This window comes from Mytilus californianus, unplaced genomic scaffold (genome assembly GCF_021869535.1).
Source record: "Mytilus californianus isolate M0D057914Y unplaced genomic scaffold, xbMytCali1.0.p SCAF_5, whole genome shotgun sequence".
Taxonomy (NCBI): domain Eukaryota; kingdom Metazoa; phylum Mollusca; class Bivalvia; order Mytilida; family Mytilidae; genus Mytilus; species Mytilus californianus.
In genome coordinates, this window is record NW_026262701.1 from 30,243,716 (window position 1) to 30,490,210 (window position 246,495).

The window sequence follows — 246,495 nt, forward strand, 5'->3', positions numbered from 1 at the left end:
AATTTTAGTTGCACTTTTTTGCACGATTGAATCCTGCATTGTGACTGAATTTTGATTCTGACGGATTTTGTGAAAAATGTTAAAAAAAAATTATTACCTGACAGTGCTCTGATGTTCTGAAGAAATAAAAGGCGGCACTGATCACCAGTGTTCAGTGGCATCGACCCAGCCGTTGAAAAAAAACTCACCTATGATACACAAGGCTCAGTATAATTTTGTATGCCAGACGCGCGTTTCGTCTACAAAAGAATCACCAGTAACTCTCGAATCAAAAAAAAAATCATGAAGACCATTGAAGACCCAAAACTCCGTAAGTTCTTGCCAAAATACAACTAAGGTGATCTATTCCTGCGGTAGAAAATCAGTGGTATTTAGAAAAGGGGCGTAAAAGGGGGGGGGGGGGGTATCTGCACGGAAGAACGCGAAATAAAATTGCCATTTCACGATTAACGAATAATTAAAAATTTCTTGCACGTTCATCTTTTTACCGATTTCACGAAACACGGTGAATAACGAACCTTTTTCACGGCTGCACGTGAAATAAAAATGGTAAAACACGTTGCACGAAAATAACCCTTTACCACCCTCTTAGAAAAGTTTTGTAAACGGTTTATTTATATATATGTATGGCCATATTAATGATATTTCATGTCAACACAGAACTTAGACAGAAGTGCTGATTATACTGTCCTGATGATACCGTTTTGGGACGGACGCCCAAGATAACAAGGGTTTTACTGGCTGACATAAGAAGTTCAATGATGACCATGTCTGGATCATTTTTAAACTTGAAATTGTCGAATTTTGACATATCAAAATGAAATAAGACTTATTAGTTAAAACCAACATATTTACAAGCAAATCAAAACGCACAGTATCTCTGGAACAACATAATCAACATATACAAAATTCTAAACGCGGAACCCTGTGTCTCACCTGCAATTACTGCTGTCAGTGTAAGTGTAGAGTGGGGTGCTCATTTTCGGCATAATTTTCCATGTTTTCTGCAGTTTATGTTCAGACCTTTAAGTTTTTAAAGTATACTGATAGTTCTATATGAAGATAACATCAAAAGCAAAATATTCTTAGCTTGAAAACGTGTTTCTCTGAAAAAATTCATCTGAAAAAGTTAGATTAAAGGCTATTTGAAATTTCCTGATGTTTTGTCATAGGGGGACACATATTCGCCGTTTTTACACATCTTTTTAAAACCAAATAACTGCAGCTTTAAACAATATTTATCAAATCAATTTCATTATAGATGACTGAATAGCAGACATTTCAAAGGTGTAAAGAGCTGAAATTTAGGGCAATCAGTCAAAGAATTACTAAGAAATACTTCTTTGAAATCTTTTTTTTTTCATTCAGGAAATTTGCCGAAAATCGTTGTTCGTTTTTCGGTCCTTTGCGGTAAGTGCCGAAATTTTTTCTAAGTTTAAAAAATAATCATATTTGTTATAAAAATATAATTTACCGGCATATTTCTTCTATTTCAGCAATCCTTTGAAGTTTCTAACCCTCAAAATCATAAAACGGCGAAATTGTGTCCCCTGCGAATATGTGCGCCCACTCTAATGTTGACTTAGAAGTGAGTCCATTTATCAGTAATATACAGACTTTAAAAAAAAACTTGTTCTTTAATAGAAGCTTTTTCTTGATCTTGAAGATTAGCTACTGTCCAAGTTTCATAACAATTCATGAAGGTTTACAAATTTGTCATGTCAAAAAAAATTTAATCCCAGGCTGTCTGTAAATGTTAACTGTAAAAAACGAAGTCCATCTATCAGAAAAATACTAAAAATGAAAAAAAAAAATTTCAAAGGTTTGCTTCAGACATTATCTCTTAATCATAAAAAAGCTTCTGCCAAAGTTTCATAAAACTCAATGAAGGTTTGATAAAGTAATTGATGTGTAACAAACTTTAACCTCAGACTAAATTTGAATGTTAACTGTAAAAAAAAAGTCCATTTATTAGTAAAATACAGAAAAATGAAAATAAATATCTTCAAATTTTGCTCTGAATACTGTCTTTTTGGTCATAAATAAGGTTATGTCCAAATTTCATAAAATTTCATGAAGGTTTCACATAATTATGATCAATTATTGACGACTGAAAAACTTTAACCTTAGGGATTGGTCATTTGTAACCTAAAAGGGGGAAGGAAAATAAGGGGGGTCTTGAAAATTTTGGGGCATGGAAAGGGGAGTTTCCAATTTTTCAGATAGGAGGGCATCGAAAAATTTTGATGATCCACATCCACCTCTTCCCTATACAATAAAAAATATAATTTTTTCGCACAAAAGACATCATTTTTTTTGGCATAGCTACGCTCGGCTCAATTGTTAAGATTCAATTCCTAAGTTTCAACATCTGCTTCCAAGAAAGTATTTTTATCTGAAGTAAATTTGCCAATTTCTTTAATAAAGGATATATATGGTGACTCCTGCAGATGAATAAATGTCAATCTTTACAGATAATAATTTAAGTATGTTCAAATTTTTTTGGTTTTGTTATATGAATTACTTGTTCATCTGCTTTTGACATGAGGAAGATTGCTGTTGCAGCTATCACACCAGTATATCCATAAGCATAGTCCCTTGGTGTCTCCTGCAGATGAACAAACTATATATCTTAACCTTGTAAATCTTAAATGATAAGTGTACTGATGTGAACACGAGGTGCACTGCTGGACATAGAAATAATAAAGGAAAAAAATATTCAAGAGTATACTTATAATGTATTTTTTATTATTAATGCTATTTTCATATGTCTATTATAATATCTGTCACATTTTATGCTGTACAATGTCTCATGTTTGTTGCTTATATATTTGTCATGTCTGATTATAATTGCTAATTGTTAGTGCCTCCTGTAGGACCCTGATTGGAATAATAAAATATTTGATTTGATATATGAGCAATGTGCTGAAATTGAATGAAGGTGCGGTAAATGTCAATGAGACCATAACAGGCATATTCCTTTAGTCACTTAGCTGACGGTGTTAAAATATATTTCACAACTTGCTCGCTATGCTCGTATCTGTAGTTGGTTTTAAATTGCAATGAACATAATTTATGTTTAACTGGTAAATTAAAAGGCAGGGAATTCGTTACCACAAATTAATTAAAGCCTTTACCAATTCTTTCATATATATAAAGATTTGGATAGAAAGTTTGACTGAACCTGTAAAATTCTTATTACAAACGGAATATCCCATCCTAATTTTTACCGTGATGTTGTTTATAAAGCCCGTAAATTTAGACACATTCCATGTAAAGTGATTAAAATCCTTTGAATTAACTTATTCTTAAAACCAGGTTACCAATTTAACAAAGTAGTTAAATCTTTAAATATTGTTTTATAGGACTACTAACATTGTTTTGTTTTTGAAAAATTAAAACATAACTGACTATATGTTGCTATATTAAATGTACAGTTATGATATATAACTTATGATTCTTCATCCTGTAGACACTGCTTACTTATATTTTGGCATTGCACAAGGTCATGCATTTCTTAGACTGTTTATGATGTCTTTACACTTACTCCGTTGAATATGTACTGGTTAAATACTTAAGTCTGGGAAAATATGATTTATTTATTAGTTGTAATTGGCATTGAACTAGCATTCGGTAGCTGTGGGTACTCTTTTTTCGGTGATTTGTGTCTTTTGTTTTAGTGCCTCTTACCGATCTTTTGAGTTGCAAATTGCAACAGAATTTTACAGTTTGTTCTTATGTTGTGCTGTAACACCGCTATCCAAGGTTGAGGGGTTAATGGAGAGTTGAGCGCTCACAAACATGTTAACCCTGCAACATTCTTTATTCAAGTGTCTGTCAGGAGCCTGAAGTGCAGCGGTTGTTGTTGGTTTAGGTCTGCCATACATGTATTAGTTTTCTCGTTTGAATTGTTTAACATTTTTCATGTCGGCACTTTCATAGCTGACTATGAGTTTTTCTCATTGTTAAAGGCCGTACGATGGCCTATAATTGCTTACTACCACTTCATTATAACTCTGTTGGGTAGCTGTCTCATTGGCAATTATACCGCATCTCCTCATTTTGATTAAATCCCTGAAGTCACAAACAACTTATCCCACTTTAAGCTCTAGAAGGGGTGGTCTTGAATTTATTTTCCTTCCGCAAGGTGAGGACATGAAAAAAATCAGAGAAATTCCACTGTTTCCTCCCCCCCCCCCCCCCCCCCCCCCCCCCCCCCCCATTCATTAATTCATTATTCCTAGGGAGAAATTATTTTTCGGTTGATCTAGTATCGCGTACATTTCATGTACGCCGATTGAATTTAGTTTGTGGAAAAAAAATGTTGCATATTCTAATAATAAAGAGAAACTTGGATTTTTGTTAGAGATATAATAAACACACTAAATAGTGCATTTTATAAATTTCAAGGCAATGAGAAAACATTTGAAATACGGTACCCTGATATTATATGCACAAGAATTACGCTAAACCCAAATTAATTTTATTTAAATTTCATAAAAATAGATGAAAATCGTTTTTATCATAAGTATAAAGACTTATAAATCCTATCGAAACCTTCATTTAAACACTTGCAACGGCGGTTTTCATTGAAAATAACATAATAATTTGATGGAACAAGAAAAACATTTTTTAAAAGGCCCATCTATATACCCCAGTCAAACCTTGTCTTTTAGTAGATAGAATAACTAGACTTGAAATATCCTAACGCCAAAACGCTGTTGAAAGTCCCTTTGGTTAAAAAGTGAACAAGGTCTTATAATATTTAAATCTTTCTTCTCACAGTCAGTTTTATTTTGATTTTTTTGCATAACCACAAGTCACATTATTTATTAAATGAATACTTAATTAAACTGATTTTCTTTGAATGGGAAGTTTAATGGTATTCTCATAACAATTAATTTTTTAATATTTTATACATTTGTATACCCGCTCGAGTTATTTTCCTAAGATGAATGAAAGTTTTTGTCTGCCATTTTCTCTCTCTTAATTCATAACACTTATTCAATGGAACGTTTGACTTTGACGTAACTTCATTCTTGTGATAAGAACTGAGGCAACTGTTGCATTACATTAGTGTAACAACGGTGATACTTATGTTCGTGTAAAAAAATGAATTTTAAAAACAATATTTGATATTAAGGCAGATTCAATGGATTTTAAATAAACGCTCGCATTTTGTTTGAATGCTGCAAGTGTGGCGTGCAGTGTTATGAATTGAATTGTTTTTCTGTGATGTACTGCAACTTCCTTCATCTGATCATCAAATTTTATACCCTTGAACAATTTCCGTGGTTGGGAATTGGTTGAAAATCATATTAAAGTGTTTGACTGGGTTCTGAATTTGGATAGACAATTACAGATCAAAGTTAAATCATTTGATGTCGACATCTCTATACAAGGAAGGTTCTGGTTACGATTTTGCCTTTTTTGATAGTTATATAACTGCTTATTAATTTTATACCATATTATTGGTTAATAAATTGACTTTTGAAATCGTATTAAAGTTTTTGACAGAGTAATATATTTTTTAGGAAATCTTAGTTTAAAGTGGCAAAATCTGACCAACATGAGGCTTCAATCCAAATTTAGATGCAATTACATCAAAATCATAATATTTTTTTATTTTCATTGGTAACTGTAGATTGTTTTTCTAAGCTTTAACTATCAGTTTCTAATTTTAATCTTTAATATAGTGAAATCGTCCCCGAGAAATGACTGTAAATATGTTTTTTTTCCATCAAACTTTCGCGTTTTAGAACCTCCGAGGAAGTGATACCTTTTAGCCTTGAAGAAACTGCAAAACTATTAACATCTGGCATGTTTCTTACTTTCTATAAGATTTTGTAACTATTTTCAATTGTTCCTAGAGGGTTACTTAAAAGACAATTCCCTGGTGACCAATAGGTGCAGGTTTTTGTCAATTTGCTTACTCAGCCACTATGGTACATCAGTGACTTTGAAATTGTTTAATCATCATAGAAACATTGTCACTTAATCACATTTTTTTTTCACATTGGCGAAGCCCAGCCAATCCTTGAGCAAGCCTTACAACATTTAACCATGGGACATACTTTGACAAGTTTAAGAGGTATGACTTACATGGAAATAGGTATACGAAAAGATTAGAGATTTATGGTAGATTAATCTTCAATGACAAATATAATATGCATATCCATGCAGGATAATAGCCTATTAATGAGGTATAAAAATAATAATACCCTGCCATTGCACTAAGCTGATGCCCTTCATGATTTCATGACACCACTCAAAAGGAGCATTATCTACCATCTTTTTGGCCAATAACTAGTCAAAATTGTCATTTAGGGACAAATATTCCTATAAGGAGTTGACCAACAATTTTGGTCATATTGACTTATTTGTAGATCTCGTCTGGCTGTTCATTTTTGCTGTTTTAAACTTCTCTTTATCTATTATAGTAACAAGATAATAGGCAAAAATTTAAAATAAACTGTTGTGCTCACCTTTATGTAATTTTGAAAACCTCAACAAATGTGGTCTCTGGTGGAAAGTTTGTCTCATTGACAATCATACAAATTCTTATTTTTAGAAGATTTTGTAAATTGTAAAGTTTGATAGATTTATTATATTCAATTACCACAAAAACTTTCTTGTCAAATTCTATGCTTTATAACTTTGTATTGATACTAGCAAACACAAAAATGAAAGATTCAAGGAAAAAACATTTTATTCTAAAAGATAAAAAAAAAAAAGAGTAAAAATTATAGTTTCATTGCGTGCCCTTTCATTGTATGACACACCTTTTCGGGATTTTCTTTCATTCTTAAGCAGGTTATATTGTCATAATTTGGGTCTTTCAGTGGCGGTGCAAGGAGCACGTCATACAAATCGGTAAAAGAAATGTCCAAAACACAGTCCACTGCTGTGTTTGGCAGTAAGGTCTTTGCCTGCGTTTCCACTGTTACTATAAATATTCCCCTCATGTCATACGTTTAAAATAGATATCATATCATATTTAGCCATAGTCATCATGATCATGACATGAAGCCAGTGTCCGACTCTCAGACACTTGTTTCTATCCATGGGAAGATCCAGTATCAATGTATATTTAGGAGTTCAAAATATACTTTGATAGTGGATCTTCCCGTGCATAGAAACAAGTACCTGTGGTCAGACTTTGACATTTCAATGTTTATGATATTTTTTCTGAACCAGAACTTTTTTATTTCTGGGCCTTTACATTTACTAAAGACAGGTCAATCAGACCTCACCTTCGATCCCTGTAATAGTAAACCTTTGTCTGATTTGTGTCTCATAACTTTTGTACTGTAGAACTTAAATTGACCAAACTCAGTGTTCTCCACAGGAAAGCAAGTCAACTCATATACTATTGCAAACTCGTACCATGTCAACTCGTACCACTAAAACGGTCAACTCATACCAACATTAACTACTAAATTTTGGAATTCACAATATAATTCTATCTGATAGACCTATCAGAGACCATGTGTCAGCTTACAACAGAGGCAAACTAGAACATAATATATTAAATGACATGTATGTTTTAAATTGAATAAAAGAAATAAAATTTAACATAATTTTATCTCTCAAACTGCACATCTTTTTGTCAAAAATCAGACTTTGATCTGACACTTAAAAAGTATTTCTCATGACGATTTCTTTTCAATTTCATGGACAAAACTTGTGTAAATATATTTTATCATGATTGTATGTCTAAATAAACAATATAAATATTTGTATTTTTTTTTATTTCAGCTAGATTGCAATTCTTGGCTTTAATATCATAGAAGTGACAAGACATACATGTACAATACATGATTCTATCCAGTAGCTGCATTGTCTAGTCATTAAAAAATTTCCATGACAGCTATGAAACTCGAGACCATTATGATGTTTTGAATATATTTATACATGTATATCTACAGATATGATCAAAGTACATGTACTATGAAGATTTTTACCAGGTCTTATCATATGACGACTAGTCAGACAAATGTAACAGTCCAGCCATTTTTAGAGGCTGTCTAATGATACCTTCAGAACTATGATATATCTGTGTAACCGTTACTACAAAGAGGGAGATACATTGAATTATTGCACACTATTAATATATATATAAGAAGTACACAGAGTTATCAGTTATATAAAGATAGTTTGAATTCATAATGATGATAAATTGTGCAGATACATGAAATATGTTTTATAAAGTATGTAAGAAATGAAGAATATAGAAATATTAAAAAAGACAGACAAAATATTTGTATAAAATTTGATGTAAATTTAATAGATTGGACACTTAGAAGTACAATAATGTAAAAGAAAATTAAAAGATAAATATGTTGCATCATTGCTAGGCCAACAACATCAGCATTTTGTGTAATATGATCCATGCATGATAAACAATTAAATTACACCACCTCAGATTGTTCCCAGTATTATTAAATCAGTTTGTGTACTGAGTGACACCTGCTGATCTAACTAAAAATGCTAATGTGTCATATGAAAACGCTTAAGTACATAGTAGAATTAAACTATACACCACTGTGGAACACCCTAATTCTGATGACATTGTTCCTGCATAAGTTAAATTCATTCATCAGTGTATTGAGAAGTTGATAGAAGTTAGCGTCTGTATGTCACTATAGGCCTGCAACAATGAGCAAAACCTATACCGCATAGTAAGCTATAAAAGGCCTTGAAATGACAAATGTAAAACAATTCCAACAAGAAAACCAGCGGCCTGATTTATGTACAAATCAATAATGAAAAACACATATGATATACAGCAACAAATGACAACCACTGAATGACTTGGGACAGGCAAACACATAATCTGGCAGGGTTAAACATGTTTAATGGCACCAAACCTTCCCCTAACCTGGGACAGTGTACATACTTCTTCTCACACATTCAATCATCGAAAGGATACATATTTTAAAGTAATTTAAAAATGAATAACAAACGTTTGACAGTAATAAATTTCTCATGACGATTTCTTTTCAATTTCATGGACAAAACTTGTGTAAATATATTTTATCATGATTGTATGTCTAAATAAACAATATAAATATTTGTATTTTTTTTTATTTCAGCTAGATTGCAATTCTTGGCTTTAATATCATAGAAGTGACAAGACATACATGTACAATACATGATTCTATCCAGTAGCTGCATTGACTAGTCATTAAAAAATTTCCATGACAGCTATGAAACTCGAGACCATTATGATGTTTTGAATATATTTATACATGTATATCTACAGATATGATCAAAGTACATGTACTATGAAGATTTTTACCAGGTCTTATCATATGACGACTAGTCAGACAAATGTAACAGTCCAGCCATTTTTAGAGGCTGTCTAATGATACCTTCAGAACTATGATATATCTGTGTAACCGTTACTACAAAGAGGGAGATACATTGTATTATTGCACACTATTAATATATATATAAGAAGTACACAGAGTTATCAGTTATATAAAGATAGTTTGAATTCATAATGATGATAAATTGTGCAGATACATGAAATATGTTTTATAAAGTATGTAAGAAATGAAGAATATAGAAATATTAAAAAAGACAGACAAAATATTTGTATAAAATTTGATGTAAATTTAATAGATTGGACACTTAGAAGTACAATAATGTAAAAGAAAATTAAAAGATAAATATGTTGCATCATTGCTAGGCCAACAACATCAGCATTTTGTGTAATATGATCCATGCATGATAAACAATTAAATTACACCACCTCAGATTGTTCCCAGTATTATTAAATCAGTTTGTGTACTGAGTGACACCTGCTGATCTAACTAAAAATGCTAATGTGTCATATGAAAACGCTTAAGTACATAGTAGAATTAAACTATACACCACTGTGGAACACCCTAATTCTGATGACATTGTTCCTGCATAAGTTAAATTCATTCATCAGTGTATTGAGAAGTTGATAGAAGTTAGCGTCTGTATGTCACTATAGGCCTGCAACAATGAGCAAAACCTATACCGCATAGTAAGCTATAAAAGGCCTTGAAATGACAAATGTAAAACAATTCCAACAAGAAAACCAGCGGCCTGATTTATGTACAAATCAATAATGAAAAACACATATGATATACAGCAACAAATGACAACCACTGAATGACTTGGGACAGGCAAACACATAATCTGGCAGGGTTAAACATGTTTAATGGCACCAAACCTTCCCCTAACCTGGGACAGTGTACATACTTCTTCTCACACATTCAATCATCGAAAGGATACATATTTTAAAGTAATTTAAAAATGAATAACAAACGTTTGACAGTAATAAATTTCTCATGACGATTTCTTTTCAATTTCATGGACAAAACTTGTGTAAATATATTTTATCATGATTGTATGTCTAAATAAACAATATAAATATTTGTATTTTTTTTTATTTCAGCTAGATTGCAATTCTTGGCTTTAATATCATAGAAGTGACAAGACATACATGTACAATACATGATTCTATCCAGTAGCTGCATTGACTAGTCATTAAAAAATTTCCATGACAGCTATGAAACTCGAGACCATTATGATGTTTTGAATATATTTATACATGTATATCTACAGATATGATCAAAGTACATGTACTATGAAGATTTTTACCAGGTCTTATCATATGACGACTAGTCAGACAAATGTAACAGTCCAGCCATTTTTAGAGGCTGTCTAATGATACCTTCAGAACTATGATATATCTGTGTAACCGTTACTACAAAGAGGGAGATACATTGTATTATTGCACACTATTAATATATATATAAGAAGTACACAGAGTTATCAGTTATATAAAGATAGTTTGAATTCATAATGATGATAAATTGTGCAGATACATGAAATATGTTTTATAAAGTATGTAAGAAATGAAGAATATAGAAATATTAAAAAAGACAGACAAAATATTTGTATAAAATTTGATGTAAATTTAATAGATTGGACACTTAGAAGTACAATAATGTAAAAGAAAATTAAAAGATAAATATGTTGCATCATTGCTAGGCCAACAACATCAGCATTTTGTGTAATATGATCCATGCATGATAAACAATTAAATTACACCACCTCAGATTGTTCCCAGTATTATTAAATCAGTTTGTGTACTGAGTGACACCTGCTGATTTAACTAAAAATGCTAATGTGTCATATGAAAACGCTTAAGTACATAGTAGAATTAAACTATACACCACTGTGGAACACCCTAATTCTGATGACATTGTTCCTGCATAAGTTAAATTCATTCATCAGTGTATTGAGAAGTTGATAGAAGTTAGCGTCTGTATGTCACTATAGGCCTGCAACAATGAGCAAAACCTATACCGCATAGTAAGCTATAAAAGGCCTTGAAATGACAAATGTAAAACAATTCCAACAAGAAAACCAGCGGCCTGATTTATGTACAAATCAATAATGAAAAACACATATGATATACAGCAACAAATGACAACCACTGAATGACTTGGGACAGGCAAACACATAATCTGGCAGGGTTAAACATGTTTAATGGCACCAAACCTTCCCCTAACCTGGGACAGTGTACATACTTCTTCTCACACATTCAATCATCGAAAGGATACATATTTTAAAGTAATTTAAAAATGAATAACAAACGTTTGAAAATAAATGGTATATTGTTAGAGAAAAGTGTGTAGGATATTGGAAATCAGTGCAGCACATGTACAAAACAAATCTGATACATGAGATATAACAAGCTAGCTGTGATAAACAATTAAAGCAACACTGCCATTGTTTTCATCATTTCTTTTGTCTTGGTTTTTGATTAACTGCATATAGCGCTTACAGTGCTTTGATTAAGTTTTGGTCCATTTTTCCTATACTATATGCAATAAGTGAACTATATTTGGTGTATGGAAATATTTTAGGATGTACATGTCTGTCTCGCAGGTTTTATTTGACCTTGACCTGAATTTCATGGTTCATTGCACGGTGTTTAACTTTGGTGTTTTGGTCTATTTTTGTTCAACTATAAGTAATAGGTCAACTCTATTTGGTGTATGGAATGTTTGTTTATAAGGTGTTTATGTCTGTCCGCCAGGTATCATATGACCTTAACCCCTTTTACATGGCTCATTGGTCAATGTTAAGTTTTAATGCTGAACTTTTTTTCTTAGAAAATATACGCAATAGGTCAATTATATTTGGTGTATGGAATGATTGTAAGGCGTATCTGTCTCTCTGGCAGGGTTCATATGACCTTTGCCTTATTTTCATGGTTCATAGGTCAATGTTAGTTTTTTTCATTCTTCACTGCCATCTTTAATCACAATACTAGTAATCAATATCAATGGTATATCACTAAGTTATTTCACTCTTAACCACAGTTATCCAGCATATCTTCATATAGCGGATAGTAACCTATACAATTAGTAGTATGAAGACACTATGATAATTGTCTTCAGCAGGCCTGGTAGCAGCTTTAGCGTTCATACAGGCACCAGCAGCAGCGACATTATCTCATTATTTACAGCTTAAAATTTATAATGTATGTCTGATAGCATTTACTTTCAACATAACTTCAATTCAATTAGAAATACACGACAGGCGAGACATTTCTGTGTGTCCACTCTTGTCTTTCTTTAGAATGGCATGCAAGATAGTGTCATGTACAATTTAAGATACATTTGTAGGCATTGCTATTGAAATTATCATACAATAATTCAATATTCATAGGGAGAAATAATTTTTCGGTTGATCTAGTATCGCGTACATTTCATGTCATGTACGCCGATTGAATTTAGTTTGTAGAAAAAAAAATGTTGCATATTCTAATAATAAACTGGGATTTTTGTTTGAGATATAATAAACATACTAAATAGTGCATTTTATAGATATCAAGGCAATGGGAAAACATTTGAAATACGTACGTACCCTGATATTGTATGCACAAGAATTACGCTAAAACCAAATTAAATTTATTTAAATTTCATAAAAATAGATGAAAATCGTGTTTATCATTGGTATAAAGACTTATAAATCCTATCGAAACCTTCATTTAAACGCTTGCAACGGCGTTTTCATTGAAAATAACATAATAATTTGATGGAACAAAAAAAAAACCATTTTTTTTAAAAGGCCCATCTATTATATACCCCAGTAAAACCTGGTCTTTTATAGATAGAATAACTAGACTTGAAATATCCTAACGCTAAAACGCTGTTGAAAGTCCCTTTGGTTAAAAATGGAACAAGGTCAGTTTCAAAATTTAAAGCTTTCATCTCACAGTCAGTTTTATTATTTTTTTTTTTTTTGCATAACCACAAGTCACATTATTCATTAAATGAATACTTAATTAAACTGAATTTCTTTGAATGAGAAGTTTTCCTCATGACAATTAATTTTAAATATTTAATTTACTTGTATACCCGCTCGAGTTATTTTCCTAAGATGAATGACAGTTTATGTTTGCCATTTTCTCTCTCTTATTTCATAACACTTATTCAATGGAACGTTTGACTTTGGCGTAACTTCATTCTTGTGATAAGAACTGAGGCAACTGTTGCATTACATTAGTGTAACAACGGTGATACTTATGTTCGTGTAAAATATTTGATATTAAGGCAAATTCAATGGATTTTAAATAAACGCTCGCATTTTGTTTGAATGCTGCAAGTGTGGCGTGCAGTGTTATGAATTGAATTGTTTTTCTGTGATGTACTGCAACTTCCTTCATCTGATCATCAAATTTTATACCCTTGAACATTTTCCGTGGTTGGAAATTGGTTGAAAATCATATTAAAGTGTTTGGCTGGGTTCTGAATTTGGATAGACAATTACAGATCAAAGTTAAATCATTTGATGTCGACATCTCTATACAAGGAAGGTTCTGGTTATATATGATTTTGCCTTTTTTGATAGTTATATAACTGCTTATTAATTTTATACCATATTATTGGTTAATAAATTGACTTTTGAAATCGTATTAAAGTTTTTGACAGAGTAATATATTTTTTAGGAAATCTTAGTTTAAAGTGGCAAAATCTGACCAACATGAGTCTTCAATCCAAATTTAGATGCAGTTACATCAAAATCATAATATTTTTTATTTTCATTGGTATTTCTAAGCTTTAACTATTAGTTTCTAATTTTAATCTTTAATATTAGTGAAAACGTTCCCGAGATATGACTGTAAATATGTTGTTTTTTTCATCAAACTTTCGCGTTTTAGAACCTCCGAGGAAGTGATACCTGTTAACCTTGAAGAAACTGCAAAACTATTAACATCTGGCATGTTTCTTACTTCCTATATGAGTTTGTAACTATTTTCAATTGTTCCTAGAGGGTTACTTAAAAGACAATTCCCTGGTGATCAATAGGTGCATGTTTTTGTCAATTTGCTTACTCAGCCACTATATGGTACATCAGTGACTTTGAAATTGTTTAATCATCATAGAAACATTGTCACCAGATTAAATCTTAATCACATTTTTTTTCACATTGGCGAAGCCCAGCCAATCCTTGAGCAAGTCTTACAACATTTAACCATGGGACATACTTTGACAAGTTTAAGAGGTATGACTTACATGGAAATAGGTATACGAAAAGATTAGAGATTTATGGTAGATTAATCTTCAATGACAAATATAATATGCATATCCATGCAGGATAATAGCCTATTAATGAGGTATAAAAATACCCTGCCATTGCACTAAGCTGATGCCCTTCATGATTTCATGACACCACTCAAAAGGAGCATTATCTACCATCTTTTTGGCCAATAACTAGTCAAAATTGTCATTTAGGGACAAATATTCCTATAAGGAGTTGACCAACAATTTTGGTCATATTGACTTATTTGTAGATCTCGTCAGGCTGTTCATTTTTGCTGTTTTAAACTTCTCTTTATCTATTATAGTAACAAGATAATAGGCAAAAATTTAAAATAAACTGTTGTGCTCACCTTTATGTAATTTTGAAAAGATAAAGTAAATGTTGAAATTACAATAGCAATTCTAAAATGTAAACTATGCAAAACATTCAAAGTCAATGAACCATGAATGAAGATGCAAGGCAAAGATTCAAATAACATCCATTGAGATGAGAACTGCCAATGCTAAGACAACTGCATACCAGATACCATTGACTTATCATATGTAGTTCCTTTTAAACTGACCTAAACACAAGTTAACATGTAAACAATGCAAAATTTCAGTCAATGAAGCCTGAGGGAGCAGTGCCAAATAATTAATCTCCATGAAAATGAGATGTGCCAATACTAACAAATGTGCACACTCTGAAATGTCTCACCTGATTTACTAACCATTGATTTTTTATGTTGAAAGCTTAACTCTTAAAGATAAAGGTTTTACTACAAGTATCACATAAACTTAACATTTTTCAAGATCAATGACAATGCGGACATTGTCCGATGTATATTGTCGGACAGACTGTGTTTTAGTGGTTGTCGTTTGTTGGTGTGGTTCCTAAGTGTTTCTCGTTTTTTATATAGATTAGACCGTTGGTTTTCCTGTTTGAATTGTTTTGCACTGGTCGTTTTGCTGTGCGGTGTGAGCCAAGGCTCCGTGTTGAAGGCCATACGTTAACCTATAACTGTTTACTTTTTCACATTGCGACTTGGATGGAGGGTTGTTTCATTAGCACTCATACCCCATCTTCTTGATTCTATGTACACCCTACAATGATTTAATACACCTAATCCAGTTCACCTATTGCCTATGATAATTGAAAAAAACAGACCAAAACATAAAAATTTAACATTGACCAATGAACCATGATAATGGATCAAGGTAAGTTGATACCTGCCAGACTGACATGTTCACCTTATAATCATTCCGTACACCACATATAGTTGACTTACTGCTACTAGTATCTGAGAAACAGACCTAATCACATAACTCTTACCTTTATCAATGATCCATAAAATAAGGTCGAGGTCAGGTGAACCCGGTCTGACGGACATATAGACGTTGCAAGGAACACATATATCAAATATAGTTATCCTACAACTCATAAGTGAAAAATTCACATGCAAAACAATCTGTTTTCAAGCAGTCGCTGAACCATGAAAGATAAATGGGGAATGTGTCCATGGGACACAGATGATGCCACCGCTTGCATATAACATTATAAAGGGAAAATAACTCAAGAATCGTAGAAGTGATGCTATCCAAATTTGTACTTGATCAGAGTTTTGTGGTAATAAGCATTGTGTATAAATTTTATACCATTTGGTTGAGGCAAACTTAAGAAAGAGAACAGAAACGAAAAATTCAGAAACTTTTCCATTTGTAAATGGGCATTACTCTAGAACGGTAAAAGTGACGCCACCAAAATTCAAACTTGATCTGTGTGTTGTGGTAATAAGCACGGTGTATAAGTTTCATAATATTTGGTTGAGGCAAACTAAAGTTAGAGAACGAAAACCAATTTTGGGACGTATGGATGGACACGGGTATAAAAAATATTCAACTCGTGACCGAACAACACTGATAATTAACTCATGCGCTACGCGCATTCGTGAATCAATGTGTTGTTCGGTCACTCGTTGAATATTTTTCTCTATTTGAATTCTTCGATTAGTTATTCTATAAATATTTTTGGGTGTTTCAAAGCACCATTATTTTTTTATTTGGTGTTTCTATAGAATATTTTGGAAACTTGATGTTACATGGTTACTAAAGCTTGGTACACAGGGAAAAAAAAGGAGTGAAAATTTGATTGGTTAACTTCCAGCGACGGTTATTTTCTTATATGCAATGAAATGTTATGTAAAATTTTGTCTATAGTACTGGACAGGATAAAACTTTACTCATGCCAAGTATTTCTTTATTTGAAACAAAGATAAATTCTGTACATTTTTTTGAAAAGTGCAAATTTAACAAAGACTTATAGGGGAAAATCAATGGTGGTATTACACCTTTATACAAATAGTTTACACAGACGGATATAGTAATTTCTGTATCAAATATCATTGACCTACTATTAGTAGTTCCCTATAAACTGACATCACAAACCAATACATTGTTGATGCCGCCTCCCTCCAGAAACAACACGTCTAAGTCTCGTCATTTTAGACTTCCTTGAAGTGAATTGGTAAAAATCACCATTTAAAGGTAACAGCTCTTTTAAGGAGTCGGCAAACAATCCAGTGTAAATGGATTATACATAGATCAACATTTTTATCATTTCTGTTCCCAGTTTTCTAGATAAACAAAACTAGCATTTTAACTCCCATTTTCTATTTTCAGTCATGTTGGATGGAAGGCGGGATTCAATGCACACACTTTTGGCAATGATGATTGTGATCAAGTTTGGTTCAATTTGTGCTAGTAGTTACAGAGATGTTTTTTAAAGTTAAGGTATGAGGGACACCAAGTTATGGGAATAGTTAAATTGGGCCTTTGGGTCAGGTGAGCTAAGAAGATATGGTATGATTGACAATTAGAAAACTATCCACAAAACACCAAATGGAGTACATTAAACTCTGGTGTTAAACTGATCACCGTAACTGCAGTTACGGTGATCCCAACATGGCGGAGCTCAAAACAGGTAAAATTGTCTTTTTGTAATTTCTCCGTGTACACGCATTGTTTTAAAGAATTACTTAGCCGCTAGGTTGATATATACGGTATTGTTGTATGTGTGTGTTCTTAATATCATATGTGACCTTGTTACCGAAATAATAGCCATTGAAAATTTACGAAAGATCACCGTAACTCCGAAAGAAGATAGTCGTAACTTGTGGACAACTAACTTGAAAGATAGTCGTAACTGTATAAAATTTGTCTATGATCATAGAAACAGATTTTGTCAGAACCTTCTGCTAACGGAATTTTTTAATTAAAAAAAGTTGTGTTAAAGATAACAACAAACGCGTAAACAAGATTCATGATTGAAATATTTTTTCAACATAAGGTAAGTTTGCACATGTGGAGCAGGATCTGCTTACCCATCCGGAGCACCTGAGATCACTCCCAGTTTTTGGTGGGGTTCGTGTTACTCAGTCTTTAGTTTTCTATGTTGTTTCTTGTTTACTATTATTTGTCTGTTTGTCTTTTTCATTTTTAGCCATAGCGTTGTCAGTTTATTTTCGATTTATGAGTTCGACTGTTCCTCTGGTATCTTACGCCCCTCTTCTCTTGCAATTTTTCATTAACATTTTAATAAATATTGGTATACTATTCGGACAACCAGATGTCAACGATATTAAAAATATAATGCCTCCTTATGTTAAAACTATACTAAAATATAGTTTCCATTATATCTTTATTTAACACTCTTAGTAACTTTATTTTTTTTGTAGGTTACATGTGTATGTGCTATATGTGTTCGTTTATGTCTAGTGTTATCCATCTTATCTAATTACATTGTATAGTTATGGCGATTCATTCAAGTGAACCATGTACAAAAGTGAACGAGATTCACAGGAAAATAAGATATCGTGACCTAAAGCATATCTTAACATGAAAACGAACATAATTTAAAGATTAAAGTTTCCCTTAATAATGTGTGAACATGTAAAATGTTTGCCTCATCTTGTCATCTTGAAGAAAATTTACCGTAAATTATGACTTGTAAAATACAAAGACTATATCTACAATGCAAAAAGTAAATTAGTAAATTATTCACTAGTTCTAGCCACACTATCAAACATCCAAACACGATTTATTTGATTTGATTTGATTTTTTGAGTTTTTACGCCACTTTTAAGCACCGCATTTAGGATACTTCGTGGAGAAAGCCAGAGTGCCCGGAGAAAACCACCGACCTTCAATAGGAAAAAACCGATTTATATGTAGTCGCCTATCAGCATATAGAGAAAGTTACGATCATCACTAACAAGTTACTATGATCATGTCCAAGTTACGGCTGTCTTATAATCAAGTACCACTATCATTACAAACAAAATTCTTGGAGTTACTATGATCTTCCGTAAATTTTCAATGGCTATAATTTCGGTAACAAGGTCACATATGATATTAAGAACACACACATACAACAATACCGTCATTATCAACCTAGCGGCTGAGTAATTCTTTAAAACAATGCGTGTACCAGGAGAAATTACAAAATGACGATTTTACCTGTTTTGGGCTCCGCCATGTTGGGATACGGTGATCAGTTTAACACCAGTGATTTTAAGCAACTATAGGACACTATATGGCCTTCAACAACTTTCATGTACAGGAATGATTGAAATTAAGGAATTTTTTTGGAAGCTGTATTCTCTCTCCTCTAATAGGCACATCTGACAAGGGAATGGATTCTTAAAAAGACTGATAAAAAAGACATGATTAACTGATGTTTTAGGTTTCACACCATCTTCCAACAACTTTGTTAAAAAAAAACCTTGACTACCCATGAGGGTCTTGCACGGTCAGAAAAGATTGATAAGCCTATTTCCATTTTCCCTTTAGAGGTTGGTTTTAAATATCTATATTTGTGCTATGTATTTTCGATTCTGTTCTAACCAATACTTAGCAGTTATATTTTTGCTCTTCAATTAACCAAATCAGAAGCTTTTAAAATGAAACCCTGTCATTATGTATGCTTTTTTTGTTTTATCCCTAGTAATAACAAGTATTTGCTAAAGGGCAGAAAAGCGAAAAAAGTTTATCCCAATCTACTGGAAAAATTTATTACAATAATGTAATAAATACAAGAAACAGTTCATTGTCTACTTCAGCTTCTTTTTTGGTCTGATGTTGTTGGTATGTCCACATTTCCTCTTACGACAATTTGTAGCCCTTGGGTGAAGACGAGCATAGCATCTGAAAAACAAATTATTATTAAGTTGTACTCCAGGATGTTAGCTGCAGAAATTCAAAATTACCTCCTTTTTTTTTAGAAATGAAATTTTTTCCCATAGGGAAAGTTTAATAAATCAATACTCTGAAAAGATAATTCTGTGTGCTTGTTTTTAAGATAAAAACATTTACAAACTATCATGTCTAGGATTTTCTTAGGAAAAATATGGAAAGAAATGATTGCTGAGCTCTACTAAAATCATAGAAAAAAACTGAGATTTTAAATATATTTTGACAGAAGTTTGTTTTGATATATGTTTCAAATGATGTAAAAATTAAGCTATCAACTTCTCTATAAGATAAAGCTTCCCTTGCAAATTAATAAAACAAATCCTTTTCTGAAAAGCAATAAATATCTAATGCAGGGTCTTACTTTCTGCAGATCATCTTGTCACAATTGTACTTAGAGGCCAAAATTCTCAGAGATGGTTCAATAATTCCTCCTCTCAGACGCAACACCAAATGTAATGTTGACTCTAAAAAACAATAAAATTCATACATTTAAACATAATATCATAATTCTGGATCACTTGTCTTAAAATATTTTATGAATTTTTTTTAACATTTCATATTTGTATGAAATTCTGTTGATACAAAGTTACTTCCCCTTGTACACTTCAGCAAAAAGGAAAACGGTCAAATGGAATTTTAACTGCTTTTTGTGTTTGATAATTATTATTAAATTAGAACGGTGGAATTTATTATTCAAACAAGCAGTAAACTGTGATCAACCTTTTTTTTTGCTAATTTTGTAATAATCTAAGAATTAATCATCACCTTAAATAAAATGACACATTATAAATCTGATGCATTCTAATACCTTCTACAGGAGCACCCAAACATATGTAAGCCGGGGATATTAAGCTTTTGATGTAAAGGGCATATTTTAAATAGGTTTATTTATTTTTTTATTTACTGTTTGATATTTGGTGTTTTTGTTTTCAGGTTAATTGTAGGACTTTATTTATAGGGTTTTTCACACTCGATAGCTTTCTAAATGGTGCAACTGAAATATTGAAGAAAATTTGTGAAGCCCAATTTATAAGTCTGCCTTTACGCTAACCAATTCTGAAGTTACCTCTGGTATGCATTTTTAAAAAGCTACAAGACACAGTGGCATAACTGTTCCAAGTCTTTTCATTTTTCAGTACTTTATGATGTGCCCTAAGAATAATCTATTATAACCAATAATTGTGTTGTGCTTTTTACACATGTTGTATTGATTTATATCGACAATAAAATATTAGAGTTATCTTTACCCTTTTGAATATTATAATCCGACAAGGTTCTTCCATCTTCTAACTGTTTTCCAGCAAAAATCAATCTCTGCTGATCTGGAGGAATTCCTGAAAATCATAACAAAATCTAGATATAAGTGCTACTTATTATTAATATGAATAACGTTAATGACTATCATAACAGTAACTTCCTCCTCTCATTCTGAATAGTTTTTAACTTGTTTCCAGTTTTTCTTTATCAACTATGATCAAGCTTGGTTTTAGTTATAACATACATAAATGAATTGTAAATGTTTGAATTGTAAGAATACCCCTATAGATTAATTTTTGCTTTATGTCCAGAGACCAATAAATCTTTTTTTTTCACTAGCTTGGGGGCATGCCGAGTTGTTATTCCAGTAGACAAATGCAAAATTTTCCGCAACAAATCTTCTCTCCACATTTTACAGGAAATAATATTATTTACCAGATACCTTTTGGATAGCTTTAAATGTTTACTTTCCAATAATTATATACAATCTGCAGGTGGCTTTTCTTACTTTCTTTGCTATAGAAGTGATTGTGAACATTGAGAAGTAAAGATTGCTTTCATTGTGCATTTTGAATATAAGATTAACCCTTGTGTTGTGTTAAGCAAAGGATCATACATGACTGTCCAGACCATAATTACAGGTACATGTACTACAATATGGTAATACACATATGTACAATACACAAATTTATTGACAAAGGCATGGATAGGATCTTAAGAATGTTAACCTAATTGCAACTATGCACTCCGTTGTATGGTAAAACAATGACAAATATACAATGAAGCTAACCAGCCACTGACTAAAGAAGAATTGAATTTTTTAAATCAAATAGATACCTTCTTTATCTTGAATTTTAGCCTTGACATTTTCTATAGTGTCAGAGGGCTCCACCTCTAGGGTTATGGTCTTCCCTGTTAATGTTTTAACAAAGATCTGCATCTTGTCAGTTCTGCAAGTACAATAAAATATAATAATTCAAATAATCTTTTAATTGTAAAAACAGAATTGAAAATATAATAAATGTTCATGTCATTTCACTGAAATGAGAGTTGGGTACCTTGTGTTACAATGTATATTAAGGTATAGAAGTAATTTTTTGTTCAGAGACAAGTGCCTATGACTATGTTCAAAATTGGAGAATTGTCAAGCCTGTAGAAAATGGCAATTCAATACAGTTTCGCTTGATACGGTCAACTCTAGGGTTTCCACTGGCTATCGCCATTTTCGCACTTTGCAAAAAATAAAAGATTTTGGCGATTAAAATTCACTATTGGCGAGAGACTTTCGCTAAAGAAATATAATAATGGTTCGACTTTGTCCATCTTGTATTTTTTTCTGGTTTCTCGGACTCCCTCCCCAACAATGTTCTGGAAAATAGCTGTTATGAAGAAAATGTTCAAAAGTAAGAAAAATTCTCAAAAATAGTGTGTTTCAACTAGATTGAAATGTCTGATAAATTTATTAAATGAATCGAGTGTTTCCAGAAGTCAAATATGAAGATTTCATGATTTATATTGCAATTTTACAGTATCTTTTAAAATGTAAATGTTTGTTATCATGTCTTCCCGTTGAAGTCAAGTGGAGCAAAAACAAAGGTCATCAGCAATGAGCTTAAGGTTCATCTATACACTTCCACAAAAATGGCTGTGTTTAAACCATGAAATTTTCTCTGAATGCAGACAAAACTGTGTAATCCTAATAGTTTTAAATCCTGGCAGCACCTAGATATATACAAGTTGTATTCATTTTGTGTTTTAAAAAGAAAAAACTTTTGTGGATTTTGCTAAACATTTTCTTTCCTTGCCACAGGTGGTGTAAAAATAAACAAAGTCATGTGAAATCTTTGAGATGGCCCCCCTCAGGTAATGATTGTATTGTATCATATTGATTGATATGGACAATAGAGGGACAATCAGGGCTTCCAAATTTATTTTTAGCCAGCCGGACATTTTATATATTATCCCCATTTTAATCCCTTAAGACTAAATAAATAAAAGGCAATTATGGATATCAGTTGCCGAGTTGGCCATCCCAATGATAGACATTAAAAAAAAAACGATATTAAACTTTCTTTGATTCAAATTCAAAGTTCTGACGTAAACTGTTAAATTAGCAGTGCATCATTCGAAGTGTGCAACATCAGCCTACTTATATCTGCTTAGACTCTTTATTTGTGCAAAATAACGTTGTCAAAAACTTTACTTTCGGTTTTAAATCTAAACCGGATGTTATCTTGACAATGGTAAAACATGGACCAGAGACGGATACGTAAATTCTGTGTACGTTTGCAAAGCATGAATGAGTGTAAGTAGCTTTTTCTACATTATTTCTTCAAGAAAATATTCGAAATAAACGCGAGTTAAAGGTATCAATGACAATTTAAGCATTTTTTGAAGAAATTAGGATGCATAATTAAATTTCACACCTGCGCACAAGTGTACTAGTTCAAACAGAGCCATGTCTCTGGTTCAAACAACGTGGTTATGACGATTTTTCATTTTCACCTTTTTAATTTTTTCATCAAATCATATTTGTAAACGTATTTCTGATAATTTAAATCTTTTAAACTTAATTAATTAGATGCAAACCGCTGAAATGTAAGAAAATAACTTTGAATAGACCGATCAATGTCCGGTTCAAAATAGTTTACCTGTCACCTGAACAGGTAAATTTCAGCTGTTCGACAACTAATTAGCCTTGATTAAAATGAGAAGGTATTAAAGTAGGGGTTGTTTTGATAGTACTTACATGTAATGATCATGTCACTTTTATGACCGGAAATGTGTGGCTGTTAAAGGCAAAAGGTTGGGTCAAAAAGATCGTGAATTATGTTAAAATGACCGTCTCTTAAGCCTTGAAAACTAAAAAGTAGATGTCCGTTTCATGCTTTGCCCAGCCGGACTTATATGATCATTTTGGAAGCCTTGGGGACAATAGAAATCTACTCCATCAAAGGTGATTTAAATTGTGTAAATGAGTGGACTGTATCAAAGAAAACTCAGGTGTTTGTTTATTTCACCATCTTCTGTGGCAAGGAAAGAAAATGTTCATCAAAATCCATAAAGTGTTTTAACTTTTAAGAACATAAATTGGATGTAACATTAATTTATCTAGGTGCTGCCAGGCATTCAAACTTTTAACATTACACAGTTTTGTCTGTACGCAGAGAAAATTTCATGGTGTAAACACAGCCATTTTTGTTAAAGTGTATAGATGAACCTTAAAGGGAGGAAAAAGTTTGGAAAGTGAACATTTTAAAATCTTGAAAGTTTAAGAAGCAATTTTTAAAAGACAATTTAAATTCATTGAAAATGCTTTGTTTGATCATGTTTACGATGGTTTACACAGGTCTCTATGAAAAGTTTAATGCACAATATTGTTTGAACAAGGCCCAAGATAGCTTCAACTGGTTTGAAAAGTTGTGTAATTTTAGAACTTATCCTGATAGGAATAACAGTGATGAGATGTATGTATTATAAAAGATTACATTGCTGCAAACTTTTTTTTCTGTGAGCAAGTTAAAACAATTTTAATCGAAAATGTGTTTAAGTTCAAGAAAATCATATAGTGTCAACAATTGAGGTGGCGAAAAAGAAGATAGACACATGGGAAACCCTGGTCCACTCATATAAATAATAACCTATTATTTTGCGGATATCTACACAATTAGACTAAGTCCATCAATAATACAATGCTAATATTAATACACAAAGGGAACTTTTGAAAAGTGTATCCCATCTTTGGTTATTTTGATACCTTTGTAGGAAGTCGAAGTTCAAGTTTAAAAACTTTATTTACAGACGAATATCAGAATACAGAAACATATAGGTATTATGGCGTAAACATAATTCCTGACCCAACAAATTGTGGCAACATATAATGTTACATATAGTATTCTACTTGTCAATTTCATTTCAGAACGTAAGGACCGCAAGTTTGAAGTTAGGTAGACTTAGATTGGTGTAAATTTCCTGTCGCAGATGACACTTTCTATCCCCCTTTTTCAGATTCTACACAAGAGCCAATATGCCGTATAGTGGGGCCAACAGAGAAGCACTTTCTGGAGTTTTATAGTCCCGTAATATAAATAACATCATTCATTGTGAGGAATTTGAATTCTTATATCGATAAAGGTCGATTTAAACGTGATAAAACACCACGTGTATTTTTGATGTATGCATCGGCCATTACCTTTGCGGAAAAGGATGAACACGTGATTGTCGTTAGATGTCGCTGTAATGATACGCTGTAAATTATGGACACGTTAATTCTTAAAGACAAACATCTTTATAGTCGGAGAAAATTAAACTCTAAAAACAGAATGGTTAGGCTTTTAAATACTTTAGGTTAAAGCACCTGTTAAATGGTTCAACTAATCGTTAGTTCATATTCATACTCATCTGTAATATATCGGTTTTCGAGTGTCGCATATTTTATACAAAAATAATCTAAATTAGGGTAACAAGACATTTCGGCACCCAGACAAATCGGCACCCAAGTCCGAAGACATTTCGGCATCCATTTTGGACAGTTCGGGATCCGGACATTTCGGGACCAAGACAATTCGGCACCTCATTTTTTTTAAATATAAATATTAGGAAAAATAAAAGAATTGTTACCGTAATATTATAATCCGTTGATAAAATATACAATAACAAAATTTGAAATCATCATTTAATTAAATCCTAAATGATTGTGTATGAATAGTAAAACATCATTTAATTAAATCATAATTGATTGTTAGATATGACGGTGTTTGAATAAACATCATTTAATTAAAATAAAATCATAATTAATTGTAGTTATGCATTAATCAGTATTTTATGTATAAATCTGATAATTTCTCAATAGAGACAAATGAGAAATCAAAAGTGTATAGCTTGTGTTTCAGCTTGTGTTCTCGTTTGATTCTTACATCTGTAAAGACAACACAATACCTGAAAACTATATTTTATTGTTTTAATATTAAAACCCATAAACATAAAAGCGCGTGCAAGCCATAATGAGTAAAAACCCAGAAACATATACATACATGTAACACTCCCAAACGTGTCCATCCCCCCAAACGTGTCTATTCTCCCCAAACGTGTCCGTAATATTCAATATGGCCCAAACGTGTCCGATTTCAAAACCCCCAAACGTGTCCGATAATTGTTATTCGCCAAAACGTGTCCACTGTTAAACGCCATAACGTCTCACGTCTTTTAGCGCCAATACATGTATGTCCTAAATAAAATCAATAACGTTTACGGCAATTCTATGATGGGGAAACAGTTGATGAGGTAGTAATTTATAAGCATTAGTTTGTTCAATGCCGGTTGTTAATGATTATCATAATTGCAAATTTAATATGTAACATATGAATTAACTTTTGACTGAATTTGCTTATTGTCCAGTTGCAAGTATTTCATGCTCATTAAGAGCGAACATACATATAATTCTAGCGCAGTATAATTAATCGTTTACTCTGTAAATTATGAGTTGCTAATAAACTCCGATGATGCCTTTTATATTAATCCGAAGGCAGGCTTTCAACAGAATTGACTTCCCTTTTTTTCAACAGTTCTGATATTTTAAAAGCTCTTCAAATCAAAAACTGGTTTTCCGGGTTTCTAATAAATTTTAGGTTTCGATCATCACTAAAGACACACGAACAAGAGAAATAACATCCAGTGCCAAATATTTCATGCATTATTTGAACGAAATCATGTTAACAATAAATACTGTATATAGGTTCTATTATCATACCGGGAATTTAGGATTGGGCCTAAATTGTTGTGAAGACCGATTTTTTTTATGACTTCAGTTAGAAACTACTGCAATCTCCGTTATGTAATAGAGGCCGTTTTAAATAAAAGTTGCCGCGGAAATTTAAAAAAATGTTGCCTTCCATAATACAACTGATGGCACCATGAAAGAGTGAATTGCTACATTCTCCCTACACGAGGTATCTGATTTAATATCTACAATTAACTGAGCATGGCTGCTAATACATTTACATTGTTGAAGGCTTGCCTATAATTGCTTACATCCACTTTATTTGAACTTTGGTGGATAGTTGCCTCATTGGCAATCATACCTCATCTCCTTATTTTTATAAGGATAAAAATGATAAGCATGTTAAGATTTATCTGCCACGTAATTTTTCAAACCAATTGGACAACCCTATTTGCAGTTATTGCATCTGGAATTATAAATTTTACGAAATATCTCTGTTTTTTTTTTTTTTTTTTATTATCTTAAATGCTGATAAAGAGAAATTTTGAACAGCAAGTTGAGATCTACAACTAAGTTAACTAAGTTATCTACAACTAAGTTAACTAAGTTAACTGACCGAAATTGTAAATTTATCCCTTATAGGAGTTATTGGCTTGAAAGGCATTTTTTTTTAAATTAAATTTTCAAGTTATTTTTAAGAAAGTATAATAGATGAAGGGAAACTTTAAGTGACAAAAATGTTCAACAAAATTAGATCTACGAATAAGTTGACAAGACAGCTATCCAAATGACTAAGCTGCAATACAGTCTTCACAAATAAAAAAAACCAAAAAGAATAAGATACTTCTTCAAAGATACCATATACAATATTGACAATAATGTCATAAATAGTGCAGGAATTAAATTGGTAATTTGTAAAAACAGTCAAACATAATCGCTATATTAACACTAAACTTGTAAATTGAGTTCATACCCACATACATATATCAGTGCCAGGTAACTTTAATGTTTGGTTCACTATATTTTGATCAAGGATAAAATAATTGATTTTATCTTTATAAGGTGCCGATTTGTCTATGTTAGATGCCGATTTGTCTAGATGCCGATTTGTCTGGGTGCCGAAGTGTCTTTCTCGGGTGCCGATTTGTCCGGATGCCGATTTGTCTGGGTACCGAACTGTCTAGAATTCCTAAATTAGTAATTATACATATTTTGGAAGACTGGTTGACCTGCTACCTATATTTATCGATTGTCACTTGCCGCTCTAGCTTATGTACATTTTCGTCTGCATTATCTTGTAAATTAATCAGTCTGTATTTCTAATTATAATAACAATTTTATTCCGCCGGTCATTTTAGAACATGTATATATATATATATATATATATTTATCTTAAAAAAGACTTATCTATGTTTTTGAAAATATATGAAAATAATTATAAAGCTTTTTTGAAAATTTTCGCATGGAAGATGAAATTTACGTTATGTGCATTATAGTCTTTAGTTAATGTAATCTGGAAATGTACACAAACGCCAAGGTAGCAAGAATAAGTTGAATGTAACTTACGTTTCATAATTGACGTTATTGTCATTATTTATTAAACAAAACCTCTATTATACTCGTCGTGAAAACACCTCTTCTTCAACCGGAATCATGTAACCGATGTGTACTTTTTACATCGTATGTGACCTTGAGAGGTCATACCGGTGTTATGTTGCCGCAGAAATTTCCTTGCCGTTTGACTGATAACCGAACGTATTTCTTATAATTACGCGGATATTATCGAGTGCAAAATAACATTCCTTATCGCTTGTTATATATTAATTTCATCAATAAATATTCATGAAAATAATTTTAAGAACATATAGATAAATGTATGAAAATGTTTTGTCGTGAGAAATATATATATCAATAACAAATCATGGATATCGAAAATTTGAGTTAACGCATGCGGAAGAATATCTCGAGCCGTGACGTTTTGCAACAAGAGCGGGAAAATACGAATGCCTACTCAAATCCAATCTATTAGAAAAACGAATTATTACAGAAGAGTGTCCACCATGCACTTGCACTGCACTATCATTAGAATAGTAGAATACATTGTAGAATGATGAGGGGCCTGATGGGGGGGGGGGTCTCATCACGATTCACGAGTTGATTTTTTTGTCAATCACGATTCACAGAAAATAAATTTCCATGATCACGGATCACGAAAATATAAAAAGAGTATAAATCTGTAGAAAAACGGATCACGATAGCGAAAATGCGCCGATCACGAAGAACGAAAATAACCCATCAGGCCCCTCAATGATATATAAATGGATGAAAATTTGCCTGTAGAGATATTAAGATGATCTGCTATATATATAACTGGTATACAAATATCATGTAATATAATATATAACAACAAACTAGAATATACTGAAAACAAATGATTATATCACTACAATATGATAATTATTACGGTGAGGTTGAATTCCCTGTCATTTACTCAACAACCACGCAGGAACTTGTCTCAGAAAAAATATATCTATGTACCTTAACCTAACTTTCAGGTATAGAGATATTTTATTTTTTCGGAGACAAGTGCTTGTGATCATCCACCAGAACTTGCGGTCATCCGATGTTCAGTACTTCAGTACTTAGATTGTGTTGATTAATGCCTATACATTCCGGTATAAGTTCGTAAATTACATAAAAATAACGTAAACTTTCTTTCTTTTACATACTATATTCTTATATTTATTGTCATTCTGTTATTCTTTTTAATCAATTTGAACACAGTTATCCTGGTATCCTTGATGAGTTTATTCATGGATAAAGCGTCGTACTATAGTTTCAAAGGAAGAAATCTGTTTGCGCCAAATATACGTCCTTTTGCACCACAACTCAGTGCGTCAATGCTACATTTGCGCCACTATAGTTTTCACAATGCTTATGTATCATTTGAGCAAAAAATAACGTATGCGACTGTGCAAGAATTTGTATCACTATACATTTATCCTTGGATTGTGCCAATTCATTTTGTTAAAAAAAAAAAAGCAATGAACCCGGCATTAGTCTTGTTGTTGCTGGGATAAAATATTCACGAACGGGTCTCTTAAATACTCTAAAGTTTTGTTATTCAAAATTTTATTAAAAAGAATTATTATTAATCTACGGTTGCATCGTCTATCAGATAATTTTTCCAATTGAAATTCAGTATGTCATTTAACTGCTGTTGAATTAGTATTGTGCAATTTAATGTAAGAAGAGGCTTGAAAATTTAGGAAATTGTCAAAAAATACAAACATACTAATATGGATGCGATGAAAAAAAAGCCAAATTTATTGTATTGCTTATGAAATGTCTCTGGTAAATTATTTGTGCGTCTCCCGGTTGATGGAGTTTTATTCCATTGGGATAGTGGAAACAAAGCATAAATCATCAACATATGTTGTCAACACATAATCAGCAAAAGCTTCTACTTTCTTATTATTTTGGGATAACTTGCAACAATAGTCCCTAATTCCATAAGTTATTCTTTTTATGGTACCATATTTTATTAAGCGGATTATTATGTACGATAAATATTAGTACAGGTAAATTGGCGCAATTGATACCTTTGAAAAATAATATTTGGCGCAAATGATACATCTTAAAAATATAGCAATTGGCGCAAAGGACTGCTGTCGTTTTATAGACGTCATTTGGTGTCGAAAACGGTGTTGCTGTACTGTATCGTTAATTATCTTCATTTCATTACATGGGATCTTTTTCACACTCATAAGCTTGAGTTCTGAAATTTGGTATGTACGCTATTACATGTCTGAAGTATTGAAAACAATTCTTTTTCGAAAAAAAATCCATCGCGACTAGCTTATATTTTTTCAAAACAATGTTGAAAATGTTACAGTTAACAGAGAATAGGTGTACGGTGTATTGCTTTGCAAATGACAGAGAGGAACGGAGGACTTTTTGATGACTGCATGTTTATTTCTACTTGTTGCTTAGCCAGCTTTTCAGTTTCAGATTCTGTACATTTATATTTCCTGTATTTCATTGGGAAGAAATCTTTTGAAACACATGAAAAGATCCGTCGAGAGATAGCCAGCAACGCTTGTATCCAACTTGCTGAAATCATAGTGTTTATTTTATTGAATAAAAGATATATATATATATATACATATGTCTCTGCTTATACTTCTGTGATTAGGTCTATTTTTTTTTTTCAATCTGAGATAGGAGTCGGGAACGGAATGCATTGTCCTGTCTTTCTATACGGATTCAGTCATGGCCTTTCACAATCCGATTCATTAACAGTGTTTTAAAATTATCTTATTAATAACCTCAACCTTAAATGCCCTCTTTATGCAGGTTATTTACTGGAAAAATGCATTAGCAGTCAATACTAGAGGTGGTGTATGTAAGCAATTATTATCGACGTGGTATATATAACGGAAGACCTTAATGCATATCATTTTAATATGGAAATCATTTGAACCAACACTCTGTAGACTGTTTAATGTGTCACTGGATTCCGGCTGTCTCAATGGTATAACATAAAACTTCATATTTTCCAACACACTGTGAAACCTGTTATGTGGATTGTAAAGTAATAATGATATATGTACCACAATTCGAACTTCGGCTAAAAGAGAGGCGAAAGATACGAAAGGCATAGGGTTATTCAAACTCATAAGTCCAAAACAAACTGACAACGCAATTGCAAAAAAAGAAGAAAAGACCAAAACACAAAACACAACAGAGAAAACTTAAGACTGGGCAACACGAACACAATTAAAAAGAAACGGTGGTGATCTCAGCTAGGTGTTCCGGAAGGGTAAGCAGATCCTGCTAATGGCGTATGCCTTTTGTTATTACAGAGTTCCCGTAACAGTAAAATATTCTTGAATTTTGTGACACGGCATGAATACTAGTATCAATTATATCATGCAAGTACTTCGATGCAAAGAGAATAACTGAATAAAAATTTGATCATTTTAGTAAAGATTGTTCTTAGCATTATTTTGGTATGATCACTGAACAAAGCACACGTACTCGCTCTACCAAACAGATATATATATATATATATATATATATATATTGTCATTTGATTGCAAGATAATTGATATACAGATATATGATTATAAGAATAAGAATAGGACGCATTCAATTGTTTTATGAAATGACAGCTCAACTGGACTATCGAAGAAAAAACTTTAAGTTGATTTCGAGAACGATTTATGATGGAATTTACATATGCTTTTATTTCTGTGTAGAATAAGGAGAGTTGTTATGATTGCCAATGAGACAACTATCTATACCAGAGTTCGAAGGACGTGGATATAAGCAATTTTAGAGCACAACTAGGATATGGCCTTTAACAATGAGCAAAGTAGAGCACAACTAGGATATGGCCTTTAACAATGAGCAAAACCCTTCCCCTATATAAAGATAAGGAGATGTGGTATAATTGCCAATGAGACAACTATCGAACTATAGCCAGCTGTAAAAGGCTTTGAGATGAAAATGTGAAACAATTTAAACGAGACAAATAACGGCCTAATTCATAACAAAACAATTTACGAAGAACAAATATGAAAGACATGAATATGTGACTTTGTTATAGAATAAACTTTTAGAAGCTAATTTTAAAAAGGTTTACATCACACAACAAGATCTTCTTTTTGTCACTTATGTGCATCGATTGCTGTGAACGACAGGAAAGACTGTCACTAAACATGCAGGGAGAGTTTTACTATTTTTTAATGAATTCTGAAACGAATTAAACATATTCGTGTTGACGAATACTGATATAAATGTTTCCGGATGCACAGAGAGGTCATTGTAATTCGTATATGTTCTCGTAAAGCTTGCATTTATTATTGACTGAACATGGAGGAAATTGGAATATCAAATTCGATAACGTTTGATGATCGGACTGCGTTAAATGTATTTTACTCATCAACAGGACAGTTTAGTTGTAATTTCACGAAGATGTGTTGTATTCTGTATGCTTTGCTAAAGCAATAATAAATATGCATCACATGTGCAATTAAGGTCTTTCAGTGCATTTTTCTTGTCATGTTTTGATGCACATTTCGTTAATATCCGCTCCTCTAATTCGTATTGCGCAATTCGTTGCTCAAAGACTAGCTGCTATGAAGATTTGACGCATTTCAATTTTATTCAGATATATAGCAAATATCTCACTCTTGAATATATCGTTTGTTTTTTGTAAATGAATATTGAACCGTTTTGCTAGATACTCATTAATATGTGGAAATAAACGAAAAAATAACAAAATTTATAACCATGGCTACTTTTACAAAATATTACCATCAGAATCGTAGCCTTTATTCTACCAACATACTTTTCTCCTATGGTTTTACATTTTAGTCTCAGAGGAAAGGTGTAATGGTTCGATGTAACTTCCAAACAATATTTGTAATATTATTTTGGGTTGTAAACGACATGAAATTTAGTAAAATGTGATTTCATGATGTTCATTTCAATGAATATTCTGCCGAAATTTGCCCAAAGGAACTTACTTTATAGATAAATAATGTATATAAACGGTAATAACTGTCCTTTCTTAGATTTAGATATTTCAGTTTTACACGAGAAACTCTACACTAAAATTTACGACGAAATGAACGATTTTTCGTTCCCTATTGTTAATTTTCCTTTTTTGAACGGTGATGTTTTTTTTAACAACAGCTTAAGGTGTTTATTCATCACAACTCGTTCGCTATGCCCGTGTCTGTTGTGACGTTTTGAATTTCAATGAACGTAATCTATGTATTACTGGTAAATTTAAGTCATAGATTTCGTTACTACATATTACTTAAAATCTTTACTAAATTCTTCCAAAGATACAAAGATTTGGTTTGGAAATTTGGTTGTACATGTACATGTAGAAAACTTATTTTAAACGGGATAGCACATCCTAACTTTTACGGAGATGTTGTTTACCAAGGCCGAAAATTTAGATACGATCCGGGTAAACTTATAGATCCTTTAAATTATTCTAAAGGGTACCAATTCAACACTGTAATTAGATATATGAATATTGTTTTTATTAGTGTTAATATTGATTTTGTTATAAGTAAATTAAAATTAAACTAAATATCATTTTTTATATACATATATGCACATCAATGGCTCTACAATCTGTTGACACCTGTATCTTGGCATTGCACAAGGTCATATTTTTCTCCGACTGTTAATGACGTCTTTACACTAAATCCATTAGATGCTGGATGTGCACTGGTTGATGTTTTAGTCTTAGATGCATGATTTTTTTATTAGTTGTCATTGGCGTTGAACTAGCCGTCAGTAACTGCGAGTATTCCAGATCTGTACTTAGTGTCTTTTTTGTTGTTGTTGTGGGGATGTATAAGTACCCTGCCACGTCCGGTCTGTGTTTTTGCTTTGTATCGATATGATGAGTTCAGCCCGTTTCAACTGATTTTTAAAGTGTGTTCTTATGTTGTACAGTTACACCACTGTCCCAGGTTAGAGGAGGGTTGGCGCCTTCAAACAAATTAAACCCTGTCACATTCTATGTGTTCCTGTACCAAGTCAGGAGCCTATAATTGAGTGGTTATAGTATTTTGCTGTTTCTCATATTTGTTTTTCGTTTATTGTTTTACATAAAAATGAGAATGGAAATGGGGAATATGTCAAAGAGACAACAACCCGACCAAAGAGCAGATAACAGTCGAAGGCCACCAATGGGTCTTCAACGCAGCGATTCCGCACCCGGAGGTGGTCCTCAGCTGGCCTTTAAATAAAATTGGGTACTGGTTCAGTGAAAATGGACGTCACACTAAACTCCAAAACATATAAAGGAACTAAAATTAAAAAAAAACATACAAGACTAACAAAGGCCAGAGGCTCCTGACTTGGGACAGGCGCAAAAATGTGGCGGGGTTAAACATGTTTTGTGAGATCTCAACCCTCCCCCTATACCTCTAGCCAATGTAGAACAAAGAAACACATAGCAATACGCACAGTAAAACTCAGTTTGCATAGTTTGTTCTTATGTTGTGCCGTTACACCACTGTCCCATGCTAGGGGAGGGTTTGGCGCCAACAAACTAGTTAAACCCCGCCACATTCTGTATGTGCCTGTCCCAAGTCAGGAGCCTGTAATTCAATGGTTGTCGATTGTTGCTGTATACCATATTTGTATTCCGTTCGTTATTTTGTACATAAATCAGGCCATTAGTTTTCTCGTTTGAATTGTTTTACATTTGTCATTTCGGGGCCTTTTATAGCTGACTATGCGGTATGTGTTTTGCTCATTGTAGAAGACCGTACGGTGACCTTTACCTGTTAATTTCTATGTCATTTGGTCTCTGGTGGAGAATGTCTCATTGACAATTATACTATACATCTTCTTGTTTTTATAGTTAGCAAAATCATCATATTTTTAGCAACCAGTTAAGATATAAGCTAAGAAGTATTCGATTAATAAGGGTTTTAATTTTCATGACCAAAGAATTGTATTATGTTTGTTCGTTTATGAGTATAGGGTCTCGATTTGAAACCCTTTAGTAGAACAGAGTGTCAGAGAAACCCCTCATGTCTTTTTATTTTCGTTTTTGCAACTTGACCCCAGGTTCAAAGTTGCGTGCATACATTGTGGTTTTTGTCAAAAAGTAAAAAACTAAGGCTGCCGCAATTAAAGTGAGTATTTGTTTCAACGAATTGTTTGATTAAGGGCGAGATTTTTATCGTTTATATCGATATAAGAAACCATCGCCTTTAAAGGAGTATCATCTACCAAAGTTAACCCTTAACTCGAACGAGGGAAGGAAAAATTGAGAAATCGTCAGTCCAACTAGTCATTACCGTGCCTCAGGCCCTTGGGGAAAGCCACTCCCATTTTCTGTATATTTTTGTTTTGTGTTTAAATTTTTTAGTAGATATTCTTTAATATTTTAACTTACTAAATGCATTCCTGTCCCAAGCGCCCGTGCTCTGTGTTGAGTTTGCTTTTGAGGTAAATATATATCTTTGGCAAAAAAAATCAACTTTCCAAGACAATCTTTCAGGAGTTTATTGAATCTGGACTAAGACATGCACATGTGGCAGCGTTAAAACTGGGGTTTTTTGTACCCCCTTTACCTCGTTCAACGATATTACAAAAGGCACGATGAAAACCAGTTAAAAACTTCTATGATAACGATATAAAAAAAACGTCAACTATCGTTTCATCTCGTCTTCTAGTAAGGGTTCTACAACTCATCAGTCTGTTCCTTCAACTAATTCCCTGCCTACAGTTAACTTGGTTTTTTGCTTAAGATGAATTACGTACATGCTTTTAATTCGGTTGACATTTATGACTTTTCGACTCTTTACACTACACTTTCACGCAATCTTATATATCTACATTATTTCTCTTATTTGCCCTAAGCCTAAGCCTAAGCCTAAGCCTAAGCCTAAGCCTAAGCCTAAGCCTAAGCCTAAGCCTAACCCTTCCCCCAACCCCCTAACCCTAAACCTTACACCAACCCTTCCCTGACCCCTATCCAACCCTTACCTAACCTAACCCTAACCTTAACCCTAACCCTAACCCTAACCCTAACCCTAACCCTCACCCTCACCCTCACCCTCACCCTCACCCTCACCCTCACCCTAACCCTAACCCTAACCCTAACCCTAACCCTAACCCTAACCCTAACCCTAACCCTAACCCTAACATAATTAACCCTAAGCCTAACCCTAACCCTAACCTGGACCCTAACCCTAACCTTAATTATTTTTTGTTTTAATCCCATCGCAAATTTATTTGCTGCTACTAATAAAACTCTTTTGTAATGAAAAAGGATAAACTCAGATTAATATATAAGTTTTTAATTTTGTCGTTCGATAAGATCTTTATGCTTTACGTCAATAAAGTTACTCGACGTGTTGTAGGTATTCCTATGGGCACTAATAATTGCACCCCTTTAATCCTGTATTGTTAGAAATCAGTTTATGTCAAAACTCAGTAAAGATCCGACTAAAATATATTTGATAGTGAAAAAAATAATAAAACTTTCCATTACCTTGATGATACTTTTGCTGATAATAACTAAGAATTCCCCAGAACTTTTAAAGAAGGGAATTGACTTTCAAAACATCTATTTATGAACAACTTCCAATGTCCTTTTCTACATTGTATATTTTAGTTTCACACGTAAACTCAATATAACACAAGAGACTCTTTTTCGTTACCTATTGTTAATCTTGCCCTTTTTCGTTACCTATTGTTAATCTTACCCTTTTTCGTTACCTATTGTTAATCTTGCCCTTTTTCGTTACCTAGTGTTAATCTTGCCCTTTTTCGTTACCTAGTGTTTATCTTGCCCTTTTTCGTTACCTATTGTTAATCTTGCCCTTTTTCGTTACCTATTGTTAATCTTGCCCTTTCTCGTTACCTATTGTTAATCTTGCCCTTTTTCGTTACCTATTGTTAATCTTGCCCTTTTTCGTTACCTATTGTTAATCTTACCCTTTTTAGAAAGTGATGTTCCTTTGTTCCCTTCTTACGGTGTGTATATTTCTCAACTCTTTTTTTTTCTATATTACCCGCGACTGTTGTGGTTTCGTAGACTCAAATGAACATACGTTGGTAAAATATTATGTGAGGATGATCGTTCCCACATATAACTTAAAACCTATACTTAATTATTTCATAGAGATACAAAGATTTGGTTTGTAAGTTTGGTCGTACCTGTAGAAACCGGGTTATCACCTTCAGTTAAGATTAGGGTTAGGGTTTGGGTTGGGGTTGGGGTTAGGGATAATGTTACAGGGTTATGGTTATAGATTTAAGGTTATGGTAAGGGTAAGGGTTAGGGTTAAGATTAGGGTTGATGTTGTTTATGGATTCCGTGAATTTAGATACGATCCATGTTAACTTTTTTATATTTGAAAAATCGAAAGTTTCAGGTTAAACACTGTAGTAAAATTGAGAATGGAAATGGGGAATGTGTCAAAGAGACAACAACCCGACTATAGAACAGACAACAGCAGAAGGTCACCAACAGGTCTTCAATGCAGCGAGAAATTCCCGCACCCGGAGGCGTCCTTCAGCTGGCCCCTAAACAAATATATATACTAGTTCAGTGATAATGAACGCCATACTAAACTCCAAATTGTACACAAGAAACTAAAATTAAAAATAATACAAGACTAACAAAGGCTAGAGGCTCCTGACTTGGGACAGGCGCAAAAATGCGGCGGGATTAAACATGTTTATGAGATCTCAACCCTCCCCCTATACCTCTAGCCAATGTAGAAAAGTAAACGCATAACAATACGCACATTAAAACTCAGTTCAAGAGAAGTCCGAGTCTGATGTCAGAAGATGTAACCAAAGAAAATAAACAAAATGACAATAATACATAAATAACAACAGACTACTAGCAGTTAACTGACATGCCAGCTCCAGACTTCAATTAAACTGATTGAAAGATTATGTCTTCATCATATATGAATATCAGGCACAATCCTTCCCGTTAGGGGTTTAGTATCATACCATCATAACATATATGAGAAGAACATAACCCGTGTCATGTCAACAACTGGTTTTTAAATAAATGTGTTTAGTGCCGATGCAAAGACCCTATAAGTGAATCAATATTAACGCCAAAATATGCAATCTTTAATGACCTGACAACAGTATCGTAACTATATCCCTTCTTAATAAGTCTATATAAAGGTTTTGTTAGCTTCAGAGGTGAATACTGACATTTTTGTGCTTTATAAAGAATATTTCCATAAAAAAATGGATGTGAAATACCTGAACGTATAAGAAGTCTGCATGTTGAGCTATATTTACGAATGATGTCCTTATACCGATGATAAAATTTAGTAAATGTTTTGACTAGTTTGTGATATCGAAAACCCTGGTGTAATAATTTTTCAGTAATACATAAATTTCTCTCGTTAAAATCTAAAACATTGTTACATACACGAGTAGGATCTTTGAATGTTGTCATCATCGGTTATTACATTGTACAACACTGATTTTGTTTTTAATAGTTAAAACATAACTAAATTTATATGGCTATACAGTTATAAACACTCTTTGGTCCTCCATTCTGTCTATTCTTATATTCCGGCATTGCACATGGGAGGTCGGGTTTTTCTTAGACTGTTTATAACGTATTGACACTAAATCAATTGCATGGATGTGTACTGATTGGTATGCAAGTCTCGGAAAACATGATCTATCTATTAGTTAAAGTTGGCTTTAAGCGAGCTTTCAACAACATGCAAGTACTCTTAGATCTGTAAATTATGTTGGTTTTATCTTTTTGTTATGTTTTTGTGTAATTGGTTTCGTCTAATGAGTCGAGACAATGATTTGTATAGTAAGTCTTACTATATTCAATTCCTTAGGCTAGCCTTTCCAACAGATTGGTTTTAGTTTGTTCGTATGCTAACTGTGCTGTACACCACTGTCCCAGGTTTTAGGGGAGAGTTGAGCGCCCATAAACTTGTTGGTAACCCGCCTCATTCTTTATGCCTATCAAGTCAAAACCCTGTCATTCAGTGGTTGTCGTTGTTCTCTGTCTGCCATTTTTGTTTTTCGTTTATTCCTTTTAGCATAAATCAGGACGTTGGTTTTCTCTTATGAATTGTTTCACATTTTGTCATGCCAGGGCCTTTTATAGCTTACTTTACGGTATTGGATTTGCTCATTGTTGAAGGACGTACTGTGCCCTATAAGCGTTAACATCCTCGTACTTTGGTTACAGTTTTTGCAGAATTCCGATACATAAAATAAAAGAAATATTTTAGCCTTGATTTAAAATGTAAAAAGCTATAATTGAAATGATTATCTCAGAGCAACAGACGAAGTAATTTAACAATAATCTATGGTGCTTTTCGTTTTATAAACATATTATAAGTCATCTTTGATAAATTTTTTTCAATTAGGGTAGATCTTTTTTGCCTTGTATTTGTTTCACTGAATGGGTTTAAAAACGGACACCCGAACGTAGCAGGCGGAGAACTAGTAAATTTCATAAGAATTAGAAGCCATTTCTCGGATTTGTGTGGTGTTTATCAGCTTATATCTAAAACGGAAACAAAACCTGAGCATATTTCGTGCAGATGTTATCGTTAAGGGCAGAATTCACCGCACAAAAAAATCGGAATGATGTAGGTATCTGTAAAAAAAACCGTCCATAACTGAATAAACACGCAATCTGGTTAAAATTCAGACCTATATTAACTCGCGTACTCAGTCGTACATATCTTATGAGGATAACGAAATCAGAGATATATATTTTAATTAGATTTTTAAACACGCATATGTTCATGTCCGTAGACGATTTTACTACTCAAACAATGAAATTGTCTACATTTTTAAAACTTAAAAAATATAGAAGCCAAGTTATCCTAAACTGCATGCCAGTAATATTGGTAAAACAATAAATTCACTGAAATCAAGTATTTAGATAATTTTACAAAAAGCTAGTTTGGAATTAACCTCATTAAAGACAATCAAAGACGACAGTGTTGTTAATTCTATAACTTGTTCAAAGAAGAGAAATAACGTACTTTGAACTCTGGTATAGATAGTTGTCTCATTGGCAACTTATTTCTGTATGAGAGTGTGGATGGGGGTTTACAGAATAATGAATAATAGGCAAAAAATATAAAGAATAGAGAAAAAATACCAATAGATAAACCAGATGGAAAGTGGATGTGCGTAACATTAACTGCATCTCAAAATGGAACGCGCACGAATTGTTGAATACCGTGTATGCATTTTGTTGTCAATTCGGAAAGACTTATAGCTTATTACGTGACTTTATCATCTTATTTAGTTTATAAGATATCTTTTTTAGTTTATAATATCTTATCAACTTTTAAAGATATCTTAAAAATTGAAAAAAATATAAAAACGGGAATGGTCTGTTGTGATTCTGTCCTTATGTGAATTTTAGCAGACATACACGGCAATGTATATTGGTCTCTCATTTTATCAAAAATTGTAAAACTTCAAATTTCATGTCGGAAATCGACTCCCTTTTGTTAAAAAAATATCAAATTAAAATTAAATAACCATTTAAACTCTATACTGCAATGTATTAGTCTCGTTTACTAATGAAGTATGACAATTTAGAAAAAAAGGTTAATTATCAGGTCTCTTGTATGAACTATTTGTGTCTTTTAATCGATTTTAATTCATTCAAGTAATAACTGAATCTTAACTTTACATGTTTGTGTTAAACTTTGACATATAACAAATCTGCTGTTGAACTGCTGAAGCTGATTACGGAGTGTCATGTTTTCCACAATACCAAAAGTTCACGAGATCAATATTGAAAAGTCATTTCTTATTGGTTTAATTGTGATACTCTTGATATAACGTTAATTTCTATTGGATAAAGAGATCAAACAGGCAGCGCACCTTGCGTTTGATTGGAAATGTATCGAACATTGATGAGTACTTTAACTCGTGTGAATTCGATCATTCCCACATATGTTTTATTGGAAAACTTTCATGTTTGAAAGTGTCATATGGAGTTTTTCTGTCATTTAACGAAACAGATGCAATGGTTTTTGGAACAACATGTTTATTTCTGGTAATTTCAGTTTTTGTGCACTCTTGGAAAAGACCGGCAAATGGTAAGTTTGTTTACTTTGTTCTATATATAGAGTGTAACAAAATTTACCTATATAATAAGTTTCCCAAAGTTTAAAATAACTTTTGTATACATAGATATTTTTTAGCTTCGTAAGTAAGCTTTTCTTGTAAAATTTGTTTAAAAGACCCGATTTTAATGCAGGTGAAATGAAATATTCAACAATTAGGACACCTGGTCAATATTTTATGGACAATTGAGTTTTTATTTGAATTTTATATTTGTACAGGTGAGCACTGATTTAAATATTTTTTCTAGAATATTTGATATCATTTAATTATTATTAGTAACCTGTACCTTACTACAGAAATTATGCATTTATGAACATCTCAATTTAACATTAGATTATAATATAATGAATATCCCTGAAATTTATCAACCAGCTGAGCTTAGATAACAATGTTTTTAGAGAAATAAAATAAATGCTTTAGAGATGTTCTATACTTCTGATAAGCTGGTTAGCTTAATATCTATTTTGAGTTAAGTATTGAATTATGTACATGCAGCAAAATCAGAAATAATGATCATGAGTTCTTATCAATACAGTTACATGTATTCACAGTCTTTTAGTTTTTTTTTTTAGAATAGCAAGGATAGCCACTAAATCTAAATTTTTACCTAAATATATAAAAAATATACTTGAACAGGTCTGTCAGGCCAAATTGATGCATTTGATTTGCTGTGTAATAAGTAATCTTGTTTTTTAATTTATGGATGAAATGTACAATGTATGTTTGAAAATTGGACTGAATTTTCATTTGTTGACCAATACAACACACATTTCATTCATTATTGGTTCAATTCACAAAGACTATATAACTAGAAGATTTGAATATGAGCCTAATGTTTGCCACAGATCCTTATAGTACTGTGGTACAGTACCACAGCGCTTTCTCAATAATTTTTTTTATGTATTATAATAAAAGTCTTTTTATTTTGTGGTGATATAATGAAGGGGAATTATTTCACATCCCTTTGTGCTTAATCCTAATGTATATGGTAAATGTAAATTAGATGATACATATAGATATATCTGAAAAAATGATTAATTTTCCAATAAGCATGATAAGTAATAGTTATTCATTTACTTGTTTCACATGTATTTTCTGGACATAGTTATTAGTACAACATGAGATACATATCAGTTCTGACTCACACTATTGTTTCAAGTGACTTTACCAAAGATTTGTAAGACGGTTGTTCCATAAAAAACATACATAGGACCCAGGGAAGGCATCAAATTCTCAAATACTGGTGGTTGTTTACAGCTATTTTCTGCTTACCCTTGTGAAGCACCTGAGAACACCCCCAGTTTTTGGTGGGGTTCGTGTTGCTAAGTCTTAGTTTTCTATGTTGTGTTTTGTGTACTGTGGTTTGTCTGTTGGTCTGTTTTTTTTAGCCATCATGTTTTCAGTTTATTTTTAAGTTTGAATGTCCCTTTGGTATCTTTCGCCTCTCTTGTACAGTCGAAATTAAGGAGAAATTTTAGAATTGCCTCTACATAGATGTCATCATCATGATACCGGTAATCCTTTTTTCAAAGTGCCTTCTCTTGGGATGTATCTTTAAATAGAACAGCCCATAAATTGGTTAACATTTTTTTTTATTTCAGTGGTAATAGATTTTTAGGTTAAAGACAATAATTCAGACCTCTATACGTGTATTGTCATAACTATTTATAATTGGTTTAAGTTTATTATTGCATGAACAATGGATAAACCAGTGACTACTGAAAACTTTCAAACTTGATAGTCTGGTGACTTTTTTGACACCTTGGTAAAATTTTCACTTCATAGAATATATAATACTCAATAGCATAATTTGAAATTTAATTTTCATCTTGAAAACCCAAACAAAATCTTCAAGTTATTTAAAAATTGAAGACTTGAGAAATGTTGCCATCTGCTACAGAATATACATTTTTGTAGATATTTTCCCCTTTATGCAAATGAAAGAAAATGCATACATGTATATATACGTAATGTACATGTATTTTATTTTAGTGTGAAAATATTTACTAAAGGATATCAAAGACTCTTACATGTATTTTTTCTGAATTTTAGATAAACAAGACCCACTCAAATTAAAATCTCAACAAACCACATGCTTCCTGATTCCTGAGGTTACATTTTAACCATAGGAAACAAATTTTACATACTTGTTATACTGATTTTGATTTACTCTCAGATAATTTTGCATAAGCAGAGATCCTCTTCCTATAAGAATTAATCTAGCTAAGTTTTCAGCACGTGGTTAGAGAAACATGATGATTTGCCTTTCATAGCAGTATAGTTGATCAGACGATCAATACTGCCTTGTAATGAAAATTGGTAGACTTTTACTATATGTTTTCTTACATTAGTTTAAGTAATTAAGGAAGACATTCATGTTCCGATGGTTTGTTACCAAATTACAGTAAACCATTTGTTTGACGTTTTAATTTCATTAAAGAGAAATTAATTTTGGACTTCAGAAAACAATATCTTGTTGCATAACATTAGGAAATTTAATTTAACTTGAATTGCATTAGGTATTCTTGAGAGTTTGAGAGTACTAATATGGCCTTTATCGTCAAGTTTCAAACCCCTTATTTTGATACATTTTTATACGTCCGCAAACAAATTTTGTGGTCGTATATTGGAATGACACTATTGACGTTGCCTTTGTCGTCCAGAGTCGTCTTCGTCCTAAGACACATTGGTTTTCGCACTCTAACTTAAGTTTAAGTGAATGGATCACTATGAAATTTTACCATAAGGTTCAATACCACAAAAGGAAGGTTGGGATTGATTTTGGGGGTTATGGTACCAACAGTTAAGGAATTAGGGGCCAAAAAGGGACCAAAAACAAGCTTTTTTCTAGTTTTATGACAATAACTTGTGTGTAAGTGTATGGATCTTTCTGAAATTGTACTACAAGGTTCCATATAACAAAGGGAAAGCTGGGTTTGAGTTTGGGGGTAATTGCCTTAAACGTTTAGGAATTTGGGGCCAAAAAGGGGCCAAAAAACAAGCATTTTTCTAGTTTCCAGACAAGAACTTGTGTTCAAGTGTATGGATCTCTCTGAAATTGTACTGTAAGGTACCCTACCACAAAGGGAAGGCTGGGATTGAGTTTGGGGGTGATGAATCCTAAGGGGGTTCAAAAAATTTGGGGGGGGGAACTTTTTTTTTCTTTAAAATTTTCCATTTTAAATTGGTTATTTTTGATTTATATATAAAAGCAAATAATAATGATATGGTTTGAATAGGTAAATTAAATTTTTTTAAGTTCTTAGACTTCATTCATTCTGTGTCAGAAACCTATGCTGTGTCAAATATTTAATCACAATCCAAATTCAGATCTGTATCAAGCTTGAATGTTGTGTCCATACTTGCCCCAACTGTTCAGGGTTCGACCTCTGCGGTCATATCAAGCTGCGCCCAGCGGAGCATTTTATTATACTATTAGCATTAAATGATCCCCAAAAAAGTAATCATTATTCACAGTGGCGGATCCTGAACTTTTTATAAGGGGGGCCCAATAACTGCCATAAGAGGGGGCCCGCTACAGTCATGCTTCAGTGATTCCCTATATAATCAAGCAAGTTTTTCCCATGAAAGGAGGTTCCGGGCCTCCCAGGCCCCCCCCCCACTGGATCCGCCTGCGATTCATCATATTGAACTTTTCAGCTTTCATTATTGTCATAAAAAGCAAATATATATTGGTAAAGTCTTTTCAAATAAATGTTGTTAATCCTCATGTTGGGTACCCCATCCCCGCTCATTCTTTGAGTAAAATAAGAAAATAAGTAAATTTGTACTTTTTAACTAAAGCAATACATTGAATGGTTACTGCAGTAATATATTGCTTACATATTTATGCCTATAGATATGTTTTAACACTTATGTCAGATATTTGAAACAGATTTGGATAAGAGGCTTTATCATGTTTATCAGATTATATCATGAAGACATTTAGTATTGACAATCTCCTGATATACAATCATAACAACTATGACAAATGTATGTAGTAGATATAAGTAATATTATTTCCCTGTGTAACTTAGCACTTTATTGGTGCTAAGTGTTGGATTAGCTGTAAATGACACGAATCCTCTCAATTATATAATTTATTTTAGCTTCTGATATTTTGATAGTTTTAATGTTGTAAAATTTTACAATATTAAAAAGAAATATTATAGGTGATTTGTTGAACTGGTTGACTCATTGAAAGTTTCCTTTAACCCAGATTTGGAATTAGATATATGGGGTATCATAAGTAAATGGAACATTCAACCCAATGATACAAATAACAAAAAGACATAAAGAGTTTGCTAGTTGCATGATTAAATAAAATAATAAATTATAAAAGGGCTAAACTTTTGTTAAAAGACAGCAACGTATAGATTTTACAATTTTGCCTGCATAATAACTATTATAGACATAATAATCTTGCTCAAATATACGGTGGATAATTCTTTATATTAAGTTGATGCTTATTTTCATGGATTGAGGAAAAAGTGATTGATTGATTGTTGGTTGCTTAGCATCCAGTGGCAAATATTTCATGCATGTTCAGGACAATCAGGAAAAATTGAAATTTCATGGATACTTGATTTTGTGGATTTGAAAAGTTTAGCATATAGACCTATAGTAAATTTGTACTTTGTTGATCATATAAAGGACAAGGTTCACTTTTGGACAGATATGGCCTTGAATTCAACTTTTTCATAAAATGAATCTATTTCAAAAGCCTAATCGCTTACAGTAAAACAAATCTTTTCATAAGAGTACATGATAGCCTCCAAAGTAAGCATATTTTGGATTTATATTGTTCAAATGTGATGATTTTATGCATTTTTCGAATCAAAAGCTTAAAGAAAACCATAAGCTTCAGGCAGCAGCCTACGATCCAAAATGTTCTGTGTCAAAAAATTATATTGAATCCTTGTAAACCAAATATCTGGATCCAGGATTGCAGCCAAAGTAAATTATATGAAAAACTGTTATAAATTATGAAAAAAGGGACCAAAACCAACATTACAACACAGATAATGCATAAATAAGGGCATAATTCAAAATGTGATTTACCAAGGATTAGTTATTTAGTATTGTTAGACGTTAGTACTTGATATCACTTATATTTCTATGTGAAATTTGTAGTATTTTGACCTGATTAAAAAACCCATACCGTTTAGTCGTCTATAAAAGGCCCAGAGTGAGTGAGTGACATGAAAAATATGAAACAATTCAATTAAGAAAACTAATGGCCTATTTTATAACAAAATTTATACGTCCTTTTATAAATGGAGAAATTGCTAAATTTGCCTTTTCCACACTCTAACTTTAGTTTGCCTCAACCAAATATTATAAAACTTATACACAATGTTTTACTACCATCAAACACAAATCAAGTTTGAATTTGGGTGGTGTATATTTTGCTGTTCTAGAGTAATGTCCCTTTGTAAATTGAAAAATTTCAGAATTTGCCGTATATTTACAAGCAGGGCATCTGAGTGTATCCCAGTTGGACACATTCTTCATTTATTAACCCATGCATTTTCTGTTATGGCTGTAGATCTGAAGGTGATTTTAAATGCAGTTGACCGACTTTTGGCAGAGTTGCAGCCTTATGACTTTCTTTAAAATGTACTTGTCCTTATTTTTATTTTTATATAATGCTTGCAGATCTTGAGCAGATTTTTGGGGTGTGTATATGATGACTTACAGAGTAAGTTTGTGTTGCATTCTGGGTGACCAACTATTTGATTTTTTGCCATACAGTTCACGGTTGAAGACACATCTAGTAAAATTGTTTATGATGTTCTTTTTAAAGAATAAAACTTTTTTTAAATACACTTATCCCTCTTTTTTGGGCTTCCCTTTTAATTAAGTACAGTACATTGTACCATTTGTAGATATTTAAAAAAAAACCAAATACATTTTATCTATTGATTTTTTTAACCAATCAATCTTTTCTCAAAGATAATACCATTTACGGAAATTATCAGTCTATTCATTGACATTCATAACATCTTTGTTGATGGCTGTTTTTTTTTACTGTCCTCGTAACTTACAGTGAAATGTCATTTACTTAGGTGCATGTCACATGAAATCCATTGTAATAAAACTGTTTAAAAAATTAAAGTCGCTTTTGTATTGTTTTTATTAGGGATTTGGAAATAAAAGTTAGTTTGTCAAATGAATTTCAAATATTGGATTGTTTTCATTCTTTTACATAATTCTAATCTTTAACTTAGAATCGACTGTTTGGCAGTGATGATTGGGAAAAACGGAAGTTAAGGTTTTGTGAGTTTGTGAAAAACTTTACTAAATTGACTTGTCTTAGAAATTTAAAAAGAAATGAGAAAAAAATTTGAAACACATGAAGTTTCAGACGCATTAACAATGTCTAAGGTACCCTGTATATATCCAGTGACAGAGTTTTAAAAGCACAGAGTCAGTTTTACATTATTTATATGGGCATCAGAGAAATTAATGTTAGTTTTTGATAATGGTACTTAAAATTTCAGACAGAACACTTTTGTCTTTTATACTTTACTACAATAAAAACATCCATCAGATGGCTATTAGTAAAATTAAAAGTGTCCTTTTATATTTGATTGTTAGGAAAATTAATGACTTTAATGGTCTCACGGAAGTTTTATCATGTCATAAATTCCAGTTCCTTGTTTTTTCAAAGACACCAAAATTATACTTCAAGTCTCATGCAAAAGGTCAAAGGTGGATCGTGCAATAAAGACAATATTTCAGAAAAAAATATGTATGTATAAAAGGAGATGTGGGGTAAATGTCATTGAGACAGCAACCCAATTTCAAATAACCAAAAGACATCTAGAGGGAAACATATACCTGTAGTCTTCAAATATAGACAATACTTGAATCCGTACACTTTGTTGAGATTTGTAAAAGTGACCTTCTCTTTGATCTTACAAAATTTTCTGGTTTGTCATTTCAGAGTTATGGGATATTAGCTGTCATATTGAGACATAAATGTCGCACACTGAATTGAGTATGCTTACACAAATGTTGGCACAATACTTAGGTTCTGTGTCCTGATTGCCATTCAAAACAATTGTTTTTGCTATCCTGTACAGCAGACATGCTTATGCTTGCCATTGCATTACAATGGATTTTGCAATCTTGTACAGCAGATTTTTGTCTGTGTTTCTGATAGCCATTGCATTACAAGGGATTTTGCAATCTTGTACAGTAAATTTTGATCTCTGTTATCTATTGCAACTGCAGTACCAATAGCTAGTTATTAAGGGTGTGGATTTATTTACTTCAACGTTAAGGTGGACAACCAATTCACCCACTCCAAAAGTAGCCCTTTTAGTAGCTCTTGACAAAAATAGTGCTTTTGATGTTGTTGTTTATGTAAACTAGCAAATGAATTTACCTGATGAATATAACTTTTTCTGATTGAGAAATATATTTTGATCATTTTGAGCCCAAATTTACTAATGCATGAACTTGCTACAATTTTAAGGTTGTTTTGCTCAATTGTATTTTAATAAAGATTTTCAGTAACAACTTCAACATGCTATTTTATTAGTATGGAAAATCCCAATCATCATGTGTCACTACAATAGACTTGAAACATTGTTGAAAATTGGCATGTAGAAAGTTGATACATGTATAATACTCTTGATTCCAATCGTTATCTTCTGTCAAAGTTTTTGGTTTTATGTTGACGTTATTTGATGTCATTTGTGCGTTTGTTACGCATAAAATCTACGTGTAATTTGAGCTAAGGTATGAATATTCTAATAGGGATGAATTCATTATGACTGATTCCATAACTGTTTTTAAATGATAAAATTAATATATTTCTTTAGGTAGGGTCGGATTATGTACATAAGAATAAAGACAGGTGTTGGAAAATGTCAAGCCGCCACAATTACTTTATCAGTTCAAAGATGTAGGGATCCAGTTAGCCCATAAAATGTTTAAATGACTTGAGAAATCAGCGAGCGTATAGTAAAAGAGTATTTCTAGTAATGGAAATGATATGGATCAAACCTATTCAGGATACAACATGATACCAGACTGTTCTAGGAAATTTAAAAAAAAATTTAACTATCCATTTACTATTATACTTGCAAATTCTCCGCCTTCTAAGACTAAAATATTCAAAATTATATAATCCTAAATTTATTTAATAAATGAAGTCTAAAATATCATTTTGTTGGCATGTAAATATGGTATGATGAAAAAAAAAAACTGTTCAACATTGATTTGTCTATTCTCTGATTACTGTCCTTCTCCATACTTCATGTAATTAAATTATATGTTATGTAAAAGTGTGAGGGATTCAATTCCTCACCTTTAATAAATTTTGACATTAACCTGTAGAAAAATGAGTCCCTAAAGACTGAACTTCAAAGAATTGTGTTATTTGATATGGAAAACGAAGATTGGTATTAAATATTGGTAAAAATTCTGGTATTTGTCTTTGATAATGGAACTGAGATGTGAAAAATATTGTATTGATCATATTTTACTTCTATATATAGTTGTATTTTAAAAACTGTGAGTTACTTAATCATACTTAAGCAGTAAGTACTTAATAAAAAGTGCTCCATCACACAAAAATCCGGTCAATTATGTAAGGGTACTGTGTTTTCCCCAAATTAAAAAAAATGTTCACTGATAAAATCATTAAACTGCAGACTGTCAGATGAAAACTTTCAAGTACATTTGTTCTTAAAAGACATTAAAAGTTAAGAGAAAGTTGCGGAAGTATTTTTGCAACACAGGGGTTTTTTAGTAAACACATTTCCAATCATCATTATAATAAATCTTAAGTCTATACATGTAAAGCACAAATATACTTTTGATTGTCAATTTGAAATATACTGATATATGATGTCTCAAAGTTATTGAGATTTTATTTAGAAAACAGGCCTATTTCAAGTCAATTCTTGCATACTTAAAAAGCTACAACTTCATATATATGCTGAAATTGTCTATATACAGTATCGTAGGCGCAAGTTCTGAAAAGTATGACTATATTGTACAATGTGTGATACAAAAAAAGAGGCAGATTATATGAGAGACCAAGGCCACATTCAAAAACCAAAATATTTTTTTTTCAACATTTTTGAAATCTAATTTATTTAAGATGGTTCTTTCTTCAAATTCAATATACATAATTTCAAATTCAATATTCATAATTTCTTCTCACATACACTGCCAATTTCAATTCAATTTTATGTCGAGACTTCACGAAACTTGATAGGAGTGATGAAATATTTTTCATTTTTTAGTTTTCTGGAAGAATGGTGATTTAGTATTTGAACAGTTGCTTTACTGTTGCCAAATAAAATGTCTTCTTGATTACATTGCAGTTTATAGTTAACTTTTTAATGGTATTACAAAAAAGTAAGTAAATAATTCACGCTGTTCTCATCAGATGGATGTATGGTGATTTGAATGCAGAACAAGTTCTATCATAATGCAGAGGCCTTCAAATTAAATCCACATCTTTAAATCTTTTTTTCAACCTGTTGAAATAAAATTCCTCTGAATCTCAGAAATAGACCATTTCTATTCAACCATTATGCAAATTAGACGGAATTAAACTTTTAAGTGCCTTGATATCACCGATCTCAGGTAATCTACAAATTTTTGTTTCTTTATTAGTGAAATCACCATGTGTGAGAAAAGTTAAAAGATCAATGCTATGTTAAATGCTGAATCGATGGTTTGTAATTTTGAGTAGAAAGAGATAATACAGAAAATTTCCTTTTGTTATTTTTATCAGGCTAATGGAATTGATTTAGTGATGCACAATCCTGTGAAAATAAACCCTGCATATTGACAGATCATTCAAGTTAAGCTACTATGAAATAGATTCGTGTAGCTGTCCAATGCTATTCAATAATTTCTTGTTCAGTTATGGGAAATACTTTCAAACAAACGTAACGAACTTGCTGATTGTGGTTCCTTAAGTCATGCCAATGTTCAATACAGCTCAAGATGAATTTTTCCATTTTACTACTCAAACCTGTATTTTTCAAAGAAATATAGATCCATGTAGGACATGTAGGAGTTGTAGCTTTAATTTTAAGTGACTAAATGTCTCATGCTGTCATAATATTAGCACCAGTTTAAAATGTATTCTACTAGGAAATTCATAATAGTGGTTTTATATTAACATGTAATGATAAATATTATACATTTCTATGATGAATTAATGTTACAATAAAAATATTTATATTTTTGAAAATAAAAAAATGTAAGATGGCATTTTAATACTTTCAAAAAATTTATCCATTACTAAATCACTTGGACTATTTTTTTGTGAGTCAATGTATTCTTATATTTACATGCACGTGGCCAATTAAAGTACCATACTAATTCTTCCCAGCATTCCCTTAAAAAAGAAAATTTGTACTTTTAGTTTGCAAAAATACCATAGCTATTTCCATTAGACATCCCTAAGGTAGATATTAAATGTTTTAAATGAATGTCATTCACAATGTGATGAAAGATAAAATATAAAATTGTGTGAAAAGTACAGTTAAAAAATGATTCTGTTTCTCTTGAAATTAAAATAATTGAGTGATTTTTGCAAATCAACTGTGAAATTACAGTTTAATGATTTAAAAAAATGATTAATGTGTCTCATTTAGGTAGCTGGCACTCTGACGATTTGTGTGGTGATTGAAGTCTGCATTGGAAAAACAATGATAAAGCTTACTCATTACAGACCATTCTGTCATTTTGGTGAAATTCAGAAAATATTTTCCATAACTACCAGTAATGCCAATCTGTTTTTTGCAACGACCTGCCAGAGTAGAAGCTCAATGTTAATTGTTAACTGTCTGCAAATGAACCGTCTTACATACAAACAACTTGAACATGATGAAGTCGTGGGAACATTTGTAAGCAGTCACTTGGAAAATGGTCTATTGTTATCGAATTGATTTTGTAAGAAATGATTTCTCAAAGAGGATTTTATCTTAGAATGCCTCCTAAAAATTCATATTGATGTCAATTTGTTACATTTTTAATTGAGTTATCTGAGTGAAATATTGTCCTTTGAAATGTGATAGTGAATAAATATAGATTCTACCACTGCATTGAGTGTTTTAAATTTGAAAATTACACACTCTCGAGTCAAGAAATATGGTATTGTACAAGATTCAGTGGTGGCATCTGTTTTATTAATGTTTTTAGACAATAATGCAGGCAAAATTTATCTCTCTTTTTCAGTGATCTTTAAAAAGATCTGCTCTTTTAAATGACATCATCAATCAGGCATGGTTACCTTTTTTCATGAGGTCACAATAGTTAAACACAGAGGAAAGCAAGAAAATTTGACATATGACGATGATTGACCAATGATGAATGAAGAACTAAGATCAAATGAACGCATGTTGAATTATAAAAAAATCAATTGCTTGGGGAAAGTAAAAATCGGCTAAGAATTAGAGAAATGCATTTATAGCTAAATCATGTGACTAGGGGATGTTTGTTTGCAGGTCACATTTTCGTTACATTTCACTATTTTTTATTATTCCTTTGGAATTTATTTCAGTAAATTGTATAAGAAAAAATTAACTTGCATTTAAAATTGAATTTACCTGTGTACTTTACTTTATTTAAAACCATTTTTTCCTAGGTTAAAGTTGTCTTTTTGACATTGGAACATCTTTTTTATTTATATAGTGTCATAGATCAAACTAATTATTCATTCAGTGTTAATATTTACTTGTTTTTGTGTATTTTCTTTTTTGATCGAGTTAAGCCATTTCAATTGATATTTTATTGTGTGTCTTTTTATGTTGTAATGTTATACCACTGTTTCAGGTTAGGGTGAAGATTGGCATGTTAAAATGTTTAAACCCGCCGCTGCATTTTTATGCACCTGTCCTTAGTCAGGAACCTGTTGTTCAGTGGTTGTCATTTGTTGGTGTGGTTCATAAGTGTTTCTTGTTCTCGTTTTTTTATATAGATTAGACCGTTGGTTTTCCTGTTTGAATTGTTTTACACTAGTCTTTTTGGAGCCCTTTATAGCTTGCTGTTCGATGTGAGCCAAGGCTCCGTGTTGAAGGCCGTACTTTGACCTATAATTGTTTACTTTTTACACATTGTGACTTGGATGGAGAGTTGTCTCATTGGCACTCATGCCAAATCTTCTTATTTATATTATGAAACTTAAACTCATTGCTTATTACCACAAAACACAGATCACTATAGTTCGAATTTGGGTGGAGTCACTTTTACCGTTCTCGAGTTATGTTCCTTTCTTACATTATATATAAGCAGGGGCATCATTTCCCCATTTATTCTTTATTATCTTAAAAGATGCACAACATGAATATGCTTTTGGAAAAATATGTGATAATGTAAACTGGTCAAACAATATAAGAATGAGGAGATGTGGTTACATGATTGCCAATGAGACAACTATCCACCAGAGTTGAAATGAAGTGGTAGTAAGCGATTATAGGCCAACATAGGTCTTCAACAATGAGAAAAACCCATACCGTATAGTCGGCTTGTTCTCTTTTGTTTGGGCATGGGGTATGGATTTTGCTCACTATAAAGTTCTTTCATTTATCACATTGCAAAAAGATAAATAAAAAAGTTATAAACAGATCAATATAAATAAATTTCATGTCAACTCTAAGACCCTTTCTTTACTACAAACCTTCGAATCATGCAGTTAATTTGCAACATGTGTACAATAACTTAAAGCCTGTTGATGTAGGCCAAATCAAATTAAATAACAGAAAGCATAAGCAATGCGGAAGTTGGTCCATTTAACACAAGCTTTTCAAATCTAATTTTCGGTTCTATTGTCTTTTGTTATTACACATGTTACTAATTGGGTATATTAAACAAGCCTCATTAAGTCCAAGTTTTGGAAGGGAAGTTACAAATTCTAAAAGTCTCTCAAAAAATCGTTATTTAATAGAGATCTTGGATTGTAGATCAACTTTCAGACATTAATTGTTGGACAATCAAAGTATTAACAGAGAGCTAAGTCCTGATTTTTCCCTTTGATCATGTTTCCATCACACTACATACCTTCATTAAGACTCTGATTAGAAATATTCTTCAATTAATCTTCTGTTACAAAAGAAATATTTGTAACATTGATCTGAAATTATTGCGGAATTTATGAGCTGCATAGAACATGATGGTAACTGCCTTTCACTATTGACTTTGATAGCAGTAATTTCTAAACTCTTCTCGATATTAAATATGATGTTACTGATAAGAAATGTATCAAATCTTCTGTGACATTATAAATCAGTATTGGAAATGCTTTATTCTTAAAACTTGTTCAGTGATCATGGTGGTATTGATAAAAGTTATATAAATATTATACCCCCAACTCTATAATGAGTGGGGGCTATATTGTTTTAACCTTCTCCATCCATCTGTTTGTCCTCATTCTGTCTGTCTGTCTGTCCGCCACATGAATTTTTTTGCACTTTTCTCAGGAACTACAAATTTAAGAGCTTCATGGAATTTAGTATCACGCTTCATGTAAGCATGCTTTATACAGTGTGATGTATTTTCACATTCATTGCTCAACAAATTCCTTTTAACTGAATTAGTGACTAATATATTCTTGCACATTATGGCCATGTCCTGAAATATTTGTCGTATTTTTCTCAAGAACTACAAATCTGAGCTTTCTGAAATTTTGATCAAATTTAGCCTCAGGTGAGCAATTTTTTACAGAATATATAGCGTGTGTATCAAATGTGTCCAAATTAGCTTACAGTTCAACTTGTTGATATTGAATTTGATCTTACAATTTTTTTTAAGCCTTGAAACTTCATTCTAGTATTTAATGGAAATAAAAACCAAATGAAATTGCCTCATATTGATATCTCCCAATTCATACTTTTTAAAATTTTTATTATTTTTGCCAAATTCGATGCCAAATGATTTTATTGTCATAATTTATACCTCTTCCTTTGGCCACAATCATCTGGCAGCATACTTAGACTATATAGATTTAAGGTACATCAAATTTTCCCTGACAACCAGAATGGCCACACTGGTCTTTTAATAGATCAAAGGGTTACATTTAAAAATGTTACCTATTTTCATAATATTTGAATAATTATTGTTGAATGTTTAATAATTTGTTGCATATTAAATCTGGTCGATCCTTTCTTTTACATAATTACTGCCATAGGAGTTACAAACCTTCAGAAAATAGTTTTCTGCTCTATTTTTAACCAAATTTGTGGACTTTTTTGTTCATTAGGTGTTTAATTGCAAGAAAGTATTAATAGTACTAGTACAGACATCATGACATGACTTTTGTTCCAATTTTTTAAACTGTAAAAAAATCCTACAGGACTTGGAAAGTTACAAGTTTGGTAGACTTTCAGCCAAATAATGAGTTTAATCTTTTATACAGTAAATTGCATAACAACTAAATTAAGTTACAAAGCCTATACATAAGTTTCAAATTATAAATGCATTAGCTTAGTCTGACCTAAATACAGACTAAACTTGTATTAAAAAGAGCCATCTATGTTTTTTTTCTGAATCCTGCGCCACCTGAGGTATTAGCTTTACATAGTGAAGTGCATTAGGGGAACTGCTAAAAGTTACAAATTTTTGCTAATTGGACTTCAAACAGATTTGAAATTTATGCAATTTATGGTAACAAATGACGTTCATAAATACATATATCACATTACTGGTTGTAAATCTTCAAAAGTTAATATTTCAGTGAATTCCTGCAAGTAAAAGTAAGGTGATATTTTCAAATTTATTCTGCTACTCTACACAACTGATTCATACTGGTTCAAGGTTATATTATATGGTATTTATATACTGTAAACCAACTAATCTTTGTGAGTGATTATTATGCCCCCACTGTAGGGAACGTAATATTTGGTATAACATTTAGTGTTACATTGTTTCCACACTCTAACTTAAGTTTTCCTCATCCAAATTTTATGAAACTCATACACAATGCTAAGAACTACATTAACACACAGACAGAGTTTAAGTTTGATCACCTTTTGATTCATTTAAAGGACATATTGAGAATCCATATCTTGAAACATTGTCTTTTCTCCCTTTTTTTGTGCATTCTATCAGATAAGAAAGAAGAATAGATTTTTCGGAAACTTTGTTTTTATACCTTCCTTTCCTTGCTGTTTGATTCCCAGTAAAATCAATGAAAGTGAATTATAAACTTTGTTGAAGTGCTTCAAAATATTGACTTCATATAATTTCAATATGCTTATTGAAGAAGAAAATATCTGAAAGGTTGATTACCATTCTTCAGCTGTATGAACTATAACAAATTTATGCTTAATAAATTGTAAAAATTGTAGCTGGATTTTAGAGCATTTTAAGTATGAAATCAGCCAACTTTATTTAGAATATAAATATCATGTAGCATACAAAAGTATGACTTTTTGAGGATTAAGTCTAATGGATAAAATGATTATTTGTTAAAAAATTACCCGATTTTAAGAAATCTATATTTGTATGCAAATATGAATATCTTTGATTAGTTATAATATATAAGATACTTAACTTTATTTATCTAAAAATGTTCAGGGGGGGAATCTTGAGTTTTTGTTGATGAAAAAAAGTTTGATATTTTAAGTTATGTATTAAAGCATGATTGTGTATAAAATAAAAGACCACTTTCAAATAGTTTTATGTGAGATGACCGTAAAATATATTGTGATGTTCAATGGATTGCTACCAGATTTACCTTTACCTCCATATAACTTTTTAAATAATGATACGAACAATATCCATCATTTTTAAGAAAACTGCCAGAGTTGTTTTTGCTGCTATCTTTATAATCTTTCTTTAATAAACTTATGTTTGTAGATCAGCATTGTATTCTCTTAAAACCATCATGTTTGGTTGTATAATATCTCTGAGCTGAGTATATTTCCCTTGAGCATTTTACTTTCTCTGGTTTCAACTTGTAATAAACAAGATTACATAACTCAGATAGCTGTCATACCATGTAAGATTCTTGTCACTTTCCGATTTTGTCCCCAAAGTAATGAAGCAGATGGAAATTCGACACTGTTTTCTACTAATTTAATCTAATATATCACATCATTAGACATTATAAGGCAGTTTTATACAAATATTTTATTAGCAAGATCACAAATTGAGAAATTGATAAGAGCTTTATGTTTCTTGAGGGTTTTGGTTTTCATGTGTTCAAATCATTAAAAGTTTAAAAATTGTATTCTTTTAATTAACACATGTGGTTGTTTGTTTAAAGTGTCATAGTCATCATGTTATAGCTATAGGAAGGCTTTCCTTTATTGAAAAAAGAACCTTCAGTTCAGACAGTTGCACATAAAATGCAGAGATAACATGAAAAAAAAAAACCAGACTAGCCTTGAGAACTTAATGTCTGATAAAAAAGTCTATTCTTTTTGTAATGTGTGCAGTGTCCTGATATCTGTCCAGACATCCAGATTACATTAGGCCCCTAGAGCAAACCCATCCAGTCATCATAAATCAAGTGTACTGCATTCTTAGAGACAATGATATATTTAGGAGCCCTGTATTTATATACACATCTTAAGGTTAGATATGATAATGGAAAACAATACAGAATTCATTAGTGTTATACTGATCTGCCAATGTTTTTTCTACTCAAGAGGAAACTTTAGGATTGAGTTAGGTTAGACCGTAGTTGACAGTTCAATTAAATTAGCTGATAGCCGGATTATACCAATCACTGTATTGACCGCCGTGACAGTGTGCGATCAAATTGATGATACTTGAAACAATAATGCCAGACATGTTTTTTTAATAGTTGAATAGAACCTCTAAACATTTACCAGTAAATTGTCCGTTAGATGTAGTTTTATAGAGACATTCCGCATCATAGAACGAGATGTAATTTATTGGAAATCGGTATGAAACATGCAATTAGGTTCTTGTACTAGTACATATTAACCTTTTAAAGTTATACTGACATGCCAATAGTTGGCGTTTGTAATTTGTCAGCGGTCACTATTAGGGTAAAAATATTCATAGAAAGCTACAATGCAAATGTTAATCTTTTTGAACTTGATGAACTAATTTATTAGGTGTAATACCTTAATTGATTTAATATCTGTCAAATTTTCTGATTTTACTGAATTATTCCTTACTGTTCTAGAGTTATGCCCTTCATAACTTGGAAAAAAATTTGTTGTGACATGTGTCTTAGATTGAGAGTGAAAGATACCAAATGGATATTTAAACTCATAAGTCCAAAACAAACTGACAATGGCATGGCAAAAGACGAAAAATGATGAAAAGACAAACAGTACACAAAACACAACAAAGAAAATTAAAGACAGAACCCCCAAAAAGCAGGGGTGATCTCAGGTGCTCTGGAGGTTAGCAGATCTATAGGTAATACCAAATGTTTGGTCAAAATTCCCCAAAACTAATATTATGATATTATTAATCACCATACCAATTGAAAGAGCGTCATTAGAATAATACTGCCCCGTATGACATCATATTTTATGAGTAAAAAGACCAGTAATACCATTAATTGTGGATTGGCATGACTCCAATTATTTTTTTATGCCCCTGCCACTAGGCTAAGGAGGCATTAAGTTTTACCCTTAACCTTCTGTCCTTCCCTTTTTTGCTACTGCACTCTAACATAAGTTTTCCTCATCCAAATCTTTATGAAACTCATACACTATGCTATGAACCAAAACTTGCAGACAGATTTTTTAATTTGGGCAGTGAGTCACTTATCGTTCTGTAGTAATGCCCCTTTATAACCTGGAAAATTGCAAATTTTTTTTTTATTACACTCTAATACTTAAGTTTGCCTCATCCAAACTTTATGAAAATCATACCCAATGCTAAGAACCAAAACTGCAGACAGAGTTCAAATTTGGGCAGTGAGTCACTTACCTTTCTAGAGTTATGCCCTGTATAACTTGGAAAATTGCAAATTTTTTCGTTTCCGCACTCGTTCTTAAGCTTGCCTCATGCAAATTTTATGAAACTTGACACAATGCTAAGAACCAAGAACCACATTTACACACAGACAGAGTGTTAATTTTGGCAGTATGTCATAAACAGTTATTAATAACTTGGAAAGTTGCAAAGTTTAAGCGGGGGCATTCGTTTCCTCAGACAATTCTTTTATTTTTTTTATGCCACCCATGCCTGCGATAGTAAGGGGCATTTTGTTTTCTGGTCTATGCGTCAATCTTTCTGTCTGTCTGTTTGTTCATGCCTCCCATTATTATGTCAGGTTTAAGTTTCTGTCTGTTTGTTCATGCCTCCCGTATTAGGTTTAAGTTTCTGTCTGATGGTTCATGCCTCCCGTATCAGGTTTAAGTTTCTGTCTGTTTGTTCATGCCTCCCGTATCAGGTTTAAGTTTCTGTCTGTTTGTTCATGCCTCCCATATCAGGTTTAATTTTTTGTCTGATTGTTCATGCCTAATGTATCAGGTTTAAGTTTCTGTCTGTTTGTTCATGCCTCCCGTATCAGGTTTAAGTTTCTGTCTGTTTGTTCATGCCTCCCGTATCAGGTTTAAGTTTCTGTCTGTTTGTTCATGCCTCCCGTATCAGGTTTAAGTTTCTGTCTGTTTGTTCATGCCTCCAGTACAGGTTTAAGTTTCTGTCTGTTTGTTCATGCCTCCCGTACAGGTTTAAGTTTCTGTCTGATTGTTCATGCTCCCCGTATCAGGTTTAAGTTTCTGTCTGATTGTTCATGCCTCCCATATCAGGTTTAAGTTTCTGTCTGTTTGTTCATGCCTACGGTATCAGATTTAAGTTTCTGTCTGTTTGTTCATGCCTCCAGTATCAGGTTTAAGTTTCTGTCTGTTTGTTCATGCCTCTCGTATCAGGTTTAAGTTTCTGTCTGTTTGTTCATGCCTCCCGTATCAGGTTTAAGTTTCTGTCTGTTTGTTCATGCCATGCCTCCCGTATCAGGTTTAAGTTTCTGTCTGTTTGTTCATGCCTCCCGTATCAGGTTGAAGTTAAGGAGAAAGGTAGTATGAAGTTGTGGTCGCATTATATTTGAAAATAAGTACACATATTTATTGTGATTTGACCTTTATAAATATGTATTTGACAAATTATGGTTTGGACCCAGATTTGATGGTTCAGTCTTAACATGGAAATGTCATACTGCAAGCATGAGGTTTTGATGTTCTTATCATGGACACATTATTTTTGTCTGTTTTTGTTCAAAAACTTTTATTATATTGAAATGAAATTTTTAATAGTAATCGACCTACCTACCAATTTATAAATCAGTACAGAGTTTGTATGATGACATGAGAAGTAAGAACTTTACAGTATATCTTGAAATTTTTGCACGTGTTTAATTTTTCGCTATTTGAGCAATATAAATTTACTGTGAAATTTATGCTACATGAACATTTCACTGTTCATATAAATGCACTGTACAAAACCATTTAAAACACAGTGAAGAGGTAACTTCCCAAACAGTGTATAATAAATGATGCCAAAATAACCCGAAAATATATAATGGTGTAATTGGGACCTCACGAGCTCAGGTTACATCAGTGTTTCACTTGATACAGATATCTAACATTTTCAGCATGACATTTCACAATCTAACTAAGATAAAATCCTTTAATTGCTCCTGTTCTAATGGCAATTAAAGGATTTAACTTTAATTAGATTGGAAATTTTACTTGCATTTATATTTTTCAAGAACTTTCACCTACATCTTCAAGTATATAAATAATAAATTGTATTAGAGACATAGATTTTTCTGAATTTTCTATTTATACATCAAATAAAAAATTTGATCATGACCTACATTTCGATTTAAAAATAAAGTTTTTAACAATTAATAGTCTAGGCCTCCCCCTTCAAAATGACACAGATTTGATACAGTCCTGGCTGGACTAATTCAGGCAAGTGACAGCCAGACATTGTACAGCATCCATCAATCACAATGATTGTAGATCATTACTGCTTTCAGTGTTGTAGTGAAAGTAACATTCTATAGACATTACAGGATCTAAAGATGGAAACTGAAGAATCAACACAATAAGTTTGACATGTTCTTCACACCACATCAGATGGGGAAGTCATTGACTTACAATTGTATACTAGTGCTAATTAGCTTCATCCTCTTAAGTTTCTTACGCTAATTACAAATATTTTGTCCATATTTTAGTTCTTTTCCGCTCAAACATTGAAATGTTAGGTTTTAGAAAATATGATGATCCTTGATTAGTTTAATATTTTCTGAAGCCACCTTATAAATAGTTGTGTTTATACAATAACAATCTTTATTGTCATATAAATACAAATTACAACAGAAATATACAACAAATTTTCTAACGATCAGTTAATTAAGAGCAAAAAAAAAAATATCATCAAGGATTCATCTTTTCTAAAACCTTAACATTTTAATGTAACATTAAAAAGAGCTAAAAATATGGAAGAAATAATTGTAATTAATGTTAGATTCTAAAGACTATGAGAGCTTAAATTATAACTAGTATACAACTATTTTATCTAGTCAATCAGTTTATATATAAAGTTGTCTGTTGTACATGTAGTTGTCCATTACAGGGTTTGAATAGAAACTTGTATTGTTCGTCTCAAGGACAGCCCAACTGATTATTTTTTGTCCTTCAACAAGTCTTTTATGATGTATCAGTATTTGTTATTATATGGTTTGAGAATGCTGCATGGCATTTTTGTTAACCTTAGGACAGATACACATATCGCTGGATGTAATATGAAATATTTCTGTTATGTCTCCTTTCTCTTTGAACTCACTAGTTGTCATATTTATCAGGTTAGAATGTAGAATCGTCTCTGGTAGGAGGTCTATACGTTTTGTTTTATGTTTGAAGTGTTTCTGAAGGTCTAACCAGGTGTTAGTTTATCCTTTTCCTCAGCAAACTACACAAGACCCTATATAGATATTAAGTCTTTATCTTTTTGTGTTTATATTTAGACTTTTAAAAGAGTAAAACTAATTAAAGCATGAAGATTTTATAGTTGTTTTCAGATATGAGATGGCTGACATATAAAAATGAGGAGACGTGGTATGATTGCTAATGAGACAATCATGATCACAAGAGACAAAAGGATAAGAATTAAAGCAACTCTTAGGTCTCCATACTTCCTTCAACAAAAAGCAAAACTCATGCTATAATATTAAACTATTAAGGAAAATCCAAACAAGAAAACCAATGGCTTTATAAAAACTAAAACAATTATGGAAAACAAATATGACTGACAGCAGCCCTCAACAACCACTGAATTACAGGCTCCAGAATTTGGACAGACAGATAAAGAATATGGTGGGGTTAAAAATTTTGGTCCTTTAGTCCTTCATTGTCCTTTGATCTCTAGTGGATATATGTAGATGTCTCAGTGGCAATCACTATGACCACAACTCCTTACTTTCATTTTGTGAACACTTAACGTAACTCCCCTCCTAACCTGGAACAGTGGTATATGATAACATAAAGACATATGTACTAAAAGAAGTTTTGAAATTTTTTTTGTCTTGGTTTCTTTCAATATTTTTGCCATCGTTTTTTATTCCTGTAAAAAGTGGTTAATTAGCAATTAACATTTGAAAAACAGCCTTTTTGAAGTTGGAGCTTTGAATAAAAAGAGAAACATTTGACTAGTATATCTGCACTTGAATTATCAAAGACTGTTGAATAAAGCATGCTCTTGGATAAACACAGATTATGTCGACAGAAACACATTATTAATATTATGGTTTTGTTAAAAAAGTTGCTGAAAGTCAGAGCTATGTTTTATTGTATGTAGAAACAATAGGAAGTGATAATTGATATGATTGAAGCAGAATTCTTCACATTTTGATCACCAATGGTTATAACTTATTGTTATCTTTCATGCTACCTTTTTATGATCTTGAAAGACAATGAGCCAAAACAATAAAAAAGCATCTAATTAGTTCAGAACAACAATTCTGTGTTTATTAGTATCAATAAGAATGCAGATTCTTTTATAATCATTTTGTGGTAGAGTATTTGTGTCACAGTATGTTTGTAGCATGCATTTCATAGCTTGCTTTGCTAATTGATTTTTTTACTTTAGGGCTGAGCTCTTCTAGCAATGTCTCCTGTCCTTTATTGCAGACATCTCAGTATCACAGTATTATAAAAAATAAAACATGAAATATTTATAAAAAAAATTAAAATAAGCATACTAAGTTCAAATTGGATGAAGTGGTCATGGCCAGGACAATTAAGTTTCAAGGGTCAAGATCAAGTTTTGTAAACAATTTAATTGAACCTGAAGGGTTCAAAATAATATTCATCAGAGGTTGAAGCAGGTACATACAATTAGAAGTTAGGAAGTTGACAAGACCCAAATTTTGTGGCTCACATATCAGGTTAAAGTCTCACTGTTTAAGGTAGGTTAACGTTGGCCATTGACATGAAACTTAGTTCACATATTCAATATGATGTGAACGTTTTAAACTTATTATGCCAAGTAAGGGTTTAGACTGAGATTTTGATAGCTCTGTGAACATGGAAATGGTGTACTGGTTGTCCTTAGTTCCTTAACGGTCATGTAATTTTTGTCTCGCCTGCAACAAATTAGTCGCAGTATGCAAGAAATAGGGATTATAATTTGGTGGTGGTGGGGATGTCAGCAACAGCATAAACTATTTGTGTAAAGCTTCATATTTCAGAAGGTAGAAGACCTGGATGCTTCATATATTGTATGCAGATACCTTATGTTACGAAGTTTCTGTCTGTCATATATCCATTGTCCTTGACCTCATTTTCATGGTTCAGTGACTGCTTGAACAAAAATTACAGGTTTTTTTTTGTAAAGTGAAATACTCACTTATTACTGAGTAATAGGATACCTATATTTGGTATCAATGGATTCCTTGCAACGTCTACATTTCCGTCAGGTAGAGTTCACTTCACCTCAGCCTCATTTCATGGATCAGTGATCAAGGTTTGTGGTCAAGTCCTTATCTCAGATCATTAATTGGCAATAGGTCAGCTATATTTGGTGTATGGAATGATTGTAAGGCGTGCATGTCTGACTGGCAGGTTTCATCTGACCTTGACCTCAATTTCATGGTTTATTGGATAATGTTTAGATTTTGTGGTTTGGTCTATTTCTCAGATTTTATAAGTGATGTGACCCCTTTATTGGGTGTATGGAATGATTGTAAGGTGTACATGTCTGACTGGCAGGTTTCATCTGACCTTGACCTCATTTTTATGGTTCATTGGACAATGTTTAGTTTTTGTGGCTTGGTCTTTCTCAGATACAAGCAATAGGTAGAATATATTTGGTGTATGGAATGATTGTAAGGTGTTCATATCTGTCTTACAAGGTTCATTTTATCGTTCCGTTACCTTATTATAATGGTTCATTGTTTAATGTTAAGATTTTGTGGAATGGTCTGTTTCTCAGGTACTTATAAGCAATATGACCACTATATTTGGTGTATGGAATGATTGTAAACTGTATATATGTATATATCTGTCTGGCATGGTTCATCTGACTGTGACCTCATTTTCATACAACAATGATAATGTTAAGTTAAGTTTATGTGATGATTCTAGTAAAACCTTCATATTACAGACTTTCAACATAAATTCAATCATGAGTAAAGCAGGCGAGATAAAATTTTCAGTGTGTTCACTCTTGTTTAAAATTTGATTATAAAAATAGGTACTTTTTAGTTCTCTCAAAAGGTTATTTGGTATCTTCATCCAATATTCTTCCTTTAAAGGTTTAAAAAAAATTGTACGAGAAATTATGCCTTTATAACAAGTACATACTCAATTCAGTACTGATATTCATTGGTGTAAAAAGTGTATGCAAATACTATTTCAGTGCAGTTATCGATTTAATTAGAAATCTAATAATTTCAATAAAACTAAACAAAAGAAAGAAAACAGCACCTTGTTAATTGTTTTGTGTATGACACTTTGTATAAAGGCATCACCTGTCCTTTAATTTGATTTGGTCTTAATTATAACCTAATTGAAGTTGTTGCAGGATTCAAACTTAATTTTAGTACATGTATTATGTAACTCGTAGTCAAATTTATTGAAATTTAGCACAAAAATGTTTTTGTTTACATTGTATTATTGATTGGTTGGTTGGTGCTTTAAATGCGACTTTCAGCACTTTTGTGCTTTTTCACGGCGGTCAGTTTTTATTGGTGAAGGAAGCCGGTGAGAACCATTATTGAGATTTGACCTTAAGGTAGGAAAACTGACAATCCTTGTCAATTAAGATTGGAGTCGAGTGCACCTGTCACGTGCGAGATTTAAACTCACAACCTCAGTGTTGACAGGCTTGTGGTACAGTAGAATCGACTACTTAGATGGCTTGGCCACTGAGGCCCCTGTACATTGTATTAAAATAATCTATTACAATAAAAGATGGAGTTCTGTATTCAGGAAAATATTGTAATAATATAACTTAACCGTATTATAATAAAACATTATTTATATAATTATTTCAACATATTCAACCACATCAGGTACTGAGAGAGACAAAATTAAGTTATGTTGTTATGAGTTGTAAGATCAAAATATAACACACAGTTATTTTACAACGGCATAATAGAATTAGATGTGGCATCTGGAATATACAGGGCTTTATGAAATTATTGTTACAATTTCAAGAAAACCAATAGACAGGTTGGTTAAAGTATTCCCTCCACAAACAAAATTTTTGGGGGTAATTACATAGGAATCAGTCAGTCTGTCTGTCCATCTAGTCTGTCATAAATAATCCATCTGTCAATGTAAATTAAGTCCTCCTAAACATCTGGACATATAAACTGAAATATACACCCTTTACTCAGGAATGAGGAGATGTGATGGAATGAATGTACATTTCATGAGGGTCTGGAGGGGGGGGGGGTCCTTCATTTCTGTATTCCTAATATACTTTTTGCCCATGATTCTCTATTCTTTATATTTTAGCACCTCATATTCTCTATTCTTTATTTTTTAGGTCCATTTTTCTCTATTCTTTATATTTTTTGCCAATTGTTCTCTATTCTGTAAACCCCCCATTCCATCGTTACCTTCTTTCATCTCATTTACCGCTGTCAATAAAAGGAGATTTGGTGTACCTAGTCATGCCAATGAGATAACAACCCTGCAACAGAATAAAAAACAAAAAAACCTTTTAGTGTAACATTATTTCTAATATTAACTACCTAGTGAAATGATAATTAAATGGGAGTAATTACTTTTTAAGTTTTCAGCATGAATAATTGATTTGATAAAGTCATAATTGCATGTAATTAGATTTAGAAGAAACAGTTTGGGAGGTTATGTAACATCAGCCTTCACTAAAAGTTTTTTTTTGTAAATTATTCAAAGTAATGTTTCATGTAACCAATCTTAGATTAGAGATGCAAGGAAAATTGTAAAATGGAAATTCCACTATTGTTTAGATTGAAGACAATGAAACACAATTAAAGTTTATTAAATTGGGCAAAGATAGCTTTCATAATTAATCATTTATATCTGCCGACTTTAATGGCGATGGAAAAAGGCTCACATTTACTGCACTTTCTGTACACTAATGTAGAATGAAATATGAATAATTGATTTTAAATTTATTTTTTTGCTTTTTAAGTTGTTTAATTGTCTCACAAACAAACAGTTTGGGCACAAATGAGAAAATGAAATCAAAGCCTGGTAATTAATTACCTTTTGTCAGATCATTAATTTTATGCCATAATATATGATCATGAAGTAAATATTAGATATATGATATGATTTTATATTGTGTTGAAAGGGACCATGATATTTGAATTCTATGAAAGACATAAACTGGATTTCAGTGGGAAAATAGTAAAAACATTCAAATATAAACAATAACCATACAAAATACAAGGTTACGAGTATCTGGTTTAATTGTTCAAAATAAAAAAAACACTATATATACTGTACTATTAGATGGAAATAAGTATTGACCGATTTGCCAAAAAACCATTATATCGTAGAACTTACAGTAATAGGGAAATCATAAAAATAGTATGCCAAATTAAATTATACATCAGATGTGTGTTAAATAACTCAATGAACCAACTTGGGCAGACTGTTATGGAAAATCTGTGTCACAGAAAATCATGGATATGTTCCACTTGTGGTAGCCACAATCTTGTTATTTGTTTCTCATAATTACATCACTCAGAATGTGACCTATTACCACAAAGTTTGCTTTAGTGAAGAAGGATCTGCTTAAGCTTGAGGTGCACCTGAGTTAGAGATCATCCCCCTAATTTTTAATGGGGTTCTTGTTGCTATGTAGTGTTTTGTAGACGGTTGTCTTTTCGTTATTATTCTTTTTAGCCATGGAGTTGTTTTTACCTGCTTAATAATGAAGGCCGAAGCATGTCTTGTAACCGCTCAACTCTGTCCATCCATCTGTCCATTCAAAAGAAATCTTTCTTTAAAGATTTCTTGGCTTTCATGAAAGGGAATGATTTAATATTTGTTCTGCTGCTTAAATATAATGTTGAGTTGTAGCAAGTACCCAATTTTTGCATCTGCGAGTATCCACTTTCTGTTGCAGCCAATAGTTTAAATTTTACAACACTCATAATGTTCAAGGAAAATTTTTGTGAAAGGGAATGATCAGTTATGCTCCTGTATACATGTTACCTCAATCAATTGCATGCAGCGACGCAGGTCTAGACCCAGTATTGGTCTTTTACACTTATGTTTGATTGCTCATATATAGTGCCTTCTACCTTTATTTTGATTAAAAAATTTAACAAAATTGTTAGTCTTTAATTATTGACCTTTATTGACTAGGATTGTCAATTTTCCTACCAAAGGTCAGTGGTTCTCTCTGGTCACTCTGGCTTCCTCCACCAATAAAAACTGACCGCCATGAAAGTGGTGTTAAACACCAAACAATCAATTTGCCCTCACAAAAAAGTTATATTCTTACAGCTGAAAGAAATTTTTAAAGATTATACATGTACATGTAATCACTAAAATAGACTAAATATGATGCTGGTGTAATGGAACTTGTTAAAACACTTATATAGAGAATTTGTTACTGAGATTCTCATGTTCTGAATAAAAACAAGAAGATGTGTTATGATTGCCAATGCAGCAACTCTCTACCAGAGACCAAACAACATAGAAGTAAGTAACTATTGTTTAATGTAAGGCCTTCAACAATGAGCAAAACCAATACTGCATTTCAAGTGATAAAAGGCCCTGAAATTACAAATGTTAAGCCATTCAAACAAGAAAAATAATGGCCTGATTTGATAAATTTTGTGAGAAATTGTTATTCATGGGGTCTCTTAAAGCTGAAGGCCTTTCTCAGTCAACAGCTGGTCTTTTATGATACTTGAAATACAATTTATCTTGTCAACTAGCGCTTGAGAGCTTTTATTTGTTGTCTGAATGATTCACACCTCCATGATTATGCTACCTGTAATAATCATTAATATAATTGTCTTTATTAGAATTATTTGTTTCGATTAATTCAAAGATAACGACCTGATTTCTGTGCAACAGCATAAAATATTACTGTTTCATTGATTAAAAGCTGCATCTCATAGTTTTTTCAAAAGTACAATAAATTGACAATTGTTATTAGAGTGTTGTGTAAACAGGAGGAAAACTACTTTTTATCATGCAAATTTGATGTTGTAAAGATCCTGTAAAGATGAGGGTTTCCTGGTTGTTTATACATTAAATGATAAGTAGGACCACATACAATTACAATCTGTATTGATTGGCAAAATGGGATGTCAATATTGGCCGAGTGATGGTTATGTACATGATACACCCATCATATATAATACTATGCAAATTTCAATATTCAAATTTCCAATTCAGCAGCCATTACAGGGGGCAAACTGACATATTTCAGACAAATTGTTTTACATCATAGACAATATATATTATTGTTAATCTATTCTTGTATAGATAGGTCAATTTAATAAATTTTATTTCCAGTCAATGAAAAGTTTAGTACAGAGTTCACAATAATAACCACTTTATAGTGCAAATATTATAGGTAGAAATATTAATAAAAAGAGATATAGGGTCCAGTATAGAGTACTTCTAATCAATGAAAGCAACCAAACAACACAAAAAAAAACAAAGAAATCTTGAGGATTGATTTTCTTTTAAAATTTCAGTGGCTTAGATGTTCTTTTCTTTACAAAGACGTAGACTAAGATGATGAAGCTGGCACAAAATAGGAATTGTATATTTGAAGAATCGCAATAAATTAATTTATTCAGAGATAATAATTCCTTTCAATTTGGTTTCAGTTTCTTGTCCTTTGAATTCATCAAATCATACCTGCGAACTTTCAGAATCTCCAGGGGCCTCGGTGGCCGAGTGGTTTAAGTAGTTACTACTGTAATCACTAGCCAGTCAACACTGAAGTTGTGAGTTCCAACCCCACTCGTGCGGGTGCACTCGACTACAATCTTAATTGACTAGGATTGTCAGTTTTCCTATCGAAGGTCGGTGGTTTTCTCCGGGCACTCCCGCTTCCTCCACCAATAAAAACTGGCCGCCACGAAATAGCCCAAAAGCAGTGCTTAAAAGTGGCATTAAAACACAAAAAATCAAAAATCAAATCAGAATCTCCATGGGGGATTTTAAGAGCAAGATGACCTAAATGCTCCTCTTATATTGTCATAAGTATTCTTAATCTTGAATGATTATATATGTGCTTAAATACCATTTTAACTCATTCGAATGCCCGTTTTGAGGTTTTCAGTTTATACAATAAAGAATTTCAAAGTTCAGGTCAACACCTGTCATGGGGGAATTATTCCCCATAAGTCAGGATTAAGTTGGCAGGTCTGCAAAATTGAAACTCATCAAATTTGAATGAAAATTACTTATTTAAATGTCTTTTGCCAATTTGTTTTGTTTGGACTAATAGCTGTCACATTAATAATGAAAATTAGTGCCTATAAAATGGCTGTTTAACAGGGTAAATGTTATATAAAGATTGACAAAGATAAAAGAATTTGTAAATTTTGTTCTTTAAATTCAATTGAAGATGAAATTCATTTTCTGATGGAATGTCCCGCATTCAAACAACAATGACACGTTATGTTAAATTCTGCTTTAAAGATATATGTAATAATTTCAAAAATCTAAATTCAAAGTATTTGGATTTATTTGGCTACTTTCTTGTGAATATGAAAAATATGCAACACAGCTGTGGCTTTCAGACCTGCCAACTATCGCCATTTATGGGGGAAATCCCCCATGAGAGGTCACAACAGTTGACCTGAATTTTGAAATACTATTAATATTTAAACTAAACACCTCAAATAGGCATTGAAATGAGTGAAAAGGGTATTTAAACACATATAAACTCATTCAAACAATATAGTAGTAGATTAAAAACACTTGTGAAAAAATACGAGGAGCTGTAGGTACTTAAGGACTTGTGCTTAAAATCCCCCATGGAGATTTTGAAAAGTGGGCAGATATGGGCTTTGATTTGTTATAAATGTTTTACAATAAGAAAACAACTGCTATAATTATAATCCATATTTTCATAAGCATTATCATTAGTGTTTCTTTACTTATGTCTATTTGTAATCATCATATGTAACAACTGCCCTTTATGGGCTGATAATTGGTATATTCACTGATGTATACGATTCACATCACCTTTTCTTTTATTCAGATATAAGAGATTTGCAGTTACATTTAATATTACGTATCGTTCTTGTTTAAAAGTACAATTTACTCATTAAAAATCTTTATATAATCAAAATATTGTTATATTATATATTGTTATATTATATATCCTCTTCTTGACTTGATCATATATATATTTATGGTAGATATACTGGACTGTTTTATTACAATTTCTAAGTTATTTTGTAATAAAGACCATAAAACTGAAACTGATTTTTTATTGTTGCTGATTAACTTGCATAATTCATAAAAGACGCACAAAGAAATTTAAATTGTTGTCTTTACAACACAGGATTGAAGAACTTTCCTAATGTGTCACATGATCTGTAAACAATATTAAATATGAATTGAATGAGATGCAGGAAATGGATCCTTGATACAGGGATCTAGCCAGCCAACAACACTGAATTGAGTAAAAACCACACTACATCCTGACAATGAACAGAAAGGGATGTCTTTATGGGGTGTCTATTACATTTGTGCCAATTTTGAAAATATATAATTTTTACAGCGGATGACCTTGAGGGCATTCCAGTGTTATGTTGCCGCAGGCATTTCTACCCACGTGACTTGCGTTTTTGACTGATAACCTAACGTATTTCGTATAAATACATGGATATTATTATCGAGTGCAAAATAACATTCCTTATCGCTTGTTATAAATTCATTTCTTCAATGAATACTCATGAAAATATTTTTTAAGAACATAAATAAATAATATGAAAATTTTTTGTCGTGAGAAATATATATATATATATAAGTAAAAAATTCATTAATATCTATGCACACGTACCAAAAAATTGTGTTTGCGGATGAATATCTCTTATCGCTTGTTATATATTAATTTCATCAATACATATTCATTAGCGGAAGAAATATGAATGTCTACTCAAATCAAACCTATTAGAAAAACGAATTATTACTGAAGAGTGTCCACCATGCACTTGCACTGCACTATCATTAGAATAGTAGAATAGAATGATGGTATAAATGGATGAAAATTTGCCGGTAGAGTTATTAAGATAATCTGCTATATATATATATATATATATTTAACTGTTGTACAAATATTGATATAATATATAACAACAAACCAGATTATACTGATAACAAATGATTTTCTTATGACTATATCTTTACAATATAATAATTATTACGGTGAGGTTGAATTCTCTGTCATTTATTCATCATCCACACAGGAACTTGTCTCAGAAAAAAAAATCTATGTACCTTAACCTAACTTTCAGGTATAGAGATATTTTATTTTTTCTGAGACAAGTGCCTGTGACTATTCACCAGAACTTGCGGTCATCCGATGTTCAGTACTAGTCAGTACTTTGATTTTCATTTGCACCAGTTTAACTTGAACTGGTATTAGAACTGATACATTTTAGAGTGTTGTCTTTCTCATCTCACACAAAATTGGTGGTGAAATAGTTCAATGAATTGGACTTTGTACAGATTACAAGGAGAAGGCAAGTTAAACTGGGAAATGGTTATCACAATTTGATGGCCTGCCATTCCTTCCCACAGATGAAGTAGGCGATTGCTTTGCGGAGGAGATATTTTCTGAGGCACCAACTGATAAAAAGTGATATTTTACACGTGATGTAAATAATTTTAACTCATCCTGCTTGGCAGACAGAAGGGGTATTTTTATTATCATAAAAATAAATTCTGTACAAATTATATGTCTCATAACTTGTGTTTACCTGTAAATTGGCAAAAAAGAAAAAAATGATTGGCGCAATTGAAAAAAAAAATGGTGCAAATGCAAAACGCTGCCTATGTATGCTTTAATTTTATGTAAATCTGGAAAATATTGAAGATCTCAGTGGGGGGTGAAGAAGGAATGTTACTTTGCACTTGTATTTGTTGAAAGAGTGTAGGGATTTATGTCATGAATTAATACACTATATTCCTTCTTCAGCAATTTTAAGTAAAATAAATTGTGTGATGCACTCTGACATTATGTACTCGCACTCACTAAATTGGAAAACTAACATCATATTTTTTCAATTTTTTTTTTTTTTTTCTGAATTTGTTTTGTTCTTAAATTCTGAATCAGATACTTAAAAGATCACTTAAATGTTTTGAGACAATTTCTTGCTGGTAATTTACACTTCATTTTGCATTGTTCTACATTTTGGTAACCCAGGCAGGTTTTGGGTTAAACTTCATTAATTATATATTGAAAGTAAATACCAGTTCTATTTGCTTAATGATTGTGTTTGAAAATGAAAATTTAATATGATTTTAATTAATTTCATATACTACATCTTTAAATTCTTTTACATTTCAATGCTCAGCGGGATGAATATTGAAAGATGCTAGTTTAAAATTCATCAGGTTTCTACATTGTAACCAATATGTGGCTGTTTCAAATTAAGTCTCGTCATACTTGTTAGCTAAAGCTTCATATTGTATCAATGTTAATGCAGAAGGCAATGATAAATTAACTAAAGAGGTGTCGTTACATAACCAACAATCAGTGTCAGTACCAACTCATTAGATGACACTTCCTAACACCCGTTTTTAGAATGTCTAAATTGATTTTGAACAGGAGATTGCCAGGGATCTGAAAACCGTAGAAATATTGCATTTAAATGTGTTCTCTTCTTAATTGAAATTTTGTTTAATTTCTTTTGTCAATAAAATAGGATTTGATTATTTTGTTGATTATAATTTGTTAGGATTGGGGATTGGTATGGATTTAGGTTGATAGTGGATTTATTAAACGATATAAATTACACGGAAAGAATACATTTTTGTCGGTCATATATTTCAGTAAAATAAAGTTAATGGCCTGAAAAAAAATTGTCATTATATGCAAGTAATTTATGTGCTTGTTTTGTGTAAGATTAATGTTAGTTTTATTTCAAAAGTAATGGAGATGTTTCAAGAAATCTGGGATCAAGGTTGTCTCTGAGTGTTCTAGTACCCCACATCTCCTTTATGTTCATAGACAAGATATTCAATATACCAGTATATAATTTTTCTTTTTCTTTTTCTTTTTTTCAAAGTTGCATACAACTTTTAATTCTTGTTCCAAAATTCCAAACACATATTACATTATTGTAGTTAATTGCCACAATAATTTCGGCCTATACATCTTAAATCAAAATACTGAAGTACTGAACATTGGATGACCGCAAGTTCCTGTGGATGACGTCACAAGCACTTGTCTCAGAAAAAAATCACATCTCTATACCTGAAAGTGAGGTTAATATACAGAGATATATTTTTTTCTCAGACATATTCTTGCGTGAATGATGAATAAATGACAGGGAATTCAACCTAACCGTAATAACTATTATATTGTAATGATACAAATCAGTATACTCTGGTTTGTTGTTATATATTATATAAATGTATATATAATTTTCATCCAATTGTATATCATTCTATTCTATTATTCTAATAATAGTGCAGTGCAAGTGCATGGTGGACACTCTTCTGTAATAATTCGATTTTTCTAATAGATTGGATTTGAGTAGGCATTCATATTTTCCCGCAAAACGTTCTTGAGATATTCTTCTGCATGCGTTAACACAATTTTTCTGTACGTGTGCATAGGTATTAATGATTTTTTACTTATATGTATATTTCTAACGACAAAACGTTTTCATATTATTAATTAATGTTCTAAAAAAATATTTTTAGGAGTATTCATTGAAGAAATGAATTTATAACAAGCGATAAGGAATGTTATTTTGCACTCGATAATGTCTGCGTATTTATAGATCGGTTACCAGTCAAAAACGAAAGTTACGTAAGTAGAAATCTCTGTGGCAACAATACATCGGAATGCCCTCACGGTCATCGCGATGTAAAAATGGTTTAATTACCAAAATAATACAATTTTTAAGACAGGCCTCTATGACTATGTACAAAAAAGAAGATGATAATCAAATGATTAATTAATAGTGACAGACAAAAGTAAATAATTCTTTTTTTTTTGTACCTGATACATTGGTTTGAGTGTTTTCATTTGCACTAGATATAAATTTGACCAGTGAACCATTCATATTGAGAAATGTATATGAATTGAGTTAACAAGGGTAATGATAAAAAAGAAACCAATTCAGAACCTGATTCTTCAATAATTATTGGATGCAATAATTAGTATGTCTGTTTGGAAATGATGTAAAATTAGGTTAATTTATAATTCTGCATTAATGATGCGAGACTTGTTGCTATTGGAAAACTACTGTAATATTTGAACAAACATAACATTTTTGACCTTTTTATTGGAAAAAATGTGTTAATTCAATAAGTTTTTTTTTTTTAAGAGAATGAATGTTTGCTGTTTTTGTTACTTATAGCAATGAGCAAAGAATGTTTAGAATTGTCTTACTTTAAAGTCCAAAGGAAATATTGACTCTTATCTTTTGAATTTGTGTGTTTTAGAAGTGCCTGAATGCTTTTGAAACAAGCAGACATCTTTATAACATTGTGTCACTAATTAAATTGCAAAAACATAAAACTGTATGAGAACAGAACAGTTAATCATTAAACTGTATATATTTAATCATTCCAAGACATTAAGAAGTGGAAGTTGCTTTTATTTTGCATGATGAATGCACTTCTAAAAACTTTTTAAAAGTCAACAGAATTGAAGTCTATTGTCATGAGTATGGAAGTCTTATTGCAAATAAAAATACAAATTTGAGCAATGCTGTTTGAATTATTTCAGTGTTAATGGTCACTGGTGAAGTGTGACTAACTTTGAGTTCGGTAATGAAATTTGGCATGATAATTCACAACCAATAAATTAGATGTGTAACGTACAGGAAAGAAAACCAATGCTTGAAATACATTGAAAGTCTGATTGTCAAAGATTAAATTCAATTTAGCAACCTCATGAGTATGCTTATATGTACAAAAATTGTTTCTCCTCTCTTACTTTAAGACTAAATGTACTGTACATTGATGATTTTGTACAAAAAGAGTACCCTTAAAGGTCATAGAAAAAAACATCACAAATAATTTCGGTTCTGTACTAGTGGACATTTAAACTAGTCTTGTTTCAAAGTTCCATGAGGGAAAACAATTATTACATTATTGTAGTAATTAAACCATTTTTATACGGCCGCAAAAAAATTTTTGTGGTCGTATATTGGTATGATGTTGGCGTCGTCGTCGTCGTTGTCCGAAGACACATTGGTTTTCGCACTCTAACTTTAGTTTAAGTGAATGGATCTCTATGAAATTTTACCATAAGTTCAATACCACAAAAGGAAGGTTGGGATTGATTTTGGGGGTTATGGTACCAACAATTAAGGAATTAGGGGCCCAAAAGGGGCCAAAAATAAGCATTTTTGTAACTTCCAGACATAACTTGTGTGTTAGTGTATGAATCTCTCTGACATTGTATCACAAAGGGAATTCTGGGATTGATTTTGGGGGTAATTGCTTCAAAATTTTAGGAATTAGGGGCAAAAAAAGGGGCAAAAAAAGGGGCATAAAACAAGCATTTTTCTAGTTTCATGACAATAACTTGTGTTCAAGTGTATGGATCTTTATGAAATTGTACTACAAGGTTCCATATCACAAAAGAAAAGCTGGAATTGAGTTTGGGGGTAATTGCGCAAAACGTTTAGGAATAAGGGGCCAAAAATAAGCATTTTTCTAGTTTCCAGACAATAACTTGTGTTCAAGTGTATGGATCTCTCTGAAATTGTACTGCAAGGTACCATACCACAAAGGGAAGGCTGGGATTGATATTGGGGGTAATTGCCTCAAAATTTTAGGAATAAGGGGCCAAAAAGGGGCAAAAAACAAGCATTTTTCTAATTTCAGGACAATAACTTGTGTGTAAGTGTATGGATCTTTATGAAATTGTTCTACAAGGTTCCATATCACAAAGGGAAAGCTGGGTTTGAGTTTGGGGGTATTTGCCCTAAACGTTTAGGAATTTGGGGCCAAAAAGGGGCCTAAAAACAAACATTTTTCTAGTTTCCAGACAATAACTTGTGTTCAAGTGTATGGATCTCTCTGAAATTGTACTGCAAGGTACCATACCACAAAGGGAAGGCTGGGATTGATTTTGGGGGTAATTGCCTCAAAATTTTAGGAATAAGGGGCCAAAAAGGGGCAAAAAACAAGCATTTTTCTAATTTCAGGACAATAACTTGTGTGTAAGTGTATAGATCTCTCTGAAATTGTATTGCAAGGTACCATACCACAAAGGGAAGGCTGGGATTGAGATTGGGGGGGATGAATAATAAGGGGGTTCAAAAAATTTAGGGGAGGGATTTTTTTTCCCTTTTTTTCCTTTTTTTTTCTTTAAAATTTTCCATTTTAAATTGGTTATTTCTGATTTATATATAAAAGCAAATAATAATGATATGGTTTGAATAGGTAAATTAAAATTTTTTAAGTTCTTAGACCACATTCATTCTGTGTCAGAAACCTATGATGTGTCAAATATTTAATCACAATCCAAATTCAGTGCTGTATCAAGCTTGAATGTTGTATCCATACTTGCCCCAACTGTTCAGGGTTCGACCTCTGCGGTTGTATCAAGCTGCGCCCAGCGGAGCATTTTATTTAAGATGTTTCGGCAACTGGCCTTCTTCAAAGAAACTGAAGAAGCCCAGTGGCCAAGGTCTTAAAAAAGGATATTTTTATGTAAAACAATGAAAGTTGAAATTCACTAATATTAATGGTGCATGAGTACAATTTCTGCCTTTAGGGTAGAAGATAAGACTAAGGTTTGAATGAAATAACCCTTATTAATTCTAAAATTGGATCACAATTTACTTAAATTTTTATGTACATCATGTACATGCAGTAGGGCCCTCCTTGATAGCTCCCATCATTTTCGTCTAGTTTCTCCTAATACTGGGAAGCTTGCAGTATTGTAGACTTTATATTGCAGATTAATGCAATGGTTGATTTCACTGTGAATCTTATCAGATGCAGTAATTAGTTATGAATTAATGATGTATTTTCGTAGGTTTCAGCTCTTTTGCATTGAAATAAGAATTACCATTCATAACCGTTTTTCAGACAATATTTGAGGGGGTCACGGGAGAGGGGTAAGGAAACATAGGAATGAGGGAGTCAGGGAAGTGTGAACTCATCATATTTAGCTAAAAACAATTTAGGGAACAAATAACTCAGTATTGGTGGATTATTTATGCTTCAGGTGTGTAGAAAAAGGCTTGTAATGAAAAAGGTAAAAAAAATTCGAACCATTCCTCAGTAAAGGACCTAAATATCGTCCCCCGTCAATTATTAATTGGAATGAGTGTCGTAATATCATCCACAACTCACTCCATACTTACTGTTTGAAATGGATAAAACGGGAAAAAGCTGACAAAAAATCTTTGGACTCTTTTTTTAAATCAGTAATGAACATAGTTGATATACGTATTCAACATTTTAAAGAACATTTTACTCTTAACAATAACCACAATAAACCTATTTCTCGTATCAAACATAAACTAAAAGAACTAGCCAAGGAATTTGTTTTTGTCCCGGCCGATAAAGCTGCTAATAATATTATTATTGTTTGACGTAAATTTTACATTGAGGTTCTGAAAAAAGAAATCACCAATTCACCAACATTCCAACTGACTCCATTTTCAGAAAACGACATCTGTAACAAACATAAACTTTTAGCTACCGCTTTACAAGCAGAACCAAATACAATGAAAGTCCCAACTATGTATTGGCTTCCGAAGCTACACAAAATACCTTACAAATATAGATTCATTTCGTCTTCAAGCCATTGTTCCACTACTAAATTGTCTATTCTTCTTACCAGTACACTTGGTACAATCAAAAACCTGATAATAAATTGTTCAAATAAGGCCTTCGAAAATAGTGGAATTAATTACTTTTGGAGTGTCAAGAACTCGTTGGAAGTACTTGATAAATTGCATGCATATATTGGTGATTTTGAATCTGTTCAAAGTTTTGATTTTTCTACCCTATATACCACATTACCTCACATTCTCATTAAGAAAAAATTCACACACCTAATTAAATGGGCATTTAAAAAGTCAGAATGTGAATATATATGTTCAAACTCTTTTAGGTCATTTTTTAGTAGCAATAAACAAAAAAACTATGTCAATTGGACATGCTTTGATACTATATATGCCCTTGAATTTTTACTAGATAACATTTTTGTTCGCTTTGGAGATTCCGTATATCGTCAGGTTATCGGAATTCCAATGGGGACTAACTGTGCACCACTTATTGCGGACCTTTTTTTGTATTGCTATGAGTTACAATTTATGACAAAAATCAGTAAAGACCCATCGAAACAACATCTGATACACAAATTTAATAATACTTTTAGATATTTGGATGATATTTTGGCTCTCAATAATGACGACTTCAGTATGTATACTAAAGAAATTTATCCTGTTGAACTTACTTTAAATAAAGCTAATACTAACAATGACCACTGCCCTTTCCTCGATCTTGATATCTATATCATTAACGGAAAGCTTAATACTAAAATATATGATAAAAGAGATGATTTTTCATTTCCTATCGTTAATTATCCATTTTTAGATGGTGACGTTCCCTTGTCACCATCTTACGGTGTTTATATATCTCAACTTGTACGATTCGCTCGTGTATGTAACAATGTTTTAGATTTTAACGAGAGAAATTTATGTATTACTGAAAAATTATTACACCAGGGTTTTCGATATCACAAACTAGTCAAAACATTTACTAAATTTTATCATCGGTATAAGGACATCATTCGTAAATATAGCTCAACATGCAGACTTCTTATACGTTCAGGTATTTCACATCCAATTTTTTATGGAAATATTCTTTATAAAGCACACAAATGTCAGTATTCACCTCTGAAACTAACAAAACCTTTAAATAGACTTATCAAGAAGGGATATAGTTACGATACTGTTGTCAGGTCATTAAAGATTGCATATTTTGGCATTAATATTGATTCACTTATAGGGTCTTTGCATCGGCACTAAACACATTTATTTAAAAACCAGTTGTTGGCATGACACGGGTTATGTTCTTTTCATATATGTTATGATGGTATGATACTAAACCCCTAACGGGAAGGATTGTGCCTGATATTCATATGATGAAGACATAATCTTTCAATCAGTTTAATTGAAGTCTGGAGCTGGCATGTCAGTTAACTGCTAGTAGTCTGTTGTTATTTATGTATTATTGTCATTTTGTTTATTTTCTTTGGTTACATCTTCTGACATCAGACTCGGACTTCTCTTGAACTGAATTTTAATGTGCGTATTGTTATGCGTTTACTTTTCTACATTGGCTAGAGGTATAGGGGGAGGGTTGAGATCTCATAAACATGTTTAACCCCGCCGTATTTTTGCGCCTGTCCCAAGTCAGGAGCCTCTAGCCTTTGTTAGTCTTGTATTATTTTTAATTTTAGTTTCTTGTGTACAATTTGGAGTTTAGTATGGCGTTCATTATCGCTGAACTAGTATATATATTTGTTTAGGGGCCAGCTGAAGGACGCCTCCGGGTGCGGGAATTTCTCGCTGCATTGAAGACCTGTTGGTGACCTTCTGCTGTTGTCTGTTCTATGGTCGGGTTGTTGTCTCTTTGACACATTCCCCATTTCCATTCTCAATTTCACCTTAAGATGATTGATGATTTTTCTTAAATAAAATGGAATGTTATGATATTTAACGTAATATATAATACAGAAAATAAGTTTATACACAACAAACAAACATGATATTTGGATAGAACAATTTATATTGATTAATTTGTGTCTACATAAAATTATTATAACATATATGTTTATTATATCCAGGTGTTAAGTTTGAACATAAAACTTGCTTAAATAAGAAGGTAACTGATTTTTATATATATATGATTTCCTTATAGTATTCTGTGAAAGGTCTGAGGGGTACCTGTTTATTTGCCAGAGTTGTCTCCCATAATTCTGTTATGTAATAGTTGGGAAGATTATCTTTAAAAGTCTAAAGTTTATGTAAATGTCAGATTCAAAAGAAAAAAATGGGTTTTATGGCTAAAATCTGTTTAAATCATGAAAAAATTGGATAGAAGTTAACTGAAGTTTTTAGAGTCTCAGAAGGTCAACTGCCTACAAAAGTCAAATCTGTAATAATGAATAACTCATGCTAGTTATTAAAAGGGAATTACACACAACAAATACAGAATAAACAACTAATTATACTCTACAGATAAGCAAGAAATTTTGTATATACTCATAATTTTCTTGTCAATTTGGACAGAATTAAGAACATAAAAAGGTTAAGCTCTCCTCCATAGAATTGCCATCTTAGGCTGTGATTGTCTCTGTGTGACAACAATAACATGTCAATTTTGAAAATATATAGACTAATATATAATGTCATGGTGATATTTAGACAATATTATTTTGGTAATATCATATAGCAGATGGTTTTGTATGTTTGGCCTACAATATATTAACAGTTTGATGTCTTTATTAACACCTTTTCTTGGTTTATTTGCTGCCTTAGTCTTCACTTAGAATTAATGAAATCAGGATGAGAGCAGGTAAATACTGTTTGATTTTATAAACATTTTTTTTTAATATTGATTATTGACCGATTTTGTTTAGGATTATGATTTGTTTTCAGTGAATATTAATGAGACTGCAATGAGATGTAGTATTATGCCAATGAGATGTAGTATTATGTCAATGAGATGTAGTATTATGTCAATGAGATGTAGTACTATGTCAATGAGACAACTACTTATCCACCAGAGACTGCAATGAGATGTAGTATTATGTCAATGAGATGTAGTACTATGTCAATGAGACAACTACTTATCCAGCAGAGACTGCAATGAGATGTAGTATTATGTCAATGAGACAACTACTTATCCAGCAGAGACTGCAATGAGATGTAGTAGTATGTCAATGAGACAACTACTTATCCAGCAGAGACTGCAATGAGATGTAGTAGTATGTCAATGAGACAACTACTTATCCAGCAGAGACTGCAATGAGATGTAGTAGTATGTCAATGAGACAACTACTTATCCAGCAGAGACTGCAATGAGATGTAGTATTATGTCAATGAGACAACTACTTATCCAGCAGAGACTGCAATGAGATGTAGTATTATGTCAATGAGACAACTACTTATCCACCAGAGACTGCAATGAGATGTAGTAGTATGTCAATGAGACAACTACTTATCCAGCAGAGACTGCAATGAGATGTAGTATTATGTCAATGAGACAACTACTTATCCAGCAGAGACTGCAATGAGATGTAGTATTATGTCAATGAGACAACTACTTATCCACCAGAGACTAAAAGATGAGAAAGATATAAACACTATAGGACACTTTAAGGCTTTTAACAATGTGCAAAACCCAATATGGAAAAAGTAAGCTATAATTTTGAAAGACTCTGGGCAGCATGATACAATGTGAAATAATTCAAACGAGAAATTTTTACCAATGGCCTGATTAAAACTAAAACAATTATCGAAGAGATAACCAAAGACAACTTTTGAACTACAGACTTCGGACGGGTACATTAAAAATGTGGCAGGGTTAAACATGTTTCTGCAACTCTAATTCTGTGCAATTTCATTGACTGTTTCCGGAATGAGCCTAAAATGGCTTTTATTCAGGCCTTTGACTCTATGTAGAATATTCTGAAGCAACATTTTGACTAATCTTTCCCCATAAAGAATTATATACACCAGTTATTTAAGCATATACAACTGTTTTGTTGTTGCTGTAGTACCTCTTAGTGAAGTTACCCCAGTCAACCTTTTGGCTGCTTTATTTGCTAATACTGTAGTACAACTGTTGGTGAAATAACATCAGTCAACGTTTTTGCTTTGAAAATTCACTGTTGTACAATTCTTAGTGAAGTAACACTAGGCAACTGTTTTGCTGCTTTAATTGCTTTTGTCTAGGTATCTTCACCCTCTATTGCTGTACTAAAGAACAACTATTGGTGAAGTATGATTCAATTGTTTTCTCAAATAAGCCCTTTCAACATTGTGGTGGGATACCATGTTTTTGTTTTGATATGACTGATTGTAAATGTGTCTAAATTCCTTCCTGGATTGTGGTTGTATAATATTAAGTAAGGTCTCTTAAAAATTTAATGGATGACACATTTTTTGAATTGTTGTAAATAATTGTGATTTTACATCATTAGCAGTGCCATTACATGCTTAGAATATGTCTTGAAGGAACTGAGGGAAAATTAACTAAAATCATTATGTGATTACAATCATATTGCTGTGTGAAAATCAATTCAGTATTTCTTCCTGGGGGGAAGAACATACATAGGAAAGAACTAGAGATTTATGCCCCAGCCACACTGTTGGGGAGAATTGTTTAAGTGTTTTACTTCATTTGTGACATTCAGACATTTTGTCATCTACCTTGTTATGGATATGGATAGAAGTTGTAGGGTAAAGGTCAGTGAGACAGGATCCCAACAACAATGCAATAGACGTTATTGCTATTTTGGGAATCTGCGACACTTGATCAGAGAATTTGTTCTATTTCTGTCATACAACAATCAATTTTTGTTACATCAGACAGATTCTCCTGTGACCTCAAAGTTTTAAGGGAACGTCTGTGATGTTCAGTAGTGGTGGACAAATAGCAATAAGGTGTATACAATGTACATGAATGCCATAATACATGATTGAATTAAAGATTGATTGGGGGTACACTACAGGGGACAGAAACCACAAATGCTCATTAAAAAAGACATCAGGAGGATTATGCACACTTATTACCATGATTCCTAAATGAGACGGCAATAGTTACATTGACAGGATTTGTAACCTTGAACATAAACATCTGACAAGTGAAACTAGTTTAATATGTACTGTGGATTCATTATTATTTGTTGGGTGACAATTTTTGTGGGAATATAAAGATGAACCACAAAATTAAAGTATTCAGCGAAGCATACATAAAATTGAGAATGGAAATGGGGAATGTGTCAAAGAGACAACAACCCGACCATAGAACAGACAACAGCAGAAGGTCACCAACAGGTCTTCAATGCAGCGAGAAATTCCCGCACCCGGAGGCATCCTTCAGCTGGCCCCTAAACAAATATATATACTAGTTCAGTGATAATGAACGCCATACTAAACTCCAAATTGTACACAAGAAACTAAAATTAAAAATAATACAAGACTAACAAAGGCTAGAGGCTCCTGACTTGGGACAGGCGCAAAAATGCGGCGGGGTTAAACATGTTTATGAGATCTCAACCCTCCCCCATTACCTCTAGCCAATGTAGAAAAGTAAACGCATAACAATACGCACATTAAAATTCAGTTCAAGAGAAGTCCGAGTCTGATGTCAGAAGATGTAACCAAAGAAAATAAACAAAATGACAATAATACATAAATAACAACAGACTACTAGCAGTTAACTGACATTCCAGCTCCAGACTTCAATTAAACTGATTGAAAGATTATGTATGTTGTCCATTAAATGTCTTTTGGTAATATTTTTGTCATTGGGTAGCTGTCACGTTGATGCATACCCCGTATCTTCTTTTAATCATTGGAAAGGCATTGATGGCAGATCTTTGATAGCTCTTAAAATTTGGACCATGTGACATATTATTATTATAACTAGTATATATGCTTAAAATAGTTTTTAGGGAGGAGGTTACTATAGTTATAAGTTAAAGAAGGTACAAATCCATCTTATTTTATCAGAAATATAAATTTTGAATTTTGTTATTGTAAAAAATACCTGTATTAATTTAACTCGTACCTCAGTTGTTCAATCAGTATGTAAACTTAAAATTAAGCTAGAAAGAGCTTATTCTATAATGTTTCACTTGAACATAATTCAGCTCAGGTTAAGCAACTGGATTCAGTAAGACTTTTCTTTGATTTACCCAAATTTTCTTTGAGCACTTAATTGTTTTTAACAACTAAAGTTTTGAAATAGTATGTGATAGAAATAAATTTAACTGATCAGGTTGAGGCATTTTGGCAGCACAGTGATTGCTGTAAGAATGTATTAAGTATGAAGTCTGAGTTCTGTAGGGCAGGTTGATTTTCTCTCTATTTCTTATCATGAATTTGATTGACAAGATGATAGAAAGGAAAAACATGATAACATTAACCCTTTACATGGAGATATAGGTTCCGATTATTGATAATTTGATTTCTACACAGATATTAATTGACTGTACCATAAATTCTGGATACCAAGGGTTTAAACCTTGAGATTTCTTTAGCTGATTATTAATTGACTTCTGTATGTTGCTCATATCTAATTTCATTCATCATATTAATTAAGTCAGATTTTGACTTGGGAAAATTAATAAAGGTTAGTGGCGTGTTGGAATTTGTAGTCTTGCATTACTAAATGAAAATGCCTTGTTTTCTTCATAAAGATGTAAAAATCAGTAAACGGAATTTCTTGTTTGATTCATTCCTTGTAAATTATGAATTAACAAATTATGCTTACATAGTTTTTCCATTTCAAGGGCTTCTTATCAGAGTTCTATGTGCACTCATCTGATGTCCGTGGTCTATTGGTTGTCCTTATCAGTTGGTAGCAGTGTACAAATTAAAGATTTTCTTTCAGAAAACTTGGTATCTGAATGATATCTTCTGCTATAATTTAGACCATGCAATGCAAGCATCAACTTTCCTTTTAAAAAGCTTATGCTAAATCATTCATTTAATGTGATTTTAGATAGATCCAAATGAATTTAAATGTGAATGATAAAAGCTTGGATTCTTAATTGACTTCTTATATAGATATGGAGCAGAAGTGCATTTATAGATTTTTAGAATGATGTGAAATGTAATTTTGATCAAACTTCAGACTTTTACAGAGCTTACAAGTTTTCTATAGTTTTTACGGTTTCTTATGATATATTCATTTTAGGATTGTGGTTTTTGTCTTGCCTGCAACCACAGCCACAGAATGCTTAGGACAAGTAGGATAACAATCCAGCAGCTGCAGAGGCAGCGTTAACTATTTGTATTAAGCTTAATATTTCAGAGGGAGAAGACGTGGAGGTTAATTCATACCTTGTACACAGATGCCTTATGTTACTAACTTTCGGTTTGTCCTATGTTAGTTGCCTTTGACCTCATTTTCATGGTTCAGCTACTGCTTGAAAAAAAAGTATAGTTCTTTTGTTATGTTCATTTCTCACTTATTATGAGTAACAGGATAACAACAATGGTACATGAGTTCCTTGCAAGGTCTATATGTCCGTCATACAGATTTCTTCTGACTTCGACCTCATTTCAAGGATCAGTAATCAAGGTTAAAGTTACATCTTTAGGTCCGTTTCTCAGATACTGTAAGCATTAGGTCAACTATATTTTGTGTATGGAATGATTGTAAGGTGTAACCTGTCAGTCTGATAGGTTTCGTCTGACCTTGACCTAATTTCACAGTTCATTGGTTGATGTTAAGTTTTAGTAGTAAGGTCCTTCACTAAGATACTATAAGCAATAGGTCAACTATATTAGGTGAATGGAATGGTTGTAAGGTGTACATGTCTGCAATAAGTCTGCCAGGGTTAATCTGAACTTGACCAAATTTCATGGATAATTGATAATGATAAGTTTAAATGATACTTGTAGTAAAACTTTATCTTTAGGACTATCAACATGAAATAAATCATGAATAGTAAAGCAGGCGAGACTGTCATTGGAGTTTTAGATGGTCAACTTGAAATTTGTCCTACTTGAGAACCCTTTCATAAACCATGATAGAGGTGTGTTTGAATAATTTGGGTGCAGGAAGAGGAAGCAAACTTTATTTAATTCAAGAGTATTTATTTCCCCTGTTTTTAGACATTCATTCATTAGAAAAGTTTTCCAATGTAACTGGATCAATATGTCGTTGTTTTCTTAGCTGACGAAGTTATCTTAAGTTAGGTTAGTATGTAAATCACATAATGGAGAGTTTACATCTCGTTCGTGTCATGGTTGATGTAGATAAACTGTTTCATTAGTATCAATTTTTAACCAATTTTCATACTTTTAGAGATGGGAATTGATATAATTGTGATGTTATGGTTAGGAATCTGCAGTTATTATACTATGGACTATGTTAGGCACCTTTTATAAATAAAATAGATAAGTGTATTAGTAAAAGAAAAAGGAAGAGGAAATGATTATGGGCCTTTTATTGGGTAGCTGAACATGAGACATAATTCACATGAAATTCTCTGAAAATATCATGGGGCCTCGGTAGCTGACCCAGTGCAGGTCTGAGAAGTTCTTCAGTGATCACTGTCAACTCTGAGGTTTAAGTCTGACCACCAAGATATAGCCATGGTAGGGGAAAGTGGCATTTAACACCAACAAAGAAATAAAAAATCCATTTATGAGAAGGATGAATAACACAAACACAAACACAAACATTTGAATGCCTGCAGGGATATATAAATAAGTAGTTACATTAGGAGCTTGGGATGACCTGAAAAAGGATCTAAAAAAATAGCCAAATTTACATGAAATTAAGCTTAAGTATACCTAATGCTTTATGGATTATTCTAAGCTTTGTTTATTATGACATACATTAGTCTCCTAAATATAATTTGCTTATAGAGCTTTTGAAATGAATTAACTTGTAAAATCCTGAAATAATGCAAACAAAAATAGAAGATAAAATGTGAGGAAAATGTTGAAAGTCAGCAACTGAAAAACAATTAGAAAGCAATTTCATATTTTGAATTACTTATTGTTCAAAAGTCAACTGGTGAATGTTTTAGCCCATCACTAGTTACAGGTTCACACTGTTAGTATGAAGCATGTGAAGGTGTATAAAAAATATTCTTACCATCCATTTCTTGTGTTATTAACTGTCTGTTTCTTGATGATGTTTAAAGTAAAAGCCTAGTTAGATACCTCAGTCACCAGTGGTCTTACGTAGTCAAACTACTGTATCACTAGCCATTTCGAAACCTGCATGTGGCAGGTGCGCTCGAACTTCCAATCTCAACTGAATAGGATTGTTACTTTTCCTATAGAAGGTTTGTAATTCTCTCTTCGGCACTCTGGCTTCCTCCACCAATAAAAACTGACTGCCACCAAATAGCACAATAGTGCTGAAAGTGGCGTTAAACACCAATCAATCAATCAAAGTCTAGTTACAAGGAACACTGAAGTTTGAAAAAAGTTTGACTGTGATATAAGAAAACTATCATAATGAGTGGTGACATTTTATGAATATTTAGCATATTGGACAATTTGTCTTTTATATAATCACAGTGACTGATTTTGTCTCTCATATTGTTCTCACACTGAATTGCGTTCAAGTTCCTGGAAATAACACTTTTTTTTTAATTTGAATTAGCTTCAAAATAAGATCTGTTTAACAAAATTGTCGTTATCTCTTTCACAAATTATATGCTCAGAAATGTCAGAAACAAACGAAATTAATGATTTAAGGATAATTTTATCTCTCATTTCAATTTGTCTGCAGCCATAGTAGTTAAGCTTATTTGTGGACCTGTGTAAAATGTCAGAGAATTATATCATATATTCTTCTTATGCTTAAGAACCTAAATTTGGTAAAAGTGCACAGATTACTTTCAACATTAATTTTAAGCTACATTAAACTTTCTGTGATATGAATTAATTTAATTTATCCGATGGAGCTGTTTAATCATCGACCTTTTAAAGCTTCTGCTTATTTTCTGCGGAACTGATTTTAGGATCATGGAACAGAATTTAGGGATTGGACTGATTTGAAGGATGGACAAGTAATTTCTAGCTGATGCAGCATCTTTTTTTTATTTTGCTGTTGGAAAAGAAAGAATAAAGAAGATGCTTAAATTCAAAGTTTGGATATTAATATAAGAGAACTACCTGGAATTTCTCCTAAAAAAATACAGAAAAAAATAACAAGTTGTCAGACATTTGGATTGTTACTGATGTTTGATCCACCTGACCAGGCAGATAGGATTCTACTTCACTAAAATTATCTCCCTTTTAAATTAATTGCTGTGGAATGACTGGCTATCATTCTAGCTGTAATAAAATATCATAATTTTGATCCAAATCTCGAAATGTTGGTTTGACATTGAAAAACAAAATGAGGATTTTGAGAGATGAATTTATTTATTAATATGAGGATTTTGAGAGATGAATTTATTTATTAATATTAGCCTACAGAAATTATAAGTGATATATTTCTAGATAAAGAACTGAAATCTGATTGTAAATTTCATAATAATAATGGAAAAAAGTATATGACCTTTTGTTCAGGGAATAGAAGGGTCAACTGAAAGTGACATATAATTGATTAGTTCTCTCTTGTTTACATTCATAAATAGATTTTGGTTTAGTTTAAAACAGCATTTAATCAATATGAAAATTTTAAACTAGTAACATATTTTAAATGGACATATGTGGCGAAGTGGTCTAAGTAGGTCATCTACAGAGATCACTGGCCTGTCAACTATGAGTGAGTTCAGGCTCTGCAGTCATAAAACTTTTAAGTAGGATTATCGTACACGGACTCAGAAACCAACCAATCAAAACACTGGATTGAGTGTTTCAAGCACAAATTTTGTACTCTGAGTACTGAGTAAAGTTTTATGACCGAGAGCCCTGGTGGAGCTGTATGTTTAACTCCAATCTTTATTGACAAGGATGATCTGGTCCCTCCTGTTACTCACTTCCTGTTGACTTCCCTCCACCAATAAGAACTAATTTGTCACCATGACCAAGGGTGCTGACATTAATGCATTAAATACCCACAAACAAACAAAACAACAAATTTTACATAGTTTATATATATTAAGAATGTTTATGATCAAAGCATACTACATCTCTCATTACTTTGCTTTAATATAGGATTAATGTATATATTATATAGAATTTGTTAAGTTATGTAATATCAGAACTTTTTAGAGTATCTTGGGAGTTCTTTTAAACTTATTCAAGTTATTGTTTTTAGCCTGAATCTTTTATAATTACTGATTTTATAAGGGTGAATTATATGTTGGTATAGTGTCTGAGTAATTATGTCTCCTTTGATTGAATATAGACATATTGTTTTACCCTTAATTGCTTTTGTTTATTTTTCTTCTTTTTATACAGTCATGGTTTGCTCTTTACTTTTTCTAATTTTCACTTTTTTGCCTATAATAAAGTAAACTTCCCTTTGTGATTTAGATACACCAAGAACTAAATAGTATCAGTTAATATCTATAGTTTTTCTTACCTATTATCATAATTAAAGAATTGTTAAAAAAAGAAAAGTTGATGAAGTTGCATAACTTTTCATTCCTAAAATCCTTGAGGTGCTTACCTAATTTTTTTGCCTAATCTTCATTTTAAGTATTTATCATGGGTAAGATTAAATATATATATGAACAATGAAAATGGGGCTAAATGTTTTTATTTTTGTATTTTTAAATCTCCCTACGAAGATGAATGGTTTTTATTTTCCATCATATTTTATTGTTTTCTGTCAAGGGCTTATATGATAACATTGAACTGTTCCAAGTTTATTGCACCAGATGCACATAAGGACAATAAATGTCTAAAGGACAAAATATCTTAAAATCAAAACCCTTAGATACAAAGATTGAAGAGCAGTTATAAAACCAAAAAAGGACCAAAAGTATAGCCAAATCGATAAGGAATCAGAGCTATTATTTTAACATCAGGGAGATACATTCCTTAATTTCAAATGTTTTCCCTTAGTTATATAAGTTTAATTAGCAATAATTTTCTGTTTTTTTGAAAATCATGTAAGAAATGTCAGAGATGAATCATTAACAACGGAAAGATAGTCCAAATTTTCCAAGTATTTTGCCATCTCATTCTGACAGCCTATTACTATTTAGGAATGAAAAGAGACATTGGGGTTGTTGAGTACAATATTTCAGTGCATTTCCGAAGGGATTGTTTGAGGAGTAACAAAATATTATGGAAAATACAAAAATAATCAACAATTATAATAATACATTCATTATAGACTGTGTATAAAGTTGACATAGACACTTTTTGATGTTGTATATTGACATTATATATTCCTTTGCTTTAATCAGTGACTTTGTTAAGTCATGCCTTTGTTAACAATAATTAACATATAGACAGTTTCTCACACAATATTCCTATTGAGGTCTGTGGTACTCTCTGAGTACTCTGGCTACCCCAACCGACAAATACTGGGAGCCATGATATAGCTAAGAGTGCTGAAAGTGGCGTTTAACACCAAGATTCAATCAGTTAATCACACCGAATACTGTAGTGTATGCAGCTTAAACGTCCAAAGCACATTTTATTGAGTGTGTTCAGATAAAACTTGTTCTATGTTTGAAATAGTGGAAACATCAGGAAGAAAGATCAGATAAATTTGACTGGTATTGTAAGTTGGGACATGTTAAATAAGATCCATTGTTTGAAAACTTGAATTATGTACATCAGTTCTCCAACATATCCTGCTTGAAAAACTGATGCTTAGGTTCTTTGAAACATAAAAACTATGACACATATCTAGTAAATTGCTTGAAAAATGATTTTTTCTGAAAATAAGAGAAACGTATATTTGTTAGAAGAATTAAGGTAATGATGTGTATATTGTACTAGAAGTTACATCAGTTTTTACCATAAAATATGTATTTTTGATGATGTCGTACTCAGCTCTGCTGTCTAAATACAATAGCATAAGGTCAGAATCAAAAATACGATGAGATTGAAATGACTTACTTAACAATTGGACACTTTAACCAGAAACAAGTCGAATATTGATATTGATAGGTATACAATGGATCAGTTTTAGACTGAAATGTACTTATGAATATATTAACTTCACTAAAAGAACATGAATTTTTATGAATAATTCATCACAGAGTCATGAAGAAGTAATATGTCCAATTAAAAAGATATGTATCATTTGGCTAATTAGAGTTTTGTTATTTCACTTGTGTTGTTGTTAAATAGATTTTTATCTAGGTTATTTAAAGATGCAGTTAAGTTCTGTTTCTTACTATTTTAACAATTAAAGCTAATTTAGAGATTTCTATCAGCGATGTAAAAGGTGAGAACTGCCCTGTTTAGTAAAAGAAATTCCATTTGGAGATTGCAAAAATAGGACTTAATAATTATTGATGCAAAGGTTATTTTTTGTTGTGTTTTTTTTAGATTTTTAAAAAAAATTAAGCATGTAGGTATTGCCAAGTCATCAGAAGGTCAATCAATATTTTAAACTGCTGCAGTGTATCATCCTTAAGTGTTGGAGAAATTGATGTAACATTTGTTTATTCCAACTAGAGGATATTGTCTACTTATAAATTATGGCAAATTTTTTTCATTTATTTGTATCTCTTTTAATTATGAATTATGACAGATTTTTCATTTCTTGTATCTGAATGACAATGTAGATATGTATTTCCTGCGTGATTTCCTGATGACAATTTCTCTTTTTTTTTCCTGGAAAAAGATCTAACCAATAGTTTAGAATTTCCTAATACCTTTTTATGAGGGTAGGAATGCTTTTCATTGTGAAGCATTAAATGACCCCATTTTGCGACCAAAAGCATCAAATGAGCTTAAAATTTTATTCTCAATCTTTTCGTCTTAATGTCTAAATCTTTTTGTACAATTGTAAATGTCAGTGTTAAAATTTAATGCAGAAAAAATATCAATTGTTAACATTTAATAGTATCCCATTCCAACCTTCACATATCCAGACTAACCAGACTACCATTAAAACGTTTAATCCCGCTGCAAATGTTTGCACCAGTGTCCTCAAGTCAGGAATCTGATGTACAGTAGTTGTCTGTTTATGTAGTTCATACGTGTTTCTTGTTTCTCGTTTTTATATAGATTAGACCGTTGGTTTTCCCGTTTGAATGGTTTTACACTAGTAATTTTTGGGGCCATTTATAGCTTGCTGTTGGGTGTGAGCCAATGCTCCGTGTTGAAGGTCGTACCTTGACCTATAATGGTTTACTTTTATAAATTTTGACTTGGATGGAGAGTTGTCTCATTGGCACTCATACCACATCTTCCTATATTTAACCTTATGTAAAATTTGGGACAACTTCTCTGGTTTGCTTTATGAGCATTGGTTTATTTATGTTCACTTTATTACAATTGAGACATTTATTATTTATGTTTAATTTTCACAATAATGCAAGACTTGTACATATATAAAAGATGAAATCATTGCAGAATTAACCTATAGTCTGTAGGGTTGACACATGTTAATCCCTCAGAGATTTAATTTTTGTCGCAGTCTGTACATTTTTATTGATGCTGTATTGAATAGTCTGACCAAGTATTGGCATGTCCATTTGTCTTCTGTGTCCAAATCGGACTGAAAGTGACCACTAACGTCAAGCTATATTGCCATTTGTGTGACAGAATCAATACTAATATAAACAAGAACTGTTAGATAAAACTTCGCCTCTATTCATAATTTGTGAGGTAATTATGATCATTAACTTTTGATAATGAGAAACGAACTAGGTAATAACTCTGATATGGACACTGGTCAAGACTTTAATGTTCACCTTAGAAAGATGATAAGGATACAATAACTCAAGAGGTGGACATCCAGTGGGCAATATTGTCTGACAATATGTTTAATTGCTCTTCTAATTCCTGGTCATTTTCTAACATGGTACAAATATATTGTAGATAGACTTTCCTATAATCTTCTTGTCTAATGCTAGCTAGATACCAACAGAATTGTTATTACATCTTTTGACATTAAGAACACCATAAAAACATGGGAAAACTCTAAAAAGCTTTTTATTTGTAAGCTTAAGGTTTATATATATATATATGCTATAAACTTGGCTGTATGATGAATTAAGAAGGACCTATAGATTTTGAATTTTATGGCTCTTGTTGGTGTCATGTGATAGATATCAGCTATAAAGAACTGGAAACCATTTACAGACTCTTCGAAATGACCAGGGTCAAATTAGAAAATAAGAATTTTCTAGAAGATAAACTTGAATATCCTTAGAAACACTGATGGTCTTTACTTTTCCTTTGAAGTTCATATCATAATATATTTCTGTTTTATAAAGGCCATGCAAGTAAATCAATTTTATATGTATTGTCAATTATCCCTCTTGTTTTTGTTTCACCTACAGCTGAAATCAGAGAGTCCTTCAAACCCAACGGAAATTGGATGTTAAAGAGTCTAAATGATATCTTAAAGGACTGTTTCAATAAGTTTGCATGTTCTGTTAAATCAAAATCTTATTCATCAATTGGACTTTATTTTTGAAGACAATTTTGACACGATTCTGTAAATTTTACCCTATAAATCAGGTTTCAAAATTAATTGATTTGTATATATCATGGAAAAATACATAGGGTTAGAATTTTGTTTGGTTTGGAATTGTCTGTATTCTTTTTAATTTTAACCTTGCCTGGCCCAATGGGTCACAAAACTTATGGCCATCACTTGGCTTCCATAGTCGTCATAAACCGCTGACCCAATTTCAACCAAACTCTTAAAGCCTGTCTAATTCTTATGGAAAATACTGATATTGTTTGATTGAAATTTGCTGTTATAGAATAGGCCATCATAATAACGCTCTGATTACTTGTCCAGATTTGGCTTTACTTTAGGTACTTTTTTATTTGATCAGCACTTCACAGGAGTTATTACTCTTGCTTTTCATGGACTAAATAATTGTTTTTATTATATGACTATAAAATTCTCTTTTCTCATTGGCTAAAAACGTAGGGAATCTTCTTTGATAAAACTTTATATTCATTGGGGGAAAAATCACGAGAGGTAAATAATATAAGATTTGGAACAGCTTACATGTTCCTATAAATAATTTTTCCTAGGCAACGGCAATAATGTAGGCTTATTAAGTCATGCACATTCTTATTTTTCTTCTTTTTTTTCTATGTTTTCTTTTAATAAATCTTATTGAATATTTCAATTTATAAAAGTTTAGCAACTGCCAAAAAAGTTAATATATTTAGTTATAATAAAAGGAGCAGTTAAATATCTTGAGCAAATACTAGAAATTGGAGATGGATAAAAAGTAATATGATAAAACAATTGTTGACTTTGATATCTGTTGATACAATGATTTAACAGCCCCATAGATAAGACATTCACCCTCAGCTGTCGGCCTCAGTGAATATCATTAATCTCCCAGGGGTTGATAAATATAGATTCTACCATTGCATTGAGTTTGATACCATATTTATCCACTCAAGACAGTATAATTTGTTAGCGAGGGATAATATTAACGAATATCATCGCCCAGGCCATGTGTAAATTCACTAAAATAATCAGTTTTCCACTCTTTTTTTTGGTCATTCTTGAAGATATTGATTTGATAATAAGTATATAGTTTTATCATGACAACTTACAGATCAAGTTCGAATTTTGTTCTGGTCTGATGATTTTGTGCAGAGTTATGTGTTTAACCCCGCCACATTTTTGCGCCTGTCCCAAGTCAGGAGCCTCTGGCCTTTCGTTAGTCTTGTACCATTTTTAATTTTAGTTTCTTGTGTATAATTTGGAGTTTAGTATGACGTCCATTATCACTGAACTAGTATACATATTTGTTTAGGGGCCAGCTGAAGGATGCCTCCGGGTGCGGGAGTTTCTCGCTGTATTGAAGACCCATTGGTGGCCTTCGGCTGTTGTCTGCTCTATGGTTGGGTTGTTGTCTCTTTGACACATTCCCCATTTCCATTCTCAATTTTATTATGGTCTTTGGACATAAAAAATTCACTTTAATAATCAGTTTTCAACAGTTTTTTTTCGTCTTGATTGAAGATATTGACTTGATATTTTTATGTAGTTAAATACACCATGACAAGATATAGATCAAGTTAGAATTTCGTTCCAATACAATGAATTTTTAACCAGTAGGGGACTATATGTATTGCCATGCAATACTCTCAGAATGCTTGTTTTTTCTACTTTCAGAAGTGTTGTTTTACCCATGGTTATTGTTAATTATTGAGATATCATTGATCAAAGAGCCAGGTAGGTGACAAATATTATTTAAATTTATTCATTAATTTCATGTTTTTTTTCCAAAGGTATTATGGTCATATTGAATAGTTAACAGACTCTGGATCAGACTTTCTTAGAAAAATACAAACTAATCTTTATAAAATGCTAGCATTGTATCAATCTTTTTATTGTGAGAGTTGAAATCTTGATAAACATGTCCTCTGGAATTTAACAAGTTATTCCTGTATTTGTGATAAAATTTATTTGTTCAAGTCAGAACTCTTCAGACAGTTGAAGTATCCTACACATATATATATATATATATATATATAGAGAACTCTGTTTATGAAATATTTATATGAAATTAAAAGTATAAATGTGTACGATATTAAGATATAGTTTGTGATACCAATTTTTATGTTTCTATTGTGCTTTCCTCAATGCAATATTTACCACTAAGATCTAGAAATTCCTATTATATCAGTTAGCTCATCTATGACACAGGGGACCAGTAATATACTGATTCTATACTATAGTGGTTTGAACAAAATAAAGTTTACAGTCCCTGGTTAAAAGTTAATTTTGAGTAACAGTTACTAATTGACATCTGTCATGCATTAAATTTTTTAAAAGTTCTGTTTCCCCTTAAATGATTTGCCATTTTCGTAAAGGAGCAAGATGTTTGCAAAAAAAAAAAATAATAAAGAGTAGACTACCATTCCTATTTTCACTGACATCAATACTCTGTTTTATGTCAAAATTTCCAAAATCAAGTAAGTTATTGTCTATACACTGGAAATTGCATGTGTAAATTATCTTGTGTGTTGAGAAAATCAGGATATATATATAGAACATAGAAAAAATGTGATATTCTTAGATTTTGTTATTATGAAAAAAGAAAAAAGAAAAGAAAAATGTTTTTGTCACACTTAATTGTTTATCTGCAACTCCCTGAATTGATAACTTCCAAACAGAATTGAGTCCAACAATATTGCACAGTTTCTTCTACAAGGTATGAAGTCGCACTTGTACCTACTTTTTAATCTTTAATCTGGGAATTTTTGTGGTTTCCATACCAAATCTTGGACTATCCATTTCTTCTAATATCATTTTTTTAATCCACTACTTCTTGAAGGGAGTTCAGTTCACAAAGGGTTGACATTTGCCCAAAAATTGAAATGTTATTTCAATCAGGCCAAAGTACTTCAAATTTAACTTAGAAATAGTTATAAAAGTGATATTATTGATGCCAAATTACTTCTTTTTGGCACATCACATTATAGATAAGGATGTTTTAATTCATAATTTGTGTTGTAATGTGAATTTAAGACCAATTTTCCATAATGTACGGTATAACAGTTTTAAACATAATTTATTGGATCATAGGTAGTGCCTAGGTTTTCCCTAATTACTTCTTTAATTGTGGCCTTTTTTATATTTCATGATAAAGTTGAAATTCAATGCCATATTTTGCCAAAAGTAAACCTTTTCAATTACTTCACAAAATTCCACTGAACTTGCACAGATTCCGGAGTTATGGTTCTCGATAGATTGACACAAGGCACTTTATGTTGTTTCTGCGCAATTAAATTACTATGATGAACCTTTCAGCTAATGATTGAGGAATTTTTTGCCATTCTGGAGTTATCATCAGGTCCTTGATAGATTGGAAATTCGCACTTTATATCGTTTCCATTCAAGTTACTTATGAACCGTTGATTACTGAGGACAAAATGGTGGTGAAGTTTGATATTAAAGATTTTCATTTTTGCTTGCCATTCAGGAGTTATGGTCCTTGATAGATTAAGAAATAGGCATAGAATGTAGCAGGTAAAAAAACTTGAAAGCGCCTTTAGACATACAGTAACTCCAGTTTGCTGTCAATTTGACAGCTCATTCCTTTTTGATTTTTAGGTTTTCCCATATTACCAAAATATGGGCTTAGTCATTTTTGTTAATACCAGTTTGTTACTCCACAACTCTTGGAAAAAAGATTGACAGATTTTACCAAACTTGTGCAGATTCTTCTACAGGACGAGGAAGTTGTGCACCTGCTATTTTTATTTTTGATCTGTATGGTTTTTTTTTATACCAAAGCATTTTGTGATAGCAGTCTTCTTGAGACAGCAGGCAATACATTTAAGTCTTTCTGACTCACATATTTTTTGGCTAAAAATCAATCAAGCATGGTAGAATCACAAGAGAGTTTCAATTAGTAATTGCATGTAATTAATTAAGAATGCACAGAATCTGTAGTAAAGGATCTTACAGTATAAAAGTCTTTAGAGTGATGATGTAGGTAACATTGATTTGCCAAATTTTAGCAAAAAAGGGGCATTTTTTTGGAATATTTTGGCTAAAAAGTGAATAAATGTAGAGTATTAAGCCTCTCCCAAAATAACATTTCTGTGAGTAGATAATTGAAAAAAAAACACTTCCTTGATATTGTAGTGTGTCAGGAAGAACTTATTTATGACAGAATTATCAAAAGTGTTCTGAAGTATTATTGGATAATAACTTAAGGACAACTATTGTTTAGAATCATATACAGATGTTATATGGTTCTGTTATATTGTAATATCTGTTTTTTTTCTGTCCACTTGGGACATACTTGATTTCCTTCTTCATGCAAGATATGGTCTCAGTGATGGCACTTGAGAGTATTAATCATTAAACCATTGTCTGATGTCCATGTACTTGTGACTATCTCTGAGTTAATGGTATTGTGTAAGTAGTTCATATCATCCTTGGTAAATTGATGTTTCAAAATATGACTTTCAAGACTTGTAAGTTCTTTCCAAATTTGGAGACTTTTTTTCTGAAGAGTTTTAAGGCAGGTATGTTCTAACCAAGTTTGCAGTTTTTTGGATTAGTTTTAAGGTTTGTACTTTAAGTTCTTAACAAGTTAATTGAGTATTTTAGATTAGTTTGAAGTCTTGTGAGTTTGCAGTATACTGGATGAGTGTTAAGCTTGTACATTCAAACCATTGTATTGCAGTATACTGGATGACTGTTAAGCTTGTACATTCAAACCATTGTACTGCAGTATACTGGATGAGTGTTAAGCTTGTACATTCAAACCATTGTATTGCAGTATACTGGATGAGTGTTAAGTTTGTACATTCAAACCATTGTATTGCAGTACACTGGATGAGTGTTAAGCTTGTACATTCAAACCATTGTATTGCAGTATACTGGATGAGTGTTAAGCTTGTACATTCAAACCTTTTTATTGCAGTATAATGGATGAGTGTTAAGCTTGCAGTGTACATTCAAACTATTGTATTGCAGTTTTTGGACGAGTTTCAAGGATTGTATGTTTTAACCAAGTGTGAATTTTTTGGATGAATTTTTTGGCTTGTGAGTTTTGACAAAGCAATTTATTTTAGAGAACTTTATGCAATATTACTACCAAGTACTTTCCCATGCAGCATTGCTATTTTGGTTTGGGTTTTATATGCTATTTTTGATGATTTTGTTGAATCTAATTGTTCAGTATGTAAGGACTATCATGCAAGTTGCTGACATAGATATTTTTCCTTCTGTGTTTTTTTATTGTTCCAATTAATTTTTCTTGAGAAACTATATCAAAATTTAAAAATATGAGTTTCCTGTGTCAGAATGCCCTAGCATAACGACTAGAAAATTAACAGACAATTTATTTTGAACAGATAATAGACAGGAATTTGTCATGCTTTAAAGGTTTATATTGACAAAATACTATTGGGAGTATACAAGAATAGCAATAATACCATTGATATCAAAGAAAATCTATTTTTTGCCAACCGTTACATTAGAATTTATAAACATTGTCATAATAGGAGATGATTGATTTATTTTTTATGATTCCTGAGCTTGACTGAAATTCTTTTGCGTTTTAAAGTTTCAATTGCCATTTTTAATTATGATTGAGTGTTTTTCAATAAATTGTATAATTTTGCTATGGTAGGTGAGACAGATAGTTTTAAAAGATAACAAAAAAGTGAAAATTCGATACAGCGATTAAAAATCCATAGGTTCATTTTCGCTGCAGCATTTGATAGCAATCAGACAAAACAATAGTTAATGCAGACAGGGATATGGCAATTTCATGGTCGAACAGGACTGGCGCTTTGATGGCAATATTGACATAGTATTTAGTCCAATAAAACCCAATTTTTATATGTGCGTAATATCATAGATTATACAAAGAAAAAAGGCCTTAATTCAATCCTACTTTTACTGTTGTGAGATTTGTTTGCATTGTTGATTTTTCTGTCGATTGTGACAACAACCACGAATAATTAGAAGAACAAACATATCAGTAATATGAATACATAAATGTGCTTGTTACATTTATTAAATGGATATTATATCTGGAATAGGAATATGCTGATGTGTCTCCGAGAGCTGGTCTCTGATGATGTCAATAACCGAAACCATTAAAGCATGATATTATTTATCTATATTGAATTATTTTATTGTCTATGGCAGATTATGATGTTCATAAAAATCCATCATAGTTTGTTAATCCATTATTCTCAGATTTATTGGCAATTTATATAATATTCAAATGTTACTTTGAAGGTCATTAGGTCACTACCTTGCTAATTATGATCATGTTTTTATATTACTTATGATATTTAACATTTATTATTTTAAACTAATATTTTTACAGGTGTTATACTCAAGCTCTGGTATTTTTGATTACTGTTACATGTATTTAATTCTTTTTTACTGAAAATGTCAATTGTTGTTTTCCATATTGTTCAGATTTAATGGTTATTAGATTGAGAGATTTCAAGATTTTTTTTTATACTTAACCTGATTAAAAAAATGTTGAAGTCATCATTACTTCTGAAGGCTTAAATAGCAGAATTTGTAACTATTGGACTCCCCCACAAAAAAAAAAAAAAAAAAAGATGAAAAAAAAATAACAAACATAAAATAAAAAACAATAGAAAATACAAACCAAACAAATAAGCCGTAGTTGTGAATCTATAGGAAATGGATCATTAACTTTTCTCAAGTATGTAGCATGCTCAGAAGTGATCTGACAAAGTGGATATATAATAACTTTCGAAAAAAATATGGACCCAATGTTTGAAATCACTTACTGTAACAGAGAACACTGTTGCTCTTATTGCAGCATTTTTGATATTATATGCTGTAAGTAAAAGTTAGTCCCTTAGCCATTCAGTTTTAAACAACCATTAATTTAAATGTTATAAATCAAATGAAATTAAACATTGCATAAAGCCCCTCAACTTCATACAAAAATTTAAGATTTCAGGACCATTTCATACTATGTCATAGTTCTTTATGGCTACAATTCATCTATTTGATTCCTAAAGTTTCACTATTATGAGTGTAAAAATATAAAAAAAGGAGATGTGGTATGATTGCCAATGAGACAATTATCCTTAAAGGTCATCTTACTGTAATATAAGTTTCTTTTATTATAATTTATATATGTTTTTAAATTTTTTAACTTTATGTCTTTTTCTATTCTTGTAGGTGGAAATTTTATTATTTGAATATAAAAACATCTACTTTTGTGCAAATAAATAAAATAATCCAAGGTTTCCCCCTTCCTTAAAGTAACCTGTGATAGGTTTTATGATATCTCTTGAAACACATTTTATATTTGTTATATTGCATGCTTGCAGTAAATTAATCTATGTTAATCCAAATGATTTGGTTTTCATGTCTTAAATTGTTTTTAATTTATATTGTCATCACAATCAACCTTGAGGTTTTCCAAAGTGTAAATGGTGTATTTCCTATGAACCCTGGGACTCACCTACTTGGGGATCCTTAATTACACTACTGCAATGCTCCTTAAATTACTAATGAACAAATCAATCATTAAATTATGTAACCCTAGAAATTCTTTCTTTTTACATCAAATCTGTATTCTTAGTGGTAAAGTTATTTGTTCTTTTAATCTATTCTCTAATGATTAAATAAATTATAAATGTTTGCAGTGTTGTTGTTGAAAATAATGAGAAAATTCATTTGCTTTTGTGCAATTTTATTCGCTTGCATGAGCTCGATAAAAGGATTTAATGAATAATTGGAAAATTTAATGAATTACTTTGTGCTGTAAATCTTTACTGCTAGAAAAAACCTTGTTCTTCAAGACATTTATTTCTCATGCAATTCAGAGATCCAGAATATGGCTGTGATTATAAGTTAGTTTAAAATTAGCTAGTGTTGACAACAATGAACTCATTTTTCTTTACCATTTAAGTTATCTTCAAACGATTAGGCAGATTTAGTAAGTTTTATGGAGATTGGAAAAGTTCCTGTTGACATCAGTTTTTATACAAAGTATGTGTTTAAATTTGTTTAGATTTTGGGCATCTACCAACTTGATTCAAGTTTTAAAGATTATGAGGAAGTTTTCAAAGGAAAAAACAGATTGAGAAAAACGAAAGAAATCAGCAGGGAAATACCATGTAAAAAAAATACATTGAAGAAGTGTTTTAGAAACATGAAAAATTAAAATCTGGTTTCAAGTCTGGAGCTTAACTCCCCTTATTTATCAGATCCATGGTATATCTCAATTGTGATATATTAATAACAGGCATAGAAATATTAATCATATTTCAAAGATGAACAGTCCTGTATATATGTTACAGTGAATTTGTATAATCAGGGATTATGTAGAATCCCTGATTTTTCAGAGATTATGTAGAATCACCAAAATCATTAGTGATTATATATTATCCCTGAAAATGACCAGTGATTTTACATAATCACTGAACATTAATATAATTATTCTACAAATTCCCTAGTATGATTTCAGGGATTATCAATAATTAAAAGATCCTGTGTTTGATAAAAATTAGATAAAGATAACTTGTCATTTGTGTTTTCTTATTCCTTGAAAGTTTAAGTGAACAGTAAGTATTTAAATTGTTTAAGGGCTCCTACCATCTCTTATATTTCATATAGATAACACTCTTTACATCATTACACATTAACATAAGGTTGGGGCTGGTGGGCATGGATCTAAAAAAAATAACAAATCTTAAATATCTGAAGATTACGGAAGCCGATAAGGGCCATTCAAAAAATTTTTTTATGTCGTAACTACTAACTGATGACAAATGTAATACAATTCAAACGAGAAAAACTAGCGGCCTATTTTATGTACAAAAATAAACGAAAAACAAATATGTAAATTAAAGACTTGGGACATACACATACATAAAGAATGTGGCGGGGTTAAACATGTTAGCGGGATCCTAACCCTCCCCTTAAGTTTGTAGGAATAGTTGCCCTGGGGAACAGTGGTTAACAGAACTTGGGGTACAAAGTTTTAATAGGGCTTCAATGGGGAGGACGCTTGAAGAATCTCATTAAGAACCAACAATAGCAATGCAGTAATAATTTGCATCAAGCCTCAGTAGTTACTGTACATTAAAATTCAAGTGTGTACAAATGAAGGTACAGAGGTCCGTGGGTCTGAGCACTAGTCCTAAGTTTAACATAGTCTTTATTGGGAAAAGCTTAAAATTCATCTTATTCAGAACCTGCAATGGAAATGCAGGACTTCATAATTTACACAAATCTGTACATGCCAAACACAATTAGAGGCTCCAAGGAGCTTGAATTACTCCCCTATTCAACTGGGTCTCATTTGACTTGATTATAAATAAAGTTCTAGTATGTGCAAGTCTGAGGTGCTAGTGAATAACTTTAATTAAGCTTGATTGCATATAGTGTTCATTATTCTAAAAAAAGAATAGATGAATTTGTTTCCGCTACAAACTTTGCCTTTACTGACAACTATTTTGAAATGCCTATCGCATCAAAAAGTGAAAAGTTAAACTATAAGGTTGCCGTTATTATCACATAGCGGTCAGTGGTTGTCATTTGTTGCTGTGTTACATATTTGTTTTTCGGTCTTTGTTTGTACATTATTAAAACCGTTATTTTCACTCGTTTGAATTAAATTATTAAACAGCTGTCATTTCAGGGACTCTCCCTCTGGTATCTTTCGTCCCTCTTTTATAGCTGACTATGCAGGGGCTTTTCTCATTATTGAGGGCATTATGATGACCTATAGTTGTTAATTTCTGTGTCATTAAGTCTCTTGGCAATCATAATACATATTCTTATATATATATAGCGATGTCGTTATTACGACATAGTGATGTCGTAATAACGACATGTTATGTCGAAATTACGACATAGCGATGTCGTTATAACAACATGCTATGTCGAAATAAAGACATGCTATGTCGTAATTACCACATATTTTTTTTTTTTTGAATGGCCCTTATCGGCTTCCGTAGAAGATGATATGCAATTTATTTAATTTCAAGTTCATTATGGTTTTCAAAGATCATTTATATGACAAAAAATGTTCAAACTGTAAATCCACAGTTCATTTTATTTGTAGTAAAACAAATGGTGAGGAAGGTTATGAAACATCTGTGTGTATTTTGTGTTCAAATGAACAAGAAATTCAAACTGAGAGAACTGAAGCAACTAAATGTATAGAAAAATTCGTAAGGGTTCCGCGGAACCCAGTGTCTCGCCTTCTTTTGCTGTTGTCTATATTTTCAGTGTGATAGGATCATGCACATGATAGATTAGTTTAACAGTTACTGAAATGGTTTATGTATCTAATAAATGTTTTAAAAACTTTAACTGCAGACTGAATGTTAGCTGAAAAAAAAACTAAGTCCATTTATAAGTAATGTACGGATAAACAGGAAATAATTTGTTTTTAAATTTCCTTCTAGATACTAGCTTTTGATCATAAACAAGTTTCTGTCCAAGTTTGGTACAAATCCAGGATAGTTTAAGAAAGTTATTAATTTTTTTTTAATTTTAACCACAGAGTGAATGTAATGTTTGTTTTTTAAAATATTAATTTTGTGCTTAATATTTTAATATGTTGTGCTTAATAATTTAGTATATTGTTCCTAACATTTTGATATGTTGTGCATAACATTTTAATGTATTCGAGGTTATCATTTTAACATTTTGTGCTTTACATTTTACAATCTATATGTTTATAATGATGTTTTAATATGATTTTAAAGAATGAATTATTTAAATTTTATTCATTTTCTATATAAATGAAACTAATTCTTCATTTCAGTTATTCTGTATAATCCCTGACTTTTTTTCTAGTGATTTTACATAATCCCTGAAAATTTTAGTGATTATATATAACCCCTAAACTAACCAGTGATTCTACATAATCCCTGAAAATTTTAGGGATTCTACATAATCACTGATTATACAAATTCACTGTAACATATATATGGGAAGAGTTCAATGTAACATTTTCATAAGTATAATCAGGGGTTCAAAATAATTTTGAGAGGTAAAAATTCCAGGACAAGAAAATTGGAGATTTTCAATCTAAAGGGTCACCATTAGAAATCAGAGGTCTGCTGTTCAGAAATTATTCAAAGTTTGAAGGTCCATTTCTTTGGAAATTGTATTCATTATTAACCCTATCTGATATATTAATTTTAATATTTTCCAAATTTCAAATGACCAGTGATGCTTTGAAGTCTCCACCTGTGGAAATAAAAAGTCAGGAACCTTTAAGGAACTGCATGATTTTGAAGTAAGACTTCCAGTGTACAGTAGGTTAGATTCAGAATTGAAACTTTTAGCAGCAGAATGAAAATCTGGAAGGAATTTTTGAATCTAAAGGATTTTTTATTTGATGTCACATTAGCATACACCAACATGAAAAAAACACTAGCCATCAGAATGTTAGTGAACAGTTTTCATAATGCACCCAATTGAATAATGCATTAGGTTCTGAAATGGTGAATTGAAACCGCAGCCCTTAAAGTTTTTATTATCAATTCAACATACAGTTTGAACAAACTGAAAGTTCATATTCAACAGAATGTTACATTGTAGATCTATTAGATACTTTTCCTTTTTTTTTTAAATCATCATTTTATAAATGAAAGAAGGTTAAACAATTATGAACATGCTGCTTTTAAACAGTTGTTTATACAATACGTATTGATTAGATGAGTAAATATTGGTTTAACATGAACAAAATCCTCAATATTCCAAAAATAGTATTGTAGATTAACAAATTTTAGTCTAGACTTTACTGCACAAGTAAATGTTAATGAGTACTGCTTCATTCATTTTTAGTAATTCCATATATAGAAAAGAATAAATTCCTAAAGTATGAATTATAATGCTGACATACATGGTTAAAGGTAATTTTCTGACAATTAAGATTCAAGGATATTTCAAAGAATCAGTGGATATTTCATATTTTATCTCTATTTTTTCTCAGAAAGAGCCAGACAAATGTTTATCTAATACTACTAAAATTATGAGGTCCAATTTATTAGCCGGCATGACGTAAAAACGACGTATTGAAGAATTCAACTTTACATATAACTAATATAGGACATTATTGTGTTGTTTAAAAATTACACCATTCCAGGTCCTTTTAATGTTTTCCACATAATAAATATAACCAATAATTAACAAGTTCCGTGTCAAATCCAATACCGATACCAATAGTACGTGTCATGTGTAGTTTCCAGTAATTACCTGTTTTACCTTTTGTAAATCCCCCTTCTATCAGGAGAACCTGGAATTCTTCCAGTAGTGGTTTTATATCTATGTTACACTAAAGTACACAATTTAACAAGTCTGTTTTCTTCCACCTCAATACCACTATTAATGTTGGTTAATTAGTTAAAAAATCAAATTAAGTTTATAGTAAGCTTATTGTAATAAGAAAATCAGGATGGCGTTCAAACAGAAAGATTTTGAAAGCAGTGAAAACTGTGCACCTTACATTCAGCATGATTTTATCAGATGACAATACGAATACTAAAACGAATGTTTTCAAGATGATACCAGTATTTATATATAACTTATTTTCATTTTTATCTGAACATGGGCAGACTTAAAAAGAAAACTTGATACTGTGTCTCAGATAATCTAAACAACTTATGATGTATCATAGTTGAGTACATTTTTGTGTACTTAGTAAATGACACTAACATTAACATTGCTTCATACTCGGAATTAAGTATACTGTTGTCTCTTGACCCTAATTCTAATTCTAATTCATAGACTAGTCCCACACCTAACTCAAATAATACGTTAAACTTTACCAAAATATTAAGAATGGTGGTCTTTTGGGGTCATTACACTTTATGAGGATTTATCATTTTTTCATTCCAGAGTAATCAGACTTTTAAAACTTTGAAAAATTAACAATTTTTCACATATTGCATACCAAGTCAAGACTGCCATCAATGATTTACTAGTCATTGATCTCATTTTTATGCTCCCGTCCAAGTGGAGGGGGCATTAAGTGTTACCCTTGTCCGTCAGTAACGTCCATACATATGACCAAAAATTAGTTTCTGTTCTCTAACTTTAGTTTGCCTCAACCAAATGTTATGAAACTTATATACAAGGCTGATTACTACAAAACTCAGATCAACTTTGAATTTGGATGGCGTCACTTTTACCGTTCTTGAGTTATGTCCCTTTATAACTTTATATGCAAGCGGGGTCATCATCTGTTCTCCTTTCATGTATGACCCTGCTGCAGCAGAGGGGGCATTCAGTTTTACCCTCGTCTGTATGTCTGTTTGTATGTCCGTCCGTCCATACATCCCAAAATTAGTTTTCGTTCTCTAACTTTTAAGTTTCCCTAAACGAAATGTTATGAAACTTAAACACAATGATAATTACCACCAAACACAGATCAAGTATGAATAAGGGTGGTGTCACTTTTACTCTCTTGAGTTGTGTGTCCTATTATAAATGGAAAATTTGGCAAAATGTCATTAGGGTTCAATTAGTACTTTGATTCTTGCAAATTTACAAGTGGGGGCATCTGTGTCCTTTAAGACACATTCTTCTTTTTTAATTTTGCATACATTGCTGCAATAGACTGCCATATAGATGCCCATTAAACATAGAATCATGTTTTGTTCCCAAATATCCCAACTAGACTTTATATAATCCAATTTGCCTGTATGGTAGATTGGAATGTAGTGACTGATGCACAGTATGACTGAATATAGCAATCATGTACATTAGTTTAAAGGCCATAACACATAGCCTAGAGCCTCAAGTATAACCATTTGATAAATATTCCGTCAGGGAAAATATCAAATGTTATATACAAGATAAATTTTTAATCAGCTATATTTTTTATGGTTGATAAGTTAGTTATATATCCTGATTGCTGGTAATGGGAGCTCAATCAGAAAAATAAACAAATTATAACAAAAGCAATCAATTAAACTTAACGTGATTGTGTCGTGGGATGTAACTTTGGTTAAGGGGATTAATTAATAATATACAAGGTCTGTGATATTGAGGCCTGATAAAAAAACTTCCATTAATTTACTCCAATCTTGTTTATAATGAATAGTCAACATTGTTTTCATTTATTTGAAAAAAATCAGGAAATCAGTCATAAGTTCTGAATAACCATCTTTGATACCTGAAATTAATTTTCTTGATCGTAAAAAGTTGTTCAGCTACAAGTCTCATAAACACGCTTTTCGTTTAAATTAATGAAGTGGAAGTTTGTTTAGTACAAAGCAGTACCTAGAATAAGTGGGAGCGTGTTCGTGCAAAAAGTTTCCACGTCATTTCTTCCCTTCCTCTTTATGGACAACCTAAAGATACTAACAACTTCAAATTAGTTTAAGCTTTGTATTAAAAGCTGATAATAAAATCTCTTGTTTTGGGTATTCAGGGAAAGTATTAATTAGTCTATCATCAGAGAAAAGGTTATTGAATTACGGAGGAGTAGGTAAGGAAGACAAGCTTTTTCCATAATATTTCAACATATTACAAACTATGTTGGTGTACGGCTTTTACTAATGATAGGATTTGTGATTGTAATTAGGAATCATTCAGTTTAAATATCACAGTCTTCAACTGCTTTTAATTTTCTCGGAAATTTCCATGGTTTCCTTCTTAATTATCAAGTTTATTTTCTTCAGAAACAATTTTTTGTCTTCCAATCTGGTTTGGAATTTAATTTTCGGTCTGGCTTCTTTTTGCTAAATGTTTTTAGTCATGAATACATTGGGAGAAGACATGTATTGACAAATTTGTATTGCACTTAATTTGGACTTCATCATGTATTTTATATATTCAAATTCACTTACAGAACTTGATACATTTCCTGAAGGATATGTCATGATTGGCTCAATAATTTTCCAGTATGACTTAATTTTTACCCACCTTTACCTCTATCATTGTTGGCGATGATTTCGTTTTCATTTCGTTTTCGCTGTTATGAACAAGATTGGTCTTTAATGATGTATCTGTTCAGATGTATTGATCATATGAAAAATGTAATGTTTCCAAGATTGAAGAATTCAAAAATAGCACTTTATTAGCAATTCATTTAAGACTGGCCAATTTCCTTTAAATTTTGCAAAAAAATTATTGTAGGCAAATAATTTATATGAAATCGATTATTTTAGTCCACTTGGATTTCAGTATTCAAATTGCCCTAAGTTTTAACAAAATGATTTAAATAACAATTATTGTTGCTTCTCAACCATTCATCTAACTAATCTTTAAGATATAGTATTTATGAATTCTCTTTTAGAATTAGTGATACCCATATATATAAATAAAATATGCTAAAGGTATAGTTTTGATTTTTTTCTGAATTTAGACAACTACGGTATTATATTTTTCAGTCATTTTGTATGTATTGCTCCCAACAGACATTTCAGCTTTCGTATTACTAAAATTTTCCACCATCGTATGTATAACCTATCATTTCTGCTGAAGATAAATGCAGAAAGTGTACCAACTGCTGCATCATAGACTCAGACTTTGAATTATTTCATTGTAAACTTATCCTTGAGGATAATCATTCACTTACATATATTTTTCTTGAAAAATTTAAATTTCCTTTGAATGAAATCCACAGAGAACAATAATTATTGTATTTATTCAATAGAACAGATCCCTTTGCAAAAATTTAAATGGCCAGGTAAACACCAACTGATTCTAGGGAAAGGTTTATTTCCTTAACAATGATTTTTGTTTCGTCTGCAACCAGACATAGGGATGCTAATCTAGGGGTGGCTTCGTTACCTGTATGCGTCATGCTTTGTATACAGATGCCTTAATTTATGTCATGAATTTTTACATTGTCCTTGACCTCTTTTTCATTGTTTTTCAACTGTTAAAAAACTATATTTTTTGTCTCACATCGTTCAAGTCTTCAAGTCGTAAAAAGCTAGACTTATACGTGCTGTTTCCAGTATAAATGGTGGCAACATCAACAATGTATTATTTTGTGATTAGGTCAGTTTATGGGGGAACCATTAGTGGTAGGTCAATGATATTTGGTATGCAGTTGAAGAAGCATTGGCACATCTCATTTCCATGGAGATTATTTTGCCCTGCTTCCTCAGTCATGGTTCATAGACTTTGAATGACTTACATTAGTTTTCTTGCTTAACTATTGCAGTTTTAATTTCAACATTTGTATTATGCTATCAAAACTGCAAATTGCGCGACACATCTCTGTGTCAACTGTTTATTTTTGAAATGTGAAATTCTTAATAATCAGGAGTAAAAGAATAATTATATTTGGTATAGGTCATCCTTGCAGGGTTTGCATGTCTGTCTGATAATGGTTCACCTGACCTTGACCTCATTTCATGAATTAGTGAACAAGTTTTGAGGTTTAGTGGTCAAGTCAATAGCAATAGGTCAACTATATTTAGTGTATGGAATGCTTGTAATGTGTACATTTATAAGGATCACCTCACATTTGTATATGAACAGTTAGCTGCAATGATTGAGTTGTAAATAATTGATATACATGCACTTTTGTTTGTCAATAAAGAGATATTGTAAATTGACTTATAACAGAAATAGATGCAGCAGATGTGTAAGGACAAGATTCAATTTTATTATATAAAGGCCAATTGTGGCCTTGAATTTCAACATAGTCATAAAATGTCTTAATGGCTATAATTTGGTTTTTGTCTCGCCTGCGACGAAAGTTGCAGAAAGTGAGACATAGGTATTACTATCCGGCGGCGGCGACGGCGGCGTAAACTATTTGTATAAAGCTTTATATTTCAGAAGGTAGAAGACCTGGATGCTTCATACTTTGTATGCAGATACCTTATGTTACGAACTTTCCGTCTGTCATATGTCCAATGTCCTTGACCTTATTTTCATGGTTCAGCGACTGCTTGAAAAAAAAGTTTAGTTTTTTTGTTATGTAAATTTCTCACTTATTATGAGTAATAGGATAACTATATTTGGTATATGGGTTCCTTGCAACGTCTACATGTCCATCAGACAGGGTTCACCTGACCTCAGCCTCATTTCATGGATCAGTGATCAAGGTTAAAGTTACGTGATTAGGTCCGTTTCTCAGAGACAACAAGCAGTAGGTCAGCTATATGTGGTGTATGGAATGATTATAAGGGATACATGTCAGTCTGGCAGGTTTCATCTGACCTTTACCTCATTTTCACGGTTCATTGGTCAATGTTAAGTTTTTATACGACCGCAAAAAAATTTTGTGGTCGTATATTGGTATGACGTTGGCGTCGTCGTCGTCGTCGTCCGGCGTCGTCGTCCGAATACATATTGGTTTTCGCACTCTAACTTTAGTTTAAGTGAATGGATCTTTTTGAAATTTGACCATAAGGTTAAATACCACAAAAGGAAGGTTGGGATTGATTTTGGGGGTTATGGTACCAACAGTTAAGGAATTAGGGGCCAAAAATGAGCATTTTCTAGTTTCCAGACAATAACTGTGGAACGGTGTATGGATCTCTCTGAAATTATACTACAAGTTTCCATACCACAAAGGGATGGTTAGGATTTGCTTTGGGGGGTTATGGCTCAAACCGTTTAGGAATTAGGGGCAAAAAAGGGGGAAAAACAAGGTTGTCCTGGTTAATGGACAAATACTTTAGTACAAAACATAATTTAAAGCAGTGTAAGGGAGATAAATCAAATACATCATTGAAATTATCTCCCTTACACTGCTTTTAAATTATGTATAAAGTAATGGTTAATGAACAATAAAGATAATCTAAAACAGTGTAAGGGAGGTAATCCAAATACAACGTTTTGGTTACTTCCCTTACTCTGCTTTTAAATTATGTTTAAAGAAATGCATATTTATAAAGGAAGACCAGTAAAAATATCTGCAAATGTTTTCATCTTTTTTTTTTACAAAAAAATCCATATGAAAGATTTGACACTATATTTTTATTAATTCTATTATAAAATAGATTAAGTTAGCACTATGGTAAATTTAAATGGGTAATTATGGTTGCCAACTCCATTGGAAATTTGAATTGAGATTATGACCATATCTTGAGGGAAAGAATTTTTTTGGGGGAAAAAGGGGGGGGGGGGGGGGGGATAAAAAGAAATTGTGGGGGGCCAATTTTTTCTCATTTCAGATTTCAGAAATTAAAAAGAATTATTCTTCAAATATTATTTTTTTTTCAAATTTCAAATATTGAAAAATTTCAAGAAGTAATCTTTAATTGCACAGTATGGCGCATTAGATTTGTAAAATCTTTGATCACATTTATTTATTTGTTATGCCGAATCTAACAGTGTATTTAGATTTTTAATTTTGGGTCCAGTTTTCAAATTGGTCTACATTAATGTCCAAAGGGTCCAAAATTAAACTTTGTCTGATTTTAGCAAAAATTGAATATATGAGGTTCTTTGATATGCTGAATCTAAACATGTATTTAGATTTTTGATTTTTGGCCCAGTTTTCAAGTTGGTCCAAATTGGGGTCCAAAATTAAACTTTGTTTGATTTCAACAAAAATTGAATATATGGGGTTCTTTGATATGCTGAATCTAACCATGTATTTAGATTTTTTATTTGTGAACCCTGTTATCAAATTGGTCTACATTAAGGTCCAAAGGGTCCAAAATTAAACTTAGTTTGATTTTAACAAAAATTGAATTTTTGGGGTTCTTTGATATGCTGAATCTAAACAAGTGTTTAAATTTTTGATTATGGGCCCAGTTTTCAAGTTGGTCCAAGATAGGGTCCAGTATTTAAACTTTGTTTGATTTCAACAAAAATTGAATATATGGGGTTCTTTGATATGCTGAATCTAAACATGTATTTAGATTTTTGATTATGGGCCCAGTTTTCAAGTTGGTCCAAATTGGGGTCCAAAATTAAACTTTGTATGATTTCAACAAAAATTGAATATATGATGTTCTTTGATATGCTGAATCTAACCATGTATTTAGATTTTTTATTTGTAGGCCCCGCTATCAAATTGGTTCATATTGAGGTCAAAAGGGTCCAAAATTAAACTTTGTTTGATTTCATCGAAAATTGAATGTTTGGGGTTCTTTGATATGCCAAATCTAACCGTGTTTTTAGATTTTTAATTTGGGTCCCGTTTTTTAAATTGGTCTTCATTGAGGTCCAAAGGGTTCAAAATTAAACTTAGTTTGATTTTAACAAAAATTGAATTCTTGGGGTTCTTTGATATTCTGAATCTAAACATGTATTTAGATTTTTGATTATGGGCCCAGTTTTCAAGTTGGTCCAAGTTGGGGTCCAAAATTAAACTTTTTTTGATTTCAACAAAAATTGAATATATGGGGTTCTTTGATATGCTGAATCTAACCATGAATTTAGAATTTTTATTTGTGGGCCCCGCTATCAAATTGGTTCATATTGAGGTCAAAAGGGTCCAAAATTAAACTTTGTTTGATTTCATCAAAAATTGAATTATTGGGGTTCTTTGATATTCCAAATCTAACCGTGTATTTAGATTTTTAATTTTAAGTCCCGTTTTTTAAATTGGTCTACATTAAGGTCCAAAGGGTCCAAAATTAAACTTAGTTTGATTTTAGCAAAAATTGAATTCTTGGGGTTCTTTGATATGCTGAATCTAAACATGTGTTTAGATTTTTGATTATGGGCCCAGTTTTCAAGTTTGTCCAAGTTGGGGTCCAAAATTAAACTTTGTTTGATTTTAACAAAAATTGAATATATGGTGTTCTTTGATATGCTGAATCTAACCATGTATTTTGATTTTGGACATTGGACCATAATAGGTAAATTAAAAAAATTCAAGTTCTTAGACCACATTCTTTCTGTGTCAAAACCTATGCTGTGTCAAATATTTAATAACAATCCAAATTCAGAGCTGTATCAAGCTTGAATGTTGTGTCCATACTTGCCCCAACTGTTCAGGGTTCGACCTCTGCGGTCGTATCAAGCTGCGCCCCAGCGAAGCATTTTATTGTGTTTTGGTCTGTTTTTCTAATACTATAAGCCATTGGTCAACTATATTTGGTGTATGGAATGATTGTAAGGTGTACATGTCTGTCTGGCAGGTGTCATTTGTCCTTGACCTATTTTCATGGTTCATTGGTCAATGTTAAGTTTTTGTGTTTTGGTCTGTTTTTCTAATACTATAAGCAATAGGTCAACTATATTTGGTGTATGGAATGATTGTAAGGTGTACATGTCTGTCTGGCAGGTGTCATTTGTCCTTGACCTCTTTTTCATGGTTCATTGGTCAATGTTAAGTTGCTCTTGTTATGGTTCAGTGACTACTTGAAAAAAAAGTTAAGATTTTTTGTAATGTTAAATTCTCTCTTATCATAAGTAATAGGATAACTATATTTGGTATGTGCGTATCTTGCAAGGTCTTCATGCCCGTCAGACAGTTTTCACTTGACCTTGACCTCATTTCATGGATCAGTGAACAAGGTTAAGTTTTGGTGGTCAAGTCCATATCTCAGATACTATAAGCAATAGGTCTAGTATATTCGCTGTATGGAAGGGCTGTAAGGTGTATATGTCCAACTGGCAGGTGTCATCTGACCTTGACCTCATTTTCATGGTTCAGTGGTTATAGTTAAGTTTTTGTGTTTTGGTCTGTTTTTCTTATACTGTATGCAGTAGGTCTACTATATTTGGTGTATGGAATGATTGTAAGGTGTACATGTCTAGCTGGCAGGTGTCATCTGACCTTGACCTCATTTTCATGGTTCAGTGGTCAAAGTTAAGTTTTTGAGTTTTGGTCTGTTTTTTTAATACTATATGCAATAGTTCAACTATATTTGGTGTATGGAAATATTTTATGATCTATATGTCAGTCACACAGGTTTTATTTGACCTTGACCTCATTTTCAAGGTTCATTGCTCAGTGTTAAGTTTTTGTGTTTTGGTCTGTTTTTCTTAAACTATAAGCAATAGGTCAACTATATTTGTTGTACGGAAGAATTGTTAGCTGTACATGCCTGCCTAGCATGGTTCATCTGACCTTGACCTCATTTTCATGGTTCATTGGTCAATGTTTAGTTTACTTGGTTAATGTTAAGTTTATGTGACAGTTGTAATAACATTTATATTTAGGACTATCAACATAATATCAATGATTAGTAAAGAAGGCGAGACATTTCAGCGTGTGCACTCTTGTTTAATGGATTTATTTCAATTGTGTTTATGGTTAAACAATTCTCTTCATAAGAGTCTACATTTTAAGCTTCAAACGAGGTCAGCACATTTTGGATATATTTTCAAAATATTGTGCCTGCTTGACATTAGTTTCAAGCATTTCTTTTTATTATTCTATATACATTTTTTAACCCTACTGATATGATTTTATTAATTTTATCATTGATCACATTTATCTCAGCTATTCATCACTGAAACATACTGAAATGGATTTTATGCCTGTCAAACTCACAAATGATGTGAAATAACAATGGTATAAAACCAAGTACTTTGACAGAAAGATAAGGATTGGCAACAAGCTGTTTGCAAAATAATTTGGGTACCCGATAGATTATTATGCAGCCTCAAACCATCCCTAACTTCTGTTGAAATCGGACAAATGGTATATGAATCCTAAAAACAATTTACTCTTCTGTTCAAAATAGGTACATTCTAGTTAACGAAAAACAGCAGTAAAACATCAACCCTTAAAATAGAAGTTAACTGACAAAGAAAGACCAGTGTTTAAATTTAGTACAGAGGAATCATGGGGTTGGTTCAGATATAGATGTATAGTCCAAATACAGCTTGCTACTTTCTGTTTGTGCCTGGTCTCCAGACAGGAGCTTGAAATTCACTGGTTGTCAGCTTGCTATATGGTATGGGTTTTGCTAATTGTTGAAGGCTGTACAGTGATTTATACTTGCTAACATAATTACGTCATTTGGTCTCAGGAGGATTATGTTGTCTCAATGGCAGTCATTATATATGTTACCACATCACCTTATGTTATATGGTTCAAGATTTACAATTGTTTTTTTTCTCACAAAATTGCAGCAAACACCTGTATATTGTATAATGATTTATATAATCCTCACTCTTTTCAATTGTTCTGTTGCTGAGATATATGTATTTTCAGTACTCCGTTTGATGATTGATCGATGCTTGCTTGATGTCCAGTGGCAAATATTTCATGCATGTTTAGTAAGCAAAACATTTACACTTGTACACTGTTGAAAACTGTGTTGTCACCAATTGATGGTGATGATAGATGGCTGCTTAACGTCCAGCGGCAAATTAATATGCATATTCAGGAAGAGAACATGTTAATATAATACGAATATTAACCCTGTTTTGTACTAGACCTACACACTGAGCCAAATTTTTAACGTATTAGTTCACAAGGTAACAGTCCCCAGGAAGACATGTCACCTTACCCAGACACACTATTCTGACTCTGAGCCGACCAGTCTTTGCTCTTACTCCTTAATGCCGCGTGCTTGGTGGAGAAACAGCATATACCAATTATAACGTCTTTGGTTTTGACCCGGCCTGAAGGGTCAAACCCACGACCTCCCGCATTCGGGGCAAAGACACTACCACAAGACCGTTGAGGCTGTTGTCACCAATTGAGGAATCGGCAGACATTGTCAAACGAAGTTTTCATGGGGACACAATAAGTAGAGCCAGTAAAAATCACAATCGATGATGGTATATACATGTTTAAGCTTCAAACATATGTTACGACTATAATATCATATATATTGTATTATAAATGAGTTTTGTTAATACAATTACCTCAGGTTTTATCCTTGTTTTGTATTTTGAATTTTGTGAGTGTTTTAATAATTTTTGACTAATTTCATAATTATGAACATATACCCTCAGATAACTTAATCTATAATGAGATAAGTAGTAAAGACAAGAAAAATACAATATACAATTTTGCAAACAGGTATTTAAGCCTGAGAAATCATGAAATTTGAACTCCGCAAAAATAAACCACTGTAAATTATTGGTCATATGAGACACCTTGCATCCTATATGTGAATTTATAATAGTTTTACTGGAGGTACTTTAACCCCTGAGAAATACTTTCTTCCTGTAAGTAAATACAAACAGTTACCATAATGTCTGAAATTTAATAAAAACTTATAATTTGAAAAGACCTCTTGATTTATGTTGCAATATTATAAATCTGAGTCTGAAAATAGAAAGAGGAAACTTTTTTTTTTGTGATGCTTTGTAAAGTCTAATGTAACCCTTAGGATAAGTTCTTTGGCTTGATTTAGCCTGAAAAAAAATTCTTCTTTTATATTGCATGGCATGCTGCCTTGTCTAGTTATATTGATTTACATGTTTGTAGGTAATTGTCTGTAGCTACAAGGTATATACTTCTTACAATGTACAGTTTTCTCTTCTTTTTTTTGTTAATTATGTGGAAAAGTTTACGAGATATATTAAGTTTTTATAATCATTAAAGTCTCCCTGAGCCAAATTTGAAATGTTATCTATGTTTATAGATTACTACAACACTATTTTAAATTTAACGTCAGAATTTTAAATTGTGAAGTTAAAAAATAATTATGTAATAGTTGGAAGAGGATGTTAGGGATAATTTTATGGTTTCATATAAAATTTCATTAAGTTTCTTAACTAACAACGCTATGATTGGGTCTTTTGTGTGTGTCACTTCCCTTTTGTATTTAGGACTTATAATTTCTCAATAAGGTGATAATACTCTGCTTATGAAATTATTGTAGTGTCAGATGTTTTTAAAGGAATATTATCTTAAATATTTATGATATTTATTTTTGAAAAATCAAGTGGCATTAACTCTCATGAAATTGTTAAAAATTAAAATGTGTCGAAATTAATTTTTATGTACATGTCCATTTACGGGATGTTTTATGGTATATTGTTGTCCATATAAGTCCGGCGTCAACATGTCGGACAATAACTCAAAAATTCTTTTAACAATTTTCATGAAACTTTGTTGAATTGTTTATATCTATTGATGAAAGCTCCCTTTCAATTATTATAAGTTTAAGATTTTACGTTTCTGAGTTATGGGATTTTATTCATAAAAAAGGTGGGGATTTTCTAGTTTTCGGACAATAACTTGAAAATGTGCACATCTTTGCCTTTAAATTGATAGTTGTCTCATTGGAAATCTTACCCCTTATTTTTAAATTAAGAAGTATTATTAAAAGGAGGTGGTGAGTGTACCATATACACTGTAAACCAATGAGACAGCAACCTAACAACACAAATGACCAAAAGCCAGTTAGGAGGTCAATAGACTGGTGCCTATACAATACTTCTACCTCTAAACTGTGAGCAATCTAAGTTCACACTAACAAACCCATAAAGAATTAAGAATCTATATTACTAAATGAATAGAGTTGAAATTGGGTGTCGCGTTTTCTTCTTTCACATAAAATCCACGAATATTGTTTTATACCACAAAGGGGTAATGTCACCAGCGTAGTTTATTATGTGTTCATTTCAAGATCTTTTGGGGGAATTTAGGGGTTAAAATAGGAAAAAGCCAGTTCGGATCGACCGTTCTTCACAATGTTCGGCTCTGAATTTACGTGCCCTCATTGCACATCTGCCCGGCAAAATTAAGTTTTATTTTGTAGCAGATACAGTTAATATTGACATTACACTGAAACACTTTGTGATACACATTCCCTTGACCCTCTCAGCAATTTAACAACAGATTTTTACACGTCAAGAGCTTTTCCTTCCGGGGAACCACCCCCATTCATATGTTAATGCATACAATTTTCAGCCCACTCATATATGGGGGTGGTTAAAAACACCAGAAATCAGGTGCGGATCCAGGATTTAATGTTAGGGGGTGCAAAAAATATTGTTCTGCGGAACGGAGCATGTTGCGAATATTTTAGTGTAAATTAGCAAAAATTTAAGTTCCGTCATCATTTCTGCTTTGTCTGCAAGTTTTATGGTCTGCTTAGCAAAAAGTATACCTAGAAGGGTGGGGGATTACTTCGGTTTTCGGTTAAAAATTGGTACAGAAGTGCGGCTGGAATGTGACCCCCCATTCATATATTAATGCATGAAATTTTCAGCCCACTCATATATGGGGGTGGTTCTGAGTACGAAAACATTCTGTGACACGCTTCAAAAAGATTTAAGATCTTAATATCGCCTTACACCAAAACTATATATCTTCAAATTATGAACCAAAGTATATTTGGTGGGTATTTTCTAGTATTATTATTATATAACAAAAGAGCCCTTACATTACTGTTTTACATGTAAACAGTAAGTAAGTCTGTTGCTGAAAAGTCTCTTGTCAATTTTTATAATTTGGAAATTTGAAAAGTCAGTGACTTATACAGCTATCTCAAACTTGGGTAATAATGTTTGAACATTCTGACTGTCACAATATCATGGCTTGATTAAGTAATTACAGCATTGAATTTTGCATTTAATTGATCAGAATTGACAAGTTCTGCAGTTTTTGTCTAAAAACCTTATCAGGAAACTCCTGGTATTTGAAATATATGCAGAGCTTATCAAAATCACCTATGCAGAAACCTTTATTTTGACGCTTGCCGCTTGTTCTTTAAAATTACATTTATAGATAGATATATTCTGAAAGGATTGATTTCTGATTGTAACTGCATTAGCAAGTCATGCAACTGGTGAGCACAGATGAATATAAAAAAGGCTGGAAATAATGAAACTTTTGTTTGTTCCAACAGGGGTTTTGTAGTCTTAATGTTTTATGCAACAGCAACCTGCAGATGCAGCCAAGCCTTTATGTTTAAGTCAGAAATGACGAAATCTATATCTGAAATCAAAATGTCACGAGAGTTCAAAAGAGAGGGCAAGATAGTGATCTCATCAAATGAAATAAAATGGGGTATGATTAATTACAAATTCTGAGTCAAAAGTAATTATAATTAATGTTCAGTAATTTTTGTAAGTGTATTGTGTAGAGCATACTTGTTTATCAATGTAATTTGATTAAAAAACCATTATGTATAGATAAATTAATTATTTTTTCCTCGTTTAGACATCCCAAAAGATATTTTAGGTGCTTTTTAATAGAATTGTTTTTTTGACTTTTGTCTCTATTACCACAGGGCTCATAGATGATTTGAAATAAAGATAGACTTTATTTCACTCATAAAGTCTCAAAATTGGGCTGCACGGTTCTTCATATGATTTTATTTTCTTTCATATTGACCAGTTGCTGGACTCCATACTTTAAACCTGAACTAGCTCATTTGTCGTAGGCCCTAGAACACAGTTATTTCGTAGTGCATTTCTTTTAGACAATAAATGAAAATTAAAAAAATCCCACCTGCGCTTTCTCAATAATATTTTGACAGTGTGGTGTCACTACTATTAGGACAAATTATATCAAAATCATAGAAAACTTCATCAGCTCTAATTTAAAATATGGACAATTTTATGTTAAGGGGGTCTTGAATTCTTTTGACAGATTCTAATTTTTAACCTTTTTTAGCTGGACCAAATCACTACTTTCTTTAAAATTCATGACCCAAACTTTCTTACAGTGTAATTTCATCCCCCTTCTTGCTATTTGATGCATAAAACTTGAAGCAATTAATTTGGAAAGGGTATTAAAAAAAATGGCAATTAACAGTCCACACTAGGGACTACTTTTGTAGACAATGAAAATCAAGGGACAATAACTGTGTTCCAAAAAAAGGTATGACAAAAAATGGACCAAAAAACTGTTTAAAGGATAGATGGGAAACAGTTGTAGGAAAGTTGGTAGAGTACATTATAAACACTCATATAATTGAGCCCTTGTATATATATACTCGGGAAAGCATTTGCATACAGGTTTTATAGTATAAACTGATTGATAACATGACTGTAAACTCACTAAAATGCTAAAAACTGTGGATGAAGACATAATACAACATATTCTTATGAAACAAGCTAAGACATTAAGACGTATAGAATCATATTTCAGGTCAAGGAGTTGCAAATGATATCAAATAACATTTTTCCTATTTCTATAATTTTTGGGTTGTGATTTAGTGACCCAGTTAATTTTACTGAAAATAAATTATTTTTTAGTGGGTACAAATTTTGCGGTGTTCACAGATGCAAAAAAATCACTAAAATTTCACAAAACAGTAAAATTTTGTAGATCACCTTAGCTGTATTTGGCAAAACTTCATAATTTTGGGTGTTCAATGCTCTTCAACTTTGTACCTTATTTGGCCTTTGAACTTTTTTGATTGGAGCGTTACTGACGAGTCTTTTGTGCATAAAACACTTGTCAAATAAGCATACAAAATTATAAGTCTTAAAGTTATAATCTTCGATGAGTTTTAAAAAAAATAGTTACATATGTAGTTAAAAAGATACTTTCAAATAATGAAGATATAACTTGTCTTTTTCATGAACAATTGGCATGAATAGGCAACACAAAATCTTCCCCATACAGTAATATATTAAAACTTGTTATGTAAATTGACAGACGAGGGGATGTAGTCACTTTAGGTAATTAAACAGATAAAATAATTGCTCTTAGTAACTGCATTCTATGATACAGAAATATATAGCTTTGTTTTGGCTCTTTGTAGTACTAAATATGATTTGATTAAGTGGTTTTTCTAGTTTGATTTTTGTTGTGAGATTTTATTGTTTTTTTTTATTCTTTCTCTGATTAAGATAACACAAAAAATTGTTTCAATAATGACAAAACTAGTTTAACCCTCAGTTAGCCTATAGTTTTATCTTTGTAATTGTTCTGTCCCTAAGCTATATCATAGTCAGGAATGACATTGTTGTCAACACTGTCTCTATGTAATTTTTCCCAATATAAAAATTTCACAAGCTTTTATGTTGAATTCATAGCCTTAGATTACAGCACATCTCTTTCATTCATAATTGATGTTTAATTTAAGACTACCACACTGCAATCAAGATAAGATTTACAAGATAAACTCAATATTCATGCTAGTTTTCAATTCTTGTCAATAAATCATTTAGAGATGACTTAAGCTTTCCAGTAGTGAATTTTCCATTGCTATGTAGCAGTTGAACATTCCAGCAGACCTGGATATGTATTATATGTCTCCTAGTTGATATGATTTCCAGAGTTTGAAATTCCTATCATGATTGTTTTTATAGAGGGTTGCTGCTTGCAGGAAAGTCTAATATTGGTAAAGTTGAGATCATCCTTTTGAAAATTTTTTACAGATACCATCATGATTAATGGTTGACTATTTTGGAATATCAATGTGTTACAGATGAGCATGGATAATGTTAAAGTTGCCTTCTTTTTATAGATTGTAACATTACAGAATGCAACTTGTCACTGATTTTTCTTGTCATGAGCAGTGGATGCCACTAAGTGGAACTAAATCTGCTTACCCATCAAGAGCACCTGAGATCACCCCTGGTTTTTGTTATGGTTCATGTTGCTGTCCATAGTTTTATATCATTGTTGTGTTAACTGTTGTATGTCTATTGGCCTCATTCTCCTGTTGGCAGTGGTATTATCTGTTTATTCGACTTATGATTTGTCATAGTCCGTTTGATTATTTTTTTGTAAATTTACTAGGGATGTCAACTCGGTGAAGACTTACTAATCAATTACTCGTTGGATTTACTGAGCGATACTCAAGTACTTCCTCGGTAAAACATTTACAAAATGGAAACACAAAATTATACTCTATTATGTAGTACTACATGTATAGTGGGTCGTTGTCTTCCGATCGTAAAACCCTCAACGTTATTACAGAGGACTAGATAATAGTCCAAGAAATTTTATAGCATAATCAATAGCTCATTTAATACATGTACTAATTATGTAAACTGGGAATAAGCTAATCAAGTAATTAATTAATATCTAAAGAAAAATTATTACTCAAATAACAGTATTTGGGAACCTAGAAAAACACATTTAATGATCAACAAAGGGGTGATGATTAGAACTTACTGATACCATTAATCATTTTCTGAGGGTCGACACAGGGTGCAACGAATTTGTTCTGATTTAAAAATATTATCTTGTCAACTTTTTCCTAGACGTAGCGATATTTCAAATTGGTTAGGTAACTAACAATCCTGCTGATGAAAATATATGCTCTGACGGTACAGAGATGGGAGAGTGAATAAGATTAGCTAAAAGTGTAGGCCTTGGATATAACTTTTGTTCATATATTCTACATGTACATCTATTTGGAGGAATTTTAAATGACAGTTAAACGCAAACATTCAAATTGTATTTTAATTTTTATTAATTTTGATTAATGTATGATAATTTCCCGGGAGGCGCTCTCAATAAAACTATTTTTTTTGTTTATAAACTTGAGAAAGCAACAACATTCTAACAAGAAAGCGATTAGTCGAGTATCATTTTGGTAATCGAGACTCGGTACTACCGAGCGATACTCGAGTACTCTAGTACTCGTTGACATCCCTAAAATTCACTGTTTATAAAATGTTGAATTATCTGAAATATAATGGTTTTTCTACCCCTAGGTATACCTGATCACAATATAAAAATAAGAAGATGTGGTATGATTGCCAATGAGACAACTCTCCTCAAGAGACCAAATGACGCAGAAATTAACAACTATAGGTCACTGTACGGCCTTCAACAATGAGTAAAAGCAATACTGCGTAGTCAGCTATAAAAGGCCCCGAAATGACCAAAGCTTGTTTTGGAGCAAGCTTTTATGAATTTTCAGTTTTGGTCTCCCATTTGTTATGACTTGAGCCTCACTCAGATGAGTCTAATGTAGAAGAAATCTGTGTCTGGCATGCAAAATAATAGGCCTGATATTTTTGATGAGTTTTTTTTTTGTATCTTATCTTCTATGTCTTTTTTTTAAAAGTTCGGTGTTGCTTATTCATGCATATGAAACTCCTGTATATCTAAGGTATATATAATATCTTATAGTTTAAAAATCTTGATACAGTTTAAATTGAATTGGCCTACTGGTTTTTGGCAAGAAATTGTTTTAACACATGAATGGTTTCTGCTGTAATCCTTGAAAAAGTGCAATTTTAAAGATAAATCCAATTATTTAAAACATGGCTGTATGTCTCAATACAATCTTTGTTCGTATAAAAAACTTCAGAAAAACATGACGGAGTAAATGAATTAGTGTTTTAATTTGCTGTCTAATCAATATCCTTCATTTTAAAGATCTGTATAGACTATTCATTCATTGGTATGTAGGGGGAACAAATTCATTAAACGATTGATAAGCAAATGTCTCTCCATTTCTCATGTCAATTTTATAAGGAAACAGATCAAATGCTTATGGGATATACTTAAACTGGCAGTAGAATTCCAGCAGGATTCAGACACATTCAGTAGGAAATTTCCAGGAAATGGTAACTGAATATTTTGTCAGTGACAGAAAACTGATCTTTTATTGAGTAAATTGTGTTTTAGTTGTATTTTTGAGTACCACAACTCTCTAGAGAGTTTCTTTATAATCCTGACTTATTGGCCTTCCCTATAATTAAAGCCTATCGTTGTAAGATTCGTGTATAGAATATATTTATATTGTCTATTTCCTATCATTCTCCAGTTGTCTTTATTTTGTAACCAAGATTTTATACACACACGGAAGCAAACCAAACTAAGCCTATTATTTATTCTTAAAACATCTGCATAAAAATTTAACTTTCAAATGTTTAATTATTCAATATTTTTTTTCCATGTTGGAAAATCTTGTTAACAGTTTGAGGAATTTGAAATAATAAGGAAATGTTGATTTTTTTAATTAATACAGCAAGTGGGTTTAATAGAACGTATTTGAGATGCAAATAAATTGCTTTTATGCCAATGAGGAAGCAATTCAAATCATGTCTACCTTTACACATTGTCTCTTTTCTTCATGAAATATATTAACAGACTGACTAATGCCATAACATGTACGCATAGCTATTTTTGCATCAAATTGGGCATAAAGCAATTTATCAGTTAATTGATTATGCATTTGGTAAAACTTCACCAAATTTATGCAATAAATATATTACATTGAGGTGTAATTTGTTCACTGAGTGACCTTCGTTGTCAGGGGACTTCATTAGAGGGACATTATTCTAAAATTTAAAAAAAATATAAGTCTGCTCCCAGTATTATCTTTAGATAATAATGAGAAGATGTGGTATGATTGCCAATGAGACAACTCTCCACCAAAGACCAACTGACATAGAAGTTAACAACTATAGGTCACCATACAACCTTCAACAATGAGTAAAACATAATACCACATAGCTATAAAAGACATCAAAATGACAAATGTAAAACAATTCAAATGAGAAAACTTAACTGCACTATACACTTCCTGGTTTGTTACAGCCAAGTGGATTTTGTCATTTCATCCTGTCCATCGTCATGGCCGCCAATTTCTGCTGACTCAACTTTTACCCTTGATTTATTTAAAAATTATGATTAGTTCAATAACTGAACTATTTTTTCTTATAGAAACTGTATAAAGACAACAACATCCTGGTTATGGCAAGGAAATTATTTTATTATGGTTGACATGTTTTACCACTTATTTGATTTCTTATATATATAGTAGGTTCAGATCGAAAGAACTAAGGAAAGAAATGACATGTCAACTTTTATTGTGGATAGACATGATTTTTTTATTAGTTGTTATTAGCTTTGAACTAGCAGTTGCAGCAACTGCATTTACTCTCAGATCTGTACTTTGTGTCTTTTTTGTTGTTTAAAGGATGTATAAATACCCTGCCACGTCTGGTCTATGTTTTTGTTAGATGTTTTCTGGTTTGTATCGATCTGATGAGTTAAGACGTACCTTTTTAACTGATTTTTATAGTTTGTTCTTATGTTGTGCTGTAACACCACTGTCCCAGGTTAGGGGAGGGTTGAATGCTCACAAACATGTCTAACCCTGCCACATTCTTATGTGCCAGGGTTCCAAGTCAGGAGTCTGTAGTTCAGTGGTTGTTGCTTGTTCACGTCTGTCATGATTGTTTTTTCGTAAATTGTTTTGTTATATATGAGGCTGTTAGTTTTTCTCAATTCAATTGTTTCATATTTTTCATGTCGGGGACTCTTATAGCTGACTATGATGGTAGGGGTTTTTCTCAAGGCTGTTATTATGGTTGCTTCCATCCACTTCATTTGAATTTTGGTGGTAGTTATCTCATTTCTCAATCATACCACATCTCCTAATTTTTATACAAGGGACTTTCTGGAAGTTTTGCCACTATGTGCACAATCCAACAGCCCGGACAGGCACTCCTGGAAGAGATGTCGTGTATGTTCTTGCTTTACTGTATCATGCGTTGAAATGAAAGTTTCATATTTAATTTTTTTGAAACTTTGTCAATAAATCATTTTCACATCTTTCTGGATATAAACTAGAGTGCAATTGAATATTCAATTAAAAATTAACAGATGTGTAGCTTACCCTACTTAAGTTCAATCAGATCTAAATGAAGAAAGATGAATTCTATATTTGGACAAGATTTGAAAAATGTCTTTTATCTTTTTATGTGAAGTTGGGCATTAGCTTAATAATAGTTCATTAAAGTATTGTATGATACAAGTGGTTGATTTCACAGCTTTATATGGTGAAATTAAGCTAATGCCTATTCATTACTGTTTCCTCTTTAGGTTCTTTAAAACATTATTGAACAAATTGTCGAAGTCTAGAATTTCTAACACATTGCATTATTGAATAAATATGACAAACGTCAATTCCGTCTCACAGCGTGTATGACAGACTAAGAATGTGCCAACCAAGAAATTCATAGTCGTGTCAGTTTCATCACGGTGCTGGCCCCAGTGGGAAGTCATGACGAATACAAGTCAATAACAATAGTGTCGCTAGGTGAAGAAGACAAATATGAATATGTTATGAGGTCGGGAATTATAAATCAAGATGAAGGCTTTAAGATACAAGAATTCTATTGGAAAAGAATAAAGTTTAAATGAGATGGAATCCACTGAGCATTACTATATTGGTTTGAATATTATGCATTTAGGGGTATAGTTTATGGGGTACAAATAAAATGTTCTCATCAACCTGGACTTCTACTGATTAAATTGTTTTTGCGAGTTACACGTACTAAGCATTGATAGACAATGAACAGGATTTATAACAAAAATAAGAAAATGTATCGAAACTTTTATAAAATCTATCAGTTGTTTAATCAGTGTAATGAAGATAAGAAGCTGACGGAGAAAACATAGATTACAGAATAGGGGATACCAGTGTATGGTGTTCAGTTTCCATATATATGTATTATGAGTTTAACCTTATCAGTACAATGTGACTTGGATAAAAGTTTAGTTTGTACTATGGAATCATTGGTATTTATTTCGGTTCTTTTTCTAATTTTCATTGCTTTCAAATGCAAAGTTGAAAAATGATTTCAAAAGTCAAACGCAATACAAATTTCTTAAAGGTTTAATTGTTAATACAGAATCTGTCAATACCACAGAATAAAGAATCCACAAAAATACTATTTTCTGTGAACCAAAACTGGTTCCCTTTCAAAAAAAATAAGTACCTCAAGTCTACAGTGATGTTGTACACTCTACTTATAGTCCTGGTTTGGTACTGGTACTTATTATGGTGCACTGAAAAACTTCACTACTTTTGTAAGTTAGTCATAGCAAACAATGTACTTGCTTAAGTGGAAAATTCTATTTTGATTCATGAAGAGCTGTTTTAGAAATATCTGGTGTTAAAACCAAATTATGCCCAGGTTTATCTGTGTTAAGGTAATTTAAAAAGGCAAATTAACCTGGCCTTTTGCAAGAAAACTTATGTAAATAACAGTTGTATGAGTTTATATGTAGCAGTAAATCACCAAATTAATCTGATTTTAAAATATAAAAGACACATGCACAATGTGATTTATTGATGATAACTATAAGAATGTTGAATATGTCAGCATCATAATTCATTTTCATAAAAAAATTAAAGAGATAAATGAAATTATTCTTCAGCATATCATGTTTAATTCGATAATTCAGTGTGGTAAGATCAGACTATTATTGGATTCTGGTTCTTTCAAGTCAAAGTGATTCCCATGGTTCTCTATTACCAATCCCGTTCTGATTTGGTGATGAAAACACAACAGTTAATGTTTTAATATATTAATTGTTTATAATTAATTATAAAAAAAGCTTTAACATTTTAACAACAATATGGTAGTTAAAATTGTCTCAGTAGAATTATGTTTTATTGTCACAAGTTACCTTTAGTTTCATTGACACAATATCAATGTCTTTTATTCATATTTGAAGATTTTTCTATACAGGATAAAACACAAGTAATTATTCTTAATGTCAATTTTTCATTAAAATATAAATGTGAATCAACAAGATATTTCATTTAAAGAAAAATGTAAACAAGACAATTTATTTTTCCCCTTTATCTATAGGAAAAAGAAGGGCATAATTGTTCATATATCTGCTGGCTAGTTCAAGTTGTATCCTTCAGACTGCCTTAAGAGCAATCAATTAATTCTGAAGGTTTTGTGCAAGGTTGTTTGATTTACATGATTTTTTCTATGGTACAAGTTGTGTTATAATGATTGTTTGTCATTCAAAACATGTTATTAATGTTTTTATAATTAATCTTTCAGCCCCTTCATATATATTCTGCCAGACTTTGTTTTTTGCGCTATTCCATGGTTGTTTAAGTTACTGATTTTTGAGCAATTATGAAATTATAGGTGGTTATGTAGTATCGCTTATTTGGAGGATTTGGTAACCTTTTATTGAGGTGATACATCTTTGCTGTACTTTTAGGTTACCCGAGTACCAGTACATATTATATGATAGTACATGAATAATTTAGTGCCTAATTTCTGGTAAAATTAAACTTATTCATGCAGTATTTAAATCACTGCATTTATAAAATTCACAGTAATAGTTGAACAACCTCTAGAAATACATCAGGGGCATTAGTGAACAAACTCTAGTAATACGTCAGGGGCGTCAGTGAACAACTTCTAGAAATACATCAGGGCATCAGTGAACAACCTCAAGGAATACATCGGGGGCATCAGTGAACAAACCTCTAGAATACATCAGGAGCATCAGTGAACAACCTCAAGAAATACATCAGGGGCATCAGTGGACAAACTCTAGAATACATCAAGGGCATCAGTGAACAACCTCTAGAAAACATCAGGGGCATCAGTGAACAACCTCTAGAATACATCATGGGCTTCAGTAAACAACCTCTAAAACTACATCAGGGGTATCAGTGAACAGCCTCTAGAATACATCAGGGAACAACCTCTAGAAATACATCAGGGGCATCAGTGAACAACCTCTAAAATACATCAGGGGCATCTGAATGAACAACATCTAGAATACATCAGGTCATCAGTGAATAACCTCTAGAAGACATCGGGGCATCAGTGAACAACCTCTAGAAATACAACAGGGGCATCAAAGTGAACAACTTCTAGAATACATCAGGGGCATCTGAGTGAACAACCTCTAGAATACATCAGGGCATCAGTGAACAACCTCTAGAATACATCAGGGCATCAGTGAACAACCTCTAGAAATACAACAGGGGCATCAAAGTGAACAACCTCTAGAATACATCAGGGGTATCTGAGTGAACAACCTCTAGAATACCTCAGGGCATCAGCGAACAACCTCTAGAATACATCAAGGGCATCAGTGAACAACCTCTAGAATACATCAGGGGCATCAGTGAACAACCTCTAGAATACTTCATGGGCATCAGTAAACAACCTCTAAAAATACATCAGGGGCATCAGTGAACAGCCTCTGGAATACATCAGGGAACAACCTCTAGAATTCATCAGGGAACAACCTCTAGAAATACATCAGGGGCATCAGTGAACAACCTCTTGAATACATCAGGGCATTAGTGAACAACCTCTAGAATACATCAGGGGCATCAGTGAACAACCTCTAGAAATACATCTGGGGCATCAGTGAACAACATCTAGAAATACATCGGGGGCATCATTGAACAACCTCTAGAATACATCAGGGGCATCAGTGAACAACCTTTAGAAATACATCAGGGACATCAGTGAACAACCTCTAGAAATACATCTGGGGCATCAGTGAACAACCTCTAGAAATACGTCAGGTGCATCAGTGAACAACCTCTAGAAATACGTCAGGTGCATCAGTGAACAACCTCTAGAAATACGTCAGGCGCATCAGTGAACAACCTCTAGAAATACATCTGGGGCATCAGTGAACAACCTCTAGAAATACATCAGGGACATCAGTGAACAACCTCTAGAAATACATCAGGGACATCAGTGAACAACCTCTAGAAATACATCAGGGGCATCAGTGAACAACCTCTAGAAATACATCAGGGACATCAGTGAACAACCTCTAGAAATACATCAGGGGCATCAGTAAACAACCTCTAGAAATACATCAGGGACATCAGTGAACAACCTCTAGAAATACGTCAGGTGCATCAGTGAACAACCTCTAGAAATACGTCAGGGACATCAGTGAACAACCTCTAGAAATACGTCAGGTGCATCAGTGAACAACCTCTAGAAATACGTCAGGTGCATCAGTGGCTGAGTGGTCTTAGTAGTTTATTTACAGCAGTACTGAACTCCACTAATGAAAACTTGCCGTCACGAGATAGCTAATTACTAAGTGCTGAAAGTCAGGCATTAAATGCCAACAATCAATCAATCAGAAATACAAACTTAATGTTTTGTTCTATAGTGAATCATTTAAACATGAAGCCTGCTGATCCATTTATGTACCAGTATTTAAATTCAGCTATAAATAGTAAGGAAAAACACCATATCAACTCAAGAAAGATCTGTTTCCTTCTTAATATTTAGATGAGATGTAGGCAAACTTTAACATTTCTTTTACAATGATTGGCTGGAATGATGTCACAGAAAAAACAACAAGTGAAACAGCGAGCTACTGCTCACTGATGATACCCCCGCCCAAATATTTCGGTAAACAGGAAGATGTTGAGTGATGAATCTGAAAACGCATCACACGGTAGAGCTGACTTATATAAACCCTGAAACCATATTTCAGAAATACTTGTATTGTAGTTCCTGAGAAAAATGTGACAAAAATTTTCAACTTGGCTATCATGTGTAAAATGATACAAGTGTTCGGTAAACAGGAAGTTGTTGAGTGATGAATCTGAAAACGCATCACACGGTATAGCTGACTTATATAAACCGTGAAACCAAATTTCAGAAATCCTTGTACTGTAGTTCCTGAGAAAGATGCGACGAAAAATATTCATGGGACGGAAGGACAGACTGAAGGATGGACTGACAGACTGATGGACTGACTGACGGACTGGCTGACTGATGGACAGACAGAGGTAAAACAGTATACCCCCACTTTTTTAAAGCGGGGGTATAAATATTATTCAAATTAATATCCACCAGAGATCAAATTGCGTAAAAGGGTAGAATCTATAGGTCATTGTTCAACCTTCATGACAATGAGCAAAAGCCATACACCATGCATAGCAAGATATAAAAGACCCCAAAATGACAAATATAAAACAATTGAAACAAGTAAACTAACTGCCTGATTTATGTACAAAACAATAAAAGAAAAACAAATATGATATAAAGCAACAAACAGCAACCACTGAATTACAGGCTACTACAGTGGTTAATCCTATTCAGATGGTAGATTTATGACTTAAATGTTTCCCATGTCAGCCATGTGTTGATAAAGCTAGGTTTGCTGTAATTGGTAGATGAAGTAAATTAGGATTAATTGTGGTTACCCCTGACAATGTGTGAAAAACCTAAGAGATTGGGGCCTCCCATATTGAATTTATGACCTTTCAAATCAAATACTGTCTACTGAGGATTACACCCTAATGGATTTGGGAATATCAGTCTAGATAATTAAGTCCAAATAGGACGTGTTGCAGTATAGGTTCTCTGTGATGGACTGGCATAAAAAATCCACTAATACACAACATTTTATGCCTTTTTGTTGAGATTTTAGCAATCAATGTTTGTCTTTTTATTGTGTGTCACCAGAAAGATTGTAGATTATTGGATGAATTTAATGAACATTAATACATGCAATGTTTCATCACAGTAAAACAAAGACTTCAGATGCATCGATGCTTGTTCTATGCTTCATTTCACCAAACATCATTTTCAGATTTATTAAGATAGAAATCTGTTGAGCGATGATGTAGTTTTTGAAATTTTATTGATTTTCAATTTTCTAAATTAACTTGTTCATGTATCGCATTATCAGTTTTAATCCCACCAGGGATATTTTGCATGTTGCTGCAATATAATTGCAGTTTTATATTTAAGTCCAATGGGTTGTGTAAAGGGTAAACTGTATCACTCCAGAGTGGTTTTTAATTCCTGTTATTTCATATAAATATAGATATGGTATTTGTGAAGGACTAAATTGTATTTAACATGTAACATAATCATAAAAAAAATTCTGATTTGGAAATGCTGTCATTTTTATGGTTCTGATTAATTTCACTGTTAAAAGTTTTAAATTGAGTTTCAGGAGCAGGTTATAATTGTTGTTGAATCAACTGGAAACTGATATGGAAACATCCAGGATTGAGAATTTATTTCTCATAGAATATAAATAAATCCATTAAGATTACGTTGGAAAATTAAGTTTATTAACGTTTTTTAATCATTTATTTTAACCTTCATTGTCTCACAGTAGCACGCTTGACTGCTTGACAGCAAAGGATGTTTAATGTGGGTTTTATTAGCATCACTTTCATGCCCATTTTGGTTATATCAAAGACAGCAAAAAATCAGATTAGCCAGACAAGATCTACCAATAACTCAACATAGCCATCACCAACAATCAAGTCCTTCAATGGCAATTATTTACCAATTTTTGTGTGTGTATTTTTGTATGAAATCTATAGAAGATGGAGAGAACAGCAAAAATGATCAGCAAGGCAAGATCTTCAAATAAGCCAAATGGCTTAAACTTTAAGTTGACTCCTCATAGGAACACCTTATATGAGTATCCTGGATTTTGATTGGTTGATAGCTAATTAATTTCACCATTTAAAGTTTTATGAATTTCATTATTTGCCTTGGAGTTCGGTACTGTTGTTATTCTATTTTTTTATCAAGTCTGGCAAAAATCTTAAGCAAAATAATAATAATAACTTGAATGTTAAACTTAACTATCTATGTTGATTATGTGTCATTAAAACAGATATATCTGTTTAAAAGGTTTTTTTTATCAGTTTTGAGTAAAAAAATTCCCATTGGCTTAGGAATTTTTACTTTTTTCGCGTTTCTGTATTTTCGCAAATACCCTACACAAAAATGACCCATGAGATGAAGAAGGCTCCAAATAAATTGGGAGATCATTGGGTCAATACAGCAATTGGTAAATTCCAGATGATATCCTTTATTCCATTTGTTCAGCTTTCAAAAAAGGTATTGATTTTGAGGTCAAGGTCTCAACAGTTTTGATAGACTGAAATTGTGGCAAAGAAAAGCCATGACCCCGCAAAAAAAATATGTTTCTTTTCCTACAAATCTTTGAGATTGCAACTCGGTTACTTATATGCACTTTTGTTGCTTCTTTAATTTTAATAAAAAAAAAAATGAATTGAAAGATTAGAATTAAATGAAATGGAAAATTGTTTCAGTTAGCAAATTAATTAAAAAAGCAAGGTGACATTTGAATTACTTTGTGGTATTTAACAATACTGCACTGTATTTTAACCCTTTAAGGATGTTCGCTCCTCTTGTTTTTGAATTTTTGCCAGATATTTGGAATCCTCCAGTTTTATCCATGTAGTTCCATTAAAAAATTCGCCCGCTAACCCCTACTTTTCTTTCCATAATTTGATTACATATAGTTTAAAATGCCATCTTTAAAAATCTTATAAAGTCCTTGTTATTTTTTCATAGTTTTTGAAAGAAAAAAGGTGCCAATGTTAAAAGTATGAAAAATCTAGAGAGAATCATTTCCCGCCAAATTTTTAATTGCTTATATCTCGAAAACAAGCACACAGACCCTTCATTTTTTTCAGCTTTTTTAATTCCTTTATTTATATACTATCAATTTATAACATTCTTTGTAAAAGCTTGTTATTTTGAAACAGAGTAGCGAACATCCTTAAGATGTGAGGAAGTGTTATATATTACTGAGTTAAGCTTCCTTGTTCTGATGTCAAAACTAATTTGGCAGAAAAAAATTCTCTGAAAAAAAAAAAACTTGTAAAAGGAACGTCTATATATAATAATTATATTTGTCAATTTCCCCCCAATCAGTAATTGATGAAGCACTGTCATTTTACAGTTGAATAGCTGATAAGGGATTAAGTGAATTTTCTTAACAAGAAGATGTATTACAAATTCATGATGGAGAAAGTATTAGATTAAACAGGATTTCTTGTACTCTCATTACGTGCAATATGCCGAAACTGAACTAAACCACCAGCCTCATTGCTTTTCTATTACGAAATAGTTAAGGATATTAGGGATAACTAGTTGTTAGGAGGAAATTGCAAAATCGAAAACAGACGAGAGAACACAGTTGCAGATACTACGCTGCATATAATAAGAATGATCATATAATGTTTTTAACAAAGTCAAAATTTGAATTGTTGTCCAGCGATGAAATGTAATCAGTCTTAGAATTTCAATAAGAAAGTTATCTTTGAAGATTGGTTAACAGAGAATTTAATCAGGCTTTAAACTATTATTGATAAAAGGACTTTTTATAGGGTTTTGAATCTTTCTCTTATAAGTAATGCAATCAATTTGAATTTTTCCATGCAAATTAAGTATCCGACTCACTCTTAATGTCGATTTATACAGTGGAAATATTACATAGATTGTATTTGAATTGATGATTATTACATTTTACATGTAAATTAATTCCCCTATGGTTAAATTGTCAGGATCATGTCCAGATTTCATGCGGACAGACGTTTAATTCTTTTTTTTGAAATTTATGTTAAATTTGAAATACTATAAAAACGCGCAGATGTGGTAAGATTGCCATTGAGACAACCATCCAGTCCAGAGTGAATGTATATTTTCAGATGTCAGTGAAAGTCAGTAATAAATAGAACTTCATTTTATGATTGATTAATTCCTGAAGGAAATCTAATGGAGATCCAAGAATGATGATGTAATGTGTCAATGTTCATACATAGTTTTCGTTCCTTGGTTTACACATATGTTACTTTGTGTTTTAACAATGTATTGATACTTTCAACAATCAAGTAATTTAAAATTACATTTATATATTAAACTGTTAATTTCAGTAAAAAATTGTCATATGTTGTAGCAACCTTTATTGACAGAATAGGGTCCCCCCCCCCCCCCCTCCACCCCATACAGTGAAAGAGGGACACTTGAGTGTCTTACCATGTCTCACCATGAAATACATTTCATGGTTATATATGAGACACAAAAATACTACCATAGTTACATCCTATGCATTCATGCACAAGAATACGTTATTTAGACAAAAAAAAAGATAAGCAGCAAGTACTATAGATTATGACTCGCCATACAAGTAACTCCCAATTTTACAATTAAAGAGTAGATTTGTCTAATGGAATGGGCTTTGATAACTCTCTTACAATAAATCACTGTAATTTCAATGTGGGTGGGTGTTAAAATGTGATAAAAGCAAAATTTAAATTATATATTCATCCAAAGCAAAATAAGAAACGTGTGGGTCTTTTGATGTTTTGTTGTTATTATTGATTCAGTCACTTGTTCTATTCCTGTTTGACTGCTTTTGTTTTTTTCTGAAATATTATTCTTTATTGTTTCTTTGAGTTCCGTTACCCTAGGTCTGTGACTTTTCTATAAAAAAAAATATAGCATGATATTATTTATTTTATTTTCAGGAATAAAAGCAGCAGAAACTTCAAAGTCATCTAATCAAGGCGGTACTGTGATATTAAATTGTGAATTGAAATACCCAGACAATAAACCTGTTGATACCATTATTCAGTGGAAGAAAAGCAATCTTAAGACCCCTGTGTTTCTTAGATATAGTAACTATGATGCTAATATACATGAAGACTTCGTGGATAGAATAGAGCTGGTTCAGGGCGCTTCACTAAAAATAACAAGAATACAGGCTAAAGACGAGGGTTGGTATGAGTGTACTATTGACTTTATAAATGGAATTGGTGATACCAAGAAGAATGGTACCTGGGTATATCTTAATGTTAATAGTAAGTATTGTAGTTTCAGGTCATTAATATTTTATTTTGGAAGTTGTAGGTCTTTAAAACGACATTTTTTTGTCTGCATTTTGTAAAAGAATGTAGAACATACATTTTGTTGCATTGGTTAAAGTTTCTGTGGCCTCAGTTCTATCATGGTGTCATGGTACAATGTATTTTGTTTTTTAAATAATCAAATTAAGAAGTGTTGTGTGCTTCGTTGCCTCTAGAGCTTTTGTTGTGAGTTCTATCCTTAGACTGGTGTAAAGTAACAAAATTGGCTAGACATTAAAAATATAGCATTAAATGTGATTATAATAAAGGGTAACAATTTAAGACACAAAAATAAATTTATTTTTTGTGGCATTAATTAAATTTTACTTAAAACATATTTAATACACAACTATTTGACTGTTGTATGTATATAGAAGGAGAAGGTGATTTATTTATTAGTTTGTAAATGGTTTTGTACTAAGTTTCAGTAACTGAGAGTTCTCTTAAATGGGTACTTTGTATCCTTTTTCTTTCTGTTAGTTGTTTATGCCAATATAATGAGTCAAGCCATCTATTGATTTTTACAGTTTTATCGTATATTGTGCTGTTAAATCACTGTCCCAGGTTAGGGGAGGATTAAGTGCTTAGGGACATGTTTAACCACATCACATTCTTTATGTGTCTGTCCAAATTCAGCAGCCTATAAATCAGGTGTTGTCATTGGTTGCTGTCTGTCATGTTTGTATTTTCCTGTATCGTCATTAATTCGGTTGTTCAGGTTTTCCTGTTTGAATTGTTTCACATTTTGCCATATTGTGGCATTTTTTAGCTGTCAGACTATATGTTATGGGTTCTGTTCATTGACTGCCTTACTGTAACCTATTGTTGCTTACATCCACATCATTTAGCCTCTGGTGTACAGTTCTGTTCATTGACTGCCTTACTGTAACCTATAGTTGCTTACATCCACATCATTTAGTCTCTGGTGTACAGTTCTGTTCATTGACTGCCTTACTGTAACCTATTGTTGCTTACATCCACATCATTTAGCCTCTGGTGTACAGTTCTGTTCATTGACTGCCTTACTGTAACCTATTGTTGCTTACATCCACATCATTTAGCCTCTGGTGTACAGTTCTGTTCATTGACTGCCTTACTGTAACCTATAGTTGCTTACATCCACATCATTTAGCCTCTGGTGTACAGTTCTGTTCATTGACTGCCTTACTGTAACCTATAGTTGCTTACATCCACATCATTTAGCCTCTGGTGTACAGTTCTGTCATTGACTGACTTACTGTAACCTATTGTTGCTTACATCCACATCATTTAGCCTCTGGTGTACAGTTCTGTTCATTGACTGCCTTACTGTAACTTATTGTTGCTTACATCCACATCATTTAGCCTCTGGTGTACAGTTCTGTCATTGACTGCCTTACTGTAACCTATTGTTGCTTACATCCACATCATTTAGCCTCTGGTGTACAGTTCTGTTCATTGACTGCCTTACTGTAACTTATAGTTGCTTACATCTACATCATTTAGCCTCTGGTGTACAGTTCTGTTCATTGACTGCCTTACTGTAACCTATAGTTGCTTACATCCACATCATTTAGCCTCTGGTGTACAGTTCTGTCATTGACTGACTTACTGTAACGTATAGTTGCTTACGTCCACATCATTTAGCCTCTGGTGTACAGTTCTGTCATTGACTGCCTTACTGTAACCTATAGTTGCTTATGTCCACATCATTTAGCCTCTGGTGTACAGTTCTGTCATTGACTGCCTTACAGTAACCTATAGTTGCTTACGTCCACATGATTTAGCCTCTGGTGTACAGTTCTGTCATTGACAGCCTTACTGTAACGTATAGTTGCTTACATCCACATCATTTAGCCTCTGGTGTACAGTTCTGTCATTGACTGCCTTACTGTAACCTATAGTTGCTTACATCCACATCATTTAGCCTCTGGTGTACAGTTCTGTCATTGACTGCCTTACTGTAACCTATAGTTGCTTATGTCCACATCATTTAGCCTCTGGTGTACAGTTCTGTCATTGACTGCCTTACTGTAACCTATAGTTGCTTACGTCCACATGATTTAGCCTCTGGTGTACAGTTCTGTTCATTGACTGCCTTACTGTAACTTATAGTTGCTTACATCTACATCATTTAGCCTCTGGTGTACAGTTCTGTTCATTGACTGCCTTACTGTAACCTATAGTTGCTTACGTCCACATCATTTAGCCTCTGGTGTACAGTTCTGTTCATTGACTGCCTTACTGTAACTTATAGTTGCTTACATCCACATCATTTAGTCTCTGGTGTACAGTTCTGTCATTGACTGCCTTACTGTAACCTATAGTTGCTTACGTCCACATCATTTAGCCTCTGGTGTACAGTTCTGTCATTGACTGCCTTACTGTAACCTATAGTTGCTTACGTCCACATCATTTAGCCTCTGGTGTACAGTTCTGTTCATTGACTGCCTTACTGTAACCTATTGTTGCTTACATCCACATCATTTAGCCTCTGGTGTACAGTTCTGTCATTGACTGCCTTACTGTAACCTATTGTTGCTTACATCCACATCATTTAGCCTCTGGTGTACAGTTCTGTTCATTGACTGCCTTACTGTAACCTATAGTTGCTTAAGTCCACATCATTTAGCCTCTGGTGTACAGTTCTGTTCATTGACTGCCTTACTGTAACCTATAGTTGCTTACGTGCACATCATTTAGTCTCTGGTGTACAGTTCTGTTCATTGACTGCCTTACTGTAACCTATAGTTGCTTACGTCCACATCATTTAGTCTCTGGTGTACAGTTCTGTTCATTGACTGCCTTACTGTAACGTATAGTTGCTTACGTCTACATCATTTAGCCTCTGGTGTACAGTTCTGTTCATTGACTGCCTTACTGTAACCTATAGTTGCTTACGTCTACATCATTTAGCCTCTGGTGTACAGTTCTGTTCATTGACTGCCTTACTGTAACGTATAGTTGCTTACGTCTACATCATTTAGCCTCTGGTGTACAGTTCTGTTCATTGACTACCTTACTGTAACCTATAGTTGCTTACATCCACATCATTTAGCCTCTGGTGTACAGTTCTGTTCATTGACTGCCTTACTGTAACCTATAGTTGCTTACATCCACATCATTTAGTCTCTGGTGTACAGTTCTGTTCATTGACTGCCTTACTGTAACCTATTGTTGCTTACATCCACATCATTTAGTCTCTGGTGTACAGTTCTGTTCATTGACTGCCTTACTGTAACCTATAGTTGCTTACGTCCACATCATTTAGCCTCTGGTGTACAGTTCTGTCATTGACTGCCTTACTGTAACCTATAGTTGCTTACGTCCACATCATTTAGCCTCTGGTGTACAGTTCTGTCATTGACTGCCTTACTGTAACCTATAGTTGCTTACATCCACATCATTTAGCCTCTGGTGTACAGTTCTGTTCATTGACAGCCTTACTGTAACCTATAGTTGCTTACGTCCACATCATTTAGTCTCTGGTGTACAGTTCTGTCATTGACTGCCTTACTGTAACCTATAGTTGCTTACATCCACATGATTTAGCCTCTGGTGTACAGTTCTGTCATTGACTGCCTTACTGTAACTTATAGTTGCTTACGTCCACATCATTTAGCCTCTGGTGTACAGTTCTGTCATTGACTGCCTTACTGTAACTTATAGTTGCTTACATCCACATCATTTAGCCTCTGGTGTACAGTTCTGTCATTGACTGCCTTACTGTAACCTATAGTTGCTTACGTCCACATCATTTAGCCTCTGGTGTACAGTTCTGTTCATTGACTGCCTTACTGTAACTTATAGTTGCTTACATCCACATCATTTAGCCTCTGGTGTACAGTTCTGTTCATCGACTGCCTTACTGTAACCTATAGTTGCTTACGTGCACATCATTTAGCCTCTGGTGTACAGTTCTGTTCATTGACTGCCTTACTGTAACTTATAGTTGCTTACATCCACATCATTTAGCCTCTGGTGTACAGTTCTGTCATTGACTGCCTTACTGTAACCTATAGTTGCTTACATCCACATCATTTAGCCTCTGGTGTACAGTTCTGTTCATTGACTGCCTTTCTGTAACTTATAGTTGCTTACATCTACATCATTTAGCCTCTGGTGTACAGTTCTGTCATTGACTGCCTTACTGTAACCTATAGTTGCTTACATCCACATCATTTAGCCTCTGGTGTACAGTTGTCATTGACTGCCTTACTGTAACCTATATTTGCTTACATCCACATCATTTAGCCTCTGGTGTACAGTTCTGTCATTGACTGCCTTACTGTAACCTATAGTTGCTTACGTCCACATCATTTAGCCTCTGGTGTACAGTTCTGTTCATTGACTGCCTTACTGTAACTTATAGTTGCTTACATCCACATCATTTAGCCTCTGGTGTACAGTTCTGTCATTGACTGCCTTACTGTAACCTATAGTTGCTTACGTCCACATCATTTAGCCTCTGGTGTACAGTTCTGTTCATTGACTGCCTTACTGTAACCTATAGTTGCTTACGTCCACATCATTTAGCCTCTGGTGTACAGTTCTGTTCATTGACTGCCTTACTGTAACCTATAGTTGCTTACATCCACATCATTTAGTCTCTGGTGTACAGTTCTGTTCATTGACTGCCTTACTGTAACTTATAGTTGCTTACGTCCACATCATTTAGCCTCTGGTGTACAGTTCTGTTCATTGACTGCCTTACTGTAACCTATTGTTGCTTACATCCACATCATTTAGCCTCTGGTGTACAGTTCTGTTCATTGACTGCCTTACTGTAACCTATAGTTGCTTACGTCCACATCATTTAGCCTCTGGTGTACAGTTCTGTTCATTGACTGCCTTACTGTAACCTATAGTTGCTTACGTCCACATCATTTAGTCTCTGGTGTACAGTTCTGTTCATTGACTGCCTTACTGTAACTTATAGTTGCTTACATCCACATCATTTAGCCTCTGGTGTACAGTTCTGTTCATTGACTGCCTTACTGTAACCTATAGTTGCTTACGTCCACATCATTTAGTCTCTGGTGTACAGTTCTGTTCATTGACTGCCTTACTGTAACCTATAGTTGCTTACGTCCACATCATTTAGTCTCTGGTGTACAGTTCTGTTCATTGACTGCCTTACTGTAACCTATAGTTGCTTACATCCACATCATTTAGCCTCTGGTGTACAGTTCTGTCATTGACTGCCTTACTGTAACTTATAGTTGCTTACATCCACATCATTTAGCCTCTGGTGTACAGTTCTGTCATTGACTGCCTTACTGTAACCTATAGTTGCTTACGTCCACATCATTTAGCCTCTGGTGTACAGTTCTGTCATTGACTGCCTTACTGTAACTTATAGTTGCTTACATCCACATCATTTAGCCTCTGGTGTACAGTTCTGTTCATTGACTGCCTTACTGTAACTTATAGTTGCTTACATCCACATCATTTAGCCTCTGGTGTACAGTTCTGTTCATTGACTGCCTTACTGTAACTTATAGTTGCTTACATCCACATCATTTAGCCTCTGGTGTACAGTTCTGTTCATTGACTGCCTTACTGTAACTTATAGTTGCTTACATCCACATCATTTAGCCTCTGGTGTACAGTTCTGTCATTGACAGCCTTACTGTAACTTATAGTTGCTTACGTCCACATCATTTAGCCTCTGGTGTACAGTTCTGTTCATGGACAGCCTTACTGTAACGTATAGTTGCTTACGTCCACATCATTTAGCCTCTGGTGTACAGTTCTGTCATTGACAACCTTACTGTAACCTATAGTTGCTTACATCCACATCATTTAGCCTCTGGTGTACAGTTCTGTCATTGTCTGCCTTACTGTAACGTATTGTTGCTTACGTCCACATCATTTAGCCTCTGGTGTACAGTTCTGTCATTGACTGCCTTACTGTAATGTATTGTTGCTTACGTCCACATCATTTAGCCTCTGGTGTACAGTTCTGTCATTGACTGCCTTACTGTAACCTATAGTTGCTTACATGCACATCATTTAGCCTCTGGTGTACAGTTCTGTTCATTGACTGCCTTACTGTAACGTATTGTTGCTTACATCCACATCATTTAGCCTCTGGTGTACAGTTCTGTTCATTGACTGCCTTACTGTAACCTATAGTTGCTTACGTGCACATCATTTAGCCTCTGGTGTACAGTTCTGTTCATTGACTGCCTTACTGTAACCTATAGTTTCTTACGTCCACATCATTTAGCCTCTGGTGTACAGTTCTGTCATTGACAACCTCACTGTAACGTATAGTTGCTTACATCCACATCATTTAGCCTCTGGTGTACAGTTCTGTCATTGACAGCCTTACTGTAACGTATTGTTGCTTACGTCCACATCATTTAGCCTCTGGTGTACAGTTCTGTCATTGACTGCCTTACTGTAACGTATAGTTGCTTACATCCACATCATTTAGCGTCTGGTGTACAGTTCTGTCATTGACTGCCTTACTGTAACCTATAGTTGCTTACGTCCACATCATTTAGCCTCTGGTGTACAGTTCTGTCATTGACTGCCTTACTGTAACCTATTGTTGCTTACGTCCACATCATTTAGCCTCTGGTGTACAGTTCTGTCATTGACTGCCTTACTGTAACCTATTGTTGCTTACGTCCACATCATTTAGCCTCTGGTGTACAGTTCTGTTCATTGACTGCCTTACTGTAACCTATAGTTGCTTACATCCACATCATTTAGCCTCTGGTGTACAGTTCTGTCATTGACTGCCTTACTGTAACCTATAGTTGCTTACATCCACATCATTTAGTCTCTGGTGTACAGTTCTGTCATTGACTGCCTTACTGTAACCTATAGTTGCTTACATCCACATCATTTAGCCTCTGGTGTACAGTTCTGTTCATTGACTGCCTTACTGTAACTTATAGTTGCTTACGTCCACATCATTAAGCCTCTGGTGTACAGTTCTGTTCATTGACTGCCTTACTGTAACCTATAGTTGCTTACGTCCACATCATTAAGCCTCTGGTGTACAGTTCTGTTCATTGACTGCCTTACTGTAACCTATAATTGCTTATGTCCACATCATTTAGCCTCTGGTGTACAGTTCTGTCATTGACTGCCTTACTGTAACCTCTAGTTGCTTACATCCACATCATTTAGCCTCTGGTGTACAGTTCTGTTCATTGACTGCCTTAATGTAACCTATAGTTGCTTATGTCCACATGATTTAGCCTCTGGTGTACAGTTCTGTTCATTGACTGCCTTACTGTAACCTATAGTTGCTTATGTCCACATCATTTAGCCTCTGGTGTACAGTTCTGTTCATTGACTGCCTTACTGTAACCTATAGTTGCTTATGTCCACATCATTTAGCCTCTGGTGTACAGTTCTGTCATTGACTGCCTTACTGTAACCTATAGTTGCTTACGTCCACATCATTTAGCCTCTGGTGTACAGTTCTGTTCATTGACTGCCTTACTGTAACCTATAGTTGCTTACATCCACATCATTCAGCCTCTGATGTACAGTTCTGTCATTGACAACCATACCACATCTCCTCTTATTTGAAAAGAATATATGACTGATTTCCACTTTTTCCACTTCAAATTGTAACATTAACTATTTAAGTAATTTAGGTTTTCAGCTATTATTTCTAGAATTAGATTTTGTACTGTTATGGAAAAATGAAATTAAGTCTGATTGTCTAAAAGAAGTTGTAGAAATGTTGTGTGCGACCGATCCCTTGACAGTTTAATCAGCAGCATTATCCATGGTTTTTAATATTGTTTCTAAGGTATGAGAATTAAGTCTGGTAAAAAAATCTGATTTTAATGTTAAGCTATGGGATTTGAAGTTTGCAGGGAAAATGTAATAAAAGATCTAGGTCTGTTTCCTATCATGCTCTTCAAAACTGATAGGTCTGTCATGTAGATGTCAAGGTCATTGTAACAAGTAGCATAGTTCCTGATTTTTATGTTCCACCAGGGGCATTATGTTCAGGTCTGTGTGTCCGTTCATTTGTTAATCCATTCGTCCGTCTGTCCTGCTTCAGGTTAAAGTTTTTGGTCAAGATAGTTTTTGATGAAGTTGAACTCAATCAACTTGAAACTTAGTACACAATTATTTTGTTCCCTATGATATGATCTTTCTAATTTTAATGCCAAATTAGAGTTTTGACCCCAATTTTACTGTCCACTGAACATAGAAAATGATAGTGTGAGTGGGGCATCCGTGTACTATGGATATATTCTTGTTTCTGTAAAAAAATCTAGTGTGATCAAAATTGAAAAAATATACTAAAAACCTAATTTAACCAAGCTAGCCCACTATTAGATGTGTAACAAATATTTATACCCCCTGCTAACAAAGCTTATTGGGGTATTATAGGAATACCCTGTCCATCTGTCTGTCAATCTGTCCATGCGCTTGTAAGCACAAACTGCTAAATGGATAGACAGGTATTTAAGATATTTTACACATTGTAGACCACTACCTCAGTATATGTATAAAGGTGTCAGAACACCAATTCAAAATCCCTATCTATGCAACCAAACCATTTTTTTTTCAATTTTCACAGCTTTCTGAATATTTTACCTTAAGGATGTACGTAAGTGAAATTACAAATCTAGAATTTAAAATTGATACTTTAAGTCAGAAGAGCATTAGTTAAGGAACAAAATAAGCTAAAAATATTGATAGGTTATGGAGCTCCTTTTCGAGATATTTAATTTTTAAAAAATGGCTGGAAAAGGCGAACTCAGACTTTTAACTTATATGTGTATTGGTTTTATTTGAGTCTCAAATCAAAAGAAAAGAAATCTAGAATCTGCTTAAATTTTGGTAAATGACATTTAAGTGCTATGGAAATCTTAAATGAAAAGAAAAATGTTTGTTATGGGGCAAAATATTTTACCCTGTATCGTAGGAAAAAAACAAGGAGTCTGAACATCTGACAAAATACGTAGACCTGACCTAAGTACATCCTTAAGTTTAACTTCGTAGAAACCAGGTTTATCCTGAATTGTACATGTATCACCTTTCTACATGCCAATTTTCTACCAATGTTTAAAGTCTTGTAGTAAAACACAACTGTTCTGAAGGCAACTACTACTAAAAATAACCCCTGGTTTTCTGGAAATCTTAAATTAGTATACTATGGAGCATATTAATCCTCATTTTTTAATGCAAAATTGACAAGTAAATTTTGGCTCAAAATGGTCTAAATATATATCTCTTTCACCTAAAGTTTCATTTCTGCAAATTTATTGGCTAGTTTAAGTAAACAATGACATCAAAAGAACTACTTGTTTGTCAGGGTTGGGCTACTTTTACATATGTTCTAAATTTGAGTGGGTGAATTGGTGGTCTGACACCTAAAGGAATATAATCCCAGTCCTACATTTAAAGGGGAGATCATCCAACATTACGATGGTGAAGGGGAGATGATTCAACATTACCATGTAAAAGGGGAGATGATCCAACATTACGATGATAAAGGGGAGATGATTCAACATTACCATGTTAAAGGGGAGATCATCCAAAATTACAATGGTAAAGGGGAGATGATCAAACATTACAATGTTAAAGGGGAGATCATCCAACATTACAATGTTAAAGGGGAGATGATACAACATTACAATGTTAAAGGGGAGATGATCAACCTTACAGTTCTATTTTTTTGGCCTAGGATATTTTTGATATGATAAGAAATTTGGCATGTAGCAGACATCCTACGAAGAGTTGGTTAAAGGGTTCTTCATCACACTGAGAGTTAAAACTAATACGAAAATCTTGTGTGCTTCACATTATAAGGTCTTTCCACTTTTCTGTGGAAAGACCTATTGTGTTTGTTCTGATTATTATTATTTTATTTTTTCTACTTCCGCCAAACCCTTTTCTTGGGATATAAAGTTGTTTCGCAAGATTTCGCTTAGATATTTTGGATATTATATCGAACAGTTATTGCGCTTTTAAAACTCATCTTTTTTAGCCAAAGATTTTTTCATTGTAAGAGTTATCTCCCCAAACATTGTTTTTCTTGTGAGTGTATCTCCTCAGTTACCAAAAAAGATAACCACAAATTTATTTTTTCTATTTGTTCGTTACATCTTCAGGAATTTTTGGCTGATTTGGATCAAAGCGATTATATACCTTTACCAAATAAATTTGTCGTTATGTTTTTGTAACTCATAAACCATTAGCCGAGAGAGTCTTTTTATTTGAGGTCCTTGGACCCTTACTAAGAAAATGAGGTCAAGGTCATGTTCTCAATTTTGACATTTGCTTGTTTTTGCATTTTCTCTGACACTTTCAAAGATATATATGAAAAAACTAGTGCAAAATGTTTGCTTTATTAGTTCCCTACCGACGAAGTCAAAGGGGACTTTAGGTTTGCACTCCGTCCGTCTGTCTGTCCATCTGTCTGTCTGTCTGTCCATCTGTCAGTCTGGCAAATCAGTTTTCAAGACTTTTTTTCTTGTGCTTGAAGATATTGATTTGATATTTGATTTATTGATTTATCATGACAAGTTACAGGTCAAGTTCAATTTTCACGATTTTAGCATTTCTCTTTGTTCAGTTAAAGCCCTTTCCCTAGAATTAAATTTTTGATGAAATACTTACTAATTAGAAGATTTCTGTTCAAAAGGAAATAACTCATTTTTTAAAACCTTTTCTTTGGTAAAGTGTTTGAAGAATTTAGTGGTAGGTTTGTTTGTCATTCTTGAAGATATTGATTTGATAATTAGTATATAGTTTTGACAAGTTACAGATCAAGTTCGAATTTTGTTCCAGTCTGATAATTTTGTGCAGAGTTATGGTCTTTGGACATAGAAAATTCACATAAATAATCAGTTTTCATCAGTTTTTTTCGTCATGCTTGAAGATTTTGACTTGATATTTTTATGTTGTTTACACCATGACAAGTTATAGATCAAGTTAGAATTTTGTTCCATTACAATAAATTTGTAATCGGTAGGGGACTATGTATTGCCATGCAATACTCACAGAATGCTTTTTGTGATGAAGATATGATACATTAGGTCTGAAACAATCCAATGACATCTTATAGGAGTTATTGCCCCTGAAATGTTTTATTTTAGGGTAAATTGATTATTACTTCAAATTGGTACATGATAATGCCATAAGATCTTTTGCAAAATGTTGGGTGACATATGACCTTGAACAATGTCAACCTTAAGTGACCTTGAGTGAACCGGAAGTGGTCATTTTTGCACTTATTTCATGGAAAAGTACCTAGAAACCATATATTTTTTTAATGGGCATACATTAACCTATCATTTGAGACCGGAAGTGACATTTTATAAAATGGAAGTAGCATATTATCTCCCTTATTACAGGCATAAGTGTATACAAACTATATATTTTTGGAATCAGTGTAAATAAAGCTATCATATGAGACCGGAAGTGACATTTTCTAAACCGGAAGTTGACAATTATTTCCCTTATTTCAGACAAAAGTATATAGAAACCATATATTTATTGAATCAGTATGAAGATACCAATGATTGGACGCCAATAGTAACTTTGAGTAAACCAGAAGTAGCTTCTTATCAATTATCTATGAAATTGATGTGGAAAGACCTTAATTTTCAATCATTCTGCTTCCATTGTAAAAATAGAAAAATTCACTGCTTGAGTACCAGTAATTGAAAATTATTCTGATTTCTCATTCTATCCATATTCGATTCTGACATTAAGTTGTAAAATCAGAATGTCTCTAAAATATAGCATAATGATATGAATAATTAAATAAGATCTGAGGTTGACTGATTTGATTATCTTCAAACAATTTCCTTTTAAAGTTTTTGCTATGTAACATTAAAAGTCGAAGATTATCTTTTAAATTATGAAATATAATCTCAGAATGTCGTCTAAAATGAAATATGTCATAAATTTACATGTAGAGTACCTTTTGACCATGTTTTAGAACCGAAAATTAATTGCTAAACCCCATTAAATTTTGTGGAGAGTAAAAAGACATGACGTTTTATGAGGATCTGCAGTGAAAGCATCAACATTGACATGAGATATGATGGAAATTTGAATATCTGCGAATAAATAGCAGTCGAGAATCACTGATTTAGAAAATTAATAAAACATCAATTTGTACAACGAAAAATAATATCCTCTCTGTTAGAAACCAAAAAAATTTATAAGACTATATAGATTTGAACATTTTTCTGAGTCACAGTTGTTTTATGGTCAGAAATTGACATTTGTTGCAGACTTATAATACAGACATATCTGTTTTGTTCCGGCAGTTGCATGTAATGGGCAAATATTCCAGGTAACAGTGCATTATTTAGTTGATTCACTCAGCTTATGTTTATACTGTATATTATGGTGGAAAACAATTTTACAAAACACTTAATTCAGTGGTTGTCGTTTGTTGCTGTATATTATATTTGTATTTCGTTCATTGTTTTTTTACATAAATCAGGCCGTTTTTAAAAGTTTTCTCGTTTGAATTGTTTTACATTTCTCATTTTGGGGCCATTTATAGCTGACTATGTGGTATGGGTTTTGCTCATTGTTGAAGGCCGTACGGTGACCTATAGTTGTTAACTTCTATGTCATTTGGTCTCTGGTGGAGAGTTGTCTCATTGGCAATTATACCACATCTTCTTATTTTTATACTTAAATTCAATTTTTCAAATTTCAAGATAAGATGAATGTTAAAAGTCAGTAATGTGATTTAGGTTTAATTCAATGAAATCTTATACTTTTGTCATTTATGATACCCACAGCTTATTATAATCTTGTAGAACAAGTAGTTCTCAAGTTATTATGGTGGTTGTGGATATTGCAGTTCTTGAGAACCCTGCATATTAATGACAAAACTTATATGGTTACTATTTTAACGGCCTCACTTAAAAACGTTTGGAAAATAGTACTTTTTTGCACTGTTTCCAATCATTAGAGTGAGTTATTCGACAGATTTTAATATGGGGTACCAGTAATAAAGAAGTAGGTTTGGACATTACAGATCCAGAATGTATTATATTTTCTTCTGTAGATAAAAGAGGAATAACATCCATCTGTATGTGACCATCGTAGTCTTCAGAACTACCATTGAACTTTTAGTCTTTGTATGTATGTGCATCCAAGTTGGTCATAATATATGTTACTTTAGAAGGTCGTGCACCCCACATTTAATGTTCACTTTGATAACGGTTTACATCCTTCTTTTAGTTTAAGGTCCCGTATCTTTAAGAAGATGTAGATCACCATGCATTTGTATTCCATTTGACCTGCTTTTTTTTACCCAATTATGACTAGAGGTCTTAAATATTTTTAACAGTACTAGTTTTCTATACATCATCACCCCCAGTTTTTGATAGGGTTCATGTTGCTCAGTCTTTAGTTTTGTATGTAGTGTTTTGTGTACTGTTGTTTGTCTTTTTGTCATGTTTTGTTTTTTGCCATGTTTTGTTTTTTGCCATGGCTTTGTCAGTTTTCTTCAACTGTATTGAATGTCCCTTTCATATCTTCCATGTCTTTTTTATTGTATCTAACAATTTTTTTTTTGGTTATGTTGTGCATTCAAATCCAAATTTGGCATATATTCATATAGATTCATTTTTGAATTATTTTTCTAACTCAGTCACCAAAGTCTCTATTATAAACCGCTAAGGAAAATTAATGGGATTGCAGCACCAGTTTTGCCAGACATGGTTAAATGTATAAACTAGATTTATGGGAATTATTGAATTTTGTAAAAGGGAGATTACTCCTTTCCATCTGTCTGAATACCCTAGATACTGGTACTTCTCTGTAACAGCTAGAGATTGACTAAAGTACTTTATGGTTCTATGTGTAACCAGGAATCATACTGTCTTTGATGGATGCAGATCTTCATGTCTTCCAATAATGGATATTTACAACAATTTTATTGTGCAGACACATTGAAAGACTGGCTTGTAATGTTTACATGAAGGCTTGTCTTCTCGGCAGATGATATATAGTCTAAAGACAAGGTGTCTATCACTAATTTGCATATAAAAGCCATTACACCAAGACTCATTTGGTCATGTGAATATTTCAATATTCCGACAGAATACAATAAAAAAGTTTGGCACTGGTATGTCTCATCTACAATACAACTCTATGGAAATTTCTTCAATCTTTGAAGATGGACAGCGTTTAATCAGCTAAGAAATCATTTGTAATTGTGTCTGCAATGAAAGAGGTTGCTATCACTAAGCTAAGCACCCATTTGCAAAATTGAAAATTAACAATAGCTTGTGCTTCGATGTCAAACATTTTTCTGCCTGATAAGTCCTGGCGCTAATATTGTATAATTTATCGCTTTACTCAGATTTATCCAAACTACATACATAATAACAAGCATTCAGATAAAGGAAAGGATCAATTATTTGTAAGAAAATTGATTTTTCAACAAGGGAGTGATTTATTGATAGCAAAATAGGAATAAATCTGATATCCCTGTCTTACGATCGTTTCCTAAACGGATTTTTACTCAGTGAGAAAGGATTCATTAGGAATATCAACTCAAAATAATAGGTTTAATCCCCACCATTCAAGCTTATATACAATTAACTCATAATCACATGATTTTAAAACCTTGATATATCTGATTTTTTTTCCTTTTTGCGGGTTAAAACTTAACTAATAATAATTTAACAATTGAATATCAAATTTATGGCATCTAAGAATACCATTTAAAGATCAAGAAAAATAAACCCATAATTTTTTCAATATCTACGTAAACTTATTTAATGTGAATACTCTCAGATCCGTTCTTAGTGTCTTTTTTGTTGTAGGGATGCCACTTCAGGTCTCTGTTTTTGTTACTTGTTTTTTCTGCTTTGTATCGATCTGATGAGTTCTAACCCTTGTCAACTGATTTTTATAGTTTGTTCACATGTAATGAATGTACTGTTACACCACTGTCCCAGGTTAGGGGGAGGATTTGGTGCCCATTAACATGTTTAACCCCATCGAATTCTGTATGCACATTCTGTATGTGCCTGTCCCAAGTCAGGAGCCTGTAATTCGGTGGTTGTTGTATATCATATTTTTATTTCGTTTTACTTAAATCAGGCCCTTAGTTTTCTTGTTTGAATTGTTTTACATTTGTCATTTCGGGGCCTTTTATAGCTGACTATGCGGTATGGGTTTTACGCTTTGTTGAAAGCTGTACAGTGACCTATGGTTGTTAACTTCTATGTTATTAGGTCTCTGGTGGAGAGTTGTCTCAATGACAATTATACTATTAAGGTTTGGCTAGCCATAAAACCAGGTTCAACCTACCATTTTTTCTTAAAATGTCCTGTACCAAGTCAGGAATATGGCAGTTGTTATGAAATAGTCTGTTTTTGTAGCTCTTCAGTGTTTCTGTTGTTCTGTTGTCTTCCTCTTATAGTTGATGTGTTTCCCTCGGTTTTGTTTTGTGACCCGGATTTGTTTCATTTAAATCGATTTATGACTATTGAACAGCGGTATACTACTGTAGCCTTTATATACCACATCTTCTTATTTTTATATTTAATGTAAGAATTGAATTATCATTTTGTAATATATTATGCTTTACATCAGCACATAAAGATGGACTTGTTGAACTCATTCTAGTTGAGTATTCATTTTATAAAATGATTCATTGATGCAGTAGTATTCATATGAAAGTTGTCATGTGGAACTCTGAGTGACATGGTAATATTCAATCAGCCTATGAGTTAAGGATATCAAGTTAACCTGTTCTACAAAGTGGAAATACATAGGGTAGAAGTAGGGCAATATGATTGCAAGGTGAGTAGGTGCAATTAATCTAGGAACATAATAAATTTAATGGTTGTGGAAAGAACTTCCATAATTTCCCATTGAATTATGTTTTATTGAACATTTTGAAAAGCTCATCAAAGATACCAGGCTTATGTTTGAATACATCATCAGAGTGTTTGGTCTACACAAGACTCTGACATCAAAGATACCAGGCTTATGTTTGAATACATCAACAGAGTGTTTGGTCTACACAAGACTCTGACATCAAAGATACCAGGCTTATGTTTGAATACATCAACAGAGTGTTTGGTCTACACAAGACTCTGACATCAAAGATACCAGGCTTATGTTTGAATACATCAACAGAGTGTTTGGTCTACACAAGACTCTGACATCAAAGATACCAGGCTTATGTTTGAATACATCAACAGAGTATTTGGTCTACACAAGACTCCTCAAAGATACCAGGCTTATGTTTGAATACATCAACAGAGTGTTTGGTCTACACAAGACTCTGACATCAAAGATACCAGGCTTATGTTTGAATACATCATCAGAGTGTTTGGTCTACACAAGACTCTGACATCAAAGATACCAGGCTTATGTTTGAATACATCAACAGAGTGTTTGGTCTACACAAGACTCTGACATCAAAGATACCAGGCTTATGTATGAATACATCAACAGAGTGTTTGGTCTACACAAGACTCTGACATCAAAGATACCAGGCTTATGTTTGAATACATCAACAAAGTGTTTGGTCTACACAAGACTCTGACATCAAAGATACCAGGCTTATGTTTGAATACATCAACAGAGTGTTTGGTCTACACAAGACTCTGACATCAAAGATACCAGGCTTATGTTTGAATACATCAACAGAGTGTTTGGTCTACACAAGACTCTGACATCAAAGATACCAGGCTTATGTTTGAATACATCATCAGAGTGTTTGGTCTACACAAGACTCTGACATCAAAGATACCAGGCTTATGTTTGACTACATCAACAGAGTGTTTGGTCTACACAAGACTCCTCAAAGATACCAGGCTTATGTTTGAATACATCAACATAGTGTTTGGTCTACACAAGACTCTGACATCAAAGATACCAGGCTTATGTTTGAATACATCATCAGAGTGTTTGGTCAACACAAGACTCTGACATCAAAGATACCAGGCTTATGTTTGAATACATCAACATAGTGTTTGGTCTACACAAGACTCTGACATCAAAGATACCAGGCTTATGTTTGAATACATCAACAGAGTGTTTGGTCTACACAAGACTCATCAATGGAGTTAAAAATCAAAACAATTTAAAGGCCCGAAATCGATTTCGCAGTTGAAGAGCATTGAAAACTAAAAAAAATTCCCCAAAATAGCTCTTTCATCTGACCTCTTTCTATAGTCTGATTTTGATAATCTGATAATAAATCCATGCAGGACTCAACTATTTATACTTTATAAGGTCGTGGTAAGAGAAACAGCTAACATTAGTCTGTAGCCATTGACCTAATTTTCATAGTTCAATGAAATAAGTAATCCATTTGCAATTCAGGAAGTTGACCATATATTGATATTACGTGAAATTGAGCTCATTCTATTATCTCAGTTGATTTACATCACCGCTTAAACTTGTTTACACTTTTGGTATTTAGCTGACTTTGTCTCCGAATGACCTTCAAGATCTGATCCGAATAACCTTCTGACGTCAAGTTACAATCACTTTTTAATTGTGATGTCAAATTTTAAGGGAACTTGTGTGATGTTACGTAATGGCGGAAAAATGTAAATACGTCTATTATGTTACATATATATGTTTTACATCTTTTGCCTTTACATTCTATATGTAAAGCTTGGTCTATTAATAATTTCATGGAGATGATACCATATAATCTCCATAAAAATATCAACCGAGACCATGCTTAATATAGGCTCTACCCTGTCAGTTATGGTTCATTTTCTTTTAAAAAAAGTTTTGCATAGTTTACATGTAAAGTTAAACATTTGCAGTATATATATATATTCTATCAAATTACATACAATCGAGACATATCTCTGTGTCAACTGTTCATAAATACATATTCATTAGTTAAGTGTCTTATGACAATTTGAGACTTAATGTTCTGATGCAGTTATATGCTCATATTTAGGTGTCGCCAGCGTAATTGTATCAGCCATCATAAGGTTATTATATCTTTTGAATTTAACCTTGCCCTTTACGTAGTACAACTTGCTTGTTTGTACTTAGTTGTTAACGATCTGTGTAATTATATCCGGGTAAACCATTACCATGTGTGTTTTAATAACTAGATAACTTCGTTTGTAGACATTTTCTGGTCCACAAAACCTTTTTAGGTAATGAATCTTGGATATATTAGAGTTAAATAATCTCACGTCTCGGCTAATTCATCAACTGTTTTGGGAGAGAATGACGAAATTGATTGGAATCACAGCAAGGCCATTGATTTGGTAATGTTCTGCCATTTAATTAAACCATGGTGGCTATAAAAGCTTCATCATGATGGCTTTTTGTCTTGGAATGGTCATCACTTTACCATAAAATCCTTCTTCTCTGTCAAATGCTTAAAAGTTCTGGATGGATTTTCTGTTTAAAGTAGTTAATTTCCTAGACAAATCAGGACATTTTCTTGGTTTAAAGTCATATAATTGATCCTTTTTAAAACATAAAATCAGTTCTATAGGAGTCAAAATTGTTGTGTTTTAATACACAGAACGTAAATCGTCTTCTGTTGCACAGATAAAATGACTACAATAATGGCCATACATTATGTATTCATTAATGTTTTTGTGTACAGAGAATTCCAAGGTTTCATTCTTAAACAAATCCCTGTGTTTCTGTTCTTTTTTCTACTGTTTTGTTTTCAAGGGTTTACATTAATTACAAGATAATAACTCAGTTTGAATTGCAGGGAGAAAATTGTCCCTGATTTTTTTTTCAATTTTCTTAAATGTTGTAATTGATTTCTTGTATTTTATAGTTACAATTACTGTAATTTATTACCATTTTAACGTTCAAACATTTCCTCAATTAATCCATATTAAATTACTGATATATAGTACAATTATTTACGTTAGAACGTCATTTACTCAATTATACTTAATTACATGCAGCAAAGAGACATCTAAACACTGAGTTCTTGGTACACACTTTCCTGAATGAGCTGGGAGTAGCTATAATCTAAATTGTAGATATTAATCTGTGAATAACATGAATCTTTTGTCTTAAATTTTGTCATACACTATATACAATATACACTATACACTATACACTACACCATACACTATAAACTATACACCATTCAACATACACAATACACTGTACACCATGCATCATATGCCATATACTGTACACCATACATCATACACCACACACCGTACACCATACATCATACAACATGCACTGTACATCATACACAATACATCATACACCACACACTGTACACCATACATCATACAACATGCACTGTACATCATACACAATAGATCATACACCATACACTACACCATACATCACACCATACATCATACACCATACATCATACACCATACACCATGCACCATGCACCATGCACTGTACACCATACACTATACACTATACACTATACACTATACACTATACACTATACTCTGCCAAGTCTTTTTGTTTCCTTATGTCATACACTTAATAGGCGCTTGTTCTTGTAGACTCTAGATCTACACCAAGTTTGTTCAGTGTTAAAAGGCCATACAAAATCTTTTGCTGTTTGGTTTCTTCATAACAATGTTTATACTGGTTCTATTACTCACTAAAAGATTATATCAATATGACTTTTGGTACAAGAACTTATAACATTAAGGGGTACCAATTTCAGGCCTGCCATCTTTTCTGACCAGTGTCTATGATGCATCAGCAAATGGTTATCGATGCATCATAGGTGCAATATGGAAAGCTAGTCATTTCAGCCATTGGTTAAGTTATTTTGCAAAGACAGATTAACTTTGTATGCTGAGTTCATTATTTACAGTGAGCATGTTTTATTGTGTTTAACAGTTTCGCATTCACCACTCATCAACTTCTGTATAACTGATTACTTATAGATTCTTACACATAATGGCCATGTATGAAATTTTCGTCACATTTTTCTCAGTCACTTAATTAAGAGCTTTCTGAAATTATATTGCCATTTAACATAGTTGCCACTGTTTTTGGAAATTGAAATATTCCTCAGCAAATTCACTTACTTTTAAATTTCCTATCAGATGAATACATGTATATAACAGGTTTTTCTATTTTTTTAATTGATTGCACAAGTGAGGTATTGTTTAAGTCAGGTGCTGGTTTTATGAGTAATAGTCTCTGTATACATGATCAGTCAACGTGAAAATTTTCAGAGAACATTACCTTTAATTAATAATTCTATCTCTTTTGTATAAATATTAATTAATGGGTAAAAACTGGTATTGACTTTATGATTTCAGTGTCTGTGACAATACAAATTTATCTTTTTGTTAACATTAAAGCATTATTTTACATTTAATATGTATTGACATATGCATAAGAAATTAATCGCTTCAATTCAATCGCAAAGTCATTTGCATTTATCGCAGCCTGATTTAAAATGGTAATCTGATGTGTTTAATTGACACGGTAATGATTCTTAAGCCATTTGTATTCCGGTTCATTGCCGTCCTTCAGAATTTAAGTTTGACATTCTAATGAAGCTATTGCAATTTTACTTTTAAAGAATCAATCTTAGAAGTTCTTTATCAATTTATATTGTTTGGTTTTCCTTGCAATTTCGGATAACTAATTCGTTTTCGGCTTTTCAGTGTTCATTTTATTACTTCCCATTCCAAATTTTTGGACTCTTTTTCCCATCAATACTCTTGATAAATTAAATTTTATTGGAAAACGAAAAGTGATCAATTAGCTGAAATCTTTCATTCTCCTAGTAGATGTTTGAGTTGTATGTTTTGTGCATCCATGTGTGGAATCAGGAACAAAAGATAAATTTTAATTTAATGTGTTAGTCTAGATTCTTGTGGACAAAAGATATTTCATTTTCCTATAACTCAATAAAATTCCCATAATGCAATAGCTTGTTGTTTTTGTTTACTCAGTTGCTTTATATATAAACAATTTGTTGAGGTTAGTAGACAGCAGGATATCAATTCACAAGAATTAATTTAGGAAAAGATATTTGAAAATAGTTTCATGATTTTATTTGATAAAGAATGTGAATTATATTGATGTGTAAAGAGCTGTCAGAGAAATATTTTTGGGTTATCTCCCTTTTATCATATTTAGCAATTCTGGGATAATAAAGTATGGTACATGTTTAGTAATAAGCAAAATGAAGGAGAAGGAAGATTGAAGAATACTAAGAAAAATTTAGAAATAGAAGGGGAAAAACATATGAGAGAAGATAATGTTTATAGTCTCATAGATCTGCTCCAGTGTACCTGAGGGTATGGATGAGGGGATTTTTCGTTTGTTTTCTTTATTTTATTAGGCCATTTTTTTTAATACCCTATGATTCTCTATTCTCTATTTTTAATAACCCATTATTTTCTCAAGTTTTGTGTGTCCATTTTTTTTTAAGTCTGTAAACCCCATCTAGATCCCTGTACATTGATGACATATAAATGTGTAATAATTCAAGGTATTAATTTCAATTAGTTTTTTTTCATATTGCTTGCTATATATAATACATGTATGTCACCAAAGTATTTTGAAAGTTTAATTAAGACTGGTCCTGTATGTCATTTGTCAAAAACCAATTTTCATGTTTTCTATTCCTTCCATTTGTCTTTCTTTTCGTAAGTATAGTAACTGTTGCATAATTTAAGAAGAAAAGTTTGACCATTAACTGACATTGTAAATTTAGTCCTTAAATGGGGTGTGTAAATTAAAGAAAAACATTTTGTCTGTTCCTCCTTTTTTTTTATTTTCTTTTCTTTTGTGTACTGATTCTGACAAGTCATTTTACTGGGGGTACGGAAGGATAGTTTGAATGTGTAATGTTTTCTACATGATTTAGTTTATTAGATTTAAGTTATATTATATACAATAGCTGTGCACACCCTGTGGCATAGCAGAGAAGAATATCATATTTAAATCTCGATTAATTGTTCGGAAGAAAAAAAACCTCAGGTATTAGATCCTGTGCTTCTAAAAATTAAGGAAGATGTGATATGATTCCCAATGAGACAACCTTCCAACAGAGACCAATTGATGTAGAGGTTAGCAACTATAGGTCACTGTGCTCTTTTATTAATAAATACCAATGAGAATCAGTAATTCATTTTCTAAACTAATCAAAGATACCAAATATAATGGCCTAACATGTGTTTAATTTAAGAAATTTTCCAAATCCAAACTATTGGTTACTATTATAGGGTTTCTTTGAACTATGAATGATCAAGAACCCATCCCCCTACCTTCAGCCAAAAGAAATTTTACGAACTGCTACCTTAATATTCATAGTCTCTTGGTTCTTTATTCTGATCCATTATAACTACAATAATATCATCAGCTGACATGGTATATTTAACCCTTGAAGTGCTTTGTTGTGTTACCTAACTCAGAACATTATTTTTCATTATTGGTAGTTTCTAGTAATGAAAGACAATTGTAATGGGTAACCTAGTTATGTTTTTATTTTCTTCATGTATTATTAAAGAATAATATAATCCTTGTGGTTTATTTATGTCCAATTTAATTCTCATAAATATTGTAATATTATCCAATAACTGATTTGATGGTCGTTTTGGAACATTTAGAGATATTTATTACCATACAATTTTCTTTTGAGCTCTCATGATTTCGTTAGGTAGTTTATGAGGTTAATATCTTACATCTTTAATTATTTTATCATCAGTAAATGACTTTCATCTGCTATTCATTGATCTACTTTTTTTAGTTGTCTTTTTAATTAAATTTTGTGTGTTTTTTTGTTGTTATTTTTCATTTATTTTTTATTTTTAAATACTTCCTGATGACTTGAAATATAGTGTAATAGTTCTTTGTTCTTGATGAGTTTATTCAATTTTTACATTTTACATTAAAAATTTCCATATTTTACCAAACTTTTACATGCTTTTGTTCATTGCAAAAATATTATTATTCTATAATTGCACAATATCTATTTTCAAACTTTGTGAAATATCTTTAATAATCTTTGGTCATTTTATTTGTTTGACTCAAACATTTTGACAGTTTGTGCTTTTAAAAAGAATCACTAATTTAATAAGGTATTTATCTATAGAAATTTTCTATAGATGTAAAGATAAGACAGGTGTAGAATGTGTTTTATTCATGTAGGGGGTCCAGGTGAAATCTTTACCTGGAACATCAAAAGATTAGGGGCAAAGGTAACAAACATATTTATAGAAAATCTTGTCAGACCAGCTAATGGCCACTTAGACAATAAATGTTTATTTTTATAATTAAAGTCTATTGTATATCTTATCTTTATTACACATTTTTAATCATTTATGACATATTGTTTATTCAAAAATTTTTACAACTTTTTAATGGCATCCCTTGAAGCCTAAATAGAATGTTCCAAAATTTGAATGAATGGCTGGTTGCACATAGTAAATCTAGTGACCTAGAAATTTTTGATAGGGGTTGATAGTGTGACCTAAATGGATGGGTTATGGAGAGGAGATGTGGTTATTTGTTGTGGTTTTGGATAGGAATTTCCTTTTGTTTACAGGCCAGTGCTCAAGGTAAACAAATATTTACTGAATACACATCCTAAACCTACTGTGAGACACAACACATACATCCTGTGTGTTTATTACATTAAAACATTCCTCAAGTATTTACTGCCAGTTGAAAAATTAGTTTCTAATTGGTATGCACCAGAACTGTATTTATTTAATTATGACTTATTCAAATAATTTAGAACAGCAATATATACAATGAACAGACTGCTTTGTAGATGTTTTCTTTGCCTGATTGCATTAACATTGAAATTGCCTTGTAGCGGATATGTTAAAACACTGAAAAAATTATATTTTTTCTGACCTCAACATTATTGAGATCCTGATTAAAGAGTTTGAAGATCAGACATTGTTCACACTGTACAAAGAAGTCAGTGATTTTATAGTGATTAAAATACCAAGCTTCGCTTTTTAATTGACGCCAGATAAATCCCTTTCCAAATATTTTAAAGATTAAAATACCTGTTTGAATTTAGGTTTAAAATCTTGGATTCTTGATTCACCGATACAAATATATTAAATGCAGAAAAACGGTCTGGTTTAAAATATCAGTTTATTGATACAAACATTTATGTAATAAAGTATAAAATAAGAAGTATTTATACACAAACTAAGTCCAGTTTCTGAATGTTAGATTATTGTTCAGATAACATAACAGTCCATTAGCTTAATGTCGAGATGCCCTTAAAGTAAATTATCAGCCATTGTTTTGTCTTTTATGTAATTCTTTCCACTATCATATAACCATTCCGCACTATTGCAACAGTAAGAAATGTACTTGCACCAAGGTTAAGTAGATCCAGAAACACAGGGAAAAAGGGGGAAAACATCCCTGAGTGAACACAACATTCATTAATGGAACAATTTCAAAATGGTTCATCATGAGCTTTCCACAGTATAAAGGTTGTGAGCTTAACCAGATTTTAAAATCACCAAGTTTCCCTCTTTAAACTTCCTTAATTTTCTTATGACCACAAAAAAATTTTGTGGTCTTATATTGGTATGACGTTGGCGTTGTCGTCGTCATCATCATCGTCGTCCGAAGACACATTTGGTTTTTGCACAATAACTTTAATTTGAATGAATGGATCTCTATAAAATTTTACCATAAGGTTCAATACCACAAAAGGAAGGTTGGGATTGATTTTCGGGGTTATGGTCCTAACGGTTTAGGAATTAGGGGCCAAAAAGAGGCCCAAAAAGGCATTTTTCTAGTTTCCAGACAATAACTTGTGTTTAAGTGTATGGATCTCTCTGAAATTATACCACAAGTTTCCATACCATAAAGGGATGGTTAGGATTGGCTTTGGGGGGTTATGGCTCAAACCGTGTAGGAATTAGGGGCAAAAAAGGGGGAAAACATGGGTTTCCTGGTTAATGGACAATTTAAAAGCAGTGTAAGGGAGGTAATCCAAAAACAAAATTGTACTATGTTGTAAATTATCTATTTAAGACTTTTATGATGTATTTAGATGGGTAATTATGGTTGCAAACTCCATTGGTAATTTGAATTGAGATTATGATCATATCTTGAGGGAAAGAATTTTTTTTTTGGAAAAAGGGGGAGGGGGGGGGGGGGGGGCAACAACATAGTGTATTGCACAAAAGAAAGAAAAATGGGTTAATTTTTTATTCTTTTTTTTTGGGGGGGGGGGGGGGGGGGGGGGGTCAATTCACACAGGCACAGTGTATTGCACAAAAGCAAAAAATTGAATATAAATTCAAATCATATAACCAATTCTAAGTTCTTTGACTACAGTTATTCTGTGTCAGAAACCTATTATGTGTCAAATATTTGATTACAATCCAAATTCAGACCTGTATCAAGCGCGAATATTGTGTCCATTTTTGCCACAACTATTCAGGGTTGGACCTCTGCGGTCGTATCCAGCTGCGCCCTACGAAGCAATTTATTAACTTTAATGGCAAACCATAAACAATACTATATATCAAATAAACGTAAAATTAATGTTCAATAGCAAATACAGCATTCATGTTTAGGGAGGTGAGGGACTGAGAGACTCTCTTTTATGCTTAACATGCTAAAGGCATATACATATACCAGAAAGATCAGTAAACAATTAAATACACCAGATTATATATAAATCTGAAGGAGCAGCAACCGGCTCAATGTAGACAAATGAATGTAGAAATGATAACTCTGACCATATCAGTTTTCTTACTCAGATTATCCTTCCGGAGCACATGAGGTCACCTACTATTTTTGGTTGGATTTAATTGTGTCTTTAGTTTACTATGTAGTGTTTTGTGGACTCAGTTTGTCTTATATTTTTAGCCATGATGGTGTTGTTGGTTTTTCATCGACTAATGCTTTTTTATTGTTTCTTTTTTGTCTGATTTATTCTGCTTCTTTTCCACTTTTCTTTAAAATTCTACTTTAGTTATGAATAAAGAATATTACATAAAAGACTGCAACCATGACAGATTATGTATCAGAAAATGTTTGCCCAGGTTACAATAGTTGAAAATTGTAATATTATGCATAAATCAATTTTTTTTCCAGCACCTCCAAAAATCACAGATAGTACACCAAGTAAATACAAACAGCAGCAGGGAAAATCCATAACATTATTTTGTAAAGTGTCTGGAAGCCCAGAACCAACAGGGTTCTGGACTAAGGACAACAGAGAAGTACGATCATCATCTCGTGTCACCATCTCATCAGATAATACAGAAGTAGAGATCAGAGATTTACAGAGATCTGATGGGGGAACATATACTTGTAAATTCTCAAACACAATCGGTAGCATATCACAAAGGATAGATTTGATAGTAGAAGGTTAGTTTGTATACACTTGATAGTGAATGTTATTTTTATGATGCAATGTAGAATTACAGTCAACTCAATTACTAAAAAACAAAACAAACAAAAAAACTAAAAATTTAAAACTAGGTCAGGAAGTTGCAAAGACAACGCTACAGAGTCTAGTTTTATGACGCCAGACGTTATACCTATATGGAACTTAATACATGACTTGTCTTAAGATTTATTTATAAATAATTTCCGATAAGTATATCAATTTAATGAAAATTATTATTTTAATTTCACCAAAAAGACAGAAAAATCTATTTTCAAGTCAGTTTATTATTCCTGTCTGTACTTTTTATGACTTGTTTTACTATATCAATATTGTGTAACGGTCGTTTATGGGAAATTTCATAGATTTAAGTACCATATTTATTATTTGAGTAAACAAATTTAGAAAATCAACAGCCAAATTACCTCATGTAATATGATGTAATCAATGCAAATTTGTTACAGAACAAATTTATTGTTTTATGATAGCTAGGTAACAATGAAAAAAATATGGTATTGATTATTCTATTTTATTAACTGTTTACTGACCGTTTTTCTGCCTTTTCTGTAGTTTCAATTACAGATGTATAGAAGCAGACTTAATAATGTCAGATTTTTAAGGAAATACTCATGACGGCTGTCATAAAATTTCAAAATTGTCTGTAAATTTTTGAAAAAAAAACCACTAAAACATCAGTTGAAGTATTTGATTTCAGTTTATGTATATTAGAACATTAGAAATTAGTCTTTACAACATTTTCATCCTGTTGTCAGAGTTATTTTGGACAAGATCAGATTAAAAAGTTGTGTCTTTGAATTCATTATTTTTACTGTAAAATGAATATCTTTATCTTTTTTATCCTGCAATGAGCCAACTATTGTACAAATAACAGGTATACAAATAATTTTTTGCTTTATTTGTACTTGTACAAGTAAAGTCTCCTGTTACCCCACTTCCATGTTGAGCAAGCGGTAATATGGATATTTCTTTTTCCGTACCAGTTCATTTAGGGGTCCTCTTCGCGGTCCGCGTTTAAACCATGTCGATTTCTTTGAGAGATTAGAGACAATGATTTAGTTTTAATAACTAAAGTTTCAAGTGTTGGGAGTAAATTTCAGGATAAAAACAATATATGTACATTGTCGGAAAATATAAAATTTATTTGTACTCGCTGCGAAACAGGAGAAAAACTCTGCGAGCCTCGCTTTTCGTCCTGTTTCTAAAGCTCATACAAATAAATTTTATATTTTCCGACAATGTACATATATTGTATATATATGCACACTATAGTTTATAGTGGATTCAATATTTGAAAGGAAAATTTGTAAGGTAAAGATAATAATTGATGTTTTATGCATGTTGTGATTGTACTAATAATGTTTAAAATACCCTTATTTTAATTATGCAATAGAAATGTGCATAATTACTGAAGACCTGGACTTTTGGTCATAAAACTGAACTCAGTACTCAGAGTACAAAATTTGTGCTTGAAAACACCAAATCCAATATTGTGATTGGTTGATTTCTGAGTCTGAGAACAATGAACATACTGAAAAGTTTTATGACCGTAAGCCCTGAAGACAAGTAAAACATAAATGGTAAATTAACTATGAGAAACCCAACATTCAGTTGTAGAGTAACTAAAAATCTTTATTAGATAAGTAGACATTACTAAATCTAATATGTCATCGAAACAATTATTCCTCCTTATTTTTCAGGTGCAGCATACATTTTAAGCCCACCGTCCAATACCACTGCTGTAGAAGGACAAAGAGTCACATTACACTGCGGAGCTGATGCCTTTCCTAACAACATTACTTACCGGTGGTATTTCAATGATCGTAATGTCAACACATACCTTGGCTATGGTCAGAGAATTTATATTCAACCAGACGGTACTCTCGTTTTATCTTCCGTCAACAAGGACGATATGGGATGGTACATTTGTAGACCAAGTAATGGAGTGGGTCAAGACCCTGAGGCATCCGCCTTTTTAAATGTTACATGTAAGATATTGAACAGATCAGTCTCATATTTATGCATCATTGTACATGTATGTTGTTATATATATCAGTGAATGAGCAATCCTGTGACTTCAAAGTTGATGCTTAATAACCAGGGCCAGATCCTGGATTTTTGAAAGGGGTGTAATCGCAGAAAACGCGATATTTAATGCGGAGCAGAGCAATGCAAATTTTGTTGTTGATGATTTTATGCCAAAAGAAGATTTTTTTTTCAATGAAAGGGTATGCACTCTTCGCCCCACTCCCCCCAATTGAATTCACCGCTGATAACTGGAAAAACTAATTGAGGGGTTCCAGACTTTAAACATCAGAAATTGAAGGAAACATATTTTTCTTTTGGTATTTAAACTCGGTTTTTTGTTGAATTAAAATTGACGAAAATTGATTTGAGTAGATTTACAGTACATATTACAGTGAGTGACCTTTTAATTGTCTTGATGTAATATATTCATTGAGTTTGCAATTTTCACTGATAACGTTAATTGTTTTCCTAACTTAAATGCATTTGAACATGCATCATTACTATTAAACAGTACATATCATCCCACAATTCCTTTGTGCATATAAATGGCTAACTTAGTTATGTAATATCTCTTTTATTGTCACATGCTTCTCTTTGATATTTAGTGCAATTTCATGTACCCAGCACGTTTATGGAAAACATTGCAGTCTCTGATAGATTGGGTTTTCTACTTGCATTTAAAATGCAAGTAATCATATTTGATAAATAAATTCATGTATTAGAGATGAAAGAAATATAATACTGAATTTTGCTTTTAAATTATTTAAAGAATTTGGGGAGTAATGTTGTTCCATTGCCTGATCCATTATTTTGTACATCCAGGATTGTCAGATTTTGTTTGACCTTAAATGACTTTCCTGTTCTTCACATTTCCATACATTTGTCAAACCTGAACTCAATGTGCATATTAAAAACTAGGTACATTTAAGTAATAAGGCATTAATTATCCTAAACAGATACAGGTTAATTATGCAATACAGTGAAAAATACCATTAAGATATTGTAAAAGTAAAAAGAAAAGACTAAAAGGAGATTTGGATATACAAAACTACACATCAATGAGACAGCAATCCAACACCACAATAAACCAGACCAGATCATTTCAGTACTTTTCTATCACTTTTAAAGGAATCATTGTGTTTTATTCTGGTATTTTTCCAGAATTTATCCACTGAAAGAAAAATAGACAGCCTGATTTCAGAATGATACAATTGTACATAGAGGAATAACGTTTTGGTTTGTCTAACTTTCACAGCAAAATCTGACATTATTGAAATGCAGTTAATGTCATTCACTTTTTGTTGAAAATATTTGACATCAATAACAGCAAAGTTTCTTTTATCAAGGGAATAATAAAATCTTATGATCTGGTAGACATTTTCCATTCTCAATTTTATTTTAATGCAAAAAGACAAAGAGACTTTCTACTCTCAAAATATGATTGGTTTAGTCTAGACTTACTGATTTCTTTTCAAAACTAATATATTTCAAGGGATTTTTTACATGATTTTATATATCGATATGTGTTTTTTGCAGATCTTCCAAAAATTTTAAGTATGCCCAGTAGATTAATTTGGGCATTAGGATTTACTGAGAGATTAGATTGTTTAGTGGACGCTAACCCACCTGTGTCAGAAATTATATGGATAAAGGATAGATTTATTGTACAGTTCGGCCAGGGTTCTACCACACAGCTGGCCAATGGCTCACTGTTAATATACAATGTAAAGAAAAGTGACGAAGGCAGCTATAGTTGTACACCTGTTAGTTCTCTAGGAAATGGCCAGCCATCCCCTCTTGTGCAAGTTATTGTTAGAGGTAGGAAATTCTGTCTGTTCACATTAATATTTAATATTTTTTCAGAAGGAATGGGATACATAGAGAATATTAAATGGCTTTTTAAATATCGCATCTGTATCTACTATAGACACAAATATAATCCCAAGAGCTGTTAATGGGTTAATTTCATCACATCATAGACGTGATAGAAAAGTGTTAATATTTGACTCAGTTTTTTTGTGGTAAAGGTAGTTATCACAAATGATATCAAACAGACATTAAACTTTGCTTAAAATGTTTATCATGCCATAAAATAAAATGTTCTTATGATAATCTACCCGAAACACTATAAGTATATATATCTTCCATTAAATTGTTTATATTATAACTTTAAATATATAACACTGTTCTATGATGTAATGCAATTATAGACAACTATAATTGCTGAAAATTTCTCAAAGAATTTAAGATCAGCAATATTTATACGCCCGTTTACGGGAAGTATTATGGTATACCTCTGTCCGTCTGTCTGTCCGTCCGTCTGTCCATCGTCAACATGTCGGACATTAACTCAAAAATGCTTTAACCAATTTGCATAAAACTTTGGTGAATTGTTTATATCTATTGACGTGAGCTCCCTTTCGTTTTTTATAAAATTTAGATTTTACGTTTCCGAGTTGTGGGGTTTTATTCATTAAAAAAAGGGGGATTTTCCAGTTTTCGGATAATAAGTCAAGAATGCTTTCACCAACTTGCAAGAAATTGTGGTGAATTGTTTATATCTATTGACATGAGCTCCCTTTCGATTTTTATAAATTTAAGATTTTACGTTTCCGAGTTACAGGGTTTTATTAAAAAAAAAAGGGGGGACTTTCCAGTTTTCGGACAAAAACTCAAAAATGCTTTCAGCAATTCTTATGAAACTTTGGTGAATTGTTTGTTTGTATTGATGTAAGCTCCCGTTAGAATTTTATAAATTTTACATTTTACATTTCTGAGTTATGGGGTTTTATTCATTAAAAAAAGGGGTGATTTTCCAGTTTTCGGACAATAACTCAAAAATGCTGTCACCAATTCTCATATACTTTGGTGAATTGTTTATATCTATTGATGTAAGCTCCCTTTTTATTTTCATAAATTTCTAATATGACATTGAGAATTAATTGAACTTTATTTGTTTATAGCCTGACAACAGATTTACTAAGTATTGCACAACAGCAAGTAATCTTTAATTGAATATAAATTCAATTCATATAACCGATTTCAAGTTCTTTGACTACATTTATCCAGAAACCTATAATATGTCAAATATTTAATTACAATCCAAATTCAGACCTGAATCAAGCTTGAATATTGTGTCCATTTTTGCCCCAACTGTTCAGGGTTGGACCTCTGCGGGCGTATCTAGCTGCGCTCAGAGAAGCATTTTATTTTTTAATAATAGAACATGATCTTTGGATTATATACATTGTAAATGTAGTTTTTTTTCAATACACAAGAAAGAGGTGCGGAAGGTCCTTTTAAGGGAAGTGGGGATTCAGCCGTTTAATTCGCTGGATTTCAGGAATAACCAATTAAATCATCAGGAATTTGGAAATTATTTATATTGGGATGAGACCCATCCTATCCCCCTTAAGAAATAATTTGCAGATATGCGTATGTTCTTTTCCTAATGTGTAGATACTTGATATTATGAAATTAATGTTATAAAATGATTTAATGTTTTAATTAAAAAATATATATCTTTGTTTTGTAATTGATTCTAAATAATTTAGATGTAAAACAGCACGAGATAACTTTCTTTATGTTATTAACCTTTCCAGAAATATAAAAATATTTCTTATTGGATAATAAATCAATTTATTACAAAAAATATTGATAAAATATGCTTATTTTACATTTGTTTTATGACTTAATTAATGTTTGTTTCTAGACCCTCCAAAATTTACATACCGACCAGAGGAGAGATATATAAGGAAACCAAATGATAGTGTAGTGATGGCTTGTGGGGCCTCTGGAGTCCCGCCTCCACTTATTACATGGCGAAAAGTAAGATTCTGTATAAGTAGGAAATCAAAAATAACTCAATTTTAGAAAGAAATGCCATTTGGAAATTTAGATTGATTTAGCATTACCAAATAATTTTCCATCTTTGATGTTTTATGTAAAAGGCTACTTTCTCCATCAAAACTTGGACATGAAATAAATAAAAACAATAAAAAGTGAATAGAAAAAGTACATAAACACATGTAGAAGTAGATAAAAAGTGAATAGAAAAAGAACATAAACACATGTAAATGTAGATAAAAAGTTGGAACCAGATCTGTGACCTGTGATGCAATACCAGCATCACTGAACTGTAAATATAACATTAGAATTTTTTTGTTATGTGGGTTTAATTAATTGTTTTGATTGTTTCTATTTATAATTCATGATGTACCCATAGAATTTATAGACATTTTTTAAACATCTGTATATTCATGCTTCAACAGGCAACATTTGACGTATACACATTGATGGAATTAAAATGACTTTTACTGGATAATTGTCTTAAAAATGTTTATTTCTGTCTTAAGGTTTCGGGTGTGTTAGACTTTGGAGGACGAGTGACTAGACTTGGTGGTAATTTAACAATAGTTCACATAGAGAAACAGGACCATGGACTATATGAATGTGAAGCTAGTAATGATTTTACCAGAATAGTTACAACAACTCAGCTTATTATAGAAAGTAAGAACAAGTCATCTAATTTACAAGACCTTTTGCAGAAAATTCTCAACTCTTTTAAGTTTATACAGTCATTTGTTCCGAGTCTTTTTGATCAGTAATGCTCTCTATAGTTGACTTTTGTAAACTTTACTTTTTTTATAACAGTATAAAGTGTAATTTTCAAAATTAAAACAAATATTTTTCATTACTAATGATTGATTTAAAGCCATGTTATGCAGTTTAATGAAGGTCTGAGCAGAGTGAGAGGGACACAGATGAGCCAGAAAATTACTCGAATCATACCTCCTACTTTAGAAGAAGAACATGTTGTACTGTAAAGAAAAACTGACTAACACACACACACACACACACATTTTGGGCAAGCACACTAATATCAGACTACACAGGCCTTTTCCAAAAATAATGTTTTTTGCTGAGATTTCAACTTTTTACCATCAAAACCAAGAAAATTTTGTATTGGATAATTAACACAGTATCTGTAGTTAATTGATACTTTTGTTCCAAGATAATCTGTCTTCCATGTCCAATTTCATTTTGCACATAAATGTCATATGATAAGGTCAGAAGTCTATGCAATGTTATAATCAATACATAGTTGTCTGCACAAAAACATCAGCTTATGGACGATGTAACCTTACGATCAAGGTTTGGGGTCAAGATAGAAAAGTGTGGTCAAATTTTTTATTAGATGCAAATTTATTTAAATCCTTCAATTTGCTGAATTTGTCTATGTAAAAAAGTAGGCAGATGCATAACAAAATATTATTTTAACCACCACATTGAAACAACAACTATCCCCGACCTCTCCTATTATGTGTCTTTTTATATTTGACAGGTACCACACCCCATGCCCCATACAATGTGACAGTTATAACCAGCTGGTTTGATGCCTATGTAACATGGATTCCAGCTTACAATGGCGGCAGTACACAGAGTTTTGTCATATGGTAAAATATATTCAAATGCTAGTCATTTATTATGTATTTAAATATTGATAAACACATTCTTTGTTAAATTGAATGACAAAAAATCACTTTAATCTTTTAGGTTATCTCCCTTGGATTTAGTATGCCCTTTGTTACATTCAATTTGAAGAAAAATCTTATGAAGGTATACTGTGTGTTTTATTAGATACCAATATGTCATTATGCTAAGTTATATAAGATTATTGTATTTAAAACTATATAGAGGATAAAAAAAAATGGAAATAACACTTTGTTAAATTGATGCGTCCAAAGTGATATTTCTGGATTTGCCTTCATTGGGAACCCTCAAACCCCAAAATGTTGATGCCAATTATGTATAGATATTTTAATTACTACTGCAGAAGCTATGATATGATTAAAAGGGACCTAAAATACTTCACAAAACTGAATGCTGTCTTTGATAGAATTGCACTAAATCTCACTAGGCTTTAATACAGCTGCGAACAAATAATCTTGCAAGATTCAAATTCTGATGTACTGATATAATTATTCATGTTGAGCTCTGCTAAGACTAAAGCAAAGTTGCCAGAGTCGTTCTTCTCCTCCTGACTTTATTTGATTTGACTAACTGTTGGTAATGTGTATAATATTACTATGTATGATAGGTACAGAAGTGTAAATGGAGAAGTCAGCCAGTGGGTCACTATGAGAATAGAGAATGCTACCAATCTGAAGGTGTTTAGATTAGAACCTGACACATTGTACGAGTTTAAAGTCCTCTCTAGAAATGCCTATGGTGATGGGAACTTTAGTGAAGTTAAACTTGCCAGAACTCTCGGTAGGTCTTCCAAAGTTTTTGATCTTACAGCTATAGATGTATAGTATATATTCCTTTAATATCCAGATTAATTATTAGGCACTATGCTTTGTGTGCAGCAAATAACTCTGTAATAGAAATATTTCAATTTTTTTTTCTAAAGATTTGTGTTTATAGTTTGATAAATGGAGTTATCTGTACAGTTTCATTGGAATTAGTTATAGTGGATGCTTATCTAACAAACTCATTACATCAGAGTAGACCAAATACACATAGTTACTTATATAAACTATTGAAGTAACTCTTAAACCCCTGCAGCGGTTAAAATAAAGATATGTTATACATCAAGTGAATCTGAAAAAGGTATATGGTTGTTGATGGCAATTCTACAGGTGCACTTCTGTAAATATAGAAAATGCAATTTCCCATAGGAACTCCTGATAAGGCTAAAACTGTGCCACTTTTACTATGAAATTTCGTAAAAAAGTATATCCTTGAATGGAAAGTTCATATGCAATACTATTTTTTTCAATGGTCAAAATATAGGGCTGTGTGGCATATTTTCAACATTTATATGCCCTAAACTTCTATGAGTTTAAACTTTTACTAAAATTCTGTACTACCACTCCCTTCACTTTGGGTCTTCTTCAGAATTCAATTTGGCCGCTATCCATGTGTATTTATACTGGTAACAGTCCTAAATTATGTCTCTATGAGATGTAAACAAAACAAAATATCTATGAATATTATATATCTCCCCAAAAGAGACGTAGTTTGTGAAACAGCTTTATTTACAATGTACAACCTACAGGTTTTTTTGTTTGGGAAGAAAATTACACAGTTTCTAATGTGGAATTCGTTGCATTGGTTTAAAAATAAAAGGAATGCAATAATTGTTGCTCTTTACAAAATCAGTATAAATTTCATTCTAATTTTTGTGCAATGTTTAGTATACTGGCCTTAAGTATTTGTTAATTTAAATGAATTAGATGTAAGTTTTGAAATGGAGGAAAACTTTTGAAAAACTTGAATATCAGGTAAATAGTTAAAAAAAAAAAAAAATCGAAAAAAAAACATGATATGATTTCCTGTGCACAAAAGTGAAATTGATGCTAAATTTAAATATAAACACCTGAGGATAAATGTGAATGAATTAATAACGGTTGTTGTTTACAGGTGTTGTGAGGACATGTGTTAGAATACCATGCATGTTAGTATATACTAGTTTGTTTATGACAGTTTTGATGGTTGGAGATAAAAATATTTTTTGTATTTGTGACATACTAATTAAGGAGTGTATATTTTTGACTTTAGGGCATACATTTGTAATGACAGTATTTGTTGTCTGACAAGTTTTTCATTTATGCTTTTAACATAATTGATAATTGTGTCATCATATATTCAAATCATGTACATGTCCTAGACAGGAAATAATTCCTTGTAGTAATTTTCCTTACACCTGCAGGTCACATGGATAGGTTTAAAGGTCATGTGACAGGTAGATCAAACAATATAAGTAATAATTTGATTTAAGATTGTAACAAAAAATTGCAAAAAATTTTTTTTTTTAATTGTTGCTTTATCATATGATTTTTAAAAAGTTTATAACAGCTTACTTTTGAAATGACCATTGTTGAAATTGAGATATGTGTAGCTGAAATATACATCTTGTTTGTAATATGACATTATTTAATTTACTTACTTATAAACATGTGACTTTTATTCTAATTAATTTCAAAGGAAGTTGTATTTTTTTTACTAACCTTAAGTTGTTAATTGAATATTTTCATGAACTTGTGACTTTTATTCTGATTAATTTCAAAGGAAGTATTTTTTTTACTAACCTAAAGTTGTTAATTGAATATTTTCATGCCAATCAGGGAATCGAACACAAACATCAAGAAGACATGAAATTGGTACTTTATTACCTCCCCTTGCACCTTTCCATCAATGCACATTTTTATGTATGTTGTCATTTTTTCTCATTTCTTCGTGGAATAATATTGTTTGATATGTAAATGAGTAAAAACTAAAATGAAAGAAAATAGATAATTTAAAGAGTTGTGATTTTGGTAAGTATCATATAGCATTTTTTTTTTAATTTTTACGTTCAAATAAACATGGACTGTTAAGTTACTATAACAAAATTAAGTATTCGCTTTTATAGATATTAGACATTCTATTAAAAATTCAATATCAAACAGTTTTATCTGTAGTTAGCTTAACTGCTTTTTGCTTGATTTTTTATTTATACTATTGATGTATTTTTATGGTTTATTTTTAATTTCTAATTTTGTGACAATTTGTCTTTCCTTCTGTATGTGATACATTTAGTTTTAAAGATCTAATAAAAATCTTTCTATTTACTGTGTAGTGATACAGAAAATAAGATTTATGTTCAAAGATTTCGTTACAGTCTGAATATTTAAGTTTGTGTTTAATTCTTATTATCGAGTTTTTTTTAAAGAACTTTTAAGATATAACGGTTAAACCTATTCATAAACTAAACACAAAGTTGTTTTCTACGGCTTACACAAATAAATCTGGTGATACCCTAAAATTGTACAATAAAACCAGCCTTTAGTTACTTTGGAAAGTCTACACTTTAATTTTTCTACAACAAACTTTTCTGATCATAAAAATTTTTGATAAAAAAAAGTCAACAGATTTTTCAGTTGAAAAATGAACTATGACAGATTGTAAGAAACAATGTTATCGAGGCATAATCATATACAGTCAGGCGAGGCAGATGTACTATGGGATGCCTACTATAATGTTTATTGTACTGATACCTACAAACTGTATGTCTTATGGAATAAAGAATATCAATATTATCAGTAAAAAAATGAAAGAAAGATTAAAAAAGTAGCCATCTTTTCGGCTAAACATTACAACAACATGTCTACACTATGATTAGCTCAGAACAGTTTGGATGGTTGGTATTTAGAACATAGGTTAGGTTGTTTTGGACGAAGTTACAGTTGGTTTCTTTATTAAGATAAGGTGAAACCACAAAGTAGTTCAATACAACCCTTACTCTTGTGATATGTCCATTTTGTCCCCCAAACAAAACAAATGGTAAAAATTTGACAGTATAATTTGAATAAGGTGAACCAAGCCTTTATTGGACAAAACTGGTAACCTATAATTAACAAATATTTTCAGGAGAAGCTGCTAGCTATCCAACAGCTCTTCCTACTTTACCATCAGGTCATACATACATTCCAATTATAACCAGACCTCTTGGTAAGTATTGGTGTTCATTTCTATATATATTACATTAGATTGAAAACCCAAATGGATGACACATCCATTCATTGACAAAGTCTCTGTTTAAGTTAATTGCAATTAATGAAAATGTTTTGAAGGTTTCAAGAAGCATCTTGGTACGTGATAAGAATACAGTCAACCACTGATTATTGTGCCTCAGGCATCATTTTTCAACAAATCCATTTCTGTCAGAAGATATTAAGTGGATATAAATAATACCTGTATTTATGGTATTATTTTGCAGTTCATTTTAAGAAGATGTTTTGAAAACTTGTCAAACCATGGAAGCGTATTAACTTCTAAATTGATATGGCCAGTTAAATGAAAAATAATTTTTAAAAAGAAGAGGTTTTACAGAATGGTTTATTAAAACTTTAGTGATAGAGCTGCCAGAACCTTACCCAAAAGTCAAAAGAATTTTTTCTTATGCGTTGGTGATTTAGTTAGTTTTGTACTTAAATGATTGAGTTTGCTAAATGTTGTGATTGAGTTTGCTATTTATTATATTTGTTCATTTTAATGTGTACCTTGTTTTCTATGTTTGTTTTAATCTGATGAATTATATATGCATATTTAAAACAATAATGAGGTCAGCATTTGTATAATTTTCTTTTTGCAAAAAAGTTGTTATCTGTTTATCTCAATACTTGATTTATTTTGTCTGTCTTTAAGCTGCTTTAGTCTCCTTGTTGTCAAATTCTGTTTATGATCATTTTTCATTAAGTTATCTGATACCATTAACTTTGTATTGAACAGAACATTTAAGATTTAAACATCACAACAGCTCTTTTAAATTGATGAAAAAAATGGTAGGTGGAATAAGAAATATAAGCATCAAATAGGCAGAAATATTATGAAAAAATATGCATATCTGATATATTGAAATATGACAATAATTTTTGTAACGTTTTTATGGTTTTTTTTCTTAGAGATATTGTATGTATTAAACAAATATTTTATCAATTATTTACAGGTGAAAGGCCACCATCTCCAAGAAATACAACAGCTGTTTTTGAAAATGGTGGAATAAGAATTACATGGTTGGCACCAATTGCAAACAATAAAACACCAATACTTTATTATGTCATAGAACAAACAACGAGTAATAATTGGAAGCCATTGGATAATCAAGTGATAGCGCCATCTACTTCCGTTTTCATAAAAGATGGGATAATACCTTCTACAACATATCGATTTAGAGTCTATGCATATAGTTCCGTTTCGTACAGTCTCCCTGGGAATGAGGCTGTTATTGTTACACCTGCAGGTTGGTTTTTAAAAGACATGGGCACATAATTTTAAAATTAATCTTAGAAAAAGTAAAAAAAGTGAAAATGAGGCTACAGTAGTTTACCAATGTTCTAGTTACTAAAACTTTTTTGGAGTAATCCAACTTAGTGAAACAATGCTGGAATGGTTTAACTCCACACTGAGCTAACATGGCAAGTGGCTCCTGCTGTGCATGTATCACCCGCAATGGAAATTTATTACTACTATTTCATAACATGGAATAGGAAAAAATAAGTAAACTTTCAGATCAGATAAAAGTGTTTTCACTTTGCCATTTTGAATTGATGTCAGAGAGATAACTTTAAGATCTACTTGCTGATGGCCATTCATTGTCAAATTTCGGTGAATCAAAATATAACTAAGAACTTTTTTTGGACAGAAAGAAACGAAAATACTTCCATCAAAATCTCTTTTATGCCAGTAACTTTAAAACAAAAAGTGGAGATAGATTATAAGTGATTTAACAAAAGAAAGTTGTATATGGCATAAATCTAAAAAAAAGTTACATATGGCATGAATAAAAATAAAGTTGCATATTGCACAAATAAAAAAAATAAACTTTCATATGGCATAAATAAGAAATGAAAGTTACCTATGGCATAAATGAGAAAAAAATGAAAGTTACCAATGGTATGCATAAAAAAAATTAAAGTAACAAATGGCGTTAACAAACAAAAAAAAGGAACAATTACATTAGGAATGACTTGAATGTTCTATAAATTTCCAGACTTACATAAGCCGGCCACAGTGACAGCAGATTTTAGTGAGGGTAACGTTGTTATTGTGGTTTTCAAACTTTATTTATTTGTATTCTTTATATGATTTATATCACTTTGGACAACTGTTAATGAGGAATTGTAGCACACAAGACATTTAAACACCACTTTTGATTTAGAACTAACATATTGCAAGTGCCCTCCCTGCATACCATGTATGTTTTATTGGAACAGCACTCAGAAAAATTTCCTCATGATCACAGACACAGGTACGAGACAAGCTTTTTATTAATATATGTTAGAATATAAAGTATATAAATATATATTTAAATAAATCTTGTCTCATACCTGTGATTACAGTTGTACGAAGTGTTATATGTATTATTATTTGGTTCATATTTTTAAGCACCAATTTCATTTCATGCATGGGTTAAGAATCATGATTATTTAACAAACTTATAAAGAGTGCTGAAAGAATGGTGGCAGTTGGTTTGAAGGAAAACTAAAACAACTATCATGGACATTGCTGGCATTTTGTGTAAAGTTACTGCTTCTGCTTACTTATTTCATGGTTGGCAAAAGGGTTTTCCGAAATGTCTTTTTTAATTTCAATTTTAATAAAAATTTTCATTTTGCATTCATCGTCACATTGTAGTTAATTTTGCTACATTTCTTACCCTATCAACCATATTTCCTTGCTCTCATAATTAATAATTAATAACAGGAAAATATTTTAGGGGTAGCAATAGAACTTGTGATGTGAATCTGACCATTCAGATAGGGGTGGGTTTGGCGGATGTTGGTAATGTCTTTCTTTACCAATTAACTCATAAATTTCTGTTAGATTCAGGTTGACTGAATAGTCATTGAACTCTGTTGTATTAATCCTTAATGAAAAATACAGATTAGGAATACATTCAGTCATGGGTGAGAGAGGCTCTGGATTAGGCCTTTATTTTTGGGTATAAATGAGATTTACACTGATTGGGACTCGGGAATAAATGATTCATTTTTAGGATCTGGGATAGAATGCTTATTTTTTGGGGGAATTTTGGATTCAACATTTATTTTTTGGGGATTTCTGGATGCAACGTTTATTTGCTGGGGAATTCTGGATTCAACGTTTATTTTTTGGGAAATTCTGGATTCAACGTTTATTTTTTGGGGAATACTGGATTCAACGTTTATTTTTTGGAGGAATACAGGATGACACCTCCTCCTACTCCCCCTCAAAGGTAATATGAGTGAGAAATAAAGATTGATCAACTACTATAGCAGAATACCAGTGATAACTTGTATTAAGGAAGGCATATCTCATATACATTTAACCAATATTGCTTTATTTTTGTACTTGAAGTTGTTTTTACAAATCCCCAAAAAACACAAAATCTGATTGGTTGTGCAATATAAAATTCTGTTAATCAGAAATACATTTCATGTAGAACACTTCTTATGTAAATCTTGTTCAACTATCCAATTTAAACACTCTCATTTATAAATCATTTTTAGATATATAAAACATACACACCTATACTTGCTATTGAGCTATATCTAAAAAATCTTCATTTAGTTGCAATTCTTATATCCTGCTATCTCTCACTTATTTTTTTATTTAATGAAATTATGCAAAATATTCAACATATAGGGTGAAAATTTGTCGGAACTGGCTGTTAAATATATTTTTTTGAATGGATTTAAAGAATAATGAAAGAAAATTGAAAAAGATCTATATTTATAGATATGTGCTTCTATATTTGAACTGTACATTATTGATTCTTTGTTGTAGGGAACCAGTTTAAAATGGAAGGGAATATATTGTAATCAGCTGTTATTTTTACGTTAAAGGATCAGGAAATTACTTTATGAAAAGAATTGTCTTAAAAAGCCATAATACAGACAAGACATTTTCTTATAGCCACACTTTTTACAATTTATTTCCTACATTGTTTGAAATTTATGTCTGTAATCTCTGTACATATACATGAGAATTTAATTGTTATAATTATTTTGGTGATTTCTGACTTTTAATTTATTTTTTTTCAGAGTCGAAAGGACTTTTCCTGTCCGAGGCAGAAATCGGTGGTATTGTTGGTGGTCTGCTCTTTCTATTGGTAGCTGTACTACTTGCCATCATTGGTATCATCTGCAGTAGGAAGAAAGACAGATCAAGGCCAGATAAATATGGTAATTTTATGACAGGTTTCACTGTATTTGGAAGTTTCCATTTTTATGCCCCCGCCAAAGGCAATTGGGGCATTATGTGTTACCCTTGACCGTCCGTCCTTCTGTCTACCTTTCTTACCTTCCGTTCCATTTCATTTCCGCACTCTAAATTTTATTGTTCCAAATTTTATGAAACTCGTACACAATGCTAAGAACCAAAACTCGCAAACAGCATTAGAATTTGTACAGGGAGTCACTTACCATCTGGAGTTATGCCTCTTTAGAACTTTCAAAATTGCAAATTTTTTTGTTTCATCACTCTCACTTAAGTTTTCTCATCCATATTTTATGAAACTCATACACAATGCCAAGAACCACAACACGCAGATAGAGATTGAATTTTGGCAGTAAGTCATTCACCGTTCAAGAGTTCTGCCCCTTTTTGAATTGGAAAATTGCAAAGCTTGAGGGGGGCATTTGTGTCCTCAGACACATTCTTCTTTTATTTAAGTATCAGATAGTACTCCAGTTTCAGGTTTATTCTTCATTACAGAACAGGTTATATCTATTGAAAGGATCTAAGTTCACTTGACCCAAATGAGAAGACTGCTTCCATTGATTTGACAATAAATGTTTAACAGCCAGGAACCTAGATGTTCAACTTCCAAAATATAGTAGATAATAGCTCTGTTTTTCATCTTAAATACTTTTCATGTTTAAACAAAGGAGTAAATACTATATGCTGAAATCAAAACTGATCTAAATTGTTCAGTGGTTGTTCAAATTTTGAAATATACCTGTTCATTGTGTAGACTGAAGGAAATTGGTACTGTTCCAATAAATAGAAAATATAGTTTTAGTTATTTGTTTTTCTTTTGGTGTATGGAAGAAATAGATTGTGCTAAAATGGCCATTCTCAATTTTATTGTTGTCATATTTCGAAACTTATGTCAGATTTGCCCTCAAAGTTTAATGGAGAAGGCTGTTTTACATCCAAAAGTTACTAAGTTGGAAGAAAGACAACTCTTTTTAAGAAATTGTTTAGGGGAAAAAACTCAAGGATAGTATTAGAAGTATATGATATATTTAAAAAAAAAAAGGCAAATGTTTAGTGTTAAAGGGAAATATTCAGTGGTTATAAGACTAAAGGTTTCACAAGATTCTGGTTTCAATGCAACACCTTTTTAAATCATATATTTAAAAAATCTCCCTCTCTCTGTAATGTAATTTTTTATGTTGCACTGTAAAGCTAACATTCTATCAGTCTTTGAATATTTTTGAATTTTTGAATTTTTGAATTTTAAACAGCAGAACATAATTTTCACCTTCTATGTATTGTTACAGGTAATGTTAAATATATGGGAACATCAGAAGAAATGGAGAGAACAACAGTTCCACACAGAATGTACGTATACATGGATGACACAAAATTATCTTGTGTCTTGAAGAAATGTAAAAATTATCAAGAATTTGTATCCACAAAAAAACTTAAGTGTTGTTGAAAGATTAAAATAATTACCAAAATTTGTTTGCACTAATTATACAATGTACAGTTGTTTGTGATATTAGAAATATATATGAACCACTTTCTTTTGCAAGAATTAAATAAATAAAAAACATTGAAGCAATAATTAAAATAAGAAAAATAAAGAATAGAGCCTGAATTTACAAAAAAAGAACATAGGTTAAAAAATACAAGTAAGGATGTAAAATAATTTAGGTTTTTCTCATTGCCATGGCAGCAGAGTGGACAAACCAGGTGATGTACTAAAGTTGTGCCCATTCCTGATCACTTTATTTTCTGCATGTTGTTTATTTTCTTTATTTATCAGTTTTGAATGTTGTTATGATATTGTTTCTCCAAACCATTGATTCACAATTGGTTTCATGCATTTTATGTCAACAGTTATGTTTTTTTTTCCAGTATCAGATTTTTTTTCTTTTGAGCTAAAATGCCTCAGCCAATCACTAAGTTTTTGTCATCACATGGCATTTATCATCTGTCTATATATGTTTTAAGAAAACCTTTTTTATGTAGTTTCATAGTTGACTTTTTATGCCCTGCTTATGATGATATTATGTTTTCTGGTCTGTGCATCTCCATCAGTCTGTTCAATTGTCTCTCGATGTGTCGATTAGTCAGTCCCATTTTGGTTTAAAGCTTTTTGTTAAGGTATTTCACCATAAAGGTGTGGTAACATCTACTTTAAACTTAAGTACATCTGTTCATTATGATGTAAAATTTTAGAATTGTATGCAAAATTACAGTTTTAACCCCAATTACATGGTTCACTGAACATATAAATGTGATAGTGAGAAATTAGAATATTATCAGGTTTGAGTTTTTGCTAAAGGTAGATTACTTTTCGGTAATATCAACTTGAAAGTTAGTACATATGTTCAATGTAAGGAGAACTTTAAAAATTATATGACAAATTACGATGTTGACCCTGTTTTCATGGTTCATCACTGAATGTGGACATAGGATAGTGCGGGTTTGACACGATGTCCTATGGACATATATTCTTGTTAGGATATGATTTATGACCTTCTTGGCCAACCAACATGACTGTTTTTACTAAAGATGACTTTTAATCTTTTTACTTTTATTGTGTTCATAAAGTTTGATGTGAATATGATGTGTTTTGTTTTTGACTTTCAACAGTTATGGTCCTCAATCTGAAACTACTGGAAAATAAAATAAAATTTGTTTCAGATTATCAATATGTGAAAACTGTAAGGAAAGTATTTGATTCTAAAACAGTGCTTAGATCTATAAATCAAGAAAGGATTTGAAAAAATTCACACTCTTCGAAAACAACCTAATGTTAGGATTTACTCATATGAGTTAATTGAATGAAATTGTTCGAAATTTTAACACAATATTTGGAACTACTGAACACAGGTTATGCCCCTTTATACATGGGAAATAGACAAATGTAGTGTTTCTATTCAATAACTTGGCTATAGTGTACAGAATTGATGGACACTTTTAAAAAAATGCTTAAAACCACTAAAAATAAGTTGAGTATGATTTAGAAATATTATACAGATTTTATATATAGAAAGAGTATACAGCAATGAAATTATATTTAATATATAAACAGAATAAAGGAACAAATTAAACATTCCTTATTCCCAAGTTATGACTCTTATTATGGAGAAACTAAACAAATGGTTAGTACATTCCAAAGTCTACAAGAATGGTTGTTATGCACTGTGACATCTAAATAGATATTAACTTTAAGCTTGAATCTGGTGAGGTTCCTTATGGTTACAACTGTAGACAGAGTAATTTGAAAAAATCTTATTTCGTGTGATTACTGCTTCTACATATTCCTTTCTTACTGATTTAGTATTAAAAAAAAAAGTATTTCATAGCTGCCAACTTCTCAAAATCTCCATTGGAGATTTTAAGCCAAGATGACATAATGCTCCTCTTAAATTGTCATAAGTGTTTTTAATCTACTACTATATTGTTTGAATGATTATATATGTGCTTATATACCCTTCCTACTCATTTGAATACCTGTTTTGAGGTGTTCAGTTTATATAATAAAGAATTTCAAAATTCAGGTCAACACCTCTCATGGGGGATATTCCCCATAAATCAGGATAATTGGCAGGTCTGGACTATGTGAACAATACAGGCTTGTTGAATACCTATTTTAAGCCAGACCTTGATTTTTATTTGTTAATAGAGTCTAAATTATTAGATACACAGAAATGAAAAGTCAAACTTTATAGATTTCTTAATTTGCTTTTTCAGTTTAACTACCTTGTATGTTACTTATATTTTGAAATGCTTTTAAGTTAACATCAATAACAGATTTCATACTATCAAACTGATGACTTAAAAAGAGCACTTTTTTTTTTTTTTTTTTTTGTCTAATGAATTTTATGCACAGCATGTTCTTTAATACATTTCCAGATAAAATGATGGTTAATTTTTGAAATAAATGTTGCAGTTTAGATACATATTGCATGCTGTATTTTTACCATCAATTATATTTTGACTTAAAATTATATGACCTATATACAGATGAAAATAATCAACAACAAAAAAATGTATGGTTGAAATTATTCTTGTGTCATGGTTTATATTTTTCAATTTGAGATCTAAATTTTTTCTAGAAAAATCTTTAAAAAATTATCACTCTGTTAAATTGAAATACACATAATTCAATGCAATTAATGACAAAGTAATTTTGTATATTATAGGGAAGATTCGTCAAAATGGAGCCGTTCATTCTCGGATAGCAGAGCAGACGCTATAAGAGGTTATGAAGGTAGTGGTGTCTTTATAGTACCAGATGCTAACAGAGAACTTTATAGAAAGGCAGATTTACAACATGATAATTATGTGTGGGATGGATTCCATCCAAGCTCTAATACATTTGATACTGACCAGAGCTATTCCAGACCTAACCGCTCACATGATAGTTATAAACAATATGATAATGTTGACTCTTTTGAAAGTGGATGGTATCCAGAAAGTCAAAGGGATAGGAGTTATCCAGAAAGTCAAGGTCATTCATTAACAAGGCCTAGATCATTAAAGTCACCTTATACAAGCCATGGATTTCATGATCCCGTTGACGATTTTATGTCTAGACGACCTTCTTCGGGAAGAAGGAAAGACATGGGTGACTCTGATTCTGATGATAATGGATTTTTACCTTTGCGTCCACCTCTTCCATTTGGGTATGATCCAACTCCTATAAATAGATTTCCCAATTCATCTTACGGGGACAGAAGTTACGATCGATCATACTCAAGGGACCAACCATCATATATTGACAATGATGATGATGTTTTCTCACCTCACATTCCACATGTACAAAAATCAGGATTTCCTCGCCATAGTTCCATGAAGCCATCTTCTACGCAGACATATCTCACAGACGATCCCATCAGCTTCACTACTCCTTACAATGACATTAGTTCTGTTCATCCATCACCGGAACATACATATCAAAACATTCCATTTCAACGTCCTTGGCATTCTTTTCCTACATATAATTCAAGTGACAGAGATAAGTTTGAAAATCATCGTTTAAGTCATTCATTAGGTTATAATCCGCCAAAACAAGTAGCAAGAGTGCAACCAAATAATACATCTCCTAAAACGTATACTCGAGACCATCTACAAGGAACAGTAGACAAACTTAGACGTGGCCCTAGACATCGAAAATCTAGATCAGCGAGTAGAAATTCGGCTCCTGAATTTGACCGTTCTGATGGTTATCCTATAGGTCGTAGAGGTCCTTATGCTTCTGACAGTGAGGCTGGTAGGGGTAGGGACTTTGATAGACATGGTAGGCCATATAGTTATGATAGTGATCCATCGTCTTATATTCCCAGAGGCAGCTTACGTGGAAGATATTTTCCAGATTCACGTTTATTCCGAGACGATCCTACTCCCGACTCACTGAGCAGTGGTATAGGCAGTAAAAATACCTCTCAAGCCACAGGGTCAACTTCAGAATCACGAGTTCCAAGGCCAAGCCTTTCATACAGTTCACTTTTAACACCACAAGATCATGATTTTAGTCAAGAATTATCACCATTTCATGATCAAAGCTTACATAGAGACACATCTGCAGATGAAAACTATGAATTTGATACTCCAGATCTCGATACAATACTAGCGTACCCTGCATCATCAGGAGGGGATGAATTGTTAAGTGCAATAGAAAGTGGACTCAGTACATCAGACTTCTATAATGATCTCTATCCAAAACCATCAAAACAAAGCAAATATGAGAACTCTGAACAGAGGTTTGAAAAACTTCGTCAAGAATATCATCAGTTTCAACGTCAACAACATGAAATGTCTCAACACCACCATTTTATAGATAGTGAAATGCTCTGACCTTGGTCAATGAAATTCAAGTTAAGTCATAACCTAAGTTACAACTTTCTTAAAAGTCATTCTTGTAAATTTTTTTTTTTGGAATAAGTTTCTCAACATTTTTTGAGGTACTTGACAAAAAGTGTGGTAAATTTGAACAATTGCATAGATAAAAGACTGATTATCTTTGATAAAGATATGAGTAACAGCAAGGGTGTTAGTTTGTGATAATTACACCTAGAAGCATCATTATACAACATTGAATTTGCTTATTGTACATTATTTAAAAAAAAAAAAAGAAATATATGTTTTAACATTCCTTTTTTAGTTCTAGTTTTGGTAACACCCCTTGAACATTTGGCAGTTATAATCACTTAATCCTAAATCATACACGAAAATGGGAGGGCTTGGTTAAGGGAAGTAACTCATAAAAATCAGTGATTGTATTGTAAAAGTCAGTTTCATCAATGCTTTTGAAGCATTCATGAGAAACAGAGTTTTATTAATCTGTGTTACTAAGAAGCTTGCAATATATGTATGCAAATGGTTGGACGCAAGAAATGCCAATGAATTTAGGATTTACTCTCCCTTAACCTAGGTATACCTCCTTGTTTTTCATACTTTGAATACCCTTATCAAGTTAAATAAGGTTAATTGATAATCATATTTACAAAGAGTTTGTAACTTAGGTTGTTTCTTTTCTGTTTAATTGAAATCTTGGATCTCTCTTTGTATGTATTTGTATAGAATATTTGATACAATCAAGACTTTATGTGAGGCCTAGTCTACCATTGTTTTAAATGAATCAACAATGTCTGTGTAAACTAATGTATCCATTTTGAGATGACCTTTTTTGTTAAGAATCTGTTTTTCAACTTCGTTATTTTGGTTGGAATATCATTTCATTGGTTTGAATTAAAAAAAATTAAAAATTTATTCATGATTCTGTAGATACCAAATTTTGACTAAATATTGAATTTTGATAACTTTCTTTAGTTCCAAGATGGCCTGTTTTACTTTGTCTGATTTCATTTTACACACTTAAAGTCATGTGATAACATCAGGAATCTATGCGGTGTTGGAATCAATACAATGTTTAATGCATGAAAACATCATGAATTTCTACCCTTACTTACTATAGATGTTAAATACGATGTTGGTTTATTATGTTTTACAGAATATACAAAATTGTCCAAAAATTGTTATCTACATGCATTGAAACTACAGACAGATGAAATCATTTATTTTTAATTTTATTTCATTTAAAAAAAAAGCAATTAAATTACATTTGCACCATGTTAACAAAATTTTGGGAAAGGTTGCTTTCTTTCACAAAAAAATTTTGTAGATGCAATAATATAAACTAAACTTTTAAGACAGTGAAACACAGAATATACAATCACCCACCTACATTAAAATTATTGTCAAAAATTGTTTGTATTTCTAAAAATTAGATATTTGTATATTTAAGTGCCATTGATCAGATATGTAATTTTATCAACAATGCAAACTTGTTGATATTTTTGTTGAATTGAATTGTATGCTTTCATGTCAGTGGACCAATTCAAATATTGCATTGCATTATGGGAAATTCTCCGTTCTAAATGTTCTGATTGCCCTGAGTATTTTGAAATTACCTTTATATATGGATAACAGGCTTTTTTGCTGTTATTTTTTGCTGATTGAAAAATTGCACCTAGCAATGTCATGAAAAATATTTATTTTTGTTGTTATATTACTTATATACTTATAATTCATCATGAAATCCACAAAAATGTGCACCCCTTCAAAAAACTATACAAATATTATTGTGGAATGTTTTTACTGGTCCCAGTGTAATTTTAATTGCAGCATTATAATTTTCTTTCTCCAGGGATTAAGAATTCTAGTCAAAAGCATTATGATTTTAAAATTATGAAAAAAGTACTAACAAAATCACTAAACTCTTTATAATTTTTAATCAAACAAATTATGACAGATCTCTGAAATTCATATGTATCATTCTATGTATGACGTTCTTGATACTTTAACATTTCTCATCAATAGTTTTTATTCAGTGGCGGATCCAGAAATTTTCATAAGAGGGGGCCACTGACTGCCTAAGAGGGGGCCCGCTCCAGTCATGCTTCGGTGATTCCCTATATAATCAACCAAATTTTTCCCACAAAAGGGGGGAGGAGGCCCCCTGGACCACCATCCCCTAAATCCCCCTCTGTTATTTGTTTAATGTAGTCTTCACAACTACACACATTTGTTGTACTTTTTTTGTGTGAATGATAACATCTCAATATTTTTGATTGAAAGATTAAGGAACAATGATTTTTTTTTTTTAAGTTTCAAAGTGCTTTTAATATAAGTATGATATAGTATATGAAATAATATATATATCATCTCTTGAAATTCTTGAAAGTTTTGCAATTTTGAACTCCAGACACAGCAGAGCTTTTGAATTCTTTTATAAACAGTTAAAAGCTGAACTTTACCAGGTCATGTCATTTGAGGACTGATATGCAAGGTAATAACAACTCCTGCATCATCCCATTGGTCCAGATGAATGTGATACAACTTATGCATTGTCAGCCATTTTAAATTATATGGTAACTACATGTACTTGTAATGAAGGTTTTTTTTTATGCGAATAAGCTGGTAATCTTGTTGATATATTTATAGACTATGGTAAAATGAATTATATGTGTGAGTTATATGCATTTGCTAGATGCACAATATAATGATCTGTCTCACTTTGTTTTATTAATTTATATTGATATGCTTACACTTGTAAATGTCCATTTTCTACAAAGAATTTATTTCAGAAACAAGTCATTTTCTTCAAAATAGTACAGTTTGAGAAAAAGAGCAACCATTTTTAAAGATTGTTTCCTCCACATTTTGCTTGGTTTTATACAAATTAAAACAGTATATCCAATCCGTCCTGGGTGAAATACCTCTGCTACAAAAGCATTTATGTTATTTTGAAATGATTGTTAAACTGCTTTGTTTTGAATAGCTTTTGTTTGTTTATCATGTGATATTGTAACTCTGTAAAATTATGGCCATTCTTAGGGCTCAGTTCACTGCAGACGACGCTAGGAACTACAGGAAGCCAATAGGAGGTGAAACATAAGTTGAAAGTTAAATATTTTGTTACAGATAAAAGTTACATATAAGTGTCTTTTAATTTTTTTTGATTCAAAAATGTCTGCATCTGGCATTGCTTTTTAAAGATTTAGGTCTGATTAATATTACTTTTATTAGTAAAAGCAAAACATAGAAATATATCAGTAAGCTTCTTTTTTTATTGGATAGTTATTCTCATTGGCAATCATACCATATGTCCTATTTTGGTATTTTTAAATAGAACAGTTTTCTAAAACTTTGTCTATCAAGGGAATCTAAGACTACTATTACATGATATATAGTAGTCTCAGAAGGAATTGTTAAAAGAAGAAGGTGCTATGTTTAAACTTAAATCTTGTTTGGAAACTTCATTTTTAAAGTAATTTGGTGTCGTGTAGATAATTTTAACCACAACCACATTTGGTAGTCTGACACTTTTCTGAATTTTATCAAATGATAATGGTGTGAGTGACATTTTAAACTTTTACAACTTTTACTGCAAAGCTAAGACTATTTGTCCAAAACTAAACAAGTTTTAAGGTATATTTTTTTAATTATTCATATAAAATGGCAAGTTTTACATTATTTATGAATTTTGCTGTTTATATTTTATTCTACTTTGTGTTTATTTACATAGACATAAATCTATGGCATGTTTATTATGTTTTTGTTTACTAAACTATGTCACTTTTTTATCTTGAATTCTATAAAATGATATTGTTGTCAAAATGGCTAAGCAATGTGGAAAATCTCCTAAAAAAAAGTCCACACCTTTTTGGTAATATAAATTTGATCTTATCTTGTTTCATTCTTAGGAAAAAAAGTTCTTTAAATTTGTTGTAATAATAAAAATGTACAGACAATAAGAAACTTTTTGTAGCCTGTATTGCTATCCGTGGTATAGTAGATTTATTTAGAATAGAAAATTTGAAAAGTATTGTCCTAGAAACTGTATATAAAACTCAACAAATTGTAGATATGGATTTAGCAAGTCTTTACAAAGTAAAGACACAATGTATCATAAACTAATGTTGTAAGAGGCCATGTGACCTTTTGCTTGTTTTTATCCTGCCTTTCTTGTACAAGCAATGAGGTTGTGAATCATTTACACAAGTGTGAAAGGTAGGTGTAAATCATTTATACAAAACTGAATGGTAGCAGTAAATTATTTACACAAGTATGAATGGAAGGTATAGTAAATATTTGAGATGAACATATCAGACACATTGACTGTTGAATTAAATATAAATATGCATCTTACTATTTTTCATTTTAAAAGTGGTTGTACTTTTTTTCTTTTTTTTTTTTAATTGTATAATTGTTTTCTGTGTTTTATATTCAACAAAAGTGTTCGATCTCTTATTATTTTTAGTTGATTTTAAGTATAAAAAACTTACAAATTTTTTTAAAGTTTGTTCACAATTTTTATAATGTTATATAGGGGAGATAATTCAGTTTTTTCTTTGTGCTTAAGTAAGCTCATTGTCTCCCCTTTGTAACCTGGTTTGGAATAGATAGCATACCTTATTTGCCATTTATATTATATTCCACATTTGGTGCAGTGTGATTAAGAGATTTGGCCAATTTTCCTAAAATTAGTTTCACACTAGGACCTTTAAAAAAAGTCCACTACATTTCATCAGCTTCAGGATTTTGACCCCAATAAAAGAACTAAATTCAGTGGAAATTTACCATACCTTAATGAATGCAATACTTTCATTTTACTTGTTTTGACATAATTTTAACAGGCATATTCTATTTTTCATTTATTTCATTTCTTAGTATGTTTGTTGAAGATCATACACTGATGCTTAAATCATGTTGACTGTTTTGTTTGTGTTATTGGAGTCTGAGATGTATGTTAGCATGTTTTTTTTAAGGTGTCTAAATGGATAATTGTTATTGCTTGATAGTGATATTGTTGTGCGAAAGAATTTTGATAATAAAAATATATTTTTCATGGAATTTTATTGTTTCATTTAATTTTAGAGTTTGAAATCAGTTTTGGTTTAAGATTTAAAAACGAAAATATGATATCTACAATTTCTACATGACACAGTTGAAGAAAACATAACATGACACAGTTGAAGAAAACATAACATAACACAGTTAAAGAAAACATAACACGACACAGTTGAAGAAAACATAACATAACACAGTTAAAGAAAACATAACACGACAGTTGAAGAAAACATAACATGACACAGTTGAAGAAAACATAACATAACACAGTTAAAGAAAACATAACATGACAGTTGAAGAAAACATGAGCATATGGAATATTCACTTTGATTTGAACCATTGGTGTGAATCGAAAGTAAAACATAGGTACTGATTTTCTTTCTTGTAATACCAAATTTTTGTTCACTGTCATCAGACTGTATCAAAAATAAACATGAATAAAGGAAGATGTGGGTGATGGGTCAATGAGACAGCAATTTAACAACACATCTATTTAGTCACCAGCCACATCTACTCGTCAACAAAAACCACATCAAAATTCAGTAAACATGATTCAAGTTGAATTTTATTTTAAGGTAAAAGCTAGATTGAACTCTGATGTGAAGTAAATTGAATATAAAAAAATATAATATAAAATGAAAATGTGTGTCATATTTGTATCATATTTTGTCATGTCAGGGCCATTTATAGCTGACTATACGGTACAGGTTTTGCTCATTGTTGAAGGTTGACCTGTAGATTCTAAGACATCCACATCATTTGAACTCTAGTGTATAGTTGTCTCATTGGCAATCATACCAAATCTCCTTATTTTTATATTGGTAATAAATTATTTTAGAAAGACTATATCAAAAGGATAGTGTGACCTCAATTTCATAGTACTTGTGAACTTGACAATTTCAGGTTGAAGGTATTCTAGGTTGGGCTGGCATGAAACTTGATCCGAGACTACAGGAAATGTGTTGGTGTAAAAGATAGTGTGACAGGAATTGACATTTTGTTATTGTTGGGTCTTGTACAGGTGTAGTAATGACGAAAGATTCTGTAGACCTATACTTCTCACTGTCTCATTGTTTTGGACAAATTCTACTCCTTTTTTGTCGAGCCTGCGACTTTTGTCACAAAAGCGAGACATAGCGATCCTACATTCCGTCGGCGTCAGCGGCTTCCACAAATATTCACTCTGTGGTTAAAGTTTTTGAAATTTTAATAACTTTCTTAAACTATCCTGCTTGTTTATGATCATAAGATAGTATCTAGAAGTAAATTTTGTAAAAAAAAATCCTGTTTATCCGTATTTTACTTATAAATGGACTTAGTTTTTTCTGCCAGTTAACATTACATTCACTCTGTGATTAAAGTTTTTAAAATTTTATTAACTGTCTTAAAACATCCTGGTTTTCTACCAAACTTGGACAGAAGTTTGTTTATGATCATAAGATAGTATCTAAAAGGGAATTTTGTAAAAAATTATTTTCTGTTTTCCGTTTTGTCGAGCCTGCGACTTTTGTCTTAGAAAGCTCGAAATAGGGATAGTGATCTGGCGGCGGCGGCTGCGGCATTAGCTAACTTCTTAAAAGTTTAATATTTTCCAAGGTGGAAGACCTGGATGATTCATACTTTGTATATAGATGCGATATGTTATGAAGTTTCCGTCTGTCATATGTCCATTGTCCTTGACCTCATTTTCATGGTTCAGTGACTACTTGAAAAAAAGTTCAGATTTTTTGTAATGTTAATTTTTCTCTTTTTATGAGTAATAGGATAACTATATTTAATATACGAGTACCTTGCAAGGTCCTCATGCCCCTCAGACTGTTTTCATCTGACCTCGACCTCATTTCATGGATCAATGAACAAGGTTAAGTTTTCGTGGTCAAGTCCATATATCAGATACTATAAGCAATAGGTCTTCTATATTTGGTGTATGGAATGATTGTAAGGTGTATATGTCTGTCTGGCAGGTATCATCTGACCTTGATCACATTTTCATGGTTCATTGGTCAATGTTAAGTTTTAATGGTTAAGTTTGTTTCTTAGATACTATAAGCAATAGGTCAACTATATTTAATGCATAGATTGATTGTAAGGTGTACATGTCTGTCTGGCATGGTTCATCTGACCTTGACCTTATTTTCATGGTTCATTGGTCAATGTTTAGTTTTCCTGTTTAAGTCTGTTTCTTAGAAAATATAAGCAATAAGTCAACTATATTTGGTGTATTGAATGATTGTAAGGTGTACATGTATTTCTGGTTTGGTTTATCTGACCTTGACCTCATTTTCTTGGATCATGTTAAGTTTATGTGATACTTTTAGTAAAGCTTTATATTTAGGACTATCAACATAAAATCAATGGTCAGTAAAGAAGGCGAAACATTTCAGCGTGTGCACTCTTGTATTACTTATAAATGGACTTAGTTTTTCTTCCAGTTAACATTACATACAGTCTGCAGTTTAAGTTTTTAAAACATTTATTAGATTCATAATCCATCATGGATTTTTACCAAACTTGGACAGAAGCTTCTTACAATCAAAAAATAGTATCTAGAGGAAAATTTTTAATAATTTTCCCCCCATTTTTGTTGAGCCTGCGACTAACAGCAAAAGTAGGCGAGACACTGGGTTCTGCGGAACCCTTACGATTTTTTTATGAATTGGAATAAAGTTTTGCACAATTATTTGAAAGCATCACATGTACACGTGCATTAAACACAAAAATTCAAAAGCTTTTTTTAAATATTCAGAGGAGGCCTTTGGCTAAGGTGTGTAATGATGTTATTATTGTCCACTAATTGAGTTTCCGTAGAGTTCACAGCAATGGATAGCTGTTTAACGTCAAGTGGAAAAATTATTTGCATATTCAGGAAGAGTACATAATAATGTGATATGAATAAAGTTATCTTAGATACCAGGATTAAGATTTTGTACGCCAGACGCGCGTTTCGTTTACAAAAGACTCATCAGTGACCATCGAATAAAAAAAATATAAAGGCCATAAAGTATGAAATTAAAGAGCAATGAGAACCCTGCTTTGTACTAGACCGACACACTGAGCCGGATTTTTAAAGTGCTAGTTCAAAAGGTAACAGTACGCAGGAATTCATGCCACCCTAGCACGACACATTATTCTGATTCCCAGCTGACCAGTCTTTGCTCTTACTCCTAAATGTCGTGTACTAAGCAGAATCAGCAAATGCCAATTTCAAGTCTTTGATTGGACCCAGCCAAGGTTTGAACCCCGGGGCACGACCTCCAACTACCATGATACCATCGAGGCAGGTCAATATAGGTAGAATTTATCATTTCCTGAGAATTAAGGTATGCCATGCTAGAGAACTATGCTTTGCATTAGACCGACTCACGAAAAGACTTGATTTCTTTAGTTTGTGCAGAATTCTGAAATTTTTAACACAGATTTTCTTCAGATCCAGCCTTGTCATTGTATCTTCTACGCTTTCCTTTAATAATTTCCATTTAACTTTGAACATTGTCAGATTCAAGTATGGTGAGTGTTTGTTGGTAGGTTTATCTGTTCTGTTACCTAATTGGTGAGTGTTTGTTGGTAGGTTTATCTGTTCTGTTACCTAATTGGTGAGTGTTTGTTGGTAGGTTTATCTGTTCTGTTACCTAATTGGTGAGTGTTTGTTGGTAGGTTTATCTGTTCTGTTACCTAATTGGTGAGTGTTTGTTGGTGGGTTTATCTGCTCTGTTACCTAATTGGTGAGTGTTTGTTGGTAGGTTTATCTGCTCTGTTACCTAATTGGTGAGTGTTTGTTGGTAGGTTTATCTGCTCTGTTACCTAATTGGTGAGTGTTTGTTGGTAGGTTTATCTGCTCTGTTACCTAATTGGTGAGTGTTTGTTGGTAGGTTTATCTGTTCTGTTACCTAATTGGTGAGTGTTTGTTGGTAGGTTTATCTGCTCTGTTACCTAATTAATAATAATGCCAATGTGACCATAGAAATTTCATGATGTTCAGAACTAACCTTGCCATTGCAACTCGTCTAAGACAATTGATTGTAATATAAACCTTAGCATTTTATTATTTTCTAATATATGTTAGATAGAGTGTTTGTTTCTTGAATTATGTCCCTTTTAACCCGTTATATTACACACGATTGTCCTTACAACTCACCTTATTGGGTATTCCAGTTGTCGGTCTAGTACAAAACATGGTTTATTCATATTAGCTTTTCTGAATATGCTTGTTATATTTGCCAATGGTAGTTTAGCAACCATCCATCAAACTTTAAATCTACGGATATGAAACTATTTTTCATATGAATACAAGGAAGTATGTGGTATACTAAATTGGGAGGGCGTTAGTTACACGTACCATAACTATAAATAGAAGAAATAGACACTATAGGTTAGGGGAAGGTTGAGTGCCCACACAAACTTATTCAGGGAAAGGCCATTAAACATGGGGGGGGGGGGGGGGGGGGTGGAATGTTTTTTTTTTTATTTCGAAATTTGTTTCAGTACCGCTCAAAATTAGTTATTTTTTTAAGAATTTTACATCAAATTTAATGGCAAATACATGTTCCCTAATCACATTTTTCCGTCTCCATGATCAACATATTTTCTTTAAAAATATCATTTTTAGTATAAAAAAAACATAACTCCTTCAGATATGGTCGTTCTCTCAACTACGCCATGCAATTTTCACGCAATACACCCACTTATTAATATTGGTTGTTTTTCCCTTTTAGTATAAATTTGGCCAATAATATGATATGTATAATCCAATTAAAAAGCGACATTGAACAGTAAAAAGTCAATAACTACAGAATTACAAAAATATAATTTATTGTATAAAACATACAATTTAATAAATATTGCTGGTTTCCACAGAAAATGTTTCACATACTCTCAAATAAATACTACTGATCGGTCAGGTTCTCCTGGGTGATGATGAAGTAATGAAGAGATGAAATGGGACCATTCGATTGCTGTTGCTCATCTGAAAAAGGAAAGATTATTCATTAGCTTCGTTCGAATATGATAATATAATGAAATTGGATTTTCTTTTCTTTTTTTTCCTACAAACTAATTGTGTTCACATATTTGTTTAGGAAATACATAGATGAAATTAATTTTTAGTCTTATATTCTCTCTTTGATTGTTTTTCTGTGTATTTTAACCGATATTTTCAAGTCTTAAAATGAAAATTACATGGATACAGTTTCGATTTAACATCAATTCATCATAAAATCTTCATATGACCTCAGTCTGTACGGCGACCATTCGATCTAGTTTGCCTAGAAATCAAAGCATGTGATGCACATAAGATACACCAAGTCTGAACTGATAAAAATAATCATATTTTATTGTGATAATAATGCAATCAAATAATTATAATGCATATTTTTCTGATGTTATTTCTATTAAGAGTGTGAAATAAACAATGTTTACACCAACAATTCGGTTTATACACAGATTGGTGCATATTTTGAACCCAACAGGTTATTTTGTGATTTGACAGAGAATAACATACATGTAAATCTTGACAGAGAATAACATACATGTAAATCTTGACAGAGAATAACATACATGTAAATCTTGACAGAGAATAACATACATGTAAATCTTGACAGAGAATAACATACATGTAAATCTATATTTATGTTTACCTATGATTACTTAGTTGACGAGTTTGCTAAGAAGCATTGACTGATGATCTTTGTAACAACATCCGAATCCTGGAACACACTGGTACATGTTGCCATTTCCAAATCTCATCATTCCTTTCAAACTACACAGTTCTGGAGTACAGAATCGAGATTCTTTTGCTGTCTCTGTTTTTCTGCAGAGCCCTAATTTCATCATGCTGTTAAGCATAGGATTTCCGGCAATTCCTGCAGCAGCACCGGGAGCACCTGGAGTTCCTGCCGTCTGCTGGTTGGCACCCATCATGCTCATTAATGCCATCATTTTCATCATTTCGGACTGTCCACCACCGTTCATTGCACCGGCCATCATCATATTCATTGGGTTCATGCCAGCTATCATACCATCTATAACAAAACAGAAACAGTATGCATTAAAAAGAGGCACTGGAAGTTAACGCAAGACATCGGTATTATCAAAACCTATACCCCATTTCTTTCAAACATAATATATAAGGAGAGAAGCGGCGTATGGTAAGATAAAAATATTCTTTGCAAAACATTTGTTTAGTTGTATGACCAAGGATTCTAATAGTTTTTATACAAATCCTCGTCATGACTTATGTATATAACCTACTAAATGCAGATGTGCAGTACGACGATGTGATTTCTGTTAAAAAATACTCTTACATTTATTGAGTGAATGTCTGTGGAAAAAAGTTATTACTGTTGATGTAGAGTTAAAAGTCTCTGGTTTGCTACTCAATTATATCATTTCAATTGCATATACATAAAAATATTTTAGACAACTGTTACTGTAAAAAAAACACATACAAAAGACATTTTCAACTGAAACACTTTATACATGCGACACTTTTGAAATTAAGTATAACTGATGAATACTATTAATGTTATTTTGCCTTCTAAGAATATATTTTTCCCTAAAATGTGTTCTCAATGTGCAGCAGAGGGTTAATTCTTTACTCAATGCAGCATGTTCCTAACCCATTTCTAATACATGAACATGTCCATATGCAATTGTGTCTACGATTTAAATTTCACAATTTTAAGGATACTAGTAATTTCTACAATTGTTGTTTCCAAATAACTATTAATTGGCTTAATTGTCAGAGCTACTAACATATTGTTTGTGTATCTCATTCATAAGAATAGCGACTTTTCTAGTGATTCAACGGAAACCCTACTGTTATAGTTATATACTATGAATACTACGTTAATTATAAAAGATTAGAATATTTAGAAATTAAGATAAGCAATTGCGCGTGTTTAAAAAAACCGACAAAAACGCCTGTTTGTAAAATAAACATTTAGACAGATAATTCCTATCATTTTTTTTTTCAATTTTCTTATCTTGACTAATTTTTACAAAGAAACGCGTATATTTAGCACATAGTACATATATCCAAAATCATGTTGAATCATTAATACTTACTGGAATAGCCAATTCCTAAAAGGAGTACGACAAGGAAAGTCGATTTCATCTCTGTTATATTTTGTTGACTGGTATCCTCTGTTGTTGGATAAGAAGTGACCGTATCAATTTTTACTTGATCTTATATATGCTGACAGTTCATGACACACGATTAGGTCAGTACATGACTATAATATTGTTTATACACGATTGATGAACAAAGCGTGTGCACCTCAATACATTATAGTGAGAAAATATTATTCATAGTAACAATTAAATATGTCACCCGTCTGGATACATGACATATTTGTGGTTATCTTATATAATCTTTACATCTGCGTCTCAGGTGAGCAGACTCTACTTAATTGCTGCTTAAGAGATGGGGCCCAATTCCTCTTAATTCATTTCACATCAGTGTCATGGATTTTTCTAAAAGTGATTCAATATTTATTGGAAAATTCATAGTATTGTAGATTCAAATATGTATTGAAAAGTTTTAACAACATTTTAGTGTATTTTCGAACATGTTACCAAATCATAAATGCGTAAAGATAGCTCAAGCTGTAACAAGATAGATTTTGGAAATTTTTTAGTATTTGTATTAAAAATGTATGATGACGTCTCCAACACAAGCAAAAAATCGGTGGAAACTTGAGCTATAAATTCTCCCTCGAAAACAAAATACATGTAATTCATTTTGGTGTGCAGTATTGTCTACAACAGCCATACCTTGCTCTGAATAACATTTTTATGCAAAATTGTTGATTATATTCTTGAAAATATTAGATAGATGGACTCTTCAGTATTTTATTATCAGTAATTTTAACAATTTTCAGATTGTGACCTTGTGAGTGAAACAAAATGCAGGGGGAAATTGGCCTCACCTCTTTTACCTGTTGCAAAATTTGATTGAAGTATTGTTTAATGATAATAATTGATTTGAAATGTTTGACAAAACTTTAAACGACCATAGTACAATTGCTTTATGTAATTTTTATATGTTTTACCTAAACAGGCAAGTTTATTTGTTTTTATATTATTATTAAATATTAAATAGTTCTTTAAAACCATGAAAGGAAAATGAGACATTTCAGGAAATTTTGTGAAAACAATTTGTGTGAAATCTTATTAAATTCGCATCATATTCTACCACTTCAAAATTGTATGTCTATTTTGATAAGAATCTAAGTATCCTTAGACAAGGCGTACACATGCATTTATACAGCACAATCAATTCTTCCATGCGCTCCTTTGATGGTAAACTATGGTAACAACTCTTTATTACATGTATTAAACATTAAAAAATCTTGACCTTTATAATTAACGGACAATACATATTTCCAGTTGATTAAAATTCTTATTTTCATTACAATATCTAGTCAAATAATATCTCCAAGGCATGAATAAGCTGGATCAAAGAATTGTATATTTAAATATACAATTCCTTGGCTGGATGTAGCTAACTAGATGTGTAATCGATATAATTCTAAAGCAAAAAACTGAATATCCTTCATGCATTTTTATGATTAACTTTATGATAAATTTTAGGATTTATCCGAACTCAAGACACTTTCAAAAACATCAGATAGGATTAAGATATGTGCTAAGACACTCTAATTACACTTCTTAGACATAAGATACCATTGAAATGCGGGAACACAAAAGCTTGCAATTGAAGGATGCCTAATGGTTAACATGTCGTCTTCAACAATAGTCAAGTGTGCCTGTCTCACTTAGACTGTCTATATAATTTGCCAAGCTCGCACCGAGTATAGAAAATGTGTGAATTTAACTAAAACTATTCAAGATTTGCTATCAACTGAGACTACTATAACACATAGTAGTCTCAGCTATCAACGAAAAGAGAATCATGAATGACAATCATGGACAACAATTTTACACATTGTAAGCCAGTACATGTTATCAAGGAATTGTATATTTAAATATACAATTCCTTGATGTTATCGTGCATGATTTTAATTAAACTTGATTCACTTCTCATCCGAAAATCAGGCCATTGCCGAGGTTCCTGACGTTAATATGTTACATGCAGTAGCGGGTATAAACTAGTTCTTTTCAGTCTAAACTCAACTGGATGGAATGTGCATAATAAAACTGTCAATCTTGATGTTTTATTCACAATACAATAATTAGGTCATCCGTATTTAATGACATGTCCTCAATATCTAACGGCAAAGTCTCATTCAATTAATACGAATCAATCAAAGTATCATACATCGAGATTACGGAATATAAGCGGCAACTACAGGTCGCTATACGGCCTTCGACAATGAGGAAAACAAATACCGTATATAGTCAGCTATAAAAGGTCCCGACATGAAAAATGTGAAACAATTTTAACCAGAAAATCCGGCTTCGACATCTAAACAAATTTAAAAACCTTTTTTTTTCTTTTTCCCTCCGCCCATTTCAAATTATAAGACTACCATTAACGTTTTATTCATTGGGAAAAGATTTGCCAAATTTATGTCATTCCATTTTTTTTAATGAATGCATTAAAGGATACAGATTTTAATGCACCAGATGTATATTTCAACAATCAATCTCTCCTAAATTATGTAAGAGGCCAAAATATTGGGGTGATCCTAAACATGAACAAAAGAAGAGCAGCAATCACATAAATAGACCGAAACTAAACTCGTCTCAGGAATCAGAGGTTGATTTTATTTATAAATGAAAGTATTCTTAATTTGTCAAAACATAATTCCCTGTAAACATTATTTGCTTTTTAATGCCAATGTCAAAGTTTGGCATTTTGATAATATATAAAGGCACCGGCAGAGTACAGAGTCCAGCTTTCTCCTCCTACATGTACAATTTCAAGCTTGAACTTTTATAATGAGCCGAGTGTTTTACTTTTAAAGAGGATGCATATTTATTCTCAGGATTTTTTTGGTGTATAATTTTCCACGAATGACAGAATGTTGAACTTTGTCTTTTTAAGTGATAGTTTGCGTACAGTTTGCAAGGTTTATCCGACTAACTACGGACACAACTCACCGTCCGACACGTTTACACCATTCAGAGTATACTATATTTATAATGTGTACTTTATCAGGATATTGATTTTCTTCGTAATTTTTACAGCTAACAGAATGTTTAAACTTTTTTGACGGGTGCACCAAATGTGTCTTTTAGACAATACTATTTCAAATTGTATTGTATCGTCCTGAACATGCACGAAATATTTGTCACTGGACGTTAAGCAAACATCAATCAATCAATTCAGTTTGTACTTCAACATCACTGCTTACATAATCAATTTTTTGAAGCATTTTATTCATGCATGGGTGCAGCGGTGGCGACAGATTCACCTCTGTCTAGTTTGGTTGCAGATTCAGTTCTGAAAGATTAATGTGCACCGGTCATATTAGGACGAAATAAAAGTAGAATGCTATATTGAATTAGTAGAAAATTTACGAAACCCGACATGGGAAATGAAAATAACATAACAAATATACATTTCAGATCCCGTTACATATTTTTTCAATACCTCTGAGTAAAATTAACGTAATTCTGGATTCAGTAACGCCACAGCGTATTGGTCGATTTTGAAGCAATTTATCAAACAAAAAAAGGACGGTGACATTTGTGTTTCTATACATGCATGGATTCAGTATACAATCCTGGATATTATGTAAGTGTTTAGTCGTTCCCCGTATATAAGAACATAGCCATCCATTGAATTTTTTTTTTTTTAAAGTTTAAAAAAGGCATTTTCTCTATATATATCTATGTAAATTTGGTCGTCAAAATTGACGTTTTCTTATGAAAATTACTAAAAATACAAAAATAGTAACCCCCATTTTTTATTTCATATTCCGATGTAACTCGAATAAAAATACAAGTGTGCCAAACATTTGGGAAATCGGGAGATATGCTATTTGATATCGTGTTACTTTAAACTACTTTTGGTTTTTTTTTCATGCCAGAAACAGAATACGAACAAAATACCGTCGGGTTACAGTCACACTGTCTCCTTGATGCTTTCTTTACATTCCCTATTCCTTTTGTTATGACTTCAATGACTATGACTATCAACCAGATTTTTTAGAGGTTATTTTTTATATTCATTAAAGTCAGAGTCAGTATAAGTTGACAAACATTTTATATATAATTAAAATTAAGATTAAATTAGTTCAATTAAACTGAAATATGGCGAAAGGAAATGATTTTAAAAGAATAAGGTAAAAGGAAATAAGATGAAAGAAAAGAAAACTAAAAAATAAAATTGATTTTAAAATTGAAATTGAACGTACAAATTTAAAGTATATTAAAAAGTGAATATAACTGATTATTATGTGTCATTAAGCCAGGTATTCATAAAGATTTAACTGTCACAAGCATAAGAACGTGGGGAAAGGACAATTATTTTGTAGCCCTCCCCTCCCCACCCCCCTTTATCACTTTATATATATTGTTAGTGACCGCTGTGTATAGTACTTAGTAAATCAGGATTTGATAGTAAATAGTAAATGCATGCTATTTCTGGTATATTTCTGTTAATATATATCACAGAAAACCGAAGTTAAAAAAAAACAAAACAAAAAAGAAGGATTCTGAAAAAGCCGAGGATGGCTAAACAAAATTTGCCCTATTCTCAAGTACCTATGGTCACAAGACGATGAAAAAATGTATTATTAATCAATTGGTATTACTCATTTGTATAACCTCAAACCTGTCTATGTTATGACCTGTTATTACGTTTATGGACAAATGTGATTTATAACATGGACTAATGTGATTTATATCATGCCATCTAGTACACAACCGATTATCTATCATGGCATGCAATAACACGTGTAAAAATGTCACAATCGTGAAAAAGTCACAAAAGGTAAAATTACAAATCAGACAACTGTACTGGTACTGGTATCTAAGGATCTAAGACCGCAAAAACATGACGCTCGTGTGTTGACACATAGACACATTGTGATGTGACCGTTAACCTTCCATGTGTAGTGCTGATTTCAGTCGTTTTGCTCATAACTTCGTTGGAACAGTTTATGTGTAAGGAGCGTAACCCTGTTAATGAAGATCATATATTACGAACATGTACGAGGCTCAAAGTAACGTATTTGAAATCTAAGATATATAAACGCCATACGACGGAGCAGAAGGTATATATATGTTACTTCTGAGAATAAGGTAGTTGACAATTGGATAGTTGAAATTCTCACTCTAGTTTGCAGTTGAGCATCTGTGTCAATATCGAGGAAAGATCGATATGATGCAAACCTTCTACTATTGGAAGTACGCTGGCGTACGCACTCTACTACCCCATACCTATACATATATACAGGTGATATCATCCATTCTGTGTTATTGATTTCGACAATGGACATTTGAGCGATTAAAAAAGGACGTTTCAGTTCCAAAGTATAGGGCATTTGTTTTTATGGTGCATTCTGGAGGCATTTCAGATTTAAATAAAAGACTTATTCGTACACCATTTTCGGCCAAACAAAACACATAGACCATAAAATACAGCATCTTATTTAACTAAATATCTTAACTATGTATATTCTAAAAGCCATTTTGCAGACAGACGGCGTCGACAGTTACCATTCTCTCAACAACAAAAAAATACAAGGAAGTCTTAGTCCCCGCTGTAACATAATTATACATTTAAAAATTAACAAATACTAGTAGTTAAAATTAATTTTCATCTTTAAAAAATGACTTGATGAAAAAAAAAAAATGCAACATAAATGGAATACAGACGGATGAAAGAAAACCTTAATTATAAAAGATAACCCCTTTCTCGTCCGGAAAGTAAATAAAACACAAATGTTTAGCTACCAATTCTTACAACGGTGCCGAATCTCAAAAAGTTCTGGTTTAAGATGACGTGATGAAAAAAAATTGCAGCATAAATGAAATACAGACGGATAGCAGAAAACCTTTATTCCAATCTTTTCGAGTGGGTTAATAACAAAAACAACTTAACAAGTTAATCTGTGAGTTACTGCTCACATGTGATACCCCTACTATAAGAACATAGTAAACAGGAAGATGAACAGCAATGTATGTGAAAACTCAAAACACAGGAATTATGATACCAAATTTCAATTTGTTCTGATCTTTAGTTCCCGAGAAAAACGGGATATAAATTTCATGCATGACTATTATCTGTAATGATATATAAGTTCATGTATTCAGTAAAGAGGAAGCTCATGAGCAATGATTGGGAAAATGCACCACACTTGCCCATGACAAGCATGCTACAAAAGGTTTGAGTTTCATAGTTAAACAAATTTTATTTGACGGACGAACGGACAGACAGACAGGAGGACACAATATACCCCTCCTTTCGGGTTTGGATATATAAAGAACTAAGCAACTGAACAAATATGTTTTAATTTAATCGATAACAGATCATAACACAAATAAATTCGCCAGAAAATAGATTTTTTTTTTTCGCATATCAAACGATTAAGATGGTTTATGCTTCAGTTACCGGCCTAGACAGATTTGTTCACGTGACATTAGTATCTGCATGTAAAGGGGATGTTAAAAAAAAACCAAATTACCAATAGATCTAGACTATTCTGAGTTGATATACAACAGTAGGAGCGATTGCCAAAGCTAAAAAAAAAAAGCCTGTGTATAAGTGGCCAACCCTAACAAAGTTCTATAAACCGGGATTTTCCAATCGCGAGAAAAACAGAAACGGACCTGCACAAGAAACAACCGGCTTGCATTCTTATATTCCATGTAAGGCAAAAAGAGAGGATGAAATAACAATAATCATGCCAAGAAATTGCCTCCGTTGAAAGTTTGCAAACATCTCATAGAGTAAATTACACGGATGAGTAATAATTGACCATTTGGTACATGGCCGGGTTCAACGCGACACGGACATGCAGGTCATAAATTAATTTGTTGAATGAAATCAAATCTTTATCTACTAATGGGTGCCGTAGGAAGTTTTGAGCGAGGATTTCTTGGCATGATCATAGATGAAAACAGTCCACTGACGGAACCGTTATAAGTGAACACAATAAACACAATTCGTTTCAAAATAATTAGTTTACGTTACATGTATGTTTCGCGATATTCCGTTAGTTTGATTGGCTAACAACAATCGCGCGTCATTCAAAAATTAACCTTCATTTAAGAATTGAATGCTTCTTTTTGTAAATTTATTGGGAAGAAAAAGCGTTGACCGAAGTACATTTTGTATGAAGCGCGGAAGCGCTTCAATCTAAAAATATGCGCACGGTCAACGCTTTTACAACCCTATAAAATTTCTAAAAGTAGCAATCAATACTTATAACTACATTTTTTTGCTAGGATCATGAAACCACGATTTCTATCAAGTTTTTCTTTTATTTACATGTGCATTTTATTGTGGAAGCTCGTGTCATCATGAATGTTATATTTCATTTTGTTTTGAAATGAAGGTTAATTTCAGATTGACGCGAGATTGCTGTTAGCCAATCAAAATAACTTATGATAATGAAACCTATATGTATGGTTAAGTACACGGAACCTGTCGATCGATGCATTACATGTAAATAGGCTGAATAAGTAGGTCAAGTGATTCAATCGTTGATAATTTTATCGAATAATCGAATTAATTTGGCTGTTAATGTAAATTGACTTTTATTCCGCGTGTAGAATTTCCGGTAAATGAAATACATTAGTATATTTCTTGTGTACTCTAGTATTTCAAGTTATTCATTCAGACATGATACCTAAGGGGAAATTCATCATGGAATTCCTACACAAGTGTATTTCTTCCAAAAGGAAAATGCCATCTATATTCATTATATATCAATGGTTTTCAAGACCTCACTTCTCTACCAAATTCCTTTTCAGATTAAGTTATTATAATAAATCCGAAGATTTTTACGGAAGCGTATTAGAGCCACACGTTTTTTTTTATATTTCTTCCTATGGTTGCGTTATAACGCAAACCTTTGCGAAATAACGCAAACATTTGCGTTATAAAGCAAACATTTGCGTTATAACACAAACCTTTTGCGTTATAACGCAAATCTTTGCGAAATAACGCAAACCTTTGCGTTATAACGCAAACCTTTGCGAAATAACCTTTGCGTTATAACGCAAACATTTGCGTTATCGGTCCAACGATTTACAGAAAAGAGCGACGATTTACAGAAAAGAACAGAAAAGGACCGAAAAGGACCAAAAAGAACAGAAAAGAACCGAAAAGGAACCAAAAAGAGCATACATATATTGATTTCATATTTATATACACACGAAATTTTGGTATTGTTAATAATTCCTCGTAATAAACGAACGCATAACTGTAACTTAGATTGTACATTTTATAGGGATATGTGGACACAAAAAAAAAAGACAGTATTATAACATGGTTTTCAGTAAAAAAAAATTTTTATATATGTACAAGTAATCATTTGCACACTGTACAATATAAATCACTCCTTTTATACACCATAAAACAAAATGTGTCTTTTGATGAACACATCAAAGACTTTTATTCGCATAGTATCGAAATACAATAAGCATTTCAATAAAATAATGTTGTTGTTTTTAAATAAAACTAGCAATTAGTCTTTGAATTTAAAAAAAAATGAAGGAATTAACAACCTGTGACCAAGAGACTGTATTATTCATGTAAGTCCCAGATGCGACTAATTTTCATTAAATAAATAAACTGTAAACTTGATTTTTGACTATTAAATAAACTGTAAACTTGATTTTTGACTATTGAAAAGTATTTACCAGGCTGAAGCTAGCGAACAATAAGCCAGCGAACAATAAGGCGATATATCTAAAACCATATACGACCAACAAATATGTTTAGATAACTTAATTGGAAATCAACTCCTTAATATTAATTGTCCTTAAATATTGATTTTTCTCCCTTTCTGCGTTTTTCGTTTTATTTTAAAACTATAAAAGTGTGGACACAGATCAGTGTGGATAGTATATTTGGATGTTTGACAGTGTTTTCTGACAAAAATAGTTCTCTGTTTTTCACATAGGGTTCTATGTTAAACCATGGAAGTATAATATTGATATATTTTACTTCCATGGTTAAACTGTGTTGTACAGTGATAGCCAACCTGTACCAAACACTAAAAATTAGCAGTGTCGTTTATTTAATATTTAGTTTTAATGATCAAGACTCCCATGGAGGAGACACTAATTTCATGGATTACCAACGATTCTAATAAAATATGTTCCACAACTTTGATTTTGGATATTGCAGCAAAACTCATAATTAGGAGAGGAACACATTAGGTCATTTCAGCATGATGTGATTTTAATATACGAGATGGTATCTGACAACCTGCATGCATGTACTATGTGTATGGTTCTATTTATGTTCCTTTGTGATGGTCATTTCTTACTTGGGTTTGACCACAAAAACTGTAAATTAGTTATGGATCTTCCCAGTATCATTAGTAAAAGATTTCGTTTAAATGTCGAAATTGTTTCTTAGAAGATATCTAATGGTTTTTTTATATCCAATGGTTTTAAGTAATGACAATACTTGGCATGACGCTTAAGGCTAGATGAGCTAGAAAGTACACTTCTGTGTTATTTTAGTTCTTTCTTCGAAAATGTCTTCTCCAAGGCCTGGTCGAAGTTAAAAAATTAAAATTGGACCAGTATGATAAATTATCATTTATATTTTTTATCAAGGATTTTAATCTTATTATTAAAATATTTGTTCATATGCATATTATATTTTTTAAATAGCAATAACTTGTGCATGGAGATTATTAACAAATAAAAAAACCTGTGCGCAATTTAATGTAATTATATGTATATATATGTAAATAGTTCGTCTATATATTTATAAGTTAAATGAGAAAGGGTGCCAGAGAGATAGTAAGACGCATTAAGTAGAAAGAGAAATTAAACAAGAGATCTAAGGAGAATGAAAAAAGTGAGGAAATGCACATGGAGATAGAAAATTGATTAAGTCTATACAGATTGGAGAGGCAAAACATCTACCAGATTGGGAAAGGGAAGAGAAAGCGGATGAAAGATGCAGTCGATATTGTTAAATACTTAAATAGATATAACATATAAATTAATGTATGAGCTTTTTCAAAATTCATTTGAATAGCCCCTATTTGTAATTTGTAGTATATAAGATAGGCATCCGACCCTACCTGTAATAATAAGAGGGTGATTTTTCAATTGTAAGTTAGTCCTGTCGCAATATAAGGTTTCAAAACCTAATAAGAAAGTTTTTTTGGAAATTATCTTTTCATTTATAGACTTTAATGATTTTGCAATTTGCTAGTCTCCTTCGATTGCAAAAAAAAAATAGATTTCCTTTTCGGTTCTTTTCTATTCTTTTTGGTCCTTTTCTGTTCTTTTCTGTAAATCGTATTGATTTCGACAATGGACATTTGAGCGATTAAAAAAGGACGTTTCAGTTCCAAAGTATAGGGCATTTGTTTTTATGGTGCATTCTGGAGGCATTTCAGATTTAAATAAAAGACTTATTCGTACACCATTTTCGGCCAAACAAAACACATAGACCATAAAATACAGCATCTTATTTAACTAAATATCTTAACTATGTATATTCTAAAAGCCATTTTGCAGACAGACGGCGTCGACAGTTACCACTCTCTCAACAACAAAAAAATACAAGGAAGTCTTAGTCCCCGCTGTAACATAATTATACATTTAAAAATTAACAAATACTAGTAGTTAAAATTAATTTTCATCTTTAAAAAATGACTTGATGAAAAAAAAAAATGCAACATAAATGGAATACAGACGGATGAAAGAAAACCTTAATTATAAAAGATAACCCCTTTCTCGTCCCGAAAGTAAATAAAACACAAATGTTTAGCTACCAATTCTTACAACGGTGCCGAATTTCAAAAAGTTCTGGTTTAAGATGACGTGATGAAAAAAAATTGCAGCATAAATGAAATACAGACGGATAGCAGAAAACCTTTATTCCAATCTTTTCGAGTGGGTTAATAACAAAAACAACTTAACAAGTTAATCTGTGAGTTACTGCTCACATGTGATACCCCTACTATAAGAACATAGTAAACAGGAAGATGCACAGCAATGTATGTGAAAACTCAAAACACAGGAATTATGATACCAAATTTCAATTTGTTCTGATCTTTAGTTCCCGAGAAAAACGGGATATAAATTTCATGCATGACTATTATCTGTAATGATATATAAGTTCATGTATTCAGTAAAGAGGAAGCTCATGAGCAATGATTGGGAAAATGCACCACACTTGCCCATGACAAGCATGCTACAAAAGGTTTGAGTTCCATAGTTAAACAAATTTTATTTGACGGACGAACGGACAGACAGACAGGAGGACACAATATACCCCTCCTTTCGGGTTTGGATATATAAAGAACTAAGCAACTGAACAAATATGTTTTAATTTAATCGATAACAGATCATAACACAAATAAATTCGCCAGAAAATAGATTTTTTTTTCGCATATCAAACGATTAAGATGGTTTATGCTTCAGTTACCGGCCTAGACAGATTTGTTCACGTGACATTAGTATCTGCATGTAAAGGGGATGTTAAAAAAAAACAAATTACCAATAGATCTAGACTATTCTGAGTTGATATACAACAGTAGGAGCGATTGCCAAAGCTAAAAAAAAAAGCCTGTGTATAAGTGGCCAACCCTAACAAAGTTCCATAAACCGGGATTTTCCAATCGCGTGAAAAACAGAAACGGACCTGCACAAGAAACAACCGGCTTGCATTCTTATATTCCATGTAAGGCAAAAAGAGAGGATGAAATAACAATAATCATGCCAAGAAATTGCCTCCGTTGAAAGTTTGCAAACATCTCATAGAGTAAATTACACGGATGAGTAATAATTGACCATTTGGTACATGGCCGGGTTCAACGCGACACGGACATGCAGGTCATAAATTAATTTGTTGAATGAAATCAAATCTTTATCTACTAATGGGTGCCGTAGGAAGTTTTGAGCGAGGATTTCTTGGCATGATCATAGATGAAAACAGTCCACTGACGGAACCGTTATAAGTGAACACAATAAACACAATTCGTTTCAAAATAATTAGTTTACGTTACATGTATGTTTCGCGATATTCCGTTAGTTTGATTGGCTAACAACAATCGCGCGTCATTCAAAAATTAACCTTCATTTAAGAATTGAATGCTTCTTTTTGTAAATTTATTGGGAAGAAAAAGCGTTGACCGAAGTACATTTTGTATGAAGCGCGGAAGCGCTTCAATCTAAAAATATGCGCACGGTCAACGCTTTTACAACCCTATAAAATTTCTAAAAGTAGCAATCAATACTTATAACTACATTTTTTTGCTAGGATCATGAAACCACGATTTCTATCAAGTTTTTCTTTTATTTACATGTGCATTTTATTGTGGAAGCTCGTGTCATCATGAATGTTATATTTCATTTTGTTTTGAAAGGAAGGTTAATTTCAGATTGACGCGAGATTGCTGTTAGCCAATCAAAATGACTTATGATAATGAAACCTATATGTATGGTTAAGTACACGGAACCTGTCGATCGATGCATTACATGTAAATAGGCTGAATAAGTAGGTCAAGTGATTCATTCGTTGATAATTTTATCGAATAATCGAATTAATTTGGCTGTTAATGTAAATTGACTTTTATTCCGCGTGTAGAATTTCCGGTAAATGAAATACATTAGTATATTTCTTGTGTACTCTAGTATTTCAAGTTATTCATTCAGACATGATACCTAAGGGGAAATTCATCATGGAATTCCTACACAAGTGTATTTCTTCCAAAAGGAAAATGCCATCTATATTCATTATATATCAATGGTTTTCAAGACCTCACTTCTCTACCAAATTCCTTTTCAGATTAAGTTATTATAATAAATCCGAAGATTTTTACGGAAGCGTATTAGAGCCACACGTTTTTTTTTATATTTCTTCCTATGGTTGCGTTATAACGCAAACCTTTGCGAAATAACCTTTGCGTTATAACGCAAACATTTGCGTTATCGGTCCAACGATTTACAGAAAAGAGCGACGATTTACAGAAAAGAACAGAAAAGGACCGAAAAGGACCAAAAAGAACAGAAAAGAACCGAAAAGGAACCAAAAAGAGCATACATATATTGATTTCATATTTATATACACACGAAATTTTGATATTGTTAATAATTCCTCGTAATAAATGAACGCATAACTGTAACTTAGATTGTACATTTTATAGGGATATGTGGACACAAAAAAAAAAGACAGTATTATAACATGGTTTTCAGTAAAAAAAAAATTTATTTATGTACAAGTAATCATTTGCACACTGTACAATATAAATCACTCCTGTTATACACCATAAAACAAAATGTGTCTTTTGATGAACACATCAAAGACTTTTATTCGCATAGTATCGAAATACAATAAGCATTTCAATAAAATAATGTTGTTGTTTTTAAATAAAACTAGCAATTAGTCTTTGAATTTAAAAAAAAATGAAGGAATTAACAACCTGTGACCAAGAGACTGTATTATTCATGTAAGTCCCAGATGCGACTAATTGTCATTAAATAAATAAACTGTAAACTTGATTTTTGACTATTAAATAAACTGTAAACTTGATTTTTGACTATTGAAAAGTATTTACCAGGCTGAAGCTAGCGAACAATAAGCCAGCGAACAATAAGGCGATATATCTAAAACCATATACGACCAACAAATATGTTTAGATAACTTAATTGGAAATCAACTCCTTAATATTAATTGTCCTTAAATATTGATTTTTCTCCCTTTCTGCGTTTTTCGTTTTATTTTAAAACTATAAAAGTGTGGACACAGATCAGTGTGGATAGTATATTTGGATGTTTGACAGTGTTTTCTGACAAAAATAGTTCTCTGTTTTTCACATAGGGTTCTATGTTAAACCATGGAAGTATAATATTGACATATAATACTTCCATGGTTAAACTGTGTTGTACAGTGATAGCCAACCTGTACCAAACACTAAAAATTAGCAGTGTCGTTTATTTAATATTTAGTTTTAATGATCAAGACTCCCATGGAGGAGACACTAATTTCATGGATTACCAACGATTCTAATAAAATATGTTCCACAACTTTGATTTTGGATATTGCAGCAAAACTCATAATTAGGAGAGGAACACATTAGGTCATTTCAGCATGATGTGATTTTAATATACGAGATGGTATCTGACAACCTGCATGCATGTACTATGTGTATGGTTCTATTTATGTTCCTTTGTGATGGTCATTTCTTACTTGGGTTTGACCACAAAAACTGTAAATTAGTTATGGATCTTCCCAGTATCATTAGTAAAAGATTTCGTTTAAACGTCGAAATTGTTTCTTAGAAGATATCTAATGGTTTTTTGAAATCCAATGGTTTTAAGTAATGACAATACTTGGCATGACGCTTAAGGCTAGATGAGCTAGAAAGTACACTTCTGTGTTATTTTAGTTCTTTCTTCGAAAATGTCTTCTCCAAGGCCTGGTCGAAGTTAAAAAATTAAAATTGGACCAGTATGATAAATTATCATTTATATTTTTTATCAAGGATTTTAATCTTATTATTAAAATATTTGTTCATATGCATATTATATTTTTTAAATAGCAATAACTTGTGCATGGAGATTATTAACAAATAAAAAAACCTGTGCGCAATTTAATGTAATTATATGTATATATATGTAAATAGTTCGTCTATATATTTATAAGTTAAATGAGAAAGGGTGCCAGAGAGATAGTAAGACGCATTAAGTAGAAAGAGAAATTAAACAAGAGATCTAAGGAGAATGAAAAAAGTGAGGAAATGCACATGGAGATAGAAAATTGATTAAGTCTATACAGATTGGAGAGGCAAAACATCTACCAGATTGGGAAAGGGAAGAGAAAGCGGATGAAAGATGCAGTCGATATTGTTAAATACTTAAATAGATATAACATATAAATTAATGTATGAGCTTTTTCAAAATTCATTTGAATAGCCCCTATTTGTAATTTGTAGTATATAAGATAGGCATCCGACCCTACCTGTAATAATAAGAGGGTGATTTTTCAATTGTAAGTTAGACCTGTCGCAATATAAGGTTTCAAAACCTAATAAGAAAGTTTTTTTGGAAACTATCTTTTCATTTATAGACTTTAATGATTTTGCAATTTGCTAGTCTCCTTCGATTGCAAAAAAAAAAATAGATTTCCTTTTCGGTTCTTTTCTATTCTTTTTGGTCCTTTTCTGTTCTTTTCTGTAAATCGTATTGATTTCGACAATGGATATTTGAGCGATTAAAAAAGGACGTTTCAGTTCCAAAGTATAGGGCATTTGTTTTTATGGTGCATTCTGGAGGCATTTCAGATTTAAATAAAAGACTTATTCGTACACCATTTTCGGCCAAACAAAACACATAGACCATAAAATACAGCATCTTATTTAACTAAATATCTTAACTATGTATATTCTAAAAGCCATTTTGCAGACAGACGGCGTCGACAGTTACCATTCTCTCAACAACAAAAAAATATAAGGAAGTCTTAGTCCCCGCTGTAACATAATTATACATTTAAAAATTAACAAATACTAGTAGTTAAAATTAATTTTCATCTTTAAAAAATGACTTGATGAAAAAAAAAATGCAACATAAATGGAATACAGACGGATGAAAGAAAACCTTAATTATAAAAGATAATCCCTTTCTTGTCCCGAAAGTAAATAAAACACAAATGTTTAGCTACCAATTCTTACAACGGTGCCGAATTTCAAAAAGTTCTGGTTTAAGATGACGTGATGAAAAAAAATTGCAGCATAAATGAAATACAGACGGATAGCAGAAAACCTTTATTCCAATCTTTTCGAGTGGGTTAATAACAAAAACAACTTAACAAGTTAATCTGTGAGTTACTGCTCACATGTGATACCCCTACTATAAGAACATAGTAAACAGGAAGATGAACAGCAATGTATGTGAAAACTCAAAACACAGGAATTATGATACCAAATTTCAATTTGTTCTGATCTTTAGTTCCCGAGAAAAACGGGATATAAATTTCATGCATGACTATTATCTGTAATGATATATAAGTTCATGTATTCAGTAAAGAGGAAGCTCATGAGCAATGATTGGGAAAATGCACCACACTTGCCCATGACAAGCATGCTACAAAAGGTTTGAGTTCCATAGTTAAACAAATTTTATTTGACGGACGAACGGACAGACAGACAGGAGGACACAATATACCCCTCCTTTCGGGTTTGGATATATAAAGAACTAAGCAACTGAACAAATATGTTTTAATTTAATCGATAACAGATCATAACACAAATAAATTCGCCAGAAAATAGATTTTTTTTTTCGCATATCAAACGATTAAGATGGTTTATGCTTCAGTTACCGGCCTAGACAGATTTGTTCACGTGACATTAGTATCTGCATGTAAAGGGGATGTTAAAAAAAAACCAAATTACCAATAGATCTAGACTATTCTGAGTTGATATACAACAGTAGGAGCGATTGCCAAAGCTAAAAAAAAAAAGCCTGTGTATAAGTGGCCAACCCTAACAAAGTTCCATAAACCGGGATTTTCCAATCGCGTGAAAAACAGAAACGGACCTGCACAAGAAACAACCGGCTTGCATTCTTATATTCCATGTAAGGCAAAAAGAGAGGATGAAATAACAATAATCATGCCAAGAAATTGCCTCCGTTGAAAGTTTGCAAACATCTCATAGAGTAAATTACACGGATGAGTAATAATTGACCATTTGGTACATGGCCGGGTTCAACGCGACACGGACATGCAGGTCATAAATTAATTTGTTGAATGAAATCAAATCTTTATATACTAATGGGTGCCGTAGGAAGTTTTGAGCGAGGATTTCTTGGCATGATCATAGATGAAAACAGTCCACTGACGGAACCGTTATAAGTGAACACAATAAACACAATTCGTTTCAAAATAATTAGTTTACGTTACATGTATGTTTCGCGATATTCCGTTAGTTTGATTGGCTAACAACAATCGCACGTCATTCAAAAATTAACCTTCATTTAAGAATTGAATGCTTCTTTTTGTAAATTTATTGGGAAGAAAAAGCGTTGACCGAAGTACATTTTGTATGAAGCGCGGAAGCGCTTCAATCTAAAAATATGCGCACGGTCAACGCTTTTACAACCCTATAAAATTTCTAAAAGTAGCAATCAATACTTATAACTACATTTTTTTGCTAGGATCATGAAACCACGATTTCTATCAAGTTTTTCTTTTATTTACATGTGCATTTTATTGTGGAAGCTCGTGTCATCATGAATGTTATATTTCATTTTGTTTTGAAATGAAGGTTAATTTCAGATTGACGCGAGATTGCTGTTAGTTAATCAAAATAACTTATGATAATGAAACCTATATGTATGGTTAAGTACACGGAACCTGTCGATCGATGCATTACATGTAAATAGGCTGAATAAGTAGGTCAAGTGATTCAATCGTTGATAATTTTATCGAATAATCGAATTAATTTGGCTGTTAATGTAAATTGACTTTTATTCCGCGTGTAGAATTTCCGGTAAATGAAATACATTAGTATATTTCTTGTGTACTCTAGTATTTCAAGTTATTCATTCAGACATGATACCTAAGGGGAAATTCATCATGGAATTCCTACACAAGTGTATTTCTTCCAAAAGGAAAATGCCATCTATATTCATTATATATCAATGGTTTTCAAGACCTCACTTCTCTACCAAATTCCTTTTCAGATTAAGTTATTATAATAAATCCGAAGATTTTTACGGAAGCGTATTAGAGCCACACGTTTTTTTTTATATTTCTTCCTATGGTTGCGTTATAACGCAAACCTTTGCGAAATAACGCAAACATTTGCGTTATAAAGCAAACATTTGCGTTATAACACAAACCTTTTGCGTTATAACGCAAATCTTTGCGAAATAACGCAAACCTTTGCGTTATAACGCAAACCTTTGCGAAATAACCTTTGCGTTATAACGCAAACATTTGCGTTATCGGTCCAACGATTTACAGAAAAGAGCGACGATTTACAGAAAAGAACAGAAAAGGACCGAAAGGACCGAAAAGGACCAAAAAGAACAGAAAAGAACCGAAAAGGAACCAAAAAGAGCATACATATATTGATTTCATATTTATATACACACGAAATTTTGATATTGTTAATAATTCCTCGTAATAAATGAACGCATAACTGTAACTTAGATTGTACATTTTATAGGGATATGTGGACACAAAAAAAAAAGACAGTATTATAACATGGTTTTCAGTAAAAAAAAAATTTATTTATGTACAAGTAATCATTTGCACACTGTACAATATAAATCACTCCTGTTATACACCATAAAACAAAATGTGTCTTTTGATGAACACATCAAAGACTTTTATTCGCATAGTATCGAAATACAATAAGCATTTCAATAAAATAATGTTGTTGTTTTTAAATAAAACTAGCAATTAGTCTTTGAATTTAAAAAAAAATGAAGGAATTAACAACCTGTGACCAAGAGACTGTATTATTCATGTAAGTCCCAGATGCGACTAATTGTCATTAAATAAATAAACTGTAAACTTGATTTTTGACTATTAAATAAACTGTAAACTTGATTTTTGACTATTGAAAAGTATTTACCAGGCTGAAGCTAGCGAACAATAAGCCAGCGAACAATAAGGCGATATATCTAAAACCATATACGACCAACAAATATGTTTAGATAACTTAATTGGAAATCAACTCCTTAATATTAATTGTCCTTAAATATTGATTTTTCTCCCTTTCTGCGTTTTTCGTTTTATTTTAAAACTATAAAAGTGTGGACACAGATCAGTGTGGATAGTATATTTGGATGTTTGACAGTGTTTTCTGACAAAAATAGTTCTCTGTTTTTCACATAGGGTTCTATGTTAAACCATGGAAGTATAATATTGACATATAATACTTCCATGGTTAAACTGTGTTGTACAGTGATAGCCAACCTGTACCAAACACTAAAAATTAGCAGTGTCGTTTATTTAATATTTAGTTTTAATGATCAAGACTCCCATGGAGGAGACACTAATTTCATGGATTACCAACGATTCTAATAAAATATGTTCCACAACTTTGATTTTGGATATTGCAGCAAAACTCATAATTAGGAGAGGAACACATTAGGTCATTTCAGCATGATGTGATTTTAATATACGAGATGGTATCTGACAACCTGCATGCATGTACTATGTGTATGGTTCTATTTATGTTCCTTTGTGATGGTCATTTCTTACTTGGGTTTGACCACAAAAACTGTAAATTAGTTATGGATCTTCCCAGTATCATTAGTAAAAGATTTCGTTTAAATGTCGAAATTGTTTCTTAGAAGATATCTAATGGTTTTTTGAAATCCAATGGTTTTAAGTAATGACAATACTTGGCATGACGCTTAAGGCTAGATGAGCTAGAAAGTACACTTCTGTGTTATTTTAGTTCTTTCTTCGAAAATGTCTTCTCCAAGGCCTGGTCGAAGTTAAAAAATTAAAATTGGACCAGTTTGATAAATTATCATTTATATTTTTTATCAAGGATTTTAATCTTATTATTAAAATATTTGTTCATATGCATATTATATTTTTTAAATAGCAATAACTTGTGCATGGAGATTATTAACAAATAAAAAAACCTGTGCGCAATTTAATGTAATTATATGTATATATATGTAAATAGTTCGTCTATATATTTATAAGTTAAATGAGAAAGGGTGCCAGAGAGATAGTAAGACGCATTAAGTAGAAAGAGAAATTAAACAAGAGATCTAAGGAGAATGAAAAAAGTGAGGAAATGCACATGGAGATAGAAAATTGATTAAGTCTATACAGATTGGAGAGGCAAAACATCTACCAGATTGGGAAAGGGAAGAGAAAGCGGATGAAAGATGCAGTCGATATTGTTAAATACTTAAATAGATATAACATATAAATTAATGTATGAGCTTTTTCAAAATTCATTTGAATAGCCCCTATTTGTAATTTGTAGTATATAAGATAGGCATCCGACCCTACCTGTAATAATAAGAGGGTGATTTTTCAATTGTAAGTTAGACCTGTCGCAATATAAGGTTTCAAAACCTAATAAGAAAGTTTTTTTGGAAACTATCTTTTCATTTATAGACTTTAATGATTTTGCAATTTGCTAGTCTCCTTCGATTGCAAAAAAAAAAAATAGATTTCCTTTTCGGTTCTTTTCTATTCTTTTTGGTCCTTTTCTGTTCTTTTCTGTAAATCGTATTGATTTCGACAATGGACATTTGAGCGATTAAAAAAGGACGTTTCAGTTCCAAAGTATAGGGCATTTGTTTTTATGGTGCATTCTGGAGGCATTTCAGATTTAAATAAAAGACTTATTCGTACACCATTTTCGGCCAAACAAAACACATAGACCATAAAATACAGCATCTTATTTAACTAAATATCTTAACTATGTATATTCTAAAAGCCATTTTGCAGACAGACGGCGTCGACAGTTACCATTCTCTCAACAACAAAAAAATATAAGGAAGTCTTAGTCCCCGCTGTAACATAATTATACATTTAAAAATTAACAAATACTAGTAGTTAAAATTAATTTTCATCTTTTAAAAATGACTTGATGAAAAAAAAAATGCAACATAAATGGAATACAGACGGATGAAAGAAAACCTTAATTATAAAAGATAATCCCTTTCTTGTCCCGAAAGTAAATAAAACACAAATGTTTAGCTACCAATTCTTACAACGGTGCCGAATTTCAAAAAGTTCTGGTTTAAGATGACGTGATGAAAAAAAATTGCAGCATAAATGAAATACAGACGGATAGCAGAAAACCTTTATTCCAATCTTTTCGAGTGGGTTAATAACAAAAACAACTTAACAAGTTAATCTGTGAGTTACTGCTCACATGTGATACCCCTACTATAAGAACATAGTAAACAGGAAGATGAACAGCAATGTATGTGAAAACTCAAAACACAGGAATTATGATACCAAATTTCAATTTGTTCTGATCTTTAGTTCCCGAGAAAAACGGGATATAAATTTCATGCATGACTATTATCTGTAATGATATATAAGTTCATGTATTCAGTAAAGAGGAAGCTCATGAGCAATGATTGGGAAAATGCACCACACTTGCCCATGACAAGCATGCTACAAAAGGTTTGAGTTCCATAGTTAAACAAATTTTATTTGACGGACGAACGGACAGACAGACAGGAGGACACAATATACCCCTCCTTTCGGGTTTGGATATATAAAGAACTAAGCAACTGAACAAATATGTTTTAATTTAATCGATAACAGATCATAACACAAATAAATTCGCCAGAAAATAGATTTTTTTTTTCGCATATCAAACGATTAAGATGGTTTATGCTTCAGTTACCGGCCTAGACAGATTTGTTCACGTGACATTAGTATCTGCATGTAAAGGGGATGTTAAAAAAAAACCAAATTACCAATAGATCTAGACTATTCTGAGTTGATATACAACAGTAAGAGCGATTGCCAAAGCTAAAAAAAAAAAGCCTGTGTATAAGTGGCCAACCCTAACAAAGTTCCATAAACCGGGATTTTCCAATCGCGTGAAAAACAGAAACGGACCTGCACAAGAAACAACCGGCTTGCATTCTTATATTCCATGTAAGGCAAAAAGAGAGGATGAAATAACAATAATCATGCCAAGAAATTGCCTCCGTTGAAAGTTTGCAAACATCTCATAGAGTAAATTACACGGATGAGTAATAATTGACCATTTGGTACATGGCCGGGTTCAACGCGACACGGACATGCAGGTCATAAATTAATTTGTTGAATGAAATCAAATCTTTATATACTAATGGGTGCCGTAGGAAGTTTTGAGCGAGGATTTCTTGGCATGATCATAGATGAAAACAGTCCACTGACGGAACCGTTATAAGTGAACACAATAAACACAATTCGTTTCAAAATAATTAGTTTACGTTACATGTATGTTTCGCGATATTCCGTTAGTTTGATTGGCTAACAACAATCGCGCGTCATTCAAAAATTAACCTTCATTTAAGAATTGAATGCTTCTTTTTGTAAATTTATTGGGAAGAAAAAGCGTTGACCGAAGTACATTTTGTATGAAGCGCGGAAGCGCTTCAATCTAAAAATATGCGCACGGTCAACGCTTTTACAACCCTATAAAATTTCTAAAAGTAGCAATCAATACTTATAACTACATTTTTTTGCTAGGATCATGAAACCACGATTTCTATCAAGTTTTTCTTTTATTTACATGTGCATTTTATTGTGGAAGCTCGTGTCATCATGAATGTTATATTTCATTTTGTTTTGAAATGAAGGTTAATTTCAGATTGACGCGAGATTGCTGTTAGTTAATCAAAATAACTTATGATAATGAAACCTATATGTATGGTTAAGTACACGGAACCTGTCGATCGATGCATTACATGTAAATAGGCTGAATAAGTAGGTCAAGTGATTCAATCGTTGATAATTTTATCGAATAATCGAATTAATTTGGCTGTTAATGTAAATTGACTTTTATTCCGCGTGTAGAATTTCCGGTAAATGAAATACATTAGTATATTTCTTGTGTACTCTAGTATTTCAAGTTATTCATTCAGACATGATACCTAAGGGGAAATTCATCATGGAATTCCTACACAAGTGTATTTCTTCCAAAAGGAAAATGCCATCTATATTCATTATATATCAATGGTTTTCAAGACCTCACTTCTCTACCAAATTCCTTTTCAGATTAAGTTATTATAATAAATCCGAAGATTTTAACGGAAGCGTATTAGAGCCACACCTTTTTTTTTATATTTCTTCCTATGGTTGCGTTATAACGCAAACCTTTGCGAAATAACGCAAACATTTGCGTTATAAAGCAAACATTTGCGTTATAACACAAACCTTTTGCGTTATAACACAAACCTTTTGCGTTATAACGCAAATCTTTGCGAAATAACGCAAACCTTTGCGTTATAACGCAAACCTTTCCGAAATAACCTTTGCGTTATCGGTCCAACGATTTACAGAAAAGAGCGACGATTTACAGAAAAGAACAGAAAAGGACCGAAAAGGACCAAAAAGAACAGAAAAGAACAGAAAAGGAACCAAAAAGAGCATACATATATTTATTTCATATTTATATACACACGAAATTTTGATATTGTTAATAATTCCTCGTAATAAATGAACGCATAACTGTAACTTAGATTGTACATTTTATAGGGATATGTGGACACAAAAAAAAAGACAGTATTATAACATGGTTTTCAGTAAAAAAAATTTTTTATATATGTACTAGTAATCATTTGCACACTGTACAATATAAATGACTCCTGTTATACACCATAAAACAAAATGTGTCTTTTGATGAACACATCAAAGACTTTTATTCGCATAGTATCGAAATACAATAAGCATTTCAATAAAACTAGCAATTAGTCTTTGAATTTAAAAAAAAATGAAGGAATTAACAACCTGTGACCAAGAGACTGTATTATTCATGTAAGTCCCAGATGCGACTAATTGTCATTAAATAAATAAACTGTAAACTTGATTTTTGACTATTAAATAAACTGTAAACTTGATTTTTGACTATTGAAAAGTATTTACCAGGCTGAAGCTAGCGAACAATAACTAGCGAACAATAAGCCAGCGAACAATAAGGCGATATATCTAAAACCATAAACGACCAACAAATATGTTTAGATAACTTAATTGGAAATCAACTCCTTAATATTAATTGTCCTTAAATATTGATTTTTCTCCCTTTCTGCGTTTTTCGTTTTATTTTAAAACTATAAAAGTGTGGACACAGATCAGTGTGGATAGTATATTTGGATGTTTGACAGTGTTTTCTGACAAAAATAGTTCTCTGTTTTTCACATAGGGTTCTATGTTAAACCATGGAAGTATAATATTGACATATAATACTTCCATGGTTAAACTGTGTTGTACAGTGATAGCCAACCTGTACCAAACACTAAAAAATTAGCAGTGTCGTTTATTTAATATTTAGTTTTAATGATCAAGACTCCCATGGAGGAGACACTAATTTCATGGATTACCAACGATTCTTATAAAATATGTTCCACAACTTTGATTTTGGATATTGCAGCAAAACTCATAATTAGGAGAGGAACACATTAGGTCATTTCAGCATGATGTGATTTTAATATACGAGATGGTATCTGACAACCTGCATGCATGTACTATGTGTATGGTTCTATTTATGTTCCTTTGTGATGGTCATTTCTTACTTGGGTTTGACCACAAAAACTGTAAATTAGTTATGGATCTTCCCAGTATCATTAGTAAAAGATTTCGTTTAAATGTCGAAATTGTTTCTTAGAAGATATCTAATGGTTTTTTGATATCCAATGGTTTTAAGTAATGACAATACTTGGCATGACGCTTAAGGCTAGATGAGCTAGAAAGTACACTTCTGTGTTATTTTAGTTCTTTCTTCGAAAATGTCTTCTCCAAGGCCTGGTCGAAGTTAAAAAATTAAAATTGGACCAGTATGATAAATTATCATTTATATTTTTTATCAAGGATTTTAATCTTATTATTAAAATATTTGTTCATATGCATATTATATTTTTTAAATAGCAATAACTTGTGCATGGAGATTATTAACAAATAAAAAAACCTGTGCGCAATTTAATGTAATTATATGTATATATATGTAAATAGTTCGTCTATATATTTATAAGTTAAATGAGAAAGGGTGCCAGAGAGATAGTAAGACGCATTAAGTAGAAAGAGAAATTAAACAAGAGATCTAAGGAGAATGAAAAAAGTGAGGAAATGCACATGGAGATAGAAAATTGATTAAGTCTATACAGATTGGAGAGGCAAAACATCTACCAGATTGGGAAAGGGAAGAGAAAGCGGATGAAAGATGCAGTCGATATTGTTAAATACTTAAATAGATATAACATATAAATTAATGTATGAGCTTTTTCAAAATTCATTTGAATAGCCCCTATTTGTAATTTGTAGTATATAATATAGGCATCCGACCCATACCTGTAATAATAAGAGGGTGATTTTTCAATTGTAAGTTAGTCCTGTCGCAATATAAGGTTTCAAAACCTAATAAGAAAGTTTTTTTGGAAACTATCTTTTCATTTATAGACTTTAATGATTTTGCAATTTGCTAGTCTCCTTCGATTGCAAAAAAAAAATAGATTTCCTTTTCGGTTCTTTTCTATTCTTTTTGGTCCTTTTCTGTTCTTTTCTGTAAATCGTCGCTCTTTTCTGTTAGTCGTCGGACCCTTGCGTTATAACGCAAACCTTTGCGAAATAACGCAAACCTTTGCGAAATAACGCAAACATTTGCGTTATAACACAAACCTTTTGCGTTATAACGCAAACCTTTGCGAAATAACCTTTGCGTTATAACGCAAACATTTGCGAAATAACGCAAATATTTGTTTTGTTTTATTTCTTATTTAAGTTTCAAAGGAAGCAGCTGTTATAAATGGAGGAGGCTGTATATATTAAAATTTATCACCCTTTGTACTCATTGCAATGTAAAATTCTTGAGTGTTTAGCACACATCATGGGATAATAATGAGTAGAATAATACATGTATATATAGATTCTATCACTGCATCGAGTGTGATACGATATTTATCCACTCGAGACAGTTAAATTTTCAATTTTAAAACGCGAGGCTCGCCGAGCGTTTTAAATATTTAAAATTTAACTGTCGAGAGTGGATAAATATCGTATAACACGAGATTTGGTGGTGGAATCTGTTTCTCTAATGATTTTCAAACAATATGCAGGCATACTTATTTCTTCCTTTTGAGTGATCTGCAAAAAGATGTGTTCTTTGTATGTGACGTCATCGGGCATGGTCGCCTTTTTTCATGCCGTCACAATAGGAAATTCAGAGGAAAGTAAGAAAATTCGACGTCATAATCGGATTTTAACCAATGAAGAACTGAGATCAAACGAACCACACGTTGATTAATTTTTTTTTATACAATGGGTGCAGAAAGGGATAAATTGACGAAGAATTAGAGAAATATATATATATATTACAAAGAAAATTGAGTAAATTGAAGTTATACCGAAGAAAATAAAAAATCAACCCCGCTAGTGTAGCCGAATTTAAGTATACGTTTAAAGTAAGCGCTCGTTTGAGCATTGTGTAAGATTGGTTAGATTCAAACAAGCTACCCTTTTTCCATAAATGTATAAGATGAAGATGTTATTTTATTTTAATTATGTTCTCTACATTCAAATTGCTACCCAAGCATCTTAAATAGCTACCTCACTAGATTGAAATTAAAATTCCATGACTTTTTTTTAAAGAATCTTTATTATATTCTGAGATTTCAACAAACGATTTCTTACATCAAAACTTAAAAAAAATGTTTTTTCTGAATAATAAATTTTAAAGCAGAAAGATCATTTCGTCTATTTGACTTATAGTTTCACAATTGTATGACATTTTTTTTGCTCTTATCTAGTTTACCACTTTCCGTTATTCAAAATTTTCAAAATCTTGGCCTTTCAATTAAAATTTGCCCATACCATATCTATTTACTTGTTAAATTTATGATGCAAAAACCATTCTTAATTTGTGTATAATTGCACTTTATTTCTATGCATATTTATTATAATGATTTGGCCTTGTGTTCATGGTTCTTCTCTTAAAGGGAAAATTCGCGATTTTTTACTTATCATCTTATTATGTTCATAATACCATTTAAAACATATTCACCAAGTTTTATCTGGATATGAAAACCAATAAAGAAGAAAATTGGGAATTATTAATTCTATTTATTCAAACTTCCTGACTTATGTGACGTAGTTTAAGTCTTTTTGCATGCCGGGAGTGGATTAATCTCATTTAAAGTCTTGTTCGTTAATCATCTAATAACGCGATTTTAAGCGCATCAACGACTTTTGGTGTAGCTATTAACCAACTAACAATTCAGAAAGAAAAGTGATTAGCCGTGCATTTTTTTAAATTAAAATTTACGATTTATATTTTTAGGTTTTCTGATATGATTATAGTAATAAAAGCAAATCATACAATAGAATTTTTTTATGATTTTATTTACGACGGATATTTTGAACAACATATATAACTAATAGTATAATAGAAATTCACGTTTGTATTCTCCCCTATTACTTCAGTCGAGGATTTGTCTTACTATACAAATCCTTGCATCAGTCTAGTACTGTGTAAATACAATGCATGTGTATTATGCTGACACCACCTGGTAAAGGCGTGGTTAAATTCACGGTAATTAAAAGATTAGCATTATGTAATTTTAATCCTTTGATCTTCACTAGAGTGGTGTTTGTCCTCAAGGGTTCACCGTTGCATGTATGAGACAGATTTTTTTTAATTATTAAGGGAGGAATATAGTGGCAAAATACCTTAATCGCCGTTATATATATATTTTTTTAACATTTTGCATTTGCTCAGTTTTTAAATAAATAGGTGAGTATTTTGTTGTAACATCGAAATTCTGAATCACTTTTAATAAAATAATTATATAAATATTATAAATGGCACACGAAAACGAGCGTATATATCAAAACAGTACTATTTTAAATTATCATCGGTAACCTTGAATATTTAAATGTGCAGAGAAAATCATCAGTTACAAAAATATAGTTTTGTCGTCCAAAGCGATCTTCATTTACCTAATCAGGAATGCCCTTATTAAAATATTATAAATCTCACAACGTATTTATATAATTCTTAAGCTATTTGACCAACGATGTTTAAAAAAAAATAACAGAATCAATCTAACGTCAACTTTCCTTTTTTAAATGGAGACAGAACGTCGAAATCAATTTTAAATGTGCTTGATATCTTGTACCTTTGTAAGACTTATCATTCATTCATAAACCCACTCTAAACCAGAGACATATATACGTCTGTTTAAACTGACAAGAAAACTCCTAAAGCGGACAAGCAGTATATTCTGTAAATTTCTGAGATTTAATACAAAGAAATAAAAAAAATCCCGAAATGAATTTGATCCTGGAAAATATTCACATCCTCATTCGGTCTGAAAAAAAGATACGAATTTGGTATACAGAACATGCAGAAGTGTGAATGTTATAAAACCTAATTGTTATATCAGAAACCATTATAAACATGAACATGTATACGTAAGACCTCATGGGACGTCACCTAACCACATTCAGGTAATATACAAGTAGCTCTGTTATACCCGGAAATGTCAAGGTTAATCATAGATAGATAGACATGACCTCAGACCCCCCCCCAATCGAGGAACAGTATATCTTACAATGTGTATATTCCTGCAAAAATAAAAATAAAATGAGAAAAAAGAAAGAAATGAACGGTAAGTCACATCAGATTCAGATATTTATATAGTTGCTTGTCGTTAAATAGAGATCTAGTGTATACATGTCTCTGCGTTAACTTATAAAAATAACAGGAAATAATAAATTTGAAATAGATTTATGATGAATACTTTGCAACTGCGACACCCCTTTTTATCACAGCGTACATGCATGCATTTAAATGACTGTCCGTTATGCCATTTAGAATGACAATCGTACGTACAATCCTATAGTTCATGGTGAGTCCTTTTCTATCAGATATGCGACTTTTCGTATTTATATTTTCTCTTATATTACCGGTACTGTCATTTAATATCTAATGCATAAGTGCAATATTAAGAGTGGTTAAATCCCCTACACGCTAACTAAATAAATAAATCAACCCTCCAGCTGACCAGACGTCAATACAACTACCGGTACCATCAGTCTATCCGGAGTGAAGTTTCTTTATTTCTTCAAATAGGCTTTTGGGGATCATTAGTGCACGTCCAGTGGCATATATATATATAACATGCATGTCGGACCAGGAAAATGTGATGATGACGAATTTCTTAAACTGTTCGAAATAATCTTATTGAAATATAAATCTGTGATTTTACTATGTCTATAGCTTCGATGAACCAAAGCAAGTAAGATATCGACCTGTATTTAAATCAGATTGGTTCTGGATGTTTCTCTCGTATATTCAATATACTTGTATGATATTAGTTCTATATTGCGACTATCCATAGTTCCGTATTAAACCTTCCATCTAGGCGTATAAACCAATGATCGACAAGTGCCGCACATTTTGTTAAATCAATATTTGTATGTTTCAAAATGTCCATAATTATTGACAACGGGTATATACTTACATTTTCCCCAATTTACCCTTGGAAAATGTGTAAATAGATTTTTGTTTCAACAAATTTTTTTTGTTTTTAATTATTTAAACTTTCATAAATATCATTCTTTACACCAAAAATGTTATTTATAAACTAGCGTATGAGTTTAGCAATGACTAGTATATCACTATCGGATACGCTATACAAAGTTGTATATTTCACTGATAGATTCAAAATGGAAGTTACATGTTATCGGCCGTGTACACTGATCAATACCCCCAGAAAAGAAGTGATGCACGAACTTGTTTTATGTAATTGTGTAATAACAGTTTTAAAGTCCGACAGGAAATCGCTTGAATACCTGTACGTGTCACCTCACAATACCTCTGGGAACAATTCCTTTAGCCATTCTGGTGATCAGATAAGGGAAGGTCCGAATTTATTTTAAAAAGTTTATTACATAAAACAATTATGATCAAACTAGATTTTCAAAAACAATTTTACACGGAACACTTATTTATAACTTTGACTTTTTAACTAATTTCAATTTATTGTTTTAAATACTTCGTAAACAAAACAGTTTCAAAACGACAGACCATACTATTAGTACTAGTTATTTAAAAAATAATATATATAAAATTACATTTTCCGTATCAAGTTAGTTAGGAAAGGTTGCACAACCATGTCTATCATAATCTTTTTTGTGACCCGGGAAACTGCTTTCCTTGTCGGATAAAACAACCGTACGCTTGACAAGATATCGACTCTCAATTACGGCTACGTTAGGTTACTGCTTGTTTTGGTCCTTTGTGGTTTATAGATATATCGTGGTCAATATTCGGGGAGGATGTCAAAATGGCCGCATGCGGAGAATTGATACTGTAAATTTAAAATCGATGGTGATCTCTTAACTTGCAGAATAAAACTTTAATATCTATGAATTTGTGCTTTTTTATACATAATGAACAGAATATGAATTTTTCATTTTTTTGTGAAGTTTCCCTTTAACTAAATCACAACCGAAATTTGATGACAGACGGACATGCAAATGCCGACATTTACAAAACACTGCTTTCAAATAATATAATAAACATAAAATGTAAATTTAATATTATATATAGATTTTTATTATTAAATATTCAAAACTAAATGAATAATTAAAATCAAAATATTTGCGTTATAACGCAAATGTTTGCGTTATTTCGCAAAGGTTTGCGTTATAACGCAAAAGGTTTGCGCTATTTCGCAAAGGTTTGCGTTATTTCGCAAAGGTTTGCGTTATAACGCAAAAGGTATGCGTTATTTCGCAAAGGTTTGCGTTCTTTCGCAAAGCTTTGCGTTATAACGCAAACATAGGAAAAAATATAGAAAAAAATTTTGTGGCGCTAATACGCTTCCGTAGATTTTATAATTCTGATATCATAAAAATATTTCTTTTTCCGAGATCGATTTTTTTCTGTGTGAATTGAAAGTTCAGACCAACAATATCTTGATATTGAATTTATTTAGGCAGTCCACTATTCACTAAGGACTTTTTATAAATACATTTTTATGCTCAACCATGAATTTAAAGAGTTTTATACTGCATCTAGAAAATTTCTGTTGTCTTAAAAGAATATCTACCAAATATAGTAACAAACGGATATTTTATTTCGTGCAATGTTGATTTCATGCCACGTCACTTTTCTTTACAATTTGAGGTTCGTTAAGGGATGGAAAAATACGTTTTATTTATTGTTTTAACATTTGCATAATTTTTTGTAGCCATTTTTAGCTGCAGTATAAAAACAATATTAGGTCAATTTCAGAAAATGTCAATTTTGTTGCTGTTGTATTTTGTACTGATATTGGAGTGCAACACGATTGTTAATTGTCAGCCAATCAAACTTACGGATTCTAATGCAAACATACATGTAATGTAATTATTTAAGAATTAAATGCTTCTATTTGTAAATTTATTGGGTTGTAAAAGCGTTGACCAAAGTACATTTTGTATGAAGCGCGGAAGTACATTTTGTATAAATAAGATTTTATAATTTATGCAATAAAGAAAGATTAAAAGCAGATTTTTTCACAAAGCCATTCAAATAAACATTTTAACCAGACATATCTGTCTGATTAAAAAAATATTGTTAAATTTATTTCGTGTAAACCATTAAAAACTAAAAACATCCAAACGATTCTTATAGAGCATGATATAATCAGCGTGACGGCATCTGTGGGACAACCACTGTGGTTTAGTTACGGAAGCGCCATGTTTGCGTTGGTCTCCATTTGTTAGTAAACCACCACAGCTGGAAAAAATTCTAACGGAATTTGAAAAATTAAATTACGGAATGCAAAGTAAAATATTCATTATTAAGTCCAATATAATTTCATGTAAAATAATAATTTGACAGCAAAGATAAAGTTCCTATTTGGTTTGGTCTCAAATTGTCAAGGATGTATCTCGCTTCACAAAAAAGTTTGACAGATTTTGCACAAGATAATATAGGAATGTTTATGAAATCATTTTAAGTGCTACGAGTGTAGCAGGATCTGAGCACCTGAGATCGCCCCTATGTTTTTGTTGAGATTCAAATTGCTCAGTTTTCAGTTTTCTATGTTGTGTTTTGCGAACTAGTTTGTCCTTTTGTCATCTTTCGTGTTTTGCCATGACGTTGTCAGTTTCTCTTGACTTATGAGTTTTTGAATCTATTACTTCGTCTCCCAAAATAGGAACCAACACATCTTTCACTGAATAGGTAAACTGAGAAATTCTAAATGCCTTGCCATGATGTAGTGGGTTTTTAATCGTCTGAAACATATCGATTAATTATACCTGCTAACTCTTGCAAATAGAAAGGGGACAGAGTGTTAATGATGTCTTTACACTAAATGAATGTTGGAAGTGTACTATTGATATTTTAGTCTTAGATACATGATTTTTTTAATTTGTTTTTATTGGCTTTGAACTAGCTGTCAGTAACTGCGAGTACTCTCAGATCTGTACTTAGTGTATTTTTGTTGTAGGGATGTATAAGTACCCATCCACGTCCACTCTGTGTTTTTGTTAGATGTATTATTTTTGTATCGATCTGATGAGTTCAGCCTTTTTCAACTGATTTTTATAATTTGTTCTTATGTTGAGGTGTTACACCACTGTCCCAGGTTAGGGGGAGGGTTGAGCGCTCACAAACATGTTTAACCCCGCCACATTATTTATTTGCCTGTCCCAAGTCAGGAGCCTGTAGTTCAGTGGTTGTCGTTGGTTCATGTCTGTCATAATTGTTTTTCTTAAATTGTTTTGTTATAAATAAGGCCGTTAGTTTTCTCAATTGAATTGTTTCATGTTTTTCATGTCGGGGCCTTTTATAGACGATCATATGGTATAAGTTTTTCTCATTGTTGAAGGCCGAACAGTTGCCTATAATTGCTTACATCCATTTCATTTGAACTTTGGTGGATAGTCTTCTCATTGGCAATCATACTACATCTCCTTATTTTTATAGAGAGCTACAAACCCGTTTATAAATTCTACAAATCAGATGATGTGTGTATTATAAGTTTTCCGACAAAACGACGATATTGATTTTTATTTAATAAGAAATTAATAGAAAAAACGATATCAATTCTGTCACAATTGAAAAAGTTTGAAGATATCGAAGCTAGATAAGGAATGCAGGATCGATTGATGATTGCTTAACCTCATGCCAGTCAACCACAAAGTACTAACATTACCTTGCCCAAATGAACATAACATATCAAAATGAAAACAATGATCCACTGATCCAGCTTTGAAATCTTAGCGAATCGATAGGACAATTTAGAGGAAAAGTTCGGACGTTAAGCGCCAGCGAAGGTCTCATTTAAGCGTCAGTTTTTTTGCCACGATAGCAAACACAAAAATTAACACCGTTCATTTTAGCTATTAAAAATAAATCCATTGGTTAATTATATTAATTTAAAACAGTAGAATGATACATTTTAAAAAGAAATGACTGTTCGATATTAAAATGTTAAATCAATTAAGATACAGCACTAAAGTCTGAATAATTAATACACTCAAACAACTGTTGGCAATAGCTCTATCCGTTTTGAACTCAAATATTAAAAACCAACATTTCAATATAGGGTGAGAATTATTCAATGGAAAAGTTTCAAATAAAACCAATTTATGAATAACATTGAGAATGGAAATGGGGAATGTGTCACAGAGACAAAAACCCGACCAAAGAGCAGAAAACAGCCGAAGGCCACCAATGGGTCTTCAACACAGCGAGCAAATCCCGCACCCGGAGGCAGGCTTCAGCTGGCTCCTAAACAAAAATGTGTACTAGTTCAATGAAAATGGACGTCACACTAAACTCTAAAACATATAAATGAACTAAGATTAAAAAACATACAAGACTAACAAAGGACAGAGGCTCCTGACTTGGGAAAGGCGCAAAAATACGGCGGGGTTAAACATGTTTTGTGAGATCTCAACCCTCCCCTATACCTCTAGCCAATGTAGAATAAACAAACACACAGTAATACGCACAGTAAAGCTCAGTTTAAAAGAAGTCCTAGTCAGATGTCAGAATAGGTAACACAAGAAACTAAGCAAAATGACAATGATACAATACAAATACAATGAAGCACATTATACCCCATCTTTTTTGTGACTGCAGATTTCTATGTAGTGTTTTGTGAATTTGTTTGTGTTTTCATCGTCTTTCTTGCCTTCCCCTTGGATTAGCCAGTTTCCCTCGACTTATGAGTTTTGAATCTCCCCTTGCATCGTCAGTCTCTCCTTTTCTCGAAAATACAAATAAATTGAATGATTCGACGCCTAAATGTCCACTAGTAAGTATAATATAATTGTTAGCTAAATTGTCCTGCGTCCTGTTCAATTTCTGGAACCTGTGTAAGGTCTCAATTTAGGACATAGATACACATTCTTTTTACCGCTGAGTCAAATATTAAACATGTCAAAAATAATTGTTCTTTATAACGAATTATAAGTTATACCGATTTTGTTCCACACATGTACAAGAAAAATATAAAAATATATTAATGGTTTATGTCATAAAAATATCAACAAACTCCTCATATCCTGTTATAGATAATTTGAGAAGTTACATTGTACAATGAAAATATATTCATCGTAACCTATAGTGTACAGACCTAATAAAATACGAAGTCCGCATAAGCAAAGAACAGTAACTTGATATTAAGGAAAATGAAGCATTTATCTGCATATATAAGCATATACTAGTATATATGATAAATATTTAGACAATAAAGAAAATTGCTATTGCCTATTGAAAATGGTCATAAACAAGTCAATGGAATTGTCATTAAAACAGACTAAAACAAACTGAAATCACCCACCAACATATGCAACAGTAAACAAGCAGTTATAAAGCCTACAACTGATGCTATAATGTCATTGACTTTTTGTGTAAAGATCCTCGCGGTTAACTATTCTAGTGATTTTCAGACATGTTATTCTCATTCAAAAAATTTCCTCTCCTTTAAAATCAAATATTTCAAATATCAATCTCACGACTTCCTTTAAAAAACTCAACATATATGGATTGAGTAAACATGCAAAGTATGTCTATTTTAAATGCAAATTGTTCTTATATTTTATTTTAAAGGCGAAAGGCGGTATTTAAATAAAAAATAAATCAGATCAGCTAGTATTGGCCTATTTAATGAAATGCAGACTCTTAAAAAATACAATATATTTTGCTATAACTTTTTATGGCTTTTAGTAGTCTTTTGAAATGTATTATCAGAGACATATAATACTTTTGTATTATATGTCTCTGGTATTATATTTGGTTCAATATCTAATTTACACCATAAAATCTGACAGTGAAGCGCAAAAAACTTTGTCAAATAACAATCGCGAAAGAATTACCATTAAATAAACGATGGAAGATACTAAAGGAGCAATCATATTTAGTCGGCGGAAGAAAAAATGTAATAACGCAAACAACAGGGCCATTAGCTATACACAGAAACTAAAGAAATCGCAACGCGAACCACAAATAAAAAGAAAAAGGATGTGGACTCATGTTTTCATGAAAGGACAGTTCTTCCTGCATCATTTTAGGTGAGCATCACTTTAAGAAAGTAAATTGTTATGCATGTTTATTTCTTTTCACGAAAACACGCATTAACGTTAAAAAAAATTTTCTCTGGGTATTGGTTTTACATTGTTCTGAAAATTTAGATTCTTATTTAGTGGTCCAATATTGATTTAAAAGCCATGTGTAATTCCAGCTAATATATTCTCTTATGTTTAGACAATCTGATTCTATCTCTAAAACCTATAACTATTTCATGATAATTAACACTTGAAGCCTCTGTTCTAATGGAGACTGATACTTACTTTGTACTTGTTTGGCTTTATAACTATTTTGATCTGAGCGTCACTGATGAATCTAATGTAGACGAAACGCGCGTCTGGCGTATTAAATTATAATCCTGGTACCTTTGATAACTAATTAGATAATGATATGTTGAAAGACTTCATAAAAAAATATTTGACATATGTTTACATTTCCAGATAGTATATATGAAAAAAATTAGAAATGTTTAATACAAATTTCTACTCTTTGTTCAATTATATTATTTAATATGCATCGATTCTCCCCTTTTGAACATCTCTTTTTATTTTTCTGTTTTTGCCTTTTGATACTTGAAAAAAAGTTATATACCAAATTAATATCCATACCAATGCTTGAGTATTTGGTATGAATTCGTAAAAAGAGGTCACTATCAATATTGAAATAAAAATTTGCACTAAAATACCTGGGACTATTACACTCACATATAGTAGTCCTAGAAAATACTACTTATTTGAATTTTCATGAGACTTATCTTATCACTTGCCGTCTCTCTGAAGTCACATATGTATAAATGTTTACCTTCTGAGTTTTATTTACGTCATATTTCAATATTTCAAAAATTACATTTCCTCTTTTTTAATTCAGTATATTTTCTTTTCTTTAACTGATATTTTTTCGGTGGATTCGGGGTTAATGTGGTCTGTTGTACTATCCAGTAATTTTGGTGATTCCAGTCATCCCTTTTTATGTATTACATTTTGTTTACAATAACAAATTTGTCAGGTCAGAATTTATCTAATGTTACGAAGAATTTTAATCACAACCACTGACCAGTATCAAAACACAGATAGTACTATATCAATGATATCTTCTGTTCCTTGTTGATGAGTTGGAGCTATTCGTCAATTTCGCTTCTATCAAAATTTCATTTTAAATTTGGCTTTAACATTAAGACAACAACTTTCATTCTTTATTGGTTATTATTTTTATCTACATGTTATATCTACACTTTATCTGATTCTACAACTATATATATATATATATACGAATAATTCGTATCATTCGCACAGCATGACTCAAAAGCTTATTTACGAGATTTAAATGGAAATGGGGATATCTTTATCGCGAAAAAACCATGTGAAGTGAAATATATCTTTATATCAGTTTTCTTTAAAAAAAACCGAATCGTAAACAATACTTTATCAGCCAACTCATTCTAACAGAGGCTATTCGTTTACCAGTTCGGTCTATGTACAGTAGAATGTTATATGGTGACCGAAGTATACTTATTTGGAATAACAAACATTAAAATCGATTAGATTATCTAATTTATTGATTTGTCTAACATGCTATTTTTTTTTTTAAATCATTGAAAACAACAATGCATACTAGTATATGATTATCACCTTTAGTGACCAAATGATGTAGGTGTAAGCAGATAAAGGTCACTGTATTGCATTCAACAATGAGCATAAACCAATACCATATAGTCAGCTATAAAAGGTCCCGAATCTGATTTATGTATTAAACAATATGAAAAACAAATATGATAGACAACGACCAACGAATACCACTGAGTTACAGACTTGGAACAGTCACATACAGAATAAGCCGGGGTTAAATATTATAGCGAGAGACATATTTGACACTATGTGGTGTATATTTAATGTTCGCGGACATCTTCAACCCTGTATGTTTTGACTGTTTGCTGACACGTTAAACCCTGTATGTATTGAATGAGCGCTGTATGTATTGAATATTCGCTGACATGTTTAATATAAATAAGAAAATTTGGTATGAGTGCCAATGAGACAACTATCTATCCAAGTCACAAAGTGTAAAAAGTAAACAATTATAGGTCAAAGTACGGCCTTCAACACGGAGCCTTGGCTCACACCGAACAGCAAGCTATAAAGGACCACAAAAATACAAGTGTAAAACAATTCAAACAGGAAAACCAACGGTCTAATATATATAAAAAACGAGAAACGAGAAACACATATGAACCACACCAGCAAACAACAACCATGTGTTGAATAAGCTCTGTATGTATTAAAGTCCAGGCACAAAATATCTTGATACTGAATATATTAAGGTTGCCCCCTAATCATTAAGGCATGTACTTTGTTATAGTGTAGTTAGCTCAATAGCTCAAATGTCAAAGCAGACGACACTAAAGTGTTTTGCCATTTTTAACTATTGGCAAAAAATACCAATGGATTACCTACGATCTTACGAAAACGTCATATAGATAGCGAATGGACGATCTATCATATCATATTTAACGTCGAAACGTAAACACCAAAAGAAAACTAGATGGAAAGGTTCTACTCATGAATGAGTTGACAATAGAAAGACTGAAATAGCATTTGTCATAGATCCTTGTTATACACTATCAATCCGCGTCATCTGCGTCAATTTAAAAAATACTGAAATGTTTTATCTCTATTGTCTCTATTGCTTTCGTCGGTTTCTCTTCGACTAATACATTTTGATTGTCCCTTTGGTATCTTCTGTCACTTTTTTGGTAACCTTATTTTTAAGTCCATCGTAATATGTGATGTATACCAGATGAAAAACCTAACTGAATAACTGCTTATTGAATGAAAGGTTATCATCATTATATCTGAAAGTAAAATTCAAAATTAATCTAATGGATATGTTCTGAATTTTATGACGAAAAAGTATATCTCATCAGATTATGTTCTCTTCAGCTTTTGATGAAAGAGCTTACTCTACTCTCCACGATATTTTATTTATTAAATATATGATACAGTATAACAAGATAAAGACATTCATAACTACCGGTAGATCTGGTATGATTAATAGAATTCAATAATTAACCACACAAAAATAAACAAATAAAACCATGAAAAACATTTGAATTGAAGATTGCATAAATATGCATTACTATTGATATGTTTCATGTTTGCAAATCAATTTTAGCTTGTAGAATGAAACTTTATAAAAGTCACAACGTCAAAAACAACGAAAAACAGAACAGGACAGACGATGCCAATTATACCAACATATCCAATAGATTTCGGAGACCCCCGATTATCTGGTGCACTTGTTCTGCTACTCTTTGCAATTACAATTTCTTCTCCATCAATCTTAATTTGGTCGATTAACATGTTTACATAATTTGTAAGTTCTGATTCGCTCTTTTCTGATGGATATGGACAAAAACATTGTGTTTTGGAATCTTGTGAGTGTGTTGAACTTTCAGCAAAAGCATCCAACGTTGATGTCCAGGTACATCTTGTTTGTAATTGTTACCGCTGATATCTCAGTTGTTACCGCTGATATCTCAGTTGTTACCGCTGATATCTCAGTTGTTACCGCTGGTACCTCAGTTGTCACAAGTTCTTCAGAAACTTCACGAATCGTTGATTCTGTAGAAGTACCGTCAGTTGATGCCTCAGAAGAAACCATAATGGTCGTTGGTCCCAGTGAAACCTCATTTGTCGTTGATTCCAATGAAACCTCCTGAGGACATTTATTACTACTAGCTACGTCATAACAAAGGTCATGACAATACCATGATTGTCGAGGCTCTGGACAGCTATGTAAGTTTTTAATACTTGCTGTAATGGAAAATATATAGTTACATTTACACGTAAGACAGAAGGCCATCCAAACGATTGCAGCAAAAAGGATTACCAGGACAAAAAAGTACTTGTGAAAAATTGAAAACAACACGTTTAATAATTTCATGCGTCCGAAGCGCTTTTCTGGATTAACCTTCATCAGGAACGCTCAAAGCCAAACATTTGAAATCCGAGGGATGTATAAGTACCGAAACAGTTGAAGAGCTATATGACAAAAATACCTAAAACAAATAGCCAAATTCATCTAAGGTCAACTTTGCCTGAGGGAGTTGAAACCTTAGTTTCTTTATAATTTAGAAATTTATAAACGGACAATTTTAGAAAGGTTTGTTATAAATCATGTTAGTACCGAAATACTGACTACTGAGCTGATGATACCCTCGGGGACTGGTGGTCCACCAGCAGAGGTATCGACCCAGTGATGTAAAAAATTGAAAACAACACGTTTAATAATTTTATGCGTCCGAAGCGCTTTTCTGGATTTACCTTCATCAGGAAATATCGGACTCAGAAACAGATTTAAAAATGTTTTTAGGTATAAAACGTACCCAGAATATGAAAGAGACAAGGCGAAATTAAGGCTGTCTGACTTGGTATTTGGTCAAACCATTCAATCAAAGGGGCATTATCTACGATGGTGACAAAAAAATCAAAATAGGATTTGGTTATTTCTTACTTTTTAAAAGCGAAATTGTGGAATAAAATTTCGCTATTAGCAGTCAGTATTGGTTCAATTTCGTCAAGGATTGTCTCTAAAAAATCATTCAAAAAAGGTAAAACGATAATTTACATATTTTTTTTAATCTATAACATGAAATCAAGCAGACTTATAAAAATCTTCATTAAACGATTACACGTGATTGCATGCTTATGCATTTATATGTATGTTCATGTTTACATCATGTCATATGACCTACGGATTTTTTTGGAGATCATCTCGTTGGTTAACTAGATTGCGTCTATTCTAAACTACCCACGAAATATTAATACATTAAAACGAGTCCATGCATTGTAACTTGTTTCTTTAGGACTTTTTGTAATTTGGTTAGACGATTTAGTATGTTATAAATTAAATATGAGATTTTGAGTCGAATCGGTGAACATGAATTTAACAGCTAATGCCCCTTGAAGCAGGGTTAAAAAAGATAAACACACTCAAAAGATCAAATGACAAAATTTACCTCCGTACATGTCATACAATTGTATGTCTTTACATTTTACATTTCATTAACCTTAGAATCAAGTTTCAGTAAATGGGTCAAGTCATATAGGTTTTAAGATTTTGCAAACAAATTTGCGCTATAAATTTGAAAAAAGAATGCCTGATTTAAGACATTTCGTTTCTGAAATATGATTGAAAATACTTTTGAAATAGATAGAAATTCGACATAATGCATGTCAAATAATCGAAAGATGTCTTTAATTATCTTCAAATAATCAAATCTCCAACACCAACTTTTTGTTATTTATTATCCCCTTAATAACCGTGTTAAAAGTGAAAAATGTTCAAAAAAAAAGTTTATCCTCAATTTCGTATTTGGATGTCAAACTTATTTGATTCAAGCGCCGCGAGTATTCTGTAGACACAACGTGCTTCTGGCGTAACAAATGATAAGTCTGATATCTTTGATGAAGTTTTTTTTACTGCTTTACATAACAACGACTTTACACTTCTTTATTTGTTTTGCTGCCCTTTTTCACGAAGAGCGACACTTTGTCAGATGTATACTCTAAATACTAAGTCAGTGACCCTATGGTCATTTTACATCATGAAAACCGAAATTCATTTAGCACAACACATTAATATTTAAAAACAAAATATATGGGGTAGGTTTTGAGAAAAAAAAGCCTTTTAAATATAATTTTGAGAAAGTTTTCAACAGCTGTCATGTACATTCTATTATACACATTCTAACTTCTTTGTATCCTAAGGATATGCATTCATAGAATAATACGGAAGTGTATTAGCGCAACACACACTTTTTTTTAATATTTCTACCTATGTTTGCGTTACAACGCAAACCTTCGCGAAATAACGAAAATATTTGCCTTATAACGCAAACCTTTGTGACATAACGCAAATATTTTGATTTTGATTTTTTTATTACAAAAAAATGTGGCTTCTGTATATTTAATAAGTTTGCGTTATTTCGCAAAGGTTTGCGTTTTATCGCAAACTTGGGAAAAAATTTAAAAAAAGTTTGGGTAGCTCTATACGCTTCCGTAGATCAACATCTCAATGAATTTTTATTTCTATCAATTTTCAGGTATAATTCAACATACAATTATTGTATGTAAAATCTTACAAAATCTGTGACATAGTCCAGTTACTGTTCCTTGATCGTACATAAATATGCTGACATGGTCCCTTGCCAAATAATCTAAGTTAAATAGCAGGTAAATTTGATTTAAACATACAAAAAGTTTTATAAAGATATCCCTTACCTATTATGTTCATTTCACAGAATTGAAGGTCCGCAGGCATTTTCTTTACCGTAACATATCTTGCTAATGCTGGGCAGTTTACAAAAATTCCCTTTCCGATATCATCACTAGTAGGAACATCAAGATAAACACCACACACTTCTGATTGGCCGTTTGTTTCATTTCTTACGTATATTTTGAAATAGCGATTTATTAATGATTCAATGATGTTTCAAGGAAATGATGTTTTAACTACAATTTCGCACCAAAAAAATTTATACATTTAAAAAAAAAAACAATAACCGTTTTGATCGTTGTAATGTATTTTATGATTTAAATTTGTCCTATGTGGCGGCGGAATAACGCACGGAATTCCATAAGAAGTTGACAATAATGAAACGTGAAATCGATAGTTGCAACATCTTTAGACAACAATGCAAATAAAAGGGAACAGAACAAAACAACTATTAGTATATGCAGGGATATAGGAAAAAATATCCAGATAACTGTTGGATTTTGTAAAGACAGAAGAATTCACCATACAAGGCCAAAAACTGTAACGTAATTATGTATGATTGTCAATGTTTGCGTGATAACCATAAACGGAGGTTTACAGTGTCCTTTGTTCCGGAATTCAAATAAGTGCTATGGTTTTCAGTTTCATCATTGGGGATACATTCATATGACATATTTTCTCGATTTGGAAAAGGGGACAGAATATGAAAGCTTTCGAAACAGAAGCTTAATACGATTTCTTTGCGAATGACACGTGAAAGGACCAATCGTAATTAAGTTAGTTCGTGTATATCTACATGGCTCGGTTTAAATATACCAGATTTGCAATCTATGCAACACTCACTGTAATGTTATACTCCAAATTGTCATCCCTTAAAGCAAGACTAACATTTTGAATGTATTGTATATCTCCAAGGTCAACGGTAATACTAAGGTCAGGGTCATCCTTAAGAGAACGGTAACATGAACCACGAGAAAAATTGGTCGATTTCCTTCCATCAACCGCGTTACAAGCATTGTCATCTATAATCTTATCATTTGTATAATACACTGATGTTTTTGTTGTAGGTCTTTGTAATGCAACATTGCATAAAAAACATGTGACATAACCTAAAACAAGAAAATACAAGAAACTGCAGTCAATCAAATTTATACACATAATATTTTTTTCTTACAGATTCAGTGCAGATCTTGTATACGGAGTCCCGCTAGGGACATGCAAAGAATATTTTATGCGCACAAAATAATATATTGTGCTCACAATATATTATGTTGTGTGCAAAATATATTTATATTGTGCGCACAATATATTCATATTGTGTGCACAATATATTCAAATTGTGCGCACAATATATTATTTTGTGCGCACAATAGATATTTTTTTTCTTTCCATGTCCCTAGTAGGGCTCCGTACTTATACGTACACTATAATGTCATTAGTTTCTATCACAATTAAACCAAAATCCGTATTTAACTAAACAAGAACCAGACATGACATGCCAAAACCAGCTGCAACCAATGAACCGGAACATACAAATAAAGAATGTGGCGGGTCAAACAAGTTTGTGAGTGTCAGCATTCTTAGATAACTTTGAAAAGTTGTGTAACAACATACAGATATTGTAAAATTCATTTGAAAACGGCTTATTATAGCAGATTGCTGCAGTTATCTCCCTAAATGAAAAAAAGGATATCACAAAATTAAGAATACGCGCAGTATTGAAAGCAAATGCATATCAAATACCATAGATTTGCCATTATCCAATTTGAAATAATATTTATACAGGCACCTTGCACTATCTGCCTGTTGTATGCTGTTGAAGTTTCTTAAAATATGAACACTATCGAAAGGACAAATTGGTATAGTTCGTTCTTAAAAAAATACCAATTAAATTTTATGAAGAAACAAGACAAGACTTGTAAATCTATAAACTTTTATTACCAATACTAAGATAACAGTTAACTTTCGTTAGTGAGGGCGCATGAAGTTTATCATATATATACAGACTTTCAAAATTTCTAATTCTACCAGAAGAAACACAATATTGAAATCATTTTAAAAAGTTCGTGTAAAGTAATCGTCTTTTCTATATTTGATGTGAAATTTATCATGATCAAATGGCTTTGGATTTTAGTACATATCTTTATAAGTTGTGTTTGAATGACGTGTTTTTCAACAAACAATCGGCATTGCCATAGGAACCAACTGTGCTTCTCTTCCTGCCGACTTGTTCCTATTATAAAACGAGGCTGACTTCATACAGGAGCTTCATAGGAAGAATGAAAAGAAGCTAGCCTTATCCTTGAACTTCACTTTCTTGCTATATAATTGATGTCCTCTCACCAAATAATTCAAAGTTTGGTAACTATGTTGAAAGCATTTATCGAATCGAACTTAAAATAAAGGATACAAAAGATACATTTAAATCTGCCTCATATATAATTGACTAACATCTAGAAATTCACAATGATAGTCGGTTGAGAACAAAGCTTTACGACAAAAGGGATGATTTCAGCTTTCCAATTGTGAACTTCACATTTCTATGTAGCAATATTCCAGCAGCGCCTGAATATGGAGTATATATTTCCCAGTTGATACAATATGCCAGGGCAAGCGTTTCCTATAATAATTTCCTTGGTAGAGGGTTGCTGCTCAGAAGAAAGTTATTAAACCAAGAGTTCCAAGTGGTGAAGTTGAAATCATCCCTTCGAAAATTTTACGGACGCCATCACGAGTTGGTTGACCATTACGGAATATCTATTTGTACTACTTGCATGAGTACCACGACGTGTGTCACATGTGGAGCTGGATATGCTTACCCTTCAAGAGCACATGAATCACCCCCGGTATTTAGTGGGGTTAGTGTTGCTCAGTCTTAAGTTTTCTTTATTGTGTTTTATATGCTGTTGTTTGTCTTTTATTCTTCCTTTTTTGCCATGGCGTTGCAAGTTAATTTTTGACTTATGAGTTTAAATGTCCCTTTGGTATCTTTTGCCTCTCATTTAAAATTTCAATATTACGCTATACTAATCAATTTTACAACAAATAAAACAAGAAATGAGCTGTCACATTAATCGAGTTTTCTATATTTTGTAGTTAACCATTGTTATTGGAAGTCATTTGAAACTTCAAATTTAAAAAAAAATTTGAATATGTTTGATATACTTGAATGTCCAAGTTTTACTATAAAATAAGTATACGTGAACTTTCGGGTACAAGAAAATCCTTTAAAGTGTCAAAATCTTCATAATGTGCTGCCATTGTATTATTGTCTTCCCGTAATCTAATAAGCCGATATTTGCCACAATGCAGTGACCTTAACTACGAGACCTCTCTTTAGAACTTCGGAAATCGCAGAGCGCAAGTGCAAGGGTAATACCGTGATGAAAGAATGTAAAAAAATAAACGTGCTATGGAAGGTAATTCTTAAAGAACAAATTAAAAACACCAAATCATTTATCAACTGAAAAGATTTTAATTAACAAATGGGAACGCATTGAAAATATAAACAAAATATCATGGCTCTATTAATTCACTTATTTTTCACTAGATTCACGTGCTCTGTGTTGATTGTTTATCAATGTCACGATTCGTTAAACTTTGGCAACAAACTCGAAAGTGAAATATTATACATCATTCAGGAGCGGATCCAGCCATTTTAGAAAAGGGGGGATTCCAACCACAGAAGCACTATGAAACGTTCACATAATACAAAAATGGGATCCGCCAATGTTATGAATTTGTAATAAATGTAAAAATCGTGCATACAGGACTTTTAAAAAGTTTAGTATAAATGCATGTATTGGTTCAATAATTTCGATAACTTTATAATTACAAGAGAGGCGAAGGATACCACGGGGACATTCAAACTCTTAAGTCGAAAAATAAACTGACAACGCCATGGCTAAATAAGAAAAAGACGAACAGTACACAAAACAACAGAGACAACCAAAGACTGACCTACACGAACCCCAACAAACACTTGGGTGATCTCAGGTGCTCCGGAAGGGAAAGCAGATCCTGCTCCACATGTGGCACCCGTCGTGTTGCTCATGTACGTACAAACCCGGTGATATGTCTAATTCGGGAGGTCACATTCGGGGGAAGGGGACGAGATTGAAGTAAGGACTATTGGAACATATCCGTCGTCATCTGTGAAACAGATATTCCATAACGGTCAACCAGAAACTCGTTTCATATGTCTTTATAGAGGGCAGTTGGTACTTTCAGGTTTGTTTGACCTGCCGTGTTCTGTGTCTATTTTCCATTATTTTTATTATCTCTCAAGGATCATAATTATGTTCTGAACGGTAAAAGTGAAATAGTCAATCTCAAACTTGACCTCCATTTTGTTATCGGTGAAAAATATATCAAAATTGGAAAAGCATTGGCCGAACAGTTCATAAGTTACTGCACGGACACAACACAAAGTGCCATTTTCCAATCTATCGAGGACCATAACTCCTGAACGGCAGAAGTGAATATCGTCCATATCGAAGCTGTTGACCTCCATTCTGTCATCAGTATCAACATATCGAAATATGAAAAGCAAGGTTTGAAGGTTCATAAGATATTTCTCAGCAGCGACAGAAAGTGCCAATTTCCAATCTATCAATGATCATACTCCTGAACGGCAAAAGTGAAAATAGTCAATATTAAACTGGACCTCTATTTTGTCATCAGTAACAAAAAATCAAAATTTAAAATGCATTGGTTGAAGGGTTCATAAGTTCTTGCACGGAAACGAAAGAAAGTGTCATTGTTAAATCTATCAAGAACCATCATTCCTGAACGGCAAAAGAGAAAATTGTTCAGATCGAACTTCACCTCTATTTTGTCATCAGTAACAACATATCAAAATTGGAAAAGCATTGACTGAACAGTTCATATGTTATTGCACAGAAACAGCACACAGTGTTATTTTTCAGTCTATCGAGGACAATAACTTCTGAACGGCAAAAGTGAAAATCGTCAAGAGCGAAGTTGTCCTCAGCCTTTTTTCAGCTGTATGAACATTTTAAAATTGGAAATGCATTGGTTGAACGGTTCAAAGACATTGCACAGTAACGACAGAAAGTGCCAATTTCCAGTCTATCAAGGACCATAGTCCTGAACGGAAAGAGTAAAAATGGTCAATATCTAACCTTGACCTCGATTATGTCATCAGTAACAACATATTAGAATTTAAAATGCATTGGTTGAAGGGTTCACAAGTTATTGCGCGGAAACGAAAGAAAGTGTCATTGTCAAATCTATCAAGGACCATAACTCCTGAACGGCAAAAGTGAAAATTATCAATATCGAACTTGAACTTTATTTTGTCATCAGTAACAACGTATCAAAATTTGAAAAGCATTGGTTGAACGATTCATAAGTTATTGCCTTATAAAAAAATTTGGTGAAAAATCGTTTATTCAAATAAAAAAAAAGAGATCTTGCTTCATTCGCTTACTAGTATCTCGTTATAGGCATAGCGAAATCAAAATGTGCTCCTAGTTAGATTGTAAAATATAACCGTTGACTGTATATTGTAATATACTGTGTTACGGAGTCAAAAGTCCCCTTTTCATGCCTTGCAATTTCATGTGATACAAACATCTCACCCCTTTTCATTTTTTAAAATACTTACCAAACGGTAAATAGAATAGCAAGAAGCTGCGGATTTGTTCCATTTTTTTTTAAATTATACAATTCGATATGTTGTTCTGACTTGTTATACCAATCGATTTGCTGTTCTTTTTTTGCTCTTTTTATACCAACTAGTGCGTCTCAATATTATTTTAATTGTGAAAATTGTCATAGTAAAGTATGCGGAATTGTCATTTAAACTGAAAAAAGGCAAAATGAAATCACTTACCAACATACGAAGCAATAAAACAAGTAGTTTTCATGCCTACAACCGATGCTATAGCGTGGACTCTTTGTGTACAGAGACTCATAATTTACCATTGGACTGATTTTCAGACCTGTTAATCTCTTTTAAATTATTTACCCACCTTTAAAATCATGTATTTCAAATAAAAAAATATATATAGATTGAGTAAACATGCAAGGTATGTATATTTTTAATGCAAATTACTTTATTTTATAAGTGGAAGGAGGTATTGAAATTAAACATCAGATCAGATTGGATTGACCATTTAATGAAGTGTGGACTTAAAAAATACAATATATTTTGTTACAAATTTTCAGGGCTTTTTAGGAGTCTTTTGAATTGTATATTTGGTTCAATATATAATTTACACCGGAAACACTGACATTGGAGTGCAAAAATATATTTGTCATATACTAATCGTTAACAAAAATACCATTAAATAAACTGGGAAGAGACTTATGGCTATTATAAAGTACTAGTCGACAGAAGATAAAATGAAATGAGACAAACAACAGGATCAGACAACTATTCACAGAAACTAATTAAAAGATATCGCAATGCGAACAAATAACAAAACCGGATGTCATATCATGTTTTCATAAAAGATCAGTTCTGCCTGTACCTGTCTGTATCTGTATTGGTATGTGTAGAATACTGTTAAGGCTTTTATACACGGTGGATGAGTATTACTTCTAACAATTTACTTGTTATGCGGGTTTATTTTATCACGAAAAGTCGCATTTATGTTAATTAACATTGCTCTAATTATTCATGAATTTAAATTGTTTTGACAATTTAGATTATTTTTAGCAAACCAATATAATATTGATCGGAAGCCAGTGTAACTCTACCAATTCCTTTCTTATATGTTTAGGCAACCTAATTTTACCACTAAAATATAATTCTGATTATTTAACTTATGAAGGTATGATAAGTATCCATTCTTGATAGTTATATTTTCATGATATTTAAAAAAGCCACTATATTGAAGTTTGGAAATTTAGTGATTATATTCTACGAAGTATTTTGTTAGAATACCATTGTTTGGTATGGGATCTTAACTCAGGGGAAAATTGGGGGAGGAACATCAATACTAAATTGATAGGGGTGCCGTTGGGGTTCTGTTACCTCACCCTTTTCATATAATTTTGATTTTAAAAATGTATACCTTTTCATATTTTGTATGGGTAATAATGTAACCTTTCCAATATTGGTTGGGTTTTGTATTGAGTGGACGAGAAATACATCCCGTCACCTTTGCTCAGAGCTCAAATCTAATGCTTAGATTCGTTAACAGCGAGACTTTCGGCTGTAAAAAAAATACAGGGCTTTCACATAACATGTGATGAAAACTTTATTAACCTTATATATTTCAAAAAATTTTCCCAACCTATTCACATGTTTTCAAGCTGGAACTGAATGTGACCTATTCTAACAGCACGTTCTATCACCTTTTATTGAGGTAGCCCCCCCTTTTTTTTAGAGAATCTTAAACATATTCATATCAGATCAGTCAAAGTTCAAATGATATTGCATACAATTTGGTATGGGATCTTAACTCAGGGGAAAAGGGAGAGGAGCACTTCAATACTTTGTTGATACAGGGTGCCGCTGGACCAGAGAGAAAAGGTGCTTATTAAAATAGTGCTTAAGTTGAAATAATCCCTTCCAACATTATAAGGACGCCACCACGCGTTGGATGGCCGCTATGGACAACCTGTATCGCATATTACGACGGATATGTGTCGTTAACACAGTCCTTCATCTTTTCCTTGAATTTAGACTTTCCACCGGGTTTGAAATAGTAACTCTGTAAATTCTCTTCATGTTAATTTCAAGCAAAACTGTTGTGTTATCTTCAAGAATCAGCAGATTCTTCATGTGGCACTTGTCATTTTACTCATGCAAGTACAAACCCGGTGAAAAGTCTAATTCGGTAGGCCACATTCAAGGAAAAGACGACGGGACTGTGGTAACGACACATATCCGTCGTAATATGCGAGACAGGTTGTTCATAGCGGCCAACCAACGCGTGGTGGCGTCCTTAAAATGTTCGAAGGGATAATTTCAACTTAAGCACTATTTTAATAAGCACCTATTATCTCTCCCCTTTTGAACTTCTCTTTTAATTTTTTCTGTGTTTGTCTTTTGAAAGTAATTTGTGTATAGTAAATTAATACCAACACATCCTTCCTGAGTATTTGGTATGATGTAGTAAAAAGAGGTCACTATCAATATTAAAAGGAAACTTTGCACTAAAATAGTACTAATTTGAAGTTTCATGAGACGATCTGTTGCCGTCTCGCTGTATAAATGTTTACCTTCTGATTTCTATTGATGTCATATTTCAATAATACCAGCTCCCCCTTTTAACTATATTCAAGAATATATAATAGTATATGTTCTTTTTTCTTAACATTTAGCAATGATGGTGCTGAAAGTACAAAAATGAGCGAACAATTCTCTGCTTATGCTAAAGCGGTAAATGATGATTTTGTCATTAATGAAAATAAAACCCCCCTTCATATTTTTTTATCATATTTTAGCTTTTGAACTA

At 32.1% G+C, this 246,495-nt stretch overlaps 2 protein-coding genes across 3 annotated transcripts; one reads left to right on the plus strand and one right to left on the minus strand.

Moving 5' to 3' along the window:
* Positions 1-19,629: 19,629 nt before the first annotated feature.
* LOC127700422 (ubiquitin-60S ribosomal protein L40) lies at positions 19,630-22,076 on the minus strand. The gene is made up of 4 exons (XM_052203877.1): positions 21,921-22,076; positions 21,074-21,160; positions 20,188-20,290; positions 19,630-19,778 (listed from the first exon to the last, which is right to left on the minus strand). The coding sequence occupies exons 1-4, from the start codon at positions 22,021-22,023 to the stop codon at positions 19,685-19,687; spliced, it is 387 nt and encodes a 128-aa protein (XP_052059837.1). The 5' UTR covers positions 22,024-22,076; the 3' UTR covers positions 19,630-19,684.
* Positions 22,077-41,223: 19,147 nt separating this feature from the next.
* On the plus strand, positions 41,224-184,528 carry LOC127702969 (protein turtle homolog A-like). 2 transcript variants are annotated; one of them, XM_052207329.1, is made up of 17 exons: positions 41,224-41,423; positions 95,988-96,047; positions 136,121-136,453; positions 162,488-162,763; positions 164,501-164,788; positions 166,365-166,646; positions 168,541-168,656; positions 169,184-169,337; positions 170,173-170,284; positions 170,929-171,101; positions 172,961-172,996; positions 174,246-174,326; positions 175,324-175,617; positions 176,368-176,409; positions 178,400-178,540; positions 179,864-179,924; positions 182,741-184,528. In XM_052207329.1, exons 1-17 carry the CDS (start codon positions 41,351-41,353, stop codon positions 184,392-184,394), a joined length of 4,176 nt encoding a protein of 1,391 aa, XP_052063289.1. In that variant the 5' UTR covers positions 41,224-41,350; the 3' UTR covers positions 184,395-184,528. The 2 variants fall into 2 exon arrangements, with proteins under 2 accessions (XP_052063289.1, XP_052063290.1); XM_052207330.1 differs by lacking the exons at positions 41,224-41,423; positions 95,988-96,047; positions 136,121-136,453 and adding an exon at positions 159,824-159,966.
* Positions 184,529-246,495: the final 61,967 nt, after the last annotated feature.

What these genes read in the sequence shown, in the direction of transcription:
- LOC127700422 (XM_052203877.1), bottom strand. Translation starts at nt 22,023, where the DNA reads ATGCAGATCTTTGTTAAAACATTAACAGGGAAGACCATAACCCTAGAG. An exon ending in TAAAATTCAAGATAAAGAAG is followed by an intron (nt 21,161 to 21,920) that starts GTATCTATTTGA and finishes TATGATTTTCAG; the next exon opens with GAATTCCTCCAGATCAGCAG. An exon ending in GACAAGATGATCTGCAGAAA is followed by an intron (nt 19,779 to 20,187) that starts GTAAGACCCTGC and finishes TTTGTTTTTCAG; the next exon opens with ATGCTATGCTCGTCTTCACC.
- LOC127702969 (XM_052207329.1), top strand. Translation starts at nt 41,351, where the DNA reads ATGGTTTTTGGAACAACATGTTTATTTCTGGTAATTTCAGTTTTTGTG. An exon ending in TTGGAAAAGACCGGCAAATG is followed by an intron (nt 41,424 to 95,987) that starts GTAAGTTTGTTT and finishes TTCTACTTTCAG; the next exon opens with AAGTGTTGTTTTACCCATGG. An exon ending in TGTGCAAGTTATTGTTAGAG is followed by an intron (nt 166,647 to 168,540) that starts GTAGGAAATTCT and finishes GTTTGTTTCTAG; the next exon opens with ACCCTCCAAAATTTACATAC.